The sequence below is a fragment of the Eublepharis macularius genome, chromosome 2, assembly GCF_028583425.1.
Source record: "Eublepharis macularius isolate TG4126 chromosome 2, MPM_Emac_v1.0, whole genome shotgun sequence".
In the NCBI taxonomy this organism is placed as follows: Eukaryota; Metazoa; Chordata; class Lepidosauria; order Squamata; family Eublepharidae; genus Eublepharis; species Eublepharis macularius.
In genome coordinates, this window is record NC_072791.1 from 201,184,167 (window position 1) to 201,412,812 (window position 228,646).

At 42.3% G+C, this 228,646-nt stretch overlaps 2 protein-coding genes, 1 long non-coding RNA gene and 1 other non-coding gene across 5 annotated transcripts; 2 read left to right on the top strand and 2 right to left on the bottom strand.

Moving 5' to 3' along the window:
* The first annotated feature begins 433 nt into the window (after positions 1-433).
* On the top strand, positions 434-10,903 carry LOC129324090 (uncharacterized). Its single transcript, XR_008596513.1, has 3 exons — positions 434-518; positions 4,272-4,470; positions 10,263-10,903. It is a non-coding gene; the product is annotated as an uncharacterized LOC129324090 (long non-coding RNA).
* Positions 10,904-17,705: 6,802 nt separating this feature from the next.
* CHRNA1 (cholinergic receptor nicotinic alpha 1 subunit) lies at positions 17,706-46,319 on the bottom strand. 2 transcript variants are annotated; one of them, XM_054971886.1, is made up of 10 exons: positions 46,171-46,319; positions 45,290-45,467; positions 41,451-41,593; positions 40,387-40,431; positions 34,368-34,477; positions 30,611-30,806; positions 29,280-29,517; positions 28,193-28,416; positions 26,872-27,111; positions 17,706-21,233 (listed from the first exon to the last, which is right to left on the bottom strand). In XM_054971886.1, exons 2-10 carry the CDS (start codon positions 45,453-45,455, stop codon positions 21,102-21,104), a joined length of 1,494 nt encoding a protein of 497 aa, XP_054827861.1. In that variant the 5' UTR covers positions 45,456-45,467; positions 46,171-46,319; the 3' UTR covers positions 17,706-21,101. The 2 variants fall into 2 exon arrangements, with proteins under 2 accessions (XP_054827861.1, XP_054827862.1); XM_054971887.1 differs by lacking the exon at positions 45,290-45,467.
* Positions 46,320-76,008: 29,689 nt separating this feature from the next.
* On the bottom strand, positions 76,009-202,913 carry CHN1 (chimerin 1). The gene is made up of 13 exons (XM_054971442.1): positions 202,626-202,913; positions 181,164-181,202; positions 174,429-174,484; positions 159,737-159,768; positions 157,419-157,532; positions 137,657-137,945; positions 115,630-115,707; positions 102,800-102,884; positions 85,799-85,972; positions 85,019-85,096; positions 83,785-83,922; positions 82,252-82,357; positions 76,009-76,910 (listed from the first exon to the last, which is right to left on the bottom strand). Exons 1-13 carry the CDS (start codon positions 202,642-202,644, stop codon positions 76,739-76,741), a joined length of 1,380 nt encoding a protein of 459 aa, XP_054827417.1. The 5' UTR covers positions 202,645-202,913; the 3' UTR covers positions 76,009-76,738.
* Positions 144,347-144,459, top strand: LOC129325349 (U5 spliceosomal RNA). Its single transcript, XR_008596603.1, has one exon. It is a non-coding gene; the product is annotated as a U5 spliceosomal RNA (small nuclear RNA).
* Positions 202,914-228,646: the final 25,733 nt, after the last annotated feature.

The window sequence follows — 228,646 nt, forward strand, 5'->3', positions numbered from 1 at the left end:
TATAAGGGAGTAACTTTGCATAGGATTGCATTTAATACACAGAACTGACCGTCATTCCTCCCACAAAACTTTACTTGCCTGAGGTCAGAGGAGTGGAGCTTGACATACGGAAAAGAATTCTGCAGACTGGGGGCAACTGTTGAAAACACTTCTCCTAGAGGCTTGTCTGCTACGTGAGCTTACAAAGCAGGGCACCAGCGAATGATTTTAGGCCTTGGGCAGACTGCTAAGGGTGGAGATAGCCTTTCAGGCACCGTCTGGCCACTGGGGGGAGGCAGAGAACCAGCTGACCGTGTGCCTCTGGGAGGCATGCAGCCAAAATGGGCATGTGTGTTTTCACTTGCTGCTGATGACAACATTTCAAGTGTGACACAGAATTGACAGGTCATGCTGGGGGGCGGGGGCTGATTCTCTAAAAAAAAATTGCCCCCGATTTTTAAAGAATCAGCTCCCAGCATGAACTGTTGCAGCTGTGTCATAACCAGAAATTATGTCATTGACGAGTAAGCGTGCATGGGGTAAGTATTCCCGCCCTCATTCCCCAGTTTGGCCCGGAGGGGACCTAGAAACCTAGACTAAGTGGGAGGAAAAGGATATTGTAAGCTGCTGTGGGTCGTCATTGGGGAGAAAACAGTGTATTAACATGTAAATTGTGGGTTTGCAGTTTAATTTACTAATCAGGCCTTAGTCTAAAGTGATATGATGTGGTTGGAGGTAGGGCCTATAAGAAAAGAACAGTAATGTTTCATGGTAGGTGCTAATTGTTTGAAGATAGTCCTGTGTTAAAGTACTTGTGACATCTTGGTGGAGATGACTCCAGCTACATTGGGAAGGGGTTAAGGGAAAAAAGAGCATGTTTTGAGCTGGGAAGGGGAGAGGGGCAGAGAGAGGAGTGGAAGGAGCTCTCTCTCTCTTTCTCAAAGTTCCATTGTTAGTGCAAACACCCTAAATTCCTTGTGTGCAGATTATTGTTGCCCTGCCATCTTCCCCCCTACCAGGATAGCTGTAGACACCCTTCCTCTAACAAATTTCTGACTATGGTCCTTTGAAGAATCGAAGCAGAGAGGAGAAGGAGGCTGTCGAGAAATTCACTCCTCTCTATTGTAGCAGGGAAACAGTCTCATGAAAAAGTTTGCACACTACCCCTTTTTTAGCACTCATTTGCCTCTAGTTACTTGGAAGGGTTAAGAATAACTTAAGCAAACTGGGGCTGATTCCATTTCACTTTTGGTACTTTGATCCTATACCTGTCTGCAGTGTCCTTTTAAAAGGGTAAGACAATTCTGTGCGTAAGGCTTTAAAAACAGGAGGGAAAAGACCACAGCTTCTCTTTCATTTCTTAAAGAGGCAAATTCCTAATCTATCTACTGATGCAGAGTTTAAACTATGACTTGGGGAGGGGAGGCCTGGGTTGAATCCCCCACGCAGCCACAAAACTCCCTGGTGTAATCTGAGGCCTGTCACACAATCTCTCAATCTAACCTACTTTACAGTATTGTTTGTGAGGACAAAATGGGAGGACCCTGTTCATGATTTTGAGGTTCTTAGAGGAAAGGTGAGATGAACATATATAGCCAGAGACTGATGTAGGGTTGCCAGATCCAGGTTGGGAAATAACTGGAGATTTTGGGGGTGGAGCCTGGAGAGGGTGGGGTTTGGGGAGGGGAGGGGCCTCAGTGGGGTATAATGCTGTAGAGTTCACCCTTCAAAGCAGCCATTTTGTCCAGCGGAACTGATCTCTATTGCCTGGAGATTAGTTGTAATTCTGGGAGATCTCAAGTTACCACCTGGAGGCTGGCAACCCTAATTGATGGGAGTTCATGTGTCTTAGGCCTCATCTACAAATGTAGCAGACTGAAGTGGAAGAACTATGAAGTGATAGAATTTATTATACCGCTTTACGTTGTAGGTGGTGTAGCATCCCCTGTTTAATATGCCTCAAGATAAAATCTACCTTTGGCTCTAATAGGCTAATTTTTACTTTACAAGGTCTACAAGGCCCAATCTTTCACATGTTTCTTAAATTTTCCATGTATAACGAATTATTAGCGCAGGAGAACAGTGTGGTCCCTCCCCTACAGCAGTAGTGGTAGATTCTACTCTGCCACCTCAATTCACCTCATTCTATTTTTAAAGTTCATTTAGGATAATAGGGTTCATCTCCAATTTTACTTGGTTCCGTATTCCGACAATGCAGTCTTGTGCCTACACATTTTAACAAAATGACTATCGTCTAAGATCGAACACTACAAAGAAAACATTTTGATGGGAAAGATGAGTAACAACCATAAAGGCCAATATTCACAGGCCACCAGAGTAGGAAGGGAATTGTTTTAGTGATGAAATCCATTCTTGTGCAAGACTGTTTTGCTGTGGCAGTTCACACTGCAAACTAAGGTGATATTGTTTCATGGGGTTCATATAGAGCACCACGTGTCCCAGGGTGGTTTTTAGCTTGCGCCAACATAAAACCTGAAGCGTTCCAGTGCTAGTCGGCTGAGAATTTTGTTGAAGGAAATATCAAATGGCATTATTCAGACTCAATCTTTTAGCATCAGCTTGTTATGGCAACTTCGTGTAAATGTGGAAACAGGAACTGCTTCGTCAGCTTCATCATGAGGGTTCATATCTCCTCTGGGAGAGCGGAAACCACAGCAAAGAGGACAAATATAAACCTCAGGTTTGTGGAACAGTGCAGAAGTTTGAAAATTAACCGCTAACAACAGGACAAACACCCTAGGGAAGTTGTAAGATGTACTTATTATTTTAAAATTTCATTTAAACATTATTACCCCAAACTTGCAACTAAATAGTTCTCAAGGTGGTTTACAATGTAGAATGATATTCAATAAAACAAGTAAACATAAGCATTCAACAAAACAGCTAAAAACATTTATTTTTAATATTTATCTGGGGTGAAAGTAACACATATCTTACCAATACTGTCTCTCTTAGGGACTTGAAGCAGGATCATTTTGGCCACTTCCATACTGATAATCCAGACTAGAGATGGGCACGAACCGCATTACGAACTTCAAAACCCCACAAAAATGGTGATCACTCGATCGCGATCCGGCGGTTCGTGATCATCCACGGCCAACGAACCAGCGTTCGGAAGAGGCCTGGTTCGGTGTGTTCAGCCATGGTTCGGGAAGCCAGACAGTCAGGCGCCAGCAACCAATTCCCCTGTCAATGGAGCCGGGGGAATGCCTGAACTCTGTCTGCGCTCCTTCTGTTGCCCTGGAAACCTGAATGGAAGCCCAGCTTACGTTGATCGGCAGGTCTTCCTTCCAACCACAGAGCTGCAAAGCGGTTACAAGTTGGGAGAAGACACCCAGGGGGGATGGGGTCTCCTGTAGCCATGGGCATTCCAATCTCATCCCTGCAAACCCTGATAGGCAGCTCTGACGACCAAACACAGACCTCCTGCGTTGCTCAATGGGACCTGTGCTTATAAATAGCCGTGGGCTCCCAGGCTGGGTTTCACTTTCAGTGAGCAGTGGAGTGGGACAGAGCTCTTGCTTGCCACTTGCTAGCCTTTGGGGAGAGAGACAGAGAGTATAATTGAGCTTGAATTTTTGTGGGAGTTTCCTGGGGGCCTTGGATTGGAGAGGGTATAACTCCAAGATCCCTTTTGCAATCTTGTCCAAACTTGGTTGATGGCTGTAGGAGAGCCTGCAAAAGACTCCCCGGGAATATGGGCTCTGTAAGTGCCACGGGGGCTGTTCTGCACTCAACGAACCACAAACCGGTTCGGCAACAGAAAATGTTCGTTGTGGTTCACGATCTTGGGATTATCTTCGGCACCAAACTGCAAACCGCTGGTTCATTAAATTTTTTTGGTTCGTGCCCATGTCTAATCCAGACCAGCCTGTACTACCTGTTTTTCTGCTTTTTGTAACAAAAAGTCATATGATCAGTAAAGCAGCACTAAACCATACAGCAAGAGCAAGAGTACAAGTTAAGTAAGCTCCAACAACAGTAATTGTACACTACTTTAGTTAAAAACTTGGTCATTTAAAAATGTCTTCACTTTGTGCTTGAAATGCAGAAGAACAGGTACCAGGTGATGGATGTAGGTAGACAATCCTTAGACTGAAGTAACCCCGCTTAGGATTTCACTGTTAGTATGCCTTTGACAGGGCGGGGGGGGGGCAGGCTGTGGCTTATCTCTCTCTATGTATTATCTTCTTGATAAGCAAGTGACTTCTCTTTGTTTAATGTTAGGAATGCCTCTTGACTCCTACTCTCTCTCTCTCTCCTCCATTTAGAGATTCTGTCTCTTCCCTCATGGCTTTCCCAGAGGAAGGATGTACCTTTTCAGAGCACCTACCATAAAGGTCTAATCCACATATCCACTTGCAGCCATGATGCTGAACTAGTTGACTGTGGTATAGGAAAGTAGTGTTTTAGACTAGGACTCTTTCTTCTACAAGATATTGTTGTGAATGGAAACTGCCTCTGTAAACTGTAAGTTCTATTTGTCTACAATTTAATTGCCGAAGGATTAATTCCTGAACATTGTAGGAAATGCTTCTGACTGGGTCACTCTGCTTCTAAACAAACTATAACTATTTCTAATAGGGGTTTGTAGACACAGATCTGAGTTTAAGAATTTAAGTGTTTTTCTGAATTTAAAAATTTAAGAGTTTTAAACTGCAAATTGCAATTTTTTAATTTTCTTTCCTGCACCTGGCCTTATAGCCAGCTGGTGAGAAAACAAAAGACCCTTTATTGCCCTGGCAGGCAAACTAACACAGAAAAGGAACTGATTGAGTGGCCTAACAACCCCTCCCAGGCTCAATCCTGCAGAGAAGACTTCCTTTAAAAAAAAACATAGCTGGGTAAGTTCCCCCTCCCTACGTGCAGTCAGAGCATAATTTGAAAAAAGCTTTTCCAGATAATTTTTGGGAGTTTTTTTTTTTTTAATGTCAAGGAGACAAGCTTTACTTGAAAAACTAACTGAAGAGAATTTTGATTCATGGTAATTCAAATTAGAGGCTAAATTGGAGAAAGAGAAAGCATATTTTGTATTAAATGATGCTAAACCTATCCTGGAAGAAATTCTGATAACTGAAATGTGGAACAATGGCTGCATACTGATGCAAAAGTGAGAAATATCATTGTGACCACACTGGCAAATTCCCAGTTGGTGCATATTAAGAGGAAAAAAATGGCAAAAGAAATGGTAGAATCTCTTAGGTTTGGGGGGATCAGGATCAAATCAGTAAAATTGCTTTGTTAGGAGGACTTTCCTCAACTAAACTATGAGAAAATGGAAAAGTGTATACTCATATTGAAACATAGCTGAATCTCATTGATAAACTTGCTACTGCTAGGCAAGTATTAGATGAAGAATTTAAAATCAGCATCTTCTAAAGCTCATTTCCAGAAAGTTACTCCAGCTTTATCAACTCTGTTACTACAAAAGGCATTACATTGGAGGAAATGCTGGGTCAGATAAGATCAGAGTATCACAAGCAGAGGTCTTATCTGGAGGACAGCAAAACCAAAGCTGACTCAAATTATTTGGTGAGAGATACCAGGCCTAGAGGGGCGGGGCACAGGCAAATTGATCAAAGGCAGAAAGCCAATCCCAGAGAAAGGCAGGATCCTCCCCTCTGCTATAAATGCAATAAACCTGGTCACCTCTAGAGGAAGTACTTTGTTTTACCAAAACAAAAGCAAGGAACTATCTTGTCGAAGGCTTTCACGGCCGGAGAACGATGGTTGTTGGGGGTTTTCCGGGCTGTATTGCCGTGGTCTTGGCATTGTAGTTCCTGACGTTTCGCCAGCAGCTGTGGCTGGCATCTTCAGAGGTGTAGCACCAAAAGACAGAGATCTCTCAGTGAGAGATCTCTGTCTTTTGGTGCTACACCTCTGAAGATGCCAGCCACAGCTGCTGGCGAAACGTCAGGAACTACAATGCCAAGACCACGGCAATACAGCCCGGAAAACCCCCAACAACCAAGGAACTATCTTGTTTCCCATGTTGTTCAAACCACTAATGTCTCAAAGTCTTGGCTGATTTATACTGGAACCTCTACTCATATGATATCATATACTAATTTCTTTGATGAATTGAACGGCAGAGCATCAGGAAAGTTCTTATGGCAAACGGATCTTCTGTGAATATTGAAGGCAAAGGCTTAGTTATACTGGAGTTGAGTTTGGATGCTAAGAAAAAGCCTTAGATCCCTCGTCAGATGGTGACCCATCTTTCAGTCTAACAGGGCTGTTACAAGGGGAACTGGCTCCATGTGGTACATTCTCATGGATTGTGCCGTAATATCTAGTTATGCCTATGATAGACTGTTGTGTCTGGTCTTTTCTTCCAACAGAGGGAACCCACAGAGCCACCTATAGTTTTAGGGGAGTAGGTTTGTTTTGAAATGTAACCTTTCCCCTCAGTTGGCAGCTATTCTTACGGTAGTGAGTGTAAAGGCTTTGGGTTTGTTGCCATGCAGTAAGTTTTGTATTGAGTACAGAGAACCCCAAAACAGGATGTTTAACTAAACAACAAAGATTTATTTGTTTCCAGGATTAATATTTAAGAACAGATCAGCAGCCCAGATCTCCTTACATTCAAAGGAGAAACCTGGCTGAGGCATATACATTTAAGCAGGGCTCATTTTGAGGCGGAACGCACAGGAATGCAGTTCCGGCAGTTCCCCAAAGACGTCACATGTCAGGTGGCCGGATCGGGCCTCTGACGGGTGGTGAATCACTCTCCCACTCAGCAGCGGCCCAATCCTGACCATTTGGGGCCCATTTTCAGCCCCCTTTTGTCATTTTGGGCCCTATTTCGGCCCTGAATGGCCAGGATTGGGTCCAAAACAGCCAGAATAGGTGATGCCAGGGGGTATGGCATATTCAAATCAGTTATGCTAATGACACACTTCTGGTGATGTCAAGGGGCGTGGCATATGCTAATGAGGCATGCTAATGAGTTCCTCCAGCTCTTTTTCTACTAAATGACCCCTGCATTTAAGACAGTTATGGCTTTAGATTGTGATTTTAATGCTTTCAAATGCAAACAGACTTTCACTGACGAGCCACCGGGTTATATCTTCTCACACATGCACAGGATTCCACCCACAGCAGAGTCAGACTAAAGAGTATGAGGGCTAGAGAGTACGAGGGACACCACAGGCAGTCCTCATGACTCTGTCCTTTCCCAGAGGTAGAGCTAAGCCACTCGGCCACTCTATGAATCAGAGCGACCCTTGATACGACCTGCTTTTACCAACTGAGTTGCCGCTCCAACATTCCACTCCCCTCTCAGAAAGGTGGTTGGGCACTGGGGCAGCACACTTATATGCTCAGGGATGAAACAGCTGAGTGGCTGTTCTACCTTTCAGGGGCAGGACAGCCTTCTGTCCATCATTTGTTGGCTAAAAGTTCTGCTAGTATTTAAGGTGACATGGGACTCCTTTTGGGTTCTGCTGCAACTGCCTAACTCTGTGAACTTCTCCTGAATTACACTGAAGCAGAATTCAGGCAAGATAGAAGCATAGATAACTGGAGGGCCATGTGACCCAAACTCTGTGGGATTTCTCCTGTACCAGCTGGTGTCAGACTGCCCCGGAGGAGATCCAGTGTGGTGTAGTGCAGGGATCCCCAGTGTGGTGCCCATGAGCACCACTGCACCCTCTGTTACCTTTCCGTTTGCCCGCCAAGTATTTTAGAAGGTGAGTGGGGCTGGGGGCTGGGCTTTTGCCAAGCAAGGCTTCTGGTTGGCCATTGGAGATTTGATTGGCTGTGCAGATTTTTAAAAACAATGCTTTGGCAGAAACTGTTTCCACAGCACAAGGATCTTCACTGTGTGACTGAAGGTAAGCTGTAGCAGCCATTTTGTGGCTGCACCCACCACGCCATGTCAGAATTCCAAATGTGCCTGCAGGCTCAGAAAGGTTGGAGACCCCTGGTAGAGTAGATAGTGGCATGGGAAGACCTGAGTTCAAATCCCTACTTGGCCATGAAGTCTGATGAATGATCATGGGCCAGTCACTCAGCCTGATATATCTCACACATCTGCTGTGAGAACAAAACTAGGGGTGGGGGAACGCAATTAAAAAGTACCCTGAGTTCCTTGTATAGGATGAACATGTGTATTTAAACTGTTGTATTTTATGGAATATTTCTACATGCACAACTGTCCTTGCAAAAGTCGAAGCACTAAAATTAGCACTCAATGTATCCCCTGTCTTTTCAGTGTGAGCAAGACATAGCACAAGACATTTCTTCTGATACTATTTCAAAACCAAATTAAATGAAACCATGCAAACCATCTGTTCTGCATTCCATTGTTCCATGTGCTCTTTCTTATTTTGTTTAAAATTAAATTAAAGCGCTGTGTGTTGCTGCAGCCGTTGCTTTATTTCTTGCGCAAGCAGATTAGCACAAAGTACATTTTCCCTTCTGATCACTCATTGCTGGATCCTTCCCAAAGAGTTAGGTTCATAGCCTAGGTGTACACAATCTTTATAACTTGAAGCTCAGGTGGTAACCGTAGCCAGGAGCCCATTTATTTAACTTAACTTCATTTGTAGCCTGCTTCTCTCACTGAGACTCAAGGCAGATTACAATTGCAAACAATGAGCTAAGAACAGTATACTACACACAGCCAAAAAAATTAACATGGCACTTAAAAATGCAGTAGAATACAGACAGTAAAGCAGGAATTACAAGACTGGAGAACAATGCAATGAAACATTATATTACACACAATAAACCATATAATAAACCTGGATTGCAAAATTAGAGAACAATGCAATAAACATAGCATATTCACTATGAAGACTGCCTAAAATTCAACAAGACATGAACAGACATTAATTTTTTTTTCACTTTATTAAAATGCCCTTCTGAACAACACTGTTTCATACATTCTGGGTAGGAGCACAGGAGACTTCCTGACCTCACCAAGTAAGGTCCTCACCAAGTAAGGTCCACCAGGTAAGGTCCATAACAGAGAATACTTGGGTACAGGCAGCTGTTGAGCAGGGTGGCACCTTCAGAAGAGCAGAGCATTATCAGGGGAGGCGGTCCAATAGATATAGCGTATTATTTGGCTCAGATGGGGAGTGATTCCGCACACGTTGGATAATGCAGTTCCAATCCTCTTTATAGATCATTTGGAACAGATTTTTGTGTGTGCGGAACAAAAAATCCACCTTAAACAATTGATAATGTGCATTGAATGTGCATTATCCAATGTGTGCGGAATCAGCCGGGGTATAAGCTGGCTTCCCCCTTCCTCTCTGATTCAGACGCTATCACTATCATTCTTATCTTCATAACCTACTATTGCCAAGATGTTTCAGAAGCTGGGGCAGACGCATGCAGTTCCTCTTTTACTAGGAGTGGGCCACAGAATGCTTATCTGCTCTGTTTCCAGGTCCAAGTGCTGGCTTTAACCCTCAATGTTTGAAGTCTCATTTTCTCATACTGGAAGAAGAAACATTAATTGTTTCCCCTTTATGAGAACTTGTACTTTCAGGTTGCCAAGGTGACCAGGGCCTAGAGTAGGGCCTTCTGGATGGCAGTGCTGAAACTGTGGAAGAACCCACGTCCCGGAAGAACCCTTTGGTTACCTCTATTCATTTGCAAGCATGTGATGTCTTGGTTTTGCATCTATCCTGGGTGGCAATGGAATTTCAACTGTTGTCATAAACTGTTCGTCCTGTACATTTATAATTTTTATGTGGCCTGACTTATTATTAATAATATAATTAGGGCTTTTATAGTTGTTCAGTGCTGTAGAGAAGATTGTCCGATGCATTAATACACAGACCTTGTTTAAATTTGTCTTTGGATAATAATACTACAAAATGTAGTTCACAGTCTTTTAAAAAAGGTCCACAGTTATACACAAACTGCACACGCACATATAGTGGTGGCGGGAAGTGCTGTCAAATCATAGGTGACTTATGGCAACCTCTAGACCAGGGCTTTTTTTCTGGGAAAAGAGGTGGTGGAACTCAGTGGGTTGCCCTCAGAGAAAATGGTCACATGGCTGGTGGCCCCGCCCCCTGATCTCCAGACAGAGGGGAGTTTAGATTGATCTCCGCGCCACTTCCCTCTGTCTAGAGATCAGGGGGTGGGGCCACCAGCCATGTAACCATTTTCAAGAGTTTCTGGAACTCCGTTCCACTGCGTTGCAGCTGAAAAAAAGCCCTGCTCTAGACCATTATACCAAAAATTATACACACTGAGTTTTTTGAAGAATCTGAGACATTTACCACTTTTCTGTATTTCAGTGGAAGAACACCGAATGAAGGACATGGATTGAATAAAGCTTCCCGGAGAATGTGCTGTATCTCAGCACCCCAGCAATGAGGCTAAACTAATTGCCTGCTTGAGTCCACAGAGGATGCGTTCAAGTTCAGACCATAAATATCCTGGCCTGAAGAACCTGCTTTCCGCCCTTCTATATGTTTTACATTTTGTAACATCCAGCCAGATGAAGAGTTCTGGGGAGCATAAAAGCTTGCACAGTGTTTTGTGACAATTTGGTTGGATAAAAGATTTCATTCTTATATTCTTATATTTTCATTCTTATATTCACTGTCTTGTCTGAATAATAAAGAAATAAATGGACGTAGGTTTGCATGCCAAAGATACAAATCCGCTTGATTTAAAAGAGGGAATTTTTAAAGGTACTGTGCAGTATCTGGATCCTTCCTTGATATCTCCCCACTTATAGAAAATGGATTTTAAAGAATTTTCTGCTGCTGTTTTTTACTTCAGTTGTGCTGACATTTCTAGGATCTGAGACACCCCAGACTGAACATAACAAAAGAGGCCATCAAATTAAGCTCTTTCCCTCACTGTGCATAGGAACGCCAGCAAGTGGGCATTGACAGCAGTTCTCCAACTCACGCAAAGAGGGAATCATCCCTCTGGAACTTTTTATGAGGATAATGGACCTCTTAAAATGCAGACTTAATGTCTTTACCCCCTGGAGGTTAGCAGGTCAAGTCCCTCTGGCTGGACTAATTGCTTATGAAAGACAGAGAGGCAAGATAGTGGAGTATTTCTGAGTATAAAATATTCTAAACCTAAGATTAAATGCCCAGACTGCAGCGAGAGAGAGTAAAGAAAAAGGTCAATGTGGTTTAAAGAGCTTAGAAAATAGGGAGTGGGGGGAGATACCATAAAATGCTCAGGCATCCAAGGTGCAGACAAATTCCATATTAGTGGCAATTAAAAACACATTCCAGGATGTTTTCAAATGATTATAAAAGGAATCAAAAAGCGAGTTAACAGCCTGTGGAGGAGGGTTTCCTACTCCAAGTACTGCCCATGGTAAAAGTGGCACCCTTTACACAGCAGAGCTGCTTCCTGTGCAAAACCACAACCAGATGTATCCACTGGAGGTACAATTACAGCTCCTTTACTTTTATCACTGGAGTGGGACACAGAGGCTGCAATCCCAGCCAGGCACACAAAGTGGGGCGTCAGCTCTACTGAACTCAGTGGGAACTCCTTGCCAATGGCAGGATCAGGCTGGTCGCCATGCGTGCGCAAGCGAGAAGCTTTTTCTCGGTGACAGACCAACACAAATACTTTAAAAACCGCTGAGCAAAGCTGCCTGTTGGAATTAAACCATAAGGGCAGAAGAACAGAAAGTGGATTTGAGGCGGAGCTCTCGGCCTGCTCAACTTGGTAGTGAGTCCCATTGAAATCAATAGGACGTACTTCTAAGTAAAGAAACAAAAATGTTAAATCTTACTTACAAACTAAGCAGAAGGTTAACTTTCCCCGTTCCTGTTTCTGACCCGTTAAAAGCAGATACATCTGCATCCATTTATGGGTAATAATGCTGGTCTCCATGTACTATGCATATTTACTTGATGATTTCTGCAAGGCAGGCTATGGTTAAAGGTAGCAGCAAGAGGGTTTTTTTTTTAATGGTCAGTTGTCATTGTTAAGCCAGAAACAGAATTAGAAATGGTGAGTTGAGCATAATCCTGCAAAGCTACTTTAAAGATGGCAGGATTGGGAATCAACATTTCAACCGGCCTTTTTCAAAACAGAAATTTCTGCACTCATGTCAGATGTGATTATGAAATGTCTTTCCACTGTACAGTGCTATTTACATTTTAAACATTTCCCAGACAGATGGCCAGTGTATAGATTCCAGAACATTAGAGCTGTGGTATGAAGATAGTTCCTCTGATGCATAAAAACATTCTGGCGATAACCTTTTGAAGTCGCGTTATGATGGCAATCTGCATGCAGCATGGTCTTGTGGGTAATCCAATACACATTGTGATTAATATGAATTTAGAAAGCTTCAAGAATCAAGGCAGAGTAACTTGAATTTATCTAAGCCCTGAATGTATGTTGCATTGTAGATGAGGACAAGATTTTGATGGGTTCCTACTCTGGCCTGGAGGTTGGGGGAGAGGGGATCATGTGAATTCAGCTTCAGTCACAGATGACAAGTATAACATCATTATGAAAATTTTACTGCAGTCAATGACAGGATCATACAATAATAAACTCTTAAGCAAATTGAAGGCTGTTGATGAACTTTATATATCAAAACAAAAAGGTTCTTACCCAAATCACTCATTCACTGGAGCATTTCTAACACTTTTTAGAACTGGGATCCAGTTCATTTTCTGAAGTTCAGGAGTTTCAGGTGTACTGAATACAGAAATGCATGTAATTCTCTGGCTTTGGAGTGCACAAACCTGTAGCCTGAAAAATATAGTATTCCATCCACATGTACTGAAGCTTTGAATTGTGTGCATTTCCACCTTCAGGCAAAATAGCAACCAAACAAAACTGGGAGCCTTACAGGTAGTGCATATTCCTGGTGTGCGTAGTCGGATCCCCAAATATAATACGTGAAAAGGTTAAAAGCTTAATTTACTGCCTCACGCAGTTATAATTATCTTTCTGGGTGTTGTTTAATATTAGATCTGACAGCTCTGGCATGAGAAGAAAAGGGGAGAGAGTATCACCCCTCAATTAATAAACATCTTTAAAAAATAAATTTAATATGATGGTATTTCTCCTTCTAGAATGCTGTCTGAATGATCACTTACATCGGTACAGATCAATATATAAAAGTATAACTACCTCAGTGTGAAACAAAACAGAATTGGATCCTGAGTAAATTTTCTCCATATGCTTAGTAAACTTTTTTTTGAAGAGAAACATTTCTAGCAATTATCCCTGAACTCCCCTTTGTAAGCTGTAATTTTAATTCTAAATGTGTGTTTAACTGGGGGGGAAACTAGATTCTCCAGAGGCATGTATGGTACAATGGACTCTTTGGGTTTGCCTTTTTTACCTGAGTGAGGAATTTGCCCAGTTAGACAAGGCCTTGAGTTACCACCAGATCTATTAGAGTCTCTCTACCCGAGACATCTTACACGGGGACATTCAAGTGCAGAGAGATCCCATTTTAGCTGGGAAGCATAGTTTTAAAAGAAAGAGCCGGCTGGGATTGCTCCTCAGAGGGTTTGTTCATTTCATCTTCGCCTTCCCAAAGGGGAGGTGAAACTTACATTGTCTTTTAAAACTACCCTGGTGTAGAGAGGTGAAATTGAAATTTAAACTACACTTCCTGGCTAACATTGTGTCTCCCTGCACTTAACTGTCCTGTGTAAGATGTCTAGTGTAGAGAGAGACTTATTCTAGTTCTATTTTCTCCATGCCTATAGCGAGTGCTTTTAATGGCTGTCACCTCTAGAGGTCAGAAGAAAGACACTGATGAATTCTCTTTATTTTCAACAAAAAGTCTCTGTGTGTGGAAAAATCCAGATTTTTCCTTTTATTTCTTACTGAAGTTCCCTCTGAGTGTAAAATCAGGCCTAGCTGACTTTGCAAATAAAAACCCAAGAGTTTTCTTTCATGCCTTCTCCTTGTCTCCTGGTTAGTGTGGGCCAAGTTAGTCTTTTATCGTGGGAGCAGAATGGCCAAAAGATTACACCAATTTCATTAAAAGAACATTTACAGTGTTCTTGTAATTAAAAGCCGGTGGTTACACAATACCAACAGAAACAAACTAGTTGAGGAAGAAAATGTCCCTTAATAATTAGTGAACAAAGAAAATAAACGGGAAAATTCCCATTTCCCTAAATCTAAAAATGTATCCTTAAAGTCAGAAAATAAGATCTAGTCAAACAAGTTCACCACTACCAGAATCCAGTTTTCTTTTCCCCATGCTTAGAAGATAGCTTCTTTAGTTATATTTTTTCCAGCATACCCACATGTCTTTGCTTCTGCATCTTTTCCAGCTGACAATGAAAGAACTCCAACAAAAGAAACGCACCCCTGTCCTGGCCAATTCACTTGCAAATTCCAGTTTTTCTCTTGTTCCAGAATCTTCTCTGACCCATGACCCTTGTGGCAACCTACGATCTCATGGGCCATCAATCCAATGGTTTCAACCCATAATTTGGTTTCTAGCTAAACTAAAACCAGTAGAAATTTATTTCACAGCTGTATTGTCTTACCTCTGTCTGCAGAGCACAATCTATACATTTCCTCCCCCAAAACAGGGAATTTTACACAAAGTATTGTACAAATGACTAATACATTTATGATAATCCCCCTTGCTTAAAGGATTTTACAGTGCCATGTTAATCAGAGTTACACCATGCACTGAAAGGTGCAACTCTGCTTAGGATTGCACTGTTGGAGAGCCAGTGTTTTCAAAGAAAAATTAGAGAATGTCAGAATCTGTCCTGGGAGATACAGAATTGCTTATCCATTTATCTGGGAAAGCACGACATTACGGAACATTTGTGTCTGAGCTGAAAGAGGTACTGGAAAAGAGCAAGTAAATCGATGAAAAGGAACAATGTGCAAAGAAGGGCTTAAGATGTGGATGCTATTAAAATTTAGATAAAAGGATGAATAAGACAACCACAACATAATGGAGAGAGAGTGAAGAGACACACACTAGAACTTAAGGTCATAGAACATGATTGATTGGCAGCAGATGCAGACCCCCCCCCCCCACAAAAAGAGATTTAAAAAAACCAATTTATGGAATTCATTTAAACAATATGTAATGATGGCCTCTTAGCTTAGATGTGTATATGCAATGTTCAGATAAAATGGATCAAGGACATGTCTAACAACAAATAGTAGCATGATAAAGTCAAGTAACTGAAGGGGGGGGGAACCAGTAGCAGATGATATCACCACTATGCATTGCTCAACTGCCAAACCCTGTTGGTCATTCCCAGAATGGAGTGTCCACTGCTGGAAATAAAATGCTGGGCTAGATGCACTTGTTATGTACAGTCCAGCAACTGGCTGCCACCATTATTTTAAAAATTATATTAAAGAATTTTTGTTGGCTACATTCTGTTGAACATGTTATTGTTATGGGGCAAAAAGATTTCAAGCTGAAAATGTGAAGGAAACATTTGGAATAAAAACATAGGCACCATCGTGATTCATCTGGCCCTTAGAGGTTAGCATTCTTTGTTTTTTAATTCAAGTCAGTTAAAAGGAATGTCTTATTCATTGAGAAAGTTGACTATGTTGTGATGGTCAGGGCTGGTTCCAGAGCTGTCTGTCCTGGGAAATGGCCAATGAGAGCTGGTGGAATGCTGGGCTAGAAACAGTTAAGACCCATTAAGACAGATACGGGAATTTCTGAGGAAGAAGGTTTTGGAGCTACTGGAGATTAGCAGCAAAGATACAGCTGGCTGTTGATACTTGTTCTGATACATGGTAATCCTTCCTTGTTTAACCACAATATATCTATGAGCTTTAAAATCATTCACTCCAGTGTTCTATATTATAAATAAAAGTTGCTCTTGTTTAATAAATTTAATAAATGATAGCAGCATATATTTAGGGAAAGTGCACCTTGCATTTTAAAGACAGATAAAATTGGCTGAGACATTGAGATATTGATTGTTCTTCATACGGACTAGTGTCTAATTTTGAGTGGTTTCTACCTGTGAAAGTCTTATATTGGATTATAACACTTTTTGATGTTGGCATAGGCAGCCCCACCCAAAGCCTTTCAACATACAACATTAATCAAAGTACATTTGTGCTTTCATCCTGATAATGATAATTACAAAGTCCACCTCCTCTACAAGCCAGAAGTATACCGACCTCTACAGAAATACTCTCTCTGAGACACAAGAGGGTGCTCATCCCTCACACGTTTAACAAGACCAGAATTTGCTTGTGGTGAATATTTATGTTTTTTCAAGTGACTGGTTTTAATTTTTTTTAAAAAAATGTGAACCATTTAATTCTCTTTTATATAGTACAAGAACATGGGTGTTTCGACACTTTCTCTCTCTGCATATATTTCTTAAGAATTCCAGCAAATAATCATTTTGCTAAAATGGTTTTAGTGTGTAGGAAATTACCTCACTTAGTCTTGAGATGACAATCAATTGCTCTTCTTTTTTTCTTTCTGGTAGGGGCACGTAGGAAGGAAAAGCAGCACTCCAAGGATGGAGAGAGGGAGAACGAGCCTGCCTGTCTGCCCAGCCAACCCTGTGTGTGGTCAGCCAAGCTAGGCTCCGCCTTCCCCATGTTGCACAGGTAGGGATCCCAGACCCCTGGTGGGGGTGGGGGATCCCCCGCCCCGCCCCACTTACCTAACCTGTGGGGGGGTGCACCTTCCCTGCGGGCTCCCCCGCGGTGCTGCACTCTCCCATGCACAACAGCCACTGGGATCGAGCACGTTTTGGCCTGGATCAGGGCCACTGTGGAGCACAGAAGCGCTCCTGTGCTCCGCAGCGCCTCAAAAACAGGCCAGTTTCAGCGTGGATCGGGCCCATTTTGTGCCCCTGCGGAGCCTGGATGTGCTCCCAGGGGCTGCGTGATGATGTCACTTCTGAAGTGACATCATCGCGCCTGTGGGGGTGCATGTGCGCTTTGTGCGCACGCACCCCCTCTCTCCCAAGGTAAGTGCCAGGCCCCTATCCCCCACCCGGAGGTTGAGGGGGCCTGGCAACCCTATGCACAGGGTTCAATGAGGCCAGGCTCTGCCTTCCTTGCATTATGCACACATTGGCAGGACTGGGTGCCAATTCTTCCCAGATGTGTGCTGCTCTGCCAGGCTGGGTGCTGCCCTTGACAGTGATCTGGCCCTGTCCAGGGAGAGACAAGCCAGGGGTCCACTGAGAAAAGTCCCAGTGTCCATAGTGGTCAATATGCTGCTGCTTTCCGGGCACAGATAAGGAGATTACTCTTGTACCAGATTGTTTTCTTTTTGTTGTATTGGGAATCATGCTAAGAAGGTCAAGAGACATGCCAGTAGTGCTGTTGCTGTAAACAAATTCTAAAAACTGAGCTGAAGTTTTAAAAATTACATTCAGGAAGTGGGCCTGAGCACATTAAGGTAAGTGCTGTAAAATGCATTTGGAATTTCTCAGTAAGTATGAGAGCCAGTGTGGTGTAATGCTTTTAAGACCAGATTTAGGGAAACTTAAGTTCAAATTCCTACTCAGCTGCACTTGTTGACATTTGGCCAGTCTCTTGTTCAGCCTCAAGATTACTGTAAGGGTAAAATGGGGGGGGGGGGGTTGCCAGGCCCCCTGCCTGAAAAGTGGGAGGGTGGATATCATGCCTCAGTGGGGTTGGGCCACCTTATGCTGCCACCACTCTGGGATTTCGGGTCCCTTTGGAAGGCCCAGAGTACCCTCCAAACCCTTCTGACCTCCATCGCTTGGCTAATAAACAGGCATGAGGACCCGGCAGAGTAACAACAAACAAAAGGGTTTATTTATGAGGAGGTCAATTAATAATCAACAAACAAACAAGCAAACAAGGTGCATTAGCAACAATAGATGGGTGAAAGCAAAATAAACAAAAGGCCCTAGTGTGACTGAACTCATTGTCCCTCTGTCTGCCAGGCCTGTCTTCTCATCATACCTGGATGAGGGCCTCTCTCCCTAGCAGAAACCTCCTCGGGTCTGCTCCCTGGGAGAAAGAACGCAGGCTTTTATTCCTCCCAGACTTATATAGCACCAGCCCCCTGTGTTCTGAATAGCCCCAAAAGGACGCCAAAATGGCCCAACGGCTCCTGGGAATCATAGGCAGGCCTACTCCCACTGCTAACAGGTTTCTGAGGCCTTGCTAGGCCTTCCTGGCACAGCCAGATCTTGACAGTGGGGTGCCGAGGGGAAGTACAACACTGTCTTCTCTTGTACATGTGCTTTGGACACTCTGCAGGCTCCCAATGATGTCGCTTTTGGTTTAATCCAGAAGCTAGGACACCTCAGCAGGCCCAAAATGTAGTTTAGGTGGGTAACTGTGTTGGTCTGCAGTAGAACAGCAGGATTTGAGTTTTGGTGGCACCTTAGAGACCAACAAGATTTTCAGAGTGTAAGCTGTTGAGAGTCAGAGAGCTCCCTTCTTTAGACACAATAGATTTCCACTCCATGCAGCTGAATGTACTGCCTTCTGTGAGGATAGTTTAGGTGGGTGGCTGTGTTGGTCTGTAGTAGACCAGCAGGATTTGAGTCCAGTGGTACTTTAGAGACCAACATGGTGTCTGAAGAAGGGAGCTTTGATTCTTGAAAGCTTACAGACTGAAAATCTTGTTGGTCTTTAAGCTGCCACTGGACTCAGAACATAGTGTTTTTGCTCTGTTTTGGGCTGATTCTTACAGAATTGGCCCTGCTGAGATATTGTAGCTTCCCGTCCAAACTGGAAGTGATATCATTGTGGCCTGCAGAGTGCGCATGCAGCATGCTCTGGCCTGCCTCTGCTTACCTTTCTCTCCCCCTCCCACCAGCCAGGTGAGTGGTAGCAGGGGTTGATTTCAGGTCAAGTAGGATTCACGTCTTTTGTACATGTAGTATTTTGGAGATTCAGAAAACACAAGTAGAAGGATCCTGTTACAGGAATAGCCAGAGACACTTTCCTCCTGGAAGCAGAGCATTAAGAAATGCAGTGATCAAAACCATGGTACCATGGAAGCGGCAGAGAGGCAGTGAACAGATGGGAAGCGGCAGGCTGGTGGTAGGAGGAAATCCGAGGGCTCAAAGAAACACGATGACGATCATGTGTCTTAGTCCATAAAAATGCAAAGTGCAGGATCCTGTGGCCTCAAATCAACCTTTTCAAATGTTAGAATTGCGTTCAGTTGTACAGTGGTTAGAGTGCTGGTCCACGATCTGGGAGACCCAGATTCAAATCCCCACTCTTCCATGGACGCTTGCTGAGTGACTTTGGGCCAGTTACATACCCTCAGCCTCCATTACTGATAGGGTTCCCAGGTGCCTGTCGGTGGCGGGCAAACTCCCAGGAATTTGCCCCCTCACCTGCTGATCGCTCAACAACTGGATGGTGGTAACAAGCCCCCTGGAGGTTGCCCGTTGCCATGCCCCCAGGGAGCGTGTTCCCTGGGTGCCTGCCAGTGACATCATTGCGCCGGCCGTGGGAGCGTTCCCGCGCTTTGGGGCTGATTTGGGCCCCAAATGGGCCCCATGCAGGATGCGGCAGCACTTGCACAGGTGGCATGGTGACATCACTTCCGGAAGTGACGGCACTGCATCAACACCGGGGCACACGCGAATGAAAAATACTCTCATGCCTGACAGGAGGTAAGTGCCTGGTACTCTACCCTCCTGGTGGGAGGGGAAAGGGACCTGGCTACCCTACTTATAGAGTTGTTGGAGGATAAAATGGAGGCAAGGAGAATGATGTAAGCTGCTTTGGGTCCCCACTGGAGAGAAAGGAAAGATATAAATCAAGTAAATAAATAAGTAACAAACCTATCAATAGGAGCTAGATGCAGTTGCCAGATGCCTGGCACACATGGATTATTATTTCTGAAAAGGCCTTGTGCCTCTACAGCATGAAGACGGGGAGGGGAGTTGCAACTCAGAACTGGGCTCCCTGCTTTGTTACTAAAACATTATAGAAGAAAAGATCTACCCTTTCAAAGTGTTTTTTTCCTTTTAAAATGCTAATAATAAAGCAAAATGAAACAAAAGTCCAGTGGTACCTTAAAAACTAAATGCTTTCATGAGTCAGGTCAGAGCTTATTTCCTCAGATGCACAAAGTATACATTTTTTGCATATGATAACATGAGCTCTGACTAACAAAAGCTTATGCTGAAATAAATTTTGTTACTCTTGAAGGTACTACTGGACTTCTGATTAGTTTCAGTTTATTCAGTTTAACAGCCCATAGGCCATACACTCTAACAAAGTTTAAGCATTAAAAGTAACGGTTAAAGAAAAGGTTGCCAACTTGCCACGTCTACAATGCAGTTTTTACAAAGGCTACTCAGTAATAGTCTTAATTTTGAGCTGTCAGAGATGTCTGGATGCCAACTTCTGATTAACTTTTTTGCAACGGACCAACATGGCTATCCTCTGGAATTAAAAACAAAGCAGGAAGCCTGATTTTGAGAGGTAAAACCAGGTGGAAGTTAAGAATTAAACTTTTTCTTCCTTCCTTGTACACTCCCAAGGCAAACTGAGGCTGCACAAATCTGCAATTTGCATTTTATGGCCATAATGAGATGTACAACCTTTGTCTCATCTGTTCAAGTTCTAATCCTTTTCAAATTTCAGGGTTGGAATAGCAACGCAGTGCACATATCCTTAAGCACATATAGGTGAGCAGCATGCAGACAGCGGTATCCAAAGATTCAGGATACTAACTTGCAGATGAGATGACTGCCAAAGGGTTGGTGGTCTCAGAAAGGGTAAAATATGGTACGTACGCTTTAAGAAACACTAAGGGATTCTCATGCCCTACATTTCTGGGGGGAAAGGGATAAAATTGCCCTGCTGGTGGGCGCCTTTTGCCTGGTGTGTGCCAAGTTCTTATTTAGTGCCATAACAAGTTGTATGGGTGAAACAAAAGCCATGCTTTTGGACCTTAAGTGTGCTACTTATACAATTAAAAACTGCAGAAAAATGGTGTCAGAAACTCATTCCTATCCTTTTCACTTCTCTTTTCGTGGGGCAAGAACAAGAAAGCAGCTCAGAAAACAACCTTACACATTCCGTCTTGTTGATTGTTTTTCTCTGCAAACAGCAGACTTGTGGGGCTGAGGATCCAGTGAAGAGTGACCATATGAAGACACTCAGCAAAGGGGAGCAGATGTCGATGCATGGTCAACCACGAAGTCTCCTATTCACCCCTGCTGGTGTAATTCAATGAGGCGACCAGCAAAAACAGCCAGTGTTCCAATAATGCAAACCAACATGAAGATGCCAAGGAGAAGGTGGTCCACCACCATGGCAACGAACTTCCATTCTTCTGCAGCCTGGGAAGCGGGGGGAAAAGGAAGCGGTAATTAGACTTGGCTTAAGTCTAGTCATTGGTATCAAAAAGCTGTACGATTATTTCTATAATACAGAATGAAGATCACAAGGATTGGATCAGCCTTTTACAAAACACACAACAAAATGAATCCATTTAGGATCTTCTATGGAATAAATAACACATCCGTCCCACAAACACTAAACAAAACATCTTTTTTACAGCTATCCTAAAAGTATGGGATGCTTATAGAAATAAAACCACCCCCAAATATTACAGGTTTTCTTCTCTTCTTTTTCAGGATTGGTTTCCACCGGGTGTCTCACCTGCATTCACTAAAAAAAGGAACCAAAACAACATAACAAAGCTAACTGATATTGCCTCCCGAGAAGGCTTACTAGATAAACCAGAATTAGAGCAAAAATTAATAGTAATATATCATGATTTACTTATTTTCAATTAATGAATCCAGCCTCTTCTATAAACTTAAAGGACATTATGAAACAACCAAAGACTGCATTTGAACAAATGATAGATAGGAAAGGCCTTTCAAATAAAGGAGTAATCTCCCAAATTTATAATATTTTGCTACAAAACATTAAACTTAAAACCTTAACATATCAGTTGAAATGGCACCAAGACTGTGACAAAATATCAAAAGAACAATGGGAAATATTATGGTCCTCTAAAATATTTAATTCATCAACAGTTAATATCAAATTACAATCTTATAAGATATTAAAAAGTTGGTATCTTACTCCAAAAAAATTATCAGCTATTTACTCTCACAGTTCTTCCTTATGTTGGAAAGGATGTGGGGATACAGGATCATATATACATTGTTGGTGGAAATGTCATTACATAGAAGAGTTCTGGAATACAATCTTGCACCAAATCTTTTTGTTAACTGGCTACAAAATACCAAAGAAACCTGAGCTGATATTTTTGAATCAATGGGATGATATGGAGATCCCACCAATTTGACGAGACCTCATCAATATCTTCTTAATGGCAGCAAAAAATTCAATTGCTCTAAAATGGAAATCACATACTGTACCGACAATTACCAGTTGGTACTCTAAAATATGGGACCATTTTTTATTTGAAAAAATCAATGACGGAATCTATCAAGCTGAAAATTTCCCCCAAACAACAAATTTTATGGAAAAAGGGTTCCCCTTTTTTGAATACATTTCTAAAGAAAATCTATATCCTCCCAATGAAATATGCCAAACAATCCAGAATCTATAATCCAAAATATATTAGATCAGTCAACTTGAATTTGTCTTTCCATATTTTACTTTTCTCTGTTATGTAGTTTTCAACAATTTACCTATGTCGTATTTCATATTGTAAACAGTTTTGTTAATAATTGAAATAAAAATCCCCCCCCCCAAAAGTCTAGTCATTTGGATCTCTCTTAATTAGAGGGAAAATAATTCTCTGTTATTGTAAGTATATTGCACGTGGGAACTTGCGAGTAGAATGATGGCTTTTGTTATACTGATTGTTATAGTATAATATTGATTATTTTTTCCTCTAGTGATTGTTCTCTTTGAAAAAGATGTTTTGAAACGGGCAATATTGGGATCTAGACAACCTGTTGAGGACTTATTACTTAAGAGGAATATTATTCATCATATTGACCTCACAGGACTGTTGTGCTTTGACAGAATTACAATCTTCTGAAGAGAAGTATCACTGAATAAATTCTTTCTCCCTGCAAGTTGGATACACGGTGCTTTGGAACTGGCAATTATTGAAAGGACTTGTGTACATGGTGCTCCCTTTGCATTTGCACTTTAATTTTTATGTGCAATATATGAATAGCACTTTGGGCACCTTGCACTTTACCTATTGGTACAGTATCCTGATGTTAGCACTGGTATGAATGTTATTCCAACTGTTGGGGATGATTGTTATTAAAATTGTATTGTTTGCACATTGATCTCCAGTACTGTGTGGTTCTACATGCTGGTTGTGATATATGTTACTTTACTGAGTTAGTAAGTTGACGGTATTTTTGGTTTTGCTTGTCTATAGTACCGTGTTCTCTCTATTTGATTAACCAATGGAATGGCAGCCTACCCTTTTTGGTGAGACTGTCAGCATCTTCTAACTACTACTGGTTATCCTAGGAAAACACTGAGGGGCATAGAGAAGGATGCTGAAGTGTGAATCAAACCCACTGAATAGAGTAGGGTTGTGCCAGGCAGCCTCTTTGCTCCAGTGAGAGGGGGCAAGTGCAGCAATGGTACAATGCCTTTGGAAGTGACGGCACAATGCTCTAGGAATTCCCTGATCTCTATGTTAAAAATAGAGATTTGGGGAATTCTTAGAGCTTCATTACATCACTCCCAGGTACAACCGGGTGATGTTGCTTCCCGACTCTCATTTTTGCTCCACTGGAGCCAAGAATGGCAGCAAGGGCCAGGATCTAGGGCCAGGAGATTGCCAGCTAAGGAAGTCCATCTGGTAAGTCTAGAACAGAACATGACAGAAGTGTAAGCAGAATTTTAATTAGAGCACTGCTGCTGATTTACATTACTTGAAGGCTGAAAAATAACTACCACTGAGCTTTTCCCACAGAAGGCTAGCGATCATTCCAAATTTCCTCTCTCAACTATGTCAGCAGTCTTCAGGTGGCTCATTCCAGGCCTCTATATATCTACCATTTTTCTTAATATTTTTTGGAAAGACCAGCTGATACTGCACATGCACACAGAGCAAAGTGGTACATATCTCCTTCCTCTCTTTGCATATACATTGAAAAGAGTAGCAGGACAGACTGACAAAATCACTCAGCTGTGGACAGGATTTCTTTTTAGTACAGGCAGGTACCTGACTCTGCCTATCACATGACAGTAATGTTTGGTGACTTCCTCTCCATGCTTGTAGTAGATAAGGCCACATTCTGCTTCCTGGGGTTAAAATACAGTTACCAGGCCTCCTGCTATGGTGGCAGGAAATTGTTTTTAATAAACACACTGCTGTTGAATGAGGTGCGACATCACTTCTGAGGAAAACCAGGAAGTTATGTCATGTCACTCTAGGAATCTAGGATTCCTAGTGTGATATGATGGCGCTTTCAGATTTTCTAGAAAGTGATGTGATGGCATATACAATGCTGCCCCTTCCTATGCTCCCACACCCAAGTTCCCGTGCATAGTTGCATGACCTGACAACGCTAGGTTAAGGGTGCGTCTCGGATCTGGAAAGGTTGAAGGCCACTAAACTATGTTTAAAGTTCTTCCCCCTCTCTAATGGCAATTGTCAGAGGGCACTGATCATCTTTAGCCTTCTGTAAATTGTTTTCCAGCTGGCTGATTTCGTCTTAAATTATATTGCTGCACAATTTGGTTTGACGTTTGCCCACAAGGGGGAGCCACATATTTGCATTGCATCCTTCGGTTAAGTTTTGAATAGAAAGTGTGAAGAGAAATGAATAAGAAAGGTTTCCACAGTGATAATAAAGACATATATTTTGGGGGGTGAATACCAGCAGCAACCGAAAAACTGAACACTTTAAATCCTTGTTGCTCAGCTATAGGCTTCAATTCAATAAGGAGTATGATAAGAGAGCTTGACTGTTTACCTCGCTCATTGTTTCAAATTAATCTTCAGTTTTGTAAATCAGCACCTGCTCTTGACCTTGTTCTTCTTGCTTTTAAAGAGACATTTGATATGGTTTTTCTGTTTTCAACTGAAGGTTGCCCACTCGCCCTTCTTCCCAAACAAAACCAAAGTTTTTTTTTCAACAGACTTTACTGAATCTGCAGCCCCTGTTTATGGAGTAAGCATGGATCCAAACACACTGGCTGAGGTAAAAACAACTGGGGGAAATTTGTAGGGAAGGTGACTGGCAAGAGAAGGCTGAAGCACTCCTGAGTCTCCTACATATTCTAATACAAATTTCACTAACAGTCCCCGTCCCCTTTTTTTGCAAAAAGGCCTCAGAATGTCATTACTTGCAACTGTGGCATAATGTGTTGTTTGCTCCTCAGAGATGCCAACACGGGAAAATAATAAGCAAGAAGTTAAGGAGAAAGTTCATTCAGCTAATGAGTGATGCTTTGTTTTCCACAGAAGGGCAATGAAATGTGCCGCTATCATGTCCATCCAATGGGTTTTGATAATACAGTACTACAGGGTTATTTTTGGCAAATGAGTTGGTTTCGTTGGCAGTTTAAAATGGCCAGTGCGCAGACAATTAATCCCACACCTGTTTGCTAGTTTAAGGCTCGGCGTTCTACACACGATCACTTGTGACCCTGTAAGAGCCAGCCCAAAGGTTTTTTGCACCCTAGGCAAATTGTGACTCGGTGCCCCCAGTTCAAACTTTGATACTTTCATTTATAAGAAATCATATATTCATATTTTTAAGAGAGAAAAGAAATTCATGTCCATCTAATTAGGTACCCCTTAAAACCTGGCACCCTAGATGACTGCCTAGCTCACCTATAGGCAGGGCTCATTTTGAGGGGGAACGTGCAGGAACACAGTTCTGGCGTTTCTCAAAGAGGTCACATGTCAGGTGGCCCCACCCACCTGACTCTCGGCCATTTTGGGCCCATTTCAGCCTGGATTGGGGCCAAAACAGCCCGGCTCGGGCCTCTGACAGGTGGTTAATCATTCTCCCACTCAGCAGCGGCCCGATCCTGACCATTTTGGGCCCCTTTTTGGCCATTTTCAGCTCCTTTTTGCCATTTTGGAGCGAATTTCGGCCTTGAATGGCTAGGATTGGGTCCAAAACAGCCAGAATAGGTAATGTCAGGGGGTGTGGCATATTCAAATCAGTTATGCTAATGACAGACTTCCGGTGATGGCAAGGGGCGTGGCATAAGCTGATGAGTTATGCTAATAGGTTATGCTAATGAGTTCCTCCAGCTCTTTTTCTATGAAATGACCCCTGCCTATAGGGTTCGGTTGGACCTGGATCCTGCCAGGATCAAAATCCAGCATGAAGGATCTGATTTTGTGAAACAGATTCACCATGCATGGGACCTATACACACAGCATCTGCTGTTCCTGTTCTTGTGGAGGCTCCCAATAAGAGATTGCTGTAATTGTGGCAGTACATAGCTATTGCTTTGTATAGAATCAGTGGTGCATACATTCCACATCTCATCAGTCCCTCTAGCCTGTAAACCTGCCAGCAACTCTCTGTGCTCCTGGAGGCAAATTGTGTGTGTCTGTTAAGCACAGGAACTATGCCCTACTTGGGGTGTTGGTACTTCAGCAAGTAAAATATTTATCTGGCTTATCCCAAAAGAATTCCATTTTCTGCGTGAAGACAAAGGGTGATTCTTCAATCCAGTCTGAATTCTTTCCAGAACACTACTGCTAAATGTATTAGCAAGAATGTTTCAAATGCCAATATTAATGTTCCACAAATCATTTTACCCATCTCTGTAGTCATTCTTCTTCTATGATTTTGGCATATGAGAAAACATATCCATTCTACTTCACATTTTAGCAAAAGCCGATGTGACATTTGTAAACATTAGTAATTGTCCTTTTAAAACTACATTAAAAGCAGAACAGGAATACAGAGTATACATTGGAATTGGCACTGTACAACAGGAGATTAGTGTTGCATCCAAATAAAGTGAAGGTGATTCACTTAAAGAAAATGTTCTTACATTGTTAGATTCTTGGTCGGACTTCATGGTTTCAGCAATGTATTTGATGCCTTCAATAGCACTTTTAACATCTGGATTTTTCATAAGGGATGGCTGGAAATTCATTGCAGTCGGACCTTGCTTGCCAGAGATTTCAGATATATCAACGTCTTCAGTAAAAATGCTTTTTTCCTGCTTATTTCTGGAAGGCCGTTTCATCGTTGAGAAAAACATCAGGTTTGGAATTGTATTGATGAAAATCTGGAAGAAATGAATATTTATTTTACAAACAACGGTTTTATCAGGAAGAAAGCACAGAGCAAGGATTCTATCATTTTATAATGCCAGACTAAACTATTTCTGTTTGACAGTTGGACTTCTTTACACGCGCCGTAAGTCAAGGTGGTTGAGGGAACATCCACAAGACTGCCACAATTTTTCACAAGTTAAGGCTTTTCCATACCAAGTTTTTGCTGCAGCTCAGCTTCTTAACTGCATTGGGGTTTCCCCTTCCCTTACACACAACATTGTTTGCCAGCTGTTGTTCTCTCAGGTTTTTTTCAAGTTTTCCTCATATTTTCTTTGCCACCTTTGCAGAGGTCTTAAAAAACACACGGAAAGCTTGTGGTGTGTGTGTGTGTGGGGGGGGGACTAGAGATCAATGATCTGTATCACTTGACACATTTAAGGCAACCCTCATAGAGGTGGATGATAAAACTGAGCAAACTACCAGCTTTCCACACGTAAATACTGGTGCCCCATTGAAAACAGAAAAGAACGAATGTGGCACAATGTGGTGATGGGACTGGTCACAGTTTGTGTTGTGTCCTGTAAGCCTGTTAGTGCAAAGGTACTATTGAAATGATGTTTATATTTTTAGAGGAGGAATTAAAGGCCATGGATGCAGAGCCTATTCTTTTATTTGCTGTAATAATATTGATGGTCTCTTATATGATCTCTGAGGGGGGTGGGGTTGCTTCATTGTGTGAGGGTGAAATCATTTGGGGCCTTCTCAGTGGATGGAGATTAGTAACTGTTCCTGGACTACACATATGAGGGGGAAAAATCTACTTGCTGTTGCACCTTTGGTCCTAACAGAAACGGAAAACACATAAAGGGCTATTAAAAGGGTCACGTACATTATTGTGCCTCTTAGGGATGTGGAATATAGTCAGCACTCGAATCCGGATCCAAGTATATTGTTTATCCTCGATACCCTTTGGAATGTCCTATGAAGGGTTCTTCTAACATCATCAGCTTCAAGATAGCCTAGTACTAAGGGGACTTTGGGGGGAACCTGTGAAATTGATTTACAGCTCTGCTAAGGAGATCGTCATCTCACCTTCCTCACCCATTGGGGCATAGTATGGGTACTCGGGGAGCGGTGGTGGGTGTTGATCACAATGACGGTGATGATGATGGAGGTTATGACGAATACCATGGTAAACAGCATGTATTTGCCAATCAATGGCACTGCGCTGGAGGTCGAAGGAATGAGCTCCACAATGACCAGAAGGAAGACAGTCAAAGACAGCAGCACAGAAATGCTCAAGGTCATCTTCTCGCCTACAACAGGGAGTAAAAAACATTTATGAATTAGATGAGATGCAGAACAGGGCGAGAGAAGATGCAGATAGGCACAAAGAGGAGGCTGCCATGGGGATAGGGCTTTCTTGGGGGTGGTGCCCAGGGCTTTTTTTCAGCAGGAACGTGGTGGAATGGAGTTCCGGAACCTCTTGAAAATGGTCACATGGCTGGTGCCCCCCCCCCCCCCGATCTCCAGACAGAGCAGAACCACAAGTGACAAAAGGCACAGATTGGACACTTGTCTGCTTCCCTCAGGTTTTGATGGGAAATGTAGGCAGGTTGGAGGAATGCTGGACAAGTGACAGTTGAAAAGTCCATTGGACAGCAGTCAGAGAGCCAAGCTGTGAGACTAGGATGCCTACATTTCCCATCAAAACTTGAGGGAAGCTGACAAGTGTCCAATCTGTGCCTTTTGTCACTTGTGGTTCTGCTCACAGAGGGGAGTTTAGATTGCCCTCCGCGCCGCTCAGCAGCACGGAGGGCAATCTAAACTCCCCTCTGTTTGGAGATCGGGGGCGGGGCCACCAGCCATGTGACCATTTTCTCTGAAGGTAGCCCCCTGAGTTCCACCACCTCTTTTCCCAGAAAAAAGCCCTGGTGGTGCCACAACTGAATCGTCAGCATCCTTGTTAGAAGGGGACATTTTACCTTAAGGAAAAAGAGGAGCTAAATTTTCACAACGGTATCAAGAATTCAGATACTCCAAGCATGTCTCTCCACTTGTAAATTGCTTTCACATAAACTCATAAGACTCTAGATAGATGACCAAAGACATCCAGAAGGAATAAGATTGTTTCTGCCTGTCAATCACTTATAGGGTGGTGTATGTAAAATGCACGTACCTGAATCTGTGGGCAAGTAAAATACTAATCCGGTTAAGAATGAGAAGAGAAGGCAAGGAATGATGACATTAACAATGAAGTAGAGGGGCAAACGCTGCATTAGGAAGTGGTAGGTGATATCCAGATATGGAGTCTCAACGCAGCAGGCATATTCAACCGAGTGCTTCCATCCCCGATAATCTTTCATGATCCATTCTCCACTTTCCATAAAGTTACTCATGTCTGGGCGATCACTTTCCTATGAAGAAAAATAAACTAATCAACACTACCACATTATACTGAATTTGGTTAAAATCCAATACTGTATTTCTGGGTTGTTAACAAATCAATGCTTCAGTTTTGTTGTTGTAATACTTCACTGTTTCTGTGTGGAGCATTTAACCCAGTGATCCCCAACAAGATGACGATGGTTGCCCATCTGCTTCTTCCTCAAAGCAAAGAGCTAAATCTGGCCATGCTCTACCTCATTGGAGGTGCTTCAGAAGATCCTAGAAGGCATTATCTTTTGGTCTGCTGGGAGTAATAGAATACCTATTAGGAAAGAGCTTGGCTTATCATAGGAAAGTGCCTGGCATGGAACCTCCCAACATAATTGCCTCCCATGGCAGCCATTTTGTGACTGGTCCTATCTCCTGTGGTAACCATTTTGTGGTGGCATTTCTCAAAATTCCATATATGACTGAAAGTTCAAAAATCTGAGGAGAGTCACACCATGGAACAGGTATCACAACAAGAAAAGAGCCAATCCTGACTATTAAGGACCCCAGACTTATGTGCCTCATATAGAAGTAAGAAAGGAGGTAGGAGCATGAAAAGACGTTATGAACAAGATTTTAGATGAAACGCTCTAGGAAAGCATCTCTCTAAAAGTATATCAGAAGGACTGGAAGCCTCTTTCTCTGAGTGTTGGTATGTCTGCTTTATTGAATTCCTACGCGTTTCTTAGTACATTTTCTTTATGAGACTCTAGAAGAATCTTGTGCAAAATAAATGATGCTATCCCATCTTCCACAGGTCTGATTCTATTTCATTAAGCCTCCAAAACAATTTAATAAACATATCTTAATTAGTGCAGCTGCTAAATATTTACTGAACTAACAAACCAGCTTAGCACAGGCTCCTTACCTTTGCTTTTACAAAGAGTAGATCAATATTGTCTACTCTGACAGCTGTCCCGGATCTCAGGTAGAGATCTTTCACATTACCTGCTACCTGATTTATTATCTGGAGATACCAGCGATTGAAGCAGATGCTCTATCACGAGCCACAGCTCTTTCTATTTTGAGCCTGGCCTCTGACTCATATTCCTAAATTGCCAAGACTTCTCTTACCGGGTTGATGGCAACCTTGGAGCCATCATAGGTCCAGGTGCCCAACTTCATAGAACAGTTCTGCTCGTCAAATGGAAAGTGGGTGACTATGATCTCACAGTAGCTTTTGAATATGGCAGGAGGATTCCATGTGATGCTGCCTGTATAGTCCAAGAGTACTTTAGTAAACTGCACAATAGCAAACTCTCCATCCGCACTGTAAATGGAAAGAAAAAAAATGAACATCAGTATTATGAAAAATATACATTTTAATACAGATGGATAGCCCATCCTTATATTCCTTGACCCAGTGTCAGGAATGTCGGAAACAGCATGCTGGTGTAGGGCCTGTGGTGGCCATCTTTACCAGAGCAGGAGTGGGTGATATGTAAGTCAAGTTTCAGTTTCAAAGACAGGAAAATTCACCCTGTGGAGGCAAATTATGCCTAAGGGCAGGATCAAGGTCGAAGTGGACCCTTTCTCATGTCACATTTTTCCCCAAAGCAAATATACACAATTCATTGAGTTAGGCCTCGTATAGAGGGAATTTTAGAGTACAGAACATGCACAGTCTCCATAAACTTCATATATAGTATAAATCTCACCCCCCCCCCCAAAGTCTATACCACCTTCTGGAAATGAAGTCAACGCTTTGGTTACTACAGAAATTTATTTAGAACCTGCTTTTCTTGCTGAGACTCAAGAAATGTTACTATATTGTAAAGAAGCAACACAAAGGTATTGGCATCCCCCAAACATGAATGTAAAACAGCTGCATATGTGGCAGCCTTACATATGTTTTCCTGTGGTGGAGCTGACATATTTGTGGTTTCCGTTATACAACACATTACTTACAAACAGAGATGGGTAGAATTCTCCAGTTTCTTAAAAAAAAAAGTTGCATGGAGCCAGATATTCCATTTAGAATTCCACCTCTGTTCTAGACTCTCTTCCATATTTTAGCCCCCAACCCCCAATTTCTTTTTCATTGGTAAAGCCAGTAGATTCCAGTAGTTCCTAAGGCCTCCCTGATATTGTGTATGTGGTACCATGCGTCCACGGTCCACATAGGTCTCTTGCATTACACAAGATTTCAGGCCAAGAGGCTTTTGTGCATGTGCAGGAACGGCCTGGACCATCAAGAAACCTTTTGAACTTGCACCAAAATGCACCATCTGTATGTCTGAGTTTCTGGTTCTGTTCTACTGTAGGCAGAATTGTAAACCTAATTCAGCTTAAAGCAGAATTCAGTGGCATCCTTCCTTACAAATATGGTTTGTATTTAGGAACAGTGTAATGTAAGAAGCAACTCCAAGGGTGGAATTCAGGATCAATCAGCAGGCCTGCCCTATCTAGTTATTTTTAAAGGGATGGTTCTTATCTCAAGCTCTCCTTTAATCTTTGATTTATGTTTCGTTCTCATATTTAACCTTTTATTTGTATTAGGTTAATGGAATACAGTAAAAATGTTTAGAAAATTACATTTCAGTTTATTTTTTTATTTTAATCAAACCATTCTTGCTTTGTGATCATGGCACATTGTTGTACTAGGCAGGATAATGATAGATTTATAGCAGTGGTCTCATCATCTGTGGGTTGGGTTGTTAGACCAAGTCTGGATACCAGTGAGAGGGTTGCGGAGTGGGGAAATGGTGGAGGGGAGTAATGTTGGCTATGTTGCAATGTCGTTTCCATGGAAAACCTAGAAGTGATGTAGGGTAGCTCTAGGAATCACTGGAAACTCTTTGGTAAAGCTGCCATAGTGAGAGGCCTAGCAGCTGTACCTGTGGTGGGGGCTACCTTCTTGTGAGTCAGAATGCCCCCTGCAAAGTAGCCCTATAGCTCAGACACAACTCATACAGCTATAAAAAAGAATTAGAGAAGCTGAGGAAGCAGGTAAGCTGTGAGAGCCGTTCCTGATTGTGGAAAAAACTCCCATCTGAGGCTCAGAGGGGCATGGCCAGTACTGAAATATGCACCATCTAGTGTACAAGAGAAGAAGAGTGCATCATTGTGGTGTGATTAGGCTGTCAGACTAGGGTGTGGGAAGCCCAGCTTCAAATCACTGTGCCATGGAAGGTTGCTGGGTGGCCTTGCACCAGTCACACAAACGCTCAGCCTAACCTATCTCACAGTGTTGTTGTAAGGATAAAATAGAGGAGAGGAGAATGATGTAACTTGCTTTTGGTTCCCACTGGGGAGAAAGGCAGGGTACAAATGAAGTATATGAATAAACAAAAATATGGGAAAGCTAGTCAGATAGGGATGTAATAAGTCAGTACTTTCTTTCTTCTGCTAAATGTCATTTCCTTGTTTGTCCCCAGAATGCAATCCTCAGGCTTCCTCCCTGCTTCTTCTTAAGTTCTTCATCTCTCCTTTCTTTCTGTTGGTTACCTCTCTCTCTTTTGTATGGTTGTTTCCGCACGTCTTAAGGTCATGCAACACTCACAGAACAAGGGCATCTTCATGGCACGATTTCTGACATCATCGCGCCACGATCCCGTTTTCTTGGCGCGATGATGTCAGAAATCATGCCATGAAGACGCCCTCATTCCGTGAGTGTTGCACGATGTCAGGACGTGTGGAAACGACCAATGTCCCCTAAATAAATTGCTCTGTTTTTCTTTAATTGGCTTCACTTCTATGCTTACTAAATAGTTACTCTGTCAACAGTTGGAACAGTGGCTTTCGAAAGGAAAGCCACTTTCCTCCATCAGCCCGTTAAGGCTGCCATTTTCCCTGCATTTTTCCCTATTGAGCTACTAGCTTTGTATTGTTATAACAATTACCAATTTTTTCAGCCCTTAAAGAACATACTGAGAATGGGGAAAATCTGGGGAAACGGTATTAGGATGCTGGGGAAAAAAGGTAGTTTGGAAAGGAAGACAGAGAAAAACCTCTGCTTGGAAGTAGTCAAAAAAGCCTTGTAATTTAGTTACAATCATGGTCTGGTCATCCAAACTACGGGTATTTCCCATTACTATGTATGGATGTGAAAGTTGGATGGTGAAGAAAATTGATTTGTTTGAAATGTAGCATTGGAGGAGAGTTATGTGGATACCATGGACAGCCAAAAAGACAAATAAATGGGTACTAGATCAAATCAAGCCTGAATTCTCCCTAGAAGCTAAAATGACAAAACTGAGGCTATCATACTTTGATCACATCATGAGAATATAAGGTTCTTTGGAAAAGTCAATAATGCTAGGAAAAGTGGAAGGCAATAGGAAAAGAGGAAGACTTAAAACGAGATGGCTTGACTCAATAAAAGAAGCTACGTCCTCCAGTTTGCAGGATCTGAGCAAATCTGTTAATGATAGGATATTTTGGAGGTCTTTCATTCATAGGGTCGCCATAGATTGGAAGCAACTTGACAGCACATAACACGCACACATATGGTCTGGCTGGTCTATGTATCTGTGAGACAAAGTGTCTAATCCCAGATCAATGAGACAATCTTTGGATTCTTGCAAATGAAAGCATAACGAGGAAATGGGGGAGGGGCACATCCCACATAGAGCAACATCCTGTTTCCATGTTTGTTTTCAGATCTAAAACCAAAAAATATCTTTGGGGCCTGGAAAAGTACAGATAAAGGAATTAGGAGGAACTTGAACATCCTCCCCATTTTTCTAAACATGATTGAAGCATCTCTTAGCTGCTCAAGGGGAAAAAGCCCTAATCGCCATGATTAGATATTTGCATACTTGGATTGATAGTCTCCCTTGTTGTGTGAGCTGTGCATAGAATTAATTTGTTAATCAACTATCCAACATACTTGTTATACAAAACAAGATCCGGATGCCAGATCTTTTCAGACGAGATGCGAATTTGTTTCACGCCACCGTAATCTTCTGGTTTCCATTTCAAATTTACGTCAGTCCATTGCTAACAAAGGAATTGCAGAGAGTGAAAACCTATTATTGCTGAATGCTGCCCTGATGTCGAACAATTATTTATACTGCGAAAGCAACCCTGTGAACTTATTTTATTACCCAGTGTGTTGAAAGTAACTGGTATAATAAGCAGAAACCAATTAATATGGCCATTTCTCTTTTGAGAGAGTACCAATTTCTGGTCCATTGTAAGCAACTCTCCACAGTAAGCATAAATAGTGAAAAAGGAACGCATCAATGTTTTTATAATTATCCATTACCCCTGGGCTGGAGACAGCCTCTCTCGCTGGTAGGGCTGTCCCATTTCCTGATGGGCTTTAAAGTAATGAACGGAAAATCCAATTATTACCTCATAACCCACACAAATTTCTGCAACTCTGTTGCCAAGCCCAAACATCTCCATGCATTTTAATGTTTATGGTTTGCTATCATCAAGCATTAGCTGAATATTAATAATTATTTTTAAGTTCAGAAGCTTTTGCCTATTTATAGGGAGCAAATAGTATTTTCTGTAAAACACTTCTTATTCTCTTTAACCACCTTACTGTAGTAGCTAAAGGGATCTATTATCAAAATAAAGTTGCATGCGCCCTACCTCCTCATGCGGTGAGAAGTTTCTCAGGCAGCGCATCTGAGTTTGGTATCCTTTGCATGCTGCAATTTATGCCGTTTTTCTCCAGTTTGCTTTATTTACAAATATACAAGCAGAACAAAAGAGGCTACAGGGGAGATTTGCTACACGTACAATTTCCCCAGAGAATGACTGATCAAATGATATAATAAATGTATATGGGAAAGCCAAACCCAACTCATGTTTTATATGTGCTCACATTTAAAATAGTGGGGGTGGGGGGAGAGTGCAAACTGGCACTTGAATGCATGTAGAGTAGGGTTCCCAGCCTCCAGGTAGTGGCTGGAGATCTCCTGGAATTACAACTGGTCTCCAGGCCACAGAGATCAGTTCACCTGGAGAAAATGGCTACTTTGGGGGGGTAGATGCTATGGAATTATGCCATGCCAAAGTCCTCTCCCTCCCCAAACCCCACTTTCTCCAGGTTTCTCCAGGTTTCACCTCCCAGATCTCCAGGAATTTCCCAACTTGGAGCTGGCAACTCTAATGTAGAGGCAGAAGGCGTTTCATCCTCCCCTCCCTTCCAACCTGCATGCTTTAACTAGCAGAGAAGGACTTTGAAGGGAAGGTTATTTGTCTTACTGCCCGTTCCAGGTTTCTGCCTAGGCGACACATGAAATGGGAAATGGAGGTTAAAAACGTTGCAACAAAGGCCACAACCGTTGCCTAATGCGAAGTCCTCTTGCTTCACTGTGACACTCTGGGAACCACTTATACAAATATTGTATATTCTGTATACCATATGAAAGTGCAAAAGTGCGATAGTGCAAAGTGTCCAATTATATAGTTAATAAATTCACAATACAAAAATACACAGTATAATCATATCCAGTACACATATCATTAGAGAGTCCTTGTAGTCCGTACAGTTCTTTCCATTCATTTAAAGTGCAAAGTGTCTATTTTAATAAAAAGCCGGAGGTGGAGAGTCGTGGAGAGGTGTTGTATCATTCACAGTCCACTAATTTGAATTAATTCAAAAAACGCCGACGGGGGTGTGCAGGCAAATGTCATTAACCCGTTTCGTGAGTGGGAAACTCACTTCATCTTGGGCATGAAAAAAATTCGGACTGGACACACTGTAAACATAAAATACAATCAGCAAGTACACACATAATATTACATATAAAGATTCCATATAAAAAATTCAATACACATTCACTTACAGTGTGTTACAAACTCCGGATGCGCTCTCCTACGGCTTATGAAGAAGGTGGTGCTAACGGACAGGTAATTGGTAAGATAATGACTGTGTATATATCTCTCATTTAGGGCCGAATCAATCAATGTTCTATCTAAACCAATTGCAGCTGGAGGAAGATCCGAGGGACCCCCACTACTTACAGTAAAGCCTCCGGTTCTCATAGGAAGCAAGAATAGACGATCTCTAAATTTAGTCCATGCGGTGAAAGAGTATTAAGTTGAAAAATCCATTTAGATTCCAACTGCATGAGTGTTTTACCTATGTCCGAAGCATATGGACGATCTAGATGTTCAATGACAGAGACCTTAAAGTCGTGGTGTGAGTGTTTACACTGACGAAAATGGCCAACCAAAGGTGCTTCTAATACTCCGTTCTTAATCCTGGATATATGCTCTTGGATTCTTGTCCTGAGTGGGCGAATGGTACTGCCTATGTATAGCAAGGGGCACTGGCATTGGATAATATACACCACATTTACTGACTTACAGTTCGTAAATTCATGCCATGGAAAGGTATGGGTCATCAAAATCTGATCTGATGGCTACCCCATGACTACAAGATGCCCTTCTTTCACGTGGCGTGCAAAAACCGTCTACTCATTTTCTTCTCAATATATTAGACATCATACTGGAGAAGAATTATTTCAGATTTAATGACGAATTCTATTTCCAGCTGAAAGGGGTAGCCATGGGTTGCGCGGCCGCCCCTAGTATCGCGAATATTTTCATGTCTTCTTTGGAGAATCAATGGATATTTAATGAAGACTCAAATCCCTTTAAAGAGCACATTCTCCTTTACAGGCGATACATAGATGACGTCATAGTCTTGTTAAAACAAGAAGGGTGTGCTGAGGAACTGGGCAATTGGTTCAATTCTTGGCACCCGGCGATCCAGTTTACCTGGACCGGAAGTACTGACAGCATAGATTATTTAGATGTTACCATCTATCGAGAGACAGATAATAAACTTGCGGTGCGCCCCTTTAAGAAAAACACGGACCGTTGTGCCTATTTACACTACCAGTCCTTTCACCCAAGAAGCTTACGGGACAACATCCCCGTGGGCCAATTCTTGAGGATAAAACGGAATTCCACCAACCCATATTTTTATAAGACTGGGCACAGGGAGTTGGGGGAGAACTTTGCCACGAGAGGCTATCCAAGTCAGGTTATTGAACGAGCTAGGACACGCTCAGATGTAATTGACAGGGGAACTTTATTGACATCTAGACAGAGGAAACTGGATGATAAAATTAAATGGGGATTGGAATACACTCCCCTAGCCCCTAGGATTACTTCTATCATAAGGCAGCATTGGCACCTCATAGCTGACGTCCGTGGGTGTGAATCGGGACTGGCAGTTGGCTACAGAGGGACCAAATCAATCAGAGACATTCTGATTAGGTCCGAATTCTCCAGCACCCCATCCACGCTCTAATATACCCAAGGGCCACTTTGCATGTGGCACATGCAATGTATGTGGTCACATGGTGGGGCTTGATCAGATTTTGACGACCCGTACCTTTCCACGGCATGAATTTACGAACTGTAAGTCAGTAAATGTGGTGTATATTATCCAATGCCAGTGCCCCTTGCTATACATAAGCAGTACCATTCGCCCACTCAGGACAAGAATCCAAGAGCATATATCCAGGATTAAGAACGGAGTATTAGAAGCACCTTTGGTTGGCCATTTTCGTCAGAGTAAACACTCACACCACGACTTTAAAGTCTCTGTCATTGAACATCTAGATCGTCCATATGCTTCGGACATAGGTAAAATACTCATGCAGTTGGAATCTAAATGGATTTTTCAACTTAATACTCTTTCACCGCATGGACTAAATTTAGAGATCGTCTACTCTTGCTTCCTATGAGAACCGGAGGCTTTACTGTAAGTAGTGGGGGTCCCTCGGATCTTCCTCCAGCTGCAATTGGTTTAGATAGAACATTGATTGATTCGGCCCTAAATGAGAGATATATACACAGTCATTATCTTACCAATTACCTGTCCGTTAGCACCACCTTCTTCATAAGCCGTAGGAGAGCGCATCCGGAGTTTGTAACACACTGTAAGTGAATGTGTATTGAATTTTTTATATGGAATCTTTATATGTAATATTATGTGTGTACTTGCTGATTGTATTTTATGTTTACAGTGTGTCCAGTCCGAATTTTTTTCATGCCCAAGATGAAGTGAGTTTCCCACTCACGAAACGGGTTAATGACATTTGCCTGCACACCCCCGTCGGCGTTTTTTGAATTAATTCAAATTAGTGGACTGTGAATGATACAACACCTCTCCACGACTCTCCACCTCCGGCTTTTTATTAAAATAGACACTTTGCACTTTAAATGAATGGAAAGAACTGTACGGACTACAAGGACTCTCTAATGATATGTGTACTGGATATGATTATACTGTGTATTTTTGTATTGTGAATTTATTAACTATATAATTGGACACTTTGCACTATCACACTTTTGCACTTTCATATGGTATACAGAATATACAATATTTGTATAAGTGGTTCCCTGGTGTACTTGTTTTCCCTCTGCATCTGTCGTTCCATGGTTGCCCGTAGTTTTTCTCACTATGACACTCTAGCAATCTCCCAAAGATCATTACAGTGAGGTATGATGTCACTTTTGGAAGTGGCAATGCGTGGCGTCATGCAACGCCTGGCCTCATGCCCTAAAGCTCCTACGAGTTGCCAGCCCTATCCAAAAGGAAAGACTCCCGATAAGTATGAGCCTCTAGAACTTTTTCCCACTTAAAGAAGTGGGGAGTCCATAACATTACCATATGCACTGGTTTCATATATTGCCTAATAGTATCTTCCTTAGTGTATCAGTATGCCAGTTGTGGCGAGAAGTGTAGTGAATCCATGCTGAAAAGTATCTTCTCATCCTTTCAGAAATATAATGTTGTTAACCTCAGCCTGAAGCATAGAATATCCCCCAAGAGAAGCAAATAATAAAACTTTGGATCCAATGAGACACTTCTTGGGCATGCCTTTCTTTTTTTCTTGGGCATGCCACTCTTTACTTTTTTTAACAGCAGTATGCTCCATGCCATATTAGAAGCTGTTTCTGAATGTTGTTTTGCTTTCAAAAGGGTTTTGCTTTGCACCACAAAGGATAGGTTTCCATTTGAAAACCACTTTGGGTGCATGGAACCAGTTGCATGTTTTGGGGGAGTGGGGGATGACAGTCAAATCTGTGTACTACTTAACATTCAGAAAACTTTGTGCAGACTCTAAAATTTTTTTTTCAGCTTTCCAACAGCATAATACAATAATGTTGGCAAAGTTAAATGGTACATACTTAAAGTGTGTTAGAAATTCTTCTTATGTATATACTTTCAAAATCGTCATAACTCAAAAAAATATCAAGACAGTCTCTGAAGCAGAGGACATATTTTGTCAAAATGGAACCTTCCTGCATTTAGCACAATGGTTAGACTCTAAGAACCACAAGCAGAGAGCCACTCAGAGAACAGATCTTTCCCACCTCCCACTTCCTGGTGCAGCCCCTTTCACTTTCCAAAAACTCACACCTGGTATCTCAAGAATAGCATGGGATACAGGGCTGCGGGAAGGGGGAACATCACAAGGGGCAAGTTGAGTTCAGTTCAATGTATTTGCTTATAATCAGGGCTTTTTTTCTGGGAAAATAGGTGGTGGAACTCAGTGGGTTGCCAGCACAGGGGGCAAATCCTGACGGGAGGTGCTGCTCCTGGTACCACATGTGCATGCGAAAAGTGAGTGCACGCTTCCTGGACTGCACAATGACATCACTTTGGGTCAGCTGGAACAAGGGGGGGAGTTTTTTAAAGTTTAAATTGTCCTCAGCGAAAATAGTCACATGGCTGGTGGCCCCGCCCCCTGATCTCCAGACAGAGGGGAGTTTAGATCGCCCTCCACGCATGTGACTAGGCATATGACCATTTTCCAGCCATGTGACCATTTTCAAGAGGTGCCGGAATGCCGTTCCACCATGTTCCGGCTGAAAAAAAAGCCCTGCTTATAATAAATGGTTTACTGTCAATGATAGCAAAGAATTACCTGTTTCAGACGCACATTGGTTGTTACTATTTGATTCACTTCATCCTTAAGAAAACAAAACACCAAAATTAAAGGAAAAGAGTAGAAATAAGCAGATACTATCCTGACCTGGATAGCTCAGGCAAGCTCGATCTCATTAGATTTCAGAAGCTAAGCAAGGTTGGCCTTGGTTAGTAATTGGATTGGAGATCTCCACTGAAGACCAGGGTTGCAGAGGCAGGCAATGGCAAAGCACCTATGTTAGTCTCTTGCCATGAAAACCTCAACAGGAGTTGCCATAAGTCAGCTATGACTTGACGGCACTCTCTACCACTACAGGTGGATATTTAAAAAAAATCCGTTGCTGGTGTTTTCCCCCCCTCCCTTTGCAGCTCGACTGTTATCAGGAATGAGGAGGAGCATGAATATCACTTCCATCCTACAGTCGCTCCATTGGCTACTCATCAGTTACCGTGCTCACTCCAAGGTATTAGTTATTACATACAAAGCTCTTCATGACTTTGGTCCGGCATACCTACGGGACTGCCTCCTAGCTTTTCGTAAACGATGCAAAACCGAACTATTCAAAAAGCCTTTTTACTCAAATGGGAGGGTTGTATTGTAGGGAAGATGCTTCCCTAATGAGTTAGGGACCATAGAGTTCATCACTATATTGCCTGACATATTATCTGCTGCTTTAAATATGTACTCCATGTGCTCCATGTTGTCTAATGTTAGTCCTAGAATTGATTATGTTCTGCTATTACTATGTCTTTTAAACTTGTATTTATTCACCCTATGGTATTGTTTATGAAATGTCCTTGATACTGTATTGAAATGTACTTGATACTGATTGTACTAATCTCATACTGTGTAATCCGCCTCGAGTCTCAGTGAGAAAGGCGGACTATAAATGACATATAAATAAATAAAATTCTCTTCCACTGTCAAAATTTGGTTGTAAGCTCTCTCTGGTTACGGAGTCTGTTAGTACCATGTACCTTAATCTGATAACACCACAGCAATTAATATTACTCATATGGCTACTAGTATGACTACTGGAATCATTAGTATTTTTACTGTACCACGTTGATCAACTGGATAAGCTGCAGCCCAACCGTAACTTGAACAATATCTCGATGATCGTTAACTGGGCGGACAATGCTGTTATAGTTCTTGAATAAGTCGTCAACAAGACGAGTTTCGTGTTCCGAACACAGGACTGGAACTGTTACAGAGAAACACATAGCAATGCTTGTTACTCTGAAACTGAATACACGGCAGTTAAATGTGATTTCTTTTCCCTGTTCAGTGTAGGACTATCAAAACTGGACATATTTAATCATTTACAGCCTTTTCCCCATTGGCAACTAATCCCCCCCCCCCACACACACACCCATGGATTCTTTGCCTGAATCAGGAATGGGAAAGCCAGTGGAATGGGTTGGAGGCAAACTCACAGTGAAATCTGAAGCAGAGTTATTCCAATCTAAACCCACTGATTTCAATGGGCTTAGACTGGAGCACTCTGCTTCAGGTTTCACTGTACCTTATTAATTCCATAACAAGAGGACCTTGCAGAATAAGCCATTGTCCTCAATGTTTATATTTCTTTGCTGAGTAATACCTCCTTCTGGTAAAGACAGCCAGAGGCTTGAGATAGTTTCTTGATTTACAGTGCAAGTTTGAACAAGCAGTTACTCCTTTCTAAGTTCATTGACTGTGTTTGACTTGGTCCAAATTCACCAGCGAGTGTCTATGGCAGAAGCGGCATTCAAACCTGATTCTCCCAATATCTAGCCCAAACTGTCATCTCACTTCGGGCACCTTTCTGGTTTCTTGCTTTCCTGTTCCTTGCTTCTGTGACATGAGGCTGTGTGCTAAACTATAATAGAGTAAGGACTTAGAGGACTTAGAGTAAGTCCTGCATGTGACTACAGCAGGGATATCCAATCCAGTTGGCAACCAAAGGACTGGACCCTTCCCAAAGCATGCTAAAATTATCTGGACTTGATAGACAGTTTCGACAAAGGGTCCAGCCCTTTGGAGCCTGATCACATATTTCAGGTGCAGTTTGCATCTCAAAATAAACCCCTTCTCCCTGGATCAGCTTTCAGAGAATACAGCACCCCGAAAATACAAAAACTGGCCTTTCTAATCTGGAGGCTGTGTCTTGGTTCCATTTCTAGTTTGGATGGATTTGGGTAGTTTCTGTGTTTCAGACGATATGGATTGAATACGGTTTTCCAGAGAACGTGCTATAACTCAGCATTCTAGCAACAAGATTAAGCTAATTGCCTGCTTGCACCTCATACAGGAGGCACGCAAGATCAGACTTGAACATGATGGCCTGGTTACTCTGCTTTTGATCCTTCTATCTTTTAAGATATTGTAACATCCAGTCTGATAAAGAGTTCTGGCGAGCTCAAAGCTTGAGGAATGTTTTGTGTTAATTTGGTTGGTCCTCATAAAAGCTATTACGTTTCTGGATTTTGTGTAGATCCGTCAGGCTGTTCAACATTTTCCTGTTCTAGAAGCCATCTCTGAAATCCTGACTTTGGTATGTGTTTCCTATGCCAGATTCTCTTTAAAAATCACATTATTTATTAATATTGATTTATTTATTTTAATAGGCTTTTTTTAAAAAAACTAAACAGATAATAATGGGTGACAATTATAATCATAACGATCAAATACATTCTATCTTTCTTCCAGGTACATCTTATTGATCGTTCAGTTTTGTACACAGATTTACAACATTCATCATTGTAGCTACTGAGAATGGGGGAAAGCTGAGGTATTATTTACTTATTTAGATATTTATACCCTGTTTTTCTTCCCAGTGCAGACACAGGATGGATTACAGTCCTCATCTATTTCACCATCAAAACAACAACACTGTGAGGTAAAATCAAAAAGAGTCCAGTAGCACCTTTAAGACTAACCAATTTTATTGTAGCATAAGCTTTCGAGAATCAAGTTCTCTTCATCATCATCATCATCACAGTTCTCTTTGTCAGATGCAGCTGGCAGGGAGAGCTGTGGTCATCGAAGGCTTATACTACATAGGAATTGGATACTTTCACTGCTACAAATGAATACGGCAAACTGACTGCACACCAAAAGGAGATGTTTACATTTCCAAGCAAAGGAATGTTTTGACTGCCTCCACGCTAATTGCATTCTGTCTCCTTGTGATACATGTCCCCTTCTTTCTCCCCTCTCATCCCTCCTCTTCTGTATTTGACCAGTTCGGATCATGCATCTGATGAAGAGAACTTGATTCTCGAAAGCTTATGCTACAATAAAATTGATTAGTCTTAAAGGTGCTACTGGACTCTTTTTGATTTTGCTACTACAGACTAACATGGCTAACTCCTCTGGATCTATGACTGTGAGGTAAGTTACACCCAGAAAGAGTGACTGGTCTAAGGTCACCTAGAGTGGGATTTGAACCTAGATCTCCCAGATCTTAGTCTGACACTCTAGCCACGCATCATGTATAGATATTTTAATAAACAAGTACATATAATCAGGGCTTTTTTTCTGGGAAAAGAGGCGGTGGAACTCAGTGGGTTGCCAGCACAGGGGGCAACTCTTGGCGGGAGGTGGTGCCCCTGGTACCACATGTGCATGCGCAAAGTGCATGCATACTCCCAGGGCTAATGATGCCACTTTGGGTCAGCTGGAACAAGGGGGGAGTTTTTAGAAGTTTAAATCGCCCTCAGCAAAAATGGTCACGTGGCTGGTGGGCCCGTCCCCTGATCTCCAAACAGAGGGGAGTTTAGATTGCCCTCCACGCTGCTCCAGTGGCACAGAGAGCAATCTAAACTCCCCTCTGTCTTGAGCTCAGGGGGCGGGGCCACCAGCCATGTGACCATTTTCAAGAGGTTCCGGAACTCCGTTCCACCATGTTCTGGCTGAAAAAAAAGCCCTGCATATAATCAATAACTGGGAGGAGTCAACAATTAGGAGATGTGTTCCTGATTAAACAATATAAGCATAATATTCCTGTGGAACACTGCATCTGCATTTGTGGATCACTCACAGTGGAAAACCTTCTCCATTACCTATTTTATTGTCTATACAGTGTACCTGCAGCTAAATTTTTGGCCAGAATTCTACCGGCCGCAAACGCATAATCTGAAATCGAGAAGATTGTGTTTTTGTTATCAGACAGTGATAATCATGTATCTTACAAAGTCTCTCAGTTTGCACTTGCAGCCAAGAAGACTATATCTAAGGTGGGACTGAATGGGGTGGTCTCATGATTTCTGGGCTAGCTTGGTCTATTGTATTGTTTTATTTAATTCAGGGGTCAATTAGAAGAAAAAAAGCTTGAAGAACTCATGAGCATAACTCATTAGCATAACTCATTAGCATATGCTATGCCCCTTGCCAGCACTGGAAGTGTGTCATTAGCATAACTGATTTGCATATGCCACCCCCACTGACATTACCTATCCTGGCTGTTTTGGACCCAATCCTGGCCATTCAGGGCTGAAATTGGGCCCAAAATGGCAAAAAAAGGGGCTGAAAATGGCCAAAAAGGGGCCCAAAATGGTCAGGATCGGGCCGCTGCTGAGTGGGAGAGTGATCCACCACCCGACCTGGGCCACTTTGGCCCCAATCCAGGCCAAAATGGGCCCAAAATGGCTGAGTCAGGTGGGTGGGGCCACCTGTCGTGTGAACTCTTTGGGGAACTGCCAGAACTGCGTTCCTGTGCGTTCCCCCTCGAAATGAGCCCTGATTTAATTCATTTTGACCATGATATTACGTGTAACTGCTTTAGCTGACGTGATGTATTGTTTGGAAAATTTGTGATGGCCTATGGCCATAGACAATAAATTTACTATTACTACTACTACTACTACTACTACTACTACTACTACTACTACAAAAATATATAAGCATAATTTCTTACAAGTCTTATATGGAACTTTAATATCGTCTTCACTTTTCCAAGCTTTTTGTATGCACTTATCATCTTGAGGAGGTTCAACTTTCACCATCCATAAATTGCTAGAGCTATTTAAAATGCTTTGCACCAGATAGGGGATCATATTCACTGAATCATGACTGCCGTGCATACAGATGACTCCCTCATAAGAAAAAAAAGTGTCTCCTATTACTTCTGCAGACCGGAAAGGTGTCACATTTCAGAGGGTCTGTGATGACCCCGTGTTCACTTCTAGGTCAACTAACATCGTCTTTTAGGAATTTACATACAAATTTTTGTCACACGTGATATTTTTCAGATAACTCTGTCCTGTTCTACAGCCTGAATTTATGTATTTTCATTTGGGGAGAAGAGAACGGAAATTATGAAATACTTATAATCTCTTAACAGCAATTTAACTGGAATGATTAACAAGCCCCTCCAAAACACATGCTGCTGTCAATCATTTTGGCTTCCTTATCAGAATTCTATATAAATAAATGAAAATATTCACCAGAACTTGTACCTGAATAATGGAATACACTTCAAATCCCCATGGATTTTTACATCATCTTAATACTTGATTGCAAAACAAGAGACAAGAATGGCAGTCTTTAATTTCACTGTTAATTCTCACTGTTGTTCACAGTTAAGAAGATAATTCCCTATCATACTTCACTGCTTATGGTTAGGAGGAAAATGTTCCATGTATACATTTCCTAAGTATCTTGCATTCAGCAGAAAGTTCATAAAGCTATATCCAGAATCTCACCTTAATAAACACATACCCTGCCTTCAAGAATGGCTGTACGACACAATGACTAATAAGCCAAACTAAAATTATGCCACCGGTAGAAATGGTTTACCTGACCCAAAGAGCAGGATAGCTAGACTGCAGAATTCCATCCCTTTTCTTCACCAGCACAAACCCTTGCACTTCTCAAGACTTCACAGTGTGTTCCTGACAAAGGTCTTGCTGTCTCCAGCTTGTGCGCTGGAGGACTGTGACCACTGAACAATTGTTTTATGCCACCTGTTAATGAGAATGGCAGCTGACAGCCGCTGTTCCACTTTAGAAACAGGAACAGTCTATTTTTGCCTAAGTCTCTCCACAGCTTACAGTTGGAATTCTTTTTGTCTAAATTACACATTCCAGGATGTAGACTAACTGGGTCTCTGCTTCTAACAGCGTTTTGGAACACATCCCACTGATTTGCTTACAGATTCTTCTATGTAATATAAACCCTGCCAGATTAAACCAGGGGTCCATCTAGTTCGTCATCCTGTTTCACACAGTGGCCAACCACTAGCCCCGGAAGACCAAGAGAAAGGGCACAGGGACTGAGGCATTTCCCTGATGTTGCCTTCTAGCATTGGTATTCAGAGGTTTGTTGCGCCTGACTGTGGAGGTTCCTTTTAGTCACCACGGCTAGTAGCCATTGATGGACCTCTCGTCCAAGAATCTGCCTCACTTCTTTTTAATGCCATCCATGCCCTTAGCTATTACTGCATCCACTGGTAGTGAATCCCACAATTTAATTACTCACTGAATAAAGAAGTATTTCATTCTGGCTGTCCTGAATCTGTTTGAGTTGCCAGCCTTCAGGTAGGGTCTGGAAACCCTGGGCCTGGACAACCAGTATTGTATAGTGGTTAGAGCAGGGGTTTTTTTTCAGCTGGAACGCGGTGGAACGGAGTTCCGAAACCTCTTGAAAATGGTCACATGGCTGGTGGCCCCGCCCCCTTATCTCCAGACAGAGGGGAATTACATGGCGGGTAATCTAAACTCTCCTCTGTCTGGAAATCAGGGGGCGGGGCCACCAGCCATCTGATCATTTTCGCCAAGGGCAACCCACTGAGTTCTACCACCTCTTTTCCCAGAAAAACAGCCCTGGGTTAGAGTATCAGACTAGGATCTGGGAGAACCAGGTTTGAGTCCCCACTGTGCCATGGAAGCCTGCTGGGTGACACATTCCAAGCCTAACCTACCTCACAGGGTAGTTGTGGGGATAAAATGGAGGAGAGGAGAATTATGTAAGCCACCTTTGGTTCCCATTGGGAAGAAAGGTGAGGTATAAATAAAGTAAATAAAATAAATATCTCCTGTAATTACAACTCATCTTCAGGTGACAGAGATTACTTCCCCTGGAGAAAATGGCTACTTTGGACTGTATAGCATTATACTCCACTGAGATCCCTCCCCTTCCCCAACCTCTGCCCTCCCAAGGCTCTGCCCCCAAATCTTCTAGAATTTCCTAACCCAGAATTGGCATCCCTATGAATCTATTGATTATCAACTTCATTGAATGCCCCCGAATGGTAGTATAACAGGAGAGTTCTTTCCACCCATTTATAATTTTATAAATTTCTATCATGTGTCCCCCTTAGATGTCTTTTTGTCTAAATGAGAAAGCCCCTGACGCTTTAGCCTTTCCTTGTAAAAAAGGTGTTCTAACCTCTAAATCATCTTGATTGCTGTCTTCTGCACTTTTTCTTATTCTGCAATATTGTTGTTCTAATGGAAGGGTGGGGGATTTCCACCAATGCAGACCTTCATTTTGCTCCTCATCTGCTTCCTCAGGAGCAGCAGTTTGGGATGATCACCAATAGACGTCTGGGCATGTGTTGGGTCCCGCACGTTTTCCTGGGTAGTGTAGTCTTACAAAGAACAGTTGCTCAATGTGATTCTCTGCCGGGGGAAGAGTGGTAGGGGAGATTCTCTCTCTCTCTTGCAAAAAGCGGCCCTGGGTTTCCTGCCTCCTGTTACATCCCCCCTGCTTCTGAGCTCCTGGAGGAAAACCTGAGCTGAAGCTTTTTGCAAGGGAAAGAGAGAATCCCTCCCATTGCTCTTCCCCTGGTGGAGAATTGCATCAAGCAGCTGTTCTTTGTAAGACTACACTACCCAGGGAACCTTGTGGAACCCAACACATGAAGAACACATGTCTGATGTCTCATGTAATTTAGCTCTGAGCTGGAGTGAGAGTTGGGGTGCTGGAAAGTTCTGTTCCTCTGATAGAACTGCCTTGAGTTAGTAGAAATTTTAAGAAGAAGCCAGGGCCTAAAATAATATTAATAAAGCAATCCTCAGGCTAGAAGCAGGCCATAAAAACACCTGAAGGAGATGGAACTCCTCAGTTAAAGCCTGGGTAAAAAGAAAAACTTTGGGTAGCAAGGTAGGTGCTCCAGGGGGAGAGCATTTCAAAGAAGAAGTGCCACCACTGAAAAAGCCGTGCTTCTGCTTGCTCAGCAGGTGGGGCAACCCCAGAAAGTTTGCCAACTTTTGCTTAAGAAATTTCTGGAGAATGGGAGCCTGTGGAAGGCAGAGTTTGGGAAGTAGACTTGCCAACCTCCAGGTAGTTCCCTTGGAGAAAATAGCTGGAGGGTGGACTCTGGCATTATACCCCACTGAGGTCTCTCCCTTCCCCAACCCTTGTCCTCCCTAGGTTCCACCCCCTCCTCAAATGCCATAGAGTCTTTCCTCCGAAGCTGCCCCTTCCTCCAGAGGAACTGATCTCTGTAATCTGATCACTTGTAATCCTGAGAGAATTCCAGGATTCAGCTTCACTTTTGTAACCCTAACAGAGAGTAGGAGTTGGGAAGACGATCGCCACTGGCAGGCAGGATGGTACAAGAAGACTCAGTCCTTATTTTCCTAAGTGTGCTTTATTTTTGTAGTGACAAATAAAATAAAAATCCTATGTTGAAAGGTACCTCCTCTGCAGCCAGGGTACCAAGGGGGGCAGGATTAGGTGGACAAAATTCTGGGAGCTCTGGTCCCTCTGGAGTCTGGCTAGTTTAGTGATTTGTCTTTAGGCAATGTTCGCATTGGTCTGGGTGGCATGAAGGGAATCTTTGTTCCCGGGTCTACGATTGATCTCAGCTGCCTTGTCTGTTTCTTCAGCTGTTATTTCTCTCCCCCCCCCCCGCCTGCCCAAACCCCTGTTGGAAAAGTAGTTTGTAGCTTGAGAAAACCTGCTCAAGCAGGCATTTTGCAAGCCATTTTGATTCTGGCCCAAGTGCGCAGCTCAAAAATGGAACAAGAATTTTGAGCAGAAAAAAATTCCTTGTTAGAGCTCCCTGGCTCAGAGTTTACCAGCATCATTCATTGTGAGTCTGAATTGAACTGATTATGAAATTTACTGGGAACTTGGGTGTGAAATGTTAATTTTATGAACATCAAGACAGGTCGCCTTGCTTATTTTTAGACAAAAACTAAGTAATGCTTTTTTATTAGGAAGACCAAAACAACACAAAGATTTAAAAGATCCCAGAACTCTTCATCAGGCTGGGAATTTGGGGGGCGGGGATGTTCTGATCTTAAGTCCTGCAGTCTGTATTCTTCATAGAATACAAAGCAAATTTGAACAGATAAAGCAATGCTGGGAAAAGCTGGTATCAGATCATACCTTTGACCTTCTGGAAAGAAGAATGGAGGATGGCATTGTCTAACAGGAAATATAAAAAGTAACAGTTGATCAAATGTCTCTCTAATTCCAAAACAAAACAAATGGGCCCTTCAAAAGACCAAGGATAGAAAATATGGTGGCCATCAGGGGTCAATTTGTAGAAAAAAAGCTTGAGGAACTCATTAGCATAACTCATTAGCATAACTCATTAGCATATGTTATGCCCCTTGCCAGCACCGGAAGTGTGTCATTAGCATAACTGATTTGCATATGCCACCCCCACTGACATTACCTATCCTGGCTGTTTTGGACCCAATCCTGGCCATTCAGGGCTGAAATTGGGCCCAAAATGGCAAAAAGGGGCTGAAAATGGCCGAAAAGGGGCCCAAAATGGTCAGGATCGGGCCGCTGCTGAGTGGGAGAGTGATTCACCACCCGATCTGGGCCACTTTGGCCCCAATCCAGGCCAAAATGGGCCCAAAATGGCTGAGAGTCAGGTGGGTGGGGCCACCTGTCATGTGACCTTTTTGGGGAACTGCTGGAACTGCGTTCCTGTGCGTTCCCCCTCGAAATGAGCCCTGGTGGCCATTATAGTAACAAAACTGGAGATTAATTAACGCACTAGGTAAAGAACCAAAAGAAGTCAAATTAGGTAATATTACATAGTGGTGGGACCCCATAAGTAAAATTCCTTCCCAGATCAATTTCTTCCAAGTGAAGAATCCCCTTCTTTAGTGGCTAAATTCAGCTATTTCCAAAATAGACAAGAGGCTGAAGACAGCCACATCAGTCCAAACCAAAATTCAAACACATGTATATACGTTTCATTAGGACCAACTAAAAATAACACAAAGCATTTTACCCTTTTAACAAGTCTGAGTGGTTGACTAGGATGAAAGATAAATAACTGGTCCAAAGTCACCTGGTGAGTTTTATGGCTGTGTGGGATTTTCCCATTCCCAGTCCAACTCCAAAATTAAAAAAAAAAAAACTGGCTCTGGGACTGAGTCCTGGTGCTTCCTTGCTTAGCTAAACAGACGTGCCTCTCTAGAGAAAGTTTATAAAGCGCCTGGCATTAATGTTTTATCCTGGAGGCTATGGGTGTGCAACCATAGTGTCCCCAAACCTTGACTATAATGCTTTTAAGATGTAAATTCTGTCATTGTCAGTGAGATTGACCTGGAATGAGCACTTAATAGAACACAGATGCTGGGTCATCTAGCACATGCCTGGCAAAAAAAAAACTAAACTAAACTAAATTAAAGAAGGGAAGGAGAACAATGTTCTTAAAAGTTATGAAAAGAGATTTTCAAACCTTTGATGCAGAAAAAGTATAGAAAGGGGCAAAAATGGCCATATTCTAAAAGTACACTAAGAAGATCCAGGTAACTATCTGGCATTTTCATGCCATTCTTGAAAGCGATCCCAACTGGATATAATTGTTCCTATCAATTTTCTCGGGGTCATTTCGTAGAAAAAGACCTGGAGGAACTCATTAGCACAACTCATTAGCATATGACATGCCCCTTGACAGCACCAGAAGTGTGGTATTAGCATAACTGATTTGCATGTGCCACACCCCCTGAGCTCACCTATCCTGGCTGTTTTGGACCCAATCCTGGCCATTCATGGCTAAAGTTGGGCCCAAAATGGCAAAAAAGGGCCTGAAAATGGCCGAAAAGGGGCCCAAAATGGTCAGGATCAGGCCGCTGCTCAACGAGAGAGTGATCCATCACCTGTCAGAGGCCCAATCCGGGCCATTTTGGCCCCAATTCAGGCTGAAACGGGCCCAAAATGGCCGTCAGGTGGGCGGGGCCACCTGTCATGTGACCTCTTTGGGGAACTGCTAGAACCGTTCCTGCGCGTTCCCCCTCAAAATGAGCCCTGCTCACCACAAATAATGAGTTTCAAACCATTCTGTTCACATTTCCAGCATATCTAAATGGTAACAAAAAACCAACAGGAGGAGAACAAGAACCAGAAACGGTAGAGAGGAAAAGGTCCCCCTTATTTTAATATCTATCCCTTGCCAAGAAACTGTTTTAAAAATCCAGTCCCTTTTTGACATCATAGAATAAAATCATGCAAGGAGGTTAGAGGCCTGAATAATGTAATTTGTTCCAATCTACAGGGGACATAAAGACAGAGACTAGGGTTTTCTCAGATCTAGGCCTTAAGGGCTACTTCTCACAATACCGTCCTTTTAGCTGTGCAGTAGTGCAGTGTTTTTCACTCTCAGGGCCAAATGAAATGAACCATTGGAAATCTGTGAATGGGCTGTCCTGGGTTGGATCTTGCAATCTGTTTATGCAAGGATGTGGATCTTCCGTGCTTTCTTCTCCCCCAGGAGCCATTTCTGACCTCTGGGAAAATTGATTCCTGAGGTCACAAGAAGGTCTACCAATAGTCATGCAGTGAAGAGGGGAAAGGGAGTAAAACCAGCTTTCCTCCGTCTTCCGTCAGCAGAACTACACTGACAGATGGAGGAGAGGAGGGACCAATTTCATCCACTTTGCCCTCCACTCAGTAGCCACAAATCCACTAACTGTAATTTCATGTGGCTGCTACTCCATGCAGGTCCCGTGACCTCAGAAATCAACTTTCCCAGGGTTGGAAATAGCTGCCGGAAGGAGGGGAAGATCTTCAAAAATCACCCCTTTCCACTGACAGATTGCTGGCTCCAACCCCAATCACTTTTAACCAAAGTAGTGGAATGGAGGGAACTGAACTAAGGACACGGTGCTAGAGGAGGTGGCATGAATTTGTTTCCCCATACCCCTTTCTGTGGTGAATTGCTCCCTTCTGAGCTCCTATTTTGCCTAGTGAGGAAAAATATGAATATGTCTGCTTCTATACAGAAGCACTGTTAGCTTGGGTGATCGTATTTTCCTCCCCTGTAATTTTGCTCCATCCCTGCTGCTAAAGCAGGTTGCCAAAAATATAATGGATTCCCTTCTTACACGGCTTGCTTTGTAATCATGTTAAGCGGCAACATGTTTTCCTATCATTCATTTCCCTTACATTACATAAGCTCTAGCCATGATTAGTGTTTCATAAGTTGTAATTACACACAAAATCCATAACGCCACAAATTGCTAGGTTCACTAGAGGATTTTTCTTCGTACAGAACAATTATATGTAGATTCTGAAGAAGAAAATCAGAATGCTCTTCCCTACCACGCAAAAACTAGCTCAGCAATATGAAGGAATTAAGCTGTTTAGGAGATTTATTTCTTTGCTATGCAGTTTAATGAACCGCAAAGTTAAATGCTCCTCCTCGCCTATAGCTCTGCTGCACTGGACCCAAAAGTCTAAGCAGTACAGCGCCCTGTCTCCAGGAGCAACCAGCCCACCCAGCTACTCCTAGACGCTCAGCGGCAGAGAAAGGTGATGGCCACCCTCTGGTCTTGACGAAAGCAGCTGCTAATTGGAATTCCACAGGTTCCTTTCTCAGTTAATAGCTAGTGGATTTTATTTATCCCCTCAAAGTCCATTCAGAGACTCTAACTAGTGCAGAGCACTGCAGCTCAATTATTATCAGGAGCTAGGTGAAACACATGTATTACTCCCATTTGGCAGTCACTCCATTGGCTACCCATCAGTTACTGGGCTCAGTTCAAGGTTCTGGGTATCACATACAAAGCGTTTCATGGCCTCGGTCCCTCATATTTATGGGACTGCCTCTCTACCTATGTTCCACCATGACAGCTTTGATCATTTGAACAGGGCCTTCTGCTGGTGTCACCCCGCCAATGGGCAAAATCCATACCTTCCCTTTACACACATATTCTCTGTAGAGGCCCCCACAGTATGGTATGGCCTGCCTGAGGAGGTCAGAAAAACTCCCCCCTCTCTTGGGTCTCTGCAGACTATAACACTGAATTATTCAGAAGGGCTTTTTATACAGTTAAGACTGTGCTGTAAGGAAATGGTCGAGAGAGATGCTTCGGATAGAAACTCATATTTGAGTTATACATCCTACCATCCTAGACACTTGGTTAGAAACATCCCCTACGGGCAATTATTGCGTTTGAAGAGAAACTCAACCCGAGCCAGTGACTATCAGGTGGGGAGTAGAGAGGTGTCAAGCCTTTCGGGAGAGGGGCTATCCCTTTAAGATTGTGCAACAGGCCAAGAGGAGGGCAGATCTGGTTGTCAGGAAGAAGTTGTTGGAATCCAAAGTAAAGACAACGTCAACTGCCATCACATGCTCTCTAGAATATACTCCTCTAGCCATAGAAATCAAGAAGATCATCTTGCAGCACTGGCATATAATATCGGACATACCTGGGTGTCAACAACCCCCTGTCGTCGGATTTAAGAAGACAAGAAGCATCGGAGACCGTCTGGTACACACTAGATTTGGATCAAGAGCACATAGCACCAACCTTCCACGGGGGCACTTTGCATGTGGTCACTGCAAAGTGTGCCCACTGGTCTGGCCACAGCATGAGATTCAGAATGATGGGAGGTTTTTGAAATTTGGCCTCAACCTCCACATGTCAGACAGCCAAGGTGGTGTATGTCATTAGATGCCCATGCAACAAATTGTACGTGGGCAGTACTATCCGCCCGGCACACGTTCGGATCAGCAAACATATTTCTAGAATATGCAACAAGGTCCAGGAGGCACCACTAGTTGAACATTACTCCACCCAACACAGCGGTTCTACCTCTTTAACTTATACGATCTTATATGTAGCACGGAATGAAGAACATTGGAACTTTCAACGTGATCTCCTCAGAAGAGAAGCGGAATGGATCTTTCGTCTTCAAACCTTACAGCCCAAGGGCCTCAATTCAGATTGGAACTTGAGTTGTTATTTAGGTTGATTCAAGATTATGCACGGTCTCTCTCTTACAGGGTAGATACCGCTTTAATTTGCAACCAGTCGTTTGAAGATACATATAGGGGGCGGACGTTACATTTGCAAACTGATCCCTGAAGGTGCGTTGAGAATCAGCACGTGAGAGCTCATTTTCTGTGAAGGGGAGTTGGGTAAGTGTATGGAAAGTCGAGGGTCAGAGGCAGTGTGGAAGGAGGGAATAGATATTTACTTGAGTGTTTTATGTTATAGAGAGATCGTTTTGAGGTGGGACACACATCGCCCCATGAGGAAATGTATATGAAACAAGCCTAAGACATCCAGGAGCTTGTTGGGCGCAAGAGCCCCCTTTGGGGGTCTCCAAGCAGTGCATCACACACCCACCTGAGGATAATATCATCTTTTCTCACCACCGACATCTCCTTTCCATTCCTCCCCCGAGGGATTTTGCATCGGACTACATAACATCAGCGGGTGTTCTCAGCATTGAGATTTGGAATACACTTACAAAGAACAATTGCAGGACTGGTTTTTTGCTTGAGGACACGCACGCTTATCAGTCAAGGTTTACTCTGCTGTTGATATGAATTCTGTATGTAGCAGTTAGTTATGGTTTATGGCAGTGGTTATGAACTTACATGTGTCAGGTCCAGTGTGTATTTAAACTGTACTGACTCCATTTTCTAATATTTCTAGTGTCTAAGTGCTTTCCCCGCAGGTGCACCAGTTCCCAGGCAGCTTTCCCACCGGAGGAGACTGTTTTGTCTAACACCGTTCCACCAGGCATTGGCCTTGAAGGAGAGCAGCTTCCCAAGACTGAAAGATGTTGTTTTGAGAACTGTGGGGGGAGGATGATGCAGATGGGAACTGTTACTCTGTACCTCATGCTTTGCCCTTCATTGGTAACAATGACTGTGTACCATCCTGAGTCTCCTATTCAGGACAGTGGACTATAATGGACCTTTTCTGCAGTAAAGTTTCCTTATTCAATCAATGGACTCTTGTTTGCTTTTGAAAGGGAATCTGTAGGAAGAGCCTTATCTAGCCACAAGCTGACATTTTGTTACCAATCATGCCTGAGTCGGGCCCAGCGGAATCCAAGGTAGTCCCGGACAGGGATCCTTTGTTTGATCCGTATGCGTCCCCCGACAGTCAAACAGTGCAACCCCAAGAATCTCAGGTGCCAGCTGGGGCCGGAGCTTCGACTTCTACACCGCCTCTCATCGACCTCGGCAGTGAGGGGACGAGGCCGACGGCTGCCGCTCTCCCCTTGATCTCACTACCCACCCCGTCGGAGTGGGGAGCCAGACCCCGAGAAACGCGAGAGCGCCGGGCCAGAGGGCTACATCCAAGACTCTCGATGGACGGACGCCGAAGCCTAGAGACGGTCCCTGAGCTGGATAGCAGCCAACCGTGGCTGTTTTGGAACAGGACGGCCGAACAGACGGACGGGAACGCATCCCGCCGCGGCGCCCTGAGTTGGGATTATTCGGAACTTGCCCCATGGAAAGAGCCAACGGAAGTTCCTGAACAAAGTTGGGTGCAAATCCAAAGTCGCACCCATGCTGTAGATTCCGGCATCTCGGCAGTGACGGGTCTAGCCAAAGGAATTCTAGCAGCGAGATCGCGAGTCGATCAAGGAGATCCTCCGCCTTGGGGGCCGTTTTCCCCGGTGAGTACAACCGAGGGAGGTTCCGTGATGGGGCAACCGGGTCCTAGCCGAGTGCAACAGTTGGAAGCTAGGCTAATCGATATGGAGGAAAGTTTGGCTCATGCCATTCACCTAATCTCAGCGATGGGGGCAGGAGAGAGAATCTCACCTGAAGAAATGGCTGTACAAATCGCCACCCTCCAAAGTGTTATGTCCTATCCAGTGGAGGACGCCCCGCAGCAGCCGCTGCCTTCGGGAGAGGAGGAATCCTACCCTGGAGAACCGGGAGAATCGCCCGCGGAACTCCCTAGAACAGACGAAATTCCGCCTAGCGGGGATACTCCAGCTGAGGCGCCTGGAGAGACTCCAACGGAACCCCCTAAATCGGACGGGGATCCACCTCCCGAGGAGACTCCAGCTGAGGAGCCTAGAGAAGGGGAAGAAGGGCCAACCCGTCCAACCGAGACGACGGTGATACCCCCTCCCGCTTCTCCAATAACGGTTCGGCCGGATCAGACGGAAGAGCCTCCGGCCCCTCCTGGGGAGGAATTACCGCAACAACCGCTAGAAGTGGTTCCCATACAGCAAACCCCGAGGGACGGTCTACCGGCGCCACAAGACCAGCCTCTGCTTCCCAGAGTCACGACGCCGGGAGGGGCAAGCCCGCGCGGCCCACCACCCATCAGGCCTTCGCCGCTGCGGCCCCTTCCGCTTCGACCGCAACTAACCCCTTTGCAGCAACCGATACGTTTGCCACTTGATCAGCCCGTATTACCACCTCCGAACCAACCGGTGGGGCCTACACCACTACGACCCCACCAACCCGCCCCTCAGCGGCCGGTCATCACTCACCCGCACCGGCCACCTCCACCTCAACCGCTACTGCCAGCACCTCCGGTATTGCCACCACCAGCCCGACCGAGGTTGCAGCCGCCTGCCCGACCACGGCTACAGCCACCGGCTCAGCCGAGGGCACCACCGCCAGCCCAGCCGAGGCCACCACCCCCAGCTCAGCCGGTGATGCCGCCGCTAGCGCAACCAGCGCCGCTACCACAACCGGGTCCCCCCGTACCTCAAGTGCCATTGATGCTTCCGACGGACTTCTACCCAGCACCGGCTCCGAGGCAAGACCTCCCAATGGGCTGGGTGAAACTGGAAGCTACATTTGATGGGGATCCCTCCAAACTGGGATTTTTCCTAGTGCAAGTCGTGCAATTCTTCAACCGGTGGGGACACCTCTTCGGCAGCGAGGCCAGTCAAATTGAACATCTCGGCTCCCGCTTACAAGGCAAAGCAGCGGACTGGTATGTAGGACTATACAATATCGGGGCCCCGGAACTCAATACTCTCCAGGGGTTGGTGGATGCTATTCGAGCGCAATATGAAGACCCCTTAGAGGAAACCAGGGCCCGAACAGAATTGCAAGCCATTAAACAAGGCAGCATGTCGGCGAGAGACTATATCACGAAATTCCGACAATTGGCTGCCAAATGCCCGAGGTGTGAGGAGTCCACCAAAATCATCCTGTTCAAGCAAGGGCTAAACCCGAGACTTCTGGACAGAGCCCTTATGCAGGACAATCCCCCTACGTTGTTAGGTTGGATCCAACTTGCATGCGAAGTTGAAAATCGCATTTTGGAAGTCCGTTTGGTTGAACAACAACAACAAACGGGACAAAGAAGACCCTTGACTTTACAGAAGGGAGGACGGGGAGCTGGGTATGCCACTCGTGGAGCGAGAGATGCTAGATGGCAACAAGGGCTGTGTTTGCAATGCGGACAAGCCGGTCACTTTGCAGCACAATGCCCCTACCGGCCTGTGCAAAGACCTCCGCTTCAACTACGGCGTCCAACCCTTGCTCCATTTCCTACTCTCCAACGCCCGATTCCCGCGCCACGCGCGAACAGAGGCCGTGGCGCTTTCCAAAGGCCCGCCTCAGAAAGAGGACTGGAAGCGGAAGAAGTTATGGAATACGACCCCGCTTCCCCAAACGCAGAGGTAAATCCAGAAAGCCCCCAGTCGGGAAACGAGATGGATCTGTCGTAAAAGGGCCCAAACGACAGATCCGCCCCAAGCCCGTCCCTGCACGGAACCGGCCACCTGGGTCCATCTTATTCATGCCAGTGACTTTACTTAACCCGGAGAGGAAGATGCACATCCGAGTGCAAGCCCTCATTGACTCGGGTTGCTCGAGAGATATCATCGCCCCGGCCCTAGTCAACGGACTAGTGCTACCAACTCGTGAATTGCAAAATCCAGTGATTTTTGAACAAATGGATGGCACCAATATGAACCCTGTTACCACTGAAACCATTCCAATAATCACCGGCATGGGCCAACACTGGGAGAAAAGATCTTTTGTCATCAGCTCCACTGCCAAATACCCGTTAATTTTAGGCAGCAAGTGGCTATGTGATCACAATCCCTACATAAATTGGGCAGAAGGGTGCATCACCTTCAGTCACTCCAACTGTAAAAACCATCGCTGGAACCAAAACTGGGGCAGTGATCCAACTCACACCGAAAAAGCTCTTCTCACCCAAGAAGAAATAAACCAAATTCCCGAACCGTACTGGCCCTTTCTGAATGCCTTCTCCGAAGAAGAAGCTGATACTCTACCCCCGCACCGACGAACTGACTGTGCGGTGGAAATTGTACCTGGAGCCTCATTGCCCAAAGGACGGCTCTATCCCATGAGTCTCCATGAACGAGAGGAGCTCCGAAAATTCATCGACACCAATCTTCAAAGAGGGTTCATCCGCCCAGCCAATAGCCCCCATGCCGCTCCGGTACTCTTCGTGAAGAAAAAAGATGGGGGACTTCGACTGTGCACGGACTTTAGAGGACTTAATGCTGTGTCTACCAACAACGCCTATCCCATCCCACTCATCCGAGATCTTCTCAACGTCGTGGCCCAAGGTAAGATCTTTACAAAATTAGACTTAAAAGATGCTTACTTCCACGTCCGTATCAGGGCTGGGGATGAGTGGAAAACCGCATTTAATACACCCCTCGGACAGTATGAATATTTAGTTATGCCCTTTGGATTGGCGGGAGCCCCGTCTGTATTCATGTCCATGATAAATGAAGTTCTACACGAATTCCTCTATAAAGGTGTAGTGGTGTACCTTGATGATGTATTAATTTATTCAGACTCGGAGGAGGAACACATTCAAATGGTGCAAAAAGTCCTGTCCACTTTGATGAACAATAAACTTCCCATTAAGCTGTCCAAATGTGAATTCCACAAAACTGAACTCACTTACCTTGGGTACTGTATATCCCAAGAGGGGTTAAAAATGGATCCAGCCAAAATACAAGCGATCCAAGAATGGCAAACTCCCACCACCCGCAAAGAAGTGCAGTCCTTCCTGGGCTTTGCCAACTTCTATAGAGACTTTATAGCGAACTTTGCTCAAATCACGCTCCCTTTAACCGAATTGTTAAGGACAAAAAATAAAGGGGACCAGGCTAAAAAACCCTCCTCCAAAATACAATGGACATCCGATTGCCAAACTGCTTTCGAATGCCTAAAAGAACAATTTGTAACGGAACCCATCCTCTGCCACCCCAACGAGAATTACCCTTTCGTAGTGCAAGTCGACGCCAGCGATGCGGCGATAGGAGGGGTATTATTGCAGAAGGGGGAGGATGGGAAACTACGGCCTTGTGCATTCCTGTCAAGGAAATTTTCAGAAGCAGAAAGGAATTGGAATGTGTGGGAGAAGGAAGCCTTTGCAGTGAAAGCGGCCCTCACTAACTGGAGACATTGGCTGGAGGGGGCGCGATACCCCTTCGAGGTCTGGACAGATCATAAAAATCTGGAGGCCCTTCGCAGCCCTCGCAGACTGAACGCCAAACAATTGCGATGGGCAGAATTCTTTTCCAAATTCAACTTCACTTTAAACTACCTCCCGGGCAAAACTAACTTTCTTGCTGACGCCCTATCGCGCATGCCCCAACACAAGAGCAAACGGGAGGAGACTGTAGACACGGTCTTCTCCCCTACGCAGTTGGGAGGCGTGGTAACTACCCGCAGCCGCGCAAGACAGCCCCTCCCGCATAACCAGGAGTGGAAATCGAAACTTAAAGCTGAGGTGGAAAAGGAGGGGGGTAAAGCGCCTAAAAGCAAACTGGCTCTATCTCCACAGGGGGACTGGCTAGCTGGAAGCAAATTTTATGTCCCGGACAGCCTCCGACGGGAGGTATTACAACGATGTCACGATGCCCCCACTGCTGGTCATTTTGGGTATTTGAAAACGTTGCACCTAATACAACGGCAATTCTGGTGGCCGGGCATGCGCAAAGACATTTCCCAATACGTTAGCTCTTGCCCCATTTGCCTCAGCGCCAAAACCCGGAAAGGGAAACCTCCAGGCCTCCTACAACCATTGGAGACACCTGACAGACCGTGGGAAATAATATCTATGGACTTTATCACTGATTTACCCCTTTCGAAAGGACATAATTGCATTTTAGTCGTGGTAGATTTGTTCTCCAAACAAGCTCATTTTATTCCATGTACTGCTATACCCACCGCTCGAAAACTAGCGGATTTATTCTTAAAACACATCGTAAAATTACATTCTTTTCCGTCCAAGGTGATTTCGGATCGCGGCGGACAGTTCGTTGCCAACTTCTGGCGGGAGCTTTTGCGAATGTTGAATATAGAGCAAGGAATCAGTTCAAGCCACCACCCACAAACCGACGGACAATCCGAAAAAACTAATCAGATTTTAGAACAATTCCTTCGTTGCTACATTAATTTCCAGCAAGATAATTGGGTGGACCTTCTTCCTTTAGCCGAGTTCTCATACAACAACAGTGTGCATGCTTCCACTGGGGAGGCCCCTTTCAAAATCGTATATGGAACTCACTTCAATCCCTTCCCGTTGGACACTCCCCCCCACCATTCCTCTAATTCGCCCGATGTATCTTCCTGGTGGGGGGAGGCCAAGCAACAATGGACTCTTATTAAAAAACACCTCGAGAAAGCCAAACTGGATTACAAAAAGTACGCAGATCGCCATCGTGTGGCCGAATGGGATTTACAACCTGGAGATCATGTTTATATTTCCACCAAGAACCTGAAATTAGCTCAGACAAGCCGCAAACTAGCATTAAAGTTCCTTGGGCCTTTCCCTGTGCGCAAAGTAATTAATAAAGTGACTGTTGCTATAAATTTACCCAAGAACTTGCGCCATGTTCATGATACATTTCATGTCAGTCTCCTTAAAAGAGCTCCCACCGACGACAAGTGGCACATCAAAGCTCCACCCATTCCAACTTTGATAGACGACCAAATACACTACGAAGTGCAACAAATTTTGGACTCTAAGATCAAACGCAATCAGCTTTTTTACCTCATTAGGTGGAAGGACTTTGATTCTGGATACGATGAGTGGGTGAACTCTGTACATGTCCATGCTCCTAGATTAACCAACGCTTTTCATACTCGTTACCCATATAAGCCAGGGGGGGATCTATTTTAAGGGGGGCAGAATGTCAGGTCCAGTGTGTATTTAAACTGTACTGACTCCATTTTCTAATATTTCTAGTGTCTAAGTGCTTTCCCCGCAGGTGCACCAGTTCCCAGGCAGCTTTCCCACCGGAGGAGACTGTTTTGTCTAACACCGTTCCACCAGGCATTGGCCTTGAAGGAGAGCAGCTTCCCAAGACTGAAAGATGTTGTTTTGAGAACTGTGGGGGGAGGATGATGCAGATGGGAACTGTTACTCTGTACCTCATGCTTTGCCCTTCATTGGTAACAATGACTGTGTACCATCCTGAGTCTCCTATTCAGGACAGTGGACTATAATGGACCTTTTCCGCAGTAAAGTTTCCTTATTCAATCAATGGACTCTTGTTTGCTTTTGAAAGGGAATCTGTAGGAAGAGCCTTATCTAGCCACAAGCTGACAACATGCACCTTTTGTAGTAAATAAATGTGTATATGGTGTTGATAAAAACTTTTACAAACACTTCTATTATACAGCATATTGGTACTGCTCACATGGTTCTTCTCATCTGAACTTTTTAAAAAGACTGGCAATGAGATTACTGTACCAGATCTGAAGAAAATTCTCTCGCACTTTAGCTCTTTAACAACAGACAAACAACAGACCAGTTCCTCCTGTGGAAAACAAAAACCCATGCACATAAATCTCATCTTATTAAGGCCCAGACACAGTAGTAACAGTTATTCCATTAGATGCTGGATCAGGTGGTGGTAAGAAATGAGGTCTTAATCATAACTAGATTTATTATCACAGAACTGGGATGGTCAACTCCAGGTGGGAAATCCAGGAGATTTGGTGGGGAAGTCAGGAGGCGGAGAGGTTTGAGAAGGGGCAGGATCTCAGCGGGCCGTCCTACTATATAAAAGGCAAGCCGTATTGCCTACAATTCTGGCCTTGAGGCTGCTGCAAGGTGCCTGCTTGTCGCTGGGAGGGGGCCCACCAAATCGACAGCCTAAGCATTCCTCCCTGCGCCTCCCCTCAGCACCGTCCCACTGCGAAGCGTCCACTTGCCGTTGGGAGGGGGCCCGCTGAATCAGTTTTCTAGAGCCCATTGTATTTTTCACACAACCGGCATTGTTGCTAGTAATGCCATAAATTCCATCTTCCAAAGCCGCCATTTTCTTCAAGGGAACTGATCTCTGTAGTCTGGCAATCATTTGTAATTCTGGGAGAACTCCAGCCCCCCCTGAACCTTGGTAACCCCATTCAGAATACATCTAACACCAGCATTGAACTCCACCATCTTCAACCACACACCAAAATTACAGAGGCTGAAGAAGTCCAAACAGCTTCAACTATAAGGCACAATATATTCAGACATACGCAATACCCTCCCCCCCAATTATCCAACCTGGTCCATCTAACAAGGTGGTTCTCTTTCACAGTTAGGTCTTGGGGGTTTTCTGTCGGGTACAGGATCTCAAGGTGATTTTGCTTCAGTCACTTCTGCAGGTAAGGGAATATTAACAGTCCTAACTTTTGATGGCTCTGGTGACTGAACAGAGGGCATTAACAGGAGGAATCATGACCCCAGAGTGTTCTAGAGTCAGTTTCTCTGAGGGCCAAACTACAAGTGACGCCTGACACAGGTTGGACACTTGTCAGCTTCCCTCAAAACTTGAGGGAAGCTGACAAGTGTCCAACCTGTGTCAGGCATCATTTGTAGTTTGGCCCTGAGAACCAAGCTACAACAGACAAATTACATGAGGAGGAGCACATGAAGGGAATCACAATGTTAGCTGGGAAGCTGAGTTTTAAAAGAGATTGGAAGGCTTTGTCAATTTCCCCTCTTTAAAGAGCCAGGGAGATCCTTGCTCAGAGGGTTTGTTAATTTCCTCTTTGCCTCCTGAAGGCTCTGTCAGTTTCACCTCCCCTTCTAAGAGGTGAAGAAGACCCTCTGAGCAGCAATTTCCCTGGCTCTGTAGAGAGGGGAAATTGACAAAGCCTTCTGATCTCTTTTAAAACTCAGCTTCCCGGCTAACATTGCAACTCCCTTCATGTGCTCCTCCTTGTGTAATTCGTCTCTTGTAGCTCAGCTCTGAGGACTCTGCTGTTGTCTCTCCACTTGACGATGACTACCTTTTCAGCTGTTCTACATGCTGATGCCAGACCGGCCCATCTGCACACTGACCCTTGTAGCACAAAGGCCAGGTGACCTCGATGGTGGAAGGAACCCTCCATGCTTATTTGTCTGAAAGTCCTACAAAAATAGACCAGTTGGGAAGATGATAGCATCATGGGACTGTTTCCCTTCCAGAGAAGAACAGAATTTTAAAAAGAAAAGAAAAAGAAAACAGGTAAGAAAAAGCTTTGTCAGAAGACCTTTGCCATTTGTAAGCATAAGGGGTTTTCCATCATGTCCAACAAGATCTTTTTTTTAAATCTCCCCTCTCCCTTTATTTTACAGAACAGTTAGCCTGTTTGTTCTTGAAGGTCACATGACACCCCCCCCCCCTGGAGATTATATTTAAGGGGACTCAGTGGACTGCAGCGGCAGGAAGTGCCAAAGTTCTCCTCTGCTGGTTTCACATTGTTGGTGGTCCTACGGATCCAACTCAGAAAGGTTACTCTCACAAATAAATTGCTTATCATTTATTTTGCCTATGATGGTCCAGGAAGAATGAAGTGGAGGAAAAGAGAGGAAGAGAGAGATGTGGAACGGGTGTGACATGGCTTGCTTCGATCCTACAAATACACAACATTAGAAGATGAAAATATTCAGCTCTGTGTGCGTCTCAGCATCAGAAAACATTGTATTACATTCAACTGGATGAGGCTTGGTTCTGAAGTCCCTAGGGATCACGCTCCAATTAAATATTATTTCCTTGCTTAGCCTGGCCCTTTCGCAATATCACTATGAGAGGAAATCTGAATACTGGATTATCAGGAGGTGTTGCCTCAATGAGGGCTACCGGCACAACTCAAAACACTGGCAGAGCAAGCTGATATAAAATGAATTCGTTCTGACAACTTTTCATAACGATAAATAACAAAACAAAGCTGTATAAATAGGCATTACTTTTTAAAAGGGACAGAAATCATTCTGAACGAGCATGTAATGTGAAAGATAAATAAAAGCAATGACTGTTTATTTCGCCTCCTATTGCCAGAGCAGTGTTTCCTATGCCATCTTTGGAGAGGGATTGTACAATCGCAGGAGAGAATGCTACCTGGTTTTAGTTATTAGGAATTTGCAGGCTATTAGGCTAGGGTTTCCATCCTCCAGGTGGTGGCTGGAGATCTCCTGGAATTACAAATGATCTCCAGGTGACAGAAATCAGTTCTCCTGCCTTGGAAGGTGGACTCTATGGCATTAAACCAAGCTGACTCCCTCCCCTCCCCAAATCCTGCCTTCCCAAGGCTCCTTCTCCCAAATCTCCAGGAATTTCACATCCTGGAGTTAGGCCACAATTATATGCTAAACATTTCAGGGATTTAAAATATTATTTTTAAAAATACAAATAAGCAGAAATATTATGAAATAAAATAAAGATTTGTCTTCACATTGTTTGCTCCATTCAACTTAAAACCTCTGGCCAAATTAGGTCAATTCTAGCAGCATCTTCATTTTTTTTTTTGACGAGATGAAAGCTTTACATATAGATAAAAATCTTTAACTTTATCCAAAAAGGTTCTTTTCACTGGTACTTTCCCCTGCTTTCATACCTTAGCTGAAGTGAATCTGGCAGCTGTTATAATGTGCAATTTTATCATGCAAAACTTCATCAGAATAAAAGCTGCATAGTTTAACAAACAAAAAAAATTCTGGTGTCCTTTCATTGCTATGTCCAATTCCGTTTGAAAAAATTATAGATACCATCCTTCCACATTTCACTGCTCTAGTACATTTCCACCATATAATTCACGGCTTTTTATCATGCTTGATGTCTCTTTCATTTATAGTCATGATTTGTTATCACGTAGGGGAGACAAAAGAGAAGAGGGCATTAGTTATGTGAGATCAGGGATTTTAGAGGCAAGTAGGCCTCCTAGCTAATGGGGGGGGGCACACGAATACCCAGCACACAGAGGAAAAGCCTTCTTTGGAAGACTCACGCCAACCAGCTTCCTCCCTCCCTACAGAAACCATTTGCCAGCCAGCTCAACTTCAAGCGCTGCTGATGGGTCTGAGAGTTTGCCATGGCCGTGGGTGGCTCTCTCTTTCTCTAATGCTTGTTTGTCAAGGTTACGTGTGGAGTCCGTGGGTGGTTCTGACCGCAGAATGAGAAAGCCTGAACACTGAACAATCAGAACCCTGCTTTTCATACACAGGAGGACTGCACCGCCAGCCGTTAACGTGTGAGAGGAAAAATACATTACAGGGGCAAAAAAATTTTTGATCGCTAGTTGACACTATTGATAGCTGGAGCTACCTCACTCTTTGGATAAGGATCTCTGAACAGCTGCCAGTGTTGTTGGGGAAGTATCATTAATTCTAACAGCTGCTCTTAAAAGTGAGCAAGACAATCCCAATTGAAACCATGAAATCTGTTAAAACTCTAGGCCCTGCTGAAAAGGCTAGTTTTGAATGGAGAGAGTATAGCTAAATGATCTAATTATCCTAATTATTCCTAATTCACAATGCACCATTTACTAGGGATGTGCAGTTAGAACTTTACCAATCAAATCCAACCCAATAACTATTCATCAAGATAGGTAGCCATGTATCTGAAGAAATGAGCTGTGACTCATAAAAACTCATACCTTACGACAAATTTTGTTAGTCTTATAGGTGCTATTGGACTCTTGCTCTTTTCTAATAGCTGTTCATAAATCTAGTGACTAGACATGGGCACAAATTGAAATATGAATCAAATTTTGTGACAAATCAGGCCAATTCGTGTATTGTGAAAACCGTTTCATGGGGCCACATTTCTCATGAAATCCACGACTTTTGGGGCCGATTCGTTCGATTGGTGAATGCTTTGTGATGCCAGACAGGCTGGTGCCGATCCATTGATTCCATAGGCAACATAGGCCCGGAATGTCTGCAGACCTTTCGTTGCCATGGAAACCTCAATCTTAGCCCACATAACCTTGATAGGCAGCTCTCCCTGCCAACCTGAGAACTGAGCAAAGCTACAAATGATGAATTACATGTGGCGGGTCTGCGCAAGTTTACCTGGGAACTGTAGTCGGAGACTTCTTCCCCTCTCTGTTTCCCTTATCCATTTTTAAGAACAGAATGGTGGAGTAGCAGCGGCAGTGGCAGCCTCAGCAGCTCCTTCTGCCACTGCTCGCTGCTTGCCAGCTTCAGCATCCCTTCCTTGACTCTCTACCTCCTGTCCTCCTGCTGCTCTGACATATCTTTCCACCCCTCACCCCCAAGCTTTCCGGAGTGGATCCTGAGCGGTTCTGCTATGCTCAGCTTTTCCTTCGAGAACTTGGAGGTGGGGGGGGGGAAGGCATGTCAGAGCAGCAGGAGGACGGGAAGGAACAGTCAGCAAAGAGAACCTGAAGAGAGGAAAACCCAAGCAGATCCGCTCCGCTTGACTTTTCTTCCAGCAGTGGCAGAAAGCAGGAGGTCAGGAGGACAGGAAGGAAAAGTCAGCAAAGAGAGCCTGAAGTGAGCTACTTGGAGGGTGGCTGGAGGAGAGCCTGCTGAAGTCTCCCTGCGAGTTTAGCATCTCTGGGTATGAAGGGGGCCATTGCAGGGTCCCAGGATCTGACGAATCACGAACCTAACAAATTGTTTCATGAAACAGGACAATTTCGTGAAAGTTTGTGGTTCGTAGAACGCAATGAACCACGAAACTCAGGGTTCATTTTTTCCCATTTCATGCCCATCTCTACTAGTGACTGGCTGCTCTTCCTTGATATTTGATGGTGTAACAATTCCACAAGCACACTGTACCAGGACTGAAAGTTTATTGGAACAAAAGCAGGGCTTTCCCACGCCACTGCTTTAGTAAAGAACAAACAGCCAACTACCAGAAGAGGAAGTGAAACCAAACTACTACACAGATTTTTCAGCCCTGAAGGATCAGGGGAAAATAACTAAACAGTTCAATAAGGGAACATCATCATATTCACAACTTGTCACGACATAACAGATGGTGCTTGGAAAACTGAACTGTTGATTATCTTGGGTTCACACTTTCTGGTTTCCCAGGCTATAGGACAGTCACTCAGAACAGCTAGCTCATCTTTCCACTGGACAGGATCATCTTGATTGGCGTTTCTATACACAGAAGTTCCATCTATTTCCTGCCCATTATTACATTTTCTCACTGATTTTGGTGGACATTCAGAATCTGAATAAGCATAGGTTCTGCGAGCCATTTTATACTCTGGGTTTGTGACTATCACATGCTAGCTCGGAACAGTAGTTTTGCTTGCACACAGGGAGGGGAAGGCTGGAGGCCAATGCCTAGCCTCAGGCTATATTTGTGCCTTCTTCCCTCTGTAATTGGAGGCCAGCCTGAAACAGGAAACAGGCAGCTTTGTTGTTTATGCTAGTAGGTAAGGCGGAATTGCAAAGATAGAGACAGAGTGGAGGAATGGAGACAGAGACTGAAGTCCCCTCTCCCATAGTAAAACAGCAGACACACAAGCACATATGAGAGAGAGAGAGAGAGAGAGAGAGAGAGAGAGAGAGAGAGAGAATCAGACGATCTCTGTATGTAAGAAAGAACCTTTGAATTAGCATTTGAGATCTCTTGGACACCTTCACTGCATTTAGGAGCAGCTGTGACGGACTCTGTTATGTATTGGGCTAGCTTCAGTTAAGGGGGGCTCCTCAGGTCTGCAATCTTATTGGGTAATAGGATTAGCAGCAGTCAATTTGCAGCAGCATCCAATTATAATAATAATGATAACATTCAATTTATATACCGCCCTTCAGGACAGCTTAATGCCCACTCAGAGCAGTTTACAAAGTATGCTATTATTATCCCCACAACAAAACACCCTGTGAGGTGGGTGGGGCTGAGAGAGCTCCAGAGAACTGTGACTAGCCCAAGGTCACCCATCTGGCTTCAAGTGGAGGAGTGGAGAATCAAACCTTGCTCTCCAGATTAGAGTCCCACGCTCTTAACCACTACACCAAACTGGCAATTTGAAGTAATTATGAGTGAGTACGAAGTGGCAAAGTTCAGTGGCGAGGTATGTTGTGGTTTTGTCCGGGATAACCTCACCACTGAACTTTGCCACTTCGTACTCACTCACAATTACTTCAAATTTGGTGACAGCTTATATCTACAGGTTAACAGCACAGCCATGGGCACACGCATGGCACCACAATATGCTAACATATTCATGGCGGACTTGGAGTAACGCTTCCTCAGATCCCATCCACTGAAACCACTCCTGTACTTAAGGTTCTTGGATGACATCTTCATCATTTGGACCCATGGGAAGGAAGCCCGTGAGAGATTTCATCAGGACTTCAACAACTTTCACCCTACTATCAACCTGAGCTTGGACCACTCTACACAACAGATGCAGAGAAGTTAGCCGTGTTAGTCTGTAGTAGCAAAATCATGCATCTGACGAAGAGAACTGTGATTCTCGAAAGCTTATGCTACAATAAAGTTGGTTAGTCTTAAAGGGTCTACACAACGGGTACACTTCCTGGACACCACTGTACAACTATATAATGAACAGATAAATACCACCTTATACCGGAAACCCACTGACTGATACTCATGTCTACATGCCTCCAGCTACCACCCTAAACATACCACTCGGTCGATTGTCTACAGCCAAGCCTTACGTTACAATCGTATCTGCTCCAATGTTCTTGATCGGGACTTCCACCTAAGAGATTTACAACAAGCATTTTTGGGGCTACAGTACCCACCTAATGAACTGAGGAAACAAATTGACAGGGCCAGACTAGTATCCAGAAACAGCTTGCTCCAGGACAAACCTAAAGGAACTAACAACAGAACATTACTGGATGTCACCTACAGTTCCCAGCTCAAACCCATCTAACGTATCATCAGTGACTTACAACCCATCCTGGAAAATGATGCCTCACTCTCACAAGCCCTGTGTGGAAGACCTCTCCTTGCCTACAGACAGCCCCCCAAACTTAAACGACTTCTCACCTACAATCACAAATTGGCTAGCAGAGTCACCAACTCAGGTACCAGACCCTGCAACAGACCCAGATGCCATCTGTGCCCTCATATCTACCCAGGAAATACAATTACAGGACCCAATGGCATCAACTACACTATCTCTGGCTCTTACAGCTAGCTGCTCATCCTCCAATGTGATATATGCCCTCATGTGCCAACAATATCCATCTGCTCTGTACATTGGACAAACCAGCCAACCTCTGTGCAAAAGAATAAATGGACACAAATCTGACATTAAAAATAGCAACACCCAGAACACTTCAATCTATCAGGACATTCCATCAAGGACTTAAAGGTCACTGTGGTTCAACAGAAACCTTTCAAAAAGAGAATCCAACGGGAAGCTGCTGAATTCATATGTAAATTTGACTCAGTCAGGCTTGGACTGAATAGGGACTATGAATGGTTATCTCATTATCAGAAGTAACTGATTTCATTATCAGAAGCAAACGGATCCCATTTTCAGAAGCTACTGATTGCATCTACTCCCCCCTCCCCTCTCCACCTATATATCTGACCAGTTTCTTCTTACCCTCCATGCAGCTGACGAAGAGAACTGTGATTCTCGAAAGCTTATGCTACAGTAAAGTTGGTTAGTCTTAAAGGTGCTGCTGGACTCTTTTCTATTTTGCTACTACAGACTAACACGGCTAACTCCTCTGAATCTAAAAAATCAGTGTGCAGGTGGGGGGCTAACCCTGCTTTCCTTCACCTTACCTTGTTTTGCTCCCATGTTTCAAGCATATTTCTTCTTGGAAATATTCCAATGAGGAATATCAGCAAGGCTGGGAGAGAAAAATGTTAAGAAAAAATTGAGCACTGTGAGACAAGGTGTATGAGAGAGCATGGATTTGCTCTCTTTAGCAACTCACTACATTTTGGTAAGAAGACAACCATCACCACTTGGCAGTTTCTCCCACCCCAAAAAATCTCACTCACACCAAATCCCTGTTCTCTGTGCCCAGCAGTAAGTATGAATTTTAGTTCTGCTATCTGCTTGAAATTTCAGAGGGTTGCTATTTCTCAGAATTCCTTTCCAAATTGGAAGAGAGGAAGCATGTTTTCCATTTCAATTAACGGCAGCAACGGTTAGATTGCTTTCCTAATATGAATAGATGGGAGTGTATGGAAACAGCAGTCATGGAATACTGAGGAAAATTGTACTGATGTGGGCAGCAGCTACAAAAATGCATACTTTTCTTTCCAAGTAGTATGCAAAGGCACTTTTGACAGCAATCTTTCCAGAATGATGGTTTCTAATCAGGTATGGAAAACATTGCAGCAAAGCAGGAGAGAAAATGCAGGACAATTAGAGGATGACATCATGTGGGTGCTTCCAAAATCACACATCAGCTTGGGACCCTTCCAGACGATTCTCCCAAGCAGTAACATCACTATTCATAAATGGTTATTCAGCTGCAACAGTCATTAAGAAGCAGCCATCATGATCAATCCAAGCAATAAAAAGGGAGGTACTGACTTCTGTAAGTTTAAGAGGACAAGCCCTAAAGGCAGCTAGTTTGAAGTACTGAGTCAGTACCACGCTGGAAATATAAGGCCACTTTGCAAACAAATAATATATTTTTACCAGGCTATTCATAAAGCCATCTTCTAGTCACATATTATATGCCCTATTAAATACACTTTCCAGATATCGTTCCTTGCCCCATTTCTCCCCGCTCTTTCTTGCCACAATGCTGCTGTCTGTACCTTTTTTCCTGTACTTCTTTTGACTCTCTGGTCTTTCATTGAGTAGTCCCTTGCTCAGCCATGGAGCTTTGAACAGCCACTGTTTCCTGGTAGCCTAAACACTCTCCATTTACACAGCCCTGGCATATGCCTTTTTCGATAGGTATTTGGCTTGATATGGATCCCATTTTGTTTAGTTTGACATGTAATACATTTTCGGAGTAGAGGCTACTGAGGCATTTGAACATCCTGGCACCTCAAAATTAAGACAACTACTGAGTAGCCTTTGTGGCAACCTTTTCTTTAACTGTTATTTTTAATTCTTAAACTTTGTTAGAGTGTATGGCCAATGGTCTGTTAAACTGAATAAACTGAATCTCTCCATTTCGCCTGCACGTCAAGTCCTTCATTATGCTTCTGATTCCAGATCTGGAACAGGATGTGCAAACTGTACGGTACAGTACGTTACTGTCAGCTATAGATGGTTTTCTTTAGCATCGTCTAGAAAAGCAACAGCTTTTTATAATGCTGGTTACATAATTTGGTGTTAAATGGAATTGTGAAACTTGCCTACAAGATCCAGAGAATCACATTTTGAGAATCACAGTTCTCTTCGTCAGATGCATCATCTGCCGAAGAGAACTGTGATTCTCAAAAGCTTATGCTACAGTAAAGTTGGTTAGTCTTAAAGGTGCTACTGGACTATTTTCTATTTTGCCTACAAGAGAGTCAACAATTTCATATAATAATCCTACCACAATCTGCATTTGGAACTTTACCAGGCAGTGTAGTTTCCTGGTCTTTTGAATTTGTGTGGCTGAAGGTCAATGGGAAGATTTAACTGGATTTTTTTGACTGTGGCGAAGGAATGATGGAGCTCCCTCCTCAGGGTCTGTCTCCCTCTACTGTTGTCTTCTGGCAGCAAATGAAGACCTTTCGGTGTGGTTTTGCGTTCCCTCACGTACTCTTATTAGCCTCCTCCCTGTTTGTTGTTTAAGTTTTATTTATGGTTTTAAATACTATTATTGTATTTTAAATACTGCTTTAATGTTTGAAAAGTTTGCGGCTGAGATGGAATTGGTATAAAAATGTCAGGATTGCCGAAAGCTGCATCGAGCAAGAGGCAGGTAAAGGACTGAAACAGCAGCAGGAATGGAGGCTGATTGATAGGCCCCCTCCTCCTTCTGTGGGGCCTGAGTTAGAGAATGGCAGTTGGCATTAGAATGGTGAGCTGACAGTTGGAGCTAATAGAATGAGGGGTTGACAGTTGGAGTTAACTGAAGCGTGAGGGAGTGGAATTCTCCTGGCATTTATTTATTTAAAACATGAGTCAGTCGTCTCCCAGGAACATGATGAGGGTCAAAGTCAAGTGGGTGTAAAAAAATTTGCTCAAATCTTTGTCTTCAACAGAAATGCCTTCTATGAGCAGAAAGGCGATTTATAATCCAAGCCAATATTTCTGTTTTTAGGATCTGTACTCCCCCTTCCCAGTTTCCCATATCTCTGCTTGCTCTTAGAATAAACATTTTATTATTTATTTACATATATCTACCCTGTTTTCCTCTGCAATAGGGACCAATGCAGCTTACAACCTTGTTTCCTACTTCACAACAACTACCCTGTGGTTATATTTAGGGTATATACCCTCAGGTTATATTGAGGGAAAGTGACTGGCCCCAAAGTCATGCAGCAAGCTTTGTGGCATAGCAAGGATTTGAAGCTGGGTCTCTCAGATCCTAGTCTAACCACTAAACCACACTGGCTCTCAAAAACTGGCTTTGAGGCATGTTCTGTTGACTAACTGTTCCCACAACCCAGCTGTTCCATTATGGCTGGTTGGAAAGATGCAGAGGAGAGACCATTTGCTTTGTCGAACACCAAGTGTAGTGAGAGTTCATTCTCTTTTCACTCACGTTTTGGCTGCTGAACTTCAGGCCTGTTCAGATACAAATTTATTAATTTCAGATAGTAGCAAGGTCACTCAGGACTAGAGATGGGCACGAACAGCAATACAAACAAAAAAAGCCACGAACAGCCCAATCTGCTGTTCGAGAACAAGCTGTTCGTGAGGCCCCATTCTAAACGAACAGGTGGTCATTGCAAGCCAGTTCATTGCTGTTTGTTAAACCAGTCTGGCACCTGCAATCAATTCCCTTGGCAACATAGGCAGGGATTGTCTGAACTCTGTCTGAACTTCTGCTGTTGCCCTGGAAACCCCAATCTAAGCCCAATTTAGCTTGATAGGCAGGTCTTTTTTCCAAGTATGGAGCTCCAAATTTGTTACAAGAGAGCAAAGACCATGGGGGAGGGGGGGCTCCCAGTTCTGGCTAGTCTTTGCAGACAGTGGAGATGGAGAGACAGCTGCTGTTGGCATTTTGATAGAAAGGGAGAGTGCATTGGAGCTTGAATTTTCTTTGTGTGTGGTGGGATATGAATCTACCCCTTCAGGTTCCAGTGCTGCTGCCAGGCTCTGGGGCCAAGCTATTATTTACTGTTGGTACCTTTCCTGCTGCCTGCTCAGGTAGGGTTTCTGGGAGTGGTGCGGTAGAGATCTACCCACCCTAAGGTTCCAGGGCTGCTGCCAGGCTCTGAGCCAAGCTATTATTTATTATTGGTACCTTTCCTGGTGCCTGCTCAGGTCAGGTTTCTGGAAGTGGTGCAGTAGGGATCTTGACCAAACTTTGATGATGGCTGGAGGAGAGCCCCTACGAACAGCCAACTACGAACATGTTCATGAACAAGGTCATGTTTGTGGTTGTTCGTGAGTCCCTGTTTGTGGATGGCAACAAACAACGAACATCATGTTCAGGGTTTTTTCTGTTTGTGCCCATCTCTACTCAGGACTAGGGGATTGAAGAGAACTGGGCATTAGGTGAACCTCTCAGCTAGTGAGGTGTAGTTAACTGTGTCAGATTAGGATCTGGGAGGTCCAGGTTCAAATCCCGACTTTGCCATGGAAGCTTGCTTGGTGACCTTAGGCCCATCACACACTCTCAGACTAACCGACTTTACAGGGTTGTTGTGAGGATAAAATGGAGGAGAAAAGAATGATGTAAGCCACTTTGGGTTCCATTCCCATTGGGGAGAAAGGCAGGGTAGAAATGAATAAAATAATATAAATAGGTAGAGAGTTATACAAGCACATGACCACTACCCCCAGTGGATCACATCCTTATATGCAACTCTTGAGAAAGGGAGAAAAAGGGCAGGATTGTTTTGAAATACATAATCAAACTCTACCCACTTAACTGTGCAATTTTGCTAAAGCTTGTCAGTGATAATTTCTACAGGATGTTACATGGAACTCTAAAAGTCAGGGCAGCTATACCAAGGAATTACAGGAAAACTGACAGCAACTAATTTGCTAAATCTCTCATAACCAAATGAATAATTTATCAGTTTAGGTCTTTTGCTGCATCTATGAAGGGTGGAGAGGAAGCTCATGAGAGTTATCACTAAAGAATGTAAAGTTTAAACTTCAATTTGGATTGCTGGCTGTGCATGGCTAGGTGATTTCAACTGTATCTTTAACTGGAAAAATGCACTAGAAATTAGTTGTTGAAAATATTTCTCTCTTGTTAATTTATTAATTGTTTAGAAGGCATGTTGCAGGTAACTGGTAAATGATCTTGATTAAATCATTTTGGCCATTAAAAAGGTATAATGTTTCCAAAAAACTACTGTGCTGGTCTATGAGTATAGCCCAGCACAATGCACAAGGGCATTGCGGAATGAGAATGGACAGTTTGCCTCTCGCGATCCTGGCAGTGTAATCTGCTGGTACAGATAGGAGCTCTGTGTTAAATGGACGACCCAACTCTTTTGCTATGTATCAGCAAGCAAATGCAGGGGCCTCAGCCGTTCGAGTAAAACTGGTACCAAATGCAAGGCAACTGGATCACAGCCATGACACTCAGCCAACTTTTGCAAACCCACTAAGACTTACCTTATTGTTTTATATGGTTAGTACAATGGTGTACCAGATTGATGGTAGCAGGATCAGGTCCAGGGACAGAAGGTTTAATTGAACTCCACTGAAAGTTGCTCCAGGGCAAGGGACCAGGAGGCAATAACCCATTGTGCTGGAACTTTTGCCAAATTCTGACCAGGCTGATTCTATACAGTTAGATGTGCTTAAGATCATTGGCTTGGATCCTGCAGAAAATTTCTGCTGTGTGTGATTTTTGCCTGTTCTCCCCTCTTGCTGCAGACTTCTCTTATGTTGAAATAGCATTTTGGAGGGTGGTTTAGGCTGCTATGGGAGTGGGGAAGCGAGGAAGTCTCACTCCACTGATGTGGAGTCCCTTTCATCAGTAGACATTTACTGTGGGATCTAAGCCATCAATTTAAAGGGGTCCAGATACATCTCTTTCTATGATTGGATTGTAAACTATAGTTCTACAATTAACGGGGAGTCAGCCTCAAAGCAATTCCCAAGTAAACACATACAGGATTGAGGTGTTAATCTCTAAATGATAACATGGAGGTAACACTGGAAAAAAATGTAGCAAGACTTCATTAGGTCCTAAGGCAAAACTTTAATAAATTAATATGCATGCCCAATAAAAATACAAAATGACAATTAAAAACAACAAAACAATCATCACTCATTCAGTGTTGCTCTCTTCCACTGGAGCCATACGAAAAGGCATTACTTAAAGGTGACAATCAAAATAGTTTCTGATACAAGAAAATGTACAACCAGGGGAAAGAAGTTACAGAACTGAAGATGAAATTATCCTGCAAAGTAGGAAAAGAAGGATACACAGTGAACTAACAGGTAGAGGCTGTGTTTCACGGCAATCTGCTTTTCTTTCTGAAACCTATATAAAACATAAAAACAAATTCACAACATAGTAACACTGTGCAACATGCCAAAGTACAAAACCACAGACTACTCCAGAAACACAGATGCAGTGCTGTTCTTTTGCTGTATCCTTTATAGCAGAAGCCGCACAAAAGCGGGACAGCAGGGAGCGGATCATATAAGCTCAAGTTTCTTGTACCCTGAAGAAACACTGAAATTACTAGGACAGGAAAGTACAGGCTGTCTTAACTTTTTTCCTCAGCATTGTCTGAAATGGAGCCACAGTAGCAACGCAATAAGCATCTTTCATACAACAACACCTCACAATAGGAATTCTGCTAGAGCAGCTGGCTCAATTACTTCAAAATATTCCTTCATCATCCACAGAAGTTTTTTGGCTGATGTCCATTTTTAAAAACACTCTTGCGCACCCCCCCCTCACAAACAAGAAGTTCAAAATAAAATATCTTCATTCTCTATAAGCATCTCCACCACAAGTCTCTGGTAACGAATGTCATTCAAGGCAGCCATTGCATCCAGCTCTGGTGCTCGCATAAGCGTTGGTCCAAACACAATGCCGAGGTTTTCCGCGTTCATGAGATTCTCTTTTTCATGAAGCGTTACCCTGCAATAAAGGTGGCTATGGTTAGAATCATGCAGGCTCTTGTTTGATGAGGGCACTGAAGACAGAGATCCTCAGCACCAAACGACAATTCCCAGGGTTGCTTTGATGGGAATGGTGGCCAACAAGGCTTGAAGAAAGGCAGTAGCTGTAAGTTATAGTGAGGGTGAAACTGAGGTTGTCACTAAGGTAGTAAAACCCCACTTGTCATCTCCTCAGTAGGTTCAGTGGGAAAAATGAGTGAGACAGCAAAACAGGAGGTGGTGGCTGCAGGGAAATGTAGAATTAATGCTAAACTCACATGACTTTGGGGAGAAAGATCAGCGACAGAGATGCCAGGTTCAACCAAATTCAGAGGCTGCACACTTCTGAAACCCAGTGCCAGGAGGCGGCATCAGGGGAAGGCTTAGGTCTCCCTGCCCTGTGGGCTGGCCCTCCAGGAAACTGGGTGGCGACTATGTGAAACAGAAGACTGGACTAGATGGACCACTGGTCTAATCCAGCAGGGCTAATCTTATGGTCACCTCCATTTAAAGATCATAGATTCTTGGTGTCAGGACAGATCTTTCCCTGCCCTGCCCAAATATTTTAGAGCAGCTCTTAAGAGTAGACAATACTGATTTATACAGACCAATTTTCTGACTTCAGACATTGTAGCTTTCTACATTAATATATTCCACCATTTTATTTTTGTTAATGCTGAGAACTATTTAAAAGCGTTGATATTACTGACAAGAGCCAAGAAAACTGTTGTTGTCGTCCCCCCCCCTTTAGCTGTTTGTCTGCATAAGCCCTTAATTAATGACGTGCTCAGCCAGTGTGGTTTAGAAGTTAGACTAGGATCTGGAAGACCCAAGTTCAAATCTCCACTGTGCCATGGAAACTCACTGATAACCTTGTTCTAGTCGCTCTCTCTCTCAGCCTAGCCTACACCTCATAGTGTAGTTGTTGTGAGGATTCAATGGGGAAACAATTTATACTGCTTTGAGTCGCACAGAGGAAGGAGAGGATAAAAATGTACTAAATTAAACAGATATTATTCGTTATCTTGGCACATGGTTATTGCTCAGTTTAAGCCACCCCACAGGGTTGTTGAGAAGTAATATGCCATTACAGATACCCTTAAATGTAGGCTAGAAATCCATACATGAATGTGACCATCTTACTTTACTCTTTCCAATTCTTTACTCATCTGATGAAATGGTAAGATGTAATGTAATGGGTTCTGGATAGCATACAATCATGCTACCTAAGGACACCACAATTAAAAGCACTACAAACAGTTTAGAAATTTTTACCCTAAAAAAAGATGTACACGCTCAACCAAATCTATACATACATGCTGTATGTAGCTCATGATAAACATTAAGAATTACTCCCCCTTCCTTTTTCCAGCTCCTTTTTCAAGGGAACAGCCTACAAACTACTGTCTCGAGAAACTTTGGCCATTAATTCTCTCTCTCATTAAAACAGATTTCCATTTGTAAATTAGTTTGTGAATAGATCAAACAAAACCTCAAACACATAACTGATTTATAACTCAAAACAAAACTCTTTCTGGATACTCATAATGGACTAAATATCCATTGCTGGGTAACTCATGAATTATAAAAACACAACATGAAAAGTATTTTCTCCCCATTAAGGCACTATTCAGTCTCCTGCGTGGAATAAAACCCTTCCAGATATTTGTTATGCAGTCAAGAGCTGCTAGTCAGCGGGGCTTGTTGTTCGGAAGGTGTCCAAGCTTGGCGGCTTCTATTTATAGTGATTCCAAATACACTAATTCGCTAGCTGACCAATGGTATTTGAAAACAAGGACTCTGTTAATGGTTCCCACACCACAACACCTCTTATTAAGCCTGCCTATAAAAAAGGTAAAAGTGGCCATTAGGTTGCGTATATGAAGCAGATAAGGTTGACTTTTTGCATGCAGGTACATCTAAGAAAATTCTGTGTTCATCTCATAAAAAAGTTGGCTGGCCTCCCAGAATCTCTGGAAGCAGAAAGCTGGCACATTCAGTTTCCCATCTCACTGCTTTTCATCCTCCACCTCTTTCATTTTCACCACTGTTGTTTGTATTTGTATTATTTTTGCATTATGCAGTTTTCTATATATTTTTAAATGAAACGAATTTCTAAATAATAAGAACTGGTAAAAGTAACGTCTGCAATGAATGGTGTCCCATCTGTCAACAGGGCCACAGTATTTCATTGGAATTTGAAGAAGAAATAGAAAGAAGCATCAAAGAGGATGAAGATGGGCATGAGGATGCACCCAAAGTGGAAACTTTTTAAAAAACATAGCACAGGTGTAACACTTGTAGGATGTAAAGGTGCTTGACTTTGACTGGACAGTGCCCTCTTAACAGCTACAAAGCTTTTAATTGTTCAGAATCGCAACATGAAACTGAGAGTTAAGTATTTGATACTGATTTTTACAGATAGAGGGCTGGATCCTAACATCTTCATAAATACTACACTGGTGTGTAATATTAATGCATCTGGAGAGACAACACTGTCATGCCATGTCCAGCTGGCACAGAACCAAGTGACACTGCAGTTTTAGGATGGACCTACCCATTTCTCTGTGCTCATGCAAAAGCAATTTCATTTGTGCAAAATATTTACTAGAGGTGTGAACACAAAAAATATTCGGGTTTCCCGCTTCAGGTTTAAATGTTTCGGTACACTCTGTAAAGATTCAGGAATCTTTACAGAGCACATTGAAGCTCAAAGCAGCACTTTGAGCTCCCCCTCCCCTCAGCTGAAAAAAGCTGCTGGCGATTGAAAGCAGCAACATTTTTCTTGTTGCCCAAGAAAAGTGTTGCTGCTTTCAAATGTCAGCAGCTTTTTTTCAGCTGATGTGGCATCTCCCTTCCATCAGTTGAAAAGTGGTGGTGTTTGAAAGCAACACTTTTCTTGCTGCTTGCAAGTGGCAAGAAAAGAGTTGCTTTCAAACTTCCTGCCCTGCTTTTTGCACTCGATGGGAGAGGGAGGAGGGGGGTTTCCTCCTTCCCCTTCCATTGGGTGAAGAAAGCGGCAGGGCGGGAAGTTTGAAACTTTTCTTCTTGTTTGCAAATGCAAACAGTTAGAAAAGTGCTATGGCTGCTGCTGCATTGCCCAAAGCTTCCCGAAGCGAGAAGAATCGCTTCAGGAAGCTTTGCTTCAGGACTCCCGAATTGAGTCAGCAATGCTGGGGCTGTTTTGGGAATCCCAAATCTTTCCAAATTGGGCTCGATTCAGGTTAAAAACCCAAGGTGGAAACCTGAAGTGCACACTCCTAATGTCTACAAATCCTCCTAACCACTTTAGGTCCTCATTTTGGTCCCCACACTGTTCCCACTGATCCCAGGATATGCATGGGAGGGGGGGCACAAGCTGCTGCAGAAAGAAGCAGTAAAGTTGCTTGCCATGGGTAGAACTTTGGAGGTTGTTGGCCTGAGGCTGACAATTTGGTAGTAGAGTTTTGATGGTAGGGAACTTACCTGTTCAGTGTCTCCTGGTACTATCATAGAGTTTCAGGAAAATGCTAGACTGTTGCCTCAATTCTTTGACATCACTTCTGATTTGCATCGGAAGTGATGTCGCAGCCAATGGGGGTTCTCTCAACCCCCCATTTCCCCCCCACCCTAGCAAGCAGTGGCGGGAGCTCGAGGCCAGCCAATTTCCCATGCCAAAGTGGGAGATTGGCTGGCCTAGCAGACCTATATTTTACTATTTTACTACTATGTACTGTCTGTTGCCTTAAATATGATCCTACTTGGGTAGTTTCTAAGTTGTTTAATATGTCAGTCTTAGAATTGCTTATGCTCTGTTTCAGCATTTCTTCAACTCTAAATTGGATTTGTTGTTTTAAATCTTCATTTTATGTACTCTATTACATTGTTTATTGAAATGTCTTTGAAATTGACTGTACTGTACTGACTCACACTGTGTAATCTGCCTTGCGTCTCAGTAAGAAAGGTGAACTATAAATAATGTGGATGAATACAAAATAAATAAATAAAACAGTATAACATTGATAAGGATGACCTGTCATTTCTTATTCTGCGTAGAATGGAACATATAAGCATTTTTACCTTTTAAGTATTTTTTATCTCACATAGATACATAGGACATTATTTATTTATTTAGATACTCATAGCCCACTTTTCTTTTCAATGGGGAACCAAAGTATCTTACAGCACCAATATCCCCTACTCCATTTTATCCTCACAATAACCACTCTGGGAAGCAGTTTAGACCAAAAGTGAGTGGCCAAAGGTCACTTAATAAGCTACCATGGCAGAGTGGGAATTTGAACCTGGATCTCTCTGATCACTCTAACCACTACGCTACACTGGTTACACCATTCAGCATATATCACAATTTGCTTGTTCATTCTCACCACCACTCTACCAGCCTAATCAGAAACAGCCAGTTCAAACATGTCTCATGAGGTTGGTGATACTATCTTAAAGGGGTATCGCATTTAGGCCAACCGGATAGCCTAAAAAGACCTGAAAAGTATAATGAAGTTGGGAAATATCTCAAGTAGATTAAGCAAGCTTCAAGGGCAGACCTAAAGCCTTGGGTGTCCAGGGAAAAGATAGCAGATTAAAACAGATTTATTTAGAAATAGCCAGTTCTAGGCAAACACACATACTCAAAATGCAAAGTTTATAAACCAACTAAATGAGACCTACACCAAGTAGAATTCTCTGAGAAGAGTAGGCTTTGGTTCTTATTTGCAATGGATCACACAGGGCCGTGTTGGATGGCTGACCCCAAGGGCTCTCTTGATGAGAAATTCAAAGGGATAAACCTCAGTTGGTCCCTCCAGAGGGTGGTGGAAGGTTAATTCTGATGCTCAGCTTTAAAAACAAGTAAGACCTCCCCTGCCCCCAAGTCTTCCCTGATGCCTATTTTAGTGTCCAGGACAGAAAGTGTCTGGCCAATGATCTAGGATAGTCTACACAACCCTAACATTATTATATACCATCATTCTGATTCAAATAGGCCTTCCTGTGATGATGAAGGGAAAGCAAACCATAGGATTTACTGGTGCCTAAAAGTGTCCCTCTACTATATGGCCTGTAGAGATGGTGATTAAGAATGGAGCCATCTTTTCTGGCTTAGCTGGCATCAACAGGCATCATCTGTCCAAGTCAAAGAAAATCAATCTCAAGCTTATGTAAAAGTTGGTTGATAAGTATGAATTTACACACACACACACACACACACACACACACACACACACACACACACACACACACACACACACACACACACACACACACACACACACACACACACACACACAGAAATACATGAGTCAGTTTGATGTTCCTAAGTCTCGTACCTTTTCAAATGTGCCATGAGATACCGTAAAGTTTCACAGTGTGCTGGAGGCAGTAGTTTCAGTGCTTCATGAAGTATTTCCAGCTGCTCATCAGGATCTGTGGTTTCTGAAACAGAAACATGACTGTCACATTCAAGCTTAAATTAACAAAAGAGTGATGACTAGGAGTGTGCAATTCAGGTTAGTGAACTGGCAAAATAGCCAGATTATGCTGATCTGGCATAATCTGGCTATGCTGGTTCATACAGAAGAACCCTGGATCCAATCCCTGCAGCCAGACTCTGCTGGGCTGGATTATTTGGCTGTAGCAGGAAGCCACCACATGCAGCCGCAGGATTTGAGCAAGAGGGCAGAAGCACATATGGAACAAACCAAACTCCATGCCATGGCAGGAGTGCAGCACATGGTTGGCAGGGCCAGGGAGGAGGCAATAGACAGATTCCCACCCTATTCCGCCCTCACCCATATTCCAAAAGAGGCCTTTAAGATGCTGGTGGCCACCTTTTAAACTCTGTGACTCCTCTCCCCCCGCTCCCCCCTGGCCGCCCGACTAGGGATTCCCAGGTTCAACACTGGGATTCTTAGGTTTGACATTGGTTCCCTTGCTGAAGTTTAGTTCTGACAGGCTTTGTTAGTTAAGCTTGCTAATGCTGAACCAGAGAATCCCAAGCAAGGGGGGAGGAGACAAGCCATGGAATGTAAAAGCCTTGGAAATGTTTCCCCCATAGGAAACAATGGAGAGTGGCTGGAGGCAGCTTGTTCAAGGGCCCATAGCACTGGAACCCGCAGTCTAATCCTCCTGAAATTTGGGGGGGGGGGGTATAATGGACAGCCAGAAGTAGGTTCCCTGCAAATGTGGTACAATGGTTGTTGTGGGTTTCCCGGGCTGTATTGCCGTGGTCTTGGCATTGTAGTTCCTGACGTTTCGCCAGCAGCTGTGGCTGGCATCTTCAGAGGTGTAGCACCAAAAGACAGAGATCTCTCAGTGTCACAGTGTGGAAAAGATGTTGGCAGGTCATTTATATCTACTCAGGAGGGGTGGGGTTGGGCTGAGTCATCCTGTAAGAGTGGTACAGTTTGCTTAAAAAATGCCCCCTCAGTTTCCTGGACATTTCCCCCCATAGGGAATAATGGCTGGATAAATCTGGGATTATCTGACTGGGCAGGTTTGTTATTTAAAATTTCAAGGCTAGAGTTCTACTCTCAAAGATGTACATTTTAGTGCCACAGATAAGGAATTCTGCAAGATGACTGGCTGTCCTCCACCCGTTGTTTTCAGAAATAGCCTCTCTGACAGAGAGACTGTACAGAATGGGACTCAGCATACCATATCCCATTATTGAAAAGTTGTTTTCTCCTGACTTCAAAACTGCCCACATGGCAAACAGTTTGCATATTTAGCTGTTTATTCTCTTAAGGTGCAAGTAAATAAAACACGGAGAAAATTCTAGGCAACTTTGTTCTTGAATAAAGGACTAATAGGAAAAACAAAAAAAACTGCTTGTGGAGTATTGGAAAAAATTTAAAGCTTACTTGCAGATTCTATAAACTTTGGATAGGCATCGTATGTGATGAGCGGAATTGGCAAATCCCTGAAGTACAGTTTGAGTGCACCTGTGATAATATTGATATCTTCATACATGTTCACAGAAATGTCTGCCTTTTCCCCATCTGTATGGTAAATTTAAAAAAAGGAGGAGATGAAGAAGGATTGAGAAATACCAAATGTGAAAGATTAAACCACCATATATTAAGATCCAACACAGCCACAGTTAGTACGTATAATACATAAACAGGATCAAGTAATAGCTAATACGGGATTGGCACTGGCATATTGCCACATTCTCCCATCTGTCCTATATCATGCTGTTTCCCTGCAAAAGGCCAACATGATAAAGTTATGGAAAGCTGATTAGTCAAAAGTGAATGAGATAACAGAGAAGTCTGAAAGAAGAGAAAGGGAAGGGAAGAGAAATGTCACCATTGTCCTCAAGGGTAAACTTAACTCCTAAAAGATTACTGGATAAGCAGCTAAGTTATGCCTCTTGTATCATTCCTCTCCACAAGGTGAACAGGAAGTAATAACTTTAAATGATCTTCATATAGTTTTCTACGCATGGAGATTTTTAACTAAAGCTATGGTCCCCTTCCCTTTTGCTACCCTTAAAATGCTTCCTGCTTATCTCCTGTTCTATGGCAGCTTTCCCCCCACTGCAGCGCAGAGGACTGAGTTCTACTTCAAGTACCCCTAACTAATCATGTTCTTTATAACCCTGTGATGAGTATTTCTGTTCAAGACAAATGATATGCTAAAATGATTTTCCAAGCAAAGGCAGAGGAGGAAACAAGCCCCCACCCTGCCCGCCACCTTGCTGACATTCTTGAAAGATTTCTCCATCTCTTTTTCCTCAAGGAAAAATTACAAAGATGCAGGGATTTTGCATATCATAAAGACCTCTTTCAAACTAAAAAATGGCAGTTTACCTATATCAAGTCCAGTTCATACCATGTACTGACCACTTTTGCAATGGCTGGGCTCTGGAAAACTAGTTTAGCCCTGGGTGTGCCTAAAAGGATGTTCTCCCCCCCCCTTTGAACAACAGACCACCTCTTACATCCCAATCCCCTATTGTAAGTAGCTTTTGAAAAGATTTTTACTTTCATAAATGATGCTGTGCGAAATTGGGGCTGCTGCACATGCAATTCCCCCTTAGGTGTTGGATTCTGGCCAAAATACTGACTGTAAAGTATATAGCAAGGAACATACCTCGGTCAAAAGCCATTTTGACATCTTCAATTAATTCACTGAATCCAGACACTCTGTAAAGTCCTTCAGAATTGAGTCCTGTTCAGTTAAGAAACAACAGCAACAACATTAAGATTAAACAACATTTATCTTTCTGACCGCCAGGATCTTTACCAACAGCAATGCATATAAATCTGTGCCGGGTTTTAAAAACCTCGTTTTTCATTCTAAGCGTAGATTTAACAAGCAAGCCCTTCCTCTTAAATATACAGCATTGTTATGATCAGTACCCAATCATTTTGTATCAGCCTATTTATGATAATGGACCAGGGAATGTGGACAATGTCACCAAATTGCAAAGGAATTTAAAAACAAACCACTCAAATCCGTATATTTAAATTGATTTGCATATATTTAAATATCATGAGAGCAATATTGTAGGAAAGAGTCATTATTACAGAGGGAGAAACAGAGGGGGAAATATATAATTACTGGGGAGGCAAGCTATAAATGTGTATGTTATTGTTTTTCACAAAAATATACTGGGAAGAGGAACATCTGTACAACCAAAGGAAAACACTCAATAGCAGGAATTATCCAAAAGCATATACACTATATTGGAGATTTGGTAGAGACATAGTATTTTTGTATCAATGCAATGTTACATATTAATCGTTCAGGGGAAACAGGCCCATGCAAACAAAACTCCTCTGACCTTCAATTCAGCTTAAACCTTAATGGATCCAGAGTCATTAAAAAGGATTATTAGCAAGGCAACCAAACACTTGAGGCATGCCTTACCTCTAGATTCAATCTCCCTAATGCACATATCTACAACCATTGGCCTCTTCGTGAAATGTGCTTTTACTAGTGTGGTAAGATCGCAGCTATACACTTTTTTGACATGCTTCAGGTCTGGCTTGCAGTCATTGGGGACCATCTTGGAACACTGCTTGTGAACATTTAAGCCACAATCTGGTGGAAAGAACAAAAAAAGTTTTGTCATCTTACCATTTAATGCTATGAAGCAATAAAAGTATGCTTTATTCCTAAAGTGTCTGATTCTATGAAGATAGATTTTATTTTATGGTCAAAACACATAAACAGAATGATTATAAGTGCATGTATAATCAAACAAAATTGTAACACTTAATCAGCACTGTAACCCAGTAGGTTCGGCAGCTGCCCTGAATCTAGCCACTCTCAGCTGAGGTTCTAGGCTCAAACTTCGCTAACAGGAAGGAGGCATACCATTCCTCCAATCTTCCCAGGAAGAAAAAATGAGATAAATTTGTATCTAAGATGATCATAAAACGGGCAAGCCAGCACATGACTGACCATTTCCCCCTTAGAAAAAGGGCATAAACGCTCATGAAGTGGCATACCACGGTAGTGCAAAGACTGAAGCCCTCTGCAGATAACTTATCCCTATGTTGACTCATCATGCAGAGAAGCAGAGCAGGCGGGAGTGTGTTGGCTCTGCCCTTTGTGCGACTGCCTAGTCTTCTGCATGATTCAAAAATGTAGTGGAAGTGCCTGCATGTATGCCCCCTTCCCCGTGATCAGTGACACCCCTTTCCAGCACTTCCTCCACATGTTTGCACCATGCAGACAACTGGGAAACTGCGTGGGGGATGGGGCCAGCACGTTCATACCCACTCTCCCTCCCCACACAGTGAGTCAACGCATGGATGAGTCGTCTGCATAGGCTCAGAGGTTTCTGTGTAGGATTTGTTAGCCTCAGTTCTTTCCAGATTATTATAACTTTACTGAAACACTTTGGTAATGTAGACTGTTGTATATTTATCTTTATCTAAGTGCATAAATGTTGCAGTGCAATCCTAAGAAGAGTTACTCCAGTCTAAACCCATTGAAATCAATGGGCTTAGACTGGAGTAAATCATTTTAGGACTGTACTGCAAGCAAGTCTTAAGAACTGGGCTGCTAGTGTTTGAATATGATTTGTCCATTTAAAAATAAAGCCAACCTGTCTTTTGGCTTGTAAGTCTTAACAGCCTGTTAACAGAACAAATTAAACACTGGTGTTTCTAAAACATGCATACATTACTGCAAATGAATTGAGACCACAAAGATAACCGCTAGATGGTTTAAGCAGCGCAATAATTGCATATGTACTGAGTTGCTGTGCTGCAAGCAGATCTCCATCAGAAGGGGTTGAAGAACTGCCTCTAATATCCTTGGAACCTTCATGCAATAGAGGAGTTCAAGAGCGACAGGAAAAACTAACAAATTCCTAGAGAATTTGTCTAGAATAGACAAATTCATGGAGGATACAGTATAAGCCACGATAGCAAAATAGAATCTCCATACTCAGGCAGTATACCAAGGGCCGGCGCACCCATTGAGGCAGGTTCGGCTCCCACCTCGAGTACTGAGGTGCCGGAGGGGGCCCGCACCGCAGAGCTAGTGTGCCGGGCCTGCAGCTGCTGCAGCTGGCCACCCCTGTGCTGCTGCCAACACATGCCCCCACCCGGGCACAGCAGCTGCGGGCCACGTGCAGCAGGCGTCTGGGGCGGTGTATGGAACCTCCCCAGCCACCCGCCATGCCCGACTGGGAGTGTGGGCAGCCTCTGCGCCCTGTCCCAGCCAATGCGGCTGGCTTGCTGCATGATGTCACACGCAGTGATGTCATCACGCAGTCCAGGGGGTGCGCACATGCAGGGGCAGCCATGGGTGCCAGAAACCCTGGCACCACCCCTGAGTATACCTCTGAGTTAGACACTTGGTGGCTGGGGGGGAAGGGAGGAACACAGTAGGAAAGCTTTGTCGTCTTATGCCCTTCTTGAAAGTTTTCCATGGGTATCTCATTTGCCACTGCTGGAAACAGTACGCAAGACTAAATGGGCTCTTGGTCTAAGTGATCAGGACTTCTTTCATTATATATTCAAGCGCCACCGCTCCTAGAGACACTTTATCTCAGTTCATAACTCTTCCTCAGTCTGATACACCATACAAGTGTTATCCTTCAAGGAGATCAGAAGCATTTTCCTCCTAGTGGCCATAAACAGACTGTACAGCACGGTGTCATGGTAAAGATGGTAGACTAGAATCTGAAAGGTCTAGAATAGATTCTAATTCCCGCTGTGCTGTGGAAGCCTGCCAGGCGACCAAGTCCCGGTCGCTCAGCATCACAGAGCTACTGTGATTTTACAGTGGAAGAGGCAAGGATAGGAGAATAAAAATGTGTTAGATAAATAATCAAGGAAGTGTGTATGCGGAAAGTGCAATGTGTGATAAGCCTCTCAGTTGAGGTAGTTCCCATCCCTGTTACCTAAGCCTGTCTTAATTGGAGATGACAAGGATTGAACCCACGACCTGCTGCATACAAAGAGTTGTGCTCCCCCACCAAGCTATGCCTCCTCCCCCTATTTTTGAAATGTCCTTGAATGCAAGAGCATACCAGAAAACTAATTATCTGGATTCAACATCTGCCTCTAAAACAAAGCAATTCTCTACCTAATTTTTGGATGTTTTGGAATTTCACAAAGCATAGAGCCGGCGGAGATGACACTTTATTTGATCCTATTAACAGATGGCACTCTTTTTCTGCACATTACACGGCAGAAAGCTTCAGAATGTTGCAAAATAGATTTTCAGATAACACTGAGTCAAAATGTCTCAGCTAAGCTGTTCTTTCTCTGTACTAGGAATCATGGAAAATACTTAATATCTGAGACCAGAAAATATCGATTCTAGCATACTCCACTGAAAGCCGAAATAATGAGCTTTCATTAATGCATGAGCAAACACAAAAACTGTAAGCACTGTATATTAAAGGTGCCCCAAGAGGACCCATTTCAAATATTTGCTGAGAGTACAATAAGCAGAGCTGTCACTTTCCCTTCTATTCCTGATTTGATTTTAGTCCGCTCTAACCTTCATTTCGCTTCTAATTCACTGGAAAATATAGCTGCTGAGCCTGCTTTATAGATGCAAGATCATATGTTAAATACATGACTCTTATTTTTTTAAATAAGTTAAGCAAGGGAAGGAGGTATGTGTTTTGTCACTTTTGAGAAAGAGAAGAAATAAAAAAATAGATTTATATGTTTATATGTTACTAACCTCCCTAGTTTTACAGCAGCTGTGAGATCCGAAATGAGAAGTGTACATGACACAGAATAAGCTTCACATTTGATCCATTTGGAATCAATTCATGGCAATTTTGGATTTGTGATGAGAACTCAAGCTGCCCAACTCCTCAATGTTTTTACTTTTCCTTGTGCCATCTGATCTGACTAAACTGGGGAATCCGCATTATTTGGAGGTGAATGTTTAAGGTATTATTCACCAGTATTATCAAGCCACAGAGCCATAACAAGAGACAAGTAGAGATTTCTTCACTTCATTTATACCCCCACCTTCCTCCACAATAGGGGCCTAATTCTGCTTTCATAATTCTCTTGTCCACACTTTATTCTCATCACAAACCTGTGAGGTGGGTTAGGCTGAATGTGTGCAACTGGCTCAAGGTCATGCAGCAAGCTTTCATGGCAGAGTGGAGATTCGAACCTGGGTCTTTCTGATCCTAGCCTGATCCTCTAACTACTACACAATACTGGCTCTTTTTTAATTCTCTTGGCAAAGTTTTTGCAGGGGAAAATCTGTATCAGGGATTGGCCATCTGTGGTACATGTGACACACAGCATTTTGCTCAGCATACTTGGCTGGTTCGCTGCTCAAACAATGGAGGTGAGCACCTGAGGCATGGCAGAAGGTGATGTGTATGATTTATGCTTGTTATCACACCCCCAGATCTGCCAGTGCCCCAAGACAATCCGGGGGTTCTAGGTAGTGCCAACAGTGCTTGGCTTGCTCCTAGTGTAGCTGGCCAAACACCACTCTAAACTCACTCCTCCACTTTAATTGCCAGCCCAACCACATCCTCACAGATAGATGCTGGACATTTTTGTTAGCACTCTGACCAAAAGGTTTGCCTACCCTTCATATCCCTCCAGATTCAAGGCAGGTATAATAAGCACATGCTTTGTAGTAATGCTTACTAGCTGCGTGTACCTTGCATGCAACTACTATCCAAAGGCTTTCTGGGGAAAGAGTTCGCAATATTTGGACAAAGGAGCAACTGGGCAAATTTCCCTGCTAATTTCTCCCACCAACAGCCTTTCTGCACCAGGCAATCAGTGTTGTCTAAGACTTCCAGGACCACAGTAGCAATTAAGTGAAACGTCCTTCTGCCTCCCCCCATCCATCCTTGGCATATTGCTTTTGGATTCATCTTATGCTGGAGTGGGCTGCATCACTTAAGCAGGCAGGGCTTTGCGCAAGAGGACTTAAAAGAAACAATTTAATTACAGCTGGAGTCCTTGGGGATGGATCTCAACAGCGCATTGCAATTCAATGCAGCTCCACTTCCCAAACCTTAGATTCTCAGGAGCCTTAACTCATGTTTGCAATAGACTCAAAAGTGTACGAAGCCCTCCGCATTATTGTTACATCATGGTAGCATATGCCCTTTGCCTGATGCTGTAGGCTGATTTTCCAGCAAGGTTGCTCTTAGGCTGGGCCTAAAGTTTCCATCAATTAACTGTCTTGCTTTTAGTCGAGTATGTAATGATAAATTAAGTAAAGTATTATGGAGCTATTTAATAAGGATCCTTTCTTTAGTCGAGCAACACAGAAAAGGTATTCTAGAAAACAGGACACCTATATTTCACAGCACATAATTCATAGTGGTGGGTGGTCTTTCTTGGAGGTCAAAAAATTCCTCAAGAGGGGATATGCATCTGATGAAGAGAGCTGTAGGTCTCAGAAGTTTATGCTAAAATAAGTTGATTAGTCTTAAAGGTGCTACTGGACTCTTTACTATTTCTTAAGAGGGGAGGCACTCAGGGCTTGGTTTGCACAAAAATATGAAAATTTTTAAAAAATGAAGGCCACCCCCCCCTTTTGGGGCACATCTTGAATTGGCTAGCACAATGCTATACATGTTTTTAAAATGGGGTTACTGGAAGAGAAAAACCACTAGGCAAATGGCTGCTTGAGGAGGGCAGTGAAAACAGGCTGACCGGGTAGTTTACGGGGATGGGAGGAAATAGGGTTATTAGGCAGTTTGGGAAGAGGAAAAATGGATAATAGGCAGACAGGTAAAATGATGCAGAAGAAGCAGGGGCCAGGAGCCTGCCAGTGCAGGGAGGGCAGATAAATAGAAATAAATAAATAAATAAATGAGTGAGAATCCTCATTGTTCCCCCTTGTACCACTTTAAATATCATCAGTGAATCTCCATCGATGGGAGACAAGACATGATAATAATCTTGTAAAAATTCCCCTTTCATCTACGATTAAGCACCCGATCAACTTCAGTGTGCTGTACTAATAATAAGTTTGTTTGAAGTAGCTGTGTTAGTCTGTTGCAGCAAAATATAAAAAGGAGTCTTGGAGCCCCTTAAAGAACTGATGTATTGAAGCACCACCTTCCATAGAGTTCATTTCATCAGATGCACCGGACCACGTGGGCTCTGTGTAGTACAATATTTTATGTTGTATAAATTTGTTAAATCTCTAAGGTGTCACAAAACTTCTTTTTTTGGAAGGGGGGGCGGTCCTGATAATCTTCTAAGCATTGATGAATCTTGCCCTGCCAGAGTATACTAAAAAGCACTCTTGCTTCTAGCAGTAAAACAAGAACAGCACAGTTTGCAAGTCACTTGGAAGGAAAGAGAATCTTTTAAGACAGAATGAAAGTCTACTAAGAATGAGCTGGTTCCCAAGAAAAATGAGCCAAATTCTACTCATGGAACAGATCTTTTCCACTTCCCACCGCCAGCCCCCTGAAAAGCTGTTCCCAGCAACATGGGATGTAGAACAGGAAGCTGTAGCTGAAAGAGGAAAATCACTAGAAATCACAGACTGCCTCCCCCCCCCCCCCGCACACCAGTAGAAGTATCTTCTGCTAGTGCAAGAACCCCTCTGAATCAAAAAGCTGCCTTTCACCCAACCCTCTCTCTTCCCCCAAACGAGCTGTCTTTGATTATTCAGACTGTATGCGCAGTCTTGAAACTGCTCAATCTATCGTGTTGATGTCAATGCAGCAGAAACTGAGCCAAGTGCATTTACTTATCCAATTTTCATCCCCAAAACTTGGGACATTCTTCTGTGGGTTTGCCCTGTTTTAACCTCAAAACTATCCTGTGGAAAGGCTGGGAGATAGCTATTTGTCAAAACTACCAGCGAGTGTTGTGGCAGAGAAGAAACTTGAATCAGGGTTTCCCTTTTTCATACTCAACACTGTAGCATGGCACTAGTCTGAATTTGGAATCTTAACATCTGTTTATGCCAAGTAACGCAACTATTACTATCATCTAGTTCTGCCCAAGTGCGCCAAGATGGACGACAGAAAAACCATGGCTTGTTATTTGTATTCTCACTAACAAAGGAACATTGGCCCAACATCTTGAGCAGCACAGAAAATAGCTCAATCAAATCAACTTTGGGAACGTATCAGGTAGGTAAAGAATTTTTTACTGCACTGAGTAATAATTTTGAAAGAGAAAGGGACACAGGTTAACACTATAAAGTACAACTTTGGGTTGTGCAGCAGCCCAGATAGCCTAGCTCAGCCAAGGCTTGTCAGAGGATTGGCTGTGGTCAGTACTTGGATGGAAGACCACTAAGGAAGATTTGGGTTGCTCTGCTCTGCTCTTGCCTAGAATGCTTTGTGGATGGGGTTCACCATGAGCTGATTACAACTTGACAGCATACTCTTCTTCTTCTTCTTGGGTTGGAATGTGACTATTTTATTCCATTAGTATTGGGGTGTTGATCCAGTGCAAGATGCCTTCTAACCCAATGGAATAAAATGGGTGAACTCAACCTTTCAATGGGGGATTCCGCATGATCAATTTTGATCTGACTTTCTGAGCAGTCATGCCGCAGTGGAGTCCTACGAATCCACTTCTCCCCGATTCCACATTAGGCTTTTGTTTCGCACATTTCATCGGCTCAAAGTCCATCATGCGGAATTTTTGACAGGATAAAAATCGATTCCTCATCGCTTTTTCCGGGGGAAGTGTTGAATGATGCACATCTTCATTTTTTTTTATTCCCCCCCCCCCCAAAAAAGTGTTGCTACACATAAACGTTGCATCAAACAAACATATTGGATAGGCCAGAGCACTTCCCACCGATATTGTGGAAGAGTATTGGCTATTGACATTTGGAGGGAAAATTCTTACCAATGACCCTGCGTCTATCTTTCCTGCTTTCTTCGGGAGCAGTGTGGTTTAATGATAGGTGTTGTGTTGAGGACGGTCTCTTTCTCCCTCCATGAAATGCCTAGACCACTAGTTGAACGCTGAAGTCCCTCCATCACACTTTCACTCTACCTCAGAAGCCGTCAGCTGTCAGCGAGCAACAAGTAACAAATTTGGCGTGTTGTAAAATGGACCCGTTATTGGTCAGCTGTTGTCATGTGACACAGGATATGTTTCTGCATAATTTGTAGAAACGTTGCAACTTTTTTTACATTTTTTTTTTTAAAAAGAGGGGAAGGGAAAGTGTAGTGGGTGTAGCTTAGAAAACATGATTGGCCAATCAAATTAAGTTGATTCAAAGGGCGAGAGAAAAGGGCAAGGGTGGAGAGAACATCGGATAAAGAATTCCGCATGATTAAAATCCCTAATCTGCTGCGCATGGACAAATAAGTCGGGGGAAAGCAGGATGGAAAAAAAACGGACAAAACGTGCAGTGACTTCGAATCTGCTGCTAGGATTGCCTTCCCACGTGTGGAAACACAAGAAAAAAAGCAAGGTCATTTAGAAGCTGAAGCAGGGAAAACCATTCGTGCGGAATCACCCAATGTCATTGCAGTAATAGTCCGTTCTTTCAGTAAAATGCAATCTTTGGTGAGCATCACAGAACTTCTGCAACAAAGGTAACCTGACATTTACGAGAAAAACTAGTTTTGAAGTAAATATTAAGATCACTAATGCAATCTAGGATGTAACTTCAAATTAAAAGACAAATATAGAACTTTAATAACTTGATTGAAATGCACAATATTATCTAATATCTTTTTCTTATGTGATCATTAGGAAACTATGTGTATATCCTGTTCAAAGCGCAGTCAAGTGTTCCCCTCCCACCATACTTAAGTCACCATACTTAAGTATTTGTGTTGGGAAACATACTGAAAATGTAATAAAAAAGCTTTGTCATCTCTCTTGTTCCCCACAATTGAATAAAGGATGTTTCAAGGCCAAATTCAGATGTAACCCTGAATATGTGGTTGTCTTTGAAAACAATCTCACTCTGGCCACTCATAGGCCCTTCCACAACATCTGGCAGAGTACTTCATACTATGACATTAAAGTATTTGACATTCTCTTGTCATCACTGCGTTGGCAGCCTATGCCAAAGAAAGGTGATAATGCAGGATATTATAAAATGACTGCATGAGGAAACTTCTCCATAGACGTCGTGTGGAGGGGGGAAACCTAGATATATTGCTATCATTTAGAGTACCTTCTAGCCTCGTTCCAAAAGGCTGTGCCCACAGAAAGGAATGTATAGAGTTTTCTATGGATCTGGAGAATTTGTCATGTAGCCTTCATTTAAGAGACTGCAGAAACAATTTTGCGTAGTGAGATGTTGCTCAACTGTGAATATATTCTTTAGCAGTTCTAAATAAAACTAGTCTGGTGTGTGTGTGTGATCTTCAATAACAATCTAGTGTGAAAATAGGGATTTATTAATCTTTCAGGACAGGGCTCAACATTTTCATTAAAGTCATCTCATTTACCACATAGCTAATGCGTTATGAATAGTGTAAAACTGTTTGTAAACATTGTGGCTAATCAACATATATTTAGCATGCTCATTGGATCACTGCCAGGAACATCTCCTGAACAGTATGAAGAAAAAGGATAAGCAGATGCATATTCTATTTCCATTTTATTTAGAATATTTATATCCTGAGCGCTCTAGTGTACCAAGGCATCTAATGGGTGTGTGTTTACTTAAATAGTTCTGGATTGTAAAGAGAACCAGTACACAGAGTGATGGATTTCGACTAGGGATACCCCATTCAGCTGAGAAGTAAATTGTGAAACTGGGCCAACCACAATCTCTCATTTTCAATTCTCTCACAGAGTGGGGATCAAAGATAAAAATATGATAATGATGCAGTTAAGAACTTTTACATCTCAGACATAAAATGTAAACTAGCATAGGTGGACATAATTGTTCTAGTCCTGGAGGGTTTAAGAATTGCATTGTAAGGAGACCCAGTGCACTCAAAGCCAGTTGTACTGAAAGAGGTGGGCACAAACAGCAATACGAACAAAAAAAAAGCCACAAACAGCCCAATCCTCTGTTCACGAGCAAGCTGTTTGTGAGGCCCTGTTCCCGGCAAACATGTGTTCGTTCCAAGCCCTCTTCGTGGCATTTGTCAAACGTTTGTAAAGCCAGAAAGTCTGGCACCTTTCAATCAATTCCCCTGGCAACATAGGCATGAACTGTCTGAACTCCTTCTGGCTTGTAACCCCTTAAAGCAGCTTCCAGCAGACAGTCCAGTTTTTGCCACTGTGAAAATGACAGGAAAGGGAGCGACCCATGGATCATGGCTTTCTCAGGGTCCAATCTCTCTGAAATTTTGGGGGTCTTCAGAGGACAGTGAGGACTATGTCCCCTGCAAATTTGGTGAGTATTGGACATTGGGAAGGTCAGTTTGTAACCCCTCAAAGTAGCTTCCAGCAGACAGTCCAGTTGTTGCCACAGTGAAGAGAAAATGACAGGAAAGGGGGAGACCCATGGACTCTCCTTTCCCCGGCTCAAGTTCAGCTAAGTCCAAAGGGGGCCGTTCTGGCTCCCATGAACCTCCAACTACGAACATATCCGGCGATGTTCGTGAATCCCTGTTCGTAGATGGCAACAAACAACGAACATTGTATTCAGTTTTTTTCCTGTTTGTGCCCATGTCTAGTACTGAACTGGCTGCCTATTTCTTTCTTGGCACAATTGGAAGTGCCCGTTCTTAAATTTAAGGATCTAAATGGCTTGGGGCTGGGGAACTTGGAAGAAACACCTCCTCCCATATTGTCCAGTTAAAATCTGACTCACAAGCCCTGCTCTTTGGGCCCTCACCTTCAGAACTGAGGCAGGTGGCTTTTTCAGTGGTGGCCCCTTGCTTATGGAATGCCCTTCTTCTTGAGCCTCACTTGGTACCTACTTTGTTTTCCTTTAGGAGCCAGGTCAAATGTTTTTGTTCGCCCAGGCTTTTAATTAAGAGGATGAGTTTTTGACATTATTTTAGTCTGGAAACTAATTTTAAGATGTCAGTGGTCTGTTTTTATGGTCTATGTTTTTATGCTGGGCTAGGTTTTAAAAGTTGGATTTTAATTAGTATCTTTTACTTGTTTTGTTTTTATTATTTTTATTTTGTAGGCTACCTCTGGCAAGGTTCCTGGAGAAATGGCATGATTTTTTTCCCGGACAAATAGCAGCAAAAAGTCTAACCCCCTCTTCCTAGGTCAGCAACCTCTGCACGGGCACTTGTGTGAAACTGCCATGGGTAAAAACATTCTATTTCAGAAGAACATAAGTTTGCCAACTCTCAGTTGGGAAATTCCTGGAGGTTTGGGGGAGGAGCCTGGGAAGGGTGGTATTTGGGGAAGGGAGGGAGCTCAGCAGGAATATGATGTCATAGATTCTGCCCTCTGAAGCTGTCATTTCCTTCAGTGGAACTGATCTCTTCAGTCTGGAGACAACTAATTCTGGGAGAACTCCGGAGTCCCACCTTAAGATTGGCAACCCTAAAAGGGCACATGACACAAGCCCTTGGAACCATCAGGACACCGATGGCCGAAGAAGAGATTTACCTGGCTTCGCTCTGCCACACTGTCACTGAGAAAATGGTGTTTTAGCTTTAGCATTACAAAGCCACTGAAGTAATTTTGAAGAGTCTGGAAATAAAAATGCAATTCAAAATTCAAAAGCTTTTCTCTGGATTTTGCTCAGAGTGAAACAGCCACCCTCCCCCTTCCACCCACTCAAGACTCTGGAAAAAAAATGATCCTATGGGACTGTTTTAATGTAGGTGGTTTTACATGGTGTGTGAAAGAACATTTAAATTATGTAAGCGACATCTATGCAGGAGACAAACCACCCACTTGTGCCAGCATAGAGAGAAGGGACAGTCAAGTTACCATGGCAGGTCATGTGCTGCTGAAAAGATAACGATTATAAATTTACTCTGAAAAAGTTTCACCTTGAACTCTGCTCCCATAAATTCATCTATCTGTGTTATTAGGAAAATCTCCTCATTGTATTTATCCTCCTATTTTTTCCACTGGCATGGAATATTGCAAAAGGAATCCTGAAATGCTCTGTCTGCAGGGGTCTATTTAACAGCTGGGATCAAAATGACTTCAAGACAATTTTGAAGGGTTTTCTCATGAGCCTCACAGATCTCTCCAGATATTTGCAAAGTTTGCACGAAATAATTTGCCTAACATCACTTGCTTTCACTAAACATTTTAAAGAAACAATTAAACACCGCTGTCCTAGGTTTCAAGATATCCCAAAGTAGAAGAAGGGTGAAAAAAAAATCAATGGCTATTTTTTTTTAAATGAGAAGTTCCAGCCAAAGCTAGTTTTCGGGAGCAACCTTAAGCAAGTCTACCCAGAAGTAAGTCCCATTTTATTCAATGGGGCTTACTCACAGTACAGTGTTCTCAAGATTCCACTCTTCATCTTTCATCTAGAAACTATGGTCCCTAATTCCATATTGTACAAGTAATGGAGTGGGTGGAAAATGCACTCTGAGTATACTCAGAGGCATCCCTCTCTATTATATGTTCTTGGCATTCAGTGCATCTTGGCTCTTTCCTGGCACTCCTTACCATTCTTAGTGTTACTAGCTCCAGGTTGAGAAATTCCTGAAGAAATGGGGGTGGACCCCGGAGAGTGCAGGTTTTAGGGAGGGGAAGGACTATAATCCCAGAGTCCAACCTCCATCCCAGCCATTTTCTCCAAGAGAACTGACCTCTGTAGTCTGGAGATCAGTTGGAATTCTGGGAGATTTCTAGGTCCCACCTGGAGGATGGCAACCTGACAACTCTTAAATGGGCGCTTTTCATCTGAGAAATAACTGAGTAATGAACAAGCAACCAAAGCTAAAGTACTTACAGTGTTACATTCATAGCTATAGATAGACCACAGGAGTTAATGATGACAATTTTCTTTGTTTTGCTCATATCTGTATACACATGCAGTCACTCAAATTGCAGTGACCTTTATTCAAAGCTCAGCAGTCATGTGGACATCCCTTGTGGGTGGAACCAAATGGCACCTCTGTATGTAAGCTTCTTGTATTGATTTAGGTGGGTAGCCGTGTTGGTCTGCAGCACGACAGCAGGATTTGAGTCCAGTGGCACGTTAGAGACCCACAAGGTTGTCAAGAGTGTAGGCTTTTGAGTGCCAGAGCTCCCTTCTTCAGGTGTCTGAAGTTCAGACTCTCAAAAGCTCACGCTCTGAAAATCTTTTTGATCTGGACTCAAATCCTGCTCTTGTATTGCTGTGTGCTTTTTAAAACTTTTAACATCTTCCATCCTGATCTTCCGGCCTTTGTTATTCTCAACAAAGATGTCAGAATTAACAAATTCAGACTGCACACAACTTTAACCTGCCGTAACACTCATTTTCATTTTTAGAAAGTATCACTTTCTTCCTGTACCAGAGGTCCAGTTTGCTCCTAAGTGCACTGAAATAAGGTTCCTGGCAATTACGCTGCTCTTGCAACATGCATGTTTTCAAATGTTTAACATATGTTTCACAAGGCTGATGATTTTAAGATAGATGGCAGCTTCATGTCCAATAGCCCCTCTGCTCATGCCAAAAAGTGCCTTTAAAAAAACCCCAAACCTTAATGCTCTCTTAAAGCAAGAAATAATAGGGCATAATCCAGCCAAAGATAAACACTTTAAAAATCACATTGTCAAAGATTTAAACTGGTGCCACTGAGAAGGCTGACCTTTCCCGTACGTGGTGGACCTGGCCGCGGGCTCAAAAATTTGGGGATATAGTTGCCACTATATTATCATACTCCAGAGCTTCTTCCCTTTAATTATGTGGTTTCCTTCCTGAGGGATGAGTAAGTTGTTAGTTTAAGAGGATGGTTCTTTAAAAGGAACAGGATTGTAGTGTATTTCAGGCAGGGATAGCAGGTCACCCTCTCAGGCATCCCCTCCATTGCTTACCAGCGCCTCCAAGGATGGCATGTGGAAAATGGGAGGGAGGACATGGCCGACATACAACACCATTTCCAGCAAACACTGGCGCACTAGGACTTGCCCAAAACTCTCTGCTTTAACCAGAGAGTTTTGGTGAATCCTAAAGCTTCACCTCCAAAATTGTGATGTCATTTGCAATTTCTCACCAGAAATGAAGTTGTGTGCCAGCAAGCATGTCCCTGCCCTAAACCCTCCCAAAGGTGACAGACGGTCGTCTGGCATCCCTAATTTCAGAGTTTATTGTAACTTTTACCCTGCTGTTACTGCATTGTACTCTACATTTATAATTCCATTTTCTGCCTTGTTTATGATATATGATGTCTGATACCTTTTTCTTTTTGCATTTCCCCCTAACTTTTGTAATCCTAGTCCTATTGCATTGTTTATTAGTGTCTTATGCTCTCTGATTACATTATTTTATATTCTGTGATCTGCCCTGAGTCTCAGAGATAAAGTACATAAATAAACACGTTAATGGCTGTCAAATTTACTTTTGTTCAAGTTTGGAAACTTTGGTTGGGAAAAGTTTCCATGTTATTTAATTATTCAGATGTATCCATGTAAATACAGTATTTAATGCTGTATTTATGGTACCACTGCAAATGTTTTCTACATTTCTATGAGTATAAAGCGTTAAAATAAAATAGAGCGATTTAAAATAAAAAACCCTCTAAATGATTTGTAGTAAGTAAATTTTGGCTTGGATCCACTAGGACAGAAGGGATTCCATCTATGGAATAGATCCAGAGGAGTTAGCCGTGTTAGTCTGTAGTAGCAAAATCAAAAAGAGTCCAGTAGCACCTTTAAGACTAACCAATTTTATTGTAGCATAAGCTTTCGAGAATCAAGTTCTCTTCGTCAGATGCATGGTACAGAAACTGGTCAAATATAGAAGAGGAGTGGGGAGGAGAGGAGGAGAGAGAAGATGCAGTTGGGGGGGAGAGGGAGGGTGCAACCAAAACATTCCTCAAGCAAAGGAATGTTTTGGTTGCACCCTCCCCCCCCCACAACTGCATCTTCTCTCTCCTCCCCTCCTCCCCACTCCTCTTCTATATTTGACCAGTTTCTGTACCATGCATCTGACGAAGAGAACTTGATTCTCAAAAGCTTATGCTACAATAAAATTGGTTAGTCTTAAAGGTGCTACTGGACTCTTTTTGATTTTGCACCTATGGAATGCAACTTTCCCCAATTCCCTCCTTCTGCTGCAGCCCAAATGCTGACCCTGGTAACTGTCTGCTGTGGAAGGAAGGGGCGAAACTGGTAAAAATTCATTCCCCCTCCTTCTGAGCCTGGATATTCTCAGTTAGATCCAAGCCCTAATAAAATTAGCTCTGCTCACAATATACACTCTGCCTATACATGCGTAAATCTTTGTGAGAAAGAGCCAACGTGCATTCATTTTACAGATGAAACCTGGATAAATGTGGTGTTTATATCACATGCTGAGCCATATATGTGTTAAATGGGACTACTCAACACACAAATGAAGAAAAATCAAGTGTACACTGTACATGGATTGTACATATTTTTACTGCGACTTGTTAACATGACTACCCTATAGCAAGAAAGAATTTCCTGACTAAAAAAGTGCTCCCCTTTACATGTTACATTCTACAGAGGTGAACTTTCCCTGCTTATGTCTCATTTTGGCTGTATCCGGTGAAATACAATTTTGTATTCAAGAGAACATGAAATCCATTAACGCACCAAATTACTTCTATGAAGGCATTTTCCCCATTCCCTCCTATATAAGAGAGAGAGAGAGAGAGAGAGAGAGAGAGAGAGAGAGAGAGAGAGAGAGAGAGAGATCTGTTTTTTTAAAAGTGCTGGTACTCATATATAAGGTTGCACTGATTTCTACCAATTCCTCCCTCAGGACTTTGAAAAGCCATGAAAAAAGTACTCATTACCAGTGAGTACCATCACAAAAAAAGCCATCTATATATGCTTCCACTAAAATTTTATGCATTCTTGCGTTTAATGCTATAACCATTTCTGTTTGAGAAAAATCAATCAGAAAGTGCTTGAAAGGCATAAAAATGAACTCAAATTAATTTGAAAATACAGTTTCCACAGAGCTGGTCCTACTATGAGGCACAATGAGATGGCCTTCTCAGGCAGGAGATTAAAGGACATAAATTTGTCAATGATTATTATTTATCGCTGTTCTGTTCTGGAGCAGAGGACGCCATTTTGACTTTCTTTCTCAGTCCTGGATTTCCTGTGTACCTTTACATAATCTTTATAACGCCAACCCTGAATCCAATTACCATGTCCTCTTTGAGGCACACAACTCAAAACAAGTGTCCCTTGGTTCAGGAAGGTTGGGAGCCCCTGCTATACTATTGTTAAGGTTCTGGTACGTACATCTCCAGCAAGGATTTGTGCTTAAACACTTTCCCCTTTAATGTCTCCCAGCCTGTCTTCCCAACACATGCACTTATGGCAAAAGAGGCATTTATGCATTCACAGTACGGAGGGCACATTTTGCACAAAGTTACCTTCTACAAGGAAAGTGTGGAAGCCCATTTATGGCACAAAAGGTTAAAGGGACTGGAAAGGGGTGGCAGCGTGGTGCTTTTGGGCATGGACAGATACTTGTCTGAAGAAGTATATTTAGTCTGACTGTGTCTTTCATTTGTTTTGCTCTGTCTGCAAACATATTTGATTTTTTTGGACTACGTAGTATTTTTACAGCTTAATTTTAATTTTATTTTATGTTCTAAAACACTTGTATTCCACCTTCCTGCTGTCAATGGTGGCTTTTGCAAGACTCTGATTCTTCTTGACTCTCACTTTTGGATACAGCAACTGCTGACGGTATATAACTGAGAAAGCTATAGTTGGAACTTGAAGCGCTGCAATTTAGTAATGTATTTGCCATTGTGTTATTCTCCATCTTATTAGTCACAGCCAGTGTGGCGTAGTGACTGAGCATCAGAGCAGAATCTGGGAGATTCAGCTTTGAATCCCACTATGCCATAGAAGCGTTCTGGGTGGTTTTGGCCCAGTCACACATTTTCAGCCTAACCTACCTCACAGGATAGTTGTGCGAGTACAATGGAAAAGAAGAGAATGATGTAGGCCGCTTTGGGTTCTCACTGGGAGAAAAGTGCAGTATAAATTAAGTAAATAAAATAATGTGAAGACACACTTCCAAGTCACCGGTCTATACTGACTGAGGTAAGGGACCATTCTACTTATCCTATGAGAATCTTTCCATTGCCTATAGATGGAAATCACAAAAATCCTCCTCACAAGGATTCCAATTCTGGTTTAATCCTTGCTTGCATAGTTCACTGGTTTGGATGGAAAGGCAAATCACTATTTGCTACAGAAGTGGAAGTATCCAAATAGATGGCCAAACGTAACAGGAGGGAGGAGGGTGTGAACCCAATGGCTCCCCAGGTTAGCTCATGCAAATACAAACACAAATATGTCTGAATCATGCCAAATATTTAAAAAAACAGTTTTATTTTTTATTTTATAGATGAAAGCAATATAACAGAATCAAGATGAAATAAATTACCTGCACATTTCACTCCCTGAGCAATGAGGCCCCACATAAAGTTGGCACAATATTCACACCAGTGTGGCCCCCTAAATGTGTGAACCTGGAAAAAAAGAAGTAAAAACAAACAGAAGCTGGAACAAGTGATCAAAGAATGATTGACAGGTATATTATTCAAAAGGGGTGCTGATTGGGGTTTCCTTGATTTAATAAATGTGCTTATCACACAGGAATGAAAAGTCAGAAACAACAAGTTCCGAGAGCAGACTTAAACTGGAAAGTCTGATTAATTTCCAAAGAGCAAATGCCCATGAGCAATTGGGAACCGTGGAACAAGATTTCCCCCAAAGAACTGTACTCTACGTGAATACTCACCCGAATGGATAATCAGAGTTGGGTCCAGCAGAAGAGTTCATGGAAGGAGTTGGTAGAAGAGATCTTTCCCTGCCTTCCCAAGTCAGCCTGCCATTTGTCCTGAGACTCCTCTCTGAGGGAACCTTGTACTCAAAATGTGCCGCAGGATGGGACACAGCTGCAAAGAGATGGGATTGGAGGAACCTCTTTCTCACTCTTCGACTTGCAGCTTGCTTCAGGGGAGGAGAGATGATGAGGTTATTTTTTCCTGTTGCGGCAGCACCTCATCCTGTGATCCATTTTGTTTGTAAAGCTCTTTGGACCTTCTTATGGAGGATTCTGGGGACGGCTGTCTGAGGAAAGGGAAGGTGTGGAAAGAACCACTTTGGCAACTCCTTCCACAAACTTTTCTGCTGGAGGAAGTAGTAGGGGAGAGGAAGAGGGAGAGCTTCTGTGGAGCTATGATATTCAGGATAAAATACATCTAGTAGCCTAATGCCTGGGCAGCCAGGCTGGCGTTCCTTAGCAAATGGAAGAGGGGGTCAAAATGGAGCATATCATGGAGTGCTTTCTTCTCAGAAACATTTAAAAATTGCATAATGAGCTTGGCAGGAGAATTACAATGGTCAATATGCATGCCTTACTACTATCTGCAATTTTTGTCCACTGAGCAACACAGGCACGGCATGCAGAATCTGAATTGTGAACTCAACTGAGGCTCCACCCATATCATAATTAATTTTTTACAAATTCTATACCACCTTTCTTTGACTCATTATGCAAGACAGTTTACAACAACAGAAACATAAATAGAACAACAAATTATAGCTACAAGTCAGCATTGCAGAGCAAAACACAAAAGTTCACTTGAGAGGATTACAATTATTTTGACCACAGACAAACTGTGCGAACAAGCTCAATGTTCTGACCTAATGCATCAGACCGCTGCTCCTACCTACACACAGGACTATGAAGAAAGAGTGTATTGGATTCCTAGCAGCATGGCTGCGTGTTGCTTTTCTATTCTCTATTATAATGAAAACACATTCCATATGCTGTGGTTTCCTGTAAATCTACACAGAAGCTATAGGATTAGGGCCTACCATCAGAAAAGATTCCAGTTGGGCATAATATCCTTGCTCAGTAGAATTTATGAATATACAATTAGCACATTTCTTGGTTTAGAATGAGTGCTGAAAAAAAGGCAGCTTTTTCTACAAGCTGATGTGCTTAGAAGCATTATCTGCAGGACTCCAGTAGGTAAAAAATAAATAGGAACCTACCTATGCAAAAAAGAAAATCTAGGCTGCAGATGAAAAGGATCAAAATCTCTTTAAATCGCTTGCTGTAAGCACCATGAGCTAACTCTGACTTTATTAGGATAGGCCCCCTGCTGTACCACAACATTTTTTAGCACAGAAAATCATTACTTTTGCAGACCAGTGCTCTGTAACCAAAGCTGAGTTTGAGTTTCCATTCTCTGTAGCTGAAGCAAGACTAAATAAATCTAACCTCTAATTAATTCCACAGCAGTATCCCCGTTAATTTGTTGCTGTGTGCATGGCAAAGAGTCCTGTGGCACAGTAAAGCTAACAAAGGATTTTCAGTCCCATTCAATCCCATTTTCAATCCCATCAATGACAGAAAATCCCGTCAATGATAGAAAATTAAGCATGGGCTTAACTCTCCCAATTCATAACAGAAAACTTTAACATGTTTAAGTTCAGCTAGGTACCCACATCAGATTATGGAAAGAGCTTTCAAAAATGAGACTTAAATTCATTAGAAAACGGACCAACCAGGGCGAGGTAGTTATGGGCCACATGTGATGAAATAATGCAGGATCCATGACTGAATTTCTTGTTTTTCTTTTTTTTTAATGTTAAAAAAAAACATAAAGGCACCGAAAGTGGATCGTGTCTGTGGCACTTGGGCAGAAGGTCTTATTTCGACCCCCTCCACCATTTTCCTCACACAAGCGCCTTCCTGAGCTGGTACTCTTTCTGCAAGTTGTGCTGTGTGGGGGAGGTGTACAAGTACTACAAGGGCCACAGTAAATCAGGAAACTGACAGGAAAGGAAAGGGTTAACCCCTCCCTATGTATGCACTGTGGTAGTAATTTGATTTATCTCATATTTTTTAAAAAATGGGTGGAGGGAGACTCCAATCTGAAGAGTGCTGTTCTTCAGTCATTTCAGAATTGGGTTACATAATTCACTTGCCTTTCTTCATCTCACCAGATCTCTTTTAGCCTTAATTTCTCTCCCAACTCCTATGGAAAACGAACCATGAGAAGACAGGCAACCACTGGCTGGCTCCTCCTTCATTGTGTGCATATTTGACCTCTGCTCATTCCTGCCTTCCCTATTCCAGCCTATTGGTGGAAGAGTCACTTCAGAACTTTTAACAGGGAGAGCTCTTATGACGAGGGGTGGTCAGTATAAAGTACAGCCAAATTCTCATTCTGAGAATGCTTCAACTGGGGGATCAGGCCTTGAGGGGAGAAGAAGACACTACATACATGCTATGAAATCACAAGTTTTAACAAATCAAAAATGCGTAGTTTTCCAACATGGAAATAAGAGATAATGTGTGAAGCAAGGACAAGAGCAGAGGGAGGAAGAAAGGATGGCTTTTTACAATCAAATTGATATTCTGTTCTTCTTGTCTAACACAAGCAAGCTAACCAGAAATATGTGCATAGGTAGGCCTAAGTCCCATTTCCAAGGGTACAAAGTGACAAAATTTAGAGATTAGCACCTCCTGCCCCCACATCTTCCAACCAACTTATTTAGCTCTTTTGAAAAAGATATTTGGTATTCCATTCAGCATATACTTGAACATTCCTGTGGAACATAATTGATTTCCTTTTTTTCCCCTTTAAAACCCTCAGCATTCATTGTAATGTCATATAAGATGTAAGAGCACAGCTGTTTTAGGTAATCGCCCACAGACAAAAATTCTATCCATAATTTCCAAAGTAAAGAGTAACATTTGTGAATTATACATTCTGAAAACCTTGTTACTGTAATGTTATTAAATGCGGTTTTTTAAAATAAAAGATACAGCACTCCCTGTGAGAGAGTGTTTGTTTGCAGCAATTTTTAAATACACAGCAAATGATGTATTTATTTCAACCTATCATTAATGTATAAATCATATATAATGATCAAAACCAAATGCATAAACGTGAAGACAAAATGCTAAGCTTTAAAAAGGGCAGAATGCAGCTTCGAAGACCCTGGCCCACAAATCACTTGTGGAATAGTCCCACTGAACCCAATCAGACTTCTCTGGAGTAAACACTTTTCATAGCCTCTGTCATAAACCTAGAGATATATGGGATCTTATCATAGTTTCCCTTTCAGTGAGATAGGAAGGTTTTTTATTAACATATGTCAGAACTACCACCCTTAAGAGATACTCATGCCTATATTTCTTTGTTCTTCCTATTTGACTATGGGTTTTGAAAATTAATAATGCGGCTGATAGGAAGGGCAGTCTGATTTATCCAGAGCCAGGTACAGAGGGTCTTGGATGTAACATCCACCCGGTTTCTCCCGTCCCTGCCTGGGTAGAGGAAAGAGAGCACTCAAAGAAGATAGTGGGACATAAGTAGGCAAGGAAGGTGAACCCCCGCAGATAAATTCAAAAACAAGTGATCATTGGGTTCAAATTTGTCTGGAACATAGGCCCTCTCTGCTATGAAAGCTTTCCCCCATGCTGCTGATATGTAGAGAGGCACTCTGCATATGCTTGGACCCACTATTACTACTTTGCATGTTACCCTGCTGATCCTTGGCACGGAAAACCTCATTTCGATTAAGGGCTACATCTTTTGCGCCCCTGTTTTAGCAGCAGTAGCAAGCGGAGTACGAATGGGCATGAATGGGGTCCTCTTGACAGGTTCTTGCCCCGTTCACTGCTGGCTTCCTACTCCTTGCCTTTTCTCCATCGCATGCATACAAAACTGCAGCATGCCAGCGACTGCACTAGCAATGTCCCCTCCACCTTCCATCTTCACTTTCCCTTACTCAGCCCAGCTGCACTATTAGGGTAGAGCTAGATTTGGGTCCAGTAGCACCTTAAAGACCAACTACATTCCCAAGGCAGGAACTTTCGAGAGTCAAAGCTCCCTTTGTCAGATACATGGAGTGGAAAAAAAGGTAGGAGTATTTATAATCCAGGCAGACTCCTACCTTTCCCCACTCCATGTATCTGACAAAGGGAGCTTTGACTCTCGAAAGCTCATACTCAGGAAATCTAGTGGGTCTTTAAGGTGCTACTGGACCTGAATCTTGCTCTTCTACTGCAGACCAACAAAGCTACCCACCTGAAACTATTAGGGTAGAGTCTCTGGGTTGGGAAAGGAGAAGTGTATTTCAGATGGCTCAAAGCAGGTGTGTGTGGGGGGGATGCTCCCCACTCAGCAGTTCCCTATTTGAACCAAACCAGATTTAGTTTAAAGTGAGAAGCCCCAGGAAACCCATGAGATATGCTCACGGGGGCGTTTCCTTTTAATTTAGGTGTTTCCTGCATTCCATGTAGAGGAAAAATCCAGGCAGATATGCAAGTGGCCCAGGTCTAGAATCAAGGAAAAATCTAGGAAAAAAAAGAAGAATGTGATGGACAGGAGAGACTACTAGCTCCTCTTTTGGGATCTACATACGAGTTTTTAATCAGACCTTTTGGATTTGTATTGTATCAGATAAATGTTTCCAACAGTTACTGAAGTATTCTGAGGGAGTGCAATACAGTCACCTCTGAAATAGCAAGAAACGCCTTGAATGAACCACTGATCAAACAACCATATGCATAGAGGTGAAGTGCTTAGCTGCAAAATATGCCCAAGTGGCAAACAAAAGATTAAACAAAAAATTTAAAACAAAAACTGCTATGTTTTATGAACGCTGCCAGGATGAGTTCCTTCTTCAGCTGTTCAGGTAAGTTTGTCTTCTTTGCAGATATAGCACCTTTCATGCATTGCATGTTGTAGAAAAATGAAGAAACAAAAACCAGGCAAGAGATTACACATTTTTACTTTTAGATGCACTGCAGAATGAGTGTCATCAAAACTGTATTTCCTATGGCTGCAACTTTTCAGATTCTCCAGCTGGCAAAAGACTAAACTGGACCTGATTAAAGGCAAAGGGTTAAATGAGCCACAGTAGGGGATGCAAACTGGGTGGTGAACATTTCCTGTATCACTGAAGAACCAATGACTTCGTTTTGTGGGGGGTGGGGAGCTCCGGGCTGGTGGGCTGGCTTGTCTCAGGTGGGGCAGCTGTGACACGAACCAAATGGTAGTATAGAGCAGAAGGTGGGTGGGCTGAGATTTCTTCCAGCCTGTTCAAAGCATATTAAACATGCCGGGAGGCTATCCAGGTTCTCTCTCACTCTGCAGCAGGTCAGCTGTTTGGTGGGAAGCTCAACTTTCTGCCAAATTCATTCCTCCCTTTCTTCTGTAGCTTACTGAAGCTGCAAATAATTGGAAGGTAATTAACTAAGGTTCTGTTTGAATCGCACAGTTGTTAATTGCTTACTCGGTTTTACAATTTATGATTTCCTCTTAGCACTTTAGAACATGGACAGAATATGTTTCTGGAGTTCTGAAGGCAAATATTATTTCCGTTTCATAGGTGAGGGAAAAACAAGAAGAGGGAAAAATGAACACTATTCTTGGGAAACTGTTGACATTAACAGAATTAACATATTCATATGAGAAATTAGGGTACCCAAATAACTAAGGGGACAGCACATCTATTTGACCAGCCTGCAGAAGACAATCAGAAGATTTGGATAAATGCAGATAAATGGAAGCTGTAGCCATATACAAAAGGCATAATAAACAGGACTTGAAAATTGGTCATCCAGCAGATCTGAGCAAAGGTTTAAAACAATGTAGGTTCTGCAGTAGCTCCTTGCTTTCATCTCATATAACAAGGTCCAGTTCAAAGAAATAGGAGCTGGGCATGTTTAGTCTGGAGAGGTGATAGCCATTTTCAAGTATTTGAAGAGCTGTCACATAGAGGACGGAGTGCAGTTGTTTTCTGTTGCCCCAGAAGGTCAGACAAAAACCAATAGATTAAAATTAAATCAAGAGAGTTTTTCACTAAACTTTAGGAAGAGCTTCCTGACAGAGCACTTCTTCAGTGGAACAGACTTCCTTCAGAGGCAGTGGGCACTCCATCTTTGGAGATTTTTAAGAAGAGGATAAATGACCACCTGACAGCAACACTGATTCTATGACTCAATATGAATTTAGGCAGATAGGGGTGGGGGCAGGAAGGGATGAGCTGGAGCTAGGCTCCTGTGGGTCTTTTTTATATGCCCAGGGCAATGCTGATTGCCACTTTGGGATCAGGAAGGAATTTTCCTCCAGGCCAGAATGGTCAGGGAACCTGGAGGTATTTTTCCTTCCTCTGGGCATACAGCAGGGAACACTGTGGCCATGGAGAAGGTAGCTGTGAATTTCCTGCATTGAGCAGAGGGTTGGATGGAAGAGCAAAACAGGAAAACCTCCGTGTACCTTCCAGCTATATGTTTCTAAATAAGAGTTTATTCACAATAGGCGAATAACCTGGTTAACTGCAGGGCCCCTATGATCTCTCATCCCCTCACATGGCATGCGGAGATGGAACCTTCAATTAGCTCCAGTTTGACTTGACATCAGAGTGTGGGCCCTCTAACCAATTGAGGCTAGTTTCTATTGCAATATCAGGGACTCTGAACTGGACTTAGATTGTGGTTCAGATTCAGAATCCAACTTATTGGGAAATAAATAGGGTATTCGTACTGGGACGTCACAACTGATTGAGTTAAAGACTGCCATTTTCAATTTGGTGTCCTACATGAAGGAAGGAGGAGAGAAGCGTGCGAGGTTAGGGTGTGTCACAGACTCTGGTTTGCTTGTGACACCTGAACTGAGCCCATCAGACACCCCTGTGTTCTGCTCCTCTTGCTGAGTTTGTACAAAGTACTGAGTCTACCTTGAATCAAGGCCAACAACTTTGTTCTGGACTTCAGAGGACATTGGGGACATTTGTCACTAGGCACTCCAGCATCCTTCACTGCTGCATATAAATAGCATGTTTATCAGCAACGGAAAGTGCAGTCTTGAATGCCGAGTAGCTCAACATTCTTTTCAGCTCTCACTTGTGCCTGGCCAGAAGTTTGGCTGTGTCTTGTTTACTTCCCCGTATAGTGTGCTGAACCTGTCAGCAGGAATGCAAAGAAGTGGAAATTGTATTCTGGTGAGGCCATAGCCAATTCAGTACAGGAAGTGGAAGACAAAGGAACAGTGTCTTGAGGTTGTGTATATACATGTATTGGGGGGGGGGGAACCCTGTACGACAAATCCTGTCCATTTTACTAAAGGCTACAAAATGTTTAGAAGTCTGAAAGTGTGATCCTATACAGAATTATACCCTTCTAAATCCACTGAAATCAATGGGTTTAGAAGACTGTAACTCTAGTTAGGATTGCACTGGAAATCACAAATCTTACAAAATGGTAGGCTTCTTAGAAGAGCAGCTAAATCTTGATATATAAAAGAACACTACAAAAAGTGAATAATGAAAGGAACTCGTTTGGGCTATGATGCTCTCACTAATTTGTGGGGGGCTGCTGACGATAAGAGACTGTGACATGCCATATCAAGTCCTTGAGGCAAGTGCTTCGGCTGCCTCATTAGACTCCTTCTACACTTCATCACATAGCGAGCATCTCAGCTCCTCAGGCCACACACGTGTAAAGGCAGCAGACTCACCAGCAGCAATGTGTCAAAGTGAGATTTGTCTGGAAATAATATATGGAGGTCCCTGTTAATAGGGGGAAATGCCTATTTTAAAAGCTTTAAACATTCCAAATACACAGAAAGCAATGTGTACAATGTTTTACATTGTACATCTATTAATGAAATGCTTAGGCTAAAGACAAGTGCGTAGTGCTTAAGACTACATGGAAATTTTTTTTATCTCCAACTTGTTCCCCAGATTCGTTAAAATATGCACGCACACACACATTCTACGCAGACAGATGAGACTCTGCATAGTAGTTGTTTGCAGAAACAATTCACCATAACATATAGATAGGCTAATAGGTTGAATGCAGTGTTTTTGGGACTGCAGCCCTATTCAGAGAACAGGTAAGCCTGCATTTGCTTGGTTACTAGGGACACTTAGAAAATTATTTGCAAGTACAACATTTAATGAGCACATTCATTTTGTTTCAGCTCTCAATGTAAACCTTGACTTGGTTCCTCTACTTTCCTTTTTGCTTGCACAGGGTCATCCTCCAGCACTACTCGCCTTTCACTAATGTAAGATGCAGAATCTTTCATAAGTAGAAAGTGCTGGAGGCGTGCATTCTGCAACAGAGGACCACACTGCTCAAAAGAGAAGAAAACGATAGGACCCAATCCTCTCTCTGCAGATCTGGTCTTGGTTTTCTAATGACTAGTGCTGACAAGATCAGGTGAGCCACTGTCACTTGAGCTCTACTGGGCATCTGACTCTTTATGAGATTATAAAATGTAAAAGACTATCAAAAACAGGAGCTAACCCTCTGTTGACCCCTCGACAGAAGTAAAAATTTGGGAGGAAGCAAGAATGTGCACCCTTACAGTGTTCTTTCTAAATCTCACTATTCAGATACAGTGCTCCTAATAAATGCTGCCCTACACTGCATCAGTTCAAGAGCACTGGATCAAAAATCTGCTAACTCCTGTTGTTCAGTTGGGCTGCCCGGGCCCACAGGTATCAAGGGCAGTATTCAAATGCTGGAGTGGGCAGAGGTATAAGCCAAGGAGAACCAGCAAGGGCGATCCTGTCCTCAGAAAAGATTACACACCTTATTTAAAAAGAAAAAAAAATCTAAACATGACCTTGAGGCTAATCCTGGCCTGTATCTAGATTGTTTCTCTGCCAGATACTACTATTGCTTTCAACTTGTTCTTTGTGACTTTCATAATCTTTGCAGATAACTTATAAACTAGCAAGCCATGCACACTAACCCATCAGGTTCCCCCCTATTCCCCTTCACTGCCAACGCAGCATCAGCATGGCGATGGTCCTTCTCCCCTCTCCCAGCCCAGGAACTTTGGGAATTGTAGTTCTAAAAAAGGAAACTTTTTGAATGACAGTTCCCATGGTTCTTTGTAGAGAATGATGGACTACTATTAAATTAATTTCAAACCAGTTTAAATCTGCACTGTAGATGCACCCATTACATTCAAGCCTGGCTCCTGCCCTGCAGCTATACAGGAAATACCACCGAGATAAAATATCATTAAGTCCTTTCTACTGCTAAGATCCAAAATCATGAAATCAAATCATTTTGTTTAAAACCATCATATCAGGGAGTCTAATTGAATGCAAACAAGGTCTGAATTATTAGATCAAGTCATGGAAAATTTGCATTATTTAATGGGGTGGCTCCTGTTTTATTTATGTTCCAATTCATCTGTTTGCTTTTCATTTTCTAGCTGTTTTTAATTTTTTTTTTTGCACTCTGAAGAACATCTGGTTTCAGTGCTCCTAAGTGCACAGTAACAGCTCTCAAAATGCTCTCTATATATCAGGGACAGCTTTTTCCATTATGATTTATCATAATATTAAAGGTAACTTACAACAACTTTTTGATAGCACCTTTTGTGAGTCAGGTGTGCTGAACGTTCATTCTGGCTCCCTGCCCCTGAATTGTGTCCCCGGCTACCCAAAAATCTGCCAAAAGCTAGTGCATGAGTATCATGCAAACTGATGCACATTTTAAAATACAGAGAAACAAAAAATGAGCAGCTTTTGGAGGTTGCTAGGGATACGCACATGTGCATTTGTAGCTGCAAAATTCTTTTTTTTATTTTTAGACATTTCCCAGAACCTTTTCAATCTATTATATGAAGTTATTGGAGAGGGAAGGATGCCCATTTCAATCTATTAAAACAATTAAGACTTAGCGTTGCATAGTGGTTAGAGTGCTGGACTAGGATCTGGGAGACCCAGGTTCGAATCCAAATCACTGGATGTCATTGTCCCACTATATATTGTGTGGGTCAGGCCCCACCTGGAGCATTACGTGCAGTTCTGGAGGCCTCATTTCAAAAAGGATGTGGACAAGTTGGACTGGGTTCAGAGAAGAGCAACTAGGATGATCAGGGGCCTGGAGGAAAGACAGAAGGACTTGCGAATGTTCAGTTTGGAGAAAAGGAGATTGAGAGGATTGCTCTCTTTAAATATTTAAAAGGCTGTCATTTAGAGGAGGGAAGGGAGATGTTCCTGTTGGCAACAGAGGACAGAACTTGAAACAATGGGTAAACTACAGGAGGGAAGGTAACGGCTGGACATTAGGAAAAACTTCTTCACATTAAGAGTAATTCATCCGTGGGACTGGCTGCCTGGGGATGTGGTTAGTTCCCCTTCACTGGCATTCTTCAAGGAGCAGCTAGACATATTGGTTGGAGATGCTTTAGGCTGTTCCTGCTTTGGGCAGGGGGTTGGACTAAATGGTCTGTAAGACCCATTCCAACTTTATGATTCTATGAATCCCCACTCTGCTGTGGAAGCTCACTGAGTGACCTTGGGCCTGCCACGGAATCTCAGCATAACCTACCTCACAGGGTTGTTATGATGATACAAAGGAGGAGGGGAGAACATGTGAGCCCCTCTTGGTCCCCACTGGGGAGAAAAGCAGGATATAAGTAAAGACACAGGATTTGACACTAGCAACATTTTTTAATGTTTTGCAGGGACCCAGAAAAAAATAAATTATGGAAAAGGGTATTTCAGCAAAACATGTTTTTAAAAGGTAACTTTTGGCGTTTTATGAACCAGTATGGCAGTGTGGTGTGAGTAGTGCAGTGTTTAGTCTGGCTGCAACTGAGTACCCAGGCAGGCACGCTTTAGACTGCAATCCTATGCACACTTCTAAATGCTCTTGAAATGAGTGGGACTTACTTCTGAGTAATGTACAAGGACTGGGATGCAGGTGATCCTACCTAAGCACAGCATCACAACTGCAAGTGGACAGAGAGAGCTGAACAGCAAAGAGGGCATAAATGGATGAAGTCAAAAGATATAGAGAGCCAGTGTGATATAGTGGCTAGAGTGTTGGACAAGGGCCTGGGAGGCCCATATTCGAATCCCTGCTTTGCCATGGAAGCTCTGGGTAACTTTGGGCCAGTCACATCCTCTTAGCCTAACCTGCCTCGAAGGTTTGTTGTGAGAATAAAATGGAGGAAAGGAGGACAATGTAAGCTGCTTTGGGTCCCACTGGGAGGGAAAGGAGGCGGTATAAATGAAGTAAAAAAACCCCAAGTAAATAAATAAATATGGAGCATCTTTGCAAGCTATATCCCACCCACCCCCAACACTGAGAGAAGTGAGCTAAATTTCAAATACTTTCAAAGCGTCATCTACAATCCCTGAGCTAATACCACAATAAAACAACATGCAACTTGAAAGTGGATATCATATATGTCTCCAGTCCAGAGCACCATGCACACTCTGGTATGTGCATACACAAGGAATCTCAACACATTTCAGTGGAAAGAGGTGATGTGCATGCCCACTTCATTCCTGGTGGTGGAGCTTTGTGTGTGCCCTGAAGCTCCCAAGCCTAAAAGGCATTCCTGGATCAGAGCAACTGAGGGCTAACTTTTCAAAGGAAGGAATAAAGAGACTTGGATTCAAGTAGAAACGTGGGCTGTATTTTTATCCTGGACCACTGTGAAGGCAACTTTTTAGACCATAAACTCATGGCCTCTGGTGTAACAACTGTCTCTTTCTTGTGCAGTAAGTGATTATTCTGTTTACAAAACCTTAATTCAATATGCACTCTTTTAATTAGATGAGTGGAAGAAACTGTCTACAAACAGTATTGAATTAACACACACAGCCCAAGTATATAATTTATACACAGTCCCCCCAAGAGATAATGGAAAAGAGTGTTCTATTTTTAAAAATTAATCAAGCAATAATTAGAGGTTACATAAAAACGTTTAAAACAACCCACCAGTGTGTGAATAAAGAGATGAGGAAGCAGCAACTTTAAGAACTCTGTGGGAAGACTCATCCTTTTCATCATGGCCAATTTATTAATGAATGGAAAGCAAGAAAGCAAGAGGCATGTGGACCATCTGTTCTGTCCAGATGCAACTTGAGCACACTTCTGGCATTTGATGTTATTTAACAGCATTAAAAAGAGATAAGATCTATTTAATGTTCTGACCAAAGATTGGGAAGAGGGAAATCTTTGGGTACAATTCAGTCAAAATACCACACATTCCCAACACTGACACATAGTGCTGGTTATAACAACTCATCTTCAACTATACTTTTTCAAATTGCTTAATCAATTTTAACATGCAAAGTATGACTTTAATCAAATGATACTTATTGAATTCCCCCTTGATTCACAACTAATATAGCATGTACAACAGCCTCCAACAAACCTTGGGTATCAAGCGATAGGTTGAACGAAGCAGACGACTGCCTTACCTTGAAACTGTGAACCTTCTCATACTTTGGAATGTGTTCATTTTCCTTCAGAGTTGCTCTTCTGACAAGCGATGTCAGCTGCGAATAAGCAAAGAGTTTAAGAGGCTGCCAGATTGTCACAGACGACTTTTGAAAGCCCAGTCTCATTCCCAAGGCTGCCATCAACAAATCTCTTTGACGGCTCTCCTGTTTCGAGTTGTGAACGGCAGATCTATTAGCTTTTTGCCCCGACCAAGACTCTTTGGATGGCATTTTGGAGAGAGAGAGACAAATGCTGCACTTGTATCAAATTGATTTAAAAAATAAAATAAAAGCAGCAACTCCAAAAGCTTAAACGGAGATGCAGGAAGGCATCTCTGTAATGTTGCTGCTGTTGCTATTATGCTGGAGTACCTACACAGCCTCTTTTTACTTCTGTTTCTTTTTAAAATGTCTCTAGGTTAAGCTTGAAAACTTATGGATCTGAATGTGCTCAAGAACGGAATCGCTGTTGACAAAAGAATGCCCAGTGTCTTAATCCATTTAGAAACCCACGCAGTTGATGTCGAAGTAGCAGTTCTCTAGGCTTCCCCCCGCCCTGCTCCCAACTACATTGATGAGCATTTTGTATCAAAAGACGCTCACATACTGAATGTAATCAGTTTCCAGTTAATAGGTACCCTGCTAACCTCAGTCTAGCAAGAAGAGAAAGGAGGGGTGGGCTTTAGCAGGCAGCAAGGGATCAGACTGGCTACATTAAGAAAGCATGTAACCAATGGAAAGCCAAGCAATAGAATTTAAGTGCTGTGCTGTTCCACTCACTCTTCCCTCCCAGCCCACCTCCCATGTGAGACTTTCTTGCTGGCTCAAGAGAGAAAAAAATATCAGCAGGAAGATAATGAGCGATGAATGAGTCATGCATCATTGCAAAATGGCTTCTCTGCTATTTAAAAAGCTAAGGAGATTGCAATACATTTTTCAGCATCGAAACTGAAGAGCAAAACAGGAAAACCCAGGATTACGGGATGATTCACGTGAAAAGTAATTTCGTTGCTTAAGGCTTTTCACAACAGTTATGTCCCCTCTGATATGTTTCTGCCAATTCTGTGGCTGTAGATAATGTTGATAAGGTAACTGAATAGTCTTTCTGTATAGATCAACATGCTGTTCAATGGTATACATTATTTCTGCAAACAGTTTCGTCCATGCTGCCAGTTTAGGTCTTTTGTACTGATCCTACTTGCATCAAAATGAACTATGGAGAGACATGATGCTATCAAATTAGAGTGTTCGCTTCTTACACTTACATTTATGCAGAAATTACAACATACTGTTAACAAGCAATAGTTCGCATAACTAGTCACGGGGGGTTGCCAACCTCCAGGTCCAGCCTGAAATTCTCCTGAAATTGCAGCTGATCTCCAGACTACAAAGATCAGTTCTGGAGAAAATGACTGCCTTGGAAGGTGGACTCTATGGCTTTACACACGGCCGAGGTCCCTCTTGTCCCAACGTTCCACCCCCCAAAATCTCCAGGAACTTCTCATCCCAGAGTTGGCAACCTTCGGTCAGACGCCTGGACCTCGTGGTTCAGAACAGAACTTTCTGCCCGGCTCCCAGTGGTGCTGTGCTGTTCTCAAACAGATCTGAGCCAAAGATGCACACATACTCAATGCTAATAGCTATGTTCTCCAAGATGACTTTGAGATAAATGAGTGGAAAGTGTCTCTGTAATTTTTTTTTTAAAGAAACTTGTTCTTATACACTCCCTCATTAGCCTATATAATACATGCAGTCCAGAATTCCTTCTTTTGTGATCATGAAATCAATGAAATCATTTACAAATTGGCAAATGAAGGATTTATAATCCAAAAAATGACATGTGAGGAATCATGCGGGGGATGGGGAATAGAAATTAAAAATCCCTTCTCTTTTGCCCTCTTGGTGTTTCCCTTTGAAGTGAATCAAGTAGGTTATGGGTTTGCTTCCAGCATGGCACAGTAATTGGAGCGTTGGACTAGTGGGGTGTAGTTGTTAAGTGTGTCAGTCTAGGATCTGGGAGATCCAGGTCTGAATCCTCATTCTGCCATGGAAACTTGCTGGGTGACCTTGGCCCAATCACACACTCCCTGCCTAATCTACTTCACAGGGTTGTTGTGAGGATAAAATGGAGGAGAGGAGAATGATGTGAGCTGCTTTGGGTCTCCATTGGTGAGAAAGATGGGGTATAAATGAAGTAAATAAAATAAATTGCTTCCCTACAGCCCAGTGCAGGGAGAGAAACTGGGGTGGTAACGGGCACTGCCCCATGTAATCTCCAGATCTTTTAAACAGTCAGTGGGGCTGCCCCCTTTGCTGCTTAAATAGTCACTTCAGTAGTGTCTATCTCAGATTTCCTCCCCATCCTAGTGGCCTAACTACATGACAGACTTTTTCAGATGCTTCTCTGGGACCAGTCCACAGGTATGGTCTGGGAATTACAAGCTCTGAACTTGATTCCCCGAGACAGAGGGACCCAATTTGGACTGAGACAGTACCATATGGGCAGAGAGGTGTTAAGCCTCCCCACCACAATGTTTTCCTGATCACAAATGACCTTTGAGGAGCCACTGTTTGCCACATGGTGGAACTTAACATGTAGGCCATGAGTATATTAGGTCTCCCCAATGGGGCAAATAGCAGCTCTCCAGGGCCATTTCAATTCATGAAAACAGTGCAGGGTGGCAGGTTTAAGCCCCTCCTCCCCGCACACCACAGTGCTGATCTAAATTGGGCTCCTGTTACTCAGCCCAAAGAAACCCTATTAATATAATTTATGGGTGCACCCCCAAAAGGAATCGTTGGCCTATATTTATTTAAAACATTTTTATGCTGCCTTTCCATTCAGCTTAGGGACTCCAAGGCAGCAAACACTCAAAAACAGTAAAACAAGCACTGCAAATACACAGTATAAAAACAATTAAACAACAATAATTAAGCAAAAAAACCCCCACACACTCAACTAAAACAATACACAGAAAGAAGGGCCAGTGAGGGGCTACTGGACAAAACAGAAGAGTCTTTACCTCTTGGTGGAAGACAGTGATAAGAGGGAGAAAGAGGAATCTCCCCGGTGAGGCAATTCTGTAATTTTTGTACAAAGCCAAAGGCATGAGTCAGCATCCTACACAAGATCTCTTTACTTTTGATCAAAGCACAGAATTGATGCAAGACATTTTCTACATGGGGATAGCCTAGCAGCCTGGACACACCAGAGATGCATTGATCTAAGCCCACTGTCAATCTTCTAATGCCCCTCACACCATTTTGGCCCTTAAACACAACACTAGTTTTTAAAGATAAACAAAGGAGGCCCTTTGTAATTCCTTTGCTAATACATTTATTGGAACACTACAATCAATCCAGGAAGGACCATCTGGTCTTTTTTTCTGATACCATCGGCATATCTGTGTCAGTCTTCACAGATAAATTCAGGAGCAGGCCCTTCAGCACTCTGTTCTTGGAAGATGGCTTCCATCTGAAACCATCTCGCAATCACCACAAACAATGCAGCATTAGACCTTTTCTCTTCACGATAGGCAGAGTATGATCTTCCCCCTTCTGCCCCTTCCCCAATTTAACATTTCGTGCCCCTTTTTTCTATTCTTCCTCTTAGCTGTCCCATTTCCCAATATGGGCTGGTTTGTCCTATTACAGCCAGCTCCTCCCTACTGCATCCTAATCAAGGACTCTTTCATTATTCTAAACCCCGTTCCCTACTTGTACCATTGCAATGTGTGGTCTCATTTCGGGCAGCCCAGCATCTGTCTCTTCTCTCTGGGTTGGTTTGCCCTGGACTAGCCAAGCAGGAAGAACATAAAGTGGATCCTAAAAGTAGACATGGGCATGAATCAAAATACGAATCAAATTTCATGGCGAATTGGGCCGATTTGTGTTTCATGAAACACGTTTCGTAGGGCTGTGGTTTTCATGAAATTTACGACTTTTTGGGCTGATTTGTTTGGTTTGTGAATGAGTTGTGATGCCAGACAGGCTGCTGCTGATGCATCGATTCCCTAGGCAACATAGACCAGGAATGTCTGCAGACCTTTTGTTGCCATTGGAAACCCCAATCTTAGCCCACATAACCTTGATAGGCAGCTCTCCCTGCCAACTGTGGAGAGCTTCCATTCTGCCCTATACAACAAGGAGCAGGGGGGCTAATCCTCTAGGCAACTGAGGAGATGGGCCTTCTGTAGCCATAGGAACACCAATCTCATCCCTCCAAACCCTGTTAGGCAGGTCTGTCTGCCAACCAGAGACCTCATGTTCTGCTCTATGTGAACGTTTCTTATATAAGGCACAGCTCTCTGCCTCGTGCTTTTCAATTCCAGTATACAGAGGGACCTGTTGCTGGGATTTGGAGTGAGAGAGTGGATTTGCTGCTGCTTTAAAGGATACTGAAAAGCCATTCTTATTTTCAGCTCTTGGCCTTGCTGGGAAGGTCGTTGGGTGAGGGCGCCTTCTTTCCTCCACCCCACCCAACCCCAGTCTGAGGGCGTTGCCTGGCTCTGGGGCCTAGCTTTACTGAGGCCTTCCTTTTTTTTCTTTAATTGTCTTTGCTTATATTCTTATTTAGAGCATTTGTTCATGCTGGCTTATTGCGTGAGGATGGGTGGAGGAGAGCCTGCTGAAGTCTCCCTGCAAGTTTGGCATCTCTGGGTATGAAGGGGGCCATTGAAGAGCCCTGAGTTCTGACGAATCACGAAACTAATGAATTGTTTCACGAAATGGGACCATTTCATGATTCGTGGAATGCGACAAAACACAAAACACTCATTTCATTTTTTCCCCATTTTGTGCCCATCTCTACCTAAAAGATAACTTTAATTGGGAACTTAGCTTCAAGAAACACAACTACACACTAGGACTGGATTGTTGTTCTTTGGGTTCCGAGTACAACTGCCTATTCTTTCTGTTTTCCTTACTGATTCTCTGTTTCTTATCTGTATCTTGTTAACTGCCAGGTTAAATGATTAGTTTTCTTCCTTTCTCTCACTGGTCTGGGAATTGCTGTGTCAAAAGTGGGATTAGTATATATAACAAACAGAAACAATTCCAATTTAGCCCCAGATCTCATGTGTGTACACATTGTACGCATGTAGGGGATGCTCTAGACCAGCGATGGCGAACCTATGGCACGCGTGCCACAACTGGCACGCAGAGCCCTCTCTGTGGGCACGTGAGCCAAGTCGCCGATCGCTAGGTCCAGGGCTCATTTGGAGGGAGAACGCCTGCAATGGCATTCCAGTAGCTCTGAGCAGAGATCACATGGGTTTTGGCCCTGCCCATGTGATTCCTTTTCCTCAAGGCTGCCTTCCTGCTGCCCGTCTCTTTAGCAGCAGGAAGCGGAGGCAGCAGCCAGGCTGCTGGGGCTGGCTTTCTAAAGAAGACTAAGCTGCTTTGATTTAACTTGCTTTACTTTCATTCGTGGCTCCTGAGAGAGAGAGAGAGAGAGAGAGAGAGAGAGAGAGAGAGAGAGAGAGAGAGAGAGAGAGAGAGAGCTTGCAGGGCTGCTGGTCTAAAGAAGGGCAAACTGCTTTGATTCAACTTGCTTTACTTTCATTCGTGGCTCCTGAGTGAGTGAGTGAGAGAGAGATGTTAATTAGTTGGGACAACTGTATGAGTTGTTTTTTTCTTAACTAAAACCTCAGTATTCAGGTTTAATTGCAGTGCTGGCACTTTGAAATAAATAAGTTGGTTTTGTGTTGCAGTTTGGGCACTTGGGCTCAAAAAGGTTTGTCATCACTGCTCTAGTCTGTTGGGCCATACATGGACTGCTTTAGGTAACACACCTGGCACACTTGAGAATCTAGCTCTGAGCACAGAACTCCCAAATCACATCTGCTGAACAGACTTGGAGCCATACTTGGGAAAAGTTTATCATGTAGTTAGGCTGTAGGAAAACGAACAGGCATATTGAAGATTCTGCCTCCAATTACTAGGATTCAATGACAGCACACAGGCAAAGGGCCATTTGTTTGCCTATTCTGCAATCTCCTCACTTTGGGACGTTGAGTTGGGAATCCCATACTTTTGTGCATGCTGGTAGACTCCCTTGGATATGCAGAAATGTCCCTCTTGCTTGCAAGAGGCCCCATTTTGCTGCTAGAGTTATCGGCACAAAACCACACATTTTGCTATTAGAGGAAATGATAGCTTTGATCTCAGGGCCCAACAAAGTTTAAGTCTCTGAGGAACCAGGGACACTATGCATATGAACAGATTGACTCTCCATGTACAAGAGCATTTTCCCTACAACTCCTATTGACTCCAGCAAGGCAAACAGCCTTAATTTCTTTGTAAAGCTCTACCTATTCTAGATGGCAATAGGATCCCTATGTGGGCTATGATGATGGCCGTACATTTTTTATTCAGGCAATTAAAAAGTGGCAATCACAGGACACAGGAAAGGCAAAAAAAAAGTATAACAGTTGACCTGCTTTAGCTAAACAGCCACAGAATTAACTAGGCCGCTGTACTCATTCCAGAACTATAAAACAGGAAACTTCTTAGAACAAATTTCTATTCTTGTACTACAATTGATCGGGGACCAATTTTTATAGTTCAACGTTCATTGCAAGTCGCATAAAAAAAGAATGGAACCTGCTGAGAAAAATATGACAATTATAATCCTGTAGATAGTTTTCAAAGGAGAGGTGGCACTGAACTAATCCATTAGCATCTAGAAGAATGAAACTGTGGTTCTCGAAAGCTTATGCTACAGTAAAGTTGGTTAGTCTTAAAGGTGCTACTGGACTCTTTACTATCTAACCACTACACTGTGCTGACTCCCTGTCATGATGTCTAAATGCAACCTTGTTCTCACAGTTCTCTTCCTCAGATGCATGTGGTTAGAGTGTCAGATAAGGATCTGGGAGATCCTACCAACCCCCCTTGGGCCAGCACCCCTCCTCAGCCCAACTTACCTCTCAGTGTTGTTATAAGGATAAAATGGGGAATTGAGAATGAGTAATGTATGCTGCCTTGAACTTGCGTAAGGAAGGAAAATAGGATAAAACTGTGCTAGACAAACAGATTCGTCATAGAGGGCATAAACACCGCTTGTTACTTTCCCCATGCACTTCTCACATTCCTTGCTCTTCCCTTTATGCAATTTAAAAATTCCCTGGTTTGATTAAGCTCCAACACACCATGATGTCCTAATACAGCTGCCTCAATGAACTGGATTCAGAGTCACATTTGTGGCAAGTCAACAAACCCCATTTGCTGAAGTGCATACATTCAGACATCTCAGCAAATTGTTGATTGATCAAATCAGGGAGATTTGAATTAAACTCCATGCTCGGACAGCTGAGTGAGGAGAGCATGGGAACGCAGCAACATAATGTGTTTGCATTTATCACAGACAAATTGCTACTGAATCTCAGTTTGTCACATATGTATATGAACAGGTTTAAGATACACAGAAAGAAAGCAAAGCAAAAGGGGGGTGGATCATGGCTATGAAAAGCAAGGAAAGAGGAAGAGAGAGAGAAGAATGCTACCAACGGTGCAGACAACGAAAGCAGCACATACAACATAACTGAGCTGCTTTTAAGAGAGGCATCCTGTAATGTGCGAGGGCATAGCAATCAAGAATATGTCATGAGCAGCAACAGTTTTGCCAAAGACTGCTACTGAGGAAATCCAAAATTGCTTATCATATTACTTGTGAGCAGGTCTCCAGACAAGGTTAAATTTGAATGTTAATCACAAGGTCTATAAAGTTCTTCTCAGTATGCCTCCTTTCAAATTTGGAAAACTTATTTTAGGTCAATTCACAGGGCTGCTGCTCACTTTATGTTTCGTACTCAAGCACCAGGTACCTGAGTAGAAAACACATGTTGCTCTTAGTCAAGCCAGAATGACACATGCATGTCTAGATATTGCTTTCTCCTCCCTGGAAAGCTTAGTGGAACCCTAGTTTCTTCCCATTCCTCTCTTCTATGACTTCCTCTAAGGGAAAAAACGTTAACTTAAATCTGCATGTAGCATTCTCTCTCAACTGGTGTAATGTTCATGTATTTTGTACAGTGATTTATTGTACATGTGAGGGACAGGAATGCATAGCCTTTGGTAAGAACAGACGACAAGGCATTTATATCTAAATAGGTGTGAAGAAGGCAGATTTCCTGAACTGCTAAAATCTTCCTTGCAATTTTTGCTGCAAGCCTCCGAAGCAATTATCCCACCCTAGAGCCATTCCTAAGGGTTGTGAAAGCCACTAATGAACTAGGTATATATTTATTTACAATGATAAACGGGGAACTGTTTTGAACAAACAACGGACGCAGCAAAACAGATCTGGAAACAATTTCAAGAGGCTGGGAATCCATCTGCCTGAGTCTCTCCTATATGCACCAGTTCAACCCTCCAGGACAAAACCAGAAATATTCTGAAAACCAAATGACTAGATATTTATTTCAGACCAGAGATACCTGCGGCTGAACTGCCTTGCTCACGGAGTATATTATCCTGGCCAGGGTAGCCGTGTTTTTATCCCTCGTTCCCTTTCCCTTCAGGCAAAGCGTCTACTTGCTGGAGGAGGAGAAACGGTCCCGTGCGGTAAAATCTCTCTTGCAATTCCTTCCACAGCTTATTAAGCCCACGTGCTTAGAGCTGCTATAAAGCCTTTCCAATTGGTCATGGATTGGAAAAGGAAGCCATCTATGCTACCTTGCATTAGCATATCCTTACTAACTCAGAGGCATAGACTTTCTCCAAGGTTTCACATCTGGATTGGAAACATCTCTTTTACTGCTTGGCAAGCCCACACCAATGCCTCTGGGCCTTCCCTCTTCAGTGCACTGCTGAGCTTTTTGCAAAAAGAAAAATGTCAGTAAGAAATTACCGATGTAAACTATGTTAGATTATGGGCTGGATCCAGCACAAAATTTCCCCTTCCGCCACAGCTCTTGTGCAAATGTAAACGCAAGAAAAAGACAGCAGTAGCTACTTGCGCTAATTCAGACTTACTGCATCCTGACTTGCACAAGATTTTGCCAAGCAATTTCTAGGCACTATAATATGAATGTGTTCGATGTTGTACAAGATCTTGCACAAGTGAAACTGCACAATGTCTATTTATGTTTCTGCTTGAGCATCGCTGGATCCACGTCCCTGTTATCACTGGTGAATTTATGTATAAAGGTAATCAGGATTATTTCTGCTTTTCCTATGCCTGCCTTTCATTCAGCAATCCATTTCTGCACAACGACACATGTATACATACCCCAGTTTAATGAGTGTGGGTTCTGAATGGACAGTCTGCTCCCTCTCAGGTTTTTGGAGGTTACAGATCATTAATTCAGACCCTATTCATGTCAACTTTTGTTCAGTAGTTTTAATAATTGGGTGGGGGCTGGAAGTGGAGCAGGTGAGATTCTAATCCTTGTTCCTCCCCAATTCACATATTTCTATTCAGTTTGACCATCTGCACAGGCTTCCTTAAAGATGCGTTGATCCTCCAAGAAAACATTTTGTAGTTCAATTACCAGTAGAAATAAGCCAGCCACTAACTTTGCACTTAAATAATGCATCGAATTAGACTGCAACCTCTTAGTTCACTGAATCGTCATAAATAATATTAAGGATTAACATAAATCATTCTGATATTTTCCCTTTTTCTCCTCTGGTAAGCAGCATGTTTATGTTTTGGCATGCTTATTTCTCAGTTGTCAGTTTCTTTTCCCCCTCTTATTTTGTGAAACTTGATTTATTTTCAATTACACATTAGGGTCACATTAGCAGAAAATGATTTCTGGATCCTGGAAAATTAAATCTAGAGAATGCCAATAAAAAGCTGAACAAAACTACGTGACAGGGAAAGGTCAATCTTTCACTGCTGTAATTATTATTTTTAAAAAGTATTTAAATCTGAAAAAGCAGTTTCATAAGCTAATAAATTTGCATTTGCATGTGACTTTGGGTTATAGCAATTTATAGGACACTGGTTACAAATCTTACATAAATTAATGACAAATCTTATATAAGTTAGTGACAAATCTTACATAAGTTAGTGACATCTTGATTAGAGGAAGGCTTTTAAAAAAAAATAACACTGCAAATTTTAAAACAGCAAATGCACTTATAAAACTAAAAGCATAATCCTCCAAGTAGTTTAAAATGGTGACTAAACCCTATGGTAGCATATCCTGAAGAGACTCTGGCACCAAAAACTGGGTGCCATCAGCAATGTGTTGTGAGTTTAAGCAGTTTACTAATCCTCCCCAGCCCTCAGTATACCCTCATGCTGGTAAAATATGTCATCAGAAACCCTGACATATTTTGCAACATACCAGAAAGGCCAATGTAAATGGGGGCAGAAAATCAAGTCCCCCACCTTGTCCCCAAGAACTTGTGCAGTTCAGGACACAGTGCAATTCTAAACAGAGTTCCACCTTAAGTCCACTGAAGTCAATGTATTTAGAACGGGGTAACTCTGCTTAGGAGAGCACTGTAAGTCTGCAGTCAATCACAGCCCCTCAAAACACTTTATTATGTACCTACTGTTAGGAACAAATGGTAAAAGATGAAAGATTTATATGATCCGAATGTGTGTGTGTGTGTGGTGCCCTCAAGTCAGAGTTGACTTACAGTGACCCCTGGTGGGGTTTTCATGGCAAGAAACTATCAGCGGTGGTTTACCTTTGCCTGCCTCTGCAACCCTGGTCTTCGTTGGAGGTCTCCCATCCAATTATTAACCAAGGCTGATCCTGCTTAGCTTCTGAGATCTGATGAGATCAGGCTCACCTGAGCTATCCAGGCAGGGCAGGGCAGGGCAGGATCTGAGTATTATTATAGAATTCAAATTTTCCTTCTCATAATTTCCAGGGAAAACACTGTGCTACAATATATTGTTGAAGGCTTTCACGGCCGGAGAACGATGGTTGCTGTGGATTTTCCGGGCTGTATAGCCGTGGTCTTGCCAAGACCACAGCTATAGAGCCCAGAAAATCCACAACAACCATCACACTGTACTACAATTTTCATTCACATCCCCATCCTGCTATGAAACTTATTACTGGGTTACATTTCCGTCTGCCACAACTACTGCATAGAGCTGTTGTGCCGATAAATAGGAAGAGGGTAGATATGTGGAGGAGAGCAAAATAGTGACAGATGATATTCTCCAAATCATACTGCTGTATGGCCTGTAGACATTGGGAGCCTTACTGTACTAGGCTGCCAAAAGACCATGAAATCTTGGTGCGGGTCCTCATGTGCCTCCGACACGTTGTTCCTTAGGCATCCTTTGGGGCTCAGTAGCCACCTGCAAGAGAATACTCTAAAGCTGCAAATTGTCCCGAAGGGCGTATGGAAACGACTACATTTACATCTGGCCGGCTACTTAGGACTGTAAGCCAAAAATTGGGAAGGACGGCAAAACAAAACTTTGCACAGAAGTTATCCAACCAACATCCTGTGTGCTCAGGAGTTATAACAAAGACACAGAGCTGCACTGCTTTGCAAGGGATTATCTGTTCTCGACAGCAAACAGATGTCTTTGTGGTGCTATCCAGAGAAAGGCTTCCTATACAGAAGCGACAAAATTCTGGACCAGAATTTTAATGGATAATGGAGAATAATGTTTCTGTACCAGGGACAAGCAACAAGCAAGAGCTTCTGCATCATTAAAAATATATATTTGGTCAGAGTCAGTTTTTACTGGCTTGTGCAGGGATTTCTAGAGCAGCAACTCACTCTGAACAGTTGTTCTGAAAAATTCAAAAGTATTATTGCTGTAAGTAAAGGCAACATCTGTGATAACTGTTTATGTTCAGAAAGACCAATTTTGAAAAACTGTGCCCTTCCGCCAAGGAACTCAGGGCAGCATGTATGGATCCTGTCCTTTTTTTCACAACAACCCAGTGAGGCAAACTAATAGAGACTGATGGATCTAGCTCACCTGGAGGGTTAAATGGAGATTTGAACCCTGATTTCCTCACTCGAAATCCAACTTTCTAACCAATACATCACACTGTCTCTATGCCAGTGTCACAATTATATTTCCTTGTGCAAATATAGTAATGCAATAATAGTTGTCAGACAATGTGCCACCCAATTTTGCAAACATCTAGCAGTCAATACAGTATTCTTTACTAGGAAGACATTACTTCACCAGTCATTTTTTAGTGTTTCCAAAGGCATGTGAATGGGCTTAACCATACCCTCATAGATGTGCAAGCTAAAAATCTTATCTGACATATTCATTTTGTAACTATTCAGTTCATGTGGCTGATTCAGCTCTGGAAGAGTCTGGTGTATTTTGCTATTACAAACATATTTGTTACAGATTTAATTAGCTGTAAGTTATCAAAACTAGCTTCTTAGAAATAGCAAATGAAAACTGCAAACTGGGCAAAGCATTTCATAATGACCATTCACTCATCACTAACTTGCACCTCTGCCAAAACAATTTAACACTTTTTTGCCTGCTGGAAAATACGGTCTATGATTACATAAACTGAGCAAAAATTAAAAAGTAAACAGGCAAGGAACTGATCCATGCTTCTGTATCAATCTACTAAAGTTTTGATAAAATCAGCAGAACTGTGCAGAATACTGACTGATGATGCAATCCTAAGCAGAGTAATACCTTTCAAAGTCTACTGAAGTAAAAAAAAAACCCCAATAAAAGCTCTTGAGAGAGCTGATCTATTGTCAATGTTGCGTAAAATTGGATTACAAAACAATCTTGCCAAAAGACCTTAGTGAGGTGACCTAGCATTACACAAATAACTATTCCTCTGCGATGATGCTTTATTTATTTTTATTTTACTTCATTTATAACCCACACTTTCTCCCCAATGGAGACCCAAGGCCGCTTACATCATTTTCCTCTCCTCCATGTTTTCTTCACAACAACTTTGTGAGGTAGGTCATGCTGAGACAGTGTGACTTGCTCAAGGTCACCCAGAAAGCTTCCATGGCAGAATGAGAAATCAAACCTGGGTCGCCCAGATCCTAGTCTATCACTCTAGCCATTGCACTACACTGACTCGCAACAGAATAGTGAACTCAAGGATTATGTCCATTCATTCAAGGAACTCAAGGATTTTGCCCAATCTCTCCAACAAGCCATGACAAGCACAAGACTGTCACCTGAAAACCGTCACCCTCACCAGTTTATTAAACATCTTAGGCCTATTCACAACTTAGAAGCTCTGGCTTTTCAGGCAGCGTAGGGAGCTGCTGCTGCTGCTGCTGCTGGAAGGGGAAAGCTGAAAAGCTCCCATGCAAAAACAGTTTGCTGTAACCACTGGATCCCGGCCACTGTCACCTGCAGCAAGTCAGAATCATCTTGGGATGGCCAAGCATAAATGCATAAAATTCCACAAAGCCTGTGCTTTCTGTTTAACTCCTATTTTTTCCTACTTTTCAGATAGCAAAAATTAATATACTTAGCATATAATAATGTGCTAAGGCAGCACAGGGTGCACCAGCTTGCAGTTCTCTCTAAAGTACTGGGTAGCTTTTGCAATTTTGCTTGTAGAAAACTACCAGTGCAATCCAAAGTGGAGTTACTCCAGTCTAAGCACATTGATTTCCATGGGTTTAGACTGGAGTAACTCTGCTTAGGACAGCACTGTAAGTAAGGCATTTATAATTTTAAAATTCCATAAATATGTCAAATATTGCAGTTTTATATGCAAAGCTACAAAGGATGCATTTTATGTTTTTAAAGCAGTAAGATAAGATGAGGCTTGATAAGCAAGTATATAGCTATATTTGCATATATCTCATTCCCCCCCGCCCCATTTCTGTTTTTATCTTGAAAAACTGGGAAATTTTTTAAAAGAACATGGCTTCTAAATTTTCCAGAAATTTTTGTATCTCTAGCAACGACATTAGATATGAAACCCCGGGAGCACCAACACAGGGTGTATGTGTGTGTGTGTGGGGGGGGGAATATATCACAATGGAAACTTTAAAAAAAATCTTTTACACCACACAACGCATATTATACTTTAAATGATTAACACATATGGCAAGTACTCATGCCCAGGGCTTTTTTTCTGGGAAAAGAGGTGGTGGGTTGCCAGCACAGGGGCAACTCTTGGTGGGAGGTGGTGCCCCTGGTACCACATGTGCGCGTGCAAAGTGCATTCATGCTCCCAAGGCCAATGACATCACTTTGGGTCAGCTGGAACAAGGGGGGAATTTTTAAAAGTTTAAACCGCCCTCCGTGAAAATGGTCGCATGGCCAGTGGCCCCACCCCCGATCTCCACACAGAGGGGAGTTTAGATTGCCCTCCGCACTGCTCCAGCGGCGCAGAGGGCACTCTAAACTCCCCTCTGTCTGGAGATCAGGGGGCGGGGCCACCAGCCATGTGATCATTTTCAAGAGGTTCCGGAACTCCGTTCCAGCACGTTCCCGCTGAAAAAAAGCCCTGCTCATGCCAGATATCGCATCACCAATCAGGAATGTGGTAAGTTGTATCGTTTAGGTCATGCCCCAGACACTTCTAGACAGATCTTTACTGCAAAAAGTGGGGAAATGAATAAAGAGGAATGTGTTAAAAGTTCTTAAAATGTTGGCATCACCATTTGGACTATACCGTTCTTCCATCGCCTTTGAATCCCTGCACCTGGTGCATGAACAAGTTTAGGGCCACTGTAAAACTGATGCTGTGCTGCTTGCAGGGAATTGGATCTATGGACAGAATGCACTCACAACCCATAAAAGCTACTGTGCGGACATGTACTAAATGAAGGCTATACAGGTCTGAGCAATCGTTCTCTCTTGGGACATCTTATAAATATTGGTATTTACTGATTGAGCATTCACTTCATGCATCTGATATGCTCATGAAAGCCCGCATTACAGTAAATCTCCTAATCTTTAACTCTCCTTTTTGTTTTGGTGCAACGTAAGAAATTCTCACTCCCACAAAAATATGACCTGCAGTGTTTATCTAAAAAGAAAAATTAAAGCTCCAAATGGTAAGGTATGTTGTGTATTAAATTTCCATCTTACTAAATCTGCAGAGCAATAATACATCCACATTTTTGTCTTCTATTAAACAAAGCTGGCTGTCAGTTCAGATGGCTGTTTCTCAGAGGCAACTATTAATCACAAGCTTTTGAAGCTTGAAAATTAATTAAAAAGTGTCATTTAGAATTTGAAAACCTTCTATTCCGAGAAAAGCATGAATCTATGTGTTGCCTCTTCCAATTTTCATACATTTGAATTATACACATCACTATTATCACTCATATCTGAGTCATGGTGGTTCAAAATGTAAATATTTATGCTTTGTCAGCTTTGATTATTTATTTACGCTCTATCCGCTGATATTGGGTGAACATGTCCCCCAGGTCATATACTACAAGAGGCATAACATTCAATGTGCTACATATGAAGAAACTCTTAGTTAAAATTAATTTGATTAAGTGAAACAATGAATAACCTGGAGTTTCCAGATCGAAAATCTACATACAGAGCAAGACTACAAAACTGTAGCTCTTGCATATAAAATTGTGGAAACTACCTTAACTGTTTCCAGAACATACACACATACAGGGCTTTTTTTCAGGGGGAACGCGGGGGAACGGAGTTCCGGAACCTCTTGAAAATGGTCACATGGCTGGTGGCAATTAAACTCCCCTCTGTCTGGAGATCAGGGGGCGGGGCCACCAGCCATGTGACCATTTTCTCTGAGGGCAACCCACTGAGTTCCACTACCGCTTTTCCCAGAAAAAAAGCCCTGCATACATACATACATACATACATACAGTCAGTCAGTCTATATCTTTCTCCCCAATGGGGACCCAAAGTGGTCTTACATCGTTCTTGAGTTTGATTTAAAAAAATGTAAATATGATATTAATCAAGGATACAGATTATCTACTATTTTTACCGGACAGCTGCAGTTTGGAGTTGGTGGAGGGTGAGGCTAGATCTGTATCCTAACTCTCCATAATGGACCGTTAGCAAGTCTTCTTAGCTACAGCTCCCTCTTGTCTCTACTTTTACTGGGTGAGGCAAAATCAGTAAAGCAGATCTGGCCCTTGATCTGCCAGCTGCTCAAGTCTAGTTGGAGACACGCCTTGAATTGGAGATATGCCTCGAATCTGAGCACTATTTAGACAGCTTATACAGGTAGCATGTTTGTCTTTCTTCCAAATATTGGGATCCAACGCAGGTAACACTACAAAGCAAATAAGCATATAACTCTGCTTGGGTGGGCACTTTATATGTCCCTCTCCAAGGAAAACCTTGGTTAAAGGAGACCGAGTCTTCAATAATATTTCTCCAGAGGGAGGTTAAATCAACCCCTTCTTTAATAATGTTTTCATGGCAGATGAAAATGGGCCCTTGAAAAAGGAATTTGGAGGAGTTTTAATTTGGTGTGGAATGGATTTTGGGATGGTGACTATCTTATTGCATATTGGTTGATGACTAATATTTACTCTGCTTCTTTGTGGATGTCTTCCAACTGGTTTCATTATTCTTTATTGTTTTAACTTTGTTGTAAATTGAACCACGGATCCTGTGTAGAGATGGGCACGAACCGGAAAAAAAATGATCCATGCAGTTCGTGGTTCGTCACATTTCACAAATCACGAACCACGAACTTTCACAAACTTGCCCTGGTTCAGGAATTGGTTCGTGAAAATGTGACTTCCGGGCCAGCAAACCACCACTTCCGGGCCAGCAGAAGGTCTGCAGGAAGTCCATCCCCTGTTGCCTAGGAAACTGATTGATCAGTGCCAGGCTGTCTGCAGTGACGAACCAAAAAACGAACCAAACAAACCAGCCTAAAGTTTGTGGTGGTTCATCAGAAATGGGCTCTGACAAACTGCTGGTTCACGAACCATGAACTGGCCTGGTTCATGCTGAATTTTGGTTTGTATTTCGATTCGTGCCCATCTCTAATCCTATGTAGGTTGGAAAAGCAGGGGAGAAACATTTTAATAATTAATACAGAATCATATGACCACATCCTATGATCTGAAGGGCTGCTTCTTCCATATAAACCTGACTGTGTTCTTAGGTTATTGTCTCAACCCCTGAAGATGTTCCTACTTTCTGCACTTAAGGTGGCCAGGGAGACAGGAACTTTTAAGCTTGGGGTACCATTTATGTAATACTCTTCCAAGGGGCACTCATATATGGGACTTTTTCTTCTTCAAGGTACTGAGTTTATACCTTTGTTCACAAGCATTTGGTAGATGTAAATAACTGCCCTTTTTGTTAATGCACTTGTCAATTTGTGTACATTTTATGTGTTCTACAGTGGTCAGTTTTATGCTTTGATTACTTTTTTGTAAGTCACTTTAATGACATTAATAACAAATAATGTACATAAATCAAATAAGAAACCTTAAAGAAATGGCCCACAGGACACTCCTTGGTATTTAGGCTCTGAAGTCCTGCTCCTTGTGCTTTGGGAGGTATTTTACCATAAACAAAGAAGAACCAAATTTTGGCTTTGATCCTCTTCCTATGTTGAAAGATTGTTAACCATTGTTTGAGCTTTTCTCTCTTTTAAATCAAACAGTGAATATTAATAGAATATACTTCTTAAAAAATCTAACACATATGGGATGGGTCTAAAAGTGTGAATTTGCAGCCTTCCCTCTCCCACTGCAGCCTAAAATAGTCCCCATAGTGATCCCACGGGGATATGTTCTAAAAGCAGCATGAGGGGAGATTGGAGGGCAGGCAGGGAAGGGAGAGGGGGAGAAATCAGTGAAAATCCTTTTCACTCCCTTGCACATGAATCTTTTCCACAGTATCCAATCGTATAACTTATTATTTAATGTTCAAACTATCTTGCTTCCATTTCTTAAAAAACAATTATGTTTCATGTGTAGTTAAAAATGCTTCATGTGTGTTGCCACCAGGGATATAAACCTCTGTCTTTCTAAGAGGCAACCTGAATGTTTATGCTATGACAATATGCTTCCTGCTAAATTAAGTAGATCGGGAATCCAAATGCAAAATTTGGAGAGACTTAGACCTTGCAAGGTGTATCTCCAGGCTGCCTGGATTGACTGGCTATAAATAAGAACTTCAGTAGCGGCAGTCACATCAAAAGATTCAGACTCTGTAGTATGCACATTTTTTTCAGAAAAGCAGGGGTTTAAAAAGCAGCCTTTAACCACGATATATAATTACTGATATATATATTTAGGAAATGAACAGATCACCTAAGAATGTCTAGTTTTGTTCCTAGCCTGCTAAGAAGAGACAAGCAGAAGAATGGTATCTCTTCTTGCGTTATGATTAGATTTACTACTCAAATTCACCTAAACTGAGAGGAATTGCTGAAGAATTTTGGAGGGAAACTGGAGCGTTTCCATAGAGAGGGTCTATAAGATGAGCAAATTGTTTGGATATATGCTGGCAACCTTCGACTGTCTCTCATAGGAGTTAGATTTTATCTTTTACGTTAGCATTCATAGAGCTGCATATAATTTTTTGCTTTGTACTGGCAACCATAACCTCATCACTACAGCACACGGCAGTCAAAGGCGAGCATTTGATAGAAACCCACAACTGAGAGGACTCAAGGAGTTAATTGGAATCGACTGCAATGACATTCCTTTTCTGTATATCCCTCTTAATTACAGTGTGGGAACGAAGATTGGACAGATGAGTGGTTCTGCTGATCTAGCATGGACAAGAAAAGAACAAAAATGATTGCACACAAGAAATGGACTCTGAAAAATAGGCTTTGGCGCATGAGAAACAAGGGCTACTGTTGTGAGGATTCTTTAGAAAGTATTCCTGATTGAATTTATTCTTTTTGAATAACAACAACAAATCTGAAGCCATATACATTACCTTGTACAGATTTTTGATTATATTTCTCCATTTTATATTAGAGTCTGGGTCCAAAAATTAAAAAAAATTGAAAGCACTTCTTCCATGCATTGTTTATTTTGACCACTGTAAGATAAGAGAAGGCCACTTGAAATGAAAATCGGATTTGAATTTGGGACACTATAGTGCTTTTAAACAATAGCGAGGTTGTGGGTTTCCTGTTTGAGGGCTTCCTAGAGGCAGTTGGTCAGCCACTATGAGAACACACTGCTGGACTGGATGGGCTTCTGCATGGCTCTCTATATTTCCTAATATTTTAAACCATCTTCTTCTCAGTCCTTTGAACCCATGAATGCTTCTGCCTTTCTCGGGTTTCAGAACTGAATGACTACTCCATAAAATGACAAGTTATTCTGTATAACCAGGAAACACAATCTGTATTTTCAGAAACAATTTATTTTGCTTCTCAATGCAAGACAAAGGACTCTGGGATTCTAGCTAGGTCAAGATCACAAGCCAGCCATTTATATCTTGACAGTTTCATTATTTCATTAATATTTCCCTTGACCAAATTTTTTTTCAAATTTGCATGCAGTAGTTGGCACTTTAAGAGATATATCGATATCATGGTCACCACCATTTTTTTTAGCACCATCATCTTAAGTTATTATTAGGTTCACTTCCTAGAAATCACAATTCCATTCCCAAAAGAAACGCCATCTTGTACCACCTTACAGCCTAACAATATTTTATTCCCTCATCAAATGCTATGAGTGAATTCCTCACTACAAAGTCATTTTATGTAAGAGGTTTGCAGAACCAAGGAGCCACGGGATGCAGGAAGTACAAAGTGAAATGTAATTATGGAAAATTCAGATATAATCAAGAAAAATACAGAAACCATTCACTAGTTGTGCTAAGTGTGTTAACACCTGTAATGAATGGAGAGTTTCATGTTTTATTAAGACAGCAACAGTTATAGTTACGTTCTATTAGATGCTAGGCTAAAACAGGTCTTTTTAACCATGGTTTTAATTATGGGTTTATCTTATCAGCTTTTTAATGATCTATCTTGTTCTATGTATAGTTTTCATACTGTTTATGTCTAGTTGCTTGTGTTTTTAATGGCCTTTTTATGGCTTATGTTTTATACTGTGGTTTTGAATTGTAAGATGACTACAGCCGAACTCTGCTGGGCATAGAAATATTTTAAATAAATAAATATATAAATACTAGTGAGATTAAAAATCCAAAGCTCGGTTCAGCCTGTGTATGTGTGTGAAACTTTCTCACTTTTTAACTGTGAAACTTTCTAATGAATCAGTTGTTTTTATGTTGGAGTCTCCCTTTGAAGAGGAAACTGCTGGGGGGCATTTTAAAATCTAACTCAACCAAATTGTTGCAGGAAACCTACTCCTGACTGTTCCCTAAAGAACTCCCACACTTCAGGAGGATTGAAACCCAGGGCCAATTCTATGGGCCACTCTCCATTGTTCTCAATGGAGGAAACATTTCCAAGCTTGTCCTTGCTCCTTGCTTGACATTTTCTGGTTTGACACTGACTCCCTTGCAAGCTAAACCAACAAAACACAACAGAACCAAACTGCAGCAAGGGAACCAATGTCAAACCTGAGATTCCCAATGATGAACCAGAGAATCCCTTGAGCCGTGGAGTTTAAAAGGTGACTGGCAGCAGCTTGAAGGGCTCTTTTGGAGCTCAGGTGGTGGTGGTGGTGGTGGTGGGGAGAATGGGATGGGAATCCATTCTGCCTGCTCCCTCCTCCCCCAGTCCGCCAGCCTTGCACTACTCTCCTGCAGTGGCACAGAGCTGCTGCCCTCTCGCTTACTGCTGCAGCTGCCTGCCGATGCCTATTACAGCTAAATAATCCAGTCCAGCAGAGTTCGGTTCCCGGATCAGATCTAGAGTTCATCTTGGGGAAACAGCAAAAGTGGATTACATTAGATCAACATAAATCCAGCTTTTGGCTAGTTCCCGGACCTGGACCGGACACCCCTATTTACAGTCATAGATGGTATTGCAAATAGATGATATTATCTTCTATACTATCAATCAAATAATGTAATCTTTGAGTGTCCTGGTCATCTGAGGCTAGCAACCTGAGAAAGAGCCTGCTCAGTTGTGTTACCAAAATGCTGGAATTCTCTCCCTAGGGAGATCTATTTATTCCTGTCACTCATTTTCTTCTACTAGCTGGTGAAGAATTTCCTGTTTCATTTGGCATTCCGTTACTGACTCTTTACTGCTGGTTTATAATATGTACAGTTTCAAAAGTTGATTTTAGTGTCGTTTTAATTGTTTGGTTTAATTTAATTTGCTTCCTTGAGGGCCCTAATTGGGTAGAAAGATAGGATATAAATATCTTAAATACATTAATAATAATAGATACAGCCTCCCTCTCTCCACCAAATCCAGCTGATGGATCTTAGCTTAATCTTGCACAACACAACATGCACAATAAACTGCAATGCAGAAGAGATGTCTTCATTTGCATGTGATCCCACTTTTGAGAAATTTGATTCCAGCATTATCCACGAATACAACAAATGCATACATTACTTTCTAAATGGACAGTATTCCATAAACTCAGTTCTTGCCATACAACATCTAGTTTAGAGTCCAACAAATTACCACATAGCCAACAGACCAGCAAAAATCCAGGGATACAAAAGGGCCAAACAACTGCTTGGTGATATATGATGCAGAAACATAAAGCATCTGATTCTCAATCGGCTTTAACATCTAGGGTGTACTTATGATATTGACTGCTACATTATTGTTCTGCTAACCATGAATGTGGCTGTGTGAGCAACAATCAAACCTCCCCCATAAGTCTTCCCATCTCCCTTTCTTAATTCTTGTTAAAATTATGAATCAATGTAAACAGTTATAAGATCAAAAGTCTGACTGAGTAACTCTTACCACCCCTTATTTCTAATCTTTACTAACTCATAGTTTGATAATATGGGAATTTCTGGTAAAAATACTTAATATGCGTTTGAAATTGGGTTAATAGTTTGTTTTCCTAACATATTGGATAAAATAAAGTTTCCTTTTTTGTTACTTTAAAAATGCAAGTTTTTTTAAAAAAAACACAATATTTTTTAAATACTCAGAAATGTCCAGAGCAATTGCTTGTCATTCAATATGGAGGAGTTAAAATTATGAACCAGTGGAAATCTTAGAAGAAAGAAGTTTGCCTGAGAACTTACCCTTTTTTCAACTATTTCATTGTCTCCTGTAGGCTCTTTCCCATCAAGCGTATCTCTCACAGCCACAGTATGTTTCTTGTTTGTTGGCTCTCGGTTTAAAGTTGTATATCCTATGTGTTCATAAATTGGATTTATGGTCATCTTGGCAATGTATTCCGCTGCCTTGGTTTCAATATAAAGGGTGATCAATCCATCTGTCACCAGGTCATGGATGGACTCGAAACGTTTCTCTCCCACAAAGTGTTTTCCATCATAGTAGAGTCTGAAGTTTCTGGTTTGATTTCCAAACCTGCCTCAACAGAATGGGAAAATTTTTTTGCCTTTAGTAAGAATACTTGGTACATAATAAACAGTCTCCGAGGACTGAGGCTATTAAGTTCTCTCTGTGCACAATGCAGACTGGTCAGTCTTTGGCTGCAGTTCCTTGCTTCAGCTACTATGTACAAATCAGAACCCAATAATGAAAACAACTATGGACAGAAAGCCAAAGTTGTGTTTGGCCTTGAAAGACATGATTTGTCCTCTAGTTACTTGTCTATTGGACAAGCCAAAATTTTCCTCGAACACGTTGCTTCTCTGTGCAGGAAAAGTTTATAATAGAAGATCCTCTGTTGGAGACTATTGCCATTAAGATCGGATACAAAACTGTGCCTACAAATTGTTGTCCTTCTGTAGGAAGAGGTCATTTCGGGAACAGTGGTTCTTAAGTGCCAACAATTACACGGGGGAGAATTATTGCCAGAACTGCTGGAGGACAAAACAAGCAGGAGGACACACATTCTTTATTTGTGCCCAAAGACCAAGGACTAACTTCTCAGGCTTTTTTCAAAGGCTGCCTTGTGCTGAGCATATTAAACATACTGGACATGTAAGCTGGAAGTGATGATCTCTTCCCAGTGATTATCTGCTTGGAAATGGAACATTTTATTTTACGGTAAAGATTTAATTTTTGCACTTAGGAAACATCCAGTTTAAAGATTTTTAACATCTGGATGTCTGCAGGTAGATGACCATGTTCAAGTAATTGTGCTTTCAGGTGAAGATCTGCATGTTTGAATGCATCCCCCACTCCCAGCATTCTTACAAAATTAGCATGTCTTTGGTTACTAAGCTAGACTGATGTGCCAGTTAGAGACCCAGTACAGTTCCAGTTCCAGAATTGTAAACTTTGACTGGAGCGACCCACCATCAAACTCCGCCTTAGCTATGCAGGTCACTGGATCACTTGAGTACTGGACTGAGACTGGAATGGTTTGTGGGGAATGAAGACAGGGCATTTTTTTGTAGTGGTACTCATTGCTAATGAGTGCTAGCATCTCTGGGGGGGGGGGCTCTCTCCCAAATCCTGTGGGGGAAATCGGTGAAAATCAGTGCAACTTTATACATGAGTACTGGCACTTTTTTAAAGAACAAAAAAACACTGAATAAAGGGATAGGATTGCCATATGCTCAACTCCAACTTATTGAAGCAGTGGGGTTTATAACTAAACTACTAAAATATATAGTTATCACAAGGGGAAGGAAGCCATTTCAACCAGAGCTTCAGTCCTACTACACTGAAGATTATGGCCATGATGCAAAGAGTACCAATCAGAAGATAAACCTTTAGAAGGGTTCCTGCAGTATAGACACTGAACATGTTTCTCCCTGCAAATTGGTAAGATCAGCAACAGCCTTCTCACGTATGTCCTGTGTGATGACTCTCCCTTTGGGGAACAGCCGACCTGAGTACTCTTATTTTGCAAAATGTACAAAACCAATGTTCAGGAGGACACACTTTTAACAGTATTACAACTGTAGTGGGATAGAATAGCCAGAAAGGGTGACTTCATATGGGAGTGGGTACTGCATCGCCTTGTATATTTGTAACCCCATGTCCTGTATTGGTTGCCTGCACTATGCCATCTTGAGCACTTGGTTGTTCATGCTGTCATTTAATTTTATATTCCTAGTCTTATTGTTCATTGGATACCTTATATTATATGATTACATTGTTTTCCTTCTCTACTCTGTAATTCACCTTGAGTCCTACTGAGAAAGGCAGGCTATAAATAAAATAAAAATAATTGGTGCTCTCTAGTTAGTGATAATAAAATTATTGTTTACATCAGACAGTAAAGATATTTTTGAGTTGTTTTTGTGGGACCCTGGGCTTTGGTCCAAGGTTTAGCTCCACCTCTTTCCTAGATCTGAGTCTCCTTCCACTGGATTGATACCTCTCAAGCTGAATCCTAAAACACAGGATGGGCTACAGCAGAGCACTGGCACAAAACAGGGTACATTCCGGCACACTGGGCAGATATTACATCATGCTCATGTTTAACAATACAGTACCATCTTTTGCTAATGTGGACAGCACCTGGTTCATATTCATATACATGATATGGCTATTAACCATCAATGGCCAACAGTCTCAAATGTATTTTGTGATATCTTGCAAAACTATAGACAACGTAATCCATTAGAACCCAATAAGCATGTATGTTTTAACTTCCACTATCTTCAACATCAGCACAGACATAACAAGAATCTTGGAGGCATATACATCCTCTGATTTTCAGGGATACACCCAAATTGTATGTTCCTATTAAAACTGTCCTGGAGCAAGCTGAAACAAGCAACCCTGTGGTGTTACTCCCCACTTAGGCTCTACTTCTGGGTATAATCTTTCCCACAATCTCTCCCACATCATAAGGAACACAGTCCCTACAATCTTGCTGCTTGGAAGTATCTGATTAAAATCCGCTGCAGATAGAGTGCTTCTGCAGGAGCAATTCTACTTGTAATAGAATACCCTCAATCTGCTCCCCCCGCCCTGCCCCTGCAGCAAGCTTTATTGTGCAAAATCACCTGCACCTCCTCCTTCTAGCAGCAGAGGAAGCATGGAGCAAACTTCTGTTTTGTAAACAAAGGAAAGGGATTGATTCTACTCAGTTCACTTCCTAACTAGAGTTCCTGCCATGTCTTAAGCGTTTTGTTCATGAAGCTCCCTCAGCCTTCAGCATTCGCTGCTGGGGGCCTTAGGGGCAGCTTGAGGGAAGGAGAAGGCAAGGAAACATTCACCTCTGTTGAATGCCACAGAAGAGAAGGCAAAGCCAGAACTAAATTCAAGATGTTGAGAAAAACAGTGTTACAGCCGATTAAACAAGAAAGGATTGACTTTTTTTTATGGAATACACCTTGATGATATTGAAAGTTGTTTAAATCTACATCGAATAGTGCACTGGGCCATGAATCTGTGTGGGAAGGTCTGTACAAGTTGAAGTTCTCTTATCAATCTTTTTGTTAGCAATAGAAAATTAGAACCATCTATTTAAGGAAGAAGATAAAAGCACAGATAGACCCTGAGAAGCTATATACATTACAATATTCATATTTCAAAGGAGAATTCTGATGAATAAGACATGCAAATGCACAGTATGACTGGAAGCATTTCAGAGCAACCCGTTCTATTACTGACCAAAAACTTTTGATCTGTGGGTAGTTCCAAAATATGTGAATCAAATCAGTTTTGTTGGCTCCACCTCCAACACGTATCTAGTAAACTAGAATAAATCTTTGAGAGGTGGTGTGGTATAAGGTACTAGTGAAAATGTATATTAACAAAACTTTCCTTCAGTTCCAAGGATATCAATCTTAGTCACACTTTCTTTCAAGTCCAATCCAATTCTTGCTTAATTATCTTTCCCCTTTTTACTCATAAAGCCATTAACAGACCAATCTAAATTTAATATTAAGCATACAATTAATACTTTGCTGTAAGACAGACCCACTCCATTACCTTTTCAAATCGTTTTAGTTCTCAACACAAATAATGGTCCCTGGCCGCAGGGAGGCCCGCCTAGCATCGACCAGAGCCAGGGCCTTTTCAGTCCTGGCTCCAACCTGGTGGAACACTCTGTCTAAAGAGACCAGGACCTGGCCGGATTTGCTATCCTTTCGCTGGGCCTGCAAGACGGACCTGTTCCACCAGGTGTACAGTTGATGCTGGCTGGGCCTCCTGACCGGCCAACTAGAGGAGAATGTGCCCCCCTACTGGAAGCACTTACCGCCCAGCCTTGTTAAACACTTTTGGAGATGGTTAGGTGGTTGTCTTTGGAGAAGTCTGCTGCTATATTTTAAAAAATATTTATATGGTTTTATTGGTTTTAAAGCTATTTGTATTTTAAATTATTATATCAGTTGTAATCCGCCCTGAGCCTGCTGATGCGGGGAGGGCGGAATATAAATTGAATTACTTACTTACTTAATTGATTAATTAATTAATTAATTAAAGAGATCCGTAACATGACAGGTTATTTATAGCCCTTAAACCCTAGGGAAATATTATGTTCTTTGAAGGGGAGTGTAGCAGAGCCACATTTGGATAGGATTCTTTGTTTGCTAACAAGAACTAAATTTTGTGCAGCTGCTAAGTGGAAAAAAACAACCCCAAATCCACCATTGTTTGAAGAGTGGTACCAGAGAGTTTTGAAAACTGTTTTAATGATACAATTGACATATTATGTGAAATTTAAAGAACTGATCAATATCACTCTTGATAGATCAATTATATGATTTATGATGGACTATGTTACCACAGTGCCCACAGTGTGTTCTAATAGGAGGCATACTGGGAGAAATTGCAGTGGGGTAGCCTTGTTAGTCTATTGTAGCAAAACAAACAGAAACCCAGTGGCACCTAAAAGACTAACAATTCCACACTCTCCAATATACTCGAGGGATATCACAGTATGCATGTAAACTGACCCTTTTTGAATGTGTTTCATGTTAATAGAGCATAACTATAGATTGCCTCAACTCGCTAGCTGGCTTTAGGCAATCTATTATCTCTGCCTCATCCCAGTCCTCTCCTCGTTTGATATATGGAGATGATAATACTAGCTTACTCTTATGGGATAGTTATAAGAATTATTGAGATAATGTGTGTGCTTCGAACACTTGAAATGCATTATATAAATGGGATTATCATCTACTTGCAAGCATTCATCATTATTAAAATATTGCTTTTCAGTCCTCAGTGTTATATTTTACCTGAATTTGTTTAATTTCTTGCCATTGGGAAATGTAATTCTTCATGTGCTGCAAATCTTACTGTATTTTATACAGAAATGAAATAACTGAACCTTTCATGGCAGCTGCTTTTTGTTTATTAAACAGGAAATTGTATGTATATAAATGTGTGTGCTTAGTTCTTAACAGCTCGACGGAAATGTTATTCCTGGAGTATACAAAATGGACTTTGACAATGTCATCAGGACGTTCTTAATGGATCTGCTGTGCATTTTATTTGAAAGCAGCAGACCTGCAGTAAATAATTTGGGATCTATTAAAAGGTGTTTAGAATTGCTGTGCCTGGTCTAATCGGCGAGATGGAATTCCAGATAGAAACTTGGAGAGGGAGTATATCAGAAAGGACAGTACAAACCATGAAAAAAATACAACATCTGGCTCTGTATCCTGGGACAGAACTTTGGGAGGTCAAGAGGGCCTGAAAAGCCCACTTCTTTCAGTCACGTGACTGAGGTCTTTCCTCTCTAGTGTAGCTCAGCAGGAAAGTCAAGGGAAGACAGGAGTACGTGCCCACCAGAGCAGCCCATCACACAACTTGACAGCTGCAGGTAGCTGACAAAGGAGCTTTGACTCAAAAGCTCACCCTGAAAATTTTGTTGGTCTTCAAGGAGCTACTGGTCTCTAATCCTACTGTTGTACTACAGATCAACAAGGCTACTGAGAGCCAGTTTGGTGTAGTGGTTAAGAGCACAGGACTCTAATCTGGAGAGCCGGGTTTGATTCCCCACTCCTCCACAAAGCCAGCTGGGTGACCTTGGGCGAGTCACAGTTCTCTTGAGCTCTCTTAGCCCCACCCACCTCACAGGGTGATTGTTGTGGGGTAATAATAACACTTTGTAAACCGCTCTGAGTGGGCATTAAGTTGTCCTGAAGGGCGGTATATAAATCGAATGTTATTATTATTATGTTATTACCCACCTGAAACTACCTGAAGGAGGAGATCCTTCCCTGCCAGAATATGGTGGAAAGCTGGAGGACAGGATTAAGACCAGATCTAGCAACAAGATCATCTAGAGCAGGCAGGAAGCACAAACCAAGGAGGAAAGGGAGAGATCTGCTGCAGTGCTAGCTATCAAGCATATTTTTATTCCTCTGAGAAGCTCAGGGCTATGCACATGGTTCCCTCTACTTTCATTTTATCCTTATAACAGCCTGAGAGGTAGGTTAGGTTGAGAGAGAGTGATTGGTCCAAGGTTATCCAATAAGCTTCATGGCTGAGTAGGGATTTGAACTTGGGCCTCCCTGACATAAGCGTGATAGTAGTATTGGAATAGGATATGGGAGACCCTAGTTTGAATCCCCACTCTGCCATGGAAGCTTGCTGGGCGATTTTGTGCCAGTTACACACTTGCAGCCTAACCTACCTCACAGGGTTGTTGTGAGGATGAAAGTAGGAGAGGAAACTTATGTAAGCTGCCTTGAGTTCCCATTAGATAGAAAGATGGGGTATAATGGAAGTAAATAAATAAACAAACAAAAGTAGCATACAGAAAGAAGGGTACAACAAAATCTGTTTGCCATGCATGTTCCTGGTATGTTCAATCACCTTTATAACACACACATGTCCTGACCCGGATAGCACAGGCTAGTCTAATCTTGTCAGATCTCAGAAACCAGATACTCTGGTTTCTCTTCAGATCATATAAATCTTTCGCCTTTTACTAAGGATTTCTGTGGAGAGGAACATTTATGAGAAACCAAGTAAGAACAGCCTTGTTTAGTAACTGGATGGGAGACCACCAAGAAAGATCAGGGTTGCTATGCAGAGGCAGGCAAGGGCAAACCATCTCTGTTAGTCTCTTGCCTTGAAAACTCCACCAGGGGATGCCATAAGTTGGCTGCGACTTGATGGCACTTTCCACCACCAATGCACACATACATGGAGAATGGCTGAGAAAACTCAAAACAGCACCTATTGATAAACCTATGCATTCAACCTCCAAAAAATCTTGGGTGCAAATCCTCAAGAATTGTGAATCAACTCCTTGATGCCTTTGGGCACAAATATCCTCCAAAGAATCTTTTTGCATCTCTGAATGAAAATTACCAATTGATTCTCTCAAGCTTGCTCTTACCCAGGCTCTAAAGTGTGTCTACAGACATGTCAATTAAACCACTTTTATTAGCATGTTAATATTTTTGAATTTTACAACCCTTCATACCAGGTTCCCATCTTGCAGCCACATCCCTCAGCCCGCTTCATTTTAGAGAGGCTCTTCTTCATGGCATGAAGTCCTACACCTTTAAAAGCATTGCGGTGGATTAACTCATAAAGTTGAATATTGGGGAGGGCAGAAAATCTTTCCTCATACAGGTAAGAAATGAAGCAAACCTAGAACTTTAGTGAACATTGGGCAGACTATCCACTACAATACTTGGCAAACACCTGATCTTGTACCTAGAAAACAGGTCATCTCAGTAACAAGTTGTTTGAATTATTCTGAGTTACAGGAGGGGATATAAAATATATAAAAGCATATATTAATGGTTCATAAATACACAGAATTACATATTAGGCCAAGTTTTTATAAACAGCATCACTATATCAACACCACCTCCTTTGACACGGTAATATTTCCATGGAATCTTAAGGTTGTAATGGGTCTGTATTCATCACCACCCCATCCCCAGCACTGTTGCATTTATTTTAAATAAACTGATGACAGCATACCAAAGAGGAAGTACAAATATGTGCCTATGACTAAATAGCTCCAGAAGCCTAAAGAGCCTGAAATATTAAACATCAAGATCTAAAATGAGTCAAATCCACATCTTGTCTATTCTGCACATGCAATTAATGCACAATGCTTCCCAGACCCCACACCGCAAAAAACATTTTAGACAATACAAGCAGGACCTGCAAGGAATTGTGAGAAGCATCTAATTTCCCCCTCCCCTGGTGCCTCCTATAGCTTCCACCCTTTTCCTGCTTCTGTCCCTCCTACCAGCCAACCTACCTCTGGCTCCCCCCATCTGGTCTTCAGGTTCCCCTCCTTCCCTACTCGTCAGCCTCCACCTGGAAAAACTGTGGCCCAGGTGCATGGTGTTGGCCACAAGCTCACTTGCATAATGGGGAACCTACAAGGACTTGGGGGGGCACCTCACTTTCCCTTGTATCCCCCCCCCTTAAATTCTGCAACTCAAACTATCATGTACCCAAAAAGGAAAGAACGAGCTAGGTACATCTCGAAGATGTTTCTGCTACCATCCCTCCCATTTAATATGAAGAAGTATCGGTTCCTCTGGAGAGAAAAGCGGGGTGTGTACAAACAAACAAAAACCCCAAACAACTTTATGTAGCAAACAGCTGTTGGACTTCATGTGTCAAGGGCAGATACTATAAGTCGTTGAATGCTGTGTGGTTATTTCTGCATGCTGCTAAACCATAAACAATGGCAGAAACATGTGCTATAATTTGTTGGGTGTGTGTGTGTGTGTGTTTTACTTTAGGTGTCCTTGATTTTTCTTCATCTTTTGTCCCATTTGCATAATATAGTTTCCCTTCTGTACATTAAAAGATCTAAATGAATAATGGTGTCTCTCCAACAATTGCCCCTAATTACTAACATTTTTCATTGGACTTAAAATTAAACTCCTGCAGTGGCTTAAAATTATTGGTATTAGTGCTCCATTGTTCTATATCCATTTTATATTGCTACAAATTCATTGACAGGGCTAGAATTATATGCCACATAATCTCGGAGGCACCAAGTAGTGGCACGTTACAGATCCATTACAAGATGTGTGTATCTTTTAGAATTGTACATATTAGTACAGGCATGAGATAGCTTGGGGAGCTGTGCTAATATTTTATTTTTATTTCATCAGGATTATGGAAAGCCATTTAGTCAGTGATTTTAGTTCTTGGCCTTGAAAGTCGCAGAGTCAAACTGCTCAGAAATATATGAACTACAAAGACAGCAAGGGGTGCCTCAATTTGTGAATAGCTCGAATTTTTAAACCTTCAGATACACAATCCAGCCCTCCCATGTAAATTGGAAGGAGGAGATATTTAGCCCAATTCACACAAACACATGAAGATTAGAGATGGGCAAATTCCCATCTGGCCATTTTGAATGGGCCTGATTTAAGATAATTATTCTTAAACCAAACCATTCTACCATTATTCTAAAATAAACTTTTAGAAAATTTTACTGGCCCCATTTGAAACTGGGACTTGTCATTCTCTCTTGTTGGCATCGTTAGGATATAACTAGCCTTGGAGGGCCTCTGCCAATACTCACTATGACTTCTCTTGCCACCCCATCTACTTTTCCAATTACCTGTGACAACAGCACTGAGAAGCCACAAGCACATAGTCATCAGAAATTAGTGGAAATGTTGTAGTAGTAGTAGTAGTAGTAGTAATTCTATTTATATACCGCCCTTCAGAACAACTTAATGCCCACTCAGAGCGGTTTACAAAGTATGCCATTATTATCCCCACAACAAAACACCCTGTGAGGTGGGTGGGGCTGAGAGAGCTCCAGAGAACTGTGACTAGCCCAAGGTCACCCAGCTGGCTTCAAGTGGAGGAGTGGGGAATCAAACCCGGCTCTCCAGATTAGAGTCCCGTGCTCTTAAGCACTACACCAAACTGGCTCTCAGTTACATGTAGAGGCACAGTTCTTGAGCAGCTCACAGTTCTTGAGAAGAATTACATTTCCCATGGTTTGTTACATGTAGAGGCAGCATTCAGGGCTTCATTGAGGCCAAACTGAAATGCCATGGGTTGCCAGGTAAATTTACCTGTTGCCAGGTAAATTTAGGCCATGGGTGATGGCAATTGGTTATGCTTAAGCAAGTTGTAGAGAAAAGGCTATAAGCTCTTATTAATCAGACCCTGTTTGGAAGGAGCTGGGTCAGGAGGCTTGAACTAAGGGTTGTCAACTCTGGCTGGGATTCCAAACTGGGAAAGAAACAAACTCTTACCTTCTCCAGGCTCCTGAATTTGAAAAATCAGAGTAAAGCAGAGTCTGAAAACTTCCTGGTTTCTCCTTTCTGGCCTTTAGACACATTCTATATGTGAGGAGAGGGGAAAAGAAAGAGGGAGCACGTGGACCCAGGAAACAAGTTGTGTTTGTGCCAGACATGAACAAACAGGAGTTTGTTGTGATTTCTGAATCCCCCACTATGACAAAGTATGGGTAGAACATGTGTATAGGTTAAATATATGTTATAAATCCTATGATATGACAGTGAGGATTCCCATATACTTCTTTTGCACTACTCTTTCATACATTGATTTCTGGATAATTAAAAAATATTACCTTGTCTCTCTATATCTCACCGATAATTACTGAAAAGATAAAAGCTGGCGGAAGTCTGTTGCTAACAGAACAGCTAGGCGTTCTAGTGAAAAGATGACAGAACTGACAATAAAAGACAGATTGGAGTGGGAGGCAGTGGAGGTGGAAAGGAGAACAGGGACACAGCAAGAACCATACAGCAAGAAAGAGAGATACCAGTCCAGAGGAAGATCAGGAGGCCAGATAATTCATTTTGGTCCAGAGGTCTCTATAGCACCAGGGGTTGCCACTACCCAAACAGCTGTTAAATAGTTGTGGTAGAGAGAAATTGCACCCCATCAATAAGCCAAAGAGCGTTTTCCTTTCTCACAGACATTTCACACATTATATGACAAGAAACCTGAGCTTGCCATCAAGTGCAGAGTCACCAGAGTCACACAGCCAATGGTTTGATACGTGTACTTGCATTTCCAAACGTATTTTCCACTTTTCAATATTAGATATACATTCCAAACACCTTTAGATGTACACTAAAGAGTGTAACTGTTGGTGGTGGCTGCCTTGGCTATCTTCACGCAGATATCCTTGTTGCTCAGGAGTTGGAAGGAGGGCCTGCCACTATAGCACTGACACTCAGTGGCTTGAGAGCCATGTGTCGCTCTTCTGAGCATGGCTCCTCAGTGTGGGACCTGCCCAATGTTTCAATAAAGTGGCCAATGCCTTTGCCTGATAGGGCCCGCGGCCACCAGAGAGTCACAACCTTGAAACTGCCAGCGCTGGAGGAATGAGTAAGCTTCCAGCCTGCCTTTGATGCAAGCCTCATGCTAAAGATGAAAGTCAGTGTGGCTCTTGAATGATTGTGGTTCTCTGTGAACCACTGAATGAGTACCACTGCACTAGAGAATGGAATGGAAAAGACAGACTAGGAAGAAACGGGAACAAGAGGAGAAGTACAAAGGCTTCAGTAGCCCACAGCATGGGATGACGAACAGCAAGGTCTGAAGATGTTAGGGTCAGGTCTTCCTCAGGGCCAAACTAGATATAAAGATAGCAGGGGGGTGTTTATTTTTATACGTCCACCCCATTCACAATGTATAGCATATATAGGGTCTTACAGTAAAAAATAACAAGTAGGAAAGGGGAGCTGGACACTTCTACCAGCACACTCATCTGTACTGCAGCTGCTGTTCTCCATCTCTGGCTCCTCCACCTCCACTGTACCGGTGACCTTTACTCCTTTGAACCTTTTCTTCTCTCTCTCTCAGCTCCCTGTCTAGCTAAGGGCCCTTCACTCTCCTACAGCCACGCTACTTCCCGGACTCTTCTCCTCTCAGCTCTGTTCTTACTAGTACTTCTGCTGTTCCTTCACCATTAAAACAACACACAGCCTACTGGATAGCATCCAACCAGCTTTTCTGCGGGTGAAAAAGGGAAGAGAATGTTCTCTTTGACCACTAAGGCTTGGGAGCAAAAGATCAAAGCCCTGTGGGATGAGGACTGTAATAAGGAGGTGAACTGAGCAACACTGAATGAAAATGCTGGCAGGATCCAACCCACTTTTTCTAGACACTGTGAGAGAGGGATCCCACTTCCCAACCAAAATGACCTTTTCTCCCACCAATAGGTAGTACTGCATGATTACTGCCTCTTTCTCTTCGGCTTGCAAATACTCCTTGTCATGTAGAGGCCTCAGCGGACAGGAAATGCCTGAAATGAAAATTAACCTGAACAACATTCTTTTCACTTTGAAGTTTTGATCTTCACAGTAAACTGCTTAAAATTTCTCCATGATTTCCAAATTAAGTTCTTGCCATTTCATGTCGCCGCGCCTTATTTTCCTGTACATCTGATAACGCAACAATAGGATTTGCAGGAAAGGCAACCATGGCAACGAGTTAAAACTCACGGTGCTGCTGCTCTCGTCTCAAAAGAACACACGGTGCTCCTGTACTCCGACGCCTACCACCAGCACAATTTCTCCTTGCTTTCTTATGATCTTCATCCTAATTAAACAAGTTTCCAGCCACAAAAACTGACACTGGGGATGAGGCCTTGTTGTTGTCATTGTCTGTTACAGGGCTTGGCATTAAGCTGAGCCTACTGTTTAGCCGACATTAAAAGGCAGATTTAATACCCTCTGGAGTTAATTAGGAATTTCCCGTTCCTTTCAGCTGCAAGGAATTTTTCATTTATATTACAATGTTTTTGTAATACTTATAAATCTCATTTGTAATTTTATTCTGACTTTTTAAAAAGTATCACTTATGGGATGCAATGAATTTACCAACAATGCTCCTATTTAACATTAATAAACAGTGTTCGCTTGCAGGAAATAGTCACTGCTTATCGCATGTTTCTTCAACATGTGAAGCTATAGTTATGATCAAATAACTTTTTTTGAGGGGGGAGCAACAATGGGTTTCCATGCTGTTCCTTGTTTTACAAGGACAAAAATCCTCTCTCCGATATTTTAACATGGTATTATACATTTTGAAGGCCATAATCAAAACTACTATGCACTGTGAGCCACAATAGTAAATGCCAGTGGTTGCACAGGTGCAGGAACACAGCTTGTAATAAAGCTACTCCCACATTTCTGAAGTTCGGCAAACTAGCACCGTTCCCCGCTAAGGCCCCCAAATATCTCCTCTCTCACCATTAGCAGTCAGTCTTCTGAAATGTATGTACAATTACTACTGAAAGAATCTTACACAGGGAGCCAGATGTTGGCTGTGGTCCCTTGCACAGACAGGCAGAAACGATATGACTGCAACTGAAGGTTTTATTTGCCTCCTCTTCTGAGAATGGGCAGTTCTTAATCTTCCCTCTCATTGAATAAGGAGGCCTCCGTTCCAATCTGGTTGCAATAAATTTTAAAACTCTAAGGCGAGATTCAAACAGTTCCCTTGGCAAATACAAGGGAAATGGCTACCAGAAACTCACTTCCCGCTTTCTTTTGCTCTTTTGACCTGGCTGCAAGAGTAGGCCACTGTGCACCCCCTCCCTAACATGGCTTTCTTCCCAATGGCTTACAAATTAATGAAGTCATTGCAGTTTTAGAGAACCTGCTGCACACAGTATTTGAGGCATGGTGGGGTAGTAATAAGGAACCATGCATTTGAATATATTTTTGGTATTTTCAGTGATGGAAATATTTTCCTCTTTTTATGTCTCGGAAAAGTTTGTGAAACACAACAAAGAGCGCATTCAGACTTAACATTTACCCATAGTTAAACATAAGTGGGTTCACACACATTTTTACTTAACTTCTCCCCACACCCTCCTTATGTGGAGAATTCTGGTTAATAAAGAATACCACTAACACATTATATGAATACAACTACACAGCACACCTATTCATACATCATGGGGCACCAGAAGTGGTCTTAAACCACAATTCTCTATGCAAGAAAGGAGAAGGGAGGTGTGGTTCTGGCACAAAGCCTGCACATTTTTAGTTAACTTAAGTGGGATGTCTGAATGTGGCCAAAGATAATTTTACCCCAGAAATCAGACCCGGGGAAAATGTTTCTTTTCTATCTTTCATGAATTATGATGGGAAGAGACAGATACCCAGGGCCAATGAGAAGTCTTGTATTGTCTGGTATAACTGAACGTCACTTTTGACATTCTAGCTGTAATTGGTAGAGAACTGCAGTTGGTTCCATTAAAAAAAATCTGACAAGAGCAATTTAGAGATACCAGCAGATCTGGCCCTGTGTTACTGTAGCAGAATAGCGTTATCACTTAAAATGATGCTGAAAGGAGCTGTAATAATGCTGCCAATGGTTGAAGAAACTGTTTACTTTTTAACGGCGAGCACAGGAAAAGGATAAAGAATACTTGAAAGAAGCAAGTAAAACTAATGGCATAATTAATGGAAACACAAGACTTTAAACTTGGACAGGGAGAGAAGAAATATGGGAGCGGGGGATGGGAAGAGACGCTCAGCCAAAGCTAAGGAAAAGCAGATGCTTACTGTTTTCTTCCTACTGGGAGGGAAAGGCACATTAGAAAAATTGGAAGTTCCAGCTGCAGGAAACAATGATGCTCAAAGATAAAAAATATTTATAATCCAACTAACGCACAAAAGAGAAAACTAAAGAGAGAAAAAGCAGGGCCCCCCAAGGCCGCTGTCACACAAGTCAATGTGCAATGCAAGGAATGGCAGAGTTAGGTAGCATTTGGCATGTGCATAGTGGCTTGCACCTTACTGTCATTGTCCACCAATGAAAGTGGCCTTCTGTCAGCAGAGAAATATTGTGCCACTTTCCCCTGGTAGGTCACTTTGCTCCCTGTCTTGTCCTTGAGAATTCAAGAGAGGAAATCAGGGTGTTGGGGGTGGGATGGACTCAAAGGGATGAATAGGGAGGGAGGGAGGGGAAAGTTCTCATTGCATGATTTTCTGTTCATGGTTTGTTGGATACCAGCCAATGAGCTGGATTCAGACTAAATTCACCACCACCACCACCACGCTTATATATTGCTCTTCTAGGCAGATTAGTGGCCCATTTAGAGCAGAACACAAAGTAATTATTATCCCCTACAATACAGCTGGGGAGCTGGGGCTGAGAGAAGTGGCTCTATTTCCACTGATTCCCTCTTCCCTCTGTAGATCCTCCTCATTCAATTCCTAATAGTCCTCTATCCACCAAGAACACCATTTTGTGAAAATCAGTGAGAATGCAGTGGGAGGTCTAGGAAAGTTCCACTGCAATTTCCACTGGAAAATGTAGTCTGGATCCAACCCATTATTGCCAGCCCATCATGTATTTGACTAAATAGGCTGCAGCTTGTGCAAACTCCCACCACAAACAGCCAGTTCCTTTTTGTGCATTAAAAAAGGAGACTTCAAACATCTGAAATGAGTCATTAGGTTGATACCCAAGTTTGTGAATCATTTATTCAGTGCAAGTAGGGTGGGATGATGGACATATGGTGAGCAGAAAAACAAGTTCCTGCTGAGAAAATCCAGAATAACCTTTACTCATTACATTCACCCTGCATTTGTATTTGGTGTTCTGAAGCTACTTACACGACATATGAACATTATAAAGAGAGCAACTCAGTTTTTTCCTGTTTTCATTTTTTTTAAAGGAAGAGAAATGGTTCAACTTGTCTGCTTTTAAAAAGCATTTGGGAAATAAAAGGAGCTTAAATTGGGTGTCATTCAACTTTGGGGGTGGGTGGGAAGGAAGAGGGCATTTAAAAATGTGTCACATTAATTTCTGCCGAATATGATCAGATCTCAATAGTCTTGGTAGGGTTGAGGACCTAAATCCTCTGCAATGGTTCATTTTCTGACTTCCCAGTATGAGGGCTCTTGCTATTTTCCCTTGTCTACAGAGTAACTGCACATCTACCATGGACCTTCTATGCTGAGGATTCTAGGGCTTGCTCTTAAGGCTGCTTCACATACGCACTTTCATGATTGCGACACTAAGGGGTAACGTGCTATAATGGGGCCAACTGCAAAATGCTGGGAGGTTCCAAGCAAAGTGTCATGAATGATGAAGGCAACTGATTCCAAATGGGTCCTCCCTGCAGACACAAAGGTCTTGGTCTCTTCTGAAACACCGCCTGCTTCAATGAGTTGGAGAAAAGTCCAGATTGGCTCCTCGTTTTGAGAAGGAATTACACAGGAGTCCTGTCACATTTTAAGTACTAACAAATTTTATTCTGTCATAAGCTTTTGGGAGCCAGAATCTACTTGATCAGATACCAGAAGGACAAAGTCGGTGCTGTAGCAGAGACCGTTGTCCTACAGCTACACAAAAAGAAAATCTATGCTACTAAATATAGAAATGATACCAGCCCTTCCCAGAAGGTTTACATCCACAGTATACCAACAGCACCTCATTCTGAATGCTGGTTTGCCAGTACTGAGGTTGTATAATTGGTGTTTTGTACAGCTTGCCTCATGTTGAATGCTAAAACCCAATTCTTACCAAATACAGCTATGCAGGATACTGCTGCCTGATCTGGGGCATTTGCTAGCAGTGGAGGAGAGGACAGAAGACTGATCTGCATTAGGTGTGTCTGGGGCTGGCACCACAGCACGGCCCAGACTGCCGCCTACTGCTGACACCCACCTGAAACTAAGCCAGGACAACTGCAACGGCCAATGGTCACTCCACGGTTGGAGCAAACAGCCTGCACCCATCAGCAGAGCTGCCCCAAAGGAGGCCACCAGCGGAGAAGCCCGGCTGCTGCCAAACAGTGGGCTGCAGCCTAAGGTGGTGGCCCACTGAGGAGCCTGGAGAAAACAGTGACCGCCTGCTTCGAGAAGACACTGCTCCGACTGGCTGCCAATCATCAGCAGGGGTGCCACAGGGTCAGCGATGCCCAGCTGCGGCAGTGGCCTTGCCAGCCAGAGTTCCTGGGCCTTGTTCAGGGGCAGGGCTGGTGCCCACAAGCAACCTAGAGGCTGCACTCATTCCCAGCCCTTGGCAAGCCATCACCAGTGAGGGCCTAGGCCCAGGTAGGGCTAGGGGGTAGGGCCAGGCAGTAGTCCCCTTCAGGCTGTGAGGGGAGGGAGATTGTGTGGCCACCCCTGGCCCAGGAGTTGGGCATGTAGGGAGTGGAGTGGGGATTGTGTTAGGAGAGGGAGATTTAAGGAGGGCTCGAAATCATGGTTGGAGGGGAGAGCAGAGGGTTGTCCCTGCTTGAAAGGGGCAGCCTCTCAGGTGGGGAGGAGTTCTGAGGAGTTCAGTCCTGGCTCTTCTCCTGCCATTTCTGAGACCTTTTGGGGGAGCCCTCGGCAGGGAAGGGTGCACCTCACTGCAGCAGCCGACAAAGTAGCTGGAGCCAGGAGCTGAAGAAAGGGGCCAAGGAGCGCAGCGGCACCATAACGGACAGGTGGCCCAGCCTAGAAGGACCCTCACAGAGGGCTAAAAGAAGCTCTTCCAGTTTTGCATATTAATTTTGTGTGCAAGTACTCTTAGAAAGAATGTTACAATATATTCAGTCCAACCAAATTTGAATAAATTTGTTTTTCAACATCAGTAACTTTCTTATAGCAAGTTTGCCTTACAGTATTACTGCCTCCCAACAATCTGGCAGAGGGTGACTTAAGGAGACAGCTATATCAGCAAACAAAAGTATCATAAAGGCCAATGAACAGCTAGTTTGGGGGGGGGGGGCGGTGTTCAAAAATGTAAACGCCAAGAGCATAAACCCTTGCAAATTGGCCAGTGGGTTCAATGGTTTTAGTCAGACCTCCTAATATAATTAACTTTAAAAACTTTTTTACTGGAGCTGAGAAAAATGAGCTGCCATCTAGAATAGTTTTTATGACTGAACTGTTATTTATTATGGTTTTAATGTTTACAATTTTAATGTAAATGTAATAGTAATGTTATCCGCTCTGAGCCCGTTTGTGGGGACATTGGGCTACAAATGTAATCAATCAATAAATCAATGAATGTTCCCCTATACGCTGAACCAATCTTTAAATATACACAAAAACTGCACGTTCAAAATTTCAGGAATCATGAAAACTTAAAAAAAAATCTTATGTGAAATGTTCGGATTCTGAGCATTTAAAAAATATCAAGGCTTCTCATGTTTGCGAGATATATTTTTTTTTCTACAGTTATTCACTGCCTTTCCAAAAATGCATTCAATGTGGTTTATAATTCAAAATCATGTCCCCACCTTGATATAATACTCAATGGATAAAAAGACCAACAAAAAGGATATTTAGGTACTAACACTTAGATAACATGTATCCCAGTTGGAATGGAACTGTTGCTACAAGAGACAGTTTGAGGAACAGAGGGGAGTAGCCAAATGGCAATTGGTCCAAGCAATTGGTTCAGCAATGGTGAAATCCTCTTGCCTTGTTCTCATGCTACTAAAGGACCAGATAGCTTTTGGTCTTAGGAACCTGTCCACACTGTCAGATTTTAGGAACAGAAATTCTTCTCAGTGACTGCATCAAGTCTGATAATATTCTGTGGCTGAACCGCTAAAAACCACTGGAAACCATGTCAGAGTCGATATGACTGAGATGCCTCATAAACAAGTCACAGCAGGCTTTTGAACATTCCATTAAATCTTTCTGGGAAATAAGATGCAAAACTTCACCCAACTCTTATAAATTTCCACTGGATAGCTTTGCGTGGATTCAGTAGAAGCAGAAACGTAACTATGCTTTGCCTTTATCAGTTACACAGTGTGACATTTTAATTAATGTTTGGTACTTCGGGTTTCCCGCTTCGGGAAGTGGGAAAAAGCTTCGGAAAAGCCCCGAATTCTGAAGCGGCATGCCGCTTCCGATTCGAGTTTCCAAGTCGCTTTGGTATACTCCAGAAAGATTCGGAGCATACTGAAGTGACAGGGAGGGGGAGGCCCACCCCACCCTTAAACCCCACCCCCACCCCATTTACCTGGTCAGTTGGAAGGCTGGAGTGGCTGTGCTGGCCAACTAACTGGTGGGGAAGGCCTTCCCTGTCGCTGTCACCACGCAGCAGGCATGGCCGGCCAGCAGAGAGGGCCTTCCCTGCCGTCATCACTGCGGCTGGCCGGCAGAGAGGGCTGCCGCCGCTGCCGCACACCAGTGGGCAGGGCGGTTGCCTCCTCCAGTGGTAAGTGGGGGTGGGGGTGGTGGGGTAAGGATGGGAAATGGGTAAGTTTAAAGGGCCCTGCTGCTTGCAAAAGGGCACTTTAAACTTAATCCCCGAAGGCCCCGAAGCTTCCCAAAGCACTATAAATGCTTCGGAAAGCTTTGCTTCGGGATTGGGCCTGATTCGGGTATTTTACCCGAATTGGATACCCGAAGCGCACATCCCTACTTGGTACTCATTCAATTTGAGCCATCTTCCAGCCTGTTGTTTGCGCTTAGTTCCCCTGTGAACCTAAGGCCTGATTGGGCTCTGTTTGAAGGAAAAGGGCAATTAAGAGCCACTACATCAACTGCCTGGATCATTTATTAATGCCAGAGATCAAACAAAGCTTTGACAGGAGCCCCAGTCATGCCAATAGGAAAGCCCCTAAGAGGTCTCAGGAACCATATGGACCCATCAGCTTCCAGGGGTCCCCTACCTGTCTGAAGTACAAATGGATCAAAACTTCACCAAGGAGTGATGATAAGGAATTATTAGCGCATCTTTCATTAACAGCCCATCAATAACTTGATCAGAGCAACAAATCCCAACAAATGCCACTTTCTATCAATATCTTGGTGCTCTTGCCCTGTATTTCTTACTGCCTAAACTAAACCATTTACTTGCACATGCAGTGGTGTTTCAAAACTACCTGCTAAACTAATAACGTTGAAGGTATTAGAACTATCGTCTAGATACAAAAAACATACTTCACTTGTTGACTGTTTAAAAAAACTCCATAAAGAAAAACAGAAAATATATAATCTTAATACCACCTCCAAGAGCATTCATAAATATTCTAATATTCTAAAAAATGAATTATTAACTGACAACCTTAAAGCCAAAGTGTATGTTCCAGGCTGCCGCTGGCTCTCACGAATGAGATAACTTCCCTCTGCTACACTCAATAATTGATCTGCTTCCTCTCTTGATATCATCCCATGAAACCTGGAAAACAAAGTCCATCTTTATCAGTACAATTAACAGCTGTTTCAAACAATATATATGTGACAAAAATATACAACCTTTTCAATACTTTAATAATAAAAATAGCATCTTTTGTTTTCAAGAAACATAAAGTAAACTCTAGTCAGTCTTGAATACAATTATGTTAATGTCTCTACTTAGCATACAGCTGACTTTTATTTTCAGCTGATATTCTTTAGTTGTCAAATTCATTATACATATACAGCCTAAGGATACTCCCTCTATGAATAATAAATCTGTTTACAAGAGGTATTTCTTATTGGCTTGACTTTCAGAGAAGTGTCCGTCTTATCTTACGTTGCTTCCTAGAGTTGCATGCACTTCACAACAATGAAGACCAGTTAGGCAACTTGCCAAAAGCCTGTGGGCAGGGCTTAAATTTGAATAACAATCTCTACATTAATCTTAAAATATTTACATATATTAGTAACAACATACGTATCAGATCCAATAGTTTTTCTGCCCTCCTAAGTACAGCCACATTAGTTCAGTAGAATTTAATACAAGACATAAAGACAAACATATCATTAGCATCACTACAAATTTCTGTTTATATGTATGCGTCAAAACAGAACGACCTTATCAGGTAATAGAGTTTTTAACCAAACAGTTGCTTGGTCATCTATCAATGCAATTCTAAGCAGAGTTTACATCCTTCTAAATCCATTCAAATCAATAGGTTTACAAGGATCTAACTCTGCTTTGGACTGTACTGTATATTAATTAAAACATGGTGAAATTATATTCTGCCACATATTCCTGTGGGCACTAATGTCTTGGGGTCTTTATCAGGTAGTAAGGCCTCTTCACATCTCCTACATGGATGGATGGTTGTCTGTATTAGACATCCATAGCTAGTGATGTTGAGCGGGAACACAATTTCTCAGAGCTGTAATGAATTTTGGCTAAAGTTTTCTTCTATGGAATAAATCCATATGAGTTAGCTATGCAGTTGCAAAACAGTAAAGAGTCCAGTAGTATATTTAAGGCTAACACACTTTATTGTAGCATAAGCTTTCGAGAATCACAGCTCTCATCGTCAGATCTGATGAAAAGAGATGCGGTTCTCGAAAGCTTATGCTACATTAAAGTTGGTTAGTCTTAAAGATGCTACTGGACTGTACTATTTTACTTCTAAGAAATGTTTTGTCTTCCCTGTTCTTCTCCATGGATTTAATATTTCACAATACTAAGTTATGTTTACGTACTCTGGAATGTTTAAATCGCTTTCATGAGGTTTTTTAAAATTTTATTTTCATGTGTGTATTATAGGGTTGTTTTTTTTACTGGAAAACCATGCCCTGAGAACTCTGAAGTTATGTTTGTGTGATGAAGGGGTTGAGGTATGTGTGAACATATACACTTTGAATTCATTTAGTGTTTTTATTTAAATGATTTTTATCCATCCTCATAGCAATGCTTTCCAAGGTATTTAAACAATGCTAAAAATAAAAGGAAAACATCTTACTAATAAAAATCAAACATCTATTAAAATACTCAGTGATAAAATGCAAACCAAGTTAGTTCAAGAGCAGGAGATAACTTAACAAACAAATAAAATTCAAACCATAGTCATAACTAGGTAAATCAAATCAAAATATATTCATACAACCCATATTAATCTAGGCCAAAGATTAATTACTTGGCACCTAAAACTCATTAAGCTAAGATCTGGGTGAATAGTTATGGGAACAGAGTTCCAAAGTTCAGAGCTCCATAATGTATTATTGTTGTGCTACAGCAACCTCGTGGGACTGGATTTTTGTGTGTGGACAATAGTTGCAAAAGATTGAAAAAGGATGCTGACAGAGCAATATCCCATGCAGCATGGATACTATCTAGATCACTACACGAAAGGCCCCATTTCTAATGAACACCCAAGTCGCATTTGAACGAGTAGGAAACACATATACAAAGTAATTGTATCTTGCAATGTCTTCAATTTTATTTAAAAGCAGGAGGGGTTCTGGCCAAATTAGTTTGGAGAAGAGGTGCTGGAGGAGGCAGAGTTAACACTTCTCTGTACCACTTCCACAGTTTGATTCCCTGCCAGCTAGAGCTACTATTAGCCCCGTATAAGAAGACACCGATACTATCGCCAATTAGAATCGCTCTGGTCATTTTATTCTATCTGCATCTTCCCTTTACTCAAGGCAGGTACTTACTCTCGTCCATAGTATTTTGGTCTGTTCTCCACCTGTTGAAAAAGAAAACAGGAACAACATTAAACTTGTGCGTGTGTGATATTAAAAATATTTTCATTTATTGCGTAGTCTGTCTTCTACTTAGAAGTTTAGAATGTTTCCAGTGGTTAACATGTCACTGGATCACTCAGCTGTGTTAAGACCTGCCAGCCAATAAAAATCCACTATTATTTTATCAGCCTTACCATTCCCCTGCTGGTTGCAAGACATCTCCCACTGCTCAGGTGACCAGCAGGAGATAAAATGGTGGGGAATGAAGAATGGATGCCAGCATCTCAAAGCACTGATGTTACTCCTTGTGCACTTGGAAGTGACATCAGCACATCACTGAGGAAGCTGGGGATGCCTGGGTATTTAGGCAAAACTCTATGGTTAAACCACAGAGTTTTGCTCAAATATTAGTGTCCCCCGGTGATGTGCTGACATCACCACCGACATCACCTGTGAACCCCCGTGACCAGATAAGTCCCCCCACTTCCCATCAATTGCCAGGAGGAATTGGCCAACCCTACTTTTACCCAAACTGTCATGCCTTAGAATAGTTTTACATGACTTTTTACAGTTTTTTTGCATTAAGGTTCTGCATAGTAAAATCATATATTAAAAAATTAAGTCAGATACCACAGCTATATTTAGAGAAGTCTTTTGTATTACTATAAGATTTACACTTAAACATTTTAAAGGAAGATTCTTGCATATGGGAACTTGGGTGATGTCTACATGAAGGCAAGAATATAAATTATTTCAAGTACCTGCACTTGGTTTAGGGTTATCAGCCAAGCACTGTCAACTTGAAGAAAATTTGAGGGTAGGGACAGAGTGACTGGTGTCATGCTGACACTACCAAATCACTTCTGTCATGAGCCTGGAAGAAACTTCACCATCTTGGAGCAATGGCCCAGTATTCACCCCAAACTCTTTGAGTTTAGGCTCAGTCTTAGGGCATTGACTTGATGCGGGATGTCACTTCTGGTTTCATGCCAGAAGTTGTGAGCAGTCAGTCCGGCCTCTGACGTTTTAATGGCTGATGATGATATAAAATCATAAGCACCTTGAATCTAATGCGCTTTAATTCGCATTAGCAAACCAGCTGGCTGAGCAAAGCGTTGCTGGATCCTGCCCAGGAGAATGAGTCATGAATGGAATGTGAGTGACTGGGCGTGATTGGCTCCTGCCCCCCCTCACTGCTGAATATGCTATCTTTGACAATAGAGGTGCTTATGTGTCACCACCCCGAACATTCCAAACTCCTACCTTCCCATTGATTAAACCCTACCCTGCGATCAAGGGCCATCAATCAGCTCTGATAAGTTTGAAACTCTTACAGGGAACATCTAATCAAAATTCTAAATTCATTAGCCAAGCTCCGGGAACATTTAATTAATGGCCGTTTCTTTGTGAGACACCAAGAGTGACAAACCTAATTTCTTTGTCACTCACACCCCAGCAGTGCTAGTCAAGGTACTCAAACATTTTGTCCATTCCAGGAGACGACAATTAAGATCTTTGTCTCAACGGCTGAAGTACTCTCCAGCCCGAGGGACTGATTTGCCCTATTAGAATCCTGCCTTCACCCCATTCAAATTGTACATGCTTACTGGGACCCAGGCATAGTTCCTTTAGAGTTTCTCTGTCTGAGCCTTACTCTCTGGCCAAAGATGCAGGACGTTCAAAGCACTCTTCCTCCATGGACTATACTACTCCTCTGATAGTAACTATATCCTGAATCCCTCACTCTATTCCAACCTCTGGCTAATTTCCTAGGACTCTGGTGTGCTTGTGTGAACTGCTCATTTGTCTCTTGTCTCGTCAGCTTCCCTGGGGAGGGGACCCTGTAAAAATTGGTGGAGTATCTCGCTTTTTACCCCTCTTGCATAGCCTTCTCCTTTTTGCTAATTCCCTCTACTTGCAAGGAGACCAATTCTGATAACAAAGTGATGTTGTCACATTGGCACAATACCAATTTCCCTCACCACTTTGCTCCTGCTGCTCCATGGAGCTGCAGTGGGACCCCAGGAATGCCGAACAGGAGATCTCCCACCAAAATGGAAGACCAGTCACTCATAATTTGATTAGAGGCTTTTATATATTTGGATGTGTCTAAATGAATTTGAAATTATGTTTCACTTATTAGCTAGTTATGTTGAATCAGCTGTTCTGTTGTATCTACTAGTTTTACTTACTGCGTTTGTTACTGAATAGAATATGCTTCATCATAAACCCAACCCTGTGTGGGTATTACTGAATTATATAATTAATAGTAAATATCTTACAATGGGTCTATGTGGGATATTTCTCAAGAAGCCACTGAGCAAATAAAACAGAATAGAAGAGTGAAAGGAATACAGAAAAATAGTAGAACACATCTCTCCCCCCCCTCCTCTACCACCGCCAATGTCTAGCATTTCAAGTTGTGGCTTAGTCTTTGGAGTTGCTGTATCTAAGTCCAGATCAATCTTGAGCTGTTGAAAAATGAACCATGAGGGTGGGGGGAAAGATAGGCACATCTGAAGTAAGTGTATTTGTTTTCTTACAAATGCATCGTGCCTCTTCTCAACAAAGTCCTATGCCTCTGTCCTCAAACCTGGCTCCAGAACACTGCATTTATTTAAAAAGTGATAGCATTTGACAAATTATTTACTTTATTTATGTTATTTATAGTATGCGTCTCTCACTCAAGACTCAACGTGGATTACACAGTGTATAAGTCAAACACAATCAACAGCATGGGGCATCTAATAAACAAAGTCTAATCTTGATATTATCGTGGTATGAATTCAGGTGGCTGGATTGGCTGAGTCAAGGTATGGGGATATGTTGTGAGCTAAACTAAGGGCAGAAAGCATTTTTGCAGCAGCATTAACTTGTTTCTCCAGCAGGAATGCTGTACCCAGTATAACCCCTAGGATCTTATCCAAGTCCTTCAAGACAGGCTTGTCAACCAGCAGAACTTATTTTGTCAGGATTTGGTTTCAATTTGTTCACTCGTAGCCATTTAACCACAGCAGACAGGCAGTGGCTCAAAACCTCTACTGCATATTAGGCAGTCTCTCCTGTGGGCCAATGGCTTTGCAGACCTAAATTGCCAAGATGTGTCAAGGTAATAAATAAACACTGAGATGAGGCAGCTAGCAGTGACTGATCAGAGTCATCAGTAGTTACAGAGTGATGACAGGTAGCTATCATGTGATACCAGCCAGGTGATGTACTTCTCTGTAAATGTCAAGGACACTTGGGCTGGCACAGTGAGTCAGCACTGTGTTGTGATAGGCTACTAAGTAATATATAAGGATGCAAAGTCTTTTACTGTAAAGAGCTCCAGCTCTGCGGGTTGCTGGCGAAGCACTTTGTCAGTCAACATAATAAGTATGTAAATGTATCCACCTGTAAATTGTATAATACACCATTTGTACTGAAGCTTGGTGTGTCGTGTCTTCTCTTGAACCCACCACTGAGGCCAGTGCTAGCATAAGCAGACTGCGACAAGATGTGCAAATCAGCTGTTCCTGTCAACTACTTGATGGGAGTGGAGAACTTATCTGAAGGAAAAGCCTTAGTCAGCTGGAAACAGCATATAGGCCTAACACTTGAACACAGCCAGAGTTCAAGGGAATGTACATGTACATCCTGTAGATTAAGCATGAGAGTTTAATTAGGAATTCGTCTCTGGTTTTGTTGTATGGGGCAAACAGCAGTGTACTGGGGGTGGGGGTGAATGGGACAAACAGGAAAACAGCATGAATAGAAAGTGTTAACTTTATCTCTCACATGCACCAGGGACTGGATTCTATTTGGGGCCACCTATGGCTGTTCATAATTGTTTAAAAGCACAGAAGATCCTGATCACAGATTTCCCTCAACTTCTCTTGTTGCAGTTCCCAAGTATATAACAGGAATATGGATAACCAATGTAAAAAAAAAAAAGTTGTGAATATCTACACGAAAGCACTTGGCACATTACAGAGTGCTAAACTATAATGACCCAATAGACAGGAAAGTCAGATTATGATCCCATAACACCACAGTTGTTTTTGGGTAGGAGATGAAAAGCAACTGCAATGCAGAGTTTGACGACTGGGCATCATTTGTGTTGCCAAGTAGGCACCCTCTCCTGCTTTAAGGCCTGCCATGGACTGTGCCAATTTCCTGCGTTGCTGTTTCACTGCTACACCAAGATTGCCCTGCACGTGTGTGCTCTGATACACGTGTCAGTTTCCTGCCTGCTTGTTAATTACCTTGCTGCTGCAATAGACTGTGTTAGTTTCCTGACTCCCTGTCTGGATGACTCCACAAAGGACTTTCTTCCTGGGCAGCCCTGCCTAGACCTATATTTGGACCTCCCAGTGTTTGAGTTTGGACTTTATTACAAGTGTGCCCCGTGCCTGCATTGCCATCCGCCACGGACCGCACCTGTTCCCTGCTATGGACTGTGTTTCACATGCTGTTCCCCCTGGCTCCATGGAAGCCTGCCTCATCTGGGCCCAAGCCACTGCTAGCAGCCGGGCGCCTGCCGGGGAAACCTCCAGCGAGCCTGGCCAGGCGCTCCCTGGTCATTTCCCACCTGGAGCCTCCCGCGGGCCAGCCGCCGAGCTTGCCCTCGCTACCGGGCAGCCTACCAGCCATGCCCAGCCGGCAACCATGTTCTTAGGCAGCTAGAAGACCGAGAGAAGAAGCCTGCTTTGGGAAGCCATTTCGGAGAAGCGGACACACCACGTCCGCAGCGAGAGAACCTCGCCTCGCTCTGCATATCTTAGGAGCTGCCCTGGAGGAGAAGCTAAGTGCCGACCATCCCAAGCACTTAGAGAATGCATCTCAAAGAAACCTCCGCATTCCAGAGCTGATGACATCAGGACAAGCCTGTCCGCTGGAACATCCATTCAGCCCGCTCGGATCTCCCCCTCCCTCCTTTGTCCCCTCTTCCTGAGGTGTCACTATAACACAATCAGATTACTAAAGTGGCCCATCCAAGCCATTCAGTAACCCATTAAAGCCTTTGTTTTAATCCGTGAGAACCACCAAGTACAGCACCAGCCCCAGGGTACGTTTTGGGGTATTTAAGCTGGTCCCTCAGACCACACGGTGCTCATGCCATCCCGATCCTGTTCCCAGTCAGGCTCGTGCCATTCCTATCCAGACCCCCTTGCTGTCTGTCCGTGGATCCATTGCTGGCATTGGACCACCTCGCTGTCGTGTCTCTGCTCTGCTTCAGGATTGTAAGTATCGCTCTTATCATCGTGGGTACCTGCTCATGCGACCGTCTCTGTATTTCTTACTCTGCATTTCCTAGTCCTTGTATGCTTTCTTGTATGTATGTGCAAGTTCAGGCTTATGCCACACTATTAATAAATACACGTGTTTATTGAATCTATTTGTAGCCTGCCTCTTTATCACTAGAGTGTCTGGAATCGGGACCTCCGTAAACATTGGTTAGATCCGCGCTAATTTTAGTTCCAGACTGCTAAGCTAATTTCCCCATTATAAAAAGCAGTTCTGGTAACATTTGCTACAAACAATGCCTCAAATCAAACATCATCAGAAAAGGATCATTCAACGCCACTTTGATATTTGAAGAGTCACACCAGGCAATGTTTGTGTATATGAGCTTCTCTCTCCAGGGCTCAGTATATCAGATAACCCACATCACCACTGGTTCTTGGCCTTCTCCAAAGGGGCCACTTGGGACAAGGCCGTAATGCTCACTCAGGCTTGATGGCAATTAATGCCACATTAATACGAAGTCTCACTGTACAATCAGAAGGGGAGCTGCTGTGTTAATTAATTCAATCACTTGGTTCACTTGATCTCTTTTCACTTAAGATTATTCCAGAGCCATGGTGAGATGCCCAGCTATGACAGCAAAGGGCAACCTATATATGTGCATGCCATACAAACAAACAAAATGATGGAAGCATCTGGCTTTAAAAGGGAGGGGGCAGGAAAATTCATATTACGATCAGGGTATTAACAGTGCAATCCTAAGCAGAGCTACACTTTCCTAGGCCCACTGACTGGTGTATCTGTTTAGGAATGCACTGTACATCACTTTATTCATTTAAAACCACCTTTCCAATCAACTTAGGGTCATCAAGGTGGCAAACGATAAAAACATTAAAACACCAGACAAAACAGAAAAGTTTTCATCCACTCCTGAAAGACAATGATAGGTGGGGACAGATGATAACAGTATTTTATTTTCATGGGCATTTCTTCTTTTTTTTTTAAAAAAATGATCATATAGAAAAAAATGATCATATAGAGAAGACTCTGGTTCTTATGTCTGAGCCCAGCTTTGCTTCAATGTAAACTTACCACTATAAAACAACAAAGACACTAACATCACAGGATTCATGCTCAAACATTTGAGAGTTATTCTGCAGTTACATATTCACTTAAAATGGGCTAGATTATAATTGTATGCATCACCCTAGAGGATTATCATTGTCCAGTTTGTTCATCGCAGCACAGCACTGCTTTTTCCAAATGGCTCGGTGAAGTACCTAAGTGCATTCAGATAATGAGACTAAGTAAACATAAATGATATTTGTGAAGTGGGCTTAAAAAGGCTCCAGGGCCAACCATTAGAAGAGTATGGTCCTCATCCTAGCTCTCAGGTCTCCGTGCCACAGCCTTCAATCTGATTCTACTTACTGGGGGAGAGGGATAAATTTTATTCCCCAGCTTAATGGTCATATAGTTCCTAGAACTTCTCTCACATGGCGCTTCCTCTGGGTCTCCCCCCCCCCCCAAATCTAGCCAGGCTGGAGCTGAAGCACCAGCATAGAAGATAGCAAAGGCCTTCAAGATTAGTTCCTAGAATTTCTTTCTTTTTTAGTGATTGGACTCACCTTGAGATTATCCTGTACAGAGCTAGGTGGGGAAGACATAATGCAAATATTACTGTTAAGGTTTGGATAATGTGGACAATGTGAGGAAAACGGTGAGCAACAATGTTATCCACAGTGTTGTACTGTTTTCTTCTAATCACACATAACAGGATTCAATCCCAAAAGGAAATAAAGAAATGCTGTGGGTGATTGTCATGAGAATTTATTCCTTCTTGTTAATAGATTGATTTTCCTTCCTACAGTGCCAGAATAACATTGATCTAGATTACACTTTCCAATACATGCCCCATCTGCTTATATAACTTAATTCAATTATCTTGAAGAGCTGCAATTATCTCCCATGCCTTGCTAAAGATGAGAAGACAGATTGAAAAGTAAAAGATAAAATAAAGCCCTGCTTTCCCAAACTTTTCTGATTTGCATCTTCCTCTATAGGGAAAGACTTCAATTTCCGCTGCAGACAGGATTCTTGGGGTTGGATCCACATTAAGTTTTCCATTGGTGGAAAGGCACTTTCCTTCTCACTCACTGCAGCCCGTCAATCTCCACAAAATGCTGCTCCTGGCAGATTGAGGACCCTGAGGAACAACATCAGTGGGGTCTCCAGCAGAAAAAAGGAAAGGAGTACAAACTGGCAGTTTAGTCTGGATCCAACCCTTGATGTGTAGTATTATATTAACTTACTTTGGCTTTGAATGCTGCAATTATTTTGATGCAACCTGGATGTTTGGAAATTTTACTGGCTTTTTTCACTTTACAGTAAAGCAGTGATTAATTCTGACTTGCTAACAGCTACTTGCCTGGCTTACATTATTTTCACCTCCTAGCTAAGTAGAGGAGGCCAGTCACTTTCACCCATAGCTAGGAGGTGAAATTGATGAAGGTTGGTCAATTTCACTTGCACAGGGCTCTTTGCAAAAAGAATAAAAAGGGAACTTCCCCTTGGTGCTTTCAAACCAGAGATTCATCAAGCAGCTGATCTTTGTAAGACTACACTTCCCAGGAAACCTTGCAGGGCCCGACACACACCTGTACTTATTGTGTAGTTTCCCTCTGAGTCATCAATCCCACCCGTCTGTTGCCCCCTAAACAGCCTGTCTCCTGACTGAGCAAAGCCACATGGACTCTTTTAATATTCCTCAAATCTTCCTGCCTGGATTTCACAGCAGTTAATTTTAAACCAGCCAGTAAATTTAGACTTCTCCCCGCAGTGTAATCCTGATTCTGAGGGACTGAACCCCCCATAGATTATAGGAAGATGATAGGATTATCTACCAATAAAAGTAGCCTCAATTCTCCTGGTAATCTTGCAGCAGGGTCACTTCACCTACTGCCCCTGTGATGCAGTACAGGACCTTCAACAAAGATTCTGAGAAAGCCTTAATTTGTGGACCTCTAGCCATTTTTCTTTAACCTCTGGTTCCCCATTTGCTACCTGGGATCACCCTCCCGGCCTCCTTCTCATAACAGGATCAGGCTCATATAATTTCTTTCTCCCTTTTTGCCCCCTTAGAAACCCCCTTCCGGTACTTAGATTTCTTATTTATTTATTTGCTTCATTTATACCTAGGGTTACCAGATGGGGTTCAGAATAATACTAGACCCTGGAAGAGAGGGACATGGCACTAACTCCCCCCCACACACACACACTTGCACATGCACGTTCCTGTCCTGGCATGATGACATCACTAACAGAAGTGATGTCACTGCACTGACCCCCAGTGCAGGAGGCTGGGCACCTGGGCTGGCTGGCCACTTCCCCAGGGCGCTACTGTCACCATGCAGCCACAGGAGGCTGGATGACTGGGCTGGGCAACAGAGTTACCTCTGGAAGCAGGGGGGAGGGCAAAAGGAGGGGCCAGGTGTTTGGTATTTGGGCAATGTTTCCCCCAGACAGTTCTCCAAAATACCTACTGTCTGAATGAAAACTGGACACCCGGCAACCCTATTTATACCCCATCTTTCATCCCAATGGAGACCTAAAGTCTCCTCCATTTTCTCCTTACAACAAACCAGTGAGGTATGTTAGGCTGAGAGGGTGTGACTGGCCCAATGTAATCCAACAAGTTTCCAGGGAAGAGTGGGAAACTCTCCCAGATCCTAGTCCAACACTCTTAACCACCATACTGGCTCTTAGGTATAGGTAGTCCCCTGTGCAAGCACCAAGTCATTATGCACAGGATTTTGACCACATATCAGCTGTAATTATTTTGCCATATTATTGCCATCTAATTATTGTGCCATAACAAAGTCTTGTGTACAATATCTGGTAATGAACCTCTAGCCAAGAGTTAAATGATTTGATATAGGAAAGCTAACCAGATGCTCAAGGTTTCTTTTCTTTTTTTTTTTTTTGAAAAATTTTTTATTGGGTTAGGATCAATTATTTTCACATTACAATCAATTCTCCCATTTTCCAATTTCTAACCCCCTCCCTTTCCCCCCCTTTTTGTTGACTTCCAACAGTTTTCCAACCCTTTGTCCCTTTTCCTTTACTCCTTTTAAATTCCTCTATCTACTAAATATATATTCTCCCTTTATTCTAAGCAATACTTCTTTAACTATTTTTAATACTCTGTACCCAAACTATGAGTCCTTATTTCCATATTGGATAGACAATTTATCCCATTTTCCATAATTCCGATTTCAAATATTTCTATAGATCATAAACCATATAAATCATACATTGATTTAAGTCAAACAATTTAACTTATGCTCTATATGTTACTCATTCTATCTTCTTCTTTCTATTTTAGTTATATTTAGTTACTTTAATATTTCTATTCCCCTTCAATAATAATTCTATATAACTATCATCATATAATCAATTTGACTCATATATATCTTCAAATAAACATATTCAGTTTGGTACATTATACAAGTCTTACCAAAAAGAAAATATTATTAGTTAATCAGTCCTTATAGTTAACCCTTATAGTTAGTTATTTTCTATCAATATTCTATTTGTTAATCTATATATATCAATCTAACTGCTTAGAGATTACGTTTATCTCTTCTCCCCCCCGGTAAAGTCAACCCCCTCTACATTTTATTGTACTTCAATAGTTCTTAAACTGCCACAGTTCTCCTCCCACCTCCCATTTCTTCTCCAGATATTGTTTCAGCTTCTCCCAGTCTGTGTTAAACTGTCCTGAGTCCAGATTTCTCAGTTTTCTTGTCATCTTGTCCATTTCTGCCATGTACAGCAATTTGTAGATCCAATCTTCAATAGTTGGCACTTCTTGTACTTTCCATTTTTGCGCATACAAAAGTCTGGCTGCTGCCGTCATGTAAAATATCAACGTCCTATGATGGGCTGGAATTCCCTCCATTCCCAAGTTTAGTAGCAGGAGTTCTGGGTTCTTATTTACTTGAAATTGCAAAATTTCACTCATTTCTCTTATTATTTCCCCCCAGTACTGCCTGGCTACTTCACACGACCACCACATATGATAGAGGGAGCCCTCATGCTTCCTGCATTTCCAGCATTTATTAGAAGTGTTCAAATTCCCTAGCGCAATCTTCTTTGGTGTCATGTACCAACGATAGATCATTTTGTAAATGTTCTCTTTAATGCTAGTACATGTCGTTGTCTTCATTGTAGTCTTCCACAAGTATTCCCATGCCTCCATTGTTATTTCTTTATTAAAATTTATAGCCCATTTCACCATTTGTGTTTTAACTATCTCATCCTCAGTATACCATTTCAACAGTACTTGGTATACCTTAGATATTCTTTTCTTGTCCTCTTTAAGAAGGGTCTGCTCTAGTTCCGAATTCTCTATTCGTATACCTCCCTTTACAGAGTCCGAATTATATAAATCTCTAATCTGTCTATACTGGAACCAGTCGTAATAAGGTGATAGTTCCTCCTGCGTCTTTATTCTGAGTTTAGATGCTTCAATTCTAGTTATTTCTTTGTAAGTTAAACATTGTTGCTCATTTTCAACAGCTCTCGGATCTATCACCTCATATGGAACTACCCACAGAGGGGTTCCTTCTTGTAGATAAATTCTATACTTCTTCCAGATTGTATATAAACTTCTCCGTATATAATGATGCAGGAACATCGAGTTCACCTTTACTTTATCATGCCATAGGTATGCGTGCCATCCAAATATTTTTTTGTATCCCTCTAGGGCTAGTAATTTCTTGTTCTTTAACGTCATCCACTCTTTCAACCACACTAGGCAGATTGCATCATGGTAAAGTCTCAGATTGGGCAGTTGCATTCCGCCTCTTTCTTTTGCGTCTTGTAGAACTTTCATTTTCACTCGAGGCTTCTTGCCTGCCCATACAAAATCTGATATTTTCCTCTGCCATTTTTCGAATTGTTTAGAGTCTCTGATGATTGGTATTGTCTGTAGCAAAAACATTACTCTTGGTAACACATTCATCTTAACTGCTGCAATCCTACCCAACCATGACAGATTCAACCTATTCCATTTAATCAAGTCTCTCTCTATCTGAGTCCATAGTTTTTCATAGTTGTTTTTAAATAAATCTATATTCTTTGCAGTCAGTTCAATTCCCAAATATTTCACCTTACTTGTTACTTCACAGTCCGTTATTTCCGTTAACAATTGTTGTTTCTGCTTAGTCATATTTTTGCATAATATCTTTGACTTCTTTTTATTAATATAAAAACCTGCCAGGTCTCCAAACTTCTTAATCTTATCTATCACTTTTGGCATGTTCTCCAATGGGTCCTCTACAATTAACATTATATCATCCGCAAATGCTCTGACCTTGTATGAATAGTCCTTTATTTTTATTCCTCGAATTTCTTCGTCTTGTCGTATTTGTATCATCAGGATCTCCAATACTAAAATAAACAACAGTGGAGACAACGGGCAACCTTGTCTTGTTCCTTTGCTTATAGTCAATTTCTTGGTCGCTTCATCGTTCACCACAATTGCTGCAGTCTGGTCTCTGTAAATTTCCTTAATTGCTCTGATGAATCTTTCTCCCAATTGTAACTTTTCCATAGTGGCAAACATAAAGTCCCAGTTTAAATTGTCAAACGCCTTTTCAGCGTCAACAAAGAAGAAACCAACCTCTTTGTCACAACGCTTGTCATAATATTCAATAGCATTAATCACTGTCCTTAAATTGTCTCTTATTTGTCTGTCTGGCAAAAAGCCTGCTTGTTCCTCCTCTATAACTTCCGAGAGTAGATGCTCAAGGTTTCTTAAGTGCACGTCTATATCTGAATCACACCTGACCAGAGTCATCCAGAACAATGTGTTTAACCTGGCACACAAAAGGGGACGCTCTGAAGTTGAGGGCCCTAGACGCGTACCCCATTTGGGTAACAGTTCCTTCTCCAGCTGGGCTGTGTATAGAAAAGCCTGTTGCTGTACTTGCATGCAGCATTAAACAAATTAGGACAACTGTGTATCATTTGGGTTGGTCTGATAAAAGAGAATTGTTTATTAAAATCTGAAGTCTCAGTGCAACATTGAGGAATGGAGGGTTTTTTTGCATACAGTGTGACCATCATGCAAAAGGAAACCTAATTATGATACTCAGTTATATGCTGGAGAGCAAAACCAGGAATTATTCCTGATCAATTTTTATCTTCGTGCCCAGGAACCAAAGTTAGCTAAACAACTATTAAATTGCTTGCCAAATCAAAATTGGCAAAGACCAGGATTTTCTCTAAAAAACCCAGATTGTTTGCTCCCATTAGAACTTTATTTTTCATGCTAGAGGTTTATGGCATATTTGGAAGAATTGCAGCTGGCAACTGAAAGACTTCTGGTACAAAGAAATTCCTATTTAATTCAGTAAATTAATCCTGTTTGTGATCTAAGCGGGATGAACTATTAAGGCCATGACAGTAATATGCTCCCCTGTATTTAAGGCTATGTCAAAATGACAAGCACACTTTGAAGATTAATTTCCTCTTCCCTTGGGTGCATGATGAAAGTGTTGCAATAAAATTTAAAACTTTAATCATTTTCAATGTCTGTTTAGCATGAATGGTGGTTTGTTAGAAGCATTACAAGTCAAATCCAGCACTGTAGTATATTCAAAACTGCAAGTGATGTATCTACAGGATCCAGCAACTTTCTGTAGTATAGATAAAAAGCATTTGCCTTAAAAATTATTAGACTGAATTTTTAAATTTGAATTTTCATAAGAGTTTTAAGTTTCAGCCAGTAAGATTAGGGTTGCCAAGTCCAGGTTGAGAAATTCCTGAAGATTTGGGGGGTGGAGCCTGGACAGGGAGGAGTTTGCAGAGTGGAGGGACCTCATTAGGGCATAATGTCATAGAGTCTTCCCTCCAAAGCAGCCATTTTCTCCAGGGGAACTGATCTGATCAGTTGTATTTCCAGGAGATCTCCAGTCACCACCTGGAGTCTGGCAACCCTAAAACATGTAAAAAATAACTGGATGAAGATGATCATTCTCCCTCTTCCCTAAAATGTATTGATTTATTTAGAGAATGTTTATGCTGCCTCTTTGGGGAATTTGCCCAAGGCGGCCTACAACAGAAACATAATAAAAACATACAACATAAAAAATTCTTAATAAAAACCCTCTATAAAGCAACCCAATATGCCATAAAAACACAGATAATTAAGAAGCTTAAAATGAACACTAGTTTCCAGACTGAAACATTATTAAAATGGTGGTAAAGCATCAATCTCTTAATTTGAAGCATGTGTAAACAAGCGTTTTGGCCTGGTGCCTCAGAGAGTAGCATAGCCACTACGTGAGCCCCAAGGGGAGTGGCATTTAACAGGCAAGATGCCACGATTGCATTGTGAAATTCCTGTGTCCAGATGCCACCTGTCTCACCTCTGACGGCACGGGCACGGAAAGCAGGGCGTGTCAGACATATCTTAACTAGCGTACTGAACAATCATTCAATCAATCATTCAAATATGGTGGGCAATTAGACCAGACAGCACTATTCACCCACTTTGGGGATGTGAATCTATCAAGCTATCTTATACCAAGTCAGATCATCTCTCTACCCAAGTACTGTGTACCATGAATGACAGGAGTTTGTCAAGGTCCAAGACAGAGAAAGGTCTTTCCCAACCCCAACTGCCTAAGATCCTGCAGATGAAGATGGCAGGGGTTGAATCCGAGATCCCCTTTGTGCAAAGTATGAGCTGTGCCACTGAGCTACAACCTCTCCTATAGCCATGCCAAGTGCAGTTCCCGCATTCCATCAGCACAGTCAACAATAAAAGGAGCATCTGATCTCACTCACAGCAACCAGTGTGGTATAGTGGTTAGACTATCAGACTAGGATCTGGGAGACCCAGATGTGACTCCCCACCTTAAAAGGGCCTTAAAAGACATATAATATAATGTAGTGTATGTAGACACTGTAACTCTAAAATGTGTGTTTTTTACCAGTTTTGAGTAACTAGACATGTTTTCAAGACAACAAACGAAAAGCAGTATATCATATTCCTTGGGACCCACTTATAAGTTGCTGGAAACAGCCTACTGCCATGATTCTGTCCTGCACAACACAAGATGAGAGCTTAGCTGTACCTATTCCACAATCACCCCTCTGTAAGAAATGTAGTTGGTTTTAATGCTCTGTTTTCTACCTTGTTCTGAATAGTATTCAGTTATAAACTTGGGAGAAAACAACTGCAGAAGCTCACAAAAGCTTGGCAACAAGTAAACCACTGTAATGTAGATGATTCTGCGTTTAAGCTGAAAACGAGAATACAGAAGGGAAGAACGTTCTAGCTTAACCTCTCCTGATGTAGAATCAGCTTGAAAAACAAGCAAGAACAATTGATTTTGCTGTTCTTTGGGGGTTTCATGGTACTTACCTCAGATGTGCAGGTAATTCTTCTTGGATGAGGAGCTTCCTGTTGCAACTGGTACACTAGGAGAAGACAGAGGTAAAACAGATTTAATTTTTTTCTTTTACTTTTTAGGTATTTGAAGGATAGGGAACCGGTACAAGTATGTGGGGGTAGGGGGAGAAGCTGCAGGCGAAGAGTACTCTTAACAGCACCTCGTTAAATTAGCTGTTTGTGTCCTGTTATGCTGAAAGATGGTTCAGCAAACTCAGGGTTGAGAAACCCTACTCTGAGTATACTCAGGTTTCAAGGTAAGAGTGTACAGAACTGTATTGGTTCATATAATTTTTTTTCAAAAAAGGTACTGGGATATCTTTTTATTATCCAGCTGGATTTTCAGAATCCCTCAAGGAGAGGGAAGAGAAAATGATTTGTGTGGGTGGGGGGTTGTTTCTTTTTAATACTAAATATCCCATCTCATGAAGAGCTCTGTTGAACTCAAAAGCCTGTTTGCTATCCTGTGATACTTTGGTTGGTCCTGGAAAAAAGATATTCTATTACTGTTGGTTTTTCAGAAGATAACTGAAGACAAATCAGAGAGGAAATGTTCAACAGACCTACATCCTTCAGCTATATATTTATTTACTGATATCACGCTTTACAAAAACTGTTTCTCAAAATGGCATAAAACAAGCGTAAAGAAACATTAAAAAATTTAAACAAGAATTAAAAATTTAAATCATAACAATAAAGCCCTTCCCAGGCTCTGTGCTAGGGTTGCCAACTCTTGAGTTGTGAAATTCCTGGAGATTTGAAGATTGCACCTGGGATGGGTGGGTTATAATGCCATAGAGTCCACTCTCCAAACCAGCCATTTTCTCCATGGGGACTGATCTATGTAGTTGGGGGTCCAGTTATCATTCTAGGAGACCTCCAGGCCCCATGTGGAGGTTGGCAATCTTACTCCATCCTCAAATCTCCCGGAACTTCTCAACTCAGAGTTGGCAACCTAGCTACAACCGTATTACGTTAGGATTTCAGAGATGTGAGGGCCTTTGGCTCACCAGTTCTACAATTTGCACAGGGAATGTGCTGATTCTTTCTAGTGCAAATAGCCAGAGCTGCTGAGAAGTATAATAACCACCACAGAACTCAAGTGAGATGTACTTCCTTTACAGTACTCAGAATAGCAATCCAGAGAGAGAAAAAGATACAAACATATGCTGCTGCGGAAGGGAAGGAAGGAACTCACCCTTGCTTAAGGGAGAAGGGCTGGAAAATATCTCTCTGCTTAACTGGAAAACTCAGCAAGGGAGTTAGGACAGAGACAGCTTGCTATGATAGGCTGAAGTAAGGGATTATGGATTCCTAAAGAAGCTTCTAGTGATAGCTGAAGATGCAATAGTTATCAGCCTAGGCCAAAAAGCATTTTTGTAGCCTGCTTTCTTGCCCTCGTCTAAGAACAAACTGAGGCAAGCTTGGCTTCTCAGGCCCCAAAACCAATTTGCGTCCTGGGAAGTTTGTATCCCAGTGTCCCCCCTCCCCAGCCATAGCAGACTTCCAACTGGCCTAACCATAGGCAACACAGTTCAAAACAATGGTATGATGAGGGAGTGTAAAACAACTACAGAAATCTGAGAATCTTCTTAAGCTACTGCTTCTCCTCTCCTTCAGACTAGCTCAATGTGCTGAAATGTGTTTACTAGCATTTACTTACTAAACGTGTTATTTGAGGTTGTGAAGGAGAAGCTAAGACATGCTTCTGCTGCAGTGTATTTGGAATGTGTCCAAATTTCTGAGAATCTTTTGCTTATGATCTCCTTTTAGAATCATTGAACGGTAATCAGAGCTATCCAGCAATTAAAGGATTGTAGGTGATTATTTTATCAATAACAGTGAATTGATTTACATACCAAATACTAAATATAGGCACCTTCTACTGAATAAAGCATGCACTTGAAATTTAGCAAAAGCTATTGAGTTGCTGCTAGAAAGAAAAGCCATTTCAAATGTTTCCTGTGTTGTTGCCTGGTACACCAGAAACAAAATATTATTCTGTCTCCAACAAGTGTATCCTTAAAGCGCTGTTCAGTTGATTAAAATTTACACTTACCAAGTATCTGTTAGAATCTCTGACCTCTCTCATTACCCATTAGGTGTAACTGCTAATTCATTGATTTATGAGGGATTCACACTTACCCTTTCTACATTACCTCCTCCCTTCCCCCCCTAAATTTCCCTTAAATTACATTACTCTTGAAAAGCTTGTAGTATAATTTACACCAAGCCATGCCCCCCATAACATTTCCTAATACAGTTTTCCATCACATACCTATCAAAGTGGGTTGAGACCCATGAAAGCAAATACAGAAATACACGCTGTCGTCTTTAAAGTGCCACTGGGTATTTCTTTTATTTTGAGATCCAGAGGAGTTAGCCGTGTTAGCCTGTAGTAGCAAAATCGAAAAGAGTCCAGTAGCACCTTTAAGACTAACCAACTTTACTGTAGCATAAGCTTTCTGATGAAGAGAACTGTGATTCTCGAAAGCTTATGCTACAGTAAAGTTGGTTAGTTTTAAAGGTGCTACTCGACTCTTTTCTTTTATTTTTCTTCAACAGACTAACATGGCTACCTTTTTGCAAGTAAAACTTACCCCTACTGACTTACCAACGAAAGCATTACTTGATTAAAAAAAATATGATTTACTAATTACATCTTGCAGCCTCAATTATAATACTTTGATAATAGTCCTAGAAATGCAGAATTAGATACGAACCCTGGGAAATCTATGCTATGTTCCTGGAATGGGAGCTAAGGAGGTGGGGCAAGGCATGGAAATGACCTTGCACAACATGCCACCATCACTTCCAGATGAAACGGGTGAACTCTTGAGCATCACCTGATGTGCTGACATCATGTCCAGAGTTTCACCTGCAAGTGACAGCAGCATGACATTTGTGCCCCCCCGCATTTCTCCTGCCAGCCAAGAAGCAAGGATGGGTGGGAGGACCCATTCACTGGAAGGTTGCCCGTCCAAACTGGACGAACAGTAAGTCTTCCTTGGACAGAAAGTTCAGTTCTAAAACTCAAGTTGTAGTGCGATACAGCAAAGCCATCTTGATCAGACCTGTGTATATATTTTGGGTTGGAATTCCAGAATAAAGAAGCAATGTTCCGTCATTTGTGTGAGGTAACAAGCAGGCTACCTTGTACCACCTCTGCTTTCATTAACAGGGCTCTACATGGGTTCGGAGTTTTGGTCACTTCCCCCTGCCATCCGATGGCTTTAAAAAAGAATTGTACTAAAATAAGGAAGAGAGTGAATAGGCAAACAGAAACAGTGGGAAGGTTGTGAAAATAAACATTAGGCTGCTTAGCATTTGATTTCATTTAACCCACACATTTATTTATTTTTACAGCCCACCTTTGTTGTCAAGACTCAAGGCAGATTATGGAATATATAAAACAATGTAATCAAACAGCATAAAACAACCATTGCAACAGAACTAAGATTGAAAAATCAGCAAACAGTGCAAACAACAAACTGCCTAAGGCAAGGTATAACTGAATGGAGAAGGGGGCATTACGAAGACAGAAAACATCACAATAAAAGCAAGATGCGACCTACAATAATCATTGCAGCAGACCACAATCTTATTCAATTATAAAGGCACCCTCTTTGACAGTTCCTTTCTCTTTTTAAAATTTATTTTAATTTTTAAGCCATTTGAGATAGATGTTCGGGGGGGGGTGCTATATGGCAGAAGAATATAATGTCTAGCAATGTATGCTCTTGTCTCCTGGCAGACTGCCAACAAGACCTCATTATTATAAAGGCTGAGTTTCTTTAATATTACAGGTTATGACATATCTGCTAAAGTGAACACACAAAAAAGACAAAAATTCTCTTTCCTTGCAAAAGGTTATATTTCAGCAATTTATTATTTTTATTTGCAACTTGAAGCAACACAGCCACAAGTCTTGCTGACAAGTGCTGGATGTATGGCTGTTGTGATTAATGATGTTTAATATAAGCGACACAATGAGCACTGATTTTATCCTTTAATCATCAGCTTGTAGACAAAAGCCTGCTCCAAGTCACTTTGTGTGTTAATGGTTTTATATTAAGTGACTGGCTTGGCATATGACAAGCAACTGATATAACAAGTTATGACTCTAAAGCTACACAGTGGGACACTTTAAGAGTATCTGAAGCAGGTGAAGGTTCTGACAACAGTGATTATGTGATAGCAGTCATGTGGGCAGGGAATTCTAAAGGTGGGGCTGCTCCTTCGAGACTCTGGAGAGAAAACTTGGGCACATGTGAAAAAAACAATGGGCATTTTAAAAAAAAATCAGTACTGAACAGACAAAAAATACTGCAGAACACTGTAACAAAACACTAATGAAGACCTGTGGTCCTGCTACTCCATATGAAAGACAATACAAAATATGTACCAGTTCCTTCTCTGTTGGTGAATTTTCCCTAATTCCCTCCATTCATTGGTTGAGTGGCATCCTGACACATTTAATCTTGAATAAACTTGTTGTATACTTCAAATGAAGTATACTAATGTATACTAGTATACTAATGTATAAAGTATACTAATAATGTATAAAGTATACTAATATATACTAGTATACTAAGGTATACTAATGTATACTAATGAAGACCTGTGGTCCTGCTACTCCATATGAAAGACAACACAAAATAGGTACCGGTTCCTTCTCCATTGGTGATTTTTTCCTAATTCCCTCCATTCATTGGTTGAGTGGCATCCTGACACATTTACAGAGCAATCCTAAGCAGAGTTACACCGGTCTAAGCTCATTGAAATGAATGGGCTTAGACTGGTGTAACTCTGCTTAGGATTGCACTGTTAATCTAGAATAAACTTGTTGTATACTTCTACTGAATTCAAAAACTAGAGAAAATAACGTTTTTGAATGACAATTTGGTATAAATTTAAAAGTTTGATCATTATTATTTGTTCCTGGTTTTAAGAAAAATGGATGTCTTGATTTTTCTGTGGAGCAAATATAAAGGCTGAATAAAGTTAGAATCTTTATTTATTCATTCATTTAGCTTATTTAAAGCCCATTTTTCTCACTGAGACGCAAGGCAAATTACTAAGTACACACAGAGAGAAAATGTTATCATACAGTATAGAACATTGAATGGATAATGCAATAGGGCTAGAAGTATGAAATTTAATAAAGCGACAACAATGTGACCATACAGTGTAAGATACACAGTATACAATGCAAATGAACAATGCAATAGGACTAGGAATGCAAATTTAAATTACAATGTGAGCTGCCAAATGCCCAGGCTGGCATAGTATGAGCAATGCAGAATGTAGGATTACAAATGTACAAGGCAATGCTGTTCTGCCTCACTACAGAGCAATTCCATTATAAGAATGCCTTTCTAAACATTTCTGGTTTGCACATTTTGCAGAATTAAAGTACTGTGGGACCCCTCCTGATGTCTTCAGGCAGGCCATTCCCCAAGGTGGAAGCCACCACAGAGAATGTGTGTGAATGAGCAGCTGCTGAGAAAGGATGGGGTTAATAACATCAGAATCAACCACGTGGGCACTAACAATTGGAAAGAATATTGGCAACATGACATAGGATTAGATTCAGCCAAGTTTTCTGCTGATGAAAGGGGAGGAGGGAACCCCTTTGTACATACAAGCGCTGTCACGGTGGGGATCATGTGACCTGCATGACAAAAGCCATGTAGGATGGGGGCTTAGAAAGGAGGAGAATGGGGGAATAGTGAGCAAAAAAGCTGGCTGGATCCAACCCCTAGACATGCTCTTGGATATACAACAGACACACCATTACTTCTGGCATTTATTGTTCCAGCTTTGGCTTATGAAGTAATTAATATGCAAGAACTAGACATATCTTGTTAGAATCAGCTGTGCCCTGTTCATAAGTCTTGATCCCAGGAGACTGGGAAAGGTGATTGTTTAGCTCAATATCTGGGTTTCTGTTGATTTCTGTCTTGCTTCTCCTAGGGAAAACACTCCTTTATACTCCTGAAAGACAGTTGCTTAATCATGTATCCTTTATACCTAAAGAACTGTAAATAATGGATGACTTTTGCTGGACTAGTTTTTGCATAGAAATAGAAACAACATGAACTATCAAGGAAATTAGACTGGTCAGTTAAATACTGATAAACTTTTATGTTACTGCAACTTACTGCAATGATGAAGTCTAATAAAGATGTAGAATAACTGGAATATATATGGAAATTATAATAAGACACATGGGAATGGTTTCTACAGATTAAATTAGAGGGAAGTCTTATTTTGATTGAGTTTATTTTTGTATTTTTATGTTTAAATTCTTATATGTGTATGTTTAACTTTGTAATTTAGCAATTAAAAAAAAAAGATTACTGGTTTGGTTTGATCCAGCAGGGTTCTTCCTCGAGTTCTTATGCTGCGACTGTAGCTTCCAGATTTAAATTTTAACTTTTCACACAAATAAAGGAGTACATGAATCTGGCCTGGTGGAAATATAAAATGTAAAGTTGGATGCATACTAACTTTTCCCATAACAGAAGGGGTAGGGTAATTTCTACCAATTCCCTCTTCCTGCTGCAGATCCCCAGTTTGTCCCTCATGCTGTTCAAGACAGCACCTTGCGCCCCTAAGCTTTATGGATTTTAAAAGATTAAGAGGACAGGTTTTAAAATACTAACAGTATAGGGGCATAGAAATAAAACATAATGGAGTACTCACAATAAGACTTCCATACTGGTGGCCTGTATTCATCAGTATCTGAAAAAACAAGGACATTCAAATAAGTACCACAGCAGAAAATCAGCCAGCCAGTCTGTAGAAGAAAACTTGACTGAAGCATTTGCAAAATTCAACAATTTGCACACACAGAAATATCTGGCTTGGTACATAAACATGATAGGTTGCAGAGTTCTGTTAAGCGTATTGGTTTCAGAATGGTTTCAAAGCAATTATATATCCACAAGTCCAGTCACACAAACTAATTTTCCACACAGATCTTCACTATCAGAATAAACTCTCTTCTCATCCACACAGACAGATTCTCTCAGGCTTTTTCACACAGCTTGCTTGACCTAGATAAAATAATTTCTCTCTCAGATATACGCACACTGAACCAGGCAGGCACACAGTTTGCCTGACTTAGACAGAATTAGGCTCTCAGGCTTCCACACAGCTTGCCCCATTTAGCCTGAACCCTTTTTCTGAGAAATGCGCAAACTCTCTCAGGAACACAGTTTCATTGAACTTGGCAGAATAAATACTTTCTCTCAGAAACACAGACAGCTTAGGCCCCACACTACTTGCCTAATCAACTAGAATAACCTCTCTCTAAGACATACAAAGGATGACTGAAAAACTTTCCCTCAGCAGTGGCTAAAAACTGCAGTTCACTCCATCTCCAAGGGTACAGCTACTGACCAATTAGATCACTCACCGTTCACCCACCCAGCCCCCCTCCTTCTTTCCTCAGAGGCCTATACCCAAACCTACAGCGACAACTTAAAAACCTTAGCAAGCAAAAATAAAACTCTCAAACTTCTATATATGCAAAACATTTATTTATTTATTTATTTTATTTTTAACACACCCTACCCGCAAGCGGGCTCAGAGCGAGGTACAACATTGGTTAAAATACAACTTAAAATCAATTAAAAAACAGTTAAAATACTGTGCCCCTTTTGGGGCAACCAACGGGAGTGGACTCTCCATACCCCTTGTAGAGGGAGACGGGTGGAAGGCTCGGCAATGATGGGCTAAAAATTAGCCTCCACCATATGCCTGGCGGAACATCTCTGCCTTACAGGCCCGCCTAAATGATACAAGATCCTGGTGGGCCTGAGTGTCCTCAGACAGAGAGTTCCACCAGGTTGGGGCCAGGACTGAAAAGGCCCTGGCCCTGGTAGAGGCCAGCTGAGCCTCCCTAGAGCCAGGGACCACCAGTAGATGTTTTCCAGTTTAACCAAGTGCTCTCTGGGACACATACAGGGAGAGACGGTCCCTTAGGTATTTACACAAAAGCTTTCATTTCACTTGGTATCAACTCAAACACAATGCTTTTCAACAGAAGAATGTTCACAAAGAATCATCAACTGATGTACGGTACACTCACATGTGAACTACCCCTCTGTGAAACTCAAGCAATATTTTTAAAAAATGTCCAAAGAAGATTGTTCTAGTACAGCTGGAAAATTTCTATTTTACCAGCAACATTCGTATAAGAATTCACTTTATAAACACATTTTTAGGTAGAAACCATGTATTCAACTATATAAACACATTAGACAGCAAATATCTTTGGGCAAGTGCAGCAGGACTGCAGATATTATCTTCATTCCCAGAAAGGAGAAACATTATGATCAACTAAAAAGGAAGAGTATATGGGGGCGGGGGGGCTGAACCAAAACATCTTGATTAAACCCAACCAGGAAGCAGGAAAACTTTCACATAAGGCTAGTATTTACAATTCAGATACTGGCGAGGAATGATTTACATCATGCAGGTGTGCAGCAATGTTTTGTTTCTAAAATCTTGTCTGCATGCTTTACAACCTTAGTGCAATTCGTGCAAACTCAGGCCATCTGCATTACAGAACAAAACCACAAACATTACCTGATGAAAATACATCACTGACAGTTAAAGAAGAATTGTATAGTGTTTTCTTGTGTGTGTGTTAAGGATATCAGGATATATATTAGTACTATCTTTTCAAGAGGGCTTAAAACTAAGGCAAAGAAATAAGGCTGTGCTTCCCCTCACAGCAGGGAATGACATTTGGTCCCAGAAGCCCCTTCAATGTAATAAGGGTGATCTATTTCCTGTATGAGGAGAATCCTAGAAAGCAGTAGAACCCTTTTAAGTTGCCCAGGTGAGCTTGATCTTGTCAGATCTCAGAAGCTAAGCAGGGTTCGCCTTGGTTAGTAATTGGATGGGAGACCTCCACAAAGACCAGGGTTGCAGAGGCAGGCAATGGCAAACCACCTCTGTTAAGTCTCTTGCCATGAAAACCTCACCAGGGGTCACCATAAGTCAAGTCTGACTTGAGGGTACTCTCCACCACCACCAGTCCTCTAAGCACCAATAAGAGAGGCATAAAAACGACACATTCTGCTCTCTCTTCCTCCTCCTCTCTTGTTCTGTGTAGGGAGAACCACTGGAAACCCTCTTTCCTTCAGAATATATGCCCAGATACCAGGAGCTAGTTCAGTCCTACAATAAGGCAGCAACCACCACCATCATAAATGATACACTGGCACTGAAGAAAGATTCAGTCTGGAGCTTGTGAGGTAGTAGGAAGGCAGGCATCAAAGCAGAAAGAACCAACCATATACTCACCTTAGATACCAGTGAAAGCAGAGACAACATTAGAAACACTTGTTAAGATGACCAAATTAACATCATCATGACCAGACTGAGTGTCTTCTTGTAATTTATCCTGAATGATCAAGTATAGCAAATGGGGAAGGAGGAAGCTTGTCTTTATGTGTGATTTCAAAGAAAGAGTAGAAGCAACAGAAGTTGGGATTCTGGGTTCATAGACAAAAATAATTCATAGGCACTATGCATGCAGGCAACTCTTATATGAAGTCTTGTGAGAACAACCTTTAATTATTAACCAAACATTTTTCTTTGCTTGGGGCAAATGACAACAGTACTTCGGAGCAAACAATTAACAGCATTTACAAGGCATCTTAACCAAATTAATTTTTCTACTGTGCATGGTGGCTTGTAAAACCCATAAAAATACACAAAGACAAAGCAATAAAATCAACAAAACACAATTAATTTCCATAATAAACATAGCCTTGCCACACTTTTCAACTTCATAGAAATACACAGACTTCAAAACCAACAACAATGAATTACCCAACAAGCAGACAAAAAACAAATTAGTGTTGAAGCAAACCTCCATAGTGGTAGAGATTCAGCAGTAATAAGAGCTCAATAATAGTAAGATTTAATTACTAAATGCTCACTGCAATAAAAGCTACTCTGCACCATGTCCAAAACCTAGCCAGAGAAGGTTCCTTATCCTAGGATTCCCAGGTGCCTGCCCATTGCAGGCAAACTCCCGGGGGACTTTCCCCTTTACCCAATGATCTGTTGCGCTCCGGGGTGTGTGTGTGCAACAACGTCACTTTCTGAAGTGACGTCACCATGCCAGCCGTGGGCATGCTCCCCCACTTGTTTTGAGAAAACCTCTACCGGAGCACTTGGTGGACACCCAGGACGACAGCACATCAGAAAGATACCTTACCTGACTCTGAGTCCCAAAGACCACACGTGGCTGTTTGCTGTATTGCTGCCAAAGCAGAAAATTAAAAGTCTGAAACTATTCTGGTGGCCTAGGTTTAAAATTTTTGATTAAGGAAACTAAAAGCCAACTGGTGTTTTCTCCTATTCCACAGGACATGCAAAATGAAGCGCTCTTGAAAATTCCTCGTGCAACGTATATACAAAGGACACATTAATTTTTCATAAGAGACATTTTACTCAAATTTTAAAGAAGACATCCTTTGTATATTTTTTTTAAAACAAGGACATGTTTGAATGCTCTCTAAGGTGAACATAAACCTTTGTCCCTTATACAAATTAATTTGCTTTCCTCTTTTATCTCAGAAGCTGTTTTATGGTTTTGTTAATATAAAAAAACTAATCTCCTTTCACTTAGGATTTTCTAATACATTAAGCTCTAAAAATATTCATGTGGTGTTAACAATGGGTTTTAATCCATGGCAGCAAAGAAATTAAATATTACAGTCCCAAGGATGCCATAACTAAGGCCCCTGAAGAAATGTGCAGTAATCAGTATTACTGCAATGGGAATAATTAAAACTTTTAAAAAATATATATTTTGCAAGGAGATTTTCATTGGAAGACTTCAGCGCCATAGACATCACACAATCCAAAGTATTAAGTTTTTCTGACAGTGTATCAGCATGTAAAGCCTGGAAGAATACTGTTCATTCAGAAACCACATAAGACTTCATGCCCTTTATTTAACTAGTATCTCTTAATGGTATATAGACAGCATTCAAACATCATGATAAACCAGAGTTCATACCCCACAATTAACTGTAGTTAATTTGAATGTAGGCTATTTATCAAACAGCTTTATTCATGGGTGCTAAATTGAGATTCTAAACCATGATTTGTTCCTGGCTTGTTAAACTCAAGTTGGTTGTGACACATGAGTACAAAAATTCCAATTTGTTCAGTAGCTCCTCCCTTTCAACAGAAAAACAGACCAACAGAAAAATTTGCTACTCCATCTCTTTTCAGCTATTATTAGAGCTTTATACACATTCATCTGACAAACATTTGTGGAAGAGAGGTCCATCAATGGTTACCAGCAACGATGACTAAAGCGATCCTCCACAGCTTGAAGCAGTAAACCCCTCAACACCAGTGCTAGGAGGCAATATCAGGCCTTGGTGTTTATACCAAGACGAGGATTGCCAGGTCCCTTGACTCCCCCAGCGAGAGACTGGGAGCCTGGCACCTAACTTACTGCTGCCTGGGTACTTGTTTTTGCACACATGCTCCCGGCTTGTGCGATGTCACTTCTGGAAAGTGATGCCGTCACGTGGGGTCAAAGGGCAGCCAGGAGTGTTACCGCAGGTTGGATTGGCCTGCTGCGGGCCACAATTCGGCTTGAAACGGGCCTGCTGCGGGGCGTGTTTCAGCCTGAATTGGGCTGTTGTGGGTATGGGGGCATGCCGTGCTGCACGGGGGACGCCCTGGGGAGCATGCCCCCCCAGCCAAGTTATGTGGGCACAGGGGGAAGGGTGGGGCAGGGGATCCCTCACCCTGAGCAGGAGAATGGCAGCCCTAACCAACACTGTTGGCTATCCAGGGAAATGGACTGGCCACTGGACTACTGATCTGACTTAACAGAGCACCTTTTGTTCTTATGTTTCTCAGGACAGTTCCTTCCTCTACCTTCTTTCCATGCCCTACCCCTAGGGTTGCCAGGTCCCAACACTCATCTTTAGAAAGTCTTCCTGGGCTTTAGAAAGAATTCAGGGAGTGGTGTTATTATGCAGGCTACGGGAGTGCTTCCACACTTTGTGCCAGGTCAGTTCTTAAGAAATGTGGCCTACATGATGATGGCACTCCTGGAAGTGATGCTGTTGTGCCACACCAGGAGCGCACCCCAGTAAGCCCGTTCCCACACCTTCCCTCCCACCAGCAGGAGGGGTCAACAGCTGGGAGTGGGGTATCCCTGTTCTCACCAGGAGACTGGCAACCCTACTCACCCCCATTAATGAGAATGAGCAGGACTGTACTCTTAGGACGTTAGGTTAGCCTCTTCTGAGAGGAAATTTAAAACGCAGTGCAACAAAAGATCTCACTTCATTTTGACAGATTTCTTCTCTTGTGGCAGCCCTCTGTCTCTCTGTAATGTAATTTATTTCAGTATTCAGTTATGACTTTGAAAAGTAACAGAAGTACAACAACAACAAATTTCTGAAAACACTTAATTCTAATACAGCTTTTAGTAGCATCTTCATGAAAAGTAACGTAGCATCAGTATCTATGTCGTAAGTTAAAAAGGTAAAGGTAGTCCCCGAGTCATTACTGACCGATGGGGGGGACGTCGCATCACGACATTTTCTTGGCAGACTTTTTGTTATGGGGTGGTTTGCCATTGCCTTCCCCAGTCATCTACACTTTATCCCCAGGAAACTGGGTACTCATTTTACTGACCTCAGAAGGATGGAAGGCTGAGTCAACCTTGAGCCGGCTACAATCCAATATAAATACAGTTTGGCAGATGTTAATCCTACAATTGTACCAGGAGTGGTACTTGCAAATAATAGGCTTGAAGATTGAATGTGTACCACTTGCAGTGCCAGCTGTCCTTATGAGCGGAGCACGACTATGGAGGAGGCCTTTGTCTTTCAGAGGTCTAGTTGGTGAGTACACCAAATTTGAGCTATTCAGTTCTGATGCCTTCCTCTGGACTCCATATTCCCTGGAGGCATGGCAAATGACCTCCTTGTATAGCTTTAGGCAGCTTGTTAAAAAGTGTTAATGTTGCTAGACTTCTGACACTTAGGCTTCCTTTCATCATGTTCGTATGTGCTGTGTTTCTGTAAATGTATTTTATTTACTTAAAAATAACCATTCTGCTTAATCATTTAAATTATGTTTCTTAATCCTATAGCACCTTGCACACTTACAGCAGAAAAAGTGTTCATTAAATATTAAAATAAAACTATCCAAAATCCTACTAAACCATTATTAGATTAACAGTGCATTTTATGCCTTTCCAAATCCACTGGGTTTACCTATGAAACAACCTGCCAAATCATCTCTTTCCCCCTCCCTTTTACCCTGAACTCTGCTTTCATAATTTTGCCTCTCTCGTTTAAATGCCAATTAAATGACCTAAGCCCCCTTTGTAACTCACCTCATTCTTTTTATGGTTTGCTGACCTTACTTCCTGAGGAATTAATCTGTTTCTGAACTAAAACTTAGAAGAGGAAAGGCGCCATCTTGTGGACTGTACATCTACAGTAATGGAACGAAATTTTTAAAAATTATTTTCTAGCACTCATTCTCAAATTTTCCTGGGTTCCTTATTTGCCAAGGAAACATTTGTGATCCCCCAGTATTAAAGATGACAAAGGAAAGAGTGATGGTTCATACAGTCATCCTTGGGTGCGGCTCAGACATCAGGAAAAGTCCTCTAAGGGAGGTTAGAGACACACAGTGCAATCCTAAATGGAATCACCCCCTTTGCTGTATCATCAGACGAATTGAGATTTGACCCATGAAAGCATATACCCTCGAAAATGTTGGTCTCTAAGGAGCTATTGGAGTGCAGTTTTGTTCTGCTACTGCTGACTAACAGGGCATCCCACCTGAAACCCTTTTAAGCCCACTGTCTTCAGACTCAGGAGGGCGTAATCATGTTTAGGGTAGCAATGACAGATGGTTCCTCGTTGCCAATGTATACATGGCTCATATTTTTCTTCCTTCAACCCTTGGTATTTTCTCTTCTCATATATGCTGTCCTTTATGCGATCATTTTCTTTCAATAGAGTATTGGTGCAGCCACACATTGCTGGATATTGCACTATAACAAAATAGTAGAGTCCAGTAGCATTTTTAAGACTAACTGACTTCACTGTAGCATAAGCTTTCAAGAACCTCAGCTCTCTTCGTCAGATGCATCTGACGAAGAGAGCTGGGGTTCTCGAAAGCTTATGCTACAATGAAGTTGGTTAGTCTTAAAGGTGCTACTGGACTCTTTACTATTTTGCAACTACAGACTAACACAGCTAACTCCTCTGCAAGCATTCACCTCCTGAATTGTCTTTTCTATAAATAAAATTCCAGTTCTAAATTACTGCTATAAGCATTTCCTAAAGGTGTGTGTGGATGCAGTCTCAGTAGACAGGCCTTAGCCTGCCAATGCTGTGTGATGGGTAGATTGAACTGTGACAGGACCTGCTTGGGTTCACATTCTCAGAAAGGTTATTGCACTGCCTCACAGAGTTTTCATTATGGATTAGATGCCATCAAGCTCCTTAGAAGAAAGTAGGCCCTGGCACTCAAACTTGCTGGTGAACAAATGCCTCTCAAAGGGGCTGTATCCTACCACTCCACTCAGCAAAGTCTGAAACCTTTCTCCACTTTCTGAAGGAAGCAACTCTTTTTGCTGGCGGAAAACTTCAAACTTTACCAAGCAGAGTAAAAGGATACAAGCCATTGACAAGTCTATGTTGAAGACAGAACACGATACTTCTGCATGGCAATATTTATTCAAAAAGGTTATTGCCGTAAAGACAAATCTTTTAAGTGCAGGTTTTCTTGACACTGTTTCTAGATTAAAATACTCTTTTTGCCAATTATATTTGCTACAGATTCTTCTTTTTTTAATGCAGCAGCATTAATACAAAGGAACAGCAGGGCCTGAATTCTTCCTTGCCTAGCTAACTTCAATATCATGTTGGGAATGAAACCTTCAGAGGAAGGCCCAGAATGTGTGCTCATTAGCCTAGGCAAGGCTGAATGCACTGTGGTAGCTACACTTTCTTAGCCTCAGGGCAAAAAGGTATAGGCTGTCATTGTTTCAAATATCTTCTCCCCCTTCCTAGCTGCTTTTAAATCAACATGCAAGCCAATTTCATACAATGTGATTATACAAAGAACTTTTACCATGTGCAAAATTCCAAAAGACCAAATGGAAAAGAAAGCTAATTTAATACCACAAGGACTTTGGAGACTTCTAGCGTGATGAAATCCTAATGGTATTTTTCAGGAATTCCCATTAAAAGCTTTATAAAAAAAAATCACAATACACCTTTCTGGTTTTATGGTCTAACACACATGGGTTTGTTTGCCTGCGGCATCCCCATATTTAAACAAACATAGCACTCGACAGCTTGATTGTCCTCTCGTTTTTCAAAACCGTGGATGCTGATTCTGTAATCTTGGGCCATCTGCAACACAGGCTCTCATGTGCTTCATTGCATACAAGGTTTACCATGAAAAGAGTGCTAAATCTTTAAAAAAAACAAAGAGCTTTCAAATGCTGGACCAAAGAAGCAACTGAATGCCTTATGGGGCAACAAAGCTCCCCATGGCACATATAAATTCCCACCCCCATGGTACACAGTGAACAACTAACACAAACAAAAGCATTTATGAGAGGCCATTCAAGATTCTTACTTAAGAACCAATTGCATCTTATTTTTACAGAGATTTTTTTTTATATACACTATATAAAGATCAAATTCAGCAACTGCAGTTTGGGATATTAACATAGCCCTGAGCGGTCAAGTCTATAACCTTTGTTATTGACACTGTAGTGTCAAAGCGGACTGAACACTGTGATTGGCTCAGGTGACTTGTGACCACTAGTGGCCCTCCAGGGGACTTTGCTAATAAGTTCAAGGGCCAGTCCATCCCTGAAGTTCAGTTAAATCATGCTTGGGTATTCCAGATTTCTCTACTGTGAAGAACATAAAGCACTATGTTGGCTACAGCTCAGTTCTGATGGCAAACCAAGATTTGCTGCTAGATGAACTCTTGGGGTTATGAGTATCCCTCCTTCTGTCACACACTGTCAGCTAACAAATTATTTGTCATTTATACAGCATATCATAGTTTACCTTTCACTAAAACTGGCAAACGATGGTTTGTAGCCTTTAGGAAAACCACAAGCAAACTACTGTCTGAAATCCTGTCTTACAAGGAAATCCTAATCTTAATTTTTCATTTAGGATACAGAGGTATACTATGCTTTCCCCTGAAAAAGGAAACAATGGACCAATTTTGCACAAGGGAAGGAAATAAGAAGGTGGATGAGGAAGCCTGTAAGCCAGTGAATCCCCTAGGCATGATCATACACATAGTGGCACGGCACAACATTCCACTGCCTTTATAGATTGCACAAAATAGACTATAGCATGTTTTTAAAATGTAGTACAACATGCAGGAACTGCATCCTCAGTGTGTACTGGCTTCAGCTCTCCAATAATTCATTTAACTGAATGCTCCGCATAACCTAGCCACTGTAGAATCTTTAACCACAAGGTGGAGCAACTGCCTAATTATATGCATTTTAACATTATACAGTGAGCCTGCAAAATTATGTAATATTTAGAAAATATTGGTTTGGGTCCACACTAGCATTTCTGCAGATGCAAGGATTTCTGCGTATGGAATGCTGTTTCCTCCCTTCCTCCTTCCCTTGATAGCTCAAATCCCCCTCAAAATTCAGTTCTGGGGGGAATTTCCTCTCCCACAAGGAATCAGATGGGGGGGGGCACTGGAGGCAGCTACAGGAGAGGGGAGATAAGAAAATCGCACTTGTCAGACGGAAGTCCTTGTACCTGTAGAAATGCCAAACCACTGCTTTAATCACGTTTACCAGGAAATATTTTAAAAGTATATGGATATTATAAGTATTTTACATGAAAGGGATTTAATTTACCTCTAGTTCCACATTTCTGAAAGTGGGGACTGTGTTAATTATATCAACAGAGGAATCTTTATTTTAACGGAGCTTCCTTGGTTTTAATTATTAGCAATATTATTGGCTTGATAAATGATAAGCAGTAAGACAAAATGCCAACTTCTTTCTTCTCTAAGAGTAAATTAAGATGAGCCCAACCTTGAAGAAAACAGTAGAAAATATTATTTAAAAATTCTTGACATTTTTCAAAATAATGCCAAATACTTGCAAAGCTATCTTCTTTTCCTCTTATAAATTTGGATGCAGCAATGCATGATCAGAAAGGCAAATGGACTTTGTGCAGTTCGGCATGTGCAAGCAGTAGCGCAACTGCATACAGCCCTTTACATATCATTTTTAACAAAATAACATGCATATAGAGCAATGAGATGCGTAACAGATGCTTTGCATTTTATTTCATTCATTTTTGAAACAGCATCAGAAGAAACTTTTTAACGTACTACGTATTATGATCATTCAGCTGTGACTTGTATCTTCTGCAGAATTTTGTGAAATTAATTTCTTCATTTTATGGAACTATATATATGCTGACATTTCTACATGCAGTACTTTATGTTTCGTTCTACGTGAGAATATATAGTAACTAATTTTTCATATAAGTCATATGGTTTCGTTAAGGTCTTTCCCTGTTGGTTTGTTTTCTCTGTGGTATCATCAGGACGTCTTTCTGTTTTTTACTGTGGGGCAGCGAGGAAGAACAAGAAAGCATCCCTCTTTCCTCTTCTGCAAGCAAAGGTCCACTGAGGAAAGGGTTTGAGATTTAACCCCCTTCATTCCAGCTCACCAACTTGTATGGCTGTTTCTCCACACAGATGCTGCAATCACATGATCTTTCCAGGCCTTGGAAGGGGCTGCAGGAATGGAATCTAGGAAAATTCTGTGTGCCTTCCATCTACAGATGACTGGATATAAGCTATTAAGATGCTCCTCCCACCAACTCTGGGTATTCGTATTTACAGTTTTTTAAATAATTTATGAGCATCAGATTAGGCCTACCAAAACCTCTGCAAGCAAACTAAGAGTCATCACTATACTTGTATGTTCCCCAGTATTCTTGGCACTATATTATCCTCACCTTAGCATCAGTATTTACTAATCTTGCGGGAATTGATCAGCCATTACTGATATTTGTGCTTTGCAGTGAGCCGATCTGGGCCCCAAATCACCTGCTGCGAAGTACGGGAGTGCTCCCAGGGTGGTGCGAAGACATCACCTAGGAGGCCTGTTCCCCCACCATTCCCTCCCTCCGGAGGCAGGGGGCAGAGGATGGGAGCGGGGTTTTCCTCGCCCATAACAGGGACCTGAGATCCCTATTCAAATCCCACTACTGCCAGGAGGTCAGGAGGTGGCCTTGGATAAGCCACTCCTCTCAACTCAAGCTCTCCAGCTGTATTGTAGGGATAATAATAACACTAACTTTTTCACTGCTCTGAGTGGGGCACTAAACTGTCTAGAAGAGCAGTATATAAGTGTAGTTATTATTATCACCTGCCACCTCCTGGCACCGGTCACCTGGCCAGAGGAGAAGAAAGGCATGGGGGGAGATATGTGCACATGCTCTGGCACTCCCCTGTTGTACTACACAATGAGGGAGCTGCGGGTTGCGCTGAAGCCAGATTCACTGCCCGCCAGATTTACTGCCTGTTTGCAGATTGTGCTGAAGCCAGAGTCATCACCCGTTTGGAGGTGATTTTTTAATGAATCTATTTTCAGCTCCTCCATCGTGCTAGAAAATGATGTCATCTGGGAGGTAAGCACCCCACTCCCCTCCCCCCAGTTTGGCCCCTGGCAACCCTACTGTGAGGTAGGCTAGGCTGAGAGTATGTGTCTGGCCCAATGTTACCTACCCAGCAAGCTTTCAAGGCAGAGTAGGGAATTGAACCAGGGTCTCCTAGATGATGGTGTTGATTATGGTGATGATAGGATTTATTATCCGCTCTCCCTATGAACAGGTCCAGAGTGGATCACAACACAGATAAGTAAGTTTACAATAAAATCAGCATTAAAAGCATAAAATCAGTTTACATAATAAAAGCCATGCTGGTTCTCCAGTTGATTCAATAATTCTTCTTGGCAGCATCTTCAATTTGTAGCCAGCGCATCCCACTGTTTCATGTTAAAATGCCTACTCCTTTGTCACCCCTAGCCTTTGAAATGGGCTTCTAAAAGTGGTGGAGAAGGTGCTAACTATCCTAGCCTTCAAGGAAGGCAATTAAAGACTGTAATATAGGAGATGGCACTTTGAGACAGCTTGGATGTCAGGGATTGTATTTCTGCAAGCAGATTTCTCTGTTTCTCTGACCACTGGTGGTTGTACCGGATTGTTAACTTAATCTGAAAATATTCATGTAATTGTTGTAAGCTGCCCTAAACCTTTGGTAGAATAGGGCAGAACCTGTTAAATAATTGAATAAATCAACTTGGAGACTACAGTTGATAGAGAATACTGCCACTCACTTATTATCAGTGGCTAGACACAGCATGCATATTACATCTATTGTGCAGTCTCTACATTGGCTGCCCATCAGTTACCAGCTTCCATTCAAGGTACTGGCTATCCTATATGATGTCCTTTATGGCCTTAGGAGAAGAGCATAGCTTGAGGAGGAGACACAAAAGAGCTGCGACCTTTGAGATTTTAGCACCAACAATGCAGATGGCCAAGCTGCAGCTAAGACTGAATATGACAGACCTCCAAGAGGCAGTAAAACTTTGGTTCCAAGTTCAAGTTCTGTAGCCTAAGTCTGAATTTTGTATGTGTGTGAGAGTGCGTGTCCTACTTCGATTCCCCATTCCTTCCTAGTGAATTGAATCCTACTTGCATTTTAATTTCTACTTGTGGTTGCTTATAGGTTGATTGGAGGGCCTTTTGGAATTGGAAGAAGGAAAAGAAAGATGGCAGTGTTCACCACCTTCCCTTGCGGATGCTGGGGCAATTTTTTTGGTTGGCTCAGAAACTCAGTAATGATAACTTGATTCAAATGGCCACAGCTATTACTTCTCCCTTCCTGGGTCTCAGTAGCATTGTCCTGGTAAGTAAAGATGCTTCATTTCCTGCTGGCACAAACCATTTGACACTGAGAGATCTCTGTCTTTCGGTGCTACACCTCTGAAGATGCCAGTCACAGCTGCTGGCAAAACGTCAGGAACTACAAAGCCAAGACCACGGCCATACAGCCCGGAAAATCCACAACAACCAACAATAAAAGGTAATTTTTAGGATTTCTAAAATCATCAGTTCACTGTCTTTCAAACTGATGATTTGTTGCTCAGGTACCTTTTAAATGGCCTGCCCATGATCCTAAGTAGTATAATAGCTACTGCCTACCTGTATGAAACTGAAGAATTGCACAGGTACAAAGATAGCAAAATGAAACTTATCTATCAAAGTTGCTTGGATTGGTGTTCAAACCTGGCAGGGTACATTAACAACAGGATGACTCAATCCAAGGTAGGGATCCTAGTTCCCCATTGGGGCCAAAAGATCCCTACTCTCACCCTCCACCCCACCCCCACTCACATGGCTGGCAGGGACGGGAACGTAGAGAAACAGGCCTCCCGGGCATGCTCCCATGGCAGTGCAATGACATCACTGCAGGAGTGATGTCAACATGCCACCCTGGGAATGCTCCTGTGCTTTGCAGTGGGCTGATTTGGGCCCCAAACATCACAAAAGGTGAGTGCTAGGCCCCCTCCCCTTCCGTGGGGAGAGTAAGAAAACTTGGCAACCCTAATCCAAGGCTCAGCTCGTATGTATAATGTAGTGGTGGGACATGGCCTGAAAATCACATTCACTGCGAAATTCTCAGCACACCCTATGCAATGGTCCTATTCTTGCTGTGACCCAGAAAAATAGCAACAGAGATCAGGAATATATAAAGCACCTGAATGAGGGACATGGTTCTAGATAAGGGAAATTTATTTAAAAATTAAAGAAAATCTTCACACACCCCTCTGCCCAGTAACTCGTATGCCCTTCAGGGACAGAGGTTCATAAATATATATTGCACTCTTCTGTAATTATTTGGGATAAGGAAGACTGTAAACTCCTTCTAAAGAAAGAAACTTGTGATGTGCTCAGATAGTGTGGCAGAGGAGGAAAGGAAGAGCAAAACATACAGCTGCAAGTCACCTGTGCCCTCCTTTTTCCTCTCCCTCTATTAATTGTCTTAAAGTATAAGCATCCAGGTCCTCTGTGTGGGCATGTGAGAACAATCGCACCTTAAAAACTTCCCAATCCTCTACAGCGCTAAGCTTCATGTTTGGTTTTTAAAGTTACAGCATCAAAATGGGATGTAACAATACTGCAAAAAGAAAAGCACGAAGTTTAAAGCAATACTTTAAATGAACCCTATGCTTGTATACCACATAGCTGTTACAGATTCCCATGTTTCTCTGAATTATCTGTTCATCTGTCACGCCCTAGCCCTCTTGAATTCTCGAGATACATCTTTGCTAGTTCTCTTGCTTCTACTTGAAGAAGATAATTTGTCAGATAGACTGCTCCAGGCCAGTCAATACTTCACCCCTCGAATGCAGATCTGTGTACATGTGTGAGGCAACAGCAGGTTGGCCATCTGCCCTTTCTCAGGTCTGGATGATAGTGACAGCTTAAAGCAGCTGGCTCATGTCTATATGATAGTGAAAGCTTGACGCAGCTGGCTTGAGAAAATCCCTCAAAGCCAAATTATAAATGTAAAAGGTTTAATTCTATGCACAGACAAAAAAGCTATTGGGGAAATCTACAAGGGGAACTACAGGATACCAAAAACAAAAGAAAAATGTGTTTGCCCAACTAAACAGATGACCTTCAAACATTTCTCCACCTAGCAGATGGATCATGGATCATCCCTCTCCCCTATGCAGGCAAAAACATGGCAATGACCCTGTATTTTCAAGGGTTCCTCAAAAGCTGGTAATTTTTGGACCAGTCAGAAAGTGGGAAGCTCAATCAAATCTAACAGTAAAGGACACACGGCCTGAAAATGGTGTACTGTACAAAAGGAGAGTGAGGTGAAAAGGTGCCAGGCCAAGGGGAAGTTCTCCACTCAGTTGACAGCTTTCAGGTCATTATGACAGATGCCAGGTGAGACACCCACACGCTCATTCTCACTCTTCTCCCATCTGGGATGCTGACATGCATAATGAAGTTCTGCACCTAACTGCAGACTCAAAACAGGGCTGGCTTGATTCTTCCTAAGGCACAGTGATCTCATTTATAGCAAGTTACCCTACCGTAGCTGGCCGGCAGCGCTAGTATTAACTGAAATTTAAAGAATGAAGTACTTTTACCCTGAATCTGGATGATCTAAGGACTGGTTTAAACATTCAACAACAATCATGGCAGACATCTGAAAAAAGGGTGCATGGAGGCTGCTTCACATGGCAAGCACACACATAAGATTTGAAGTCTGTGCATGTTCTGATTTTACCTCAGAGATACATATGTTGAATTACCTCAGAAATTACCTCTAAGAGCCAGTTTGGTATAGTGGTTAACAGTGGCAGGACTCTAATCTGGAGAGCCTGATTTGATTCCCCACTCCTCCGCTTGAAGCCAGCTGGGTGACCTTGGGTCTGTCACAGCTCTCGTGTGGATAATAATAACACACTTTGTAAACAGCTCTGAGTAGGCATTAAGTTGTCCTGAAGAGCGGTATATAAATAAAATGTGATTATTGTTGTTGTTACTATTATTACTTTTCAACCCACGATTTCACCTGTCCTTTCCCCTCTAAATAAGCTAGTTAGTTATTTTTGGAATTTTAAAAATACCTCTGGTGCCGTTTCTGTTTAAGGATGAGAGAACGTTGTATCATCAGTTTACACACATTACTTTCTGCACAAATCTGTCCCCATGCAATTCCATTTTATGTGACCATGATATTTCTATTGATATACATAGCTAGATTTTAATATTTATTTATTTCATTTATACCCCACCTTTCTCTCCAATGAGGACCCAAGGAATAATGAATAAATACATCAGTGAGCTGTGAGAGATATCCCAACAATAAATCAAAGACAGAGGTGCTAAATCAAAGCTATGGAAAGGCCAAACTCATGGAGTTTTTGGTATTATATAAAAGGTCTAGGATATGCATTCAACAAACAAAAGAAAAAGGAGATTCCCACATCACTATGCCCAAATTTCAGGACCTATTCAACAGAAACTATCTTCAGCTATTCATTCATTTTTGTACTTCATTTACCTCACCTTACTCCGAGTGGGCTTGAAATGTTCTCCTCGCCTTCCCTTTTATCTTTACAACAACCCTGTGAGATAGTACGGGTTGAGAGAATATGTGACTAGCTCAAGATCACCCAGTAAACATCCATGGCGGAGTCAGACCTTCCAGACGTTAAACACTCAAACCACTATACCACACTGGCTCTCAACAATATATTCCAGTTGACAGAAAAACTATCAAAGCATTTGGATTAATATTTAATTCAGATTTGTTATTAAAAGCATTTCAAATGTTATTCCTATAAGGAAACATACAGGGTAGCCAGCCGTTTCTTCCCACTACAGCCAATTTTGTGCTCAGACTTAGCAATGTGTGATCAGACTAGTCAGGCACTACAGAAAAGGGAGTTTTTCCCAAATGGGTCTGTTTATCTAAAAATTACAAAATGAGTCTTCATATTAGTAGTAATTGCCTCCTTTTAATTTGTTTACTGCTGCCCACAGGACTTATATACAACACAGCTGGCAGAACAGTAGACCTGCTTTTCTAATTATCTGTAAAAGGGCAAAAAGTTTTAAGATTTTAAAAAATAGATGTAGAGGGAGACCAGAAAAGTACCGCTAACCGCACAAAAGTAATTTTAGCATCTGCTCAGAGATGAATTTTATAAGTAACAGTGGAACACCAAAGGCCCAAAGAAAGCAAGATTAGTATGATTTTGTAGCTTTCTCTCTCAAGGAGGGAAAGGATTTTTTTTAATTAGAACAATTAAACAGATGGCTGCCAAGACTACTATCAGGATTCAGACAAGTTACTACACATTTCAAGAAGAAGGGGGAAAACTGCTTGTTAAATATTAAGCTATCTGGTAATAAGGAGCAGGTAATATTTTATAAAGCCATCCACCCCTCTGAGTTTGGAGCCCCTTCCATATTTATTATTTATTTAAGGCATTTCTACCCCGCTTTTCCTCTATTTGCATTCATTTTGCTTATACTTGCAAACAAAGTTAAAACAATTAAAAGCCAAAAAAACAACAGTGGGAATTGTAACACATAAATACACCCATAGTCAAGAATAATCAAGGTGAGAGTATACCAAAAGGCCTGAGAAAATGCTTTTTCACCCAGTGCCCGAATAATGCCAGCGCTGCTGCCATCGGAATTCCGTGGCAATGATCCAAAAGTACAGGGCTATTGTGGAAAGGGCCCTCTGTCGTGGTGAGTGTGGGGAGGTGGTTACAGTGTCAAGATTAGAATGTGGGAGACCCAGGTCTGAACCCCCACTCTGCTCTGGAAACTTGCTGGATGGCCTTGGTGCAATCACACACACTCAGAATTGGTACAAAATTCGGCAGCCAGAATGTTGACTATACAAGCATGGGGCTAGCATACCTAAAGAACCACTTTCATCCACATGAACCTACCCAACCACTCTGTTCATCTTTGGAGGCCCCGTTTTGGGTGCCTCATACCATCTCAGGATGCCTTCTCAGTCGTGGTGCCCAAACTTTGGAACTCCCTCCCAGGAAGAGCCCTCTGTCTCCTTCTAAAAGTATTTCAACATACTTTTAAGCCCAAATTGTAGAATCAGGAAAATATTTTGGTAAAAGAGATCTTGAGGCTTGATGGATTTCCTTATGTAGCTTCTGTGTTTTCTGTTGAAATTGTGCTTTCAGAGTTGAGTCCATTTTTAAAAAATGGAAAATGATCCATTTGGATGGTTTGTGCTGCAATCCTCTATCCAATCTTGCACTGTGCATCAACCCTACCACTGTGCTGGTTACTGACTGAAATGGGTTTACTTATGGTTGAAGAAACCACTCTTACACAGCTACTCAAAGTGACGACTCCCCATCTTTCTCCCTCCCTTTCATTCTCCAATTCTGCAGTTGCTCCCTTTGGATCCAGGAACCAAAGAGAAAACGGAGTATCAGTTGCTCTTTGAGTCCTTGTGGATCCTGCCACAAGGGGAATCCAAAGAAGAGAGGGGGGATAGGGTGGTGCACTCAGCATCTCTGCTGAGACTAGAAGACAGCTACCATAAAAGGACCCTTCTTCTATTTTGCTATATCACTGGTGCTTGGAAGATTTTCACTGGCTCCGAAGTTGTTTCTAAGTGTCTTTAACATTTAAAGCTCCTACCAGCCTGGCTCCAGAATCTCTGAAAGACCATCTGCTTCCGAGTCAATAAGCCCTATTCTCTTAGGTCTTCTTCAGAGGCCCTACTTTCAAAAGCAAGGCAGGTGGTAATTTATTTAATAATAACATTTGACTTATATACTGCCCTTCAGGACAACTTAATGCCCACTCAGAGCGGTTTACGAAGTATGTCATTATTATCCCCACAACAATCACCCTGTGGGGTGGGTGGGGGGTGAGCAAGCTCCAGTAGAGCTGTGACTTACCCAAGGTCACCCCGCTGGCTTCAAGTGGAGGAGTGGGGAATCAAACCTGGTTCTTCAGATTAGAGTTCTGCCGCTCTTAACCATTACACCAAACTATTATTTACTTTGTTTAGACCCCACTTTTCTCACCAATGGGGGCCCAAGTTTACAACCCTGTTTTCTCCTCCATTTTATCATCACAACAACCCTAACCCTTATTTAAAAATGTGAAGTAGGTTATTTATTTAAAGCTGCTGTAGCATAGCGGTTAAGTGGTTCGGCTGCAAATCAGCACTCTGCTGGTTCGAATGCCACTACTGCCATGAGTTCAGTAAGTGGCCTGGGGTAAGCCACGCCTCTCAGCCACAGCTGTATTGTGAAGATAATAATAATACTGATTTTGTTCACCACTCTGAGTGACTAATCTGTCCAGAAGTGCAGTATATAAGCACACTGTTGTTGTTAAAACATTTCTATGCAGTTTTTCCACCCAAACAGGTTTCCCAACGCAGTGAATATAAAAACATTTTAAAAACTTCAACATTAAGACTGTGTTTAAAATAATATATATATATAATCATTCAATAAGAACATATTAACTACGGATCCCATTTCCCTGGCGGGGGTGGGAAATCCCCCCACTCTCAGTCTTCGCCCCCTACCACCACTTACCTGGCCAGTGGGAGGGGAAACTGTGGCGAACGGGCCTAGGATCTCTGGAGAGCACTCCTGAGCACTTCCTTGTCACACCGGGAATGATGCAATTCCTGGAGCAAAAAGGAAGTGATGGATCCCACACGGGGCAGATTTGATAAAAATCAGCCCCCATCACTAGTATGTTGAAATACTTCTGTTGAAATGCTTTTAGCAGGAAAATATTGCAGAAATTATAACACAAATAACCAGAGGAAGTGTTTTTTTATTTTCATGGGACTCAACATTACCCCAAGCATCAGATCTCAGCAAAATTCCAAACACAGCCAGGAAACACCATCTCTACAATATTCTGAGAAATCGCATTAAGCATAAATTATAATTATGTGAAATTACTCACTAGAAAGCACTCCTCGAGTTAAGATGCAGCCATGAGTTATTCATGCATTGAAATTTGTTTCCACAAATGATATGCTAATATTAAGACAGTTTTTGCTTCATATTACTGTTACCAAGTGGCTTTTAATTACAAAGTTGGGAATGAGAGAAATTATGCTTAATAATCAGTTTAAATATATATTAATATGCCAGCACTTAACTATGTCGTTTTAATATTTTATTTACCAGAAACATTGCCTGCTGCTAAAAACATACATCATTAAATACAAACTGTAAAAAGAAAACAAGTTGCAGGGTTGTCGAGAGATTATTGTTGTTGAACCAGTGCAATGTGTCCCTTTTCCAAATACCAATAAAAGCTGAGGCATTTCTTAGTTTTTCAAAGTTTCTTTAAAAAAATCAAGAGAACGCTAATGATTATGCATTTTTTAAACTAAATTATACACAGATCTCTCTCAACAAGGACCTTGCCCACCTTGTTTTTTAAAATATATTTATAATGTAAAGCGAACCTAGGCATTCTTTGCTGCATATGTATACAGCAGAACACGTTTGACATTTCTTCCTAAGCAGCTTCCCGTGCAAAAAGTTCAGCCTGTTGCTAGAATAATCTACGCTAAGCACTGGAAGAGGTTGACAGTACAGAATGGATAGAAAAAGTTAAAGACGTATTATTGTGATGGTAAAACTGACCGTTTTGCAACGAGATTGGAAATATGCTTCCATTTGAAACTTTGCGTGAGAACCTTTTTAATAATTTAGAGAGGAGTTGCGATCGAAATTAGCATTTATGTTAACACGCTTTTTCTGCATTGTTTCCTCTTCGGGGTACAAGGCTTATTCATGAAATAAATAAATAAAAGTCCAGCCTCTTCCCATGCCAGAGCCAGTAATTCCTTTTCGACTCCACACTGAAAGAGTAAACACCGAAGAGGCATTCTCTGGAGCAAGGAAAGAACTCCTTATTCCAACGGAAGAGGAATAAAGATAGGGTCGCCAGCTCCAAGTTGGGAAATTCCTGGAAATCTAGGGGGAGAAACCTGGAGAAAGTGGGGTTTGGGAAGGGAAAGGACCTTGGCTTGGCATGGCATAATTCCACGGAGTCCACCCCCCAAAGTAGCCATTCTCTCCAGGTGAACTGATCTCTGCGACCTGGAGACCAGTTGCAATTCCGGGAGACCTCCAGCCACTACCTGGAGGCTGGCAACCCTAAATAAAGATACAGTAAACACGAACTGCTGCGCAAGAGGAAAACCCACCATTCAATTATAAGGGCTGGAATTGAACAGCGAAGATGCCAATCGGCCCACCTTTCAACACAACCCCGAGATGGGCTGAAGAAGCAAGCCCACGCCCATCAGCTCTGCCTTGGAGTGGAAACAATGGGGCAGAAAGAGCAGCCGCGTCTTTCTCGCCATCCTGACTGATGGAGGCGTGCTGAGAAGACACAGGGCGCGCCACCCCCCCAAAAAGCTCCCTGCTCCAGCCATGCCCTTCTCTTTGGTGGGGTGGGAGCACAAAAGGAAGCTTGCAAAGTTTAGGGAGAGCCTGTTTGTACTCACCGAACAAGGTAAGCGCCATGGCGACGCGGAAGCCAGGCGCAGGGCGACGGCGGGGCTGCTGGTGGCCAGGAGGAATTGGCCGGACATTGGCTCTGCGGCGCGCACGGATGGAGCCCGAAGAGCGGCAACAAAAGTTAGTGTTGACACATTGTCGTCAGAGGAGAGAGCGGGGAAGGCCACTTGCTGGAAGCTGTGGGGAGTTCAAGCAGCCCGGGGGATGTTTGAATGGGGCAGGAGGGCGGGTTGAGCTGCGTCAGGAGTCGGGGAGGGAAATGGCGAGCGCGGAGGTGGGGGGGGGGAACTTGAGGCGCAGCAAACAGCTGTTGCCTCCCACAGGCTGTGCGCTCGCTCTGCCCACCCACACCAGTCCAGCCGCAGCTTTCAGGCTCGGGTAGCCATCTTGCTTCACCACATGACCAGCTTTCTCCTCCGTCCTGCTTGCCAGAACCCTGAATGAGTTCCCATAGCAACGGGAATTCAGGTGCCCACCCCTCCTTTCCAGCCATCACCCCTCACAGACAGGCCCTGGTAGACTGGAGCAAGGAGAGACACAATGTCTCCATCTCTTGCGTTCAGCACTTAGAACAGCAGGATTTGAATCCAGTGGCACCTTACAAATCTACAAGGACTTCAGGGCGGAGAACAGATTTTGCCCCCCCCCCCCCATCCTGCAATGTTCCTACCTCCAGACATTCAAGATTATACTTTTAAGGCTGCACCCTGTGGCACCACTAGACCACACCTACCATTTGCAACTGGATTTTCCCTGTGGACAAACAGGATTTGGGTCCAGCGGCACCTTAGAGACCAACAAGACAGGCTGTTCTCAAACAAAGGCGCTTCAAGGGCAGATTGCAACGTGAGATTGCTGAGCTTGAGTTCATTTACAAGTTTAGAACAATGGAACCCCCAGGGTTGAATAGAGACATGGGGTTCTTATCTCACTACAGATGCTACTTTCTGCTCTAATCAAGCTGCATTGTACCTTTACATTCCGACTCCCTTCTTTGCTTGGGATATAAAGGCTCAGGGATATCTGCTTCTCTCTGTATCTGAAGACGGGAGCTCTGACTCTCAAAAATTTATACCCAGAAAATCTTGTTGCTCTCTAAGGTGCCACTGGACTCAAACCCTGCTGTTCTTCTGCAGACCAACACTGGCCACTATCTGGTAACTCTCGTTATGGTAAATAAGACAAACCAGTTGCAAATTAGTGCTATCATACAATGGTAGTGCAACATCCCACAAAGTAGCTCTGTTCTGTGTATTAGTTATTATGGGATAACTACCACTCCTTTACAATAGTCTCACAATTTCAAGCACAAATCAGAATCCCCACCGTGCTTATACAGCTAGGAAGTTGTGATGAAAATGAAAGTGGTAATGAAAATCACATACCCCCATGCTTTAATCATCATTATTGCAAATATAGTATGTTGAATTAAATTAGTGTTCTGTCTGAAAACACAAAAGCTGAGTACTGCCTTTTTAATTAGGACCAAAATATCACAAAACAGCAGGCATGCTTTTGAGTTCTCCAGGACTCTTAATCAGGCTTGGGGTTTAGTACAAAAAAGAGGGAGGGAGAAGTTTTGGGGTTTGAATAGAGGGGGGCCGTAAGTCTACATCATGTTGGGGCCTTTGGGCATTTTGATTGACAACTTTAGAAATCACAGTTAACAGTTATTTAAAGTAGCAGGAGTTTGTTTATTGAAAATATTTATATCTTGCCTCCCTCCCCCACAGGTACTCAAGCTGGCTAACAAAAGAGTTGATGTGGCATAGTGGAGAGAGTTTCAGACTAGGATCCTGGGAGATCCAGATTAGAATCCTCACTTCTACCATGGAAGGTTACCTTGGGCCTGTCACAAACTCACTCAAGCCTGGCCTACCACACAGGATTGTTGTTGAGGGAAAATGGTGGAGGGGCGAACAGTGTTCTAAGCCACTTTGAGTTCCCAACTGAGGAGAAAAATGGGATATAAATAAACAGAACTGCACAGAGAGTAGGGCTTGAGAGGCAGATCTTAACTGGTAGACTGGACAGGATGGGAGTCTTTCGAGTTCCCTAGAACTAGGAGTCTTTCAAATTCCCTAGAACTATACAAATAATAAAAAATCTGGACAATTTTAAGTTGCTGGCAACCAATGTTTAACAAGGCTGTTTACTAAACACAAGTATCTTATTAGCATATGACAACTTTCCCAATCAAGAAAAATATTTTTCAATACATTGGAATTTACATCAAGATTGGTGTAATCTTGCCAGCCTCCAGGTGGTAGATGAAGATCTCCTGGAATTCAAGTGATCTCCAGATGACAAAGATTGGTTCTCCTGGCAAAAATGGTTGCTTTGGAGGGGGGACTCTATGGCATTATACCCCACTGAGGTCCCTCCCTTCCCCAAACCCTGCCCTGTCTAGGCTTCACCCCCCCCCCCCAATCTCCAGAAATTTCCTAACCTGGAGCTGGCAACAAAAAAGTGAAGCAGAGTCTGAATCACATGCTTCCACTATCTTTGGAAACTATCTTTGAGTGCAGACATGAAAATCGCTTGTTAACTGCATAATACAACCTTTTACACTCAAGTCAGTAAAGCCTGAAGAGCATTGGGGGGGGGCAATAATTTTCCAGTGAACCTTTTGTCAGAGCATTATATAGATTTAAAAACAATGAGCAACTGATTTCTAACACAAAATGGTAAAAGGCTGGGCAATTACTTTTAAGAGTAGCCTCAGGTATTCCTCTGTAGCATACGGTGTGTTAAATAGCCTCAACTGATGGTTATGTGGAATACAGAATGTTGCTGGCTATTTGAAATGGTAATCCAGATTCTTTCTTCTGGCCAGTAATTTCACCTACTGAAAGGCTTCCCTCTGATGTACAACTTCTCTGCCAAGCCTTGGAACAGGTACAGGGCCTGGTTGTTCTTACCCCACATCAAAGAGTTCTTTTAGCAGTCCCAAGCAGTTTAAAGATAATCAAATCAATTCACAAGCCCAACCACAAATATTGAGGATTTAAAAGCTCTGTGCCCCCAAATAAAGCAGATTGCAATAAAGAACTAGAACAGCTCTATGCCTCCTGCACCCTCCAAAAAGGCTTGGAACACCACATATCATACACTTGTTGTTAGTATTGGGAAGAATACTGGTGGGCATCTGGGAAACCTATTTTGGGGTGCTGGGAGCATGTAGCCGTTCTAGTTTATTGAAATCTGCTTCCCGATACAAGGTTCTTGTGCCAGAACTACTGGCTAGACTGGGCAACAGTATATGCCTTCTTGTAGAGGACAGTTTCCAGATTTGTGGTGGTCCAAAGATTGTTTTGGGGTACAGTTTCCCCCCAGTTCCTAAATGTGTTTTTGTCCTGGAGACACTAGCACAAGAACTGGCCTTTAGACCAGGAAAGAGCATAGGTCCATTTGGAGGGTGAGAATGTAGGGATGTATTGACATGTGGTTGTCCAAACTTTATTTTGGGGTGCAGAGCTTTTACATTATCTACAATGTTTGTGATTGGGTTTGCAAACTGGAAATGTGAATAAGGAACTGGGAAGGCCCACAGGCCAAACATTACAGCTTTGATCTTTCCTCTCGGTATTAAGCAACTCAGCCTATTTAGGCTGTTTTCTTCTTGGATTTGGGAACCCTGTCTTCCAAAATTAAGATTAGAGTTTCTAACTCTTGGTTGGGAAATTCCTGGAGAGTTTTGGGCAATGCCTAGGAATGACAAGGGAAGGAAGCTCAATGGGGATGTGATGTCATTAAGCTTCCCAGTTGCCTGTTGGTGGCGAGCAACCCCCCCCCCAAGCAATCGCCTGCCTCTGGCAGGCAATCCAGGAAAGTATACATCAGGCACACTCCCAGCGGGGAGCAACGATGTCACTTCCTAAAGTGATGTGGTTGTGCTGGCCACAAATATGCTCCCGCACTTTGCTGGGGCCAATATTGGCCCCAAATGGGCTGAATTTGCCCTGCACAAAGTTCAGGAGCACACCTGTGGCCCGCATGATGACATCATCTCACAAGCCCAGGAGTACACACAGGAAATGAAGACTCCCAGGAAGAAAAATGTGTACCAGGTGCCCCCTCCCACCAGGAGGGCATAGGGTCCTAGCAACCCTAGATGTCACAAAGCCAGCCTCTGAATCTACCATTTCCTCTGTTGTCTGAAGAGCAGCTTAAATTTTGAGAGAATGCTAGGCCGTACCTTGTCCAAGGCTTGGCTATATTCATTCTGCCTAGAGGGAACAGAGCAGTTGCTTCAGTTCTGGGTCTCTCTCCCAATGAGGGCTGGTGGGAGGAAAAAGGTTTAAAAAATAGTGCCGCAATGTCATTCCCCCTCATCCCCATCCCCAAAATTTCTTGGAGCGACTTGATTAATAGAGGATTTTAAATCAGCCATCTCAGATTTTATGGAGGCCTGTCCCTCCTTAAGACTTTTTTTTTGTCTTTAGACACTTCCAAAAGCAGGGCTCAGATAATTTCAATATCCTCAGCTTTAGATCCAGAGGCAGCCATTTTAAGTAGGTCTGATAGTGGTTTTTTTGGAGGTTTGTTTTTTAAACACGTGCACACTGTGGAGGATCAAAGTGGAGAAACCATACCTTGGATCCCCGGAATAAAAGTCACTTCAGGCATTCCTTGTACAGCGCTAGCCTAAACGGGTTGATCTTGTTGTTGTACATTCCAGTCTCTGAGACTATTGTTACATAAAGTCATGCCAAAGCGTTATCTTTCATGTAATCTACACAGAGAAGCCTAATCATCTGTTTACAGGGAACAGAGAATGCATGTGAACCACCACTGCTGCTGCCATAATTTGTTTTTTTCTCTTTGATCAGTGTCCTCTTGCTTCTCACATCACAAGAAGAATGTAATCAGTTAATACATTCCAAGAGATTTCACAATATTCCAAACCTTAGAAACAGGAATGAAACAGATACATAAAAGCTGCAATCATTTCTCAATCCAGAAGCAACAAGAATGCAATATCAACTAAAACTTTGCAAAGTACTTTGTTTTAGATCCAGAGCTGACATTCCACCACGATAACACTAGTTACAGTGGAATAACAGCACTTCCATTAGTGAAGAAGGGAAAGAATAGTTTCTGCTAATTTCCCTTCCCACTGCAGACCCCCATTCTACTGTCATATTGTTCCTGAGGTTCTTTAGACCCTCAGTGTTTAGGAACACTGACCCAGACATATTTTTACATCCACCCTCCCCAAACAAACAAACAAAACCCTGGAAATGGGGTGATCAGAAAATGTAGACATTTTATTGTCACCCAAATTAAATTTATATATATATGTATTTAAAAAAGGAGTTTAACCATCAGATCCTTTCACAGTTATGCTAAAAGCAGACAAGATCACTTTGGAAAGCAAAACACAAAATTGCAGCTGCAGTGTTTGTTTTGAAGAAGAATGCAGCAACACTGTACAGAAGGATCGAGTTTCAAGTTACTAAAGAGGAGGAAGAGTTTATTCATGCTCATAAAATGACTGTGTGGGATGATTGTGGGAAACATATACCCTTACCCACCTTTCCGGCTATATATAGGATAAAAATGAAATACGAATAATGTACATGGAAGGTCCCTAGATGAGACCATGAGAAAGATTAGTGATTGTAGCTTTTCCTCAATTCCCAAAGTTCCTACAAGTTGAGAATGACAAGTAGTATATGCTTCCATTATAAAACTCATTTTAAAAAGCCTTAAAATTATTTTAAGATGTATTTTACCTTACCAAGAGATATTGAAGGAGAAAAATCCTTTTCACATCACATAGTTGTTAGGGTGACTTATCTTTACAATTTATTTGTTGCAAGATTCAGAGCTCTCTGAAGTTCTGTCAATATAAGTGATATACAGAATTATCACAGAGGTTTACGGTGATTCAAGATGGATCCTTGAAATACTGTTTCTCTGTCTGGCATTACATGAAATGCACTCTCTCTGATAAAGTGAACCCATACAGTATAGCACACCCAGAGCAGCTATTTCACACACCTGACCCTTGAACAAGATCTCATGATGCTTAGAAAACAGCAGCAGATCCAGTGCTTTGCCTTTGTGGCACAGAAATCCTGCATCTTGCTGTTGCTCATGGAAAAATAGAAGAGAAGGCAGTCTCTCTTCCTATGCCGTTTGAATTTCAATGCATATTGGAAGTGCATATTTGCATCTTAATGAAGATATGAATATGCATAACATCAGCTTTTCACATGCCCAGCCCACTACTAGGTTCAAGCTAGTGAGCTCAAACAACCTTTTCTGAACTCTCCAGTATTTGTGGTCACTGAGTGTTGGACATCCAACTTCATATTCCAAAGACTTAAGAGCACTTAAGGGGCAGAGGCAATTTATGTCCATTTCTCCTATTGCAGACCTCCACTTTCCCCCTCATGCAATTTATAAGAGTCTGCTGGCCCACAGGAACATTTTTTTCCCCTGGTGGGTCTCAAAAGTCTGCAGCAGAAAAGGAAAAATTGGCAGAAATAGCTGCCCTCTTCTAAGAAAACTTTGTTGCCCTTAAGTCTTCTGAACTGCTTGGTTTTAGGCAGGCCAGAAGTGACAGGCACTCCATGGCTTTGACTGGCCACCTTTGGGGCTTCTGATTAAGGCCATTGTGACTGGTGGGTGGTCGCCACATTGCCTCTGCAATGGCAGCTGTTTCTTGGGCACAAGCTTCCCTGAGCTACGGGCCTCGTGTCAAGGATGGAGATAAAGACCCCGTTCCTCTGACGATCCCACCATCCATCTCTACAGCCTTTACATGCTCATCCTGGCACTGGGGCAGCCGCCAGAAGGAGTGCAAGCTGGCTGCAGAGAAAGCCTCCACAGAAGCCACCTAGGAAAAGAGCACTGGGGGTGGGGGTGGTTTTACTCCCTTTCCTCCACAGCCAGCCTTGTCCCTCATTCTCAGGAGAAAGCAAGACGGCCACAAGGGAAGTCCTTCCTCTCACTCCAGAGACAAGGGTTGGCAAAGGTTAAGCAGCGGTGTGGAGGGACAACCCTACATACTTAAAAACTAATCTGGTAATTTTAAAAGGTTACAATTAACAGGTTTTTTTCTATGGTTGTTGTGGGTTTTCCGGGCTGTATTGCCGTGGTCTTGGCATTGTAGTTCCTGACGTTTTGCCAGCAGCTGTGGCTGGCATCTTCAGAGGTGTAGCACCAAAAGACAGAGATCTCTCAGTGTCACAGTGACACTGAGAGATCTCTGTCTTTTGTGACACTGAGAGACTGTGACACTGAGAGATCTCTGTCTTTTGGTGCTACACCTCTGAAGATGCCAGCCACAGCTGCTGGCGAAACGTCAGGAACTACAATGCCAAGACCACGGCAATACAGCCCGGAAAACCCACAACAACCATCGTTCTCCGGCCGTGAAAGCCTTCGACAATACAGTTTTTTTTCTTTTTTTTAAAAAAAGAAGTGCAGGCATTATTAATGTTTGCCTTGGGGCTCCAAGCCCACCAGCGGAAAGAGGTGCCGGCAGTGTGAAACGAGGTGCTGGTAATGTGTACCCAGCTTGTACTGCCAGAAAAAAGCCTGAAGTTATATATTTAATATTAATAGTTATATCTTATATTATTGTATGCGTGTGTGTGTGTGTGTTTTGGGTGGTGCACAGGGCATGCAGTGCTCATGTGCTTTCGGCTGATGGTCATTGTAAATTTGGCCTTCTGTGGGATGGGGAGTGAGTAGCACTGGTCAAGGGCAAGGTGTCTTTACAAGTTCTGTTGAGCAGCCTTCTTAACAAGCTAGACTTCTGCAGCTTGCCAGAATGTATGAAGTTCTTGCACAAGAAACTGTTCTAGTTCCAATTCCCGTCTAACGTACTCAACAATTTGTGTATCAGATTGTGATCCACAGGAATTCACCCTAACACTCTCAGATAGGGTTGCCAGCCTCCAGGTAGTAGCTGGACTGGTCTCCAGGCCACAGAGATCAGTTCACCTGGAGAAAATGGCTACTTTGGGGGGTGGACTCAATGGAATTATGCCATGCCAAGGTCCTTTCCCTCCCCAAACCCCACTTTCTCCAAGTTTCACCCCCCCACCCCCCAGATCTCCAGGAATTTCCCAACTTGGAGCTGGCAACCCTACTCTCAGATGCAGATAACATTAAAAACAAGGAGACATGGGCAAAACAGCATCATTAAAAGATGAATAACCAAGTAAGTGTTATTTATAAACAGAACAATAAGGCATTTGTTTTGAGCTGAGTGAAAGGCAATTTGCAACAGTAAACAAGGGCTGTTTGATTATTAAAGCTTTATTCTTAGTTCATGTAGAAAAGCATTATGACTACTACTGTGCTCTTGTGCTGTCAGATACAATTAAGACAATACTAAACTATCATTACCGTTTGGAAGCTCAATGAAGCTGATGAGGAAGTTGGATTGATGTCCCCTGTGGACAATACTTGTCCATGTCTGACTGTTATTGCGTGAGATCAAAGACTATTCCCATTCAATATCTTATTCTCCAGGAACAAGCAGTTCTTCAGGAGCAAATGTGTTGCAACAACACATTCTCCATTCTGTACCACTCATTCTGAGGTTCCAAATAGTCTGTGATTAACCAAAGAAATCCCCAGACTTTGCAACTACGTTGGTAGGGAATTAAGGGCAATTTTTTAAGCAGGCTGAATGGCAAGAAAAAGGTACGCATGTGAGGAAACAATTTGTAGTATCTTAAAATCCCCTTTCCCCAAAAAGTTCCCCTGCAAAAAATCTGTACCCACTGTACTGTGAAGTAGGCATGGCGGAAGCACGTTCTTCCAGATTCATTAGGGAAGTGGTGGTCCTTTTTTCCCATCTGAAACCATCACAGGACTGCCAACCCAGGATGCAGGGTTCATGGAGTCACTGGGATTCTTAGTAGCACTCTTTTCATAATTTCTATGTTTATCCAAAACATGAATACTTCACACTTCCATCATAATGGAACTTCAAGGGACCTTTTCTCACAACTCCATTAGTGCTTTCACACTGAAGAATGAAATCCTGGTGTGGAACTATCTGAACTATAATTTGTGATATTATTATAGCCAGGGCTTTTTTTCTGGGAAGAGAGGTGGTGGAACTCTGTGTTGCCCTCGTAAAAAATGGTCACATGGCTGGTGGCCCCGCCCCCTGATCTCCAGACAGAGGGGAGTTTAGATTGCCCTCCACGCCGCTTGGCAGTGCGGAGGGCAATCTAGACTCCCCTCTGTCTGGAGATCAGGGGGCGGGGCCACCAGCCATGTGATCATTTTCAAGAGGTTCCGGAACTCTGTTCCACCGTGTTCCAGCTGAAAAAAAGCCCTGATTATAGCACAGTATTAGACTAGAGAACTGCCCAAGGTTGCCCTGTTAGTCTGTTGCAAGACAAAACAAAAGGATAGCGGCACCTTAAAGACTAACAACATAATATGAGCTTTTCTGAGTCACAGCCCATTTTTTCAGATATCTGACATTAGTGAACTGTGACTTACAAAAGCTCATATTGAAACAAATGTTGTTAGCCTTTAAGGTGCCACTGGACTTTTGTTTTATTAGACTAGAGAAACCAGGTTCAATCCTCGATTCAGCCCTGAAGCTCACCAGACGGCTTCAAGCAAACCAATTTATTGGTGTATTCTACCTCACAAGGTTGTTGTATGGATAAATCAGGATTTCCAAAAGATATTAAATGAGCTTGAAATATAAGAAATCTCTCATCACAGAACTCAGTGTTTCATCTAGTTTAGGCTTTATCCCTCCTTAAATCTGAAATAGGCTGCTTGTCTTCCAGGGGGTGCAAGCAAAATGTTTGCTTGTCTCCCCTGCAAGTGTGCAAATATGGGAAGAAGAGGGATCATGGTTTGTTCCTTTATCCTTCCTCCTAGTATGCAGTGTCTGCACTCCAGATGACATAAGCTGCCTATTAAGGAAGGAGGAATGCAATCTTAGTCCCCCCCTTTCACTCTGAAGTATCCAGCATTCAAAAAGAAGCAGAATGTTTGCCTCTCTGCCTAGAAGAAGGTGCAGCACCAGAGAACAGAGCAGCCAACAAACATAACCAATTTCTGCTTATATAGAATCAAGGAACAATGCACCCCAACCATGAGGGGGACGGTACAGTGACTGGCAAAAGTGGAAACACTATGCAAATATTTCCCTCCTGCTTCCCAAAGGGGCATGGCAGGGTGCTGAAAGTAGAAGGAATCAGGTAATGTCACACACGTTCTGCTGCCAGTGTTTTCAGTGATGCAAGGGGTAAATAAGGGAAGATCTGCAGGTGTAAGTACCTCCTGGAATGAACCTTTTCAAATGGAATATCTGCTCACTCTTCTGATCAGAAGATGTTCCTGTCAGATTATCTGGAGAGTTTCCCTCTCGCCTCATACAACTGTAAAAAGTAGTCACTGAAGGGCTAGAATACTGATCAATAGCCAAGATTTCAGGAGATTATTTGTGGCAATCATTTGGTATATTAAAGAGAATATTTGTTTTATCCTTAGTTGCTATAGCAAGAAGATCTCAAACAAACATTCAGTGTTTGACAGAGAACAATGTTGGCGATGTCTCAGGAACAATAGGACACTAAGGAATTATTCATTATCTCACACTAATCATCACAGTGACATATTGATTACATATTTACGTGAAGAATAATGCAAGTTAATTCTTGTACTTGCAGATTGATTTTGACCTTTTGTTATGAATTTAAATTTTGGAGGACTAATGTGTTATGTTGCTAGTTAAATACTCTTTATTCATTCCCAATCATCTGAGATATTTAATGGGCTTTTGTAAAGGATGGTATCTTGTGTTATGCAATTCATAGGGGGAAAAAGAGAGAGGCTCGAAGAAAGAGTGAACATTTTAACAGGAACACAAACGGGCCATTCTACCATCAGAGGCAGAACAACACCTGGCTTCTCTTCTGCTTGGCCCTCAAAACTTTGAAGACTTCTCACCCTGGAAGGAGGGGCTAGAGAGCCATTCTACTACCAGAGAGAGATTTTTATTTTATTTTTTGTATTTTTATGACTGTTGTTTTTACATTGTAAGCCAGCTTGAGTGCTGTAAAGTAGAAAGGCGGGTGATAAATATTTTAAATGAATAAATGTAAAGCCACTTAGAATACTGTGTTGCTAGAAAAGATGGTTACATAAGATTGATACCCATACTGTGAAGATCTGAGAACTTTACTTGCTCTACCAATGAAAAATTGATTTATTCCCCTAAAACAGTTTTATGGTGACTTCTACCCAATTTGGGCCCTCAAAGTGGCAAATAGTTAAAAAAAAAAATTAAACTCATATGTCTGTTCATCTACCCATCCACCTACACAATTAAAAACAAACAGAAAAGGTGGTCAACAAGAGAACACCAGTTGAAACAAAAAGGTATTCAGCCGCTGGCAGAAGATAATAATAGAAGGGGACAGATCCCCAGAGAAGGAACTCCCATTTTGGTGCCACAATCAAAGCCCTCTCCCAGGCAGATACTTGTCACACCTCAGATAACAGGAGCACTCAAAGATGACTGTAATGGTTGGGTAAGTTCATACGGGAATAGGTGGTCCTTCAGGTATGCTGTCCCCAAGCTGTATAGGCATTAAAGGTCAATACCAGCACCCTGAATTGGCTTTGGAAGCAAATTGGAAGCCTGTGTAGATGGAAGAAGATTGGAGTGATACGGAGTTCTTATTTTACTGTACCAATGTTATCTAGCACCTGACAATTCTACTGTTCTTTATCTGATCTCCCTCACTTTTTTCTTACTCCATTCCCCATTGCATACTCCATCTTGATGGATGGTTGCCAGTTTTGTTTAACTTTGCTAAAACTGATTTTCTCTCTTTCAACATCATATTTTCTTCACAGCACAGAAAGTCCAGAAACATTGATGGATGAAAGATAAAAAACAAACATACATACAGTTTCACCCAGGCAGGAGAAGGCTGAGCTGGCTAGGAGGAAAAGCTTCCCACAGGACTAGATGGAGAGGGAGGGAGAGTCCTATAATAACCTCACTGTACTTCATGTATGAAACAGTTCAGGCAGTTTTCCTGCACTGAAAGCTCTAAACGGTTTGGGGCCAGGGTACCTCAAGAACTACTTCTGTCAGTACAAATCTGTTTGCTTATTTTAGCTGGAGAGGCCCTGCTTCATGTCTTGCTGTCATCAGAGATGACAAGGTATTCTCACTGTCTGTACCATAATTTTAGAATGCAGTTCCTTGGGATGAATTATTTATTTAAAATATTTAATAATAGTAATAACAACAGCAGCATTTGTACATCATCTTTACCATATATGGAACAAGAAATGCCAGGTGGACAAGCGGGATTCAGAAAAGGAAGAGGCACTAGAGATCATATTACAAATTTGCTTTGGTTACTAGAACATACCAGAGAATTGCAGAAGAAAATCAGTTTGTGTTTTAGAGATTACACAAAGCCTTCAGTTGTGTGGGTCATGAAAAGTTATAGATGCTTTGGGTGTGCTAAAACATCTGGACAAGAGGCTACTGTTTGGACAGAATATGGGGAAACATAATGGTCTCCAGTTGGCAAAGGTATCAGACAAGGATGTATATTATTTCCCTGTCTGTTCAACCTATATGCTGAACATATAAGGAAAGCTGGATGATATTTAGATAAAGGTGGAGTGAAAAATTGGTGGAATGTTAACAATTTAAGATATGCAGATGACACCACCTTACTGGCAGAAAATAGCAAAGACTTGAAATGACTACTGATGAAGGTTAAAGCGCCAAAGCAGAATTACAGCTGATCATCAAGAAGACAAAAGTAACAACTACCAAAGAATTGCACAGCTTTAAAGTTGACTATGAAGAATTTGAAATTGTTACAGATTTTCTATTCATTGGCTCAATAATCAACCAAAAGCGAGACTGCAACCAAGAAATCAGAAGGAAATTAAGACTTGGAAGGCAGGCACGAAAGAGCTAAAAAAGATCCTTAAGGATAAGGAAATAATGCTGGGGACTAAGATTAAGATGACTCATACTACAGTATTTCTTATTTCTATGTATGGATGTGATAATTGGACAATGAAGAAAGCTGACAAGAAAAAAACCAATTCATTCACAATGTTGTGTTGTAGGAAGAGTTTTATGGATACCATGGAACACCAAAAAGATAAACAAGTAGGTTCTAGATCAAATAATGACTGAATTCTCCCTAGAAGCTAAAATGACAAAACTGAGGCCATCATACATGATCACTTCATGAGAAGGCTAGACTCACTGGAAAAGACAATAATGCTAGGAAAAGTGGAAGGCAGTAGGAAAAGAGGAAGACCCAAAATTAGAGGGCTGGATTCCATAAAGGAGGTGAAAGCCTTCAGTTTGCAAGACCTGATAGGACGATTTGGATAGGGTCACCATAAGTTGGAAGCGACTTAACAGCATGTAATCCATGCACTGATAATCTTTTCCAATTATAAATTTACAGGGAATAACAATAAACAAAATGACACAACAGCTGCTAAAACTTATACGCATTATCCATAAAAGCAGTATAAAATCAGCAAGAAACTCTGTGTAATCCTCATACATCCTCTTACACAGGCAGGGAAAAATTGTTTTTGTTTCCATTGGAAGTTTACTCTGGAGCATCAGAGCAGACATAGGGAAGCTCTGGAATGGGCTGAACTTCCCTGTGTGTCCTCTCATCCTGCCGTCTTTACAGGCATGGTGGCAAGGTTTTCCAACATATTTCTACTGAGGAAGATGAATGGAGAGGAAGTATATTAGTTTAAATTTCATGTGATCCCATCATACTGAGGTGTGGGGGCAACCAAATAAGCTCACTAGCTGTTAAATTTATTTTTCACACTCCCCAAATATGGTATTTAAATGGAATGTACACTCATGGATTTATACCCAAGACTTCAGAATTTATTCCCTCATCATGAACTAGTGGCTAATTTGCCCAAGCTTTAGAAAACTAGTTTTAAAAAAACCCCTTTGTCCTCATTCATGTTAAGAAATGAACACATGCTTTTTTAAAAAAAGGTGCTAGTACTCCTATATAAGGCTGCACTGATTTTTTCACTAATTCCACCATCAAGACTTGTGGGAGCCTCCAAATAAGGTCCGGTACTGAGTACCAGTGAATACCATCACCCAAATAGTCCTGATTGTAAGTAAGAGAAATGATGAAACCGATCTATTTCAGAAGCATTCTGGACAATTTGCCAGTGTTCTTGCTGTGTTTCACTCCCGTGCATGCACGCTGCTTGTCTGCTCGCAGAGCGGACTGGCTTTTGGCCACAAAGTGCACTGAAGAGCCAGCACACCAGCTGGGCAGATTTGAAGCTTATGCCACATTGCTATGATTAGTTCTTTTTTTCCCTCCAGGTTTTGTACTATAATTGTCTCTTTCTTTCTAGATCTTTTCAGCATGCTTCATGTTGAAATGGAAGAAACAGCTATTTATTAATTATGCATATTTGTACCTCACCTTTCAGTAAAAGCTACCAAGACACTGTATCAAAACAATGTATTAATAAAACTATACTTTAAAAAGAGAGAACAAATAGCCAATGATTAAAATTCATTAACTTAACCAGTACTATAAAGAGCCATGCTGGATCAGACCAAAGACCTGTCCAGTCTGGCACTCTGTTCACACAGGTCAAATCCACATTACTCATTCTAAGTCGCATGTTCCCCGCATTCCCCACGCAATCCCGAGTGCCGGTCACATTACCTCATTAAACAGACGCATTTCATTCGCATTTCTCCCGAATATGTGGTCACAGGTTTTCAACGGGAGTTTCACGGTGGCTGTGAACGGGCCAATGTGCAATTTACATGGTTTTTTTAAAAACCACCCCCCTTCCTGTCTCTCTGGCCGTTCCGAGAGTTCCAATTGGCTGATTCAACTTGCAAGTGCTCCGTAGTCTGCAAAAGACTGTTTTTGACTTCATAGCACTGGATTTATTGATTATGCTGTTTCTGAATCAAATCTAGTAGTTTGAAAAATCATTTTGGGGTGAATTCATTCTCAGAACGGACTCGCGAAACTTCCTTTTTAACTGTTTTTTATTTTTTTATTTTATATTACTGTAATATCGAAATTACGAAATATTGAAATAATGACATTCCAAGGAAGTGAAACTTCAGTAAAATTCAGGCACTGAACTGTCCTGAATAGGAAATGCCCATGAAAGCTTCCCACGTGCTTCCAAATTTCCAAAAAAGAAACGAGAGAGAGCCATCAGTGCTGTCAGTGGGGGAAAGAGAGGCATCATTATCTTCAATGATGTTTCTTTATAAGGCAAGATTGAAATAACGGAAAAGTGCGCTCAAAAATTTTTTAAAAAATGGGTGGGGAAAAAAAGGTCCCGCCCAAAAAAGCGGTTTTCGAGCGGCCGTGTGACCGGAGGGACGCGCGAGAAAGACGGATTGGAAGCAGGAATGTGAACGAAGAGGAAAAAATCGCGGATTGGAGGCAAACGGAAGATATCCGATAAACATGCGGGTAATGGGTGAATGTGGATTTGACCACAGAGGCCAACCAGCTGCCTGTAGGAAGCCCACAAGCAAGTTGATTGAAAGAGCATCCTCCTGCCCGTGCTCTCCAGCATGCGGCCTCTGGTAAAGGAAGTAGATACCCATCATGACAAGCAGCCATCACAATGGATTTCTGTTCCCTCCTGTGCCATAGGCAGTGTGCCTTTTATATCAGAGCGGAACTACAAGTGACAAAAGGCACAGGTTGGACACTTGTCAGCTTCCCTCAAGTTTTGATGGGAAATGTAGGCATCCTAGTCTTGCAGCTTGGCTCTCTGACTGCTGTCCAATGGACTTTTCAACTGTCACTTGTCCAACATTCCGCCAAGCTGCCTACATTTCCCATCAAAACTTGAAGGAAGCTGACAAGTGTCCAATCTGTGCCTTTTGTCACTTGTAGTTCTGCTCTATGTTGCTGATAGCCTGGTCCTTCGTGGATTTGTCCACCCCCCTTTAAAAGTATTCCAAGTTGGCATCACCGCATCCTGTGGCAGCAAGTTATAAGTACACAACAGAGTTCAAGAATAAAACAAATATAAAAATTCCCTACAGATAGGGAATCAACGTATCCTGAGAAAAGGATAGCTTTTTAAAAATGAAATTCAGTTGGCAGAAGTGTGAAAGTTTTTGAAAAAGGTAGCCTTGCCAAGTGCCCACCAATAGCAAATAATCTCCCAGGGCTTTGGGTCTCTGAGACCCAATGCGAGAAAGCAGGCCAGGGGAAACAGACATGTGTGCACCCTCGGCCCTGGTTGATGGCATCACGGATGGTGTGACCCGGAGGAGACGGTGTTGTGCCAGGGTTATGAGCAAACATGTACAGGTAAGTAGCTGTCACCTCTCACGGGTTGCTGGGGTGACCTGGCACTCCTAGTCACAGGCCCAATTTTCGTTAATTGATGGAGTGGGGGAGGGGAGATCTAGAATTATTTATATTGGGTTGGATTCAACAAACTAGTTTTCCACTAGTGCAAGACAATTTCACCAGTAAAGTCTGTGAGTGTGTGTGTGGGGGGGGGGGAGGAATTTTGCCAATCCCTCTTCCCACTTCATACTCCATCTAACTCCATTCCTTGGAATCCTGTATTCTCCAGGAGCAGTTTTCCAGGGAGCTCAGTGGCCTGCTATGGGAAGGGAGACATTTTCATTCCGTTAGTAGAACAATGTGAATGGGTATTTTAGATTCAACCTACCGTCCTTAATATTTTCATTATCTGTAAAAGCTGAATGTGCATTGAAGTACCTTAGCTAAAATAAACAATGTAAATCATTTTATAAAAATAAAATCCTTTCCCACTGGCCACTAGATGGTGCTTTATTGCAGAGAAATGAAATGGGAGAAACGCTGGGTTTTGATTTGTAAGCAGCAGCGCTAAGGAAGAAGTTAACTGAACCTGCATAATTATGTTCAATGATTGATCAGTCCTCATTTGTTTTATAGAAGTTTTCACTCAAATTGCTTCTAGTGCATTTGAGGCTGTTCTTTTCATTGTTTCCACATTAGAATGGCACATGGGTAGCTGTGTTAGTTTGTCGTGGCAGAACAAAAGTGGAGCCCAGATCTGACAAAGTAAGCTTCGACTCCGAAAGCTTATGTCATGAAAAGGTTTTTTGGTTATTAAGGAGCTACCAGACTCAAATCCTTCCTAGTGTGCAAGCAATGCGTACTAAAATAGCATTTTGATGTGATACATTTATCATTAATTCAAGAATTATCTAGCACATTTGCATAACTACAGAAGTTATATTCAGGACTCATGAGTTTGTAAACAGATCCAGGAGACAGACAAGGAAGGAATTAACATCAGCAAACAAGATTCCCACCCCCAGAAAAAATATTCCAGGGGGGGCAGGGGGAGGGATATCAGTCCACTTACCAAAAAAAAAAGTACGTAGCTGTGTTGATCCACAGCAAAGCTTCAAACAAAAGCAAAGGAATACCTTTTATTATCAAGACTAACCAAAATAACACAATGTGCAAGCATCTGCATTCTCTAGCATTCTTCCTCAAGGTGGCTTTTAAAAGGTGAGGAGGAGGAGATTTTTCAGGCATGATCTTATGGCTTTTTGTCAGCATTCTGTAAGGAATGCTTTGCTGGCTTTAATGGAGACAAAGTGTGGGCTGGCTGGTATGTGGTAGAGCCCTTGGAATTCTGGGAACACTTACAAGGTTAAGAGCAAAGGAAAAAATGTTGTCGTATTCCTTCCGTTAACACTAATGAAAAGTAATTGATTACTAACAGTCAATATAAACTAAACTGTAGCTGTGAAATTTCCCAGGCTCGTTTTCTTCCATTTGAAGCATCACTTCCTTTACAATCATATGGGAAAAAAAGGATTTCCACGTCTACATCACATCTGAGATTACTCAGGCAATTCACTGTACAGAAAACCCTGGTCCCATGCAGGTTCAAAGTATGCAATGAGGAGCGCATAGCAGAAATCCTAATGCAGCCCTTAGTAACTCCCGGCCCACAGTACAACCTAGCTGAAACAAAACACTTAGACGTAAAACAAATTCAGCCTCATTTACTGCCAGAATACTGAACTGGCTTGGATAGGAGTACTTTCTGCAGTCAGGCTGGTAGTATTGATTTCTCTAAATGAGAGCCATTTAGGAAATATTATTAACAGCAATTTCTCATACCCTTTCACAGTCTTTTCATTAAAAGATAAGCTCTCAAAGGACAGATTAAGTTGCAGCAAGTACAGTGCCAAGGAAGTATCCCAAGACATTCCTTTATGCTTCCTAACTTCCTGAAAGGAAAAATCCTTATAGCTGCTATAAATATGCAGACCTCTTTCTCAATAATTCCATCTCATCTGCTCATACTTTACAAAGGATAATTTAATCCAGTATTGAACTCCCGAAACAAATGCAAGAATAATATCAGCCCAGTATTCGTGCTGCAGAAGAGGGGTGGCAGACAGCAAGTGGCAGAGTGTAAAGTGGATCTTATTTATACAACAAATTATTGGGGTGAGGAGGGCGCTTAAGATGGCCTGAGTAGTCTTGTCTAATCTGTTTTACAATAATATGTCACTTTGGCTTTTGTTGGACAAAACAAAGTGTGTTTATACACACAAAAATGGATCCCAATGACAGTTAACTCACAAATTTATTCAGGCATAGAGAATGGATTGACTACAAGGGATCTCTTCCTCTAATTGAGAAGTCATAGGAAATTTCTGAGTGAGAAGCCTAGGTCATCTTCTTGACAAGCTTTCTAAACAGAGGATTCCGTTTTTTGAGAGAGCCTATATCTACAGCTTGAAGTGGTATAGTCCAGACACAGATTTATCATCTCAGTGAGGGCTCAGATAGTGGAGTGGGAGAAGTGGTTTTGAATAGCGAGACCAAATGGAAGTTGAAAATTCAACCTTTTCTTCCTTCCTCCATCCAGTTCCAAGGCAAACTGAGATGGCAGGAGCCCACAATTTGCAATTTATGGACAGAAACTAGGTGCATGATTTTAGTTTCAAGGTTTGAGCTGCAAGAACTTGGACTGAGAACATTTGAAGAAATCTACAGAGCTGAAACTAGTTTAGACTGGTGGTTCAGACTGGCCATGATAGAATCAAAGCAGTCTTCAAGGAGGTAGGACATGCAGCCATATGGCAGCAGTGAATTCCCTGTTGCAACTCAATTCAGAAGCACGACCGGGGCCCAATTTGGACCAGGACTGCAGTGTTGGGAGAAGAGAGGCTCCTCTGCACCATTTTCCTAATTCCAAATGTGCCCAACAAGGCAAATAAGACCCCCAGGAATCATTTTGTACTGGTAAAAAAGTGTGCGTGGGGAGAAGCAGTAGCTCCCCCCCCCACTGTAGTTCCAATGAGAATTCAGCCCTGCAGTGCTTCTAAACTGAGTTGCCACAGGGAACCTGCAGCTGGCATTCTGCTGCAAGTTCCTGTTAGAACCACACGTAGTTTGGCACTGAGCTTTTCTCTTTGGAAGGCATAATAATAAGGCTTTCTTTTGGTCTCAATGAGGATTAGATCCAGGATTTCGAATAGTTGTATCTGGCCACATCTACGTTCTGGGGACCCAGGCTTGTATCAATCCAACTAGATTTCTTCTAGTGATACCAGAGCCCTTGCCTCAGGACAGAAAGCAGCTTGGATGTTAACTATAAAATTTAGGTGCAAGGACCCAAAGGTGTTGAGAGCACAGTTCTGTGAAGCAGAAAGGAGCTCAGACAGTGTATCTGGGCAAAGAATTAAGTTGCTGTAAAACTTCACAAGAGTTCTATAAACAATTATTTATGATGTCCAGAGTCTGAGGTTTTGTGGAGGTTCACTGCTATCTAGCTGGGGAGCAGGACTGCAGCAGAGTCAGCCTTGTATTAAAAAGACAGACGCTTCATAATGTCCTTTGGGAAGTTCTAAAAAGTATGCACGATATGGGGATAATGCTTGGATACAGCAAGATGCCTGTTCTTCTTTCATTAGCTTATCAAAGGCAGCTGGAAGTGGAAATCTTTGCTGCTGGGTAAAATTTACTTGAAAAAGTCTCCAGAGAACTTCTGGGACGGGCAGGATTGGTAGGCAGCTTGTCTTACAAATCCTGTTGGGGAGAGAGTTGCAAGAAGCAAACTGCCTTGCCTTGAAATAAAAGAATGATGTGGGGGGAAATCACCTTGAGGCTCAGGATTTCTTTTCCTCCATCTGAATAGGCAATATCAGCTCAATCCCTAGCCAGGGAGGCCACAGACTGGGCTGAGACCTAAGAATCCCATTTTCTCCTAGCTGCTTCTTCCCTGAACAGATATAAACATTCACCCAAGAGAAGGTTACCAAAGAGGATAATCCACCTGAAGCCACCCCCTACAGCCAGATGGACAGGGGTTGGCATGCTAAGACATGAAGCAGATTTTGGAAATCTTTCAAAAAGAAAAGCATGGGTTAGAAGTAGAACCTTATATGGAATGGCTAAGATACCCAATACGATGGTGGCAAGCGATTTAATTCTGCAGTTTATGGTGCTGCCAAGAGAAGAGCCGTTGCTATTGTAAGAGCAAAAAGAGCCAGCTCAACGTCCCATGAACCAAAGCTAAGAGGCTGGTTATACACAACCAATGGAAGAGTGAGTCCTTATACAATTCTCCTGGTCCTAGTTTGTCAAATAAAGTTAGGGCAAGGATAAGGGAAGAACTCCTGATTTTTGCTCTTCCTGTTTTGTAGTCTATTTATTTATTTATTTATTTGTCTTTCTTACTGAGACTCAAGGTGGATTACACAATGCAAGTCCATATTATCAACAGCTAGGACATTCAATAAACAAATACAATAGGGTATGGGTTGCCGAAATTTGAAAACAAGCATAAATCTGAACACAGAGGTGAAACATTGCTGAAACAATGGCTAAGTAATTAAACATGACATCTTTAACGATGAGGAAACTATCCAGTAGGAGCACATCTACATCAACAGATAGTACCCAGTAGAATAGTCTACAGTCCTTGTAACTGCTTTGATAGAAGTTCCAACTGCTTTGATAGAAGTTCCAACTAGTCTCTTCCAAGGCAGGAAAGAGATCGGTAGAAAGCTGTTGCTTTCCCCCAGCTTCTGCTGTTCCAAAAAGGGGGATTTTCCAGTTCAGGATGCCTTCCCTGAGCCTGAGAAAAATCCATGTTTGTTTTCTACAAGCAAAGAAACGTGCCATCTTTAACATTCATGACAGCCAACACAGAAAACATAGCTAACAAATGTTTCCATCATTCAATGACAAATATACAGCATCTGTTCTTCATTTAGCTGGATTATCTATTCTTTTCCTGCAAAACCCATTAGCCCTTCAGAACAGTGTGGCTCAGTTTTTTGATGGAAAAACCAAAAGCTAGTACAAGGAAATTAGACCATATATCTCTTTCTTTTGAAACAAACAAAAACAAATGGAGAAGATGCAAGTCAAATCCTTTCAAAGCTTTAAACAGGGAAACAGACCCAATAAAGAAAAAAAAATATAGGGACCAATCTCCAGCTCTGGAGAACACTTCGCCCTCCTTAGCAACCTTGCACAACAAAACACAGATGTAACTTGGAAAGCACAAAACTCATCCCGCCCCTCCAGCAAAAACACAATTCTAATAAGTACTCAGATTAAGACTTGTGAGGTGACATGTGCTGTCTCCTATCCTTAGGCAATTTTTTTTCATTTTTATCATATCTTTCCCTTCAAGCGTGCTCATTGTTCTCTGTGTGATATAGTTTAGGCAGAGAATGAATGAATGAATGAATGGTCCAAGGTCACCCAGAGGCATCACCAAGCTAGGCAACACCTTCCACTACATTTGCCACTATTTGTTTGTGGCAATCATCTCTTAGAGCCTCTCAAACAGAGGCCCCATTTAACAGCAACCTCTCATGAAGAAGTACAAGACCTACCTATGTAGCATATCACAGAAAAGAAGTAAGACCCCAATACCTGGCTGGGCTTTATGTGCAACATTACAGCTTGTCTCTCTTATATCCCAGAAAATCCCATACATTCCATTTATAAATGTTTCTCTGGACTTACAACTGTCATCTGCTAAGAGCCAGAAGAGACTGCAGTTCAAGAAACGAGATTTTGCTAGTTGCACATGCCCATTTTCCTCACACATTTCACTCCCAGGGAATTTCTAATCATGTATATCAATGCCTTCTAGAGTAACAGGCAAGTGAAGTTTTATTTAAATTATTTGGGTAGGCATTAGCATGTTGATATATTTTACAAGTGTAATAAGAGCGGATGAAAGGAAAGACAAAAGACATACCCATTATTAACATTCTAAAGGGTATCAAGGAGGGAGAGAGGATCGAGGAAGGAAAGAATGCAAGCGACATGGTAAGAGAAAACAAAGATCTTCCAAGTTATTTTCTAGAGCACAGTGATTTCTTCCTTTTGTATCATCTGATCTTTTTTTTTAAAATGACCTGGAAACTTAACCAAATTTTGCAATTTTCAATGCACTAATTGTCTCTGTGGGGTATTTGTACCAGATTCTGAATTCTCCAGCAGCCCCTTTCAGCCCCTTCTCTGCAGGGAGGAACCATCAATTGCCAGGCACCAGAAGCAGCCGAAGATCAACAGAAGTTTCTCCAGCAGACGGGTTATTTGTCATAAGCCAGACTCAAAACCGTCTGCAGCCCTCCCCACCCCCTTTCAGGAGAAAAAGGGAAACCATTAATCAGAAAAAAAGTGCTTGTTTTTATTAAGGTGCTGCACTTTACAAATGGAATGCTGCTGCACATCCTCATTTTCTGTTTTCCCAGTCCACTTCCATCTTGTGTGCCTTGCTTTTACATAAGTTATGAGACTTTGGACAGTGGTTATTTTAAAAATGTTATAAAGGGCTTAAAGTGCTATACAAAATCAGTAGTACAATTCACTGCATTAGCTGCATATTTAGAAATGGAAGTTGAAATTTATGCCTTAATGTGTTGTAATCACAACTTTTGTTGTTGAAGTTGGTAGAAACAAAAGCAATCACTAGAGTTTTGAGTTTTTCAGAAAAGGTGAAGGGTTTCAAGATTTGCCTGTGGCATTTCACCCCCACCAGCAAGGGGGAACGCGCTGGATTCCCCCATGCCATTCTGGCAGTTCTCCAAAGAGGTCACTTGTCTGGTGGCCCCACCCACATGATTTTCAGCCATGTTGGGGCCGATTTGGCCTGGATTGGGGGTGAAACGGCTGGGATTGGGACTGAAATGGCCCGGATCAGATCGGTGCCGGACAGGGGAGGGTTCCCATGCCTGGCACTGATCCGAACCAGGCTGTTTCGGCCCCAAAAAGGCCACTTTCAGCTGCTTTGGGCCCATTTCTGCCAGGATTGGGGCCGAAACAGCCGGAATCGGGTCCATGCTGGGCAGGAGAAGCCTCCCCCGCCCGGCGCGACCTGGTACTAGCTGTTTCAGCTCCGGTCCTGGCCCGAACAGGCCCCAAATAGCCATTTTCAGCCATTTTGGGCCTGTTTCGGCCCGGATTGGGGCTGAAACGGCCCAGATCGGGTTGGTGCCGGGAGGGGGAACCCCCCTGCCCGGCACTGACCCGATACAGGCCCAAAATTGCCACTTTCAGCTGCTTTGGGCCCATTTCTGCCAGGATCGAGGCCAAAACAGCCGGGATCAGGTTGGTGCTAGGCTGGGGAAGGCTCCTCCACCCGGCACTGACCTGGTCATGGCCATTTTGGCCCCAAGGTCCTGTTTTGGCCTGGCCAAAACAGCCGAGATTGTGTCAGTACCAGGAGGGGGAACCCTCTCCTGCCTGGCACCAACCTGGTTCGGGCTGTTTCGGCCCTGAACTGAAACAGGCTCCAAATGGCCATTTTTGGCCCGTTTCGGCCACGATCAGGGCCAAAACCACCAGGACTGGGTCAGTGCCTGGTGAGGGAAGCCTCCTTTGGCCAGCTGCAACCGGATCCCGGCCTTCCCATCCAGCACCGACCCAATCTGGGCCGTTTTGGGCCCGATCCAGGCCCAAACGTACCCAAAATGGCCATTTTGGGTCCATTCCAGCCTGGTTCAGGCGGTTTCATCGCGAACTAGGGCCAAAACTGCCCTTATCAGGCCACTGCCAGGTGGGGGAACACTCCCCCGCCTGGCAGCAGCCAAATCCCAGCCATTTCGGGCGTAAAATGTCCTGATCGGGCCCAAAACAGCCAGGATTGGTCCCGAAATGGCCAGAATCGGGCCTCTGATGAGTGGTGGATCACTCTCCCTCCCAGCAGCGGCCCGATCCTTACCATTTTGGGGCCCTTTTCAGCCCCTTTTTGCCATTTTGTGCCCAATTTTGGCCCTAAATGGCCAGGATTGGGGCCAAAACAGCCAGGCTAGGTGATGCCAGGGGGTATAGCATATGCAAATCAGTTATGTTAATGACACACTTCCAGCAATGACAAGGGGCGTGGCATATGCTAATGAGTTATGCTGATGAGCTCATGTAGCTTTTTCTCTACAAAATGACCCCTTCCCACCAGTATTGGTAAATATGGAATTTTGATTTCCTCTTCTGTCACACAAAGATTGCTTACTTAGCTAGCACTTACCTACCCCTTCACCTCAGCTGAACTGACATCTTAACTATAGCAGTTACCATCATTTCTTTATGATGATGTTTTTAAGGCAGATTTTCAAATCCATCCCTAAGTATGAAGGTCAGTGATGTTAGCACTCCTTGTATCTCTACTGCTTTAAGAGTTTTATTATAAACACAAAAAAATGTTTGAAAACAACTTACCTCCTGGTACTTCAGCTATGACAGCATCTGTAGAAAGATATTGCTGTTCATATTACCTATAAAGATATAGTAGAACCTTATCAAGGAATATTATTTGCACTTCCTTAGAGATGGTGGGAAGGGTTCCTACTTGCAAAGGATAAGCTTGTTTTAAGAGGGCACATGAAGTCCTGATTGAATTGCCATTGCTAGAAAGCTCTTGCTGTTGTGACTTGGCCAGGGACTTCCCTCATCGTTACTGTATATTACCCAACAGAATAACTTAATGCTGTTAAGAATACAGTTGGATACTGATCAAACTCCACTGTCTTTCAGCATTGTCAGATTTGCTAGAACATCATCCTTTTGGATTTAATTGTTTTATGAGAGTTGTATTTATGCAGGTAAATTCGGTTGACTTACTGCTTAAAATTTTGTTAGCTTGCTGCACAAGCCTTAGGTAAAGGTAAGGGTAGGCACCGAGTCATTACTGACCCATTGGGGGATGTCACATCACAATGTTTTCGTGGAAGACTTTTTGTTACGGGGTGGTTTGCCATTGCCTTGCCCAGCACAAACCAACCTGAGCTATCTGGAAGGGCATGGTAAAAAACCCTTTAATAAATATATGTGTGGGAAGGTGCAGGGACCTGCAGAAAGAAGGTGGCAGTAAAGATCCTGTGGTTTAGATCCAACATACTGGAATATATATTTATATAGAGGTGTGCAATTTGGATTTGGTATTTGGTAAAAATTACTGAATTTTACATGATTTGGATAGCCCTGAATTGAGTTTTCCGTAGGAAACAATGGCCGAATTTTACCAAATTTGCTCTGTATTACTGAACTGAACTGGAGAATGAATTTGGTATTCGGGGGTGCTGAATTTTTCACCCCAGTTCAGTATTACCAAACCGAATCAACCAAATTTTTTCCCTATGCACACCCTTATATGTATATATACTTAAGTGGTTCTCTCTACTTCAGTGAGCTATTTTGTTAGGACAACTGAGTCTATGTAGATGGAAATCTATTTCGATGGCATTCATGTCCTTTATATTTTACGTCATTCCTGATTATTCTATTCCTAATCATACTTACAGCTGGAGTTATGCCTACAAATGTCACAAACCTACTGCTACTCCTTGCATTTCATGGCCTTTCAGTTTTTACCAAAAAATCATCCCCCCGCCCCCACAAACACCACTTTTTCTGTAGTGAAATATGTCTGTGAACAGAAGATAACACTTCTAATAGCTAATGGGGGTGAGGGGAGGAGGTTCATCAAC

Coding starts and splice junctions, on each gene's coding strand:
- CHRNA1 (XM_054971886.1), bottom strand. CDS start 45,455: ATGCACGGCAGTCATGATTCAGTGAATATGATCCCCTATCTGGTGCAA. Junction 40,432..41,450: donor TTATCCAGTTGATCAACGTG/GTACAGTAAAAA, acceptor TGTTTTCTTAAG/GATGAAGTGAATCAAATAGT. Junction 28,417..29,279: donor TTACTTGCCCACAGATTCAG/GTACGTGCATTT, acceptor TCCCTGTTGTAG/GCGAGAAGATGACCTTGAGC.
- CHN1 (XM_054971442.1), bottom strand. Junction 174,485..181,163: donor ACCAGTATGGAAGTCTTATT/GTGAGTACTCCA, acceptor GTCTTCTCCTAG/TGTACCAGTTGCAACAGGAA. Junction 137,946..157,418: donor ACATACACTTTGGCTTTAAG/GTTGTCAGTTAA, acceptor CTGTTGAGGCAG/GTTTGGAAATCAAACCAGAA.